The sequence below is a fragment of the Sinohyriopsis cumingii genome, chromosome 7 (genome assembly GCF_028554795.1).
Source record: "Sinohyriopsis cumingii isolate HCF-2022 chromosome 7, ASM2855479v2, whole genome shotgun sequence".
Lineage (NCBI taxonomy): Eukaryota > Metazoa > Mollusca > Bivalvia > Unionida > Unionidae > Sinohyriopsis > Sinohyriopsis cumingii.
The window spans coordinates 108372637-108660994 of record NC_142967.1 but is presented as its reverse complement, the minus strand read 5'-3'; the positions used below and the strand labels follow the sequence as shown (position 1 = coordinate 108660994).

At 38.1% G+C, this 288358-nt stretch overlaps 3 protein-coding genes across 4 annotated transcripts in view; 1 reads left to right on the top strand and 2 right to left on the bottom strand.

Annotated features, from left to right (window-relative positions):
• The first annotated feature begins 81311 nt into the window (after positions 1 to 81311).
• On the top strand, positions 81312 to 214827 carry LOC149795912 (transmembrane 9 superfamily member 2-like). Of its 2 annotated transcripts, XM_089965825.1 has the most exons (18): positions 81314 to 81551; positions 92570 to 92637; positions 99665 to 99758; positions 102741 to 102859; positions 105010 to 105139; positions 113894 to 114039; positions 120023 to 120143; positions 127320 to 127399; positions 139839 to 139947; positions 148949 to 149066; positions 153131 to 153192; positions 156500 to 156557; positions 165218 to 165275; positions 167088 to 167247; positions 180791 to 180942; positions 183988 to 184099; positions 195250 to 195421; positions 207554 to 214827. In XM_089965825.1, exons 1-18 carry the CDS (start codon positions 81441 to 81443, stop codon positions 207808 to 207810), a joined length of 2127 nt encoding a protein of 708 aa, XP_089821951.1. In that variant the 5' UTR covers positions 81314 to 81440; the 3' UTR covers positions 207811 to 214827. The 2 variants fall into 2 exon arrangements, with proteins under 2 accessions (XP_089821953.1, XP_089821951.1); XM_089965827.1 differs by lacking the exons at positions 195250 to 195421; positions 207554 to 214827 and adding an exon at positions 185440 to 186494 and having other exon boundaries at positions 81312 to 81551.
• Positions 214828 to 215809: 982 nt separating this feature from the next.
• On the bottom strand, positions 215810 to 220679 carry LOC149795911 (G protein-coupled receptor 157-like). Its single transcript, XM_089965828.1, has 3 exons — positions 219636 to 220679; positions 219229 to 219434; positions 215810 to 218632 (listed from the first exon to the last, which is right to left on the bottom strand). Exons 1-3 carry the CDS (start codon positions 220027 to 220029, stop codon positions 218273 to 218275), a joined length of 960 nt encoding a protein of 319 aa, XP_089821954.1. The 5' UTR covers positions 220030 to 220679; the 3' UTR covers positions 215810 to 218272.
• A 42098-nt stretch (positions 220680 to 262777) lies between these two features.
• The window catches only part of LOC149795910 (uncharacterized), a 102544-nt gene continuing 76963 nt past the window's right edge, over positions 262778 to 288358 (bottom strand). The window contains exons 7-12 of the mRNA XM_089964149.1: positions 273533 to 273844; positions 272246 to 272578; positions 264953 to 265111; positions 264266 to 264296; positions 263401 to 263513; positions 262778 to 262954 (exon numbers count right to left, since the gene is read on the bottom strand). Coding sequence (XP_089820275.1) covers positions 262917 to 262954; positions 263401 to 263513; positions 264266 to 264296; positions 264953 to 265111; positions 272246 to 272578; positions 273533 to 273844 — 986 coding nt within the window. The 3' untranslated portion in view covers positions 262778 to 262916. The remainder of the gene's footprint in view (positions 262955 to 263400; positions 263514 to 264265; positions 264297 to 264952; positions 265112 to 272245; positions 272579 to 273532; positions 273845 to 288358) is intronic.

Sequence of the window (288358 nt, the reverse complement as noted above, 5' to 3'; positions counted from 1 at the left end):
GGACGTAACAGCAGATTTACGACTGACAGGGAATACGAGATCGGAAACATCTATGCTGGGACACAAGTGGTAGCTGACCAGATTTTAAACAACGTGTGTGACGGATAGAGAGACAAACACGAACTTTCTCTTATTTGATTGTTTGTTACTTGTTTTGTTTTAACCTTTTCTTATAAACGAACATTTAATGTAAATTCGTTGCATATGAAGTGATTTTAGAAAGGAGTGAACGTTAATTTTAAACATTAGTTTACTAGAGTCAATAACTAAACAACTCGTAAATATGTTTCTTTTATGTTCAAATGTTTATGTATTTAATGGATAGTGCTTAGACCAAAGCACAGGCCAGAGAGCCCATGTATATATGTACTTGAATAAATGTTTTGAACCCATACAACAGACTTTTCTTTCTCGAGTCTCTATTCTATCTGTGAGTCTTTCTTTAATATATTTCTGTCCTCTTTTCTGTGTGTTTGAATGTGTATTTGTTTGTTTCTGCAGGTCTATGTTTGTCCCTATCAACCCTTTGTCCCTACAAATACATTTCACCCTATAAAAGGTTTTGACCCTATAAACCTATGACGTTACCAATGTTTAATTCCCACTGATCCCCAGGTGACATTCCCATGTTCAATTTCCATGTTCAATTCCCCTTGTCGCTAGAGTGGCCCAGGGTTTTTCTCCATGTTAAATTTCCTTTGTCGCTAGAGTGGCCCAAGGGGTTCTGTAAAGCTAATTCCCATTGTCGCTAGGGTGGCCCCTATTACTACTATTCATTGTCTTTTCGTAGTGTATTCATTGCCTTTTCACAGTGCATTCATTGTCTTTAGTGTATTCATTGTCTTTTCACAGTGTATTCACTAGTCAATTGAAAGTGTATTCATACGTCGTTTCAAAGTGTATCTATTAGTCTTTTCATAGGTTTTCATCACTCTTTTCACAGTGTATCGATTAGTCTTTTCAGAGCGTATACATTCATGTTTTAAAAGTGTATTCATTAGTTTTCTTTTTCGAGTGTGTTCACTAGTCTTTTCAATGTGAACTCATTAGTCTATTTGAAGGATATTCATTATTCATTTCAAAGTGTACGCACTAATCTGTTCAAATTGGCTTCACTGGTCATTTCAAAATGTATTCATTAGACTTTTCACATAGCATTCATTAGTCTTTTCAAATTGTATTCATTCGACTTATCAAAGTTTGTTGATTAGTCCTTTTACATTCTACATAGCCTTTCCAAAGTTCATTCATGGTCTTTTCACTGTGTAATCACTAGTCATTTGAAATTATATACAATATTCCTTTCAAAGAATATTCATTAAACCTTAAAAAGTGTATTCAATAGTCTTTTCAAGGTGTATCCATTAGTTATTTTAAAGTTTATTCATTACTATTTTCATTGTATTGATTAGTCCTTTAAAAGTACATTATTTGGTCTTTTCAACGTGAACTCGTTAGTCGTTTCAAACGTTATTCGTTACTCTTTTTACAGTGTATTCACTAGTCTTTTCAAAGTGCATCCATTAATTTATTTTAAAGTTTATTCACTTTTGTTTTCAAATTGTATTTGTTAGATTTTTCAGTGTATTCACTAGTCTTTTCTTCACATGATTGAATGTGGAGTTTTGGCATATCTGACCATTGTCATTGGTGAGTTCCTATGTTGTTTACTAAAATTTAAGATCAATATCTGTAACTTGTTCCAAAAATTAATATTGCATCATAGGTCACGTGACAGTCGGTATATAAAGAGGCTTTAGTAAACAATTATTTAATCCTGTTTGAAGTTAGATCCATGAAATGATTTACGGGTGTGTTCAGACATAATTTGAGATTATTCAGTTATTTTAACTATTCATTGGAATTAGAAAGTGCTCATCAACATTTTAGACTAAAACATTGCTTTGTGATTATTATAAATTCATTAAAAGATATTCTAGATTATATCATTGTGATACATCAAAACAATGAATACATTAGCACATTCGAAAATATTGGTACATCAGTACATTCAGTATTGGAATTCATTTGGAGCATTCTAAGTTCTTGGACTTGTGATACAACCTTTTAAAATTATTTGGGATTTAATTTACAATACTGTAAGTCTGTCTTACCGTAAATGTTCACTTTGTAGCATAGAGAAAAAATTATTTCCTAATTTCTTACTGGTACTTTGTTTATGACCACAGAGTCGTAACACTAATATACACTGTTACTTTGTTTATGACCACAGAGTCATAACACTAATATACACTGTTTCTTGAAGTAAATTCAATACAAAAAACATAATCACACTGCAGCTGAATTATACAAAATGCATGGCATTTATGGAATATACTCTTGGCTCATGATGTGATTTTGTTCATTGTTATTTAGGAGCTCTGGTTGGCTCATTGGTCTAAGGTAATAACCTTTACAGATCACCGACATTTCATCTCTGTCCTCGTGGGTTTATTAGGTTTCCTTTTAATGACTTTAGCTGGTTCCATTGTACCAGGTCTTTTAGAATAGGAATGTTACTTTCCAGATGGATCGCCTGAGGAAGAATTATTATGTTTGGTTTTGTACATGTTCATCTTTAAGTAAAGTGCAATTCCCAAAGACACACCACGGCAACTGACCCAGGATGGTCCGATTCGAAACCCGAACCCTTCTGGTTCTGAGTCCAGCATGCTAACCACAGAGCTACTGCGAATCCTTCATCGGAATATAATGGAGAACTCAGCAGTATGCTTTTTACACTATGCTCAATAGAACCATGTCCATACGCGTGATGATGCCGTCATGGAATTATACGCATAATTTTGGTATGAAATAAAAGCTCTCTACAACCTGAAGATAAAAAGTAAACAACTTCGAGTATGTTTGGCAAAGAATAAATTATCTCGGCTATGTATGCAATGGCGTCAACAGTTTTGAGTAAAATGTACTATGTTATATAAAACATGTTGATATCATTGTCAATGTCATACTTCTGCATTTTAGGTAGTGGCACAAATAATTGTATTACCTAATGTTTGTTTCATTTCTAAGGAATCATTTATTTCTTTTTCACTGTTTTTCTAGAGTTTTCCTTTGGAACACAGAGAACAATAAATGCATGTGAGGGAAACTTTTCTGACTATTGTTGGTGCAGTAATTAAAGCATGGCACACAATTCACGAAATCATCGGGCCTGATTACAACCTCACCAATGAAACCAAAATGTTTATATTTTTATAAACAAACGAGAATTATTGTGGTTGTGTTTTTGTGAGCGGTAGTTAAATTAGGAAAGGAACCGATTATTTGATTTTCACTGGGGGATAATGTGCAGGGAAAATGGCTGTTTTTTATTTCTATACATCTTTAACTCAAGATATATTTTAAAACTGTTATTATCGATAAATTTAGTTCTTGTTCCACCAATAAAAGCAAGAGTGAATTTTTAAGCTATTTGGGAGCCGGAATTTTATTGCAAAGAAAGCCCAACCGTCTACCCGATACCCCAAAATTGTCGATACCCATTAAATATATTTTCCTGTCAGTGTAGGCAGCAAACCAAACTGTTTTTCTTCTTTGCTATGTTCAGCCAGTCCCCTACTCCTCCATAAATATTAGTGATGATTTTGGGTAGTATGTGTTATTACAAGCCGATACTTTTGAGTGAAAACTACAAATGCAGGCTGCGGATTGTTCAGAATATTTTCGAATAAGCAACTAGAATATACCATTTTCAATAGATGATTGCCATCATAAGCAACATGCTTGATTTGATTTGTTGTTCATGTTCGTCTCATATTTCAGCATATTTAGATTTGCTGAGCTTGCTTGTTAATGTGTCCAGCAATTGTGGCGTATTGCTTTAATGCAATTTTTTCTTGTCATATTTTAAAATGTCTTTATCTTGATGAATAAGTATCATAATTCATCATTCATGCTCTCAGTATTATTAATGGATCTAGTCTGTAATGTTCTTTTTTCCATGTTGTCTACTCAATGAGCACTGCGTACATTTTTATGATATTAAATGTTTTGGATTTCAATATGTATTGTTCAAAACTATTTATTTTTCTACATTTTGCACTGATATACAAGATCAACTGTTAAGTTGTTTTCCTTTCATTGGGGTAGATAGTGTTTGAATCTATATATTTTTAGTAATGTGAATGTATCGTAGTGGATTATTGTTTATAAAGAATGATTAGATGCACGATTCAGGCTCATAGTAAAGTTTGTCTCATCTCTGACTATATCTCATGAAAGTGTCCATTTTGTTCCTTTGTGCATTGCCATTTCTGTAAATATTGAAACATTGCAAATATTTTTCTCTTGATTCTTAATTATACATTCGTACCGCTTGCTAAGTCCGAGTCTCACTGCAATAAATTTAATTCATAAATTGGTAAATCAATACTTTTTAAATAAGCTTAATGCTTATGTACCAAGAGACAACATCTGTGACTTTTAAAAACAATAGAGCTGTTTATATAAATATAAAACTAGCCCCAATGTCGTATGTTTTGTAGCTTTTTATAAACCATTTTCTTTAAAACAATTTATACATTTTAGAGAATTTTAACAACTGTATCTTTTATATTTATTTTGTAGGACTCTTTAAAAGGATTTATCTTCCCAAACTTTACTGCATTGTTTTATCTTTACAGTTCTAGAAATTAACTTTTATTCGATATTATGCTGACCTGCCATTAGATCTTCGACGTACATCCATCCATCCATCCATCCATCCATTCATATTACTAAGAATGTTCAGTTGCGGCTGGAGTCAAGCAAGTGTCTTTCTTGTTTCAGACACAATAATAATAAAACTAATAATAATAATAATAATAATAATAATAATAATATTATTATTATTATTATTATTATTATTATTAAAATATAAGATAAAGAAAACACTGCACTTTGAGGTGAAATGACTTCTAAAGTCTTATATTGTAACAATACATTAATCAATACAACATGGAGACTTAAAAGGAACTCCAGACGGGCAAAATGAAAGTGGTAATATAGTGACTTCATTTGGTCTAATTGGCAATTATTTAAAGTAATTCTCAATAGGACATTATATAAAATATGACGTGGTTTTAATAAATTTTACAATACCAAATCTGGAAATGGAGTAATCTTCAAAATTCGTGGTACGCAAACATAGACAACGGTGTAGTGTACACATAACATTTAGGTACGGCAGTAGTATCAATGCTGTTTTAGTTTTGCCTTTTAAGAAATTATATTTATAATGTTACAGATGCAAGTAGTATATGGGGTCACCCTAGCGTCAAGTGGACTTACCATGCAAAAACAGTCGATTCACTCTGGCGTCAAGGGGAATTTAACATGGGAAATTTTAACATGGATGGAACTGTAGAGTGTCAAGGGGAATTGAACATGGAAATTGAACAGGACCGGTACTTTAACGTCAATGGGACTTTAACGTTAAAATATGGGGTTTGCACTTTGTCGTAAATGGAAATTGAACATGGGAATGTCACCTGGATGTCAATGGGAATTGAACTTTGGGTGACGTCATGAGGTTTATAAGGTCAAAACATTTTATAGGGATTTTAATGTATTTGTAAGGACAAAGGGTAGATAGGGACAAACATACAAATACACATTTAAACACACAGAAAAGACGACAGAAATGTTCTAAAACAAACCTCACAGAGAGAATAATGGCTCAAAAAAGAAAAGTCTATTGTATGGGTTCAAAACATTTATTCAAGTATATACATGGGCTCTCTGGCCTGTGCTTTGGTCTAAGCACTATCCATTTAATACATAAACATTTCTACATCAAACAAACCTATTTACTAGTTATTTAGTTCTTGGCTCTAGTAAACCTGTTTACATTTAATGTTCATTTATAAGAAAAAGCTAACACAAAACAAGTAACATGCAATCAAATAGGACAAAGTTCATGTTTTTCTCTCTCTATTCGTCTCACACGTTGTTAAAAATCTGGTCAGCTAGCACTTGTGTCCCAGCGTAGATATTTCCCATCACTTAATCCGTTTAATTCATAAATCGGCTGTTATATCCATCGTGCTAGGTACACTTATCAGTAAGCAGATCAAGTGCAGTCATCGTCTTTTTCCCATGGAGGTACAATGTATACCATATGAATGGTTACTTTTTCTTCGTTGATGTCAAATTTTCCTCTCATCGACTGCACGTCTTCAATAGCCCTAAAAAGTTTGGACGAAGTTATTTCTGCAGGTGTGCTAAATCCGAGACATACAGGTGAGTTCAAACTGTCGCGATACATAGATAGGCTCAAACGACCTCGATCTTTGACTTGGCAATGACATTTGAGTTCCTCTAACAGTGAGTCAAGTAGGTCCGTAATGAAACCTGCTACATCCTCGGCTGAAATGTCAGACGCGAAGTCTCTAAATTTCACCGTGTAGGTGTAAGTTGTCGTTCTAAATTTTCTTGAGGTCGCTGTCTGAGTCATTTGGATGCTAAAATACTCCTGTAGGTCTACTGAATCCTTTCCCTTCTTGGACGCACTTTGCTGTGACGGTATGGTAGTGAAAGAGGTCAGTGATGTTTGTTCCTTCTCTTTTTTCATCTGCGTAGAGTGATTCATCTTTCTCGTTGCTTGTCCTCGCAATGAAGTGTCATTCTTGGAAGTCGTCCCTTTTTATACTGGGTGATATCAGTATGTCCATAAGGTAAAGTTTTGTGGTCTGGAAGTTTCACTAGCTGCACGTAGTTTGTCATGGCGTTAGTATATAAATAACTAAGATGTGTTACTGCATTGGTGATGTGATAGTGAGGCAAAGAATCACACCTGAGTTTCTCCTTGGACTTGAGTCTTACCCTCTATACTTGCTGTTTGAAGGGATTCATTTTTTCTCAATTGATCTTAGTAGTGACAATGAACTGTTGGTCTTGGACGTTGTCCTTTTTTATATGCTGACCAATATTGATGTGACCGTACGGCAATGTAAAGTGGTTGGGAAGTCGCACTCGCTTCTGGTACACGATTTGATCGACTTTTTCCAAGGGTCGACTGACGATGTGGTGAGTGGGTAAACGTACAATCTTGTTCGGCTGGTAGGTGGTCACTTTAAAGTTTCCATCCTCTCCAGACTGCAATGCTCCTTTCAATTCACCAAAGTTGACCACACGACTGGTACGATAATTCAGAGTCAATCCTTTCACTTTACACTCTGTGTGCACTTCTCCTTGTGGGTCCCGGTATTCGTAGCCGTAATTTTTAGGACCGCCACTCGCGAAACTTAGAATCTTGTCGTCAGGATGTTCGTCTGTCCAGGCTCCTAAACGGTCTCCTTCGATGTTAGGGTGTTGCTGACCCGGTCGATCGATGTAGATGCAACTGTCCGTGTCAAAGTACAGGACACGATCCCCTAACAGTTCTAAAGCTTCGTACAATTTTAAGCGAGCATGGGCTGTCACGTAAGCCGCAATGATGACATTTCCAAAAGGGTCGTCTTGTACAAAGTCCAGATCTTCTTCGTAATTGACCAAGATTAAATTCTCTCGAACGACGTCCACGTGTTTCATGTATTTGGTTTTGTCGTGAATCATCTGGAAGTAGCGGGAAGGTTCTGTCAAATATTCCGTCTTGGGTAAACACGGTCGTTGTGCCATTTTACCCCACAAGCAATTTAACATCACTTTGGCAAACGATCGCCTGCCTTCGTTTTTCTCGATGTGGTCTAAAGTGATGCCTTCTTGTTCCCGGTATTTCTCTTTGAATTGTATTTGGTCTTCGGGAGTGTGACACCAGGAAGGATAGCCGCTGGCTTCTTGCTTCAGTTTCAAAAAGGCACCCACGTAATCTGCGAAAATGCCTTTCTGAGTATCGTCACCTTTGTGGTATTGTTGTGTCTTGGGAAAGTGGCAAATTTCGTACACTTCTAACAGTTGGTATCCCATGTCCAGAGCTTTGAACAATTCTACGCTGACCCAGGTTCCCGTCAAGGCCCGTTCTTCCTGGGTGTGCTGACAAGGCTGATCTTGGTTGCACGTTTCGGCACAAGTACGGCACAAGGGAAACATCAGTTTGCCTTGACAATGGTGAGGTAAGACGGGATGGTATAGATTCGTGGGAGGCAAAACTTTGCACTTGATCAAGCCTTCGTATTGTCGAATGTTGACCAGGTCGATGTGTTCCGTCAGCAATCGCGGGTGCCCTGTAGGAAAGCGACAATATTTGCACACGTAGGGATACAGCGAACACACATCCAAGTATTTGATTTCTTCTCTTTTCTCTTCGTCGGCTTGGTACAGCAAACAGGTGGCATTGGTCCTTCCTCCGTACAAACTATCCCTCGGGTTCAACGGGTCGATGAACTGGTAACTTTCCACGACACGTTTAAACTCGGGATCGATTTTCAAACGGTGATCGTATTCGTGTTCCCACATTTCCACCACTTGGTATCCTTGCTGTTCTAACTTCAAGCGTCGCTCACAAGTGTCCTGGTACAGGTCTTCCATGGTCCGTTGTAAAAACTGATTTATAGTGTCACGGTCAGGGTAGCAGACGGGACATCCGTGAAATAAGCAACCGTTAAACTCATACACGATCTTGGGGTTTTTTAAGTCCCAGCCATCGACCGAATACGTTCCGATGGTCCTTTCGCCTCCTCCGTTGCGGGCATGCTGAATCCATTTGCCTTCCTTGTCGCACAAGTAATGTAACCAGCGTAGGGCTTTGACCGAGTATTGACGCTTGACATAGTTGGTCGTTTGAGGACTGATGACAGCCACGGTCTTTTGAGGCATGAATCGTTGGCGGTACACTAAGGAACACGCTTTGGCAATGGTGCAAGCTTCTTTCAAAGGATCGACCCCTCCGTGTTCCATGAACAGTTCTCGAAATTTTCCACAGCAACGTCGTAAAATGTCCACGTCGGAACGACAATACTTTAACATTTCTTCCTGAAAGTCGAAGGGGTCAGAGGCATGAGCCTGGTACCAAGCGTAGAAATCTTCTCGTTGTTCGGTACGCATGTTGTCGGGGTCGTAATAGTGAGCCTCAGGCAAATGGGGTAGAACGGCATGTTGATTGGCTTCCGTATTGAAAAAGTGTGGAAAGTACCCTTCAGCCATTTCTGTCATTCCAAACGTTTTAGGCATTCGACTCAAAGGCATGGCCAAGTAACTTATTGAATCTTTAAACTGCACTTGTCCCACTTGCATGAAAATGATTTTGGCTCCGTTCAAAGTCACTTTAGGACGTTCGGTGCCATGTTCCGTATAGTACCTCAAAAGAAACTGTCCATCGTATCCGGAGAAATTGTGAGCCATCACTGTGGCATGGCGATGACAATCTCGGTAACGTTCGATGTCCTCTTTGCTCCATGTCTTGTCGATGGGGTCTAAGACCCATTTGGCAAAATCGTCTAGCGTCTTTGGTCCTCGAAAGATTTTTTCACGCCCTCCAGGAATTTTGCTGCAGTGAGGGCAATAACTGAAGATAGGTTCTTGAATACACTTCTCGCACGCTCGATGAGCCACGCAGAAATTAGGAATGTGAATGCCAGTCTCTTGCATGCATTCGAAATCGAAAAAGATGAAATTGCCTTTCTTCTTGTGACCGTCCTCTTTCTCTGGTGGGGGTTGGTATTTTTGCACGTAACATTGGTGTTCCAAGTCCACGATGTGGTGACAAATGTGACATTTTTTCTTTCCTGAACATACGTGTGCCTTGACACTATTGGTACGTATGCCTTGTCCACACGCGGGGCACAATCTCAGCAGTTGACAAGCGCATTTCTTCTGTGAACCTTGCGTCTTCAAATGTTGTTGGTAACAGGTAGGGCTGACAAATGTGCGCAGACAAGTTGAACAAGGCACTGGTTCTTCGCTCAGACAGGGTTGAGAGGCCAAACATGCTGAGCATTTCCATCCACAATGTTTGTGTTGATCTCGATTATTATAACCATATTCACATTTCTCACAATAATAAACATATCCCAGGAATCCAGTGATACTGGTAATGGTATCGAAATGTTCATCGTGATGATAAAGGTGAATGTATTTTCCGTCCTTAAAATGTTGGCCTCGAAACAACAGAGGCCCGCGCATTTCTTGAGGGTGCACTTTCAAGGTGTAGCGTGGAGCTAGGGCATCTTGCAATTTTTGCATCTCAGGAATGCCACAGAGTGTGTCTTTGGACAGTCCGGCTTGTTGTAACAGGAGTTCTGCTTCATTTCGTTGTTTGGCTCGGTCGGATTGTTGAATAGTTTTCCAGGTTCTTTTCCATTCTACCGTGTCGTTCTTGTTGGCATAGGTTCGTCCCACCACGATGGCACGGGCTAAACACATCTGGTCATGAGGGTTGTTAATTCGGACGAGACTTGTTTTGGTGTTGCGAAGGTCGTCCACCAATAAGACCTTTTTGCGTCCTGTCCCTCGAGGATGAGAGACGTGAGCCATTTTCAGTGTGGCTTTACCATCGGTGATGTCAAACTTGTCATTGGATTGTTGCACCTGTTGTATCTTGTCCATGACTTTGGAAGGGGTCAGTTCTGCGGGTCTGCTAAACTCAATCCAAACAGGGGATTTCAAGCTGTCGTGTTATATGGATAGTGTCAAGCGATCGTCTTCTTTGGGTTGACATTGTCGCTTGAGTGTGGTGAGCAAAGAATCCCACATCTCGGTGATGAACCCTTCTGCTTTCTCCAACGGTACGTCGGACTTGAAATCTTTAAACTTCACCGTGTAGGTGTAAGCCGTGGTTCTAAATTTTCTAGAGGAGCGCTTTTCCGTCTCTCGAATGTGATAGTACTTTTCAGGGTTGACTGGTGAACTTTGGTTTGGAGTAGACTCTCTCTGTCTGGTCGCAGACGTGGAAGGTGTTGGTTCAGGTTCGCTCATGTCTTCTGTTTGAGCGAACACTTCTTTTCGTGTGTGAGGCGATACGTCACTTCGCTGCCTCTTACGTTCTTCTTCTCTCTCACTGAAATCGTGCGATCGTTTTATCTCGATTGCTGATTCAGAAATGAGTTAACCAAGTTCATTCTTTCCATATATACCCTCTCTACCTCTCGTTGTGACAATGACTTGGTATATTTCACAAGGCAAGTGAAAGCCAAGCATATAGGAACCCAACGACAGCGTTGCGTCTTAAACACCTCATGCATCTTGACGACCCTTCGATTCAAACCCTACCACGAAAGAAAATAGTTGCAAGAAAAATAAAACAGACAGTTGGTGTCTTCAAGAGAGCTAGAGACGGCACTGTGTCGCTGGGACACGTACGTACGTACTCCAGAAAACTACGCTACTCGACAACGTGAGTGTGCTTGTCAAAATGTTTGAATAAGATTAAAAATGTTTGTCAGTTTCAAAACGCGAACCAGTACTGTGTCCGTTTAATATTTGATGTGGCAAGAAGAAATGGTACAATACGCAACAAAGGGTTTGTACGTTAACACTCCAATCTGTCTGTACTGCAATGGTAACAGCGCTCTTGCGTTGTCATTATTTTGCCACACTACCTTTTAAATAAAAAAATGCATCACTCATCACAAACGATTTCATTGGCTATACCTATATTCTCTCAGTTTACACTGAGGATAGGACGAACATTGTTACATTTTTTCCTGAACCCATGTTTTGACTTTAGAATTCAGAGTTAACCATAGAAGACATGAGCGAACCTGAACCAACACCTTCCACGTCTGCGACCAGACATAGACAGTCTACTCCAAACCAAAGTTCACCAGTCAACCCTGAAAAGTACTATCACATTCGAGAGACGAAAAAGCGCTCCTCTAGAAAATTTAGAACCACGGCTTACACCTACACGGTGAAGTTTAAAGATTTCAAGTCCGACGTACCATTGGAGAAAGCAGAAGGGTTCATCACCGAGATGTGGGATTCTTTGCTCACCACACTCAAGCGACAATGTCAACCCAAAGAAGACGATCGCTTGACACTATCCATACAACACGACAGCTTGAAATCCCCTGTTTGGATCGAGTTTAGCAGACCCGCAGAACTGACCCCTTCCAAAGTCATGGACAAGATACAACAGGTGCAACAATCCAATGACAAGTTTGACATCACCGATGGTAAAGCCACACTGAAAATGGCTCACGTCTCTCTTCCTCAAGGGACAGGACGCAAAAAGGTCTTATTGGTGGACGACCTTCGCAACACCAAAACAAGTCTCGTCCGAATTAACAACCCTCAAGACCAGATGTGTTTAGCCCGTGCCATCGTGGTGGGACGAACCTATGCCAACAAGAACGACACGGTAGAATGGAAAAGAACCTGGAAAACTATTCAACAATCCGACCGAGCCAAACAACGAAATGAAACAGAACTCCTGTTACAACAAGCCGGACTGTCCAAAGACACACCCTGTGGCATTCCTGAGATGCAAAAATTGCAAGATGCCCTAGCTCCACGCTACACCTTGAAAGTGCACCCTCAAGAAATGCGCGGGCCTCTGTTGTTTCGAGGCCAACATTTTAAGGACGGAAAATGCATTCACCTTTATCATCACGATGAACATTTCGATACCATTACCAGTATCACTGGATTCCTGGGATATGTTTATTATTGTGAGAAATGTGACTATGGTTATAATAATCGAGATCAACACAAACATTGTGGATGGAAATGCTCAGGATGTTTGGCCTCTCAACCCTGTCTGAGCGAAGAACCAGTGCCTTGTTCAACTTGTCTGCGCACGTTTGTCAGCCCTACCTATTACCAACAACATTTGAAGACGCAAGGTTCACAGAAGAAATGCGCTTGTCAACTGCTGAGATTGTGCCCCGCGTGTGGACAAGGCATACGTACCAATAGTGTCAAGGCACACGTATGTTCAGGAAAGAAAAAATGTCACATTTGTCACCACATCGTGGACTTGGAACACCAATGTTACGTGCAAAAATACCAACCCCCACCAGAGAAAGAGGACGGTCACAAGAAGAAAGGCAATTTCATCTTTTTCGATTTCGAATGCATGCAAGAGACCGGCATTCACATTCCTAATTTCTGCGTGGCTCATCGAGCGTGCGAGAAGTGTATTCAAGAACTTATCCTCAGTTATTGCCCTCACTGCAGCAAGATTCCTGGAGGGCGTGAAAAAATCTTTCGAGGACCAAAGACGCTAGACGATTTTGCCAAATGGGTCTTAGACCCCATCGACAAGACATGGAGCAAAGAGGACATCGAACGTTACCGAGATTGTCATCGCCATGCCACAGTGATGGCTCACAATTTCTCCGGATACGATGGACAGTTTCTTTTGAGGTACTATACGGAACATGGCACCGAACGTCCTAAAGTGACTTTCAACGGAGCCAAAATCATTTTCATGCAAGTGGGACAAGTACAGTTTAAAGATTCGATGATCTATTTGGCCATGCCTTTGAGTCGAATGCCTAAAACGTTTGGAATTACAGAAATGGCTAAAGGGTACTTTCCACACTTTTTCAATACGGAAGCCAATCAACACGCCGTTCTACCCCATTTACCTGAGGCTCACTATTACGACCCCGACAACATGCGTACCGAACAACGAGAAGCTTTCTACGCTTGGTACCAGGCTCACGCCTCGGACCCTTTCGACTTTCAGGAAGAAATGCTAAAGTATTGTCGTTCCGACGTGGACATTTTACGGCGTTGCTGTGGAAAATTTCGAGAACTGTTCATGGAACACGGAGGGGTCGATCCTTTGAAAGAAGCTTGCACCATTGCCAAAGCGTGTTCCTTAGTGTACCGCCAACGATTCATGCCTCAAAAGACCGTGGCTGTCATCAGTCCTCAAACGACCAACTATGTCAAGCGTCAATACTCGGTCAAAGCCCTACGCTGGTTACATTACTTGTGCGACAAGGAAGGCAAAGGATTCAGCATGCCCGCAACGGAGGAGGCGAAAGGACCATCGGAACGTATTCGGTCGATGGCTGGGACTTAAAAAACCCCAAGATCGTGTATGAGTTTAACGGTTGCTTATTTCACGGATGTCCCGTCTGCTACCCTGACCGTGACACTAAAAATCAGTTTTTACAACGGACCATGGAAGACCTGTACCAGGACACTTGTGAGCGACGCTTGAAGTTAGAACAGCAAGGATACCAAGTGGTGGAAATGTGGGAACACGAATACGATCACCGTTTGAAAATCGATCCCGAGTTTAAACGTGTCGTGGAAAGTTACCAGTTCATCGACCCGTTGAACCCGAGGGATAGTTTGTACGGAGGAAGGACCAATGCCACCTGTTTGCTGTACCAAGCCGACGAAGAGAAAGGAGAAGAAATCAAATACTTGGATGTGTGTTCGCTGTATCCCTACGTGTGCAAATATTGTCGCTTTCCTACAGGGCACCCGCGATTGCTGACGGAACACATCGACCTGGTCAACATTCGACAATACGAAGGCTTGATCAAGTGCAAAGTTTTGCCTCCCACGAATCTATACCATCCCGTCTTACCTCACCATTGTCAAGGCAAACTGATGTTTCCCTTGTGCCGTACTTGTGCCGAAACGTGCAACCAAGATCAGCCTTGTCAGCACACCCAGGAAGAACGGGCCTTGACGGGAACCTGGGTCAGCGTAGAATTGTTCAAAGCTCTGGACATGGGATACCAACTGTTAGAAGTGTACGAAATTTGCCACTTTCCCAAGACACAACAATACCACAAGGGTGACCCTACTCAGAAAGGCATTTTCGCAGACTACGTGGATGCCTTTTTGAAACTGAAGCAAGAAGCCAGCGGCTATCCTTCCTGGTGTCACACTCCCGAAGACCAAATACATTTCAAAGAGAAATACCGGGAACAAGAAGGCATCACTTTAGACCACATCGAGAAAAACGAAGGCAGGCGATCGTTTGCCAAAGTGATGTTAAATTGCTTGTGGGGAAAATGGCACAACGACCGTGTTTACCCAAGACGGAATATTTGACAGAACCTTCCCGCTACTTCCAGATGATTCACGACAAAACCAAATACATGAAACACGTGGACGTCGTTCGAGAGAATTTAATCTTGGTCAATTACGAAGAAGATCTGGACTTTGTACAAGACGACCCTTTTGGAAATGTCATCATTGCGGCTTACGTGACAGCTCATGCTCGCTTAAAATTGTACGAAGCTTTAGAACTGTTAGGGGATCGCGTCCTGTACTTTGACACGGACAGTTGCATCTACATCGATCGACCGGGTCAGCAACACCCTAACATCGAAGGAGACCGTTTAGGAGCCTGGACAGACGAACATCCTGACGACAAGATTCTAAGTTTCGCGAGTGGCGGTCCTAAAAATTACGGCTACGAATACCGGGACCCACAAGGAGAAGTGCACACAGAGTGTAAAGTGAAAGGATTGACTCTGAATTATCGTACCAGTCGTGTGGTCAACTTTGGCGTATTGAAAGAAGCATTGCAGTCTGGAGAGGATGCAAACTTTAAAGTGACCACCTACCAGCCGAACAAGATTGTACGTTTACCCACTCACCACATCGTCAGTCGACCCTTGGAAAAAGTCGATCAAATCGTGTACCAGAAGCGAGTGCGACTTCCCTATTGGTCAGCATATAAAAAAGGACAACGTCCAAGACCAACAGTTCATTGTCACTACTAAGATCAACTGAGAAAAAATAAATCCCTTCAAACAGCAAGTATAGAGCGTAAGACTCAAGTCCAACGAGAAACTCAGGTGTGATTCTTTGCCTCACTATCACATCACCAATGCAGTAACACATCTTAGTTATTTATGTACTAACGCCATGACAAACTACGTGCAGCTAGTGAAACTTCCAGACCACAAAACTTTACCTTATGGACATACTGATATCACCCAGTATAAAAAGGGACGACTTTCAAGAACGACACTTCATTGCGAGGACAAGCAACGAGAAAGATGAATCACTCTACGCAGATGAAAAAAGAGAAGGAACAAACATCACTGACCTCTTTCACTACCATACCGTCACAGCAAAGTGCGTCCAAGAAGGGAAAGGATTCAGTAGACCTACAGGAGTATTTTAGCATCCAAATGACTCAGACAGCGACCTCAAGAAAATTTAGAACGACAACTTACACCTACACGGTGAAATTTAGAGACTTCGCGTCTGACATTTCAGCCGAGGAAGTAGCAGGTTTCATTACGGACCTACTTGACTCACTGTTAGAGGAACTCAAATGTCATTGCCAAGTCAAAGATCGAGGTCGTTTGAGCCTATCTATGTATCGCGACAGTTTGAACTCACCTGTATGTCTCGGATTTAGCACACCTGCAGAAATAACTTCGTCCAAACTTTTTAGGGCTATTGAAGACGTGCAGTCGATGAGAGGAAAATTTGACATCAACGAAGAAAAAGTAACCATTCATATGGTATACATTGTACCTCCATGGGAAAAAGACGATGACTGCACTTGATCTGCTTACTGATAAGTGTACCTAGCACGATGGATATAACGGCTGATTTATGAATTAAACGGATTAAGTGATGGGAAATATCTACGCTGGGACACAAGTGCTAACTGACCAGATTTTTAACAACGTGTGAGACGATTAGAGAGAGAGAAACATGAACTTTGTCCTATTTGATTGCATGTTACTTGTTTTGTGTTAGCTTTTTCTTATAAATGAACATTAAATGTAAACAGGTTTACTAGAGCCAAGAACTAAATAACTAGTAAATAGGTTTGTTTGATGTAGAAATGTTTATGTATTAAATGGATAGTGCTTAGACCAAAGCACAGGCCAGAGAGCCCATGTATATACTTGAATAAATGTTTTGAACCCATACAATAGACTTTTCTTTTTTGAGCCATTATTCTCTCTGTGAGGTTTGTTTTAGAACATTTCTGTCGTCTTTTCTGTGTGTTTAAATGTGTATTTGTATGTTTGTCCCTATCTACCCTTTGTCCTTACAAATACATTAAAATCCCTATAAAATGTTTTGACCCTATAAACCTCATGACGTCACCCAAAGTTCAATTCCCATTGACATCCAGGTGACATTCCCATGTTCAATTTCCATTTACGACAAAGTGCAAACCCCATATTTTAACGTTAAAGTCCCATTGACGTTAAAGTACCGGTCCTGTTCAATTTCCATGTTCAATTCCCCTTGACACTCTACAGTTCCATCCATGTTAAAATTTCCCATGTTAAATTCCCCTTGACGCCAGAGTGAATCGACTGTTTTTGCATGGTAAGTCCACTTGACGCTAGGGTAACCCCATATACTACTGATGCAACACTTGTTCAAACTAGTTCACAGATCTAAGCATAGGAATTAGACGGGATCAAATTGTGGCACTCAGATATCTTTCACAATGTTGTGAATGGCACTAGAGACTTTCTGAAAGATCATTTGAAAACCAGCCAAACCTCGTGTATAACTTTCATTGCTTCATTTTAAATTCAGCGTATCATTCGATCAGGAGCATTTAGTGCACATGTAAGCCATTTGTTCAAAGAATTTGTCTATTCTAAATGGTGCATTTGTTTAATTAGTGGTGTCATTTCCATGTACAATATATGTTGTAAATAAGTTATTTTCTTTATTGGTCTTCATCTCTTCACTGCTCGATACCCACTTGATCTATTGTAGTCACTCATACAAAGAACACACACACACAGATGTGCACTTATGACAGGTAAGGTAGGTTTTGTGTACATTGCATTTGTTTAGATAAATTTGTAATGCATATGTTAGATGATCAATGTTGACGATTCTCTTCGTTTTTTATATTCGAATACCTGCTAAAAATTGAACATCTATTAGATGGATAAGTTTTCTACCTGACTGCTTATCCAAGCAGTTCTTAAACTCTGAAAATCAAACAATGCATTTTATTTGTTGCTATTGAAATAGGTCTTTCTTATTCCATAAATTCTCTTATGTTCCATCTTCTAGGACTCTGTTATCATTTAAATTATTAAAGCTAACCTTTGCTATATTTGGTATCATTTTATACGTCAGCGCGTGCTGACTGTTGATATTTACAATTAGAGTCTCACTTAAAGGAAAGCTATTGGTAACTTAAAGTGTACAAAAATTATATGGAATCTGCGTTTTCTTACCTAACGATATTTAGAATGAAGCAGACGGTGTGTACAATGCAATGTTTGAACCCATTATTAATATCAGGGACCACCTTTTACATTGTATGACTAATAAACATGTACCGGATATATAGGCACAACCAAAATGATACATGCAAATTATAACTTGGCTAATAGGGCGGAAAAAGTAATGTGCACGTATCTGTCACTTTAATAATGGTAACATACCTTTTAAAGATGAAGATTGCACAAGTATGAAGCACAAACCGTTTGCCCCCAAGCACAGGCAGGAGACTTAATAGGTTTTGTCTTGGTTCGGCGACCCACATTGTTACCAGTATGACAAATGCAAAATGGTCGGTAGATACAATGAAGAACACGTCATTGCACCCGTATTTAAATAAAAGCGTCACTCTTATTTCATAAATTAGAAGTAACAGTAACTTGCCACAATTCATAAAAAAGTGAAATACACGTTGTGAATTGGAATCGAGACGCCGCCGACTTTGTTCTACGTTCGGTGTACTTTACCCACTAGGGGGAGATAACAAAGATACATGTGGGATAGTTGGATTCTTGCGAAGTGTATTTCTTAAAAGTATTCTATATTTCTTTATCTGTATATAAGATGGCCCTAAACCCAAACTATCAGGCCCAGCCACACACGATAGAAATGACAGAGAAACACGCATAAAATATCATAACTTAGAATCATACCAACGGACCAATTAAAACATTTAAAAGATGGTGATCCACAACCCAAGACTATAAGGACCCTCCGACAAAGCAGAACAAATATAATCTAAAGAGCTGTGGAACCGCTGAACCCGCCAGAATAGATAGACAAAATCTGAACAGTAAAACGTTTAGCATATAACGTAGTTACAATCCAAACCGTCAGGCCCGGCCACATAAAGTGGCAGAAATGGGTTCCAAATAAAATCTAGAGAACGAAACGTAGACGTTTCCTAAAAATTAACTTGTCTGATAATGACATTTTGTTTAACACAAATATTACTTTAGAAAAAAAATATGTCCTTCTCTTGGCTGTAGCAGCTGAAATAATTAGCACAGCGATACCCATGTTAACAATTTTATGCAAGAGGACGCCATTACATTTATGCCAAAGGATCCAAAAACCCAGGACAAACAGGAGCCGCCGGTGACGATGACGCCTCTCATCTGCCCCCTTTCTCTCCTGTGCAGTTTCCAGATATTACAATCACGAAAGGTACTTTGCACTTACGAAAGTGGCGTGCGTTTGGCTCTCATTCTCACCCGACGATAAATTATGGTGCCAGCGGTACTGGCATTAACGATTTGTGCAAGGCATCAAGGCCACAGACGAATATAATTTATACTCACTCAGTCAATCTGTGACCTAATCACCACCATCACCATATCCACCACCACCACTATCGCCACCCTTCAGCCAGCCAGCTCGCCAGCCAACCATGCCTGATTCAACATACCGCAGTAGTATAGTGGGGCGATATAGGGCAAATGAAAATAAAGAAGGAAAAACACCATGGGCCTGTATAGGGACAAAATTTATAGGTACAATGGAAAATCCAGTCAAAAAGGTCATGGTCCTGTATAGGGACAATGGGACTTATCATTAAAAGAGGGACAAGAAGGACGGAATAGGGAATGTGACGTCACGGAACAGACGATTAGCGCCAATGTTGCAAGGAGCTGACCCCATTCGAACCAAATAGCAGGGAGAAAGAAACAAAACATAGAACGCTTGGCGGGAACGGAACTGACTGAACAGAGACAGAGATAACACAGACAATATACATTATACAAACAACTATACTACACACTAAAAAATAATTATGAGGCAAGAAAGCACATTTTTTCGAAGTATTTAAATGTCCCTGAAAAGGGCCTTTGGGTTCTTCTATTTTCTCAAGTTCTTCAGTCATTTTCTCACTTTCTAAATGATTCCTTTCTTCTCTTCATCTCCGTCTCTGGCATCCGGTCAGTATGTCCCATGGATCTAAATTTCTCCTGTATCATGATACAGCTGTTATTCAATCTTTCAGATGCCTCTTTGTTCTTTCTGTTGTCTTGTTCTTTTCTCTCCTTTGTCCATGTGTCTTTAATTTTTTTCACCTCTGTTTCCAACACCTTTCTTATCATTTCTTCTGCTTTATTTAGCTGGTCTAAGCCCCACCTCACAAAAGACCACTCAGTCCAATACAACGTGTCTTCTAGAAAGCGCCTGATTTTGATTACATTATCAAGTGCTTCCTTCAAGCTACCTATTCTCACATACGGAGGTTGAATGAATCTTCATAATTTCTTCACTTCTTCCTCTATCATACCTTCTACAAGATCTTTTGCTAATTTCAAACTGGTCACGAAGTCTACGCTACCTCGATACTTCAATCATGTTTAAAGCCTTTCCACCACATATGTTACATCCATCATCCATTAACAACAGTTCTTTAATTCGTTGAACAACCCTATTTTGTTTTATTTTGTGTATAATGACGCGAACGACGAACGCTTTGACTTTATATTTGTTAAGCACGGACGTGAAGGAAAACATACCCAACTCTCACTTCATATATTATCTACTATCCACGCAGGGGAAGGAGAACAAACAAACCTTATTATTCTATCCACAAAACCAAATATACTATCCACACACGGGAAGAAAAAATACAAACCCAAAATATACTATCAAAGCCTCAAATTAATATCCACATACGGAAAGGTGAATATAACAAAACCAAAATATACTATTCTCACACGATAAGTAGCACAAAAATATCAAACCATAATATACTACCCACAAAACCATATATGCCATTCACACACGGGAATGAAAAAAAAAAAACCTAATATTTCATCGACACAGAAGGGAAAAAAAAAAAACACACACACTCTACTATTCACAGAAACAAACGCGAACGCTTACAAACCCAAAAATTATATTATCCACACAAGCTTACGTAAGCTCATACAAACACACACTCTACTATCCACACAAACGTATGTGAGCTCACACAAACACACACGCATACAGACAAACACACACACAATATCATTAGTAATGGAGTGAATGTTTATAATCACACTACTTCACACTCACACAAATTGACGACTTGAATAGTCTCTTTTCTAGAAATTTGATTAGCTATAAGAAGGTTTTTTTTATTTAAAAAAACTCAAAATGCACTTGACTAATGCCGACATCTCCCAGGTCCGGCATGACAAACACATCTACTCCAATCTTGTTCCCAGTTCAGGCTAGTGCATTGCTAGTGTCTGCGGTACTGGTACATGTTGTACTACTGCTGCTAGTGATTGTTGTGGCTCTTGTGACTGTGGCTGTCGTGCTGGTGCTTGTGCTGCCTGTGAAGTTATCCTCACCTCAGGTTTGACTTCACACAGAGGTCTTAACATGAGGTCAGGTAGAATTCTTTCTTCCTTCTTTTCCTTCTTTTTCCTCTCCTCCTCTTTTTCTATTATCGGTTTTATGCATGCACAGCATGCTTATTAGTTGCTCATAAGGCTTTTATGTGTTCTAGGAACACTTATTAATTTGGCCATCAGATCGTGAGACTAACTAGTCCCTTACGTTCTGAATGTAAGGCCGTCATGAGTGGGATTGGAGCCAGCACACACTCATTGCTTCAGTCGCTATGCTCGGCAAGTCTATATGAGTGGGATTAGACCCAGCATACACTCATATAATTATACTGCGATCTATGCTTGGACTGCACGCATGGGGTTAAGATGTCTGGCCTTGGCAATGGAGGAGTGGGCAATCGGGTGGGAGGCGAATCCATGGCACAGGTCGGTGCTCCTAGACTCCAGTGTATTTGGTTTAAAGTGTCGTCCTGCACAATTTTGAAAAATAACTATGTGCTATTTATTTGTGAGTTAGTTAGAGATAGGTACCTAGGACGACAGCTATAGGTTATTGATATTGCCACCTTGTGTGGCGGGCCCTGATGGTCTTGGTTTTTTATACCACCTAGTGTTGGTATGACATGTTGGAGTCTTAATGATCAAACAAGTGATTTTTATTTTGCAGCCTTCAGCTGCTGGACCTGATGGTCTTTGGAGTTTAGATCACCTGATACATGTTAATTTAGGGTTTCATTTTCTAAAACTGATCTAATGAGTGATTTTTATTCTGCAGCCTTGTGCTGCTGGACCTGATGGTCTTTGGAGTTTAGACCACCTTATACATGAGAATTTAGGGTCTTATTTTCTAAAACTGTTTTAATTAAGCCACTTTGTGTGGCGGGTCCTGATGGTCTGGGTTTGGGACCACCTTATATTTTTTAATTTGTGGTCTTATAAATAAATCCTCGTATGTGTATGGCTGTCACCTATGTTGAAGAAGGTGGTGTTCATATAAGTGTAAATATCGTCAGTATGAATGCAGGGTGTTGTTAAGAAGGTTGTTGTTATTTATTTAAAGAGCGATGTTATTAATATGAGAGGAGGAGAGTAGTGGTACATGAAAGGGTTTATTTTTTGGTTTGGTTTAATTTTAGTATTTTTTTTTTTCTCATTTAAGGTTAAATATTTTTTACTTTCATTTGATTGCTGGGTAGTGGTTATTTAGTATTTCAGGCTAAGTCTATTTTAGTTCAGATATATGCCCTTGCCGAGTACTCGGATCGCTGAAGACGATTCAAGGAGATCTGATCTAGGTCATCCCTAACTTTTCTAGCCTGTTTTCCTGTCTATAATTAACTGATGGGTTTATGATTGCATTATGATTTGTATTGTTTTATTTTTAAAAATTTGTTATGTAGGCCTGACTCATTTATGAAGCTTTTTATTTTTTCGAATGTTATATTTAGATTAGGGTTGGAATGCATTAAGCTTTCTGGGTAAGTGGCTGGGTATCCAGTCTTATTTTTTTTTAATTTTTAGCATAGCCCTTTCCTTATTAAGTTTGAGGCAGTTGTTGAAAATGTGTGCTAAATCTTCTTGGACCCGAGAATGGTAACCATTAGGGTTGTGTGGTTGAGATCCTATATACTGTCCGAAGATGCTGGATTGGTCTTGCCAGTGTATATCCTATTTATGATTGTTTGGTCATTGCCATTGATGTTAGGTGTTTTCTATTTATACTGACTTCTTTAATGATGGCGTTTAGTTTCCTGCCTTTGGTGTTTGTGTTCCATAATTCCTGTCATATGTCATCAATCAAATGTTTTGATATGCTATAAAGTTTACATATGCTGTAGTCCACGTGTATATTCATGGGTTCATTTAGTTTTTGTTTTGCTGTTTTGTCGGCTAAATCATTTCTGGTATGTTCGTGTAGGATGGTATCCACATGAACTGTATTTGTAAGCTACTATTGTTTAGTGTTTTTAAAAATAAATTGGTTTACCTAAGGAAATTTTCTCTTGATTTCGTGTTATTGTTCATTATTGAAGTTATGACGCTTAGCGAGTCGTTTATTATATAGAGCAGTGGTTATGTAATCGTTGTCCAACTTGGATGTTAAGCTCAGGAATTACGCATGCGACTGCTGTTCTAGGTGGTTCTGCTGTTAAGAAGCCATCATTATAGATCTTAATAAAGTTGAGGTATTTGGTATTAATCTCGGCTGCACTAATTGTTTTAGCTGATGTTCTTGTGCCTTTTTATTTCAATATTTCATGATAAGGGTGTTGATTGATGGGCTGATATTGTTCCATGGATATGTGTCGTAGATATTGGTTATTTCTGCTTGGAAGATTTCAATGGGAAGTTATTCCGATAATTGATGTACTAGTTTTCGTGCATGTATTTTTTGTGTGTTTGTTTCGTATGGAATGGCCTAATGCATTTGTTTATAGCTATATGGGCGGGATTTGTACAAGGGTGCGTTGTTGGTCTGGCTGCATATATAAGGGTAAGTTCTTGCCTTCAAAGGTGAAGCGGCAGTTCTCCAGCTAGTATTTGTAGTTCCGCCAATGATGTGGATGGTAGTGCGCCAGTACAAATAGTTAATGCCTTTCTCTGTATGCTGTCTAATTTGTTTAGGTGATTTTTGGGGCTGAGTTATAAATTTGGCACCCATAATCTAGTCTAAATCTAATTAATGCTCTATATAGTGCGAGTAAGGTAGTTCCTTTAAGGTTTCTAAGTAAGTTAAGGCCCTGGCTACATTTTTTGATTAATTCACTTATGCGGTGCTCTCAGTTCAAGTGTTTATCATAATATATACGCAGAAATCGTGATACTTTTACCCAAAAAATTTCTTTGGTTTGTATGGTAAGTTTGGGGTACTGATATTGGAATTTTCGTTTGGTGGAGAACAGTACTGCAATAATTTTTTCATGGGATAATTTTAACCCCCATCTATCAGCCCATTTCCCTATATTGTTTAAACTTTATTGAATTTCCCTAATTACTTTGTGATTGGAGGTGTTTCATGCTCTCTATAGTCCACTATCATCCGCAAATTGTGAGAGTTGAATTAGAGTAGATGTCAAATTTTGGTCTTGATCATTTATCATGATATTGAATAGAGTGGGACTAAGTATGCTCCCTTGTGGTGTACCAACTTCAAGGGATGTAATTCAGAGCAAATGTCACCAACTCTAATTATTATTTTGCAGTCTGTGAGAAACTTTTCGATGAAGTTGAAAATTCGTCCTGTGATGGCGTAGTGGTTTAGTTTGGCTAATAAGCCTTTGGTCCAGACGAGGTCGAATGCTTTTTCAAGATCAATAAATATTGCAAAAAAGTTCCTGTCAGCTTTACGTTTAGAGTTAAATGCTAATTTTACAGCAGTTTCCAATCGTATGAGCTGATCCGTAGTGGATCCTTTGTTCCTAAACCCGCATTGGTTATCGGAAATCAAATTATTACTCTCAAGATGATGTTTAAGTCGAATAGTAATGATGGTTTCCGTGATCTTGCAGATGTTATTTGTTAGAGAGATGGGTCTGTAAGAGCTGATGTCATTGCGGTCTTTGCCTTGTTTGCGTATAGGTATTACTAAAGCATGTTTCCATTTTTCAGGTAGTTTGCCTGAGGTTCATATTTTATTTAGTAAGTTAATTATTGAATGTTTAATGTTATTTGGTATGTTTTGATGCATAATGTAAACTATTTGATCTTCCCCTGGATATGTTTATTTCTTCAATCTGAATGTTTGGTCCCATTCATAAGCTGTTATGTCCCTATCTGAGTTTGATTCTTTGCGGCCAAGGTCTCTAAATAAATTTTTTATGATTTGTTCTACTTTATCCCTACGTATTTTAAATGCTGGGGTGTGGTTTGCATTACTACTCATGTCTCAGAAATATTGAGCTAGTAAAGTCACCTGCAACTTTGAGGGTGTTGCTAGTTGCATTTCCTCTAATTTTTCTAATTTTATCCCAGACTTGCTAGGTACTGGTGGTTATATTGATGTTAGATAAGTAATTTGCCTAGTTGTTTCTTTAGTCTGCTTGATTAGACGTTTTAGGTTTTTTCCCTGTGTTTATAGGTAGTGAAATTGACAGAGTTTCCTGTGCGCCTAAATTTATTGAGGGCTTTTTTAATCTTTGAGAACCTGTTTGCATTGTTCGTTCTACCATGGGACAGCTTGTTTGTTAGGTATACCACTGATTTTGGAAATGCTGGTGGAGGCTGCTTGTAGTATGCTATCAATTGGGTTTTCGTAATAGATGTTAACATTATCGTTTTCTAGGTTTTTGGTGTTTACTTTATTTAGGTAGTCTTGACCAATCTGCTTTTTCATATTTCCATCTAGGGGTTCTTTTAAGCGAGTTTAATTGGACTGTCATCTGCAGGGTAACGATTACCGGAAAGTGGTCACTGCCTAGATGGTCAGTTAGATCCACCCTCCAGTCCGTCACCTGTGCTATTGAAGGTGAGTATATGGTGAGGTCGATGGCAGACAGAGTTCCATTCTCAGGATTGAGGCGAATTTTTGTGCCGCCATTGAGGATGGTTATGTTGGACTCAGCAGCCCATTCTTCGACCAACCTGCCTCTTTTATCCGTCGTACTAACCCCAACCCACAGCCCGTTGTGAGCATTGAAGTCCCCGCAGATGACAATCTGATCCACCCGTCTGTGTTCATTATTTGCCTATATGTAAAGTTGGATTCATTAGCATTTCCACCTGGAACATATATATCAAATATTTGTATGTGACCCCTTCCTGTATGGACTATGAGGGACTGTATTTCTACCGCTACATTACTACATGGGGATGGTGTTATGGTCACTGTGGTTATATTAAAGATGGCCAAACCCACTCCTTGTCCCTTAGTTCCATTTTTGAAATAGCCTGTGGCATAATCTGGGATTCTGGGAAGTTATTTAGTTTGGTTTGTTATTTTGGTTTCTTGTATGCAAATTATGTCAGGTTTGATAATTAGATTTTGTAGCTTAATTTTTAGTTCACTGATGTTGCCTGTTAAAATTCTTGCATTCCATTGCCATGCTGTTATATTGCGATTTGTTGTATTATTCATAAGTATGGTGGTCTTTTAATGAATAATTAGATTGGGGGCGGTGGTGTAATGTCATTTTAATTAAGATTTGTTGGAGTTTGCTATTTGTCTGTTCTAATTTTTGTACGTTAGAGAGGAGGCTGCTAACTAAGTCAGTTTTTATTTCCTTGAGTACTTTTTCTAGTGTCGATTCACTCAAAGATTTGATATTAGCGTTGGTGGTAAGTACTTCTTTTGTGGGGGATGTTTGTATGTTTCTGATTAGTTTGGGGTCTGGGTTGGTTTGACTATTCGATCTTTGTTGCGTTTTGGTCTGGATTAATTCTTTTAATGGAATTAGTCCTTTGTGTGTGTGTGTGTGTCTCTGTGTCTGTGTGTGTGCCTGTGTCTGTGCTTTTACTTTTAGTTTTATTGTACTTTTCAATTGGGGGTTGGTACCATTTGGGGGATTTGTTTTGTTGAGTTGCCTTCCCTGCCTGGTGGTGTCTTTCTACTTTAATTTTAATGTTATTTATAGCTTCTTGCTCTAGGAATTTGGCCATTTGAATGAGCGTGCTGCATTGCACTATGATGTATCTCGTGTTTGGCCTGAGAATGGTGAATTGTCCTTGATGTACCCTAAGGAGGGCCCCTGTTAAGCTGTTGATGCTAAGGTTCAATAATATGGTTGAATTGCTGCTGATATATAATGTGTGGTCTATGGGGTGTTACTGGAATTTATGTTGGTTTTTTTTTTTTTGTCTTTTTGTGGGTGGGGTAGTAGGTTTGTTAATTTTGGGGGGATGTGTTATGTACTATTGCCTCTTGTCTTATGGAGTTTAGGTTGGTCGGATTTGTGGTGTTCACGGGCCTTTTCCCTTTCTGATTCCCTTCACAATTGTTTGTTGAGTTTGCTTTAATTGCTAGGGTAGTTGAATTATTTTGGTTAGATTTTTTTATCCTTATTTTTGCTGTTGAGTAGTTGTTCCTCAGTTAAAGGTTTGGATAATCCAGTGTTCTGGCTATTGTGGTATTTGATTTTGTTGGATTTGTTTTGCATGGGGGAATTATGAGTTGTCGTCCCCTTGGGCGCTGTTGGAGTTGTATTGGTTCCCACCGCTATGTTACGGGGTTTTTGCTTGGTTGTGGCATAATCCCTATTTGTGTTCTCTATCCCTGAATTTTGGTGGGGTTTAATAATTGTCGCTATTGGTCTTTTAACCGGCGATTATGCTAGTGCCATATAATTGGTGGTGGGTGGTCGGTCCTTAGTTATTTGATTATGGGATTGCGATTCTGAGTATTACAGAGGTATGGTTGCATCTTGTTCCTCCATTTCTATTGGATTATTTAAGTTTCTAAATTCAACTGGTAAGTCTGTGCTTAATTTGATTGCCTGTTATGGTATTAGGTCGTTCCTTACAGAGGTGGAAGTGTAGTTTATCTTTACTTCACAAAGTTCCATATGGCTAAATTTACACAAATATCCAATTATCATATGTTAGTTGGGGAATTTAAGGGTGGATTAATTGCATTCTGCCAATCTCTTAATGAGTTTATTTGCAAGCCAACCCTGTCTACTTCTAGCATGAAGGGCTAGTTTGTTGGTGGGATGATGGGTCATTCCTAATTTTAAGGGTTGATGAAGGAGTTTAATATGAGTATTGGTGCGTTACATTGGGGTATAAGTAACAAGAGTTGCCGGGTTTTTTTTCCTTATGTCAGAAAATATCACAGAGGTTAGCTTGTGCTTGTAACTTGTAAGGATTGTGTCCAAGCGTATTACTAGTATGTATCCTAGTGCCTGTTTTCGGGTATGGTGTCAGCAGCTAGAAGTTGCTGTTATGAGTTATACAGTGGATAGTTGGTTAAGGATACAATTCGCCGTATTTATTTTCTATACTTGAAAATGACACGGTGGTATATTGGTACTAATAATGCGTGTTGATTCAATCCAGACGGTTTTATTATGATTCCTAGAGTCTGTTTAAGAACATATGCTGTATATCAAATTGGAGCAGCAAGTTATTCAAGCGAAAAGATCTGAATAAAATAGTTAATAGTTTGGTAATACAGCACAGAGTATGACTGTCCGCAGGTTTAGTAAATATTCCTACCTTTTGTTACTAAAACAATTATATTAATAGCCAAGGCAATGCATGAACAAGATGGCTGCTGGGCCGGCTGGATTCGTTTGTATCGGCTGATTGAGCTGTAGGGTTAACTGCTCGGCGGGCTGGAGCCTCCTTTGTCTTCCTTCAGCAGGCCAGTACTCTGGTGGGAAAAGTACACAGCAATAAGTCAAACATATGATCTTTTCATCCAAGGAATAGAGAGTACCCAGATGTAATCAATCTGTGAATGACTGCAAGCTCAAATGATGTTATTACAGTGGGTTGTAGGCGGACCCAGAGCGCGTCCGCTCTCCTCGACGTTCGGTCTTCGAATCAATGAATCGAATATATGGTAGCCAGACTAACTAACTAATTGAATTATTTCCGATTTGGGAATATTGGATTGATTCAAGGGGGAAGGTGTGGTGCCACTTCCCTCAACCCATTAGTGCACTTATAAAGTGCTATCAGATTGGTCCGTTTTCGAGATATTTATGTCTCACAAGACTAAAGGTGGATGGGACTAGTCCACACGCATTCACCCAGTTAGGACAATTCTGGAGGTGGCAAAGGAGGATCAGGCACAGCATAGGGTCACACCCTACATCCGGTATATATTTGTGTCCCCATTTTTCGAATTGTATAGACGTCGTTTGCCGTATTTATAGTTTGGAAAATCATTTGAGCTGTTTGTAGGAAGAGTATAGATATAGATAGCAAGATGAATCTCCTAATCTATTTTAGGGGTGAAGTTATTTAAGTGAGTGATATTTGGTTTTTCTATGCTAATAATAATTGTTTCCGCCTTGTGCGCGGGGCCTGATGACTGGGATTTTAGTCACCTTATACTTCACTATTTTTGGGTCATACTTTCTTAATTATAGATTTTGGTGCCACCTTGTGTGGCTGGCCGTGATTGCTTGGGCTTTATGCCACCTTATAGGTCTAAATTTGGCTTGTTATTTTAATTTTCTAACTAATTTGTGATCCATTTGTTGCCGCGTTGTGCAGCGGGTCCTGAGTCGAAGTCTTTCTCAAGGTCTAAGAAAATAGCTATTAGGTGTCTATCGCTTTTTTTATAGCATGAAAATCTAGTTTGATACGAGACTCGAGCCTTATTAGTTCATCAAGAGTGGATCTTTTGTTGCTGAAGCCACTTTGGTTTTGTGAGATAAGATTGTTGGTTTCAAGGTGATGTTTGAATCTGTTGTTAATCATCGTCTCCATCAACTTGCATATGGTATCCGTAAGGAAGATCGGTCTGTAGGAGGTTATTTCAGTGGGATCCTTGCCAGCCTTGGGTATCGGGATGACTATAGCCTGTTTCTATTTGTGGGGAATTTGTCCTGTCTGCCATAATTGATTTATCAAATCTAGTATGATTTGTTCCATATTTGGTGGTATTTTCTTATATATTTCGTATCCGAGGTTATCTTCCCCCCGGGTAGGTGAGTTTTTTATACATCTACTTGATAATTTCCATTTGTCCAAGCTAAATGGTTCATTTAATCCAGTAGTCCTTGGATCTAAGTCAGTGAATTGGTGTGGATATTTACACTCTATTGTATTCTTATGTGCATGGAATTTGTCTGTATGATTATCGTTTTTACTCATTCCAGAGATGTGTATTGCTAGTTTCTCTGCTTTATCTTTTTGAGTTTTTGCACCTTTAATGTTTGGAATATTGTTACTATTTGCTCCTCGCATTGCTTTTGTGTCCCCATTTTTCGAATTGTATAGACCTCGTTTTGCCGTGTTTATAGTTTGGAAAATCATTTGTGCTGTTTGTAGGAAGAGTATAGATATAGATAGCAAGATGAATCTCTTAATCCAAACTTGTTTTGAATTACTTTGATTGATTTCAGTGGTGGAGCAATATTTTTGCCAAAATGTTTCCTTTGCTCTTTTGATGACGTTCTTTACTTGTTTAGCTATTATTTTATAGTTTGTATAATTAGTTGAAAGACCTGTATGGCGAAATGTGTTGAGGGCTTTGTTTTTTCCTTGATTTTGTCTTTGCAGTCGTCGTTCCACCATGGAATTGGCTGTTTATTAATAGCAGCATTTTTGGTTAAAGTTGTGGGTATACTTTGAGTGGCAGCTGAGTTGATCTTTTCAAGGATATTTTGTTATATATGTCAATGTCGTTGTCCCGTAGGCTGGCTATAGTCACTCCGGTGAGCAAAGAGTTGAATGAATGCCAATTGGCTTTGTCTAGTCTCCATTTGGAGACTTTGGATGAAGTAGTAACAGGAGTAGTAAACTTTATTGTGATAATAATGGGGAAATGGTCTCTTCCCAACGTGGTATCTCTACCTACTTCCCAGTTAGATATAGATGCTAATTTGGGTGTGCAAATTATTAGGTCAATTGCAGAAATGATCCAGCCTCTGGTGAAATTCTGGTTTTAGTACCATCATTAAGTATGACCAGATTTGTATTGGTGATCCATTCTTCGATTAGGTTTCCTCTTTTGTTTAAGTGCTTTCCTCCTCATCTTTTGTTATGAGCGTTAAAATCGCAGCATATCATATATTCCTTTGTTGAGCTGTTGAATTGGGCGTAATTGAGAGGGGCCACGATATATGGTTTGCCATGGTCGTAAATATGAAAGGTTTCAAATATGAACTGCTCACTAAGGATGAGTATTGATTGATTGGTTATTGGGGTCGTTTGTGGTTACAGGATGTTGCTGAAATGATGTATTTGGGAGTCAATCGCTGACAAAGATGTCTAAACCACCCCCTTTTTGTTCGTTATGCCTCATCGTGAAATGACTGGCTGAGTAGCCCGGGATGTTTTGTATATTTTTAGTTTTTGGATGAATAAGTGTTTCTTGAATAAATATCAGATAGGTTTAATTTTAGATTGTTGTAGTTTGATCATTAATTCTGGTTTGTTGATATTGAATACCCGGCTATTCAATTGCCAGATTACTATATTTGTTTTCCTAGTTGTATCCATTTATGTTGTTAGAATTAAATAAGGTAGTATCCTATGAGGTCAAATCAGTGATCGGTTTGGGGGTATTTTTTCCAATAAATCAGATAGTAACATGAAGAATGAAATACAAGGCATATGGTGATTTTGAAAGATATTAGTGATCCCTGCAATGAGGTCCTTTAAGTAGTGGATAATTATATCATGTGAATTCCTCATGCGGTGCGTACTTGTGTTACCTGCATTGCTTTTTTTCCCTGTTACTTGCATTGCTGGGTAATTTTTAATTGTGTTATCATTTTGTACTTGGTTTTGAGCCTCCTGAATGGAGTTCGAAATATCTGATTTGGTTGGTTTGGTATTGGTAATATTAACTATTATTGTGTTTTTTTTAAATTCCACATGTTTTTTTTGTGTTGGAGGGCACAAGGGTGATGTTTGTTGTCAGCTGATTTATCGGGTGTAAGTGAGCTTGGGTATGGATAAGTTTGGGGTTTTGTTTCGAATTTGGCTCCATTATAGCAGGTGTTTGTGGTTTAGGTTCCTTTTCCTTTTCCTGTTTGGGGAAATTCAATAAGAGTGCAGATTTTGCATTTGCTTATGGCAAATGTTTTTCTTTCATCAATTTTATGATGGTTTCTTTTCTTCTGGTTTGAGGACAGTCTTTGGAAATAGGGTGATGTGGTCCGTTGCAGTTAGCACATTTTTGTTTCGTGTATTTGCATTTGCTGCTGTGGTTTCCGCTTCAGGTGTCACATCTTTTTTGTTTTTTCAGCTGCTGGCTTGTTGTCCCCATAATTTGCAATATCTACAGAATCGAGGTTTGCTATTGTATTCTAATAGCGGGTAAGAGTGTCCATCAAAGTAGACTAGTAGTTGTGGGGGTTGAAAAGAAGTCGAGAAGGATTATGTTGGTCAGGTGTCCTTGGCTTGGCTTGAACATGGAGGCTCTTGATATGTCGGCTCCCTGGTTTATTAGTTCCTAGTAGCGGGTAAGAGTGGCCATCATATTAGACTAGTAGTGGTGGGGTTGAAAAGAAATCGAGTAGGATTATGTTGGTCAGGTGTCCTTGGCTTGACTTAAACCTGGAGGCTCTTGGTATGTCGGCTTCCTGGTTTATTAGTTCAAATACTGTCATTATTGCTTGGGTGGTTAAAGTTTTGATGTAATTTAATGACCTTTTAGTAAGTTGTGTTTGACTTACGACCAATCATTACTTTCGGTGGAGTATCTGTTTTTGAGGTGGCATTAGGTTTTTCCTCCTTTTTCTCAATCCTTGTGCAATCCTGCGGTATGATGTTTTTGGGGAGCGCTTTGTGTCTACTTACACTCACTTTAGTTGGTCCTATTTGTTGAAGTTCCATATATTTGGCCACTTGTCTTGTGGTGCTGCATCTGACTATGATGTATTTGGTTTTGGGTCTGATGATTCCAAAGGCTCCAGCATGAGTTTTGGTTAGGACGGATGCTATATTAGTTGTACTTACGTTCATTTCTTTGGAGCTGTTACTGGTAATGAATAAGTTAATTTCAATGCTATGATATTGACTTTTTACCATTTTTCCCCCTTGCTATTTGTTTTTTTTTTTTCGTTTTTGGTTTGTTGCGTCCTCTCTTCATTGCATTACCTCCTGTTGGATGTGTGGTTACCGTTACTTTCTTTACGGCTTTGGTAATGGTCCTGATGGTTTTTTTGCTGTTGTTGACGAACTGATTTTTTTGATTGTCTTTTTGGCCTTTTGTATTCCATTTATTGGTGTTTTATCATTTTTGAAATTTAGTATTTCCTCTGGTGATCTTGCCTTTTTCTTTTCTAGGGATATCATCTGGCAATATTCGTCTTCTGATGGATCTAGACGTAGATGTTTGGATCTGCTAGGTCTGATGTGTTATTTTCCTTGGAAGGACCTGGGGTTGGGCTGGAATGTGGGATTTCTCTTGCCTTTTGGTGATTCTAGTTCCTGGATGCTGCTGTCTGGGTCAGTTTGTCCTGCTTGGTGTTCTTTCTCTTTTTGCTGGTGGTGGTGAGTTTGGAAACACTTGCCATTCGGTTATCCTGTTAAGATTTATGGATGGTGGATGGCTTTGGGTTGGTAATGGTGAAAGTGGTTACAAACACTTGCGTGGATAATTTGGAGTTGGGTTGGTGGGTGAGGGTAGCTGCGATTATATTAGTTGTGAGTTAGTTGTGGAATAGATGGTAAGTGTGGAAGGTTCAAATACGTCGAATGGGCTTCTGGGCTTCGGTTTGTTGTAGGAACATCCAACAAGTCCGACAGGTCCGGCAACCCGGACAGGTCTGGAAGCTCCGCGACCTCTTCTGATTTGTTTGGCAATCCTGTTAGTGTAGCCATGTGATTATACTCAAATTCGTTTTTAATGGATTTTCTTATTTGGGGTCTAGCTTAACAATTCCAGACCGGTCTGGGCAGGTAGAGCCGTCGGCGACGTTGTGTTTTTCAGTGATGCCCGATATGTCAATACTGGGCTATATGCAATGGGCGGAGGCATTTGGGACGTTTCATTCATTCCGTTCAGTTCCAAATGCTTACAATCCTCAGATACGGCTCACATGTTGAGCACTTGAAGGACGTCGCCCGGTATGTGCGAGACAACATCCAACCGGCGCTCTATGGCTAAACATGCAGTGGGGCTAGAAGTAAAATGCCCCAAAACTAGATTGAATGTTGAAAGGGCTATTCAGTCTAACATTTGGAATGGACCTGTTACTGGTGCCATTGTTTTCTGTGTTTTCCCCAATCATGCCAGAAATATCTGGGTTAGCTGGGTTGCTTTCAGTTAAGTTATTAACTTTGCTAATTTTCTTAAGCATATTGTCAGATTTCCTAGTTGCGTACCTGCTGGTGTTCATCCGAATTTTCGACCTGGTAACTCTCGACATTGTGAGGTAGCATGCGTATAATATTGAGTTATACGTGGGGTCAGTATTATCAATTTATACACTACTAACTCTACTTAATTGAAAATTGCCAGTATTGTGATGACGTAATTGTTAGATGAATAAGAATGATAAAATAGATAGAATAGTGATTTTCAAACTGCACAAATAAATATATACCAGAAGGTTTAATACCAATAATTAATTTACTTTTTCAATCCCTGACAATTTTGACGAAAAAAGATGGCGTTTGGATCTGCCGCTTCTTGAGAGTGGCGAAATCCACGTCTGCGCTGTTCAGTCTCCACGTACTGAATGGTAGCCAGACTGACGAGCGTTTCCTTTATAATTGTCAAGCATGGACGTGAAGGGAAACATCCTGTCACCAAAAAACTTACTTGTCCTTATCATTATCCAAAAGAAACACGAAACGCGCGGACTTAAAAGAATAACTCACTCAATATTTTACTTACAACCATTAATTACAAATTTGTTAAGCTACTGAAAAAGAAGTGCTTATAACAAATATAAAAAACTTAGTGCTTATTGGCACACTTTTATTTTTTCTAACCTACTAACATACCATTGGACATTTAATTAGTATCTCTTTTCTAGAGTATTGGTAGCCCAGAAATGGGTCGTTTTTTGTGGACGAGAAGGTATGGCAATATTTTATTGTCTAAGATTGTGTCCCCGTATGGCAGCAGGCGTTCCCAGAGGATAGGGTCTGCGTCTTCGGAAAGAGAAGGAGACTTTTTTGGTGTCGACACGGCAGTTGACAAAACCTTTGTCTGGTTCCTGCTGCTGTTCCTGCCCCCCCCCCCCCTCTCTCTCTCTCTCTCTCTCTCTGCTGTTTCTGAATTATGTACTTCTCCGTCCATTCTTCTTTCTTCTTCTTGATTTCTTCTCTAAAGAGCTCTTCTATGAGGTCTTCAGTTACTTTCAACATTCTGACATTCTCTATGTCTTCAGGCTTCGGTATCTGGCTTGGCCTGACACGATGTAAATTCACGTAAGCTTCGTCCAGCTTGAGCACATCTTGATAGGTCGATGAGTCAACAATAGATGGACAGACTGGAGACTACCCCACTTTATATGGTTCATGCCCAGACGCGATAGAAAACATCCCTGCACTATTCAGAGTCGGAACGCTAGAAGGTTCGATTTGAGGGATTGAGAGAGGTCAAAGAGCATGGTTCATGATACAAATGGTTAACAAACGACAGGCGCATATTTTCAAAACACAACATTTTATTCAAATAACTAACATCCAACAATTAACAATTAACAATCTTTTAAATAAACAATCAAACAAACTAACAAACATTTTGTTCTACTAACAATCTATTTTGGACAAGGTTGACAACGTTGTGAACTGAAGCTAGGCTTGCATTGTTGGAAGTCATTGGGCCGTTTATGTACACTACGTTTCCTAGCTTAAGACAAAAGATAACCATAATGGTCACAAAAACATCGATCTACTTTGTCATCATTTTTAGATGAGTGCCGATCAAAAAAGGTCACTAAATGTTCTAAAGAATATCCAAGACTGCCTTTGATGAAGAAAATACACATAATGTTGTCTACACACCATGGAATCTGTGCCTTCTAATTTCACATTATTGAATCGTGTTGTCTGGGCATTTGTTCCCATAAAGTCGATGATATCGTTTTCCAAAGGGAACAATCCATACGAATCAAAATACTCCACACACCATTCTTTAGGAAAGTAGACGGCTACCCAGTGGGTTTCTGGGAGATGATTGTCGTTCGTGTTGATGACATAAGCTTGATGGTCTTGAGGTTTGCGATGCGGCAGTTCATCTTTTCCACACAGGACAGGATTCCATGAAGCAGTGTACGAACTGTGGTTCAAACGGTAATAAAGTTCCCAGGTATCCATTTTTGTGTAATTTTATTTTTTGGTTGTCGTTGTTCTTCACAGGTAATGATAAGTGATCAATTAAACCCTGACTTTCTGTTTGAAAATATATGACAAGTAATCGTTTCTTCGCTTCGTCTCCGCACTCTGAGTCAAGAGAGATTAGATGTGATGGATCTCTAGAGTCATTAGTGGAGGAGAGGAATGATCACGCAAGTCTTTATACCACTGATGCAACACGGCTTCTTCCGAAATGAGACTCCAAGCTTCGTCCAGATACACGTCGAATTTTTCTTCTTGGCTTAACATCAGACATTTATCGTGTTACATTTGACTGGCATGATCGTTTCGACATCCATAGCAATCTTTCTTGATCAATTCCGTAATTTCTTCTGACAGCTGTTTGGCAAAACAGGAAACTAAATGTTGTCCTTGTTCTGGCCGTCTAGACTTCATCACTATGTCCTTTTCGTCTTTGTCTTGGGTTTCTTCTTCCACGGTATCCTCCCTAACCATTTCCGAAAATTCTCCACCATTAAAAGAGGGATTACAGTCTTCCATTTCTTATAATAGTATAGAATGACTTCTCTCAAGCTGTCGATTTATATGGCATTGTCCAATTTGGCATACAAGATGACGTTCACTGTCTCCTGCAGAGCTTCTTTAAACTGAAGTACCACACTAATCTAACCGGATTGTATAGGGTGGAAATGTCCCTCGTTGCTCTCCTGGTCTGGGATGAAATCAAAAGCCCACAATGCGTAGCCTCCTGTATAATCCTCGTACGTTATGCCGTGACTGGTGATGGTTCTTAGCTGTCCTGTGGCTTCGTACAGGGATAAGTACGATCTCAAGTAATTCTTCTCTTTAAAGTTGTTCAAAGGGACTGGTACATAAGTTTTTTGCCATCGCGAATGACTTCGATTTTGGATACACCAAAGTGTTGAAAGTTGAAAGGATTTTTTATCGAAGGCTCTGTTGAAGGCTGAATTATCGACGAGCCCAGGGATTAAACGTTTGGATAACTATCCTTGGAACAGATGATCTTCGATCATGGATCGATGATTTTTGGGAATGGTGATAGATTTTAATTCCATGCATCGTATTGGATACATCGCGGTCGTTCTTTTCAACGTATGATTGATGTCTTTTCCCACTTTTGGTAACACTTCCACGCGTTGCACGTACAATCTGGCTTCTTGGATAATGTTTTTGGGATTGTTAGCAGCAGCATCATGATCAGCCATCAAATGGAAAGTGGCACTGCTGAGATTCAGTCTCAGACGGACATCCACGCCGTTCAGCAAATACTTCCCTTGCAGCCACATGCCCACATGCAAACGATCCATCAGTTCTAAACTCTGTCCATCTATGATTTTGATTCGTCGTTCTTTAAATCCATCATTGTCTTTCGTTAATTTGTCAAACGCGATCGCTTCGTCAGGTTCCCATAGCACGCAGGCATTGAGATGAATGTTCTTGGCGTCTATTCGGTACGTGAAGAGATTTTCCAGGTACGGTTAAGTATCCATGCTGATACTGCCTAGTTTGTTATTCAAGTAACAGTCCACTCCGCTGAATAAGGAATGCATGAAATTGTTGACGAGAGCTACGTTCTCTGTGTCTTCTAGAACATTTTCAGTCAGATCCTGAACTTAGACTTTCAGGTACAAGTAACTACTGTTACGATCAATGTAATCTTCGGGCTGTCCTTTGATTTCACACTCAATGGGCACTAAAGTCGTCAAAGAGGAAACGGGATGAAATTACACCCATTGGGATTCTTGCATTGTCATCATGGTGGGTGGCGTAGCAAACAGATCCCGTTCCGACTTGGAACAGACAAAAGACTCTCGATGCCTCATTTTTTTTTTGTCTCTCTGATTTAATAATCAAAAACGTCTAAGTCTCAGACAGTTCTTCTATTTTTAGTCTTTCTAGCTTTATGAGTGCGAAGTCCTCTGAAGGGGTGTTTTGTTCGTCGTCTCTTTCTGCTTTGTCCTTGATGTGGCATCAGATTAGCAGGAATGCCTGACTTAGCAGTGTCCATGACTTTTATAGGCGTTTCTCGTCGACACAAAATGTCTTTGCCTGTTTGCAGCAAGTCACTTCTTGCGGGGCACGTCCGATGCTTCGTTGGTAATATTGGTGGCACGCTTGAACCAGGTGCGGTAAGATGTCGATGTACTTGAGAGTGTGGTGATGCGAAAAATATTTCCACGTGCGTTCTTTCATGAACCATTTGAAGAAGAACGTGACGATGTTTAACTAAGCATCGTTTTAGGTGTTTAAGCAAAGGTTTCGTACCTTTCAAGAGGTTCAAACAACATTCAGACACGGTTTGAATGAGGTTTGTCGCATGCGTGGAGAAGCTTTGGACAGGACGGACAACATGTCCCCATGTTTGACTAAACGAGTAGGCAGTCCTTTCCTTTCTTTCCTTTGGGTTAAGAAGAGGGACGACGTTTGGGGGCTGACATATTTGGGTCTTCAGTAGTACCCAAACACTAACGCGTCGTCACTGATTGTCTTTACGTCGTATCAACTTGATGGATGACAGGCATTACGTGTGATGGAGGGGTTCGCAAGGGACTAAATCGGGACAGTTCTTGCTTGGACAAATCCAGTAAACTCTGCAACATACCCGATCTCTCTTGGACTTTGAATTTGGGAGCAGGTCCTTTAAAAGCAGCTGACACTGCAGCTAAAGAGGAGATGGATGTCACCACTGGATGGGAAGTTCTTGGAGACGTGGGTTTCCCTCGTTTCATCACCTAAGGAAGACCGGGATGGCCAAGTAACTCATCGAATCTTTAAACCGCAATAGGCCCACTTGCATGGAAATGATTTTGGTCTGTTCAAAGTCACATTCGGACGTTCGATACTTTGTTCTGTATAGTATCTAAAACGAAACTTTTCATCGTATCCCGAGAAATTGTGAGCCATCACCGTGCATGTCCTTTTGGCTCCACGTCTCGTCGATGTGGTCTAAAATCCATTGGGGGAAATCGGCTAGCGTGTTCGGTCCCCGAAAGATTTTTTCACGTCCTCCAGGATGATAGACGTGACTATATTTGTAGCATCTTTAATCTTTGCCTCGTAACAACAAAGGCTCACGCACTTCTTGAAGGTGCACTTTCAAGGTGTAGCTTGGAGTCAAGACATCTTGCAACTTTTGCATTTCGGGAATGCCACAGGGTGAGTCTTTGGATAACTCCGCTTGCTTTAACAGCTTCTCTTCGTTGATCGGCTCGGTTCGATTTTTGAATGTTCGCCCAAGCTCTTTTCCATTCTACCGTGTCGGCATACGTTCGTCCCACCACGATGGCCCTGGCTAAACACATCTTGTCTTGAGGGTTGTTAATTCGGACGAGACTCTTTTTGGTCCTGCGAATGTCGTCCGCCAATAACACCTTTTTGCGTCCTGTCCCTTGGGGAAGAGAAAGGTGGGTCATGAACAATGTCGCTTTTCCATCTTTTATGTGAAACATGTCTTTGGATTGTTGCAAGTATTGAATCTTATGATGACTTTGGAAGGTGTCAGTTCTTCTGGGCTGCTAAACTCGACCCAAACTTGGAACTTCACTCGGTGGTGATGAATGGAAAGACTCAAGCGATCGTCTTATTTGGCTTGACATTGCCGTTTCAGTGTGGTTAACAAAGAATCCCACACCCCTGTGATGACGCACGCTCGGTTTTCCCAACGGTACGTTGTCCTTGAAATCATTAAACTTCACCGTGTACGTGTAAGCCGTTGATCTAATTTTTCTAGAGGAGCGCTTTTCCCTCTCGAGTGTGGCAGTAGTTTTGAAGGGTTAAAGGTGGTTGGGTGCAGACTTTCTGGGTCTGGATTCTGTTTCACTCATGTCGTCTTCGAAATCACTAGCATGAATTTGAACCAAGACCTCAGCTATTGTGCTAGGTGATAAATTACGTTTCTGCCTCTTACTTTCTTCTCTTGTCTCCACCACATGATGTGAACTTTTCATCTTCACTGCAAAATGTCAAATGACTACATTTTAAACGCCATGGGTCCCTTATATCCATGTCAGACCAGTGTATATAAAGGGTTAGTGTCTTCCCCTTCCAGTATTCATTTCACTCTCAAACCAACCAGAACGATAGAAGAGCTCACACAGATGGAACTTCTGATCAGAGCTTTGTGAGGTGTCATACGAAAGTAGTGAATGGGGTGAGATTAGCGACAATGGGAATTAGCATTAAAAACACCCCCTTGGGTAAGATTAGCGACAATGGAAATTTAACATTAACCACTCTGGGACACTCTAGGGACAATGGAAATTTAACATGGGCAAAAATAGACATCCATTCTGGGGACAAGGGAATTTAACATTGGAGAAAGGAAATATCCATTCTAGGGACAAAGGCAGTCGAACAATGGAAAAAAATATCGATTCTAGGGACAAAGGCAATTGAACAATGGGAGAAAAAAACAATAATATATATTCTAGGGACAAAGGCAATTGAACATGGGATTTTTATTTTTGTCTTTTTTTTTTTTTTTTTTAAATTTATAATTAAATAAAGAATAAAAATAAAAATAAAAAAATAAAAAAGGGGTAGGCAATGGAAAGTCAATCTCTTTTCGAGAAATTTGGGTGGCCCTGAAAAGGGCCTTTGGTTTTATGTTAATATTAACATAGACCACATCTGTCACATCTTCTTCTTCTTAAACTCCTTCTAACTGCAGGTCCATACACAAGTACCCTCTTGAGGCATCCTTGTCTTTCTATGTAAACTCTTCTCATCCATAGACTAGTATCTGTCCTATCGACAACAGTCCACTTGGAACGGACATATATGGGTATGTCCGTCCTGAACATCATTGTTGACACAAGGGTGGAAGATTGAACGTCGGTCCACATCTTGAAGCTCCGAGAACAGGTGAGTGATTGCGCTGAACTGCGATTATTTATAGGGAGAGGAAGGATTGAAACGGATTGAGTTCATTGACCAATCCAAACACGCGTGACAAAATTCAGTCAGCCCGCATCCAATCCGAAGAGAGCAGTCTGTGACGTCACGTGGTCTATATAGATTCGCTAGCGCTTGTGTGCAGTCAATCTATGCGACAGTGATTCAACATGACGGAAACTCAGAAAACGATTCACTGGGGTGCACCAGCAGTGGAGACCACCCAAGGGAACCCGGACTTACTTTCAGAAGAGGTACATTGGGATTTTGTGGATTTTCTTACCTCGCAAGAATTTGTTCCGGAACCTTCGTCTCATTCTTCATTACCGCAAGTGGAGAATTTTAGACAGAGAGAGAAAGAAGAATTGGAGAAATTTATGCAACGACAAAAGGAAGCGGAACAAGCTTTTCTCCTACAGCAACAGCAACAGCAACAAGAAGAGGTAAGAAAAAAATAACAAGAAGAAGAAGTAGCAGCAAAGAAACAAGAGGGTGAAAATCAAACGGCCACGGTACTGTTGGACATTTTAGCGGAGTTAAGAAGTCTGAAACAAATGTATCAGACTTCTTTATCACGACCGAAGAGAATACGACCTTCCCGAGCTAAACACGCCAACCCTGTGACTAAGCCTACCGTACCACCCTTAGTGATTTCAACCCAATCATCATCATCAGAAGTAGGCCTCGGTCGTGGCAAAGGCTTAAGGCAGTTAAAGTTGATTGCTTAAACTCACCCCTACAGCAAAGAAAAGACCCTTTTCAGGGTCACCCACTTCTCTCGAAAAGAGATAGCCTTTCAATATGCCAATAACTCAAAAATCAACAAAAAAAACATTTTACCCTTATAGTACGTGTCTGTGTATGAGTGCGTTAGTGTAGCTTCTTATTTTAAAATCAAAACTCAAAGACACTTACCTTATATAATTAATGTATTCTTTTCTCCATAGTTACAATCCAATTCACAATTCACAACAAAACACTTTATAAATTACATTCACTTCTTCTGTTTCTTTTTTTTTACTCTCTCTATTGTTTCAATTTCTTCATCGTCACAGTCTTTTCCTCCTCTTCCTCCTCATTTTCTTCCCTTCTTCTTTTCTTCTCCTGTTTCTTTTTCTTCACCTGGCTGCTTTCTTCCTCTTAAGAATCTCTCTCTTCTTCTGAAGAATCCCTCTTTTCTTCTGACTCCTCTTGTTTCTTTTTTGGACAATCTGGAGACCAATGTCCTTTTTCTTGACAATAATAACAGGTATCTTGACTTTTGTCTTTTTTATCCCCTGTTTTTTTTGGTTTTTTTTGACGGTTTGGACACTCTGAAGACCAATGCCCTTTCTTCTGACAGATATAGCAAGTATCTTGACTTTTATCTCGAAAGGAAGGAGAGTAGTCCGCCGGCTGGTCTGAAGAGAATTTTCTAATGACCCATCGCAAAGCTCTGATGAAACGTTCGATTTGGCTACTCTCTTCCATCGTTGTGCTCGGTTTGAGAGTGAAAAGAATAGTGAAAGGATAAGACACACACCCTTTTATATACGCTGGTTTACCATGACTATAAATTAGTCTATGGTGTTTAAACTTGAGTCATTTGACGTTTTCCACTCAGGATGAAACGATCCTATTCATTCGAGAAGAAAGAAGAAGAAGAAAGTAAGAGGCAGAAACGTGTACTATCGCCTCATACCAGAGCTGAAGTCTTGGCACAAATTCATGCCAGTGATTTTGAAGAGGACATGAGTGAACCAGAATCTGAACCCTCTAAACAAAGTTCACCACCCTTAGTCAACCCTGAAAAGTACTATTCCATTCGAGAGACGGAAAAGCGCTCCTCTAGAAAATTTAGAACCACGGCTTACAAATACACAGTGAAGTTTGAAGATTTCAAGGCTGAAGTGCCGTTAGAGAAAGCAGAAGTGTTCATCACTGGGGTGTGGGATTCTTTGCTCACTGCACTCAAGCGACAATGTCAACCCAAAGAAGACGATCGCTTGACACTATCCATAGATCACGACAGCTTGAAATCCCCTGTTTGATCGAGTTTAGCAGACCCGCAGAACTAACCCCTTCCAAAGTCATGGACAAGATTCAACACGTACAACAATCTAATCACCAGTTTGACATCACCGATGGAAAAGCCACACTGAAAATGGCCCACGTCTCTCCTCCTCAAGGGACCGGACAATGCAATAAGGTGTTATTGGTGAACGACCTTAGCAGCACCAAAAAGAGTCTCGTCCAAATTCACAACTCTCATGACCAGATGTGTTTAGCCCGAGCCATCGTGGTGGAACGAACTTATGCCAACAAGAACGACACGGTAGAATGGAAAAGAGCCTGGAAAACTATTCAACGATCCGACCGAGCCAAACAACGAAATGAAGCAGAACTCCTGTTACAACAAGCCGGACTGTCCAAAGACACACCCTGTGGCATTCCTGAGATGCAAAAATTGCAAGATGCCCTAGCTCCACGATACACCTTGAAAGTGCACCCTCAAGAAATGCGTGGACCTCTGTTGTTTCGAGACCAAAACTTTAAGGACGGAAAATACATTCATGTCTATTATCACCATGACCATTTCGATACCATTACCACTATCACCGGATTCCTGGGATACAGTTATTACTGTGAGAAGTGTGACTATGGCTATAACAATCGAGAGCAACACAAACATTGCGAATGGAAATGCTCACGATGTTTGGCCTCTCCACCCTGTCTGAGCGAAGGACAAGAAAGAGTACATTATCCTGCTTTTCTGCGCACGTTTGTCAGCCCTGCCTGTTACCAAAAACATCTGAAGACGCAAGGTTCACAGCAGAAATGTGCTTGTCAACTCCTGAGATTGTACCCTACGTGTGGACAAGGCCTACGTACCAACAGTGCCAAGACACACGTATGTTCAGGGAAAAAAAAATGTCACATTTGTCACCACATCGTGGACTTGGAACATCAATGCTACGTGCAAAAATACCAACCCCCACCAGAGAAAGAGGATGGACATAAGAAGAAAGGCAATTTCATCTTTTTCGATTTCGAATGCATGCAAGAGACTGGCATTCACGTTCCTAATTTCTGCGTGGCTCATCGAGCGTGCGAGAAGTGCATTCAAGAACTTATCTTCAGTCATTGCCCTCACTGCAGCAAGATTCCTGGAGGACGTGAAAAAATCTTTCGAGGACCGAACACGTTAACCGATTTTGCCCAATGGGTCTTCGACCCCATCGACAAGACGTGGAGCCAAGAGGACATCGAACGTTACGGAGATTGTCATCGTCATGCCACAGTGATGGCTCACAATTTCTCCGGATACGATGGACAGTTTCTTTTGAGGTATTATATGGAACAAGGCATCGAACGTCCTAAAGTCACTTTGAACGGAGCCAAAATCATTTTCATGCAAATGGGACAAGTGCAGTTTAAAGATTCGATGAGCTATTTGGCCATGCCTTTACGTCGAATGCCTAAAACGTTTGGAATTACAGAAATGGCTAAAGGGTACTTTCCACACTTTTTCAATACGGAAGCCAATCAACACGCCGTTCTACCCCATTTGCCTGAGGCTCACTATTACGACCCCGACAACATGCGTACCGAACAATGAGAAGCTTTCTACGCTTGGTACCAGGCTCACGCCTCCGACCCTTTTGACTTTCAGGAAGAAATGTTAAAGTATTGTCGTTCCGACGTGGACATTTTACGGCGTTGCTGTGGAAAATTTCGAGAACTGTTCATGGAACACGGAGGGGTCGATCCTTTGAAAGAAGCTTGCACCATTGCCAAAGCGATTCCATAGTGTATCGACAACGATTCATGCCTGAAAACACCGTGGCTGTCATCAGTCCTCAAACAAACCACTATGTCAAACGTCAATACTCTGTCAAAGCCCTACGTTAGTTACATTACTTGTGCGACAAGGAAGACAAATGGATGCAGCATGCCCGCAACGAAGGGGTGAAAAGACCATCGGAACGTATTCGGTCGATGGCTGGGACTTAGAAAACCCCAAGATCGTGTACGAGTTTAACGGTTGCTTATTTCAAGGATGTCCCATCTGTTACCCTGACCGTGGCACTAAACATCAGTTTTTACAACGAACCATGGAAGACTTGTACCAGGACAGTTGTCAGCGACGCTTGAAGTTAGCACAGCAAGGATACCAAGTGGTGGAAATGTGGGAACACGAGTACAATCACCGTATGAAAACCGATCCCGAGTTTAAACGTGTCGTGGAAAGTTACAAGCTGATGGACCACCTGAACCCGAGGGATAGTTTGTACGGAGGAAGGACCAATGCCACCTGTTTGCTGCACCAAAACGACGAAGAGAAAGGACAAGAAATCAAATACTTGGACGTGTGTTCGCTGTATCCTTACGTGTGCAAATATTGTCACTTTCCCGCAGGGCACCCGCAATTGCTCATGGAACACATTGACCTGAAAAACATTCGACAATTCGAAGGCTTGATCAAGTGCAGAGTTTTGCCTCCCACGAACCTGTACCATCCCGTCTTACCTCACCATTGCCAAGGCAAACTGATGTTTCCTTTGTGCCGTACTTGTGCGGAAACGTGCAACCAAGACCAACCTTGTCAGCACACCCAGGAAGAACGTGCCTTGACGGGAACCTGGGTCAGCGTAGAATTGTTCAAAGCTCTGGACATGGGATACCAACTGTTAGAAGTGTACGAAATTTGCCACTTTCCCAAGACACAACAATACCACAAGGGTGACCCCACGCAGAAAGGCATTTTCGCCGACTACGTGGATGCCTTTTTGAAACTGAAGCAAGATTCCAGCGGTTATCCGTCCTGGTGTCACACTTCCGAAGACCAAATAAAATTCAAAGAGAAATACTACGAACAAGAAGGCATCTCTTTAAACCACATCGAGAAAAACGAAGGCAGGCGATCATTTGCCAAAGTGATGTTAAATTGCTTGTGGGGTAAAATGGCACAACGACCGTGTTTACCCAAGACGGAATATTTGACAGAACCTTCCCGCTACTTCCAGATGATTCACGACAAAACCAAATACATGAAACACGTGGACGTCGTTCGTGAGGATTTGATCTTGGTCAATTACGAAGAAGATCTGGACTTTGTACAAGACAATCCCTTTGGAAATGTCATCATTGCGGCTTATGTGACAGCCCATGCTCGCTTAAAATTGTACGAAGCTTTAGAACTGTTAGGGGAACGCGTCCTGTACTTTGACACGGACAGTTGCATTTACGTCCATCACCCGAGTCAACAGCACCCTGACATCGAAGGAGACCGTTTAGGAGCCTGGACAGACGAGCATCCCGACGACAAGATTCTAAGTTTCGTCAGTGGCGGTCCCAAAAATTAAGGCTACGAATACCGGGACCCACACGGAGAAGTGCACATGACGTATAAAGTGAAAGGATTGACTCTGAATTATCGTACCAGTCGAGTGGTGAACTTTGGGGTATTGAAAGAAACCTTGCAATCGGGAGAGGATGGACACTTTCAAGTGACCACTCACCAACCGAACAAGATTGTACGTTTACCCACTCACCACATCGTCAGTCGACCCTTGGAAAACGTCTATCAAATCGTGTACCAGAAGCGAGTGAGACTTCCCAACCACTTTACGTTGCCGTACGGTCACATCGATATTGGTCTATATATAAAAAGGAACCCTAGGCAAGATCGATAATTCATTGGGACTACCAAGACCGAGCGAACAAGATGAATACTTTCAGAGAAACACAAAACAAGTTTAGACAGACACAATTCAAGTGTGGGGCTTCTGAAGTGGAATGCGACTGTGAGCTTTGCGACTTTTCAACCTGTGTTAGTGACAGTACCAGAAGAACCCGTCACCCAGGACAGGAGTGTCGTGGACAGGCCTGAAAGACCCTTTCGGGAAGACACTTGTGTGACCTTACCCCCTATAGAACTGGTCAGAACTTTACCCAAAACATGTTGTACAGACACTTGTGTTTATTCCACGTTGACGGTTATCATGTGCCTTTTATCGTTGTACTTAAGTTTTTGGCTTTTATGTATTTTTATCTTTCGTATTCATGTTTAAAACATTCAATAAACGTGTTCTGAAAAAAGTATATAATCTCTCGTCTTGTTTGTTTTCGTGTCACAAGTGACATTCCTGACACTATGGCTACCTCTGCTGTCTCTGCTCCCTCTTCCTCCACTGTCAAAGTCATCGACGAACACTTAGATCGTGCCAGTTGGGAGGCTTTGTATCTTCGTCATCCCTTTAACATGCTCATTGCCGGACCTAGCGGTTCAGGCAAAACCGAATTCGTCAAACGTTTGATCGAACATAAACATCATTTGATCGATCGACCACTCAGCGGATCGTGTGGTGTTACAAAGAGTGGCAATCGGCGTACAGCCTCTTGCGAGAACGTCAAGGCGATTCCATCGTGTTTGTGGAAGGCATTCCTAAAGAAGACGACGGCATCGTCTCTGACTCCCGTCAAACCCATTTGGTCATTTTTGACGATGTGTTAGGAGAAGACGAAAAAGAAATTAAACTGTGGTTCACGTGCAAAGGGCATCACTGCAATGCCAGTGTCGTTTACATCACCCAAAGTAAAGCCCAAGGGACACCTTGGCTGACTCAGGCGTACGACGATGCCACTCAAACTCCACACGTCTATTTACTCGTCGATTTGAAACCTACGACCCCCAAGGATTTCCGATTTCGTACCCACTTGTTTCACCACTGGTGCCAAGACGGAGGGCCTGTCCTGTACACGTCTCCGTCCTCGACTTCATTTCACTTCACAAAAAAAATATATAAAATCCTCAGACCCTTTTCGTCTGTCTCACACACATCTTGAACATGACGTCCCTTCAGTCGCATCTTCCCGTCAAATTGATTCGTGCCTTGTATGGCATCAGTCGAGAAAAAAATCCACGAACACGAGCTCGTGTCTTAGAAGCTAGTCTCAAAGAAGTCTTACGATGGTTCACGGTGACGGCACGTCAATTACTCCAAGGGATCATTCAGATTCCTCATTAAACCAAATGCTTTTTTGATCGAAACAAAGCCGCTTTGACCCAACTGGCCGATCCCCGCATCGACACTCAAACCAAAAAACAAATCATTTTGAAACCTGGAGGGAGCGGTACTCTAGGAGGGGTCATCATTCGCTCTCTCTTAAGATGGGATCCTAATGCCCCCAAACTTCTCCCCAAGAAAAAAGCCAAACGAAGCTCCAAGAAGAAGAAAAAGGCCAGGTCCCCAAAGAGAACTTCTCCAGTGGCGGGACCGTCCTCTTACCAGACACCACCCCGGAAAAAGAAAAAAGCCCCCAGAAAAAGAAAAGTCCACAGAAAAAAACTAGTCGCAAGAGAGGCACTTCTGCCAGGACGCAACTTTACACTCGCAAACCGCGACCTGCCACGGCGATTACCGTGTCTCCGGCAGCCTCAAGTTCATCCACTTCTCCGTTGATGACACCAAGAACTGAAGAGTACTTGGAGACGTTGATCACACCAAGAACTTCTCCGTTGATGACCCCAAGAAGAACTTCCCCAGTGGTAGGACCCTCAAATTTAGTGACAGTGGCTACTGCTCATAAAGTACCTTCTCCCAAAATCAAAGTCCAAGAAAGATCGGGCATGTTACAACGTTTACTGGATTTGTCCAAGCAAGAACTGGCTCGATTCAGTCCGTTACGTACCCCTGCACGACGTGTCATGCCTTTCCTGAAGTTGATACGACGTAAAGACAATTAGTGGCGACGCGTTCCAATATAAAAAAGGTGTGTGACCAAGTAGGGTATCAGTGTTGTTTGGTGCTCCTGAAGAATCAAAGATGTCACCCTCCAGAAAACGTCCCTCTTCTAAACAACCCCAAGGAAAGAAAAGGAAAGGACTGCCTCCTCGTTTAGTTAAACATGGGGACATGTTATCTGTCCTGTCCAAAGCTTCTCCCCCTCTACGAAAAAAAACTCATTCAATCAGCCTCCAAAGAGGTCATCGATACCGTGTGCGAATGTTGTTTGAACGTCTTGAAAGGCACGATCCCTTTGTCCAAACACCAGAAACAATGCTTAGGCAAACATCGTCACGTTCTTCGCCAAATGGTTCAAAAGAAAATTCCCATTCGTCAAAAGAAGAAGATGTTTGTCCAACGTGGAGGCATTTTGCCCCTCTTGTTAGGTCCCTTACTGAAAGGAGTCTTGGGAATCATGTTGGGAGGACTGGTGGGAGCAAGATAAAAAAAACCTCGGAACTCTCTAGATCTCAGAATCGACCCGTGACAACCCCATGGAAGGACGAACACTGGCTTTAGTGCTTACAAACGATGGATGGAATGCCATCGCTGGCAAGAACAACGCACCCCGCATTTACCTCCTAATCCCAATTTGAGCGAGATGTCCCAGTTACAACACGAATTGCAGTCCTTGATGGATCGCCAAGATTTGTCCGAAACAGAAAAATCGCAAAAGTACGGTCAACTCTTGCAACGACTACAACTCTTTCACCAGAAAGCTTTAGACGAAACAGCTCTACCCATTCTGAAAGATTTTAAGACCTTGATGAAAAGTCCAGCACCATCATCACTATCACCACCACCACCACCACCACTACTACCATCCCCAGGGGTCACCAGAGATGCTACCCCACGAAGACCTGAGGAAGAAGAGATGCGAGAAGTGTTTCAAACACCGTCAGCAGCTCCATTTCGAGTAAGATTGCAGCATCCTTGTTGACCCCGTCCCCCACACCCGAACGAGAAGAAATGAAAGCTTGGGTTAAAAAGATGATGTCCACTCCTCCTTCGACAGAAGGGAAAAAGAAAGAAGGGAAACCAGAAGTGAAAAAAGAAAAGAAGACCAAAGCCATTCCATTGCCACCTCCACCACCACTACCTTAGACTTCTACTCCCGTAGCCCATCGGACACGTAAATCCGTTCCTAAACCACCCTTCCGACCCACCCAAAGTAGCATCACCGATGAGTGGGTGACTTGTTAACACACAAACACAAAATGGAAAAAGTCTTAGCCAGCATTTACTACGATCCCTCCCATCCTGCAGGTTACGCAGGAGTTCAAAAATTGTATCGTGCTGCCAAAACTCGATTGAAAAGTCTCCGTTTACCTCAAGTGCAACGATGGTTACAAGAACAAGCTACCTACACTTTACACAAACCCATTCGACGCAAGTTTGCCAGAAGTCGCACCCAAGTGGAAGGCATCGATCATCAATGGCAAGCCGATTTAGCCGATGTCTCTCATTTAGCCAGCTACAATCGTGGCTACAAATATTTGTTTTGTGTCATCGACGTCTTTTCCAAATTTGCCTGGGTCGTGCCCTTGACTTCCAAATCGAGCAGCGAGTTAGTGCGAGCCCTGCAACGGGTGTTGAAACAAACGGTCGTCACCCTCTTCGATGGCAAACGGACAAAGGCACCGAATTTCTGAACCAAGCTTTCCAAAAAGAATTAAAGAAACGTGACATTCATTTTTTTACCACCGAGAATCCCGAAGCCAAAGCCAGCATCGTGGAACGTTTTCAACGCACTTTGAAAGAACGCATGTGGAAATATTTTACGCATCACCACACTCTGAAGTACATCGACATCTTACCGCACCTGGTGCAAGCGTACAACCAATCTTACCATCGAAGCATCGGACGTGCCGCGCAAGAAGTGACTCCTGACAACGAAGTGCTGGTGTTTGAGCGCCAGTTTGGTAGTCCCCGACGAGGGCTTTCCCCAAGAAAAGTGGAGAGTTGGCCGTAGGAGATTGGGTGCGCATTGGCAAAACCAAACGCACTTTCGACAAAGGTTACTTACCAAACTGGACGACCGAATTGTTTCGCGTCACTGGACGAGTACATGGCCGTCATCCTGCCGTCTATAAATTGGAAGACATGAACGGAGAAGTGCTCAAAGGAACGTTTTATTTGCCCGAGTTACAACGTGTCACCAAAAAAGAAGACGACGTGTACGACATCGAAAGCATTCTCGAACGCAAAACCCGTAAGGTAGGCAAACGACGTGTCAAAGAAGTCAAAGTACGCTGGTAAGGATATCCACCCAGTTTTGATTCTTGGATCGACGCTTCGCAAGTCATCGACTATAAAAAGAAGTGACCATCATGCCCTTTCACACAGAGGCAGCTACGTCGACCACTCCTTCAGCTAGTTCTTCTGTCGGTGCAAGATTTACAAAAACAACCCTTGTGGGTGTGGTGTGGAGAACGTGTGCCTAAAACGCAAATCGTTTTTTTCTGCCAAATCTTCGTGGTGTATTATGTCATCGGAGCAGCCATCGCCAATTTTGCGTTTGCAACAAGGAGACAAACAATTGTGGACCATTTTATTGAGCAGTTGCATCGGTTACCTGCTTCCCAATATCTCCCTGAAATTCTCCTCGAACGGGAACCACGGAAACCTTGTGTCCAGTGGCAGTGTCAGTCACCACTCCAACAGCAACAACCAGAACCCCATTTTAGGCGGAGACACGCCTCTGACGTCCAGTAACCCCTCGGGCAGCCACAGAACTCTGGAATTATGAGTCACCAAAACCAATTTTACTTAACCTTACCCAGTGACACTTCCATGGAGGTGTTTCCCAAGAAAACGATGTGCTGTTACACGGCCAAATTACCTCAGGCCATCCAGTTAGATCACGAAGCCTATTGGGAAGTGGCCTTAGTGGAAATTATTCACCTTACAAAAATCGAAAACATCATTGAAACTGAAAACTTTCTTGAGGTCGAAATCATGAACCAACAATTACAAGACACCATGAATGACATCGGGTTTTCAGGGATGACAAGACCAGCCAACAATCCATACTTCAAAATCTACACCTTGAAATTTCCGACAGGGTTTTATTTTAGTGGCCAACATTTGGTGGATACCATTGCTTCCAGGTTCGAGTTAGCCTTTGGCAAAGCCCTGAACAAAATCAAAAAAGTGTCACCCTGGAGTACCATAAAGTGGCTCGTCGCTTACTGATCAAATTTCAGGATACTCAAACGTTGTCCCTCAGGTTCAATGGTAGTTTGTTTGAAATTTTGGGTGGACATGCAGGAATGGTCGCAAACAATTGGAGCCCCAAGATCAACAGTAATATGGATTTTTACAGAGTTTTTGGAAACCCGGTAAAACTGAACCAAGGACTGAATTTGATCTTTGTGTATTCCGATGCGTGTCATTCCTTTCAAAGTGAATAGTGCCACGACTAGTGACGAGGAAGGTGGAAACACTTCTCACGTCCACCGGGAATTTGTACATCCTCACTATTTGCCTGTCAGTAAGTCTTATTTGGACACGGTCAACATTGCTATAAAAGGAGATTTGGGACAAAATATTCCATTCACCAAAGGAAAAGGCACGGTGAAACTCCATTTTCGAAAACGGTTCTCTCACGACTCGTAAGTCATGTATCCAGTGTACCGAGGGGTTGCTCGACAGCAAGGACACGGTTTAGGAGATATGTTAAAATCGGCCTTTCGTTCGGTGGCCCCGGTGTTGAAACCGATGGTGACACGCGGATTGCACGCCTTGAAAGATGCGGCACTGACGCAAGGCAAATAATTTCTCCAAAATGTCATCATCGACAAACAAAACCCTAAAGAAGCCTTCATGAGGGCAGGCAAAAATGTCTTGCTGCAAACGGGCAAAGACCTTTTGGGCCAAGGAGACTCATCTATAAATGCCCTGCACGCTACCGAGTCAGGCATTCAGCAAGGACAAGGCAGAAGGAGACGACGAAGAAAACACCCTTTCACCAGACTTCACACGTCTAAAGCGCGAAAGGCAAAGAAAAGAAAACCGTTCGAGACTTAGACGTTTTCGTTATTGAGACACAGAGAAAAAATGATGCACCGAGAGTCTTGCGCTTGTTCCAAGTCGGAACTGGATCTCTTTGCCATGCCACCCACTATGATGACCATGCAAGAATCCCAATGGGTAGAATTTCACCCCGTCTCCTCATTGACCGATTCCGCTCCCATCGAGTTTGAAATCAAAGGACAGCGCGAAGATTACATCGATCTGAATAGCAGTTACTTGTACCTGAAAGTCAAAGTTCTAGATAAGACAGGAGGTGATATAGACACTGAAACAATAGATCCCATCAACAATTTCATGCATTCCTTGTTCAGTGGAGTGGACTTGTACTTGAATAATAAACTAGTCAGTAGCAGCATGGATACTTACCCTTATCGTGCCTACCTGGAAAATCTCTTGACGTACGGAAAAGACGCCAAGAACACTCATCTCAATGCCTGTGTGGTATGGGAAGCTGACGATGCAGGCCAGTTTGAAACATTGGAAACTGATACAACTGATGAAAAGAAAGAATACAATGAGGGATTTGTAGAACGAAGAAACAAAATCAAAGACGGACAGAGTTTAGAACTGATGGATCGTTTGCATTTGGACATGTGGTTGCAAGAAAAGTATTTGCTGAAAGGGCTGGATGTCCGCCTGAGACTGAATCGTAGCAGTAGCGCTTTCCATTTAATGGTTGGTGCTAACGATTACAAAACCAAAATCCTAGAAGCCAGACTCTACGTACGCCGTGTGGAAGTGTTACCTAAAGTGGGAAATGACAACAGTCAGACGTTGAGCAGAACGACCGCCAAGTATCCGATCCGACGCGTGGAAGTGAAAACCTTCACCATTCCCAAGGGACAGCGATCCATGATCGAAGATCATCTGTTCCAAGGACAGTTACCCAAACGTTTGATCGTTGGTATCGTCGAGAATACAGCCTTCAACGGAGCTGCCAATAAAAATCCTTTCTACTTTCAACACTTTGGCGTATCCAAGATCGAAGTCAGTCGCGATGGCAAAACCTTGTGTACCCGACCTTTCGAACCCGACTTTGACAAGAAGAATTACTTGAGGTCGTACTTGTCCTTGTACGAAGCTACCGGACAGTTAGTAACCAACACCAGTCATGGCATATCGTACGAAGATTATGCAGGAGGCTATGCTTTGTGGGCTTTCGATTTCACTCCAGACCAAGGCAGCGACGAGGGACATTTCCACCCTATGAAATCCGGCCAGATTCGTGTGGAAATTCAGTTTGCAAAACGAGAACCTGATGAAACGGTGAACGTCATCCTGTATGCAGAATTCGATAATACGATAGAAATCAACAGTTTGAGAGAAGTTATTCTATATTATTAGAAGCCATGGAAGACTGTTATCCCTCTTTACAAAGTGGAGAAACTTTGGAGATGGAATGTAAGGAGATCGTGGAAGAAGAATCCCAAGACAAAGACGAAGAAGTTGTCATGATGAAGTCTAGATGGCCAGAACAAGAAGCCCATTTAGTCTCCTGTTTTGCCAAACTCTTGGTCGAAAAAATGACGGAATTGATCAAGAAAAATTGTTATGGATGTCAAAACGATCATCCCAGTCAAATTCAACACGATAAATGCCTGATGCTGAGTCAAGAAGAAAAATTGTTTGTCATTTGAAAAAAAATGTTTGATGTTATATTGTTGGATTATTGTCAAAAATGTTAGATTTGTTTGTTAGGATGAATAAAAAATGTGTTTTGAAAAAAATGCCTTTGTGGTTTGTTTGGCTATAAGAATGTTGATTTATGCTCTTTGACTTTTTACTATCCCTCTCATGACACTCATTGAACGTTGCGGCTCGAAAAAAAAGTGGAGGGATGTTTTCCTTCATGTCCGCGCTTTGACTTTAAGAACCGGGACAGTTTCCAGTCTAACCATCCATTGTCGACTCATCCTCCTACGAAGATGTGCTCCAAACTAGCTAAGCTAAATGAAGCCTACGTGAATTTGCATAGGGTCAGACACAGTCTCATACCGAAGCCAGAAGAGATAGAGAATGTGAGAATGCTAAAAGTCACTGAAGACCTGATAGAAGAGCTCTTCAGAGAAGAAGTGAACAGGGAGAAAGAAGAATAGACAGAGAAGTACAGACTTCAGAGACAGCAACAGCAACAACAACAACAGCAGCAGCAGCAACAGCAGCAGCAGGAACCTGAACCTGAGAGAGGCTTTGTCGATTGTCGTATCGACACCAAAGAGTTCTTCTTCTCTTTCCGAAGAAGCAGACCTATCGTGAGAAAGTCTATCCTCAGAGGACGTCGCATTCTTCGAAACTAAAAGATTGCCATAGCAAACAAAATAAACAAAAAAAAAACAGCCCTTTTCAGGGCTACCCCAATACTCTAGAAAAGAAATAACAATCGATTTGCCGATGTGTGTAGGTAGAGTAGTCTGAATATAAACACTAACTCTTTTTTATAGTAAGAGGGTATGTGTTTGCGTATAGGATTGTGTGTTTGTAAGTGCTCACGTACGTTGGAGTGGATAGTAGATTAAGATCATGTTTTTGGCTGTTTGAGGTGTGGGGAGTGTAGATTTGGGGGTTTGATTGGATTGCTTTGCGTATGTGGATAGTATATTGAAGCGATTAATGAAATTTTTTTAGAATAGTAATGGGTAGTATAAAAAAGTGAGTGTTTCTTTTAGGTCCGCGCGTTGTTTTTGGTTATGATCTAGGTAAGATCAATTTTATGTTTATAGGGGATGTTTTCCTTCACGTCCGCGCTTTTACTATAAATTGAAACTCGCTGGGCAGTCTAGCTACCCTTGTTGATTGATGAAGAGAATGAATACCAGAATTGTAAAGCTTCTAGAACTCCAGATGCACCTGGAATATGCCAGGCGCCTGTTGAACGAACTGGCCGCGGAGGCCATTGTCTAAGAGGGAAGGATGAGAGAGGAGGAGGAAAGAAGAAAAAAAAGAAGAGGAGGAAAAGGAGAGAAGAAATTTCAGAATCCCAGAGACAGAAAATTGGGATTCTGAAGCCACATAGCCCGCCTCTGCTCTTCCCCAAAAAAGAGTGAAAAGAGACTGGGGAAGAAGATGTGTGTGTGGCGCCAGGCCAGGAAGGTGCCAGCATTAGATAGGTGCATCTGGAGTTAAAAACCAACAGCCCTTTTCAGGGCTACCCCCAATACTCTAGAAAAGAAATAACAATCGATTTGCCATTGTGTGTAGGTAGAGTAGTGTGAATATAAACACTGACTCTTTTTTCATAGTGTGAGTGTATGTGTTTGTGTGTTTGTGTTTGTGTTTGTAACCGCTCACGTAAGTTTGTGTGAATAGTAGATTATGGGTTTGTTTATTGTTTCTTAGCGTATGTGGAGAGTATAGTTTGGGTTTTGTAACCGCTCACGTACGATTGTGTGGATAGTAGATTATGGATTTGTTTATTGTTTCTTAGCGTATGTGGAGAGTATAGTTTGGGTTTTGTAACCGCTCACGTACGAATGTGTGGATAGTAGATTATGGATTTGTTTATTGTTTCTTAGCGTATGTGGAGAGTATAGTTTGGGTTTTGTAACCGCTCACGTACGATTGTGTGGATAGTAGATTATGGATTTATTTATTGTTTCTTAGCGTATGTGGAGAGTATAGTTTGGGTTTTGTAACCGCTCACGTACGATTGCGTGGATAGTAGATTATGGATTTGTTTATTGTTTCTTAGCGTATGTGGAGAGTATAGTTTGGGTTTTGTAACCGATCACGTACGATTGTGTGGATAGTAGATTTGGGGTTAGTTTATTTCTGATTCACTTATGTAAATAGTATATCATATGAAATGAGAAAAGTAGGGGAATGTTTTCCTTCACGTCCGCGCTTTCACTATAAGAACCCACAGTATTCGTCGTTCAACCCATTCTAAGGAATAAACAAAGAAGATGAAGGTGACAAAATTATTTAACGATTTGAGACATAGCTATTTTTGGATCATGGATGGAACTTATGTAGTAGAAAGATTGAATAAGGAAGGAAGATTTGAAGGTAGCCTGAACAATGTGAAGAATCTGGGAGTAGCAAAAGATCAAATAGGGGGAATGATTGAGGAAGAAGTAGAAAGAATCAGAGGATTCATTGACCCACCTTACGTGAGAATAGGTACTTTAAAGGAAGCCTTGGATCATATAACAGAAGTCAGGAGCTTCCTAGAAAATAGCTTTCATTGGACTGACTGGTGGTACGTAAAGTGGGGTTGTAACCAGTTGATAAAAGCAGAAGAACTAATTAGAGAGGTAATGAAAGTAGAAGTGATGAAGATAAAAGAAAAATGGAGCAAAGAGAGAAAGGAAGAAGAGAATAAGAAGAAGAGATTAGAGTTTGAAAGATTGAATAACAACTGGATGAAGATACAGGTCAAGTTTCGAGCTATGGGTCACGCGGACTGGATACCGGAAACAGAAAAGAAGAAGAAGAAAGGAATGATGGAAAAAATAAGAGGATGGCTACAGAAGTGGAGGAAATAAAAGAAGATGATGACGAAACCAAAGGCCCTTTTCAGGGCCACCCACATTTCTCGAAAAGAGATTGACTTTCCATTGCCTACCCCTTTTTTATCTTTTATTTTTATTTTTATTCTTTATTTTTTTTATTTTTAAAAAAAAAAAAAAAAAAAAAAAATCCCATGTTCAATTGCCTTTGTCCCTAGAATGGATATTATTTTTTTTTTCTCCCATTGTTCAATTGCCTTTGTCCCTAGAATCGATATTTTTTTCCATTGTTCGACTGCCTTTGTCCCTAGAATGGATATTTCCTGTCTCCAATGTTAAATTCCCTTGTCCCCAGAGTGGATGTCTTTTTTTGCCCATGTTAAATTTCCATTGTCCCTAGAGTGTCCCAGGATGGTTAATGTTAAATTTCCATTGTCGCTAATCTTACCCAGGGGGTGTTTTTAATGCTAATTCCCATTGTCGCTAGTTTCACCCCATTCACTACTTACGAAAATTTTCTTTAGACATGCCGACGAACTACTCCTCATCCTTCTGAGATAAAAGTCAAGATACTTGCTATATCCGTAAGAAGAAAGGCCATTGGGCTATTGGGCTACAGAGTGTCCAGGGCGTCAAAAACGCAAGACAGGTGTCAGAAGAGCCTAACGTCAAGATACATGTTATCATTGTCTAAAAGAGGAGCAAGAGGAAGAGAGGGGGTCAGAACAGGAAGAACACAGACACGTCGAGAAAGAGAAAAAAGAGACGAAAAGAAGACGGGGAGAAAGTGAGGAAGAAGAGGAGGCAAATCCTGTGAAAGTGAAGAAATTAATAAAACATAGAGAGTGAACAAAGACACAGAAGAAGTCTCTGAATTTTTTTAAGTGTTGTGTTGTGAATTGGATTGTAAAATTTGCACCAGAATAGACCAGACAAAAAAAATGTAAGTGTCTCTTAGTTCTGATTTTTTTAGAAAAAGCGCCTACAGTCACGTATTCACATACAACCATCATTTGGGTAGAAAAGGGATTTGTAGTTTTAATAGATTTTGGCAAATTGAATAGTATCACTTTTCGAGTGAAGTGGGTGGCTCTGAAAAAGACTGTGGGATGTTTGTTTTTTTAATTAAAAAAACAGGAACGGGACATAATTAGCTTTAACTGCTTTAAGCACTTGCCACGACCAAGGCCTACTTGTAGACTTGCTCCTGTCGACGATTTGGTTGAAATCACAAGTTTTGGCATCTCATGCGTAGCATGTGTGTGGACGGGGTTTGACTGTTTGGCCCGGGAAGGTCTTCTTCTCTTGGGTGGCATTAAAGAAGTCTTTTACATTTCTTTGAGATTCCTTAACTCTGCCAAAATGTCTAAATGTCTAAGAGTACCGTCACCGTTGGACTTTCACTGTCCTCCTTCTCTCCTAGACTTGTTTCTTCGCTTCTTCTTCTTCCTGCCGTTTCCTTCTTTTCTGCTTCTTCTTCTTCTTGCTGTTGCCGTTGAAGGAGAAAAGCTTGTTCTGCTTCTTTCTGCTGCTGTAATAATTTCTCCAATTTTTCTTTCTGTCTCTGTTTAAAATCTTCGACGTGTGGCAAGGAAGCAGAAGGTGCAGAAGGTGCTGGTACCGAAACGAATTCTTGCGAAGAAGTGGGAAAATCAACTAAGTCTCAATTAAAATTAAAATCGGTCTCTTCCGGAAGTAGGAGTCTGTTAACTTTGGGAGTCGCTGCTATGCCATCGCTTCTCGTCTGCACTGCCGGTGCACCCCAATTCTTCGTCTTCTTAGTCTCTTTCATGTTTGAAAACTCTGTTGCATTGATTCACTGCGCACAGACGCAAGCACATCTATATAGGGACTCTGACGTCACAGTCAGCTCTCTTCGGATTGGAAGACAGACTCCACGCTGTGACTGAATTTCGTAACGCGTGTTAGGATAGGTTAAAAAAAAAAAAATCCCCAGTCCGTTTCGATCCGCTCTACCACTATAAATAACCACAGTACACTGCATTACCTTCACCTGTTCTCGTCACAGGATGTGGGCAAACGTTGAATCATCTACCCTCGTATCGTCAATGCTGTTCCGCACGGACTTACCCATGTGTATCAGATCATCATGGAGAGTTATCCGGATCACCGATACGAAGGTTTGGAAAAGAAGAATTAATGTGGAGAGAGAAGGCTGTCTGAAGCGAGTCCTCATCTACGGTCCAGAAGTAACAAGCAGTTCGAGGAAGAGAAGAAGACCTAAGTAGTGAAGTGGGGCACCCTACGGACAATGGAAATTCCACTCAAAACACCCCTGGGTCACTCTACGGACAATGGAAATTTAACATGGCGAAAAATCGTGGGTCAATCTACGGACAAGGGGAATTTAACATGGGAATAAATCGTGGGTCACTCTACGGACAAGGGGAATTTAACATGGGATTTTTTTTCTTTAAATTTTAAAAAAAATTTTTTTAAAAAAGGGGTAGGCAATGGAAAGGCTATCTCTTTTCGAGAAATATGGGGGCCCTGAAAAGGGCCTTTGGGTTTTTTCTTCTTCTTCTTTTAACTTCTTAACTTCTTCCACCATCCTCTTATTTTGTCCATCATTCCTTTCTTCTTTTTCTTTTCTGTTTCCGGCAACCAGTCCGGGTGACCCATGGCTCGGAACTTCTCTTGGATTTTCATCCAGTTTGCATTTAGTTTCTCTAGTTCTTCCTTTTTCTTTCTATTTTCTTCTTCTTTTCTTTCCTTTGACCACTTTTCTTTGATCTTCTTGACCTCTTCGGTCAGCACATTCCTCATTACTTCTTCCGCTTTCTTAAGCTTGTCTAAGCCCCACTTCACAAAAGACCAATCTGTCCATTCCAGAATGTCTTCTAAAAAACACCTTACACTTGTCACATAAACTATCGCTTCTTTCAACTTACCCACTTTCACATACGGTGGGTTAATTAAACCTCTGATTCTCTTCTCCTCATCCTCTATCATTTCTTTTACTATATCGATGGCTAAGTGGAGGCTGGTTACTTGTCTTGAGACGAAGTCTTTTGTCACTGCATGCCTCCATTCCTGTTCAAGCCTTTCTGCTACATTCAATCCATCCACCATCCAATACCAACTTCCCATAAGGTTGTTGTACAAAGCTGAAGCTGCTGGCATCTTCTTGTTTGCTTATTCCGTAGAATGGGCTCCAATGGCAAACACTGTTAGTTTTATACTTAAAGCGCGAACGTGAAGGAAAACATCCCCCTAAAAACATAAAATTAATATTACCTAGATCATGACCAAACAAAGCGCGTACGTGAAGGAAAACATCCCCCTACTTTCTCATTTCATATAATAAAACCCTAACTTTACTCTTCACATACGCTAAGAAACCCATAATCTACTATTCACACAAACATACCTAAGCTCTTACAAACACAAACTCATACCCTCACACTATCTTAAAAAAGAGTTAGTGTTTATTTTCACACTACTCTACCTACTCACATTGGCAAATTAATAGTTATTTCTTTTCTGGACTATTGGGTAGCCCTGAAAAGGGCTGTTTTTTTAAACTCTAGATGCACCTATCTAATGGTTGCACCTTCCTGGCCTTGCGCCGCACACGCATCTTCTTCCCCAGTCTTCTTTCACCTTTCTTCTGGGGAGCGCAGAGGGAGGATGATTCGCTTCAGCAGCCCAATCCTCTGTTTCAGGAATATTAAACGACATCATCTCTTCTCTTTTCTTTTCCTCCTCTTCCCTCTGTCTTCTCTCCTCTTCTTCCTTCTTTATTCTTGCTTCTTCTACGATAGCCTCCGCTGATAGTTCGTTTACTATCCGCCTGGCATATTCCAGGTGCATCTGGAGTTCTAACAGTTTCACTATTCTGCTAGTCATTCTTCTGGCTGTGTTGATCAATCAACAAGGGTAGTTGGACTGCCGAACGAGTTTCAATTTATACTGAAAGCGCGAACGTGAAGGAAAACATCCCCCTAAAAACATAAAATTCATCTTACCTAGATCATGACCAAAAAACAACAACAACGCGCGGACCTAAAAGAAACACTCGCTCACTTTTTTATGCTACTCATCACTTCAATAGACTATCCACATACTCAAAGCAATCCAATCTAACCCCAAATATACACCTCAAGCAGCCCAAAAAAAACAAACTACATCATTTTAATCTACTATCCACACCAACCTACTTTATCACTTACAAACACTAACACATACCCTCAAAATTTTTAAGAAAGAGTTAGTGTTTATTTTCACACTACTCTACCTACACACATTGACAAATCGATCGTTACTTCTTTTCTAGAGTATTGGGGTAGCCCTGAAAAGGGCTGTTTTTTTGTTGTTTTTGTTTGCTATGGCATTATTTTTAGTTTCTAAGAATGCGATGTCCTCTGAGGATAGACTTTCTGGCGATAGGTCTGCTTCTTCGGAAAGAGAAGAAGAATTCTTTGGTGTCGATACGACAATCGACAAAGCCTCTGTCAGCTTCAGGTTGCTGCTGCTGTTGTTGCTGTTGCTGCTGTTGCTGCTGTCTCTGAAGTCTGTACTTCTCCGTCCATTCTTCTTTTTCCCTGTTCATTTCTTCTCTGAAGAGCTCTTCTATCAGGTCTTCAGTGATTTTTAACATTCTCACGTTCTCTATTTCTTCTGGTTTCGGTATCAGACTGTGTCTGACCCTATGCAAATTCACGTAGGCTTCGTTGAGCTTAGCTAGTTTGGAGCACATCTTCGTAGGAGGATGAGTCGACAATGGATGGTTAGACTGGGAACAACCCGGTTCTTAAAGTGAAAGCGCGGACGTGAAGGAAAACATCCCCCACACGGTTTTCGAGTCGCAACGTTCAGTGATTGTCATGAGAGGGATAGTAAGAAATGAAAGAGCATCAATTCAACATTCTTATAGCTAAACAAAAGACAAAAGCATTTTTTCAAAACACAACATTTTTTATTCAAAAATCACTTAACACTAAACAACAACTCTAACATTTTTAACAATAATCCAACACTATAACATCAAATAATTTTTTCAAATCACAAACTTTTTTCTCAATTGACAATCTACTTTAAACAGGGCTGACAACGTTGTGAATGAAATTGTGATTTCCACTGTTGGAAATCATTAGGCCATTGATGGACACTACGTTTCCTAGCTTGAGACAAAAGATAAGCATAATGGTCACAAAACCATCGATCTACTTTCACATCATTTCTAGCAGAAGAACGAGGATCGAAATGAGTCACTAAATGTTCTAAGGAATAGCCCAGGCTGCGATGATGCAGAAAATACACACAGTACTGTCCACACACCAAGGAATCTGTGCCTTGTAATTTCACGTTATTGAATCGGGTGGTTTGAGCATTTCTTCTCATAAAGTCGATGATATCGTCTTCCAAAGGGGGCAATCCGTACGAATCGAAATATTCCACACATCCTTCTTGAGGAAAGTAGACGGCTACCCAGTGGGTTCCTGGGAGATGACTTTCGTCCGTGTTGATCACGTAAGCTTGATGGTCTTTAGGTTTGCGATGAGGGAGTTCATCTTTAGCACAGACGACAGGATTCCAAGAAGCCGTATACGAACTATGGTTCAAAAGGTAATAAAGTTCCCAGGTATCCATTGATTTGTGTTTTTTTTCTTCTTCACAGGTAATAATAAGTCGTCAATTCGATTCTGACTTTTTGCTTGAAAATGTCTGACGAATAAACGGTTATTCGTTCTGTTTCCTCACTCTGATTCAGGAGAGCTTCGATACGATGGATCTCTTGAGTGGTTAATGGTGGACAAGAATGTTCACGCAAGTCTTTATACCACTGGTGCAACACGTCTTTGTTTGAGATGAGACTCCAAGCTTCGTCCAGATACTCGTCCAATTTTTCTTCTTGACTCAACATCAGGCATTTATCGTGTTGAATTTGACTGGGATGATCGTTTTGACATCCATAACAATTTTTCTTGATCAATTCCGTCATTTTGTCGACCAAGTGTTTGGCAAAACAGGAGACTAAATGGGCTTCTTGTTCTGGCCATCTCGACTTCATCATGACAATTTCTTCGTCTTTGTCTTGGGATTCTCCTTCCACGGTCTCCTCACATTTCATGTCCAAAGTTTCTTCACTAGGTAAAGAGGGATAACAGTCTTCCATGACTTCTAGTAATCTAGAATGACTTCTCTCAAACTGTTGATTTCTATGGTATTGTCAAATTCTGCATACAGGATCACGTTCAACGTTGGATCAGCAGGGTCTCGATTTGCAAACTGAATTTCCACACGAATCTGGCCAGATTTTATAGGGTGGAAATGTCCCTCGTCGCTGCCTTGGTCTGGAGTGAAATCAAAGGCCCACAAAGCATAGCCTCCTGCATAATCTTCGTACGTAATACCGTGACTGGTATTGGTTCCTAACTGTCCGGTGGCTTCGTACAGGGACAAGTACGATCTCAAGTAATTGTTCTGGGCAAAGTTAGGCTCAAAGGGTCGTGTACACAAGGTCTTGCCGTCACGACTGACTTCGATTTTGGACACGCTAGAGTGTCGAAACTCAAAAGGATTTTCGTTATGAAGTCCATTGAAAGCTGAATTCCTGACGATACCAACGATCAAACGCTTGGGTAACTGTCCTTGGAACAGATGATCTTCGATCATGGATCGCTGTCCAACAGGAATGGTGAACGTTTTCACTTCCACACGTCTTATGGGATACTTGGCGGTCGTTCTGCTCAATGTCTGACTGATGTCGTTTCCCACTTTAGGTAACACTTCCACACGGCGTACGTAAAGTCTGGCTTCTTGGATAACAGTTTGTATTCGTTGGCATGGGCTATCAAATGGAAAGCGGCAGTGCTACGATTCAGTCTCAGGCGAATATCAACTCCGTTCAGTAAATACTTTTCTTGTAACCACATGTCCAAATGCAAACGATCCATCAGTTCTAAACTACGTCCTTGCAAAATTTTAGTTCTACGAGTGTTAAACCCCACATTGTGAGGATTGTCATCTTCTGTCAGGGCTGTGTCGCTAAACGTGCCTGCACCTGCCGTGTCAGGTTTCCATACCACGCAAGCATCCAGATGAGTATTCTTGGCTTCTTTTCCGTACGTCAAGAGATTTTCCAAGTAGGCACGATATGGGTAAGTATCCATGCTGCTGCTGACCAGTTTGTTATTCAAGTACAAGTCCACTTCGCTGAACAAGGAATGCATGAAATTGTTGACGGGCGCTACCCTATCATTGGCTCCAGGATTGGTGTTGTCAGTTTTGATCACTTTGACTTTCAAATACAGGTAACTGCTATTCAGATCGATGTAATCTTCGGGTTGTCCTTTGATTTCGAACTCGATGGGAGCGGAATCCGTCAAAGAGGAGACGGGATGAAATTCCACCCACTGGGATTCTTGCATCGTCATCATGGTGGGGGGCATGGCAAACATATCCAGTTCCGTCTTGGAACAAGCACATGACTCTCGGTGCATCATTTTTTCTGTGTCTCAATAATCGAAAACGTCTAAGTCTCGAACGGTTCTTCTTTTCTTGGCTTTTCTAGCTTGAAGTCTGGTGAAAGGGTGTTTTCTTCGTCGTCTCTTTCTGCCTTGTCCTTGCTGAATGCCTGACTCGGTAGCGTGCAGGGCATTTATAGGTGTGTCTCGTCGGCCTAAAATGTCTTTACCCGTTTGCAGCAGGACATTTTTGCCTGCCCTCATGAAGGCTTCTTTAGGGTTTTGTTTGTCGATGATGACATTTTGGAGAAATTCTTTGCCTTGCGTCAGTGCCGCATCTTTCAAGGCGTGCAATCCGCGTGTCACCATCGGTTTCAACACCGGGGCCACCGAACGAAAGGCCGATTTTAACATGTCTCCTAAACCGTGTCCTCGCTGTCGTGCAACCCCTTGGTACACTGGATACATGACTTACTTACGAATCGTGAGAGAACCGTTTTCGAAAATGGAGTTTCACCGTGACTTTTCCTTTGGTGAATGGAATATTTTGTCCCAAATCTCCTTTTATAGTAATGTTGACCGTGTCCAAATACGACTTGCTGACTGGCAAATAGTGAGGATGGACAAATTCGCGGTGAACGTGGTAAGTGTTTCCACCTTCCTCGTCAGCGTTCGCGGCAGAATCCACTTTGAAAGGAATGACACGCAGTAACGGTACGGAGGTGTGTCCCACCACGTTGTACTCCACCGCATCGGAGTACACGAACATCAAATTCAGTCCTTGGTTCAGTTCTACTGGGGTACGAAACAACTTGCTAAAAGACTCGTTGTCGTAAACGATGGGTAATTCGTTGTTCTTGAGTATGCTCATTCTCAGGTTCATGTCTCCGCCCAACATGTCAAACAATTCAGGACAAAATAAAATGGACATGATTTTACTCCGCTCAAATCTCATCGAGAAGCGACGAGCTACTTTGTGGTACTCCATGGTGACACTTATTTTGGCATGCTCCAAAGCTTTCCCAAACACGCCATTAAACTTGGCAGATATGACGTTGACCAAATGTTGACCACTGAAATAATAACCTGGGGGAATGAAAAAGTGGTAGGTCCATTTTTGAGTTTTCTCATTATAGATTTTATTGTCATACGTGACTTTCTTATTCAACTCCTGTTGCAATGACTCGTCATGAACTTCCACATGAAAAAAATTTTGATTGGGAAGGACATTGAGGACTTGGGTCGGGTGAATGATTTCCACTAAAGCCACTTCCCAATGGGCTTCGTGATCTAAGGGGATGGCCTGAGGTAATTTGGCCGTGTAACAGCACAACGTGTTGTGGGGAAACACCTCCATGGAACTGTCACTGGGTAAGGTTAAGTAAAATTGGTTTTGGTGACTCATAATTCCAGAGTTCTGTGGCTGTCCGAGGGAATATTAGTGGATGTCAGAGGCGTGTCTCCGCCCAAAATGGGGTTCTGGTTGTGGTTGTTGAAGTGGTGACTGGCACTGGCACTGGACACAACGTTCCCGTTCGAGGAGAATTTCAGGGAGGGATTAGGAAGCAGGTAACCGATGCAACTGCTCAATAAAATGGTCCACAATTGTTTGTCTCCTTGTTGCAAACTCAAATTGGCGATGGCTGCCCCGATGACACAATACACCACGAAGATTTGGCAGAAAAAGACGATTTGCGTTTTAGGCACACGTTCTCCACACCACACCCACAAGGGTTGTTTTTGTAAATCTTGCACAGAAGAACTAGGGGAAGAAGGACTGGTCGACGTAGCTGCGTCTGCTGCTGTGTGAAAGGGCATGATGGTCACTTCTTCTTTTTATAGTCGATGACTTGCGAAGCGTCGATCCAAGAATCGAAACTGGGTGGATATCCTTTCCAACGTACTTTGACTTCTTTGACACGTCGTTTGCCCACTTTACGGGTTCTGCGTTCGAGAATGCTTTCGATGTCGTACACGTCGTCTTCTTTTTTGGTGACACGTTGTAACTCGGGCAAATAAAACGTTCCTTTGAGTACTTCTCCGTTCATGTCTTCCAATTTATAGACGGCAGGATGACGGCCATGTACTCGTCCAGTGACGCGAAACAGTTCGGTCGTCCAGTTAGGTAAGTAACCTTTGTCGAAAGTGCGTTTGGTTTTGCCAATGCGCACCCAATCTCCCACGGTCAACTCTCCACTTTTCTTGGGGACAGCCCTCGTCGGGGACGTACCGAACAGGCGCTCAAACACCAGCACTTCGTTGTCGGGAGTCACGTCTTGCGGGGCACGTCCGATGCTTCGATGGTAAGATTGGTTGTACGCTTGCACCAGGTGCGGTAAGATGTCGATGTACTTCAGAGTGTGGTGATGCGTAAAATATTTCCACATGCGTTCTTTCAAAGTGCGTTGAAAACGTTCCACGATGCTGGCTTTGGTTTCGGGATTCTCGGTGGTAAAAAAATGAATGTCACGTTTCTTTAATTCTTTTTGGAAAGCTTGGTTCAGAAATTCGGTGCCTTTGTCCGTTTGCCATCGAAGAGGGCGACGACCGCTTTGTTTCAACACCCGTTGCAGGGCTCGCACTAACTCGCTGCTGGATTTGGAAGTCAAGGGCACGACCCAGGCAAATTTGGAAAAGACGTCGATGACACAAAACAAATATTTGTAACCACGATTGTAGCTGGCCAAATGAGAGACATCGGCTAAATCGGCTTGCCATTGATGATCGATGCCTTCCACTCGGGTGCGACTTCTGGCAAACTTGCGTCGAATGGGTTTGTGTAAAGTGTAGGTAGCTTGTTCTTGTAACCATCGTTGCACTTGAGGTAAACGGAGACTTTTCAGTCGAGTTTTGGCAGCACGATACAATTTTTGAACTCCTGCGTAACCTGCAGGATGGGAGGGATCGTAGTAAATGCTGGCTAAGACTTTTTCCATTTTTTGTGTTGGTTGATGTGTTAATAAGGCACCCACTCTTGGAAGAGGCTACTCTTTTTCTCTTGGGGTATTTTCTCTTGGGGTATTTTCTTGGATTGCAAGGCTTTGCGTGTGCGACCGGCAATAGGTGTCGAAGAGGAGAAGGATGTCTGAGCGGGGGATATCGGTTCTTGTTTCACTTCTGTCTTCACTTCTGTCTTCACTTTCTTTTTCTCTTGTGAGGAAGAAGGGGTGGCCATCATCTTTTTAATCCATCCAATTCTGGAGGTAGGTGGTGTTGTTAACTTGCGTACTTTTTCTGGTGGAGTTTGAAACCCTTCCTCTTCTTCTCCTATTTCTGTCTTGGTCACGGGTACTGGTGGTACTGGTACTGGTACTGGTGATGGTGCTGGACTTTTCATCAAGGTCTTAAAATCTTTCAAAGTGGGTAGAGCTGTTTCGTCTAAAGCTTTCTGGTGAAAGAGTTGCAGTCGTTGCAAGAGTTGACTGTACTTTTGCGATTTTTCTGTTTCGGACAAATCTTGGCGATCCATCAAGGACTGCAGTTCGTGTTGTAACTGGGACATCTCGCTCAAATTGGGATTGGGAGGTAAATGCGGGGTGCGCTGTTCTTGCCACCGATGGTATTCCATCCATCGTTTGTAAGGCACTAAAGCTAGTTTTCGTCCTTCCATGGGGTTGTCAGGGGTCGATTCTGAGATCTTGGGACTTCCGAAGGCCTTTTTATCTTGCTCCCATCAGTCCTCCCAACATGGTTCCCAAGACTCCTTTTAGTATGGGGCCTAACAAGAGAGGTAAAATGCCTCCACGTTGGACCAACATCTTCTTTTTTTGACGAATGGGAATTTTCTTTTGAACCATTTTCCGAAGAACGTGACGATGTTTGCCTAAGCATTGTTTCTGGTGTTTGGACAAAGGGATCGTGCCTTTCAAAACGTTCAAACAACATTCGCACACGGTATCGATGACCTCTTTGGAGGCCGTTTGAATGAGTTTTTTTCGTAGGGGTGGAGAAGCTTTGGACAGGACAGATAACAGGTCCCCATGTTTGGCTAAACGTGGTGGCAGTCCTTTCCTTTTTTTTCCTTGGGGTTTTCTGGAGGGTGACATTTTTGCTTGTGGGTTCCGGGACATTCACCGAACAGACACTAACGTCGATGACTTAACGCACACCCTTTTATCTTTTTTTTCTGGGACTATCGCTTTGTCATAAAGGTGACAATGTTTTTCCGAAAATCGCCAAGGAATCCTCCCCTTTGTTGACGCCTCTTTTTCTTGGAACGACTGTGTCTTTTTTTAGGGTAACGTCGATGCTTGGCTAAGCGCTTTGTCGGATGACGCGTCTGCCTTTGTCTCTTTCTTTTGTGGCTTCTTGGAGGTGACATCTTTTACAAGTTCACTGATACCCCCGACTTGGTCACAGGTCTTTTTATACTGGAACTCGTCGCCACTGATTGTCTTTACGTTTTATCAGTTTGAGGACAGGCATGACACGTCGTGCAGGGGTACGTAACGGACTAAATCGAGCCAGTTCTTGCTTGGACAAATCCAGTAAACTTTGTAACATGCCCGATCTTTCATGGACTTTGATTTTGGGAGAAGGTACTTTGTGAGCAGCAGCCACTGCCGCTAAATTGGAAGGTCCTGCCACTGGGGAAGTTCTTTTGGGGGTCATCAACGGAGAAGTTCTTGGTGTGATCAACGTCTCCAAGTACTCTTCAGTTCCTGGTGACATCAACGGAGAAGTGGACAAACGTGAGGCTGCCGGAGACGCTGTGGCAGGTCGTGGCTTGCGAGTGTAAGGTTGCGTCCTGGCCGAAGTGCCTCTCTTGCGACTAGTTTTCTTCTTCTTCTTCTGTGGACTTTTCTTTTTCTGGGGACTTTTTCTCTGTTTCTTTTTCTGGGGGCTTCTTTTCTTTTTCCGGGGTGATGGTGGTGGTGTCTGGTAAGAGGAGGGTCCTGCCACTGGAGAAGTTATTCTTCTTGGGGACCTGGTCTTTTTCTTTTTCTTCTTGGGGCTTCGTTGGACTTTTGTCTTGGGGATAACTTTGGGGGCATTAGGATCCCATCTTAAGAGTGAGCGAATGATGACCCCTCCTAGAGTACCGCTCCCTCCAGGTTTCAAAATGATTTGTTTTTTGGTTTGAGTGTCGATGCGGGGATCGGCCAGTTGGACCAAAGCGACTTTGTTTCGATCGAAAAAGCGTTGGGTTTGATGAGGAATCTGAATGATTCCTTGGAGTAATTGACGTGCCGTCACCGTGAACCATCGTAAGACTTCTTTGAGACTAGCTTCTAAGACACGAGCTCGTGTTTGTGGATCTTTTTCTCGACTGATGCCATACAAGGCACGAATCAATTTGACGGGAAGATGTGACTGAAGGGACGTCATGTTCACACTGTGTGAGACAGACGAAAAAGGGTCTGAGGTTTTTATAGATTTTTTTATGGGGAGTGAAATGAAGTCGAGGACGGAGACGTGTACAGGACAGGCCCTCCGTCTTGGCACCAGTGGTGAAACAAGTGGGTACGAAATCGCAAATCCTCGGGAGTCGTAGGTTTCAAATCGACGAGTAAATAGGCGTGTGGCGTTTGAGTGGCATCGTCGTACGCCTGAGTCAGCCAAGGCGTTCCTAACTGTTTGGCTAAGACTTGCACTTGCGATTTATCTCGAGGGCTTTTAAACAAGACCACGTAATGCGCATTGAGACTGATGGTGCGATGGGCTTTACTTTGTTGAAACAAATTTTGGGTGATGTAAATGACACTGGCATTACGGTGATGCCCTTTGCGCGTAAACCACAATTTAATTTCTTCTTCGTCTTCTCCTAACATGTCGTCGAAAATGACCAAATGGGTTAGACGGGAGTCAGAGACGATGCCATCGTCTTCTTTAGGAATGCCTTCCACAAACACGATGGAATCGCCTTGACTTTCTCGCAAGAGGTTGTACGCCGATTGCCACTCTTTGTAACACCACACGATCCGTTGAGGGGGCCGATCGATCAAATGATGTTTATGTTCGATCAAACGTTTGACGAATTCGGTTTTGCCTGAACCGCTAGGTCCAGCAATGAGCATGTTAAAGGGATGGCGAAGATACAAAGCCTCCCAACTGGCACGATCTAAGTGTTCGTCGATGACTTTGACAGTAGAGGAAGAGGGAGCAGAGACAGCAGAGGTAGCCATGGTATGAGAAATGTCACTTGTGACACGAAAAAACAAACAAGACAAGAGTTTATATACTTTTTCAGAACACGTTTATTGAATGTTTCAAATATGAACACGAAAGACAAAAATACATACAACCCAAATAGTGATGTACAGGAATATAAAACACAGCAAAGCGATCAAAGTGGAATATAAACAAGTGTCTGTACAACATGTTTTGGTTAACCAAGATGTCCTAGGAACAGTGTGTAATGTTCTTACAGTCTCTACATGAGGTATTGTCACACAAGTGTCCTCCCGGAATGACCTTTCAGGCATGTCCATGACAGTCCTGTCCTGAAGCGAGTGGTTGTTCTCGGTGACGGGTTCTTCTGGCACCGTCACTAACACGGGTTGAAAAGTAACTTTTTTCCTTGAACAACTCTTGTGCATACTGGGCCACTTCTTGGGTCCAAGCCTCAAAACCCCCCTTTTTCCAATCACGAACATCTGTCCAATGAGGGTGTAAGTCACAAGCTACACACACATCGTCATACACGTCTTGGGTTGCTAAAAGTTGACGAATCTTTTTTTCCTGTTGAGGTCGAGAAGTATCCAGATGAAAACGCAAGGCTTTGAACAAAAGGAGTTTTTCGTGGCCATTTAAGGCCATGGAGGTGGTAAGTACTGATCGTAAAGAGTCCACAAAGAATCGGCTGGTAAACGAAATCCCAGAAAACAAGTCACTAAGACACACACCACTTGTCGTCCAAAATTGAATGGATATAGTTGTTGTAATGATTGATGGTAATGATCCACGGTTTGAATATGGTCATTGAGTTCCTTCCACGGAATCTGTTGGATGACATGTGACATAAACCGTGGCATGGCAGCCTGTTTTTATATTCTCTTTTTTTCGGATGCAATAGACGTACTTTCTAGCCAGAGATCTTCGTTCTCCAGTAGGGAATCTAAATCTTGCATACTGTAACCGAAACGTCAGAGTTCGTTTAGGTGTTTCCTCTTCCTCTAAGTAGATTCCACGTAAAATATGTTTGTAATCCTTTAACTTGTCTTCCTCAATGCGTTGCACTAGGTGAATCTCGAAGTAACCATAATTATGAACATGTCGATCATTAGCGACCTCAAAGTGTTGAACAATGTCTGACCATTGAAAGAATTTCTGACGAATCAGTTCTCTTATACCATTCAGGTACCAGTGGTTAAAGATCTGGTGACGTAACGGATGCAATTGTTCTTTACGTTTCACTTGTATTTTCACCAGCTCTCGGTAAATCCTTTCTCTCAACTCCTCAGGCAAAGCACGAATGTTCTCTAGCAAAGTATCCATGAATAGGTCATACTAAATCCTCTTTGGTCTGACACAAGAAATGTATTCTTTGCACAAACATGGTTTCACTTCAGTGTCGAATTTAAATCGTTGAGTCACTAATCTACACATTACAATTCGTTCAGAAGTTTCCTCTTTCACTAAGTTGACATTGTGTTTAAGATGTTGGTAATTCGTTAACTCTTCCTCTGGAATTCGATGCAGTACGTTTACAATGTAGTAGATAGAATCGTCAATACCAAACCATTCCTTTTTATAACCAGGAGGTCGTTGATCAATGTCTGTCCAATGGAACACTTTCAATTGAATCAGTCCTTGTATAGCCTTCAGGTACCAGTGGTTCAAACACCGGTGACGTATCGGATGCAATTGTTCTTTACGTTTCACTTGTATTTTGACCAGTTCTCGATAAATGCGTTCTCTCAACTCCACAGGCAAAGCACGAATGTTCTCTTGTAAAGTATCCATGAACAGATGATTATGGTAAAAAAAGTTACTTCAATGTCTCGGTCCCACTAAGGGTAAGTAATGACAATTCGGTGACCATCGAGCATGTTCTACGTAGGCCGAATCTTGCGGTTCCCAGTGGTGAAGTGACACACCGCAACTGAAACACTTGACTTTATCTCCTTCGCCCAAGTAGAAAAATCCGGCTCTGGCTAATTCTTCGGGGGTCGGTCCTCCCAGATACTTTGGCCATTTTCCTTTGAACGATTGAAGACGATTTTCAAAGTCGCAGTATTCCGACGAACGCACAGGAAACGAATATTCGTCTTTCACAGGTTCGTTTCGATGAGGGTTGAGTGACATAGGTAGGAGTTTGCTCAGGGCTGGATGACATCCGTAAGGGGGTAGACGTGAAGGTGGACATTCCCCTTTAAAACGAAACCCAGTAAAATGTCCAAGAGGACGAGCAGCATCACTTTCGCATCCCACAGGTCTGACACGCACAGCATCACTTTCCATGATAGGGGTAGGGGTACTAAAGTTCCCATGATGCTTTACGGCATCGCTCAGGTCACAAGGTACAGCATCGGTCCCATCGCAAGGCTCACAATCGCACTCGTCTGCAAACTCCGTTACGCAATTACAATGGTAACCACATGGACAATCGCAGTTTCCTTCCGGACATTTTCCGTCGCAATGCATGGGTCTTATCCATCCAATATTAGTCACACTAGAGGAAGATACAACTTTTTTACAATCCCCAAACTGAAACGATGTCTTTTTCAAAGTATTCATCTTGTTCGCTCGGTCTTGGTAGTCACAATGAACTATCGATCTTGACCATAGCCCCTTTTTTATACTAGTCGCAATGCAGTCTCCAGCTTGTACATCTTTCCTTTTTTACGTTTTTTATGTCCTGTTCTGGAAGGTACCGTCTCTAAGGTACCGTCAACATTGTACCGTAGTGTGATGGGTGGAAAGGCCATAGAAAGGTAAGGGCAGTGCGGAGACCATCGAGTATGTTCCAGAATAGCTGAATCTTTATAGATACATAGATCCATTCGTAACTTCAGTCCGCAAGCGAAACACTGTACCTCGTATCCCAATCCTGACTCAGGTCCCAAGTAGACAAATCCTGTTCTAGCTAAAACATGCGAAGAAGGTAATCCTTCCCTATCCGTAGACCATTTCTGAAACGTGTCCAATCGACGGGCACAATCACAATAGTCAGGTAAGAAGACTGGAAAATGGTAGGGTTTGAACTTGGAGTTCTCATCGGGTTTCTCACTCGATTCTTGCTGTGGCGAAGTCATCTTTCTGGTGGGGTAACTATCCTCTTACAACCAATGTTTTATACCAACGTGTCCATACGGTAAGGTGAAATGATTGGGAAGTCGAACTCGCTTCTGGTACACGATTTGATAGACTTTTTCCAAGGGCCGACTGACGATGTGGTGAGTGGGTAAACGTACAATCTTGTTCGGTTGAAAGGTGGTCACTTTAAAGTTTCCATCCTCTCCCGATTGCAAGGCTTCTTTCAATACCCCAAAGTTGACCACTCGACTGGTACGATAATTCAGAGTCAGTCCTTTCACTTTGCACGTCGTGTGCACTTCTCCTTGTTTGTCCCGGTATTGGTAGCCGTAATTTTTGGGACCGCCACTGACGAAACTTAGAATCTTGTCGTCGGGATGCTCGTCTGTCCAGGCTCCTAAACGGTCTCCTTCGATGTTAGGGTGATGTTGAATCGGGTGATGGATGTAAATGCAACTGTCCGTGTCAAAGTACAGGACGCGTTCTTCTAACAGTTCTAAAGCTTCGTACAATTTTAAGCGAGCATGGGCTGTCACGTAAGCCGCAATGATGACATTTCCAAAAGGGTCGTCTTGTACAAAGTCCAGATCTTCTTCGTAATTGACCAAGATCAAATTCTCTCGAACGACGTCCACGTGTTTCATGTATTTGGTTTTGTCGTGAATCATCTGGAAGTAGCGGGAAGGTTCTGTCAAATATTCCGTCTTGGGTAAACACGGTCGTTGTGCCATTTTACCCCACAAGCAATTTAACATCACTTTGGCAAACGATCGCCTGCCTTCGTTTTTCTCGATGTGGTCTAAAGAGATGCCTTCTTGTTCGTAGTATTTCTCTTTGAATTGTATTTGGTCTTCGGGAGTGTGACACCAGGAAGGATAGCCGCTGGCTTCTTGCTTCAGTTTCAAAAAGGCATCCACGTAGTCTGCGAAAATGCCTTTCTGACTGGGATCACCCTTGTGGTATTGTTGTGTCTTGGGAAAGTGGCAAATTTCGTACACTTCTAACAGTTGGTATCCCATGTCCAGAGCTTTGAACAATTCTACGCTGACCCAGGTTCCCGTCAAGGCCCGTTCTTCCTGGGTGTGCTGACAAGGTTGGTCTTGGTTGCACGTTTCGGCACAAGTACGGCACAATGGAAACATCAGTTTGCCTTGACAATGGTGAGGTAAGACGGGATGGTATAGGTTCGTGGGAGGCAAAACTTTACACTTGATCAAGCCTTCGTATTGTCGAATGTTTTTCAGGTCGATGTGTTCCGTCAGCAATTGCGGGTGCCCTACAGGAAAGCGACAATATTTGCACACGTAGGGATACAGCGAACACACGTCCAAGTATTTGATTTCTTCTCCTTTCTCTTCGTCGGCTTGGTACAGCAAACAGGTGGCATTGGTCCTTCCTCCGTACAAACTATCCCTCGGGTTCAGCGGGTCCATGAACTGGTAACTTTCCACGAGACGTTTAAACTCGGGATCGGTTTTCATACGGTGATCGTACTCGTGTTCCCACATTTCCACCACTTGGTATCCTTCCTGTTCTAACTTTAGGCGTCGCTGACAAGTGTCCTGGTACAAGTCTTCCATGGTTCGTTGCAAAAACTGATTTTTAGTACCACGGTCAGGGTAACAGACGGGACATCCGTGAAATAAGCAACCGTTAAACTCGTACACGATCTTGGGGTTTTCTAAGTCCCAGCCATCGACCGAATATGTTCCAATGGTCTTTTCACCCCCTCCGTTGCGGGCATGCTGAATCCACTTGTCTTCCTTGTCGCACAAGTAATGTAACCAACGTAGGGCTTTGACCGAGTATTGACGTTTGACAAAGTGGGTCGTTTGAGGACTGATGACAGCCACGGTGTTTTCAGGCATGAATCGTTGTCGATACACTAAGGAACACGCTTTGGCAATGGTGCAAGCTTCTTTCAAAGGATCGACCCCTCCGTGTTCCATGAACAGTTCTCGAAATTTTCCACAGCAACGCCGTAAAATGTCCACGTCGGAACGACAATACTTTAGCATTTCTTCCTGAAAGTCGAAAGGGTCCGAAGCGTGAGCCTGGTACCAAGCGTAGAAAGCTTCTCGTTGTTCGGTACGCATGTTGTCGGGGTCGTAATAGTGAGCCTCAGGCAAATGGGGTAGAACGGCGTGTTGATTGGCTTCCGTATTGAAAAAGTGTGGAAAGTACCCTTTAGCCATTTCTGTCATTCCAAACGTTTTAGGCATTCGACTCAAAGGCATGGCCAAATAGCTCATCGAATCTTTAAACTGTACTTGTCCCACTTGCATGAAAATGATTTTGGCTCCGTTCAAAGTCACTTTAGGACGCTCGGTGCCTTGTTCCGTATAGTACCTCAAAAGAAACTGTCCATCGTATCCGGAGAAATTGTGAGCCATCACCGTGGCATGACGATGACAATCTCCGTAACGTTCGATGTCCTCTTGGCTCCACGTCTTGTCGATGGGGTCTAAGACCCATTGTGCAAAATCGGCTAACGTGTTCGGTCCCCGAAAGATTTTTTCACGTCCTCCAGGAGTCTTGCTGCAGTGAGGGCAATGACTGAAGATAGGTTCTTGAATGCACTTCTCGCACGCTCGATGAGCCACGCAAAAATTAGGAATGTGAATGCCGGTCTCTTGCATGCATTCGAAATCGAAAAAGATGAAATTGCCTTTCTTCTTGTGACCGTCCTCTTTCTCTGGTGAGGGTTGGTATTTTTGCACGTAGCATTGGTGTTCCAAGTCCACGATGTGGTGACAAATGTGACATTTTTTCTTTCCTCGACATACGTGTGCCTTGGCATTATTGGTAAGTATGCCTTGTCCACACGTAGGGCACAATCTCAGCAGTTGACAAGCGCATTTCTTCTGTGAACCTTGCGTCTTCAGATGTTGTTGGTAACAGGTAGGGCTGACAAACGTGCGCAGACAAGTGGAACAAGGCACTGGTTCTTCGCTCAGACAGGGTGGAGAGGCCAAACATCCTGAGCATTTCCATCCACAATGTTTGTGTTGCTCTCGATTATTATAACCATAGTCACATTTCTCACAATAATAAACATATCCCAGGAATCCAGTGATACTGGTAATGGTATCGAAATGTTCATCGTGATGATAAAGGTGAATGTATTTTCCGTCCTTAAAGTCTTGGCCTCGAAACAATAGAGGCCCGCGCACTTCTTGAGGGTGCACTTTCAAGGTGTATCGTGGAGCTAGGGCATCTTGCAATTTTTGCATCTCAGGAATGCCACAGGGTGTGTCTTTGGACAGTCCGACTTGTTGTAACAGGAGTTCTGCTTCATTTCGTTGTTTGGCTCGGTCGGAACGTTGAATAGTGTCCCAGGTTCTTTTCCATTCTACCGTGTCGTTCTTGTTGGCATAGGTTCGTCCCACCACGATGGCACGGGCTAAACACATCTGGTCATGAGGGTTCTTAATTCGGACGAGACTTGTTTTGGTGTTGCGAAGGTCGTCCACCAATAACATCTTTTTGCGTCCAGTCCCTTGAGGAGGAGAGACGTGGGTCATGTCCAGTGTGGCTTTACCATCGGTGATGTCAAACTGATCATTAGATTGTTGTACGTGTTGAATCTTGTCCATGACTTTGGAAGCGGTCAATTCTGCAGGGGTGCTAAACTCGATCCAAACAGGGGATTTCAAACCGTCGTGTTGTATGGAAAGTCTCAAGCGGTCGTCTTCTTTGGGTTGACATTGTCGCTTGAGTGCAGTGAGCAGAGAATCCCACACTCCGGTGATGAACCCTTCTGCTTTCTCTAACGGTACTTCGGACTTGAAATCTTTAAACTTCACCGTGTATTTGTAAGCCGTGGTTCTAAATTTTCTAGAGGAGCGCTTTTCCGTCTCTCGAATGGAATAGTATTTTTCAGGGTTGACTAAGGGTGGTGAACTTGGTTTAGAGGTTTCAAATTCTGGTTCACTCATGTCCTCTTCAAAATCACTGGCATGAATTTGTGCCAAGATCTCAGCCCTGGTACGAGGCGATAGATCACGTTTCTGCCTCTTACTTTCTTCTTTCTTCTCGAATGAATGGGATCGTTTCATCTTGAAAGCAAAAAGTCAAATGACTCAAGTTCAAACACCATAAACTACTTTATAGTCATAGCAGACCAGCGTATATAAAAGGGTGTGTGTCTTGTCCTTTCACTATTCATTTCACTCTCGAGCCGAGCACAACGATGGAAGAGACTGACCAGATGGAACGTTTCGTCAGAGCTTTGCGAGGGGTCATTAGAAAATTCTCTTCAGACCAGCCTACGGACTACTCTCCTTCCTTTAGAGATAAAAGTCAAGATACTTGCTATATCTGTCAGAAGAAAGGGCATTGGTCTTCAGAGTGTCCAGACCGTCAAAAAAGAAAAAAAGGGGTTAGAAGAGACAAAAGTCAAGATACCTGTTATCATTGTCAAGAAAAAGGACATTGGTCTCCAGATTGCCCAAAAAAGAAACAAGAGGAGTCAGAAGAAAAGAGGAATTCTTCAGAAGAAGAGAGGGATTCTTCAGAGGAAGAGAGGAATTCTTCTGAGGAAGAGAGGGATTCTTCTGAGGAAGAAAGAAGACAGGTGAAGAAAAAGAAACAGGAGAAAAAAAGAAGAAGGGAAGAAAGCGAGGAGGAAGAAGAGGAAAAGAGTGTGACGGTGAAGAAATTCAAAAAACAGAGAGACTAAACAAGGAGAAAAGAAGAAATTAATGAACTTTTCATTAAAGTGTTGTGTTATAAATTGTGAATTGGATTGTAAAAAATGGAGAAAAGAATAAATGAATGATATAAGGTAAGTGTCTTTGAGTTGTGATTTTAAAATAAGAAGCTACACTCACGCACTCATACACAGACACGTATTAAAAGGGTAACATGGGTGAGTTTTTTTTTTGAGTTATTGGCAAATTGAAATTGTATTTCTTTTCGAGAAATGTGAGTGGCCCTGAAAAGGGCCTTTTTTCTTCATGGTGTAGGGGTGAGTTTAAGCAATCAATTTTAACTGCCTTAAGCCTTTGCCACGGCCAAGGCCTACTTCTGGACTGCGTAATGTTGATGATGATGATTGGGTTGAAATCACTAAGGGTGGTACGGTAGGCTTAGTCACAGGGTTGACATGTTTGGCTCGGGAAGGTCGTATTCTCTTCGGTCGTGATAAAGAAGTCTGATACATTTGTTTCAGACTTCTTAACTCCGCTAAAATGTCTAACAGTATCGTGACCGTTTGATTTTCACCCTCTTGTTTCTTTGCTGCTACTTCTTCTTGCTGTTGTTGCTGTTGTTTTTTTCTTACCTCTTCTTCTTGTTGCTGTTGCTGTAGGAGAAAAGTCTGTTCCGCTTCCTTTTGTCGTTGTATAAATTTCTCCAATTCTTCTTTCTGTCTCTGTCTAAAATTCTCCACTTGCGGTAATGAAGAAAGTAACGAAGGTTCCGGAACAAATTCTTGCGAGGAGAGAAAATCCACAAAATCCCAATTCACCTCTTCTGAAAGTAAGTCCGGGTTCCCTTGGGCAGTCTCCCCTGCTGGTGCACCCCACTGGATCGTTTTCTGAGTTTCCGTCATGTTGAATCACTGTCGCATAGATTGACTGCACACAAGCGCTAGCGAATCTATATTGACTACGTGACGTCACAGACTGCTCTCTTCGGATTGGATGCGAGCTGACTGAATTCTGTAACGCGTGTTCGGATTGGTAAATGAACTCAATCCGTTTCAATCCTTCCTCCGCCTATAAATAAGCGCCGTTCAATGCATTGATTCACCTGTTCTCGTCGCTTCAAGATGTGGACTACAGTTGAGTCATCCACCCTTGTGTCTTCCATGATGTTTCGGACAGACTTGCTCATGTATGTCCGATCGAAGTGGACCGTTGTCCACAGGACAAACACCAGCCTGTGGATACGTAGGATCTACGTCGAAAGACAAGGATGCCTGAAAAGAGTGCTGATGTACGGACCAACAGTAAGACGCAGCCTAAGGACAAGAAGAAGACCAATGCGGTGCCATTTATGTTAATGAATACATTAACATAAAACCCAAAGGCCCTTTTCAGGGCCCCCATATTTCTCGAAAAGAGATAGCCTTTCCATTGCCTACCCCTTTTTTAAAAAAATTTTTTTTAAAATTTAAAGAAAAAAAATCCCATGTTAAATTCCCCTTGTCCGTAGAGTGACCCACGATTTATTCCCATGTTAAATTCCCCTTGTCCGTAGATTGACCCACGATTTTTCGCCATGTTAAATTTCCATTGTCCGTAGAGTGACCCAGGGGTGTTTTGAGTGGAATTTCCATTGTCCGTAGGGTGCCCCACTTCACTACTGACCTATGCGATGCCCTATATGTTAACGTAATGATGTTAACAAAACATCAAAGGCCATTTTCATGGCCACTCATATGCCTCGAAAATATTTGCTTTTTTGCCTAAAAATGTTTTTAGTCGGTTGTATAGTTATTTATGTATGTATGTTGTATGTTGTATGTGTTATATATGTCTAAGTCCCGACAAACGTTTTGGGTTTCTTCCCGCTCTTTGGTTCGGATTGAGGTCAGCCACTTGCAACATTGTTACCAATCTCCAGTACCGTGACGTCATCTCACTGAATCCGTTCCCTTTATTGTTCCTATATTAATAGTAAGTCCCATTGTCCCTATACAGCCCCACGAACATTTTGACTGGGATTTTCATAGTCCCTAAACAGCCCCCATTAACTACTTATATATACATTGTATACTAAATCGCTCAAACTACCACCGATGATAGGCGCCTAATTTTTTATGTTGGAAAACAGATCTGTTATTCTTTTTACTGTTTATTTCTTTAATTAAAAAATCTGTTACCTTACATAATCTATTGAATATGCATAAGTCTAGCTTGGGTGTGGGGTAGCTGATATACATTCTTTGCTGATATGGAGTGTGTATAAGCATAGAAAATATACATTTGTAACTATCTTGCATAATTGCAGGAATTATTGTGGTAATAATACATTACTCGGAATCTAAATAATGGAATTAAAGGTATGTGGATTATGTTTTACATGGACACTCGGGATTACCCATTGGTAATAATTACCCGCACGCTGGTCGGATCACATGGGTTCGTTACAAAGAAAATCAAGGGATGGGGGTTCTAACCTGTAATAATATAATACGTGTTATATTATTACAGGTTAGAACCCCAATCCCTTGATTTTCTTTGTGGTATTATACAAAGTTGACCTTCGACCCATTGACGTAATCCTTATAACCGGATATGTGTATATAATTGTTGTCGACTCCGAAGCAGTCGGAATGAGATCCATTTACCCCACATGTAATTACGTTGTTGGGTAGATTTTAACAGTGTGCTCAAAATTCAGTATTTTAACATGTTTCAATTCCTGACATTATGTGGATGTTTATTATTAAGCCAGGCGTTTTACTTGCCTGCGTTTGCACCGGTTACATACTGCAAAAAAGGGAAATCTGACAGTTGCAAGGTAGGAGAAAGTCGCCGAAGTCGGTATAAATATTGAATCTAATTCTGATCCCGCCGTAAAGTAGAGTTTCAGATCTTTTGCAAAGCTTTCCTAGTACAACAGGACTGGCGGGAAATATCATGTTTATAGGATGGTGTGGTCAAAGTTCAAAGACTTGCGTTAATTTACGTTTTGTTTGTTTACTACCCCACCCCGTAGTCTTACAATGTAAGACGCATGACATGTTATTTATGTTTTAGTGTTACGTCTTACTACCCAAATAACGGCCTTGTATAGCGTGTTCTGATGTAAATTTTCATCGGAAAGAGTTGCCAGAGTTCCAGGAATATCTCACAATTGTCAGTCCATTTGGACACTTCCACAGGTATCGATGTCAGTTTTCATCGGAAAGAGTTGTCAAAGTTCCAGGAATATCTCACAATTGTCAGTCCATTTGGACATTCTTCCATGGGTATCGATGTCGGTTTTCTTTGGAAAGAGTTGTCAAAGTTCAAGGAATATCTCACAATTGTCAGTCCATTTGGACACTCTTCCATGGGTATCGATGTCGGTTTTCATCGGAAAGAGTTGTCAAAGTTCCAGGAATATCTCACAATTGTCAGTCCATTTGGACACTCTTCCACAGGTATCGATGTCGGTTTTCATTGGAAAGAGTTGTCAAAGTTCCAGGAATATCTCACAATTTTCAGTCCATTTGGACACTCTTCCACAGGTATCGATGTCGGTTTTCATCGGAAAGAGTTGTCAAAGTTCCAGGAATATCTCACAATTGTCAGTCCATTTGGACACTCTTCCACAGGTATCGATGTCGGTTTTCATCGGAAAGAGTTGTCAAAGTTCCAGGAATATCTCACAATTGTCAGTCCATTTGGACACTCTTCCATGGGTATGACTTAAAGTGCGAACAGTTACAAGAACTATTAAGAATTACCAAAACGTTAGGAAAATACAAAAAATTAATGTAAGCTAAGACTTGAAAAGTTGCCTTGAATTGAGTATTTAAGCTTATTTCTTCCCAAATTTTGGTCACTCAAATTTACAACAGTCATTTTCTTGACACTTTTGTTTTATTAAAAGAAGTAAGTACAGTAGAACCTATCTTGTAAGACCACCTCTTTTGCCAGAAAAATATGGTCTCTCAAGACAGGTGGTCTCTCATAACAGGTCACAGTGCTATATAATGAATAAATTTGTGCATTGAAAATATGGTCTCTCAAGACAGGTGATCTCACATAGCAGTGGTCTTTCAAGACGTTTTACTGTAGTAGTAAAGGTTTTGTTATCTTCATTTGCATCAGTGTAAATACATATTTTGAAACAGCTATACAAACTTGATTTTGGCATCGAAATAGTTAAAGTTAAAACGGTGGGAAAAGTGCTTCTAAAATCTTTATTTTTGTTTTTTCAAATCAACATACATATTTTAAATTTAAATATGAGTATTTATGTAAAATATTCTCTTGTTTTTAAATTTTTTCTTGTTTTGGTTTTAAGTTTTCTTTTTCCTTCGGATGTTGTTATTAATGGTAGTGATGTTTTTAATTTTACTGTTTTTCACGAGTGTCCATTTTCCATGCGAATGAATGCAGTTTCCTTTCATAATGACTTCAAAGTCAATATCCTTTTAAGCTTTATAATTCTTCTTACATTTCTTAAAATTGAAGTAGTGATTGAAACTGTAGTAAGAGCATATATATTAAAGTTTAGAATTGTGATAATATAAAAAAAACACAAACGCTGATAATTCTGTGCTACTAGTTTCGCATTTACTGATTGCTTCATAATTCTTTATTGTTTTACAGCCTTTAACGAAATCGCTTTCTTCATACGTTAAAGATATTACTGATTTCATTAAAAGTTGAAGTCTATTCCACAGCTATCTGACAAATCAATCCTGGTATCATTAGATGTAACATCACTATATACCAGGGGCTCCGATTGGCCAAGTGGTCTAAAGTGCTCACCGTTCCAGATCACTGCCATCTCACCTCTGTCTACATGGGTTCGAGTCCAAGGCTCGGCTAGCGTGGGTATGTGGGAAAGCCTGCCAGTAGCTTCTCGTGGGTTGGTGGTTCTTCCCAGGGTTTTCCAGGGTTCTTCCTCCACCAGTTATACTGGCTGCCATGTATAGCCTGTCTTCTGCTGAAAAATGATGTTAAACCCTAGAACAACAACAACAACTATATACCAACATTCTGCATACAGATAGCATTAAAGCATGTAAATATTTTCTTGATAACTATCCTAATAATATCACACTATCTAGTGAAGATATTTGTAAAATAATAAAACTTATTTTGGAAAATAATTATTTTCAATTTAATAATACGAATTATACCCAAATAATAGGTATGGCAATGGGTAGTCCTATGGCACCTTCATACGCTTCCCTTTTCATGGATAAATTAGAAAAAGATTTTCTTCTTAACGAAACGTTTAATCCATTTGTTTGGTTTAGATTTTTAGATGACATCTTGATGATTTGGAACCGTTAATCAGATAAACTGAACAGAATTCATTGATCGCCTAAATAATTTTCACCTGACGAATAAATTTATTTACACCGCATCTAGTACACACGTTTCAATTTTAGATGTAAATGTAATAATAAATATTGATAACAATATCTCTACAAATATTCAAGGAAACTAATATAAAGCAAACATATTTCCAAAACAGAAATTATTCTTCACATATAATTGATTCTGCGCTGAACAAAGCCCATAATCTTACTCAACATGGCGCTTTAATCACAGCAAAATGTACAATAGATAAAAATGTAATTCCTTTCACGATACAATATAATCCTTCATTACCTAATATATTCCTTATAATTAATAAATATTGGAGTCTTCTAAATTTATCAAGAAAAAACCGTGTAAAAACACTTTACAAAATTAGACCAGTTCATGCTTGTAAAGACCCAAGTATTTGCAAGATGTTTTTAATTAAAACAGAAAGGAAATAAAAAAATATTTTTCATCATTTAAATATAACAGACATCGGTGCTCTCAATGTGCAAATATAAGAGAAAGTACTTCTTTTAGAAGCGCCAATACAAAAGAAGTATTTTCTCTACTTTATAACACTAATTGCGTATCAACTGATGTGATTTATTTGATAACCTGTAAAAAAATTGTAACATGCAATATGTTGGACAAACACATTTATAAAACGTTAATGTTTCAATAAATTTTAGTACCAATAATCACACTACTCGATTTTTCTTTTATAGCAAAAGATATTGAAGACAATAACACACACATAAAAGAAAATTATTGGATTCAATAGATACTTTGTATGATAATGGCCTTAATACCAAGGCACTATATAAAATTGTATAAAATGTTAATTAAAACATTGATATGTTGTACATCCTTTATAAAAATGTAATTGTATGTATGACAGTTTGTCTCTATTTTATTATTTTACTTTATTTTAAATGAACTTGTCGAAACTTTTCAGAACGTTTCGCATTTTAGTCATACTGCTTTTCCACAAATTGATATGTAATTAATGTACTTATTGTGCTATTTTTATCCTGGTGGAAACAATATCTGACACTAGCAAATGGATGCATTTTCATGTTCCGTTGACATACATTTGAATTTGTTGAAGTGCGATGGTAGTCGAGGTATGTTCAAAAAGGTTCATGTGGGGGATATGTTTCTTGGATGAAAAGAAACGTTACTTACAGTTCCAATTGGCATAATATATTTTTATTCATTTCGTTATAGAATAATATTTCAACTTAATCTAATTTTGGCATTCCCGGCTTTCATCACTTTCCAGCCAACTGAAATGTAGGCCTCCAAAACATGAAGACACGTCATTTCTTTTTTGAGAATTTGAATTTATTAGAGAAAAGACAGAGTAAGTAAAGTCTGACTAAAACATTATGACTTTACTTTGTAGAAAAGCATCGTTATTGGTTGCCATTTGTGAGATAGTCCTGAAAATTTGACTTTCATTACGATATTAGTCAACATCAAAACACACTACACAGTGTCTTTAGTTAGGCAGTAAGACCCAGATGCCCAAAACATAAATCTCAGCATCATGGTCTTAACGTAGGACTCCCGCTGCTTCTGTTATTATTATAGTTTGCTCCACATCGTGAATGATATCTGTGTCTTTAGTTCAGTGAACATTTTTATAAATGTTTTTAAATGTATGTAAAATTACATAATTAGTTTCACGCATTAATTATTTCAAAACCATTTGTATCAACAAGGAGTGTAACACTTAGGCTGCCGCTAATTACATACTGGAACAGGGTGATCTGTTACATAATATTCTTCGATGCCACCATAATCTGTGGAAGATTCTATTCGTTTATTAAGTAGTGATTACCTTTCCTATTCAGCCAAAATGTTGTGCCTCCTATTGATTTCTTTGCAGTGTAAAAAATTTACTCTTCCAGAACTTGGAACAAACATGGTGGATTGCATATGCATAGATAATTTCCAGAATGTGTTGAATGAATACTGTTGCACTGCATGTTAATATGAATTATGTTGAAATAATTTGTGCATGAAACAAATTAGTTAATTTCAGCTACATTTCAAGATGATGACATAAAACTTCAATTTCAAACAGATATCATTTTTTTGTTGCCATGCTACAAACTACAGTACTCGTACTTCATGGAAGGAGTACTATAATGGATCTATACGTATCAGTGGAGCAGTTGGGTGTGATTCAGACTCCATGATTTTTCAGCATATTGTCAAAACGTCAGAAGTTGTTCCATATATATACTGAAAAAAATATTCCTCTCATTTATTATCAGAATTACAGAATTTCAACATAGAAATACACGCAAAATGGTGTTTACCTTACTCCAAAATTTTCTTTTGGGTCATCTGCCATATTAATTCATCTAATAGCTACTTATTTTTCTGTTTCATTTTTTGGTGTGTCATAAAAAGACATTGACACCTTATATGGAAATGTAAACAGATCAAAGTAAATATGGCATGCATTGATTAACCTACTGTAGAGTATCCAAATATGGCATGCATTGATTAACCTACTGTAGAGTATCCAAATATGGCGTGCATTGATTAACCTACTGTAGAGTATCCAAATATGGCATGCATTGATTGACCTACTGTAGAGTATCCAAATATGGTATTGCCAGCCTTATTTGGAAAACGAATTACAAGAATCTTCTGTTATTTGTCATAGCAAACAAAGTACAGTTGGCATAAGCATATCAATGTATTTTACTTTATATGGGCCTAATAACTTAATCAAAATTCAAACTTGCTGAAAATCGAAACTGTACTTCGGTGGTAGATTTTAACTAGTCATTTCTACCAGAGGTAATGGAGTATAGCATTGTACAAGTTTTAACAACATTGTCTTGCAAATAAGGAATTGACTGCTTCAGTAGCTTGCATGGTTAGAGTGTCCTCCTCTGATGTGGGAGGTTGTGGGTTTGAGCCGATTCATACCAAAGACTTATACAAATGGTACTAGCAGCTGCCTTACTTGGCGCTCAGCATTAAGAGGTTAGTGTTAGGACCTGTCACTGGTTCCAGGATAATGCGACTGGGTGGGACATGATGCTGCTTATCTGTGGCATGATGCCCCAGTGCTAGACATCACTATAAACTGCCACAGGACTGACACTGTAGCGATATGACTGAATTTTTTTAAAGCTACGTTAAAAATCCAAATCACTAACACACAAAAAATATGGAATTAATGGTGATCATTTGCTAAAATTAGTATATTTTGCAGAACAAGGATGCAGCAGCCGCATGAATAGCTTTAGATAAATAGGCAACCAGGTGAATAGTCTTGTCAAGTTAAGGTTCACTGCACTTGTACAAAAATAGCCTTGTCCTTGAGGAATATCACATACTATGTGACCCCGCTATAACGTGCCCCGTGATAATGCGAATTTGGATGTAATGCAGTTGTGGCTTGGCTCGCGAAATTGTATATATTCATTCACATGTGAAAAAGTAGTTTTTGTTTAAAGTGCATGAAATAGTGTAAAATAAATATATTACCATTTTGGGGCAGAGATTGTGTTTCATACACGATCTCTGAATTTTGAATATATGATTGTTGCATGGTTCCTGAAATTTTAAATACATGTACGTGTATTTTTTTGTACCCAGAAAAATATTTTATTTTAAAGTATGAAAATAGTTTGTAAAACATTTATTATCATTTTGGGGAAGAGTTCGCATATGAATTTGAATGTAATTTGATTGTGGTGTGGTTTCTGAAATTTAACAATTTCACTAGGTTCTTGAAATGTTATGTAAAAAAAAACATCAGAAATGTTACTTATTACTGATCCATGAGTAAAGCCAGTAAGTCATCTTTGTGATTGTCTTCAATTAATTCTGTATACAATCATTGCTCAAACAACAGCAGACATGTGTTTCTTCTTTAATTGCATACACAACCAAGCAGCAGACAATGTGGTGGTTGATAAATATTCTTACAATAAACATCAAAAAACGAAAACCGCCAACATGTTTGCAGGGCTTTGCGGTGTTATTAGACACAATCAGTTGACCAGTAAATAATGCTTGCTTTATTAGCTGGTCAACTGATAGGGTATGAAATTGTGCATGCATTCAGCTTAAATTGTTTTATAAAAGTGACTCGTGACTATTGCAGGCCTTCTGCACTTATTTCTTGGGTTTTACATGTGTATGGTGTTTGCTTATGAACTTGTTATTAATTTCCTATTTTTATAAAATTATTTTACCATTATGGAAAAACAAGTTCAGAAACGCCAAGTCGTTCTCTGCACTTTGTGCAATGATTAGTAGTTTTCATGTTTCTTTCGATATTCACAAAATCTGAAGTAAAAGTTATATGCATGCTGAAAGCATGTGTCGATTGTTAATTATTCTTGCTGTAGTCATTCAAATGAATAGGTATACAAGCGTTAATTATTTGAAATTTACAATGGATAAATGTACACGGAAATATATATAAGAAAATTTTAGCAGTATGAAATTTGTACAGACACCGTTGATAGACCCTGGAACATGATGAACCGTACGTGTGTTTTGTTTTGTTTTAAGCTAATTTTGCTGTAAATTTTTCCCATTGAATTCAGACAGATAATGATCTGTGACAAAATTATTGAATACTTGAACTATGTATGCAATTTTTGAAGTGGAATTACATGTATTATGGATTAACTGAAAGCCCTGATGGTACGATATCAGACGTCTAGTTGACGGTGTTAATACTGTGTGCATGCTATGTATTAGACATTGAATTCAGACACAATGATCTAAGACAAAATTATTGAATATTTAAAATCTGTGCAATTTTCAATGGAATTACATGCATTTAAACATTTAGATTGACTTTGATGATTAGCATATAACTATATTGATTTATAAATTCAGGTGAGAATCTTTTATCAACCACCTTACTGTTTGGTGCTTTGTATGCATGCATTTTAATGAGCAAGCATGTTTTGGCAGTTGTTTGAGCAGTGATTGTACACAAAAACATTGAAGACAAACTCAGAGAAGCCTTAGTGACTTTCTTGTTCATGGATCTGTGATAATAAGATTTAACATTTATGAGCTGACATCTTTCACAAATAAACTAAGATCAGAATGCAGTGGTTGTCTACTGGCACATTTGGGTGACTCAACAAAAGAGTGCACAACAAAAGAGCGCAGACATAAAGGCGCCGACAATTAAGCACAATAAAGTGTAGTTTCTTTTCAAAGTTTTGTGTAGAAGTTAATTATTGGGCATAGAATCAACAATGTCATTTTGCAAATAAAGTTTGTACTACACTTTTCACTATATATAGTGAAAAGTGTAGTACAAACTTTATTTGCAAACAGTTTATTAATAAAGAAACATGGATAAGATCACATCACAGAAAGGAAAGATTATGGTATTGGTCGACGGTTACTGATATCACAAAGACAAAGAAAAACGCTGATGGAGGTACGTCATGGAGATGCTGCAGGAAAGATGGTTGCCGTGGAAGGATGAAAGTGTTAAACGACAACATTCTGTCATCGTTGGAACACAATCATGCTTAGGATCCAGCTAGAAATAAAGCAGCGAAGGTTGTGTCTGCTATACATAGACGAGCAGTGGAAATGGTGGAAAAACCAAGGCAGATTATACAACAAACTAGAGTAGGAATTTTGATGGAAGTTGCACCTCATTTACCATCATATACCGCATCACAACGTACAATAGAAAGACAAAGGAAATGCAAACAGCTGCCATACCCTAATCCACAGAACGTTGCAGAAATAACGATTTCCGAAACTCTTCAAACATCAACACGAGGATCTTATTTTATCTTGTGGGATTCAGGAATGAATGATGAAGACAGAATCCTGATGTTCGGAACAATGGAAAAGATAAATCGTCTCCAATCAAATGAACATTGGTTTGTGGATGGAACTTTCTAAGTCGCACCATGTTTTAATGTTATATTATTAGTATAACCTGTGCTATTTTGTCGGGTAATTTGGCACTCTTTTGGCGCCCTTTTGTCGGAGCTCTGTTGTTGGCGCTCTTTTATCTTGTGCTCTTTTGTCGGGGTGCAGCACATTTGAAATGGATCTTCACAAATGGAGATGTTTAACAGTTTTGTTGATATAAACACATCTTGATGAATTATTAAATCAAACGCTAAACATCCAAGAAATTGGTGAAATCATTGTCAAATTGTGGTAGCCATGGCATGATCATGTTATATTCAGATTCATACACAATCTTTTCCCCAAAATGAGAGGCCCCGAGTGGCTGAGTGGTCCAAAGTACTCTCCATTATGGATCACTGCCATCTCACCTCTGTCTGTGTGGGTTCGAGTCTCGGATTTGGCTAATGTGGGTATGTGAGAAAGCTTGCCAGTAGCGTCTCGTGGGTTGGTGGTTCTTTCCATGTATGGCCTATCATGTGCTGAAAAATGGTGTTAAACCCTACAAGAACAACAACTTCCCCAAAATGGTCATGAACATTGTACACAATTTATTTGTACTGTGAAAAAAATGTTTCTTTTTGTGCACATAAAAAGATATAAAATGTTTGGGCGCCAAGCTATAATCATTTTAAATCTGAATTCTAGCTATAATTAGGCATACTATAGTGCTTTTTCACTGCAACTAAATTGCCAAAGAGACGAGTACAAATATGAAAATATGGCACCACACAAGCCAGGCAGATGCATCTGTTTGTAGGAACGGGTATTTTCTTAATATGACCACATACTTACAATAAATAGTACTACGATACATAGGATTGCAAATTTATGGTTTTAATATTTGTCGGCATGCTCATAATAAGGTAATATTTTGTTTGGATATATTTGCTTTGCTACTTTTTTCATATGTTCACAAAAAATGAGTCGTGTAAGAGCTCAACCTTAACCTTACAGTAATTCCCAAATTCTGTAACATATCATTGTCCTATACATTTGTTTTGTATTTCTAGACTAAATTTTTTATCACCTAATATTTAGACTTGTCTTTGAATTTAGTATATTTGTTCTTGATTTATGTACCCAATGAATTATGAAAACAGTTGAATGAATAGGCACTTTCAAGACTGATTTACACTCGAATGAATACTAGGCACTTTCAAAACACTGATGTAGACAGTTGAATGAATAGGCACTTTCAAGACACTGATGTACACAGTTGAATGAATAGGCACTTTCAAGACACTGATGTACACAGTTGAATGAATAGGCACTTTCAAGACACTGATATACACAGTTGAATGAATAGGTACTTTCAAGACACTGATGTACACAGTTGAATGAATAGGCACTTTCAAGACACTGATGTACACACTTGAATGAATAGGCACTTTCAAGACACTGATGTACACACTTGAATGAATAGGCACTTTCAAGACACTGATGTACACACTTGAATGAATAGGCACTTTCAAGACTGATATACACAGTTGAATGAATAGGCATTTTCAAGACACTGATGTACACAGTTGAATGAATAGGCATGAATAGGCACTTTCAAGACTGATGTACACAGTTGAATGAATACACACTTTCAAGACATTGATGTACACAGTTGAATGAATAGGCACTTTCAAGACACTGATGTCTGCTATTGACAGGTACACTTACAGTTTCAAGCTGATTTTATGATTAAAATAATGCAAGCATGGAAGTTAATATCTTAAAAAGAGATAGATAGCTAGATGCGTTGTAACAGTTCTAGGTTTTAAAATATGGAACAGTGCGAAGTAAAACCACAAATTTAAAAGATAAGCAGTGTAGTGAATTAAATCAAAATTTATAATTCTAAATGTCCAAAAGTCTAGAATTTTCGTAATGAATTCCATTTATCTTGAATATCATGATAAAACACAGTGATGCAGTCTAGATTGTCTTTGGATGAGTTCACAAAAATCGAAATTCAAATTTATTAATCTAAAAGTCAGAGAGAACTTCAGCAATTTCAGGTAATGTTGTAAATAATATTTCCTCTTGAATTATATTTGATGTGAACAACACAACTGCAGACTCTAATCAAAGATTCCAACAAGCTGATCTAGAAGAGGAATGAGTTATTTGCTTATCAAATCCCTAATTATTAGGAATGGAGAGGTTGGGAAATTTCACTGGGTACCTGGCAAGGTTGGCTTTTTGACTGGGTTAGGTTTCTCCACTCTTACTTTGTCCAGTTTCAAGGGATCTTTCCAGGTTCTTCCTCCACCAAATATACTGACTGCCATGTATGGCCAATAATGTGCTGAAAATGGCATGAAATTCCCACTCACAGTGTCCCTACAGAGAGCAAACATTTCAGTTACTTGGTTCAGTAGTATATGGACCTCTTTATTGGTATGTGTTCATTAAACTTTATTTTGGAGCTGGTGGTGGAAGGAGGTTTGTTGATTTTTTTTTTCAGGTCGGTTTCTGTCATGTTATATATTACTTTTATTTGATAAAGTTTTGCAGAATTATATGCTGTATCTAAAACTGTATTATTATTGATTTCTTTAGAAAGTTTTAACTTTTTTGTTGCAGTCTGTAATTCCAGTATATGTAAACCGGCTGAACTCCATTAAAACGGTGATTCCATACGAATATAACCGGTAAGTCATTTTTGTTTCATAGGTGAGACAATGGGATCGCTTTTCAAATGTTGTTGTCACTATCAATATTGTGTTTGCGTTTTGGTTTAGTTTCTCTGACACTTTTGTATTCAATGCTTCAAGTACCTTTCAAACTTTAGTAACCCTGGCTACAGTGACTTACTTGAAAATGTTTGTGCCATTTCAAATTGTATGTGACTATGCCCTAACTATTTGGTCACCTTACACATTGAGGTGTGAAACCGATTCAGTTGATTGGAGAACTAATGAAATGAGTAATCAAATATTCAAGTTAGAATACTTTTTTGTGCGTTACAGTCATACATGCCAGCTGTTAGGCTTTTGGCATAATCATTCTTTTTTTCACATAATTAGGTCTTATGCTCGTCTGTGCATGGATGATGCCTTTCTGGTTCATTAAATATAAATAAAAATGAAGCAATAACAAATTTTTGGTCATTTTTGTTATATTTAGCTCCATACGTCAGATAAATTTGAGAATATTCAAAAGAAGCCTCCTGTGTCAGAAAAGAATAAGTGTATATTTGTCCATTGTAGACTTGCATGTATTTTTTATTTTCTCTTTAAAGGAGTTATGTTTGACACATTTCAAAGAAAAACAGATTGGTTTCTTCAAATTTAAATTGTGTCTCACAGAGTCATTACTTTTTTATAATTAGGCCAGTCTGTACTTTTAAAAAATCTCGGCAGATGTTAAGCAAAACTTTTGTTAATATGACTCAAGGATGTTATATGACTGAAAAAAGTTAAGGAGGGATCTTTTTTAAACTTCATAACAACTGCTCTGGTGACCTGAGTGGTTAGAGCATCCAACCTGGATGCGGGAGGTCACAGGTTTGAACCCAGGACAAGTCATACTAAAAACTTATAAAAATAGTACAAAGCAGCTGCCTCACTTTGCACTCAGCATTAAGAGGTTAATATTAGGACTGGTTGGTATGGTGTCAGGATAATGTGACTGGGTGGACATATGCTACATGTCTGTGGCATGATGCCCCACTGCTAGACATCATTACAAACTGCCACACTGCAGACTTCGTAATAATATGACAGAATAATTGTTGAAGCTACATTAAAAATCCAAATCACACACACACACACACACACACACACACGCGCACAGTAAACTCATAACATGGATCAGAAAAAGGACAGAAACAAAAGCACGTTACAGATTTAATAAGGATATGAGAGGGATGTAATACATCTTTCAAACTGAGCACATTATAGTAACAAAAATAAATGTTTTTCGTAGTTTCCTGTTCTTTTGGTATTTATTATATAGATTTCAATTTGTATGCTCTGATTACACTTTTATTTCTCAGGGGGTTGGCATGTATGAGCAACACATACAACCAAACTAGGCAGTCAACTTCACTGACCAACCAGCATTGTATAACAGTTAAACAAGGCAAATTGTAAACTAAGCAACATTGAATTCATTTACAGGGAACAGCTTCATACCTGCAAAATCACCTGAAATCCAGTCACCCACTCAAGAGCTGATCCTAAAGTAAACAATCACTTGTTCACAGCATGGCTGTTTGTATCTATGTCATAGAAAACCATAATTGTGGAATGCCTGCAACTGGATGGTTTTTCTGTCAGGCTTGAAAACAAAAGTTTAATTCTGGGCAAGCACAATTTTTTCAGAAACAAAAATCAGATATAATTTCCAACGAACTGAGGTTTATTATAGATCTCTCCCCTGCCCCCAACAAATTTCCAGCAGACTAGTGTCAGTCCTGGAGATTGGGCAGTTCTTGTTCATCGGGATGCTTACCTGATCACATAATGCTAGAATAACTTTTTTTTGTTTTTTTGCTGCTTCAGATTTCAACCCTCATGAAAAGATGGGCAAAAAACACCATTCTGTTTATGTATCATTACATAGACAAAGGGAAGCAACTCTTATAGGTCATTCCCATTCTACCCACTATGTGCCTACCCATATATCTGGTTTAGACTAGTTTTTCACTTGTACTCCACATGCTAGGATAACCTCCAGATAATCGAATTAATTATATCAAATTATATTTGCTAAATTTAATCATGCAGTTTTATTTTACAGTGGTACAGTAAGTAAAGATGTTATTTTATATGGTACATACAGCATTTTTGTAAAAGCTGGTGAAATTATTGATAATTTGTGAAATTATCATACCGTTCATTCTTGTCACATATGACTTCGAAAAGCAAGATATATTTACAGTGGTGGAATTTTCAGGCACTGTCATAGAGGACGTTCAGGAAATGTTCTTCTCAGTTACCAATTGCTCATCATCACAAAGTGTGTACAGTTTGGACTGAGAATACATGCTGATGTCCTTAGAAAAATGCTCAATGGCTGCAAAATAAGGAGCAATATCTATTTCTTCTTAGCATGAGTTATTGAGCCTGTGTCCCACTTCAGATCTCTGACGAGTCTCAAGGGGGATGCCGAGATGCTCCCTCCACCCACCATGAAGATTCAGAAGACAATCTCCATATCTTAATACAGGTGGATTAAGAGATAGTTGCAACCAAGAATTTGAATTGCACATGCTGGCTCAGATAAGTAAGGCTTTATTGTAGAGACTGTTGATGATAGAACATAAAATTTTAGAACCCCATTAGGAATAAGCCTTTAGCTCAGCCTGCGAGGTGTGATAATTCATATATCACTCTGCCTGTGGCGACTGAGGGTGCAGAGTCATACTTATCTCCACCTTCAAGGCATGAATATACAATAACCTGTACTGTGTCTGTACATGACAATGTTCATGCTGGACATAATGTTTAAATATTTGATTCATATGACCAGCTGTACCCAGACCTGCCAACCCTTACAATTTGGCCACAAGTCTTACAGAATTGACCCTTAAAATATGGACTTATGGAATGAAAACACAAATTACTGAAATATAATTGCAGTAAAATCAAATTACTGGCTTGGCTTGATTTGATTCGCAGTTGGGTTTCATATTAGATTCAGTTAAGTTAGTCCATGCATACCAACCATTATACTTTCAGTGTGATACTTTTTTTCACCGAATTACGCCTTACACTCACCTGTACATGGATCACACTTTTCCAGTATATTAAAAAAATAAAAATAAAGAAAAAAGAGTTGGTTGTCATTCATATTATCTCCTTAATTCCGCTCAAAAGATTTGAGAATATTCTAAAAAAAGGAAATCTATTACACAAGAATGGCATAAGGGCTAATTCGGCCATCATAGATCTACATGTACTTTCTGATTTTCTATTTATAGCAACTGTGTACAGCCCATTCCAAGACAACTGATGGGTTTCTTTAATTTGAAACTTTACGTCACAGTTTCGTTATAATGGTAATCAAGTTAGATAGCTGACCAGTCTGTACTTTTAAAGAAAATGACATGTAGACATGTTAAAGTGAGTGTTTTAGTATAAATAATTTTTCAGTATGATTTGTGTTTATGTTCTGATTCTAATCCACTTTGATTTTTCCCATTTTTGCCAGGTACTTTGACCTGCAGATCCAGGTTAACTCATTCGGCCCCAGAGGTTTTTGTCATTTTTGTTTGAAATGTGCGTAGGAACATATGGAGACCGCAATTTATTCCAAATGCCCACCTTATCCTAGTTTTTGCAAAGGTTCACCTGTCTGTGTTCAGTTAAGACCGGTATGCCTTAGATCTGAGGCCAAAAGGTCTAAAATCCGAACACAAAATCGCATTCCGATCTCGAGCGAATTTTGGGTGAAAAAAAACCGGGTCCAAAAAATGAGCTTTTTCTCTCTGTATTTTGTAGTGCAACTAGAACTTTCAGATTATTTGATACCATTTTAGAGCTATATCTGTCTGCTTTTTTTTAATACCACCCACGTTGGTCTATCTTAAATGGCCTCGATGCTGCAGGGCTTTGAAGTAGGGTACAGCCTCATCACGCCTACAGACAGGATCGGGGCCGAATCGGTTAATCAAGTTTATGGAAATTTCTTTGAAATTGTCAAAGAATGGCTCTTTTTGTAACTTATGTGCAATACTGATTCACAAATGATGAAATAAATAAGTAATATTCGACATAAAAGTGATGTCACGAAAATTCACCCATTAACTCATTCGGCCCCAGAGGTTTTTGTCATTTTTGTCTGAAATGTGCGTAGGAACGAGATTTGGGGTGCTATTTCTGAATACATCGTAATACAGCGGTTTTCAACAGATTATCCATGAGAATAATGCCTAGTTGTATTAGAAACATCAATTTCCATTGGTTATTTTGCTTGCGCATGAGCAGAAGGGTAAAAGTTGGATTTTTTTTTTTTTTTTTTTTGCTTAATAGACCCATCATTTTCGTATGGAGACCGCAATTTATTCCAAATGCCCACCTTATCCTAGTTTTTGCAAAGGTTCACCTGTCTGTGTTCAGTTAAGACCGGTATGCCTTAGATCTGAGGCCAAAAGGTCTAAAATCCGGACACAAAATCGCATTCCGATCTCGAGCGAATTTTGGGTGAAAAAAAAACCAGGTCCAAAAAATGAGCTTTTTCTCTCTGTATTTTGTAGTGCAACTAGAACTTCCAGATTATTTGATACCATTTTAGAGCTATATCTGTCTGCTTTTTTTTAATACCACCCACGTTGGTCTATCTTAAATGGCCTCGATGCTGCAGGGCTTTGAAGTAGGGTACAGCCTTATCACGCCTACAGACGGGATCGGGGCCGAATCGGTTAATAGTGAAAAATAATGTAACCTTTTCATGCAGTTTCAGGGCCTTCTATTAGATTTAAGGTTGGAGGGTGCATTGACAAAGTGGACAGGGATTTAGGGGATCTCACCCGATGGAGATAGAGTTTTTTTAAAAAGTAGCCTGGTTTAAAGTAAAAGTAGCAAGGTAAATCACCTGGCTGGTAAGGAAAGCCCAGCAGTATACTGTGATTATGGCTTGTGATATATTTGCTATTAGTTCATAGCCTCAGTGAAGTAGTGGTACTAGTAAAATATAGATTACACTTTTAAGCTCAGATTATGCTTTCTTGCCACTTTTATTAGCAAACATTATGGCTGTACCTGTCTTTGGGTTGGCATGTATTATTTATACAAAAAGTCTGCATGATTAAGCTGTTGCATATTACAGTTTCTAAAAGTGGCATCCAAAAACGATGCATTTCTAAGATGAAAGGGACATTAAGCCTCTTAAAAGTTGTAATAGTCGGTACAGAAGAATAAAAAAGAATATTTAGATTCACAGGGAAAAGAAGCAGGAAGAGCAACAATTACTATTATATTTGTTGGACAAATGGACGAGTTGATTATGTTCTTATGGCAGGCGAAATGAGTGCAATGAACATATGAAATTAAGAAACAATTTAAGGACTGCATCAAGTTTGAAAGCTAAACTAGAAGCCATTAAGCTCTATAAGGTTTGGAACTGCAGTTTGTGAAACTGGACTGGAGGTAATTAAGGTCAGAGTGTACTTTACAAACTTTTTAGTTGAACATAATGTTTACTATTCACTGCATCAGTCTTAAATCACACTTATGGCTTTTAAATGCACATTTTCCATCTTTACAACAACAGTACATGATATTGTGTTATACCTTACTGAAAATTGGCCCAACTTATGGAAAACAACTTGACTGCCTTACTGAGGTCTTCTTAGGGTTGCAGGAAGGAACCACAATTTGACTTTTATTGGTGGATGGGCAACCAGCCAGCCATCCGTACCACCCAACCATCATGGCATTTATCATCTGCACTATATACCATTCTGACTGTCACCCAACTGATCAAGCCTTGGACTGGTGAAATTTCCGTCTGTCTGTCCACATATTAAGACAACTAAGGTATCTTACACTGAACATGCCACACACCTAAAGCAATTAGCTGGACCAAACGTTAATATACTGCTTCAGAGCATACTGTCTTTATTCGTAGAACCGTCTGGCTGAGTTGTACCAGCATTATAATAACACCACTTTTAATGGCATATCCTATGGAAACAATTATGCATATCAATGATATGGCATCATCATTGTCATGTGGAACACTTTACCCATGGAACCAAGGTGTACAAGATGTGGAATGTGGACAATCCATTGCTAGATGAAGGGGAGAAATGGAAATGCATGAATCATCCAATCTGATAATAGAACTGACAGAATTCAGCTTTAAGGCAGCTATAGAATAAATTTATCACATCCTGTCTGTATCTGAATTTCCACGTCCACCTATTGTCAGCCCTACCTACATGGTAAAAGCTTCTGTTGTAGACTATGATGATAATATGCCATCATAAATGACATTGTCTCAGTCAGCAAAAGTTGCAGAAATCACTGGATCTCTTCTCTCAGAAAACCCGTTTACTTTAAAATCAAGGGAAAGTCATGGGCCAGATATTTTTATAATAGCTGGATGTGTCCACACAAATAAGAGAAGCAGATTTTGAGAAAATGATTTAAATAATCAGAATAAATGATAGTTTCTTTTTTTATTGTGTCTATTATTTTCTGTCACATGGTCAACATTTCACAGTCTGGATCACTTTAGACATGGATTTGTTTTGCACATGATAGTTTTTTTGCAGTGGCAAATGGAGACAAAATCTTTGTACATGTGAGCCATATATAATGTATATAATTGGTGTTTAGGTCATTTCAGACAGTGGCATGGCATCCATGTTCTGTGAACACATTTGGTTTTTTCAGAATCATGAATGATAGTATTGAAGATATCAAGATGCATATTAGAAACATTTAAATCTAGGCATTTCATCTCAGGCTTAGAAATTGCCCATATTTGCTCTGCTTGTGGAAAATTGCTGTTAAGAAAAACATCAATGGCATTGAGACCTGGAGAACTAGAAAGTTTTTCTTTACACATCATAGTCATGGTTCAAAGAGATTAGTGTTTGTGAACTGTGGGAATGAATGTTAGTTGCATGCCAGTGTTATTCTAATCACACCAGGCATCGGTTGTTCACAGAACTTGCAATTTTGCTGTATTTTGACATTTCTGATTTTCATAACTTGTCTTTTTCAGCTTTGATTTTTGTACAGCAGATGAGTCACACTCGCCAGTGGAAAACCTGGGACAGATGGTGTCTGGGGATAGAATTCGTCCATCTCCATACATGGTGAGTTTAATTTAGAAACATTCTTTGGTTTGCTAGATAATCTGAGGAGAAATGACTTTGAGAGTGATTTAGGGGATGTCATTAATGTATATTTTAGATTCTGATATATTCTGATGATGGTGGTGTTACTGTCATAATTATACATGCAGGCAGAACATCAGTGGAACCAATACAATGGATGTTTGTGACAATTAAATCAACATTTACTTTTCACACCCTGAAACATGTGATCTCCTTTATAACCCATTTTTGGAATTTTTTGGGTTGCAAACAATAGCTGTAATTAAAATTGTCTGTGGAGAGTTATAAATATGAAATTAAGGTTTTCCTTCAATGATTTTAACAGGGTGGGAGCAAATTTTGATGTTGCATCCATGACCAGTCACATTTAACTCACTGAGGTATTAGAATAAGCTTTTAATTTGATGTTCTCTTGACACATTTTGTGACAAGTGAAATATCAGCAGAACATATTTCTAATGGAAGAATAATGAAAATATCAATAGAGCTTTTATTTTTTAGAAAAAGAAAAACAAGGTTCCTGCCTGGATTGTATTAACTGCATTCCAATCATCTTGGTTTGAACACAAATCTAAAATCTATCAGTTTGTTTTGTTGAAATTCAAGTAGGACTTAAAAATCAGCCAATTAAAAGTTAGAATTTTAGACTTTAATTTAAGAACAGTGTCAGTGAAATAATAGATCATTGACAGAGTTTCCCTTTGACCTTACTTTTGGTGTTTTGACCCATGAATCAGCTTGACTCTTGTAAATTTTGCCTTAAGTTTCAGACACTATTTGATAACCATAGATGTTGTTGCTGTTTGAATGAGCATGCCTATGCACCTGTGTAACCTACTAATCAGCTACTGCAACCTACTAATCAGTTACTGCAACCTACTAATCAGCTACTGCAACCTACTAATCAGCTACTGCAACCTACTAATCAGCTACTGTAACCTACTAATCAGTTACTGCAACCTACTAATCAGCTACTGCAACCTACTAATCAGTTACTGCAACCTACTAATCAGTTACTGCAACCTACTAATCAGTTACTGTAACCTACTAATCAGTTACTGTAACCTACTAATCAGCTACTGCAACCTACTAATCAGCTACTGCAACCTACTAATCAGTTACTGCAACCTACTAATCAGTTACTGTAACCTACTAATCAGTTACTAATCATTTGTTCTCTTGAGAGGTTGTCAAGTCATATGGGATTGTCCAATAACTGACATCCATGTGGACTTGCATCTTTTGTTTTTGAGGAAGATAAGTGACTTGTTTGCATGACACAGATTGAGATAATTGAAATTTTACACCTCTTTATATAGGGAATCAGCCATAATTACTTGAAATTTAAAAATGGCAGACAGAAATCAAAGAGAATTGATTGGGGTAAGTATCACATGTTTGTTCTGATGATGCTATACTGTCTACAAGAATTTTTTCCGAAATAATGATTTAATGCTATATTAACTGGTCATACTACCCGTATATAAGTGAATTACTTCCTACCTGATCATTCTTTAAAGTTGCCATTTTTCATACATTTCACCATTCTTCCAGTTTAACTCATGTTTGAAGGAAATGATTTGTTTTTAAAAAATTATTTGACATTAGCTGTTCATGAAAATAATGAAAATGTCTGGTTTCAATAACATTCAGATAGTCAGTTTAGAGCTAAGAGGTGCCACCTCTTAATTCAGACGCTGAAGTCGCTTGTAATTTCTTTTTTTTTATGTGACATATCGGCAAATTCCGCTAGTGACTACTATAATAACTACAACATTCATACATGGCAGACAAATTAGTTTGAGAGGGAAGGAAAAGAGTAGGCCCACTTTTATTTCAAGTGGATCACAGAAGAAAAAGTATACAGAAAAAATGTGCGTTAGATAAAAATAAGTCTTAATGAATATTGGTCATCAACTGGGGCGCTGAAATACTTGAAGGGCAACCTTGGCTGAAGACAGACCCAGTTGTTGCAGATTTCCTAATTAATTGGAAATCATTCTACATGAACTTGTAAGAAAAAAATATACATCAGGTATGCCATCCTTTTTTATCGATTTTATATACAATATATTTATTTATATTTAGAACAAAACATTTTAGAATAATATCACATAAGGATCACCCACCATCCACGACATGTGGTGTTGGCTTCTTCTGTTTACAACAGTAATATCATCAAATATTGTGTTCCAGCTAATGACTGAAGTCGGTGTTCCAGCATTTGACTGAAATCAGTTGACTCACAGATGTCACCAGTGAATATCAGATTCATTTTTACGCGTGCGAGTTTCTCAGTTTGAAAGAGAAATTACATGGCTCATAATGTGATGAAAGAGTGATATTATCTAATTTTAAAGGCACCTGATGTTGTTTAGTACCAATATCACTCAAGATTCAGTATTAAAGAAGTGATTTGGCATATATGACTTTTTGCACGTAATGTTGGTGTTGAGTTTTTAATGTTACTGTTATACTATGTACATTGTTCTTGATTGCATGACATTGTGTTATATCAAGTGAGATTTAGTGTTAGTGTCAAACCCACTTATCTCTACCTTGGTTATCTTGAGAACCCAAGTATGTTGAACATTTTGGTCTGGTCCTGAAAAAATCCTTTGTTATGCTAATTTTTCCCCGCTTATCTTGACCCCTGTTAAATGGATTGATAAAATGAAATCTAAATGTAAGCAGGCTCATATCAGGTGTGGAGATCATAAAACTCAGAACCAAAGGTTGAGATGGAGTTTGCTTCCCACAGGAAATGATCTTTCAAAACTAGTACTTTGGGACAAAATTTCAATGCTCAACCTTAGTTTCAATTTTGGTCCACCCACAATTATTTCATTGCCATTCCTGTCCTTCAAGGAAAATTTAGATGGAACAGCCCTTCACAGATAAGTACTTCGAAAGAGTAACAATTTTTCACTCTTGATGTATTCTTAATTATTTTTCTTTCAGTTTGAATTCCTAGAGGATATCAAGTGTAAGAAAGTATGCGAAAAGGAATATAAGCCAGGGGATGCTGAGAAGCTGAACTTCCTGAAAAGGGCAATATCTCTGAACTATCAGCATCATTGGTAAGAAGAATTAAATAAATTCAATATATTGCAGGGCAGTTAGGAAGCTTAAAAGTTTCTAAAATGCAAATAGTCAGTGGACCCATATTTGTTAGGTCCTCCATAAGAGAGGCAGTTACTAGTGAAATGGTGTTTTCAGCAGGGATGACAGGAGTATTCTTTCCAACCCACTTTACATATGAAGCATTCAGGGCTGGAATATGACTTTGTACTACATGTACTTGCATTTTCCACAGATGGAAAACTGAACTTGACGTTTTGGGCATAGTGACTTCCCAGATATCTTATTCATGAAGATATGTGATAGTTCATTGAAAATTGTCATAGTAAATGCCAAAACTATTAAGAAATAGACTGCTAGGTATGACAGCAATTTTTAAAGGTACAAACCATGACTTTTTTATATATTTATCTTAGGAGCTGTGTATAAGAATGGTTTTAAACTCGCTGTTTGCACTCCAAACATACTTTTGTATGGTTTGGACCTATTTTTAGTATCAAGCTTGCTTTGGTTGCTTGTGGTCATTTTGTAAGAGTTTATGTTGTGTAATGTAGTTAATGTCCTTTGTTGAGTAAAGTGATGACAGCGATGATTATTTTTAGCATTGTATACTTTGAATCAAGTCATTATATAATGACACTAAAGCATACCTTGCTACACATTCCTTGCCAACTAATTGTCAGCTAATGGAAGGACCATTTAATGGGATGCAGGAGCCATCAGATTGATCAAAAAAATTATTCTTGATCCAATTTATTTGAAAACAGCATATTATCTTGAGGTAAAAGAAAAATATTCTGGCTGGAATAAAAATCACAGGTTCCACCTCCCCCTTTAAATAGTTGATCTAAAAAATAACTGACCTTAAAAGTGGACACTGCTAAATTAGATGACAAGGAGATTGTAGAAACTGAACTGTAGTCTGACTCTACATAGACTTACTTGAAACATACAGACATTAATTAATTTAAAAGAAGAAACTATGACAAATTAATAGCCAGTACAGACACTTTATGAAATCTCAGGAACTAGACAGATGTTCACCTCTATCATAGACCTACTGTTTTTATGCAGACTCAATGAAGCATGTGAACTCATGCAAATACAATTCATTGATGTGTGAAAATCTAAACAAAATCTAAGTTCTGTGGAGTGTAGTCTTGGTCACCATGGATTTTTGTGTTCAGGTGTAAAGGGTGGAATTTTAACCATGGGGCAAAATCCCCATCTCTAGCTAATTCCTAACAGCATCACTGCCACATCATAGGTGCAGTGTGTGATTTGACCTATATGGTTCATTGGACAAGCAATTTAAGAATTTTCTTTACATGGGAATGAATCATGTTTTGACACTTTGTGTATTATCCATCTTTCTAGGTCTCCAGTTTGCCATGTTTGTTACTATAATGTAACATTTCTGCATGCCATTTCAGTGAGCTGCACATGTTACAAGCAAGATATATTATTAATGATACTGTCATGGTTAATTAAAATGTTACTTATTTTATTAAGGAGGAAACTTTGAACCTGAAGAAACCTACTTGGAACTCAGTATTACCGTATAATTTTATATCCTTTGACTGACTGTCTTGTGCAAATGCATTGTGTGACATGAATTTTCTCATATTTGATGTCGACAAACACTTGTTGGGGGCAGTTTAATGTATATACATTGTTCAGTGTATATCAAAAAATAAATTTTAAAATTTTTTGAAAAATCCAAATCACAGTATATCAAGGCATTCGATTAGTTGCTTTTGTGCAGTTTACCAATCACAGTCTTTATTTGCTGTTATGTAACATGAAATAACATTTTGTCTATTATGATGTACATGTATATAAATTCAAGTGGTATCCTATGATGTATTTATGCTTAATTCAGCAGTTCACAGTTTTGTTAAAGAATTTATTTGCTTTCATTTTCTGTAGAGAAATGTGCATGTTATTACTATTGTTATTTTTAAAAAACAAATTGGAGTATCAAATAAATAATATATATAATTTGTACTGTTGGATATTCTTGTCTTATTAAGTATATTGGGTTCCAGTCGCACACTATTGTATTTCAGGCACAAGCACTTAATCGTCAGTAGAAATACTGTATAAATATAACTATAAAATGCATGTAATGCCAATTTCTTTCATAAAGGATACTGGACAATATGCCCCTGACCTGGTGCTATGAGGTACAGTCAGGTGGGAAGTATTGTATGATTGGATTTCCCGTTGGTTGTTATATCACAAAGGAAGGACATAAGAAAGACAGCTGTACTATGAATGTGAGTAGTCTTCACTTTCGCTGTTGTAATATTTCATTATTTTAGTTTTTGCTGTAACATAATCCTCATTGTTATCTGGACGACCCACCCCACCCCAAATTTCCTTGACTGTTCATCTTTTCAACATGTCAGCAAAACATACATATATATGTACAAAAAACTATTTTTGCATGAGTTTGCTATTACTTTTGATACATTAGCCCTAAAATATATAATTGCATTTGTTTATTTGTTTTTAAAAGATATTTACTTGTAAATCTTCAATTGTTATTCATCTGATACTACAACCAGTGCTGTGGATAATACTGCACTAACAATGCTAATGCCACTGCTGTCTCTATTGTTGAGAATAATACTGACAGTGCCTGAAAAAGTGTTACATAAATCTTACATTTGCAGAAAGGGCCCTGAGTGGCAGAGTGGTCTAAAACACTCACTGTTACAGATCACTGCCATCTCACCTCTGTCTATGTCGGTTCGAGTCTCGGATTTGGCTAATGTGGTTATGTGAGAAAGCTTGCCAGTAGCTTCTCGTGGGTCGGTTGTTCTTTCCGGGGTTTTTCTGGGTTCTTCCTCCACCATTAATACTGGCCACCATGTATAGCCTATATTGTGCTGAAAAATGGCGTTAAACCCTTCAACAACAACAACAACCAGTATGATTAAACCATGCAGCTGTGAGAAACCAAAGAATTCCTGCAGCTGAAAGCCTCTGATTGCTTGATGATTACATGCTTTGATTTACAGTATAGAATCATGTTGATTATCTTATGAAGAAAACTAGTTTTAAAATCGAGACTAAATAACTAAAAGTTGCAACAGTAACATTACTATTTTTCTGTCTGTTACAAATTAATAAAAGAAACTGATATTTTTTACCTTTCAAGAATGATTATTTTAACAGCAGTACTACATCACCTATTAATTGCATTGCTTGCCTTTTACAAGGTGCCACATCTCTGTCCATGCTAAATGTATATATAATTGGAGGTCTAGAATTGAAAAGAATATGTTCTGTCTGATTCTTTTTTCATAGCCAACATACAGAATATCTTCCTAATTTTCGATGGATTTCAGCCAAGTTCTCATGACAAATTCTCCATTGCTGTTTTTCTGTATCCTTTTGGCCAATGTTAGTTTTTATGTTGAGTGTTTTTCTCCCATCCTTGAATTATTTGAATGTTTTTGTGTCCCTTTTGCTAATTATGAAATGTTTCTTTTGCATCTTTCTAAACAGACAAATGCTTTTGTTAATTGGTGACCACTTAGTAACTGGTGTTCAGGTAAGTATTACTGAATGTTCTTTTAGTTTCTGGTCATCTTGCTTCTTGTAAATTGTTCTTGTTAGAGTTTAATATGCCGCAGGGTGTGGGTGAGTACAGGAATACCCCATAGGGTACATGTGCCACTTGCCTGTTGTACACTGGTTTTACACACACAGACAGATAACCTACATATTGTCTCTATACAGATCAGGTAAGAGACTTGGTTAATAGTACACTTAAAGATGGAGGAAGAAAGGTCCCAATTCCTTCTTGTCATTGCATGATGACCTACTTTGTGCCCAGATGGTGTCTGGATCCTTTCCCAGTTTAGGAAATTCAACTCCTCTGGGTGGGAGAGACTCAGGGAGAAATCATGAGATTGCCACATTACCGAGGATCGCTATTGCTTGGTCCAGTATCGTTGTCAGTTAAGGACAGATCCTTGGCCCCTCCCAAGGGAGAAAGACTATCAAAGAGCAAGTCCTGGCAGTTATGAGTTGTGATAGGTATAGTTCTGGTGATCAGTATAGGCAAGTTGCATTTCACTGATGATGAGAGAAAGCAGCAATATCACTGATATTACCTCAGGCATATTCATCTGTTAGTCTATGTTGCCAGATTGGTCTTGAGTCACCAGGTGTCCCACATCAGTAACTCACTGAGGTTTCATCGCAGTACTATACCATAAAGGCAACCAGACACTAAGCTTTGACTGTCAGTCTGTTGAGAGGGATTTGGTCATTAGCTGTTGCACCCTACCACCACCCATCTCTGTGTAACTGTCCACTCCCTGTGCGAATAAGAAATGGGGCTTAGCCTTACTTGACAATGAATCTTCTTTTTTCTCCCCCATGACATATATGTCCCTGTCTTGGTTTCAAGGTGTGGCATACATGACATGCCAGAACCTTTGTAGTCATCTGAGGCCTTGTCCAACAAAAAGGAGGACAGCTAGTAGAATTAGGCCTATTAACCTCTGTAAGGACTTTCAAAATGATGCAAACACTAATTTGCTGTCTTGCTCCAGTGTTTCCTCTAGAGGTGCAAGATTGAGAGTCAAACATCTTCATGGTGTCAGAACTGGAGGTCAGATTGTGTGAAAAACAAACCTTAATGTCATAATTGAGGGTCAGATAAAAATGTGCAGCTCTTTGATGCACAAATTAGGGTTAAGGGAAATGCTGTTCCTCTCAAGAGTGTGATGCCAAGGATGGCAGCATTGGGAGCATTTTCAGTTTGACAAATGCCATTTGCATTCAGGTGGACTTGATTGAGTTTTCAAAAGAGGCTGTTGAGGCAGGTCTTCTCCTTCCATTCAGTTCTTTTAACTTCTCACTTATTGGGTTAGGTGTTGGAAAAGAAGTCAGGACATTTGATAGGGCAATAAATAATGTTGAATCCCCTCCCCCCCCCCCCCCCCCCGGTTTGTGCCCCAAACCCCAAACCTTGTGGGACTAAAAACAGAAAGATTCTTTCCAGTCTGGAGAGGCTTTCAGGATTAAACAATCACTTAAATCTTTTTGACTTCTGCACTCAATGATCCCTGATTTTGTGCAAAAAAAAATTCCCAGGGTCAAAAGTCCACCAGACAGCAAAATGTGTCATTTTTACCCCCCCGCCATTGTTAACTCCAGTCACTGGTTTCAGCTTAGAGTGTCACAGAACCCCAACTGTTCCTTTGTTTCCATGTATTTAAAAAATTCATATGAATACTGATAGAAAGAAAACCTAAATTAACCTCCCTTGGTCAGCCTTTGTATAAGAAAAGATCTGTAAAAGAATCCAGAGTTGGCTTTTGGGAGTTAACTTACTTCATAATAAAGGGCCCTGAGTGGCCAAGTGGTTTAAAGCACTCACCATTCCGGATCACTACTATCTCACCTCTGTCTGCATGGGTTTGAGTCCAAGCCTTGGCTAGCATGGGAAAGCCTGCCAGTAGCTTCTTGTGGGTCAGTGGTTCTAATAAATATCAACTAAAATATTTTTTATCAATGGAAATTTGTGTTCTATTTTTAAGTTCCTTTAAAGTGTAATCATCATAAATGCAATGTGTCCTCTTGTAATTAAATGTAAAATGTATCAATCTAACATAACAGCTATGTCCGCAAGCATAAGAGAACCTAATTAAGTGCCGACCATGTTTTGATATCAGACTAGCAGAAGCATTTGTTGTATTGTTGCACTAAATAAAAAGCAGGCCTCTTTTTCTAATATCACGTTAATTACATCCTTTGAATCAAATAAAGGAGGTGGAATACAAGAAAGGTAAAAAGGCATACAAATCCTATATGCTTAAGAACCAGGAACCTCAGTCGTATGTCAGGTAATTCATTTCATTTGATCAATCAAACACTGCTACAAATGTTGTTTTGTACATAATCTAATTAAACTACCTTGAATTAACTTGCTCAGTCATAACTGATTAAAGATTGCAAGACAACCAAGCGAAATGAGTACTTCGTAAAATAAAGAGCATTGTTATGGATACAGACCATTGGGGAAGAAGAATTTCAGATGATTCCTGAATTTGCATGTAGAGATATCCTCAAGATTATAAGAAGTTTCACTATTACTTACAGCAAAATCACGGCACCAATATTTTACTAATTGAAAATGCAGAAATTGAGTTTTGACATAGATGATTGATTGTCTTAAGAAATAAAATGTTGCGTTTTATGAAAAGAATCTTGTTTGGTAACAACAGTTGTTGTAGACTCCTTCTTTAAGAAAATACTATTATATACCACTCTGAAACCAGACTAATCAACAAAACTTAAAGCCGTTACTTAATACGCAAATATTTTTGCATACCATGTTGGTTGCTGAAACCAGTTGGAATCTTGTTATCGATCTTACAGATGTTGGACATTTTGAAAACAAATGTAATTTATACAAAATAACAAACAACTTCATCAGAAAAGTACTTTATTGACAATTCTTGATGCGATTATATCATGAGGATTCAGTCCTTAAACAGCCCAGTTTCCACCCACCCTGAACCCATGGTTATAGCGGATTTGTTGGAGGTCCCTCGGTAACTCGTGACCTCACTTATAGTGCGGTCTATGTTTTTGGACCCCCAAAGTATGCGTGTCAACGAGGGAGAGGTGTATAGCATTATGTAGCAGATAAGGATTTTGGTATAATAGTCGGTGAAACGCTGATTTACGAAAGTGAAACTTGGATAGCTTATGCTAAAAAAGATCATATATTGGAGCAGAAATATCCAAAGGATGATACAGAGAGTAGTGAAAAATTATACATTACAACCGTAATAAAGTTTCCCATCTTGTTCAAGCTGGCTAAGGTAGCTGTGTATAGGTCCCCTCAGACAGCAGACTGAAAAGTGGATTTCAGCACAGAACAATATTCATATACATATAAGGCACTGATTAGACACAGATAAGGCACAGATTAGACACAGATAAGGCACAGATTAGGCACAGATAAGGCACATATTAGACACAGATAAGGCACATATTAGACACAAATTAGATACAGGTAAGGGACATATAAGGCATAGATTAGACACAGGTAAGGCACATATTAGACACAGATATTAGACGCAGATAAGACTCAGAAACAATCAGCAAATTAATATTTATAAAATGAGATGTGACATCTTTAAAAGATTGTGATTTCTATAGAGCTCTAACAGTGAAGCAGGAAGAAAGATAATTGACAAAGGATTTCATGCAAACTGCAACAGAAATAAGGAAATGAGTGAGTCTGTACATTCCAATAACATAGTATTGAGAGAAAAAAATAAGATTTGTTGCATAAAATGTAGTATTAATACAGTTTGAGAGGCATTGTCATTATGTTAATATTATATAAACTTTGATCTGACTTTATGTCTATTACATTAACTTCAGTAGACTTAGGAAAAGTTTAGAAATATTTTTTTTTTCTTCTTCTAGTATTAGAAAGTAAGCAAATAGCTCCTGAAAGTAATAATGATGTAGATAAATTGGTGCCTATCTCCATCTTCCTTTCTCTCTCTGTCAGCCTAGTTTAAACATGCTTGCAGGGATCATAAACAGTAAACCATGCTCATTTTATCTGCAGTTACTCGGTGAGATAGCATGTTGTGCAGAGTTATTCTCTGTGAGCCACTGTAGCAACTCTGTTAGGACAGGTGTGGGAGGGTGTCTCCACCCCTCACTTCAGTACCTGGGCTTTCAAAACATTGCTTGATCTATACTGTATGACTGTAAGGGCAGTTGCATTTGTTTTCTTGCAATAGTTTTTTTTTGAGCCATCAGCCACCCTCCAGATTTGTAAATAGATTTTGTCTGGAGCCATCAGCCACCCTCCACATTTGTAAATACAGTGTGACCCCACTATAACGCGCTCCATTGTAACGCGAATTCGAATATAACGTGGTTGTGGCATGGCTCCCGAAATTTCATATACTTGTATTTTTCTTGTGCACAAAAAAAAAATCTTAAAAAGTACGAAAAAAACGTAAAAAGTTGCTTATCATTTTGGGGAAGAGATCGTGTATGAATAATACAAGACGACTGTGGCTTGGCTCCTGAAATTTTGTATGTATTTTTCTAGCACACAAACAGTATTTTTTTTCCTTCTTAAAAGTAAGAAGAATAAAAAACGCATAAAAAGTTTATTTTGGCATCAACTAGGTCTTTGCCAATGTCACAAACTTGGATTGTTTTTCCTTATTGGCTGCAAAACATACCATGTAGCTTTCTTATTTGTTGGCGACATTGTTGGCTGTTTAAACTTTTATATACAACCATTGGTTTGGAGTGCAGAAATTCAGAGACCCCATGAAGGAAAGCCACAAACTTGATATAAAATGCACTGAAATTTATCAATTGTTACACAAATTCTTTGTCCATTCTGACAAACCATCCAAACAGTGCATTGTTATATCATAATCCTTTTATCTTGACATCTAGCATGAGTTCTGTATGTTGTGAAATATCCGATTTTTTGTTGTTGACATTTCTGGTAATGGAGATCAACTGGACGAGGCATTGTTTCGTAATCTATCTTTTATCGGATTTTCGGTTGCTCGCTAGTAATTAATATATTTACAAAGACTGACATTTATATGTGGATGGTAAGTAAAATTCCTCCTCATTTCACTCAGAATTAAATTCTTCCGAACGCTCATGTTTTCTGTAATAATCCCTGTCATCAGAGCACCTGTGTCTCTATCGTCCATTGACCCGTTGTTCGTTTTCAGACGCATGCATGGAAGTCAGCATCACACTGCTACCACAAATGTAAAAAAAAAAATCTTACTTTTGGTTTATTCAGTAGGCATGGAGGGACAGTAACTAGAATAGTCTAAGTGATGGCCAATTCTTTTTTAAAAATGTACCCAGATAAAATAGTTTGCTGAAATTTCAAAGGAAACAGATTACCATTGAAGCACAGACTGTTATGAAAATGTGCTCAGCAAATGAAAAAAATACCAGTCTCAATCATGCAATACAATCATTTGATGTTGCCGCCACAATAAGAAATGGGCATTCGTTTGGTTCTCGAAAGCTGTCCTTTTGCGGTGACTTCAATAGCGCATGCAGCCTTCATCAAAGAAAGCCGACTAGTCTTTCAATAACAGCAAAGAACTTTTCTTCAAAGGAAGTCAGTACCAGACTTAAATAAAAGTGATGGAATTTGATGGATTTTTGCATTTTCCATTGTGACTGGAACACATTACCTGTGCTGTGAAAGTTTTCTTTTTATAGGGAAAAAGTTTATGCCAACGGCAGCTTAAAACGCAAACTAACTTTTACCAACTTGGAACATACCTTAAAGTAAATGTGCTTCATCATTTGTTACATGATTGTGCTGTGTTTTTCCTCTGAAATCAGACCAATATGACCTGTTACAAAATTAATGAATATTTTAAAGCTGTGTGTGCAAATTTTCGATGGAATCACTTGTATTGTGGATTCAATGTATATCATCAGGTTCACAGGTGAGTACACGGTCTTGATACTATTCATGCTATACATTAGACATTTATATATAAACAGGATTCACGTATATGTACCAATTCATGGTTCTCTAGATAAAGTGAACCATTATATTATTATGTCTTCTCTGTTTTCACAACAGGTGTATTTCTCATTTAATATGCATCAGTTCAAGATGGTAACTGTACCGACAAAGCACGTATTTTACCGCCCGCGTTTATTACCCACACACACCCCAGAATTTTTTTTGGGGGGGAGGGGGTTTATTTTCTTCAGCTAACTGACTTGGTTGCATATAACACGGTTCGGTATATAACGCGGTCAGGTTTTATGGCTCCCAACTACTGTGTAATAGTGGGGTTACACTGTAGTTTTTATTAGGAGCCATCAGCCACCCTCCAGATTTGTAAATAGTTTTTGTTTGGAGCCATCAGCCACCCTCCAGATTTGTAAATAGTTTTTGTTTGGAGCCATCAGCCACCCTACAGATTTGTAAATAGTTTTTGTTTGGAGCCATCAGCCACCCTCCAGATTTGTAAATAGTTTTTGTTTGGAGCCATCAGCCACCCTCCAGATTTGTAAATAGTTTTTGTTTGGAGCCATCAGCCACCTTCCAGATTTGTAAATTTAGAAATGCAGTAGTAGCAGGTAGTACATACACTGTTAATATGTAGATTTTTCGGTGGGTGGATGGGTGATGAAACTAATTTTAATTATGTAATATTTACCTCCTGCTGTTGCAAAGATTCCAGCATCACGCCATGCACTCAAGGTATTCTGTATAATGAATCAGGCTGCGATCATGTTCTTTTGAGTTATAGGTCTGCAACTGCTAATTGGAAAAGGTAATCTTTAGGTTGGATTGGGAACATGACATCAGTAAAGGGTAAGCAGTGCAATAGTAGCAGGAAAGTAGTACATAATTATAACTAGTTTTATTGTTGTTTGCCTCACCCGAATGAGTAAGTGCCATTGGCTGTAGTAGCACAATAATTATATGCTTTTTTCTTCTATCTTTTACTTAATATACAGTTAAACCTGTTATGAGAAATGCCCTTTCTGCCAACAAGAAATGGTATCTCAAGACAGGTGGTCTCTCATAACAGGTTTGTACAAAAAGACCAGTTTCCAAGATTTAGTTTCAGAACAAATTTAAAAAAAATAACCACAATCACTGTACATATATTCTATTCTTTATTAATAGTACTTGCTAAGATATTGTATGCATTCATCTGAAAACAAAATTATATGTGTATGTTCTTGGAAAACAGATAAGTGTGACACCAACATTAACAGACTGTGTCATCTGAACTTTTCTGTCCTCTCTGCAGTTTCTTTGCATGTGTGTGAGTGTCAGGCTGATAGATGAAATACTCAGGTGACCATTGTTTTTGAGATGACTGTTGAGAAAATAACCAGACCATTGCAAGCGGGTATCCCTGAATAGACTTGCACCAGTAGTTCTAATAGGTTAATGCTAGTCTCTTGCCTATAAGTGGCATGATGAATTTGGAGTTAAATTAATATTTTGTCTTTAGGTCGACTTCAACCAGCCGGACACTTACTACTTATTTAATCATGTGGATGTCATAGTCGGCTATCGCAGTGGATCACTAATGGACTGGTGTGAGCCATATGACAATGATTGCGGCAAAATTATCTCCATCAAGGTCAGCCCTAGAAGGTATGTATAAGCATTTGTCACAACAAAACATTTCTCAGTAGACACATCCATACAATGGACACTTAGTCAAGAACAACATTTAGGACCTTGTTTCTGAGAGCTTTTCAGCAAAATATACTTGTGACCCATGGAAAGGACTTTCATTGAGTAGCTGCCCATAAATGCAGTTTAGTATATAATTGTAATTTTAGCCAAACTCTTTTAGTAATCAGAGCAGCTTGTTATATACTTTTAAAAAACTGCCTTCCCTGGATACCATGTATGTTTAATTGGAACAGCCCATAATTTCATTGAAGATGATCAGAAATTCTATAAAGAACATGTGTACACAATGTGCAAAATTGTGTGGTCATTCAAGTCAGAAATTCTATGAAGAACATGTGTACACAATGTGCAAAATTGTGTGGTCATTCAAGTCAGAAATTCTGTGAAGAACATGTGTACACAATGTGCAAAATTGTGTGGTCATTCAAGTTACTCTGATACACTGCATTTGTTATATATAGATTATTCTTAAAATCCATTCATCCTTTCTCCTATCTATTATCCCTTGAATTTTCTTCAGTTCATTATAACATAAACAGTTATGAACATCATATTCTTTTTCTTATCTTTAACCCCACAGCTGTCAAATCTAATAATTTCAAACCTTTTAAAAAAAAATCAGGCATTGAATGCAGATTGCTACATTTAGGCTCTTACAAAATGCAACTAGAAAAGAGTGAAGACAACAAGCTTTGTAAAATTTAACAAATAATTTTTCTAGAAAGACTAGGTAAAATTGAGAGAAAAAACTTACAGTTTTACGAATCAAATCCAAACATAATCCAAGAATAATCCAAGAATTAAAAATAGAAGTCCTAGTAATAAAAAAGTCCTAATGAAGCTGAGTTTGAATCCTGATGAAATCTAGAATGGAAGGCGTTGACGTATGCTGTCATCAATGTTGTACTGATGTGTCAACAATTCTTTTTTGAATCACAGAAATAATATTCCAGTGTTTCAATTCTTTGTAAATTTCTATAACTGTCCTTGTCCAAGAATTAATTTAGAGCACTAGTATTTCCAGTGAAAAATAATCTCTTGGAATCCAAATACTTTGAAATGAAACAAAATAATTAGCCCCTAAAAAAAATTGGTCACAGCATAAAACACTTGGGGTTCTCTGGTGTTAAGGCACAGAATGACCATTCTTTCTCAAAACATCAATATTAAAACTGGCTACAGTGCAAAACAGATGCATGGACGCAGGTCAATCCTCAGGAAAAACCTAATTGATACATGTTTTTGTCATGTACTCCAAGTATGGCCGCGATTCCACTTTATGAATCTCGCACTAAGAAAGAATATAAAAAAATATTTAAAAAATGTTATTTACTTCAACTCTTACTGATTCTGAATGCCAGGAACTAAGTCAGCATTAAATACAAAGTTTCTGTTATCAGTGTTTGTGAAGAACAGTCAGGTCAAACTGAACTGAATTAATTTTATGGAAAATGAATTTCTGGAAAATGTCAAATCCAGTAAATAAAGTTACATTACAATAGCATGTAATGGAATAAAAAAAATTAAAACTAACAAACAAACAATTAAATTAAATCAAATATAAATTAAATCAAATATTCATAACATTCATGTGACAGGTGTCAAACTGTCTTAAGCCTCAGCCATTATGGCTCCCAATTCAATAGATCATGCTTCCATCAACAAAGCCGACTAAGGTATAAACTATTATAGGACAAGTCATAAAAGTGATGTAGGCATTCAGTACCAACTGTTTCAGTAGCAGATGTATTTGTTTAGAATTTGTTTATACATATTTTTTAAAGGCAAATTTATTTGGTGCCTTGTACCTCCTCGGAAGGTAATTATTTACTCCCAGCAGGAAATACATATTATAAAATCATTGTTAGTGTTGACTTTTTTGGATGGGGTCAGTCTAAAGGCATGATCCATTACAAACTGGATTGAATGTTGTAACAATGAAAGCTTTTATTGAAAAAAAAGTGTATTACTCTGTTAAGATAGAACCAACATCCTCTTTTCTTGACCGAGTTTATTACCTAGCCACTATTGTAAAAGTTGACAGCAATCAGTAATTTTCATCTGGAAGTTTTGGATAACATTTAATCAAGAAAAAAAATTCATCCAAGTTTTGCTGATTGGTTGTTAATAGTACAACAGTCAATTATCCAAGTTTGTCTGGGTAAATTGTTACTGATTACGTTCCTGATAATTAATAAAATCAGACGACAAGCTTTAACCATTGTGAATAGGAGAATGAAAGATGAATGGCATGAAACTTTTCATCCAAAGAAGGAAGCAAGCACATGGTTTGTGTGCCAGCGATGCAATGAAAAACATTGAATATGTTTTGCATGTTATGTTCAAAAAGATTTTCCTCAAGTGTTTTAATTTTTTTTAATGTCCGACATTATGCAGTATTCTACCAAGTTAATCATTAATGCCACATGCCCCGTTTACACGTCATGAGGTTGCACCCCACTGCCAAGCTCTGTAAAAACAGCATAATTTACGTTATACCAAAGCAACCCTTCCCAACATCTCAAATTTTCAAAAGGCCCTACCATCAGAACAGATTCTCACTTAGCAGACCTGATCAGGTATTTCAAATTTTAGAAACTGGTGTTTTGCTCTTAATAATAATAATAATAATAATAACCTCATTTAAAGAGGGTAAGACAATTAGCTAAGAACTAATCTACCTTGAGGCCCTCATACAAAGGAATTTATTTATTTTAGCTGCATCTCTGAAGCCACTGGATATATTGGGTTTGGAAGAAGGAAGTTGAGTGGGCATTTCTAATCTCAACTGGAATACTATTCGAGAACAAGAGTTAAAGAGTATTGGAAACTTTTTTTAAATAACTCCTTATTTGATTTGGGAATTTTATGCTGTTTGGTAGACATGGATCGCAAGTGGGGATTATTACCAGGTAGACTATGCTGGAATAGTGATTGTAAATATTCAGGAGCACTATTATGGGATATCCTGTACATTAATTTGGCTTTTCTCAAACAGATTCAGTCTTTAATAGGTAATATTTTTAGCTTACCAGCTAAATTTTCCTTCCTTTCTTTCTGGATTGATATTAGCCGTAATGCTCTGTTTTGAAGATCTGCCACCTTTGCTATGCTTTTATTATTTGAATTATCCCATACTGTATTACAGTAGTCTAAATAGGGTTGTATGTAACTTGAATGCCTAGTAAGTGGAATCACTGTTGTGTTTTGTGGTCTCTAAATAACCCCCTGCTTATGAATCTTTGGGTGAGGCTTTCTTTTGCCTTCTTGCTTGCCTTACAGTCTGCAAGACAAAGCAGCAAACTTCATGCCCCGTCCATAGAGTATGGGTGTATCAGGTTCACTGGGAATTACGATTAAGTTTCTGTCCTTTGCCAACCTGGTTTTCAAGCACACACCACCACCGCCCAGCTTCTTAATTTGCTCCACTCCCAGTATTTTTAGCAAAAATCCCAACTTCCTTCACTTGCTCCACTCCCAGTTGAGATCCCCAGTCTCAGCTGTATCAGGGGATGACCAAGATGGACTCCTATGTTAGGGATGTAAATTTTTACATTTGCAGGCTGTAATGAGGGAAGGGAGGGTAGGAAGCATCTTTTCCTCCCCATTAACGGTTTAGCTGATATTTCCAGACTGATTGCATTAACTATCAAGAGAGCTTTCTAGCCCCCTAGTTATAGCAGTGCTCAAAAGAAAAGAAAAGAATTTTTAAGCACAGGTCCAGGGCTCGTGGCTTTAAAAATGAAATCACAAGCCCTGACTGAAATTCCACAAGCCTGGACTCCAATTTCCATAAGCCCAGAATATCCCCATTTTTAATATTATTTGTCACACAACGTTGCAGTTGATACAGTTCAAATATAAATTCAGTAGGAGGCTTGAAGGTAATGCAGGTGTCATTAGTGGTTCATCACTACACCCACTAAAGGCTGGATGGTCCTGGTGTTCAAACTTCTCTGCTGGATTCTCTGAGCAAATCTTCTAGGTGGAAAGTCATACTGATATGGGGTTTTCACTAGAAGACGTCTTTAAGATGGGCATAATTGAAAACCATTCCACTCAGACATCCAGTATGGCAGCCACAATGGCCATCCCAAAAATCCTATTGCGGAATCTCCAGAGTGGATGGTTATATCAGGATGGGATTTTTACTAAAGGACTTTTTAATGATGTCTACTTGGTCCTGAATGATAATGGTGCTCATCTTACATCTAGTATGGCCACCATGGCAGCCATCCTGTAAATCTTATTATTGCTACTCCCCCTGAATGCAAAGTTAATGACATTGTATGATGTCTAGTTGGTACCATACGAAAATGGTGATTATCTTACATCCAATATGGCCACCATGCAGCCATCTTGAAAACTTGTTATTGCTACTTCCAAATGGAGAATCATATTGACATGGGGCTTTCACCAGAAGACTAATTATAATCACAAGTTTGTCCTAAATAAAAATAGAGCCTAATTTGACCTCAGATGTGGCTGCCATAATGATCATATTAAAAATCTTGTATCAGATTCTTTTGAATGGATGGTGATATCAACAGGGTTTTCACCAAGTCTTTTAATGGAGTCTAGTTTGTCTGAAATTAAAATGGTACCAATCTTACATTCAATATGGCTGCTTTGGTGGCTGATTGAAAAGCTAATAGTTCATAAATGTGTGAAATGGTTTCAACACTCAGCAGTTAAAAAGAAGAAAGGGACAGTAGAGTGTCTGTTCCATCGAGGGAGCCTTGTACACCTTTATATTTTATTTTATGTACATTTTACATCCGGGGGCCCCGAGTGGCTGAGTGGTCTAAAGCGCTCTCCGTTACGGATCACTGCCATCTCACCTCTGTCTGCGTAGGTTCGAGTCTCGGATTCAGCCAATGTGGGTATGTGAGAAAGCTTGCCAGTAGCTTCTCGAGGGTCGGTGGTTCTTTCCGGGGTATTCTCGGGTTCTTCCTCCACCATTAATACTGGCCGCCATGTATAGCCTATCGTGTGCTGAAAAATGGCATTAATCCCTACAACAACAACAACATTTTACATCCTGATCTATTGTGGTTTATCTTTCACTGTTTACATTTATTTGTGCAATTCTTCATTTTTACATTTTTGGAACTTTTAATTGGTACCATACAGCCATCAATGTGCTATGGTGCGATTCAACTCCAGGATATAGACGTTATAAATACTGAATTGTCATCATGTATAGAGATCAACCGTAATTGATGATTGAGACCTTTTAGACTTTAGTCATTAATTTTATGGAAACTCTATGTCCATTCAAACAGATTAAACAAAATTATATCTGCCATTTGAATTTGCTCAGCATTATGGAAATTAAAGTCATGACATCATTTGCATGTAGAGACAGTTACTAGAGATAATCTGTACACATTTTCACGTATTACCATTGGCAGTGTATATACATGAATAGACTGACATAGTTTTGCTAAACTAAAATAAAGCATATACCGCTACTGCAACCAGAACTGAACTATTATCACGCAACTGTTCTTTATTATGAAACTAGGACATATTGCAACCTAGTTTACCTGGCCCAATTCAAAGCTGCATTGAACTTACCAGGCGCATCAGTGCTCAGTTTTAGTAAGAGAGATGTTAATTATCTGGACAAGATTTCAGGGAAAATAATCATTTTCATTAGCGCTTAAATTATCTGAACACAAAGAAAATGAATTTTATCTTAATGTCTGGATACTTTAATTAATTATGGTTTATAAAAAAAATTCAGTTTAAAACAGTGCAGGTACAAGTCATGTGGAAGATATATCTCATTTAAGATTTTATAACTGAACTATAATAGTGTTGATGCCACCATTACAATTAGTCAAGTAATAACGTTGTAGTGTAAATCATATGGGTGACAACGCATTCCATAACAGCAGGTTTATTATGTACATATTTACAATTGAACTTTCAGTATTGACAATAAAGGCCTGTCAGCAGATAAAGCATGTGTTGAAACCAAACCTTTGGGGATACCAGGTGTGGATCTGAAGGATAACATCAAGTTTAGTTACACCTATTCTGTTTATTGGGAGGTAAGTACAGGGTTTGTTCTGAAAATTCCTATGTAGTTCCTAGAATTTATCGTAAAAAAACTAATGTGTTCATTTATATGTTATATCAGAAAAGGGATGTCCTTGTGAATTTTCCATTGCGTAACTTCAGCCATTATCCACTTTTGTTAGTTAAATGTGTTGTAGGGACAAGTAGAGCTTTGATATGGCCCCTCATCAAGTGCGTGCCTTCATCTTATGTCCTGAGATATTTTAGACAGATGTCTGATAGGTGAGTGATCTCCATCCCACATGGGCCTCTTGTTTTTGTCCCCTGCTTTTGTGGGGAAAAAGAGGAATACATAGTATCTAGGTGTCACTCTGGACAGTACTCTGCCGTTGCACCAACATGTCATGAACATATGCAAGGCTGCTTATCTTGAGCTGAGACGCATCAGCTCCATTCACAGATATTTTTCAGTTGATACCACTAAAACACTTTAGTGTTCATTAGTACTTTCAAGACTGGACTATTGCAAATCAATTCTGTCTGGTTCATCTCAATATCAGTTCCAGAAACTTCAAAAGTTCCAAAACACAGCTGCTCAGATCATACTTAGAGTACCATGATCAGAGCACACCTCCCCGCTGCTCTGTACCCTATACTGGCTATCCATTTGATTCAGAGTCAAACACAAGGTTTTTTCTCTGTGCTACATTTCACCGACGGACTCTACTCCAACATACCTATCCAACCTCACCCATGTGTACACACCAGTAAGATACTTACGTTCCTCTTCTGACAATCATATGCTCATTATTCACACTTTGAAAACGAAGCCATATGGACAATGTTCTTTTGCATACCAGGGCCCAGTAATGTGAAATGAAATGCCCACTGAACTTAGACACAAAGCGACAGTGATCCCATTCAAGAGTGCTCTTAAAACTCACTTATTTTGACTGCAAGAACAAACTTAAAGACCTAATAATGTTCACTACCTTAAATATTTACAGCATGTTTTTATGTTTTCTAATTTCATGGTGTTTGTTTTCTGTAATAATATCATTATACACCTCTCCCTCGATAACTCGCACACAACGGGGTCCACAAACATAGACCGCACTATAAGCGAGGCACGAGTTACTGAGGGGCCTCCAAAACTTTAAAAAAATCACTTTGACATCGAGAAAACCATGGGTGGGGGGTGGCGTTAGGGAACTGGGCTGTTTAGTGGCTGAATCCTCATATTACAATCACGTCGATAATAATTTTTAATAATGTGCTTTTTCTGATGAAGTTGTTCGTTATTCTGTTTAAATAACATTTTCTTTTCTCAAACTATCCAACATATGAAAGATCATTCCAACTTGTTTGAACAACCATCACGTGTACGCGAAAAATCTGTGTATTATGTCACTGCTTTTTGTTTCTTGATGAGTCTGGTTCCCGTAGTGGTATATATTAGTATCTTGCCAAATCAGTAGTCCACAATTTGGGAACTAGACTAACTGTTGATACACCACCAAACAAAATTCCTTTTTTTTCAAAAACACGCAACATTTATTTCATGACACGTCTACGTCGAAACTCAATTTTTTATTTTCATTTAGTACAGTGTTAATGTCGTGATTTTATTGGAAGTAATAATGAAATTTCTTATCATCCCTGAGGATATCTCTAAATGTTAGTTCAAGAAATCTCTGAAACTTGCTTGCCCACATTGGTCAGTATCTGTGAAATCAAGCTCTTTATTTTATGAAGTATTCTTTTCACTTTGCTGTCTTGTTGTCTTTGATCACAGTTATGAAAGAGTCGGTTAATTTAAGGTAGTTTCTGTTACATACACAATAATGTTTATTACAGTGTTCGATTGATCAAATGAAGAGAGTTCACCCGACATAGGACCGAGGCCGCTAGATTTTAAGTTAGTCCGATTTTTGTGCCTTTTAACTTTTCTTTTATTCCACCTCATTTTTTTTTATTCAAAAGACATAATTAATGTAATAATATAAGGGAGGCCAGCTTTTAATTCAGTGCAACAATATAACAAATACTACTGCAAGTCAGTTATCAAAACACAGTCGGCACTTAATTAGGTTCTCAGAGAAACACTCGCGGAGATAGCTTTTATGGTAGATTAACGTGTAAATTTTGAGTATGGGAAATGGCAGCTACAGTCGGTCACGCGGCCTCACTGACATGATGGTGAACGAGTTCTCTCTTGATTTTAAAGCACATAAAATATTCTTATGTGAAAAATAATTACACAGCTATAACAATCGGACTTTACTCTTAAATTTATCCATATATAATAGCTATCTACCTAAAACCTAAAATGGTTAAAACTGCTGTTAAACATAACACCACTACATTGCTTAACAAATCACAGGCAAGCCTATGGGTATGCGGTCGGCTAGGTAACAAATGTTCTATTTATAGCATGCTGCACTTTGCCACTATGCTCTATGAGGTAAAGGGTTAAAGTTCTGCCTCCACTCGGCGTAAGTGACATTTTCATTGATCAAAATTTCCTTGCATATTGTTAACTGCAGTGTGCTAGGAATGTCTTTCAGAAAGAAAATATAAAAAAGTTTTTGAGTTATTTTTAAATTTGATATTTCATAGTGTTGATTAAAATTTCCAGGTCCTATCTACCGTTTTCAACGATAAAACAAGCGATACATCAAAGTTTCCTTTACCAATTTTGATTGTGATTTTGTTCAAATTCAACAAATAGGGATAATTTTGGGGGGTATTTTCGGGTTTAAAAAATGGGATCCCTTGACACCATGTTATAAGTGGGTTCGCGAGTTATCGAGGGAGTGGTATATGTTTTTTTTATGTTTTAGGTGTTGTCTAATATTGTAAAGCGCTTAGAGATTCTAAAGATTAGGCACTATACAAAGTCATTATTATTATTATTATTATTATTAGTAATGGACTTGCATACCTAATACATTATTATGGAAAAGTAAATTGGGCATAGTAGTCAGTAAAGTACTAATTCAAGAAAGGGAAACTTTGACATAGCTTATGTTACAGTAAAATCTTATTTTGAAGCAGACATATCCAAAAGACAAAACCTGTGAGCTGTACATAACAACCATAAGGAACAGATTTCAAACTTGTTCCAGCTGGCTCAGCTAGCTACGTGCCCCTTCAGACAGCAAACTGTGAAAGGGGGTTCTCACACAGAAGTATATTCATACTCAAGTAAGGAACAGATTAGGCTTAGAAACTATCAACAGATGAATTCTTATACAACTAGAGGAGACATCTTTTAAAGATTTTGATTTCAATATGGGTCTAACAGAGTGGACCAGAGAGAGAGACTGATTGAAGTGATAGTTAAATATTGAACTAGGGCCATTTCTTCCTCCCCCTCCTTTTTGTTTTACTTGCCCATTATTTTTATGGCAAGGGAGAGCTCACCCTTTAGATAAAATCCTGGCAGCATCTCTTATTATGTAACAGTTACACGGATGTTATAGTGATTTATTTGCCAACCCAGCTGTCGACCGTCCTGTCCAGCTGCCCTGTCAACAAACTTACCACCATAATATATTTGCAGTCCTGGCTGTCGACAGACTCGTGTTCTGACACATTAGACATAGTGAAAATTCAGCTTTCAAAAATTGTTCATCCATACCATAATGTCTTATGCTGACCTAGCTGACTGGTCAACCAACCTTCCAGCCCTACAAATGACCCAGCTGCACCTGTAATACTGTTTCAGCACAAATGCAGCAGTCTTATGAGCCAAACAGGACAACATCCTCATCCATGATGTCAGGATACCGGGACAATAACCTACAAAAAGCAGATAATAAGTTCGGTTTTTTCTCCACGATATACACTACCTTCTTTCCTTCATTCGATGTTTAGGTGGATATTAAATATGGACAAGTCATCCCTTGTTCCCTCCCAACATTTATTCATCTAGGCATGGAGTTCCTCACCTATATAAACCTAATCTGTCTTATTCCAAAATGCATAGACTGTATTGTACCAACATTGAAGAGGCCTTCCTTCAGAATTGAACATGGCAGCTCTTCAGTCTCTTCAGTGCAGCATCAGATCTCATAAATCTCAGCTACTTCTACATGTGCCCTTTGTCACTGGTCCTTCTCTTTCAGTGGCAACCAGTTTCTTGCCCATCAGCAGATAAAGATCTCAAGGAAATCAGACAATTCCAGATTCATTGGCATAACAGAGAATGGTTAGCATCAGGAATTCACTTGGAAGATCTGAAACTCAGGTCACAATGTGCTCAGATGCGGGTTTGTCAGGTTTAGGGTGGGGGCCACTTTCTACTGGACCGGATGATGGTCAGTACACAAGGACACATCCAGAGAGAACCCCTTCATATCAACCTCTTGGAAATGAAGGCAATCCTTTGGTGCTCCCAATATCAGTAAACATTCAGGTGTGACATCCAGGCCAGCTCAATGTCCTGGTCAGTTCTTTATCTAGGGGGGAGAACTACTACTCATAGAGTAATCCCTCAAACCATCTATCTTCCATCAAGTTTGCAATCTCTGGGGTTAACCGATGGTAGACCTGTTTGTGACAAGGTGGAACAAGATGCTGCCCACCTTCATCTCTCCATTCCAGGACTCAAACACAAGGGCTGTCAATACCCTATCTATGGGAGGGAATTTGGGCCTATGACATCCCCTAACAGTTCTGATCACAGAGTTAACTCAGAAATGTAGGAGCACAGATTGCAGTATAATTTAGGTTGCCTCTGTTTGATTGGTCACAATAACTTGATCTCACAGACTTGCTGACCTCGCTTGCAGAATCAGACCCAGTTTCCAAAGTGGAACTTACTGTGAATCTTAATATGGCCATCCTATTAAATTTGAACCTTTCTCTACTCTCCCACTGAAGCAACTTTTACACAAGAATGCTTCCTGAAAATGTTGGCTTTAGTATCAAGAGAAAGTGAGCTCCATGCAATGTCTGCAGATCAAAATTACCTTCAGTTTCTTTCAGACATTTCAGTCATTTTAATGATATGACCACGTTTGATCATTAAGAATATGCCTCCATCTCCTGTAAACTAGAATTTTTTTTACGGCCCTTCTTATAACTTGATCCTGTGAGAGGCTAGATTACAGGACCCAGCTCTCTGAATCTATCTAAAGTGAGAGGCTAGATTACAGGGCCCAGCTCTCTGAATCTATCTAAAGTGAGAGGCCAGATTACAGGACCCAGCTCTCTGCATCTATCTAAAGTGAGAGGCTAGATTACAGGACCCAGCTCTATGAATCTATCTAAAGTGAGAGGCTAGATTACAGGGCCCAGCTCTCTGAATCTATCTAAAGTGAGAGGCTAGATTACAGAACCCAGCTCTCTGAATCTATCTAAAGTGAGAGGCTAGATTACAGGGCCCAGCTCTCTGAATCTATCTAAAGTGAGAGGCTAGATTACAGGGCCCAGCTCTATGAATCTATCTAAAGTGAGAGGCTAGATTACAGGACCCAGCTCTCTGAATCTATCTAAAGTGAGAGGCTAGATTACAGGACCCAGCTCTCTGAATCTATCTAAAGTGAGAGGCTAGATTACAGGGCCCAGCTCTCTGAATCTATCTAAAGTGAGAGGCTAGATTACAGGGCCCAGCTCTCTGAATCTATCTAAAGTGAGAGGCTAGATTACAGGGCCCAGCTCTCTGAATCTATCTAAAGTGAGAGGCTAGATTACAGGACCCAGCTCTCTGAATCTATCTAAAGTGAGAGGCTAGATTACAGGACCCAGCTCTCTGAATCTATCTAAAGTGAGAGGCTAGATTACAGGGCCCAGCTCTCTGAATCTATCTAAAGTGAGAGGCTAGATTACAGGACCCAGCTCTCTGAATCTATCTAAAGTGAGAGGCTAGATTACAGGGCCCAGCTCTCTGAATCTATCTAAAGTGAGAGGCTAGATTACAGGACCCAGCTCTCTGAATCTATCTAAAGTGAGAGGCTAGATTACAGGGCCCAGCTCTCTGAATCTATCTAAAGTGAGAGGCTAGATTACAGGGCCCAGCTCTCTGAATCTATCTAAAGTGAGAGGCTAGATTACAGGGCCCAGCTCTCTGAATCTATCTAAAGTGAGAGGCTAGATTACAGGGCCCAGCTCTCTGAATCTATCTAAAGTGGACAAAGCCTGCCTGTTCTGGACGCTAGAGGCTTTTCATCCAACAGAAATCAGGGAAACAGGACATAACCCCGTCAGCATTATTGTCCTTGATAAAGGGAATCATCCATTCTGATTTTTTACAGGAACAGTTAAGTCTGATGAAGATTTGGAATCCTGAAATATGTGCCATTTCTGTGAGCCTGTCCTTTTAATGCATTGTCTCAGTTAAAGATGTAATGGGGTTGATTGGTTGCCTTGCCGAGACCACTTTTTCTTATTTCTATTTTTCATCATCTGGCCTCATAAAATGTCAAGTTGAATCTTGTTGGTCCCTTGGTTGCTGCCAAGATAGTCACCAGGTCATTCCACTCTTGACACAACTGTATCCTTAGGTAGGATATATCAACATTTGCTGGTTTGCAGAGAAAACTTTTCTTTATGTGTTCATTGCAGAAGCCTACAGTGTTGTTCATTGCATATGTATACACACTTATATTTGGCAGTGTCTTCTATCAGTAGGTCACAGCATTAAAAGTTGAGAGTTCTTGGACCCAACATGGTGCTTTTAACTAGATGATGGATGCTGAGCATTTTCTCTCTTACTTATTCTCCTAACTTTAATGTGATTGGCTAAAGTATTTGATGGAGGACAGGAATTTTATTGCAAAGTATGTTTCTCATAAAAACAAACTTAAGCAATCACATTACTATGAGTCCCTCGGAACCCTCCCCGCAATGCAAGCATCCTATCTCAAGCATTGCTCAAGCAGAAATGGTCAAAATCTGTTATACAGAGTGCCATTTAGTGAGTGTAAATGGAGGAAATCTGGAAGAGCTACTTCCCTTTGTCTATACAAAGTTTAGACTACGAAACTTCTGTTCAATGGGAGGGCTGGATTCCATAGGCAACAGATGTAATTCCTCATGTTAATGTGATTGGTAGGTATTTTACAAAAAACATTAAGAACTATAAAAGTTCCTTTTATTTCATATCATGTTGACCAAAAATTGATCATCATGTTTTTAATGTCAGAATGAATTTCATGACTTAATTATGCCCATAAAATAATATTTGTTACCTATTTATGCAGGAGCGTAAAGACATCTTATGGTCTTCCCGTTGGGATTACATCCTGGAATCCATGGCCCACGTCAATATTCAGTGGTTTAGGTGAGTCAGTTACCTTTGTCAAACCAACATTAGTGAAAGCTCAACATACCAGTCACCATGGTCATGGCTTAGGTAGGTGGCACTAAATTTGCCTTTGATCTGCATACATTTACCATGTTTTACAGCTGTGAGTGAAAATATAGTTACTTTATTCTCATTTTACACATTGGACAGTCAGGGGAGTAATTTCCCATGTACTAGCTCTGTGATAACACATTAACAATTCTACAAATTGGTTCCAAAACCACCTTGGTTGACAAATAGGTGGCTCCCCCCCCCCCCGAGATAATTACTTTTCAGAATGATAATTAACTGACTTGATCATTTGTAAAGGTGCCTAGGATGAAATAGGTATTTAGCTTCAGTATGTGAACAACCAAAATCTGTATGTTGGCATTTTAAAAGCAAATTTACTAAGGATCTTCAAAACATGCTTTGTTGGTCTCATCGGATTAGATATTACAATGTATTTCGTTTTTAATTCTGATAGTTATTTAGGAAATTATTAAAAATTAATGTTTGTATAATGACTTTTACTGTGTACACTGTAAAGATGTTGCACATGTGTGTCTTTTACTGTGTACACTGTAAAGATGTTGCACACATGTGTCTTTTACTGTGTATGCTGTAAAGATGTTGCACACATGTATATTTTACTTTGTACACTGTGAAGATGTTGCTCACATGTATGTTAGATAACTAAATTGGTCATGTACTAAAAAATGAAAGTACATGTACATTTTGTATAAATTTATATTTTTACTTTCAAATGCCACCAGTGATAAATGCATGCACAAGTTACTAAGATGCTTAAAATGTTATCAAATATGGAAAAAGGGTTGTATTGTTTATTCACAGAGCAAATGTCATAGATTATTTAAAATTTGCCTCTGCAACAGCTTCAAAAAACCTCACATGCATTCCCGACTGTACATAGGAAACCTCGGACAAATGTTCCTAGGAAAAATCTCAGAGTATCGGTTGCTGACTTTCTGAAGTAATAGTCCAAGGATACAGTTATTTTAAACCAGTGTCCAAGGTTTTTATTGTCAAACTTCCAAGGTTGACCTCGGACTTCCAAGGATTTTTGTAACCAATGCTCTGAGGTTTCCTAGGAATCCTTGGACATGTCTATGGATTTTAAACATTCTGAGAATTCCTTGAACATATTATCCAAGGATTCCTAGGACATATCGTCTGAGGTGTCCTTGGACATATCGTCCAAGGATTTCTCGGATACCTCCCTGGTATAAAACCAACAATGAAGCAGATATTACAGAATATGAGAATACATTTTATTTTTGATTTGTTCAACACATACAGATACAATTTTTGAAAGGTCCAGATATCAAGAATATGCTTTAGTGCCAAATTGTCCATTTAATTTTGAAAATCCATCCATTTATATCCTGGTTTCTTGAAGGTTTTAGCTCTTCATAGATTTTCTTGTTTATCATCACCTCTTTGATATTCTGCCATTTCTTTTGGATCAGTTCTTTAAATAAAAAAATATTAGTTGAAAGTATAAAATGTGATGAATTATTAAAACAAATGGTATGCATATAACATAACTATTATTGGCAGCCTCCAATTTACAAATTATGTTTGGAATCCTTTAGCTCGGAAAACAAGGTATTAAACCTGAAAACGCTATGCTTCGATAACTGACTGTTCTTTTAATTTGGGACCATCATTCTAAACTTTTTATAACAAATACAGTCAAGATTATATTCTGTTCCTGGCTCAATGCCTGACAAGTTCATAATAATGTATCATTATTTCACTGTATACTCCAATGCTGTATTATTGCGGGCTCTATATTATCATGGCAAATGGGATTTTTGGATTAATTTTGGATATGTGCCATTTATCGGTTGTTTACAGAGTTAAAGTTGTTGCTAGTAAGGACACAAATGTATTTTATGCAATTTTATCTAAAATGTCAACATTTTTTTATAAGTTTACAATGAAAAAGAATAAACACTACTTTTTTGTAAAGAGCATGCAATTGCGTTGATTACGAAATATATTCAGTTTATCGTTTGATGATTATAAGTTATATACTGATAGTGACACACACGTCCTTACACCTTTATGCTTGAAATTTAATTCCATGGTAGCCAGTATAGACCAAAATTGACAAAAAATGTTGCTTATGATCATATTTATCCTACACATATAGGAAAGCAATAATAGTTAAACTATTTTTAAAATCAGTAATATTTCAATATTAATAATAATATTAAACATAGATTCATAGAGAGAAAGAGAGAGAGAGGAGGGAGGGAGAGATTTCTCTGCCCACATTGCACTTAAAGTGCAGACTAAGTTATATGTATTTTTTCATTTTTAATTTCTATTGTTATCATGGATGTCAACTTAACGGACATAAGTGTATAATTGTGTCATTGTATCCTTTATTTTGGTGTGTGGACATTCCACCTTATCACTAAGTTGAATTTTATGTTTATTATAATCTATATATGCTACCATACATAAAAATGGTAGATACCGTGATAATATAGAGTTGTTCCCCCATGGTACGGTAATCTGGGTCAGCCACCATATGAGGTTTAATTTACATTTACATGATTGGATTGACCAAGATTTTTGTATTAGAATAGATAGAGGGAATGCCAGAGAAACTTTACAATTTGTCTCAATACAGCAATAACAGATTGGTTTTAATATGCACCAATAACAACATTAAGTACCGCAATAATACAGCGTTCCAGGCTACTGTAGTCAGCCCTTAAAGATATGACACAATACTTGTTGCTTAGAAAGTTTTTAACAAGTTTAAAATTGCTGCATGTTTATTTGACCTTGAACTTTTGTGGCATTACTGTCTTAGCCTGTTTTGGTGTTGCCATCTTGGTGGTCTATTTTGTTGCTATTGTCTTAGCTGTTTTTGGTGGTTTTGGTGATTGGATTTGCATCTTGTTTCAACCTTAACCCTGGTAGTGATGTGTTGTTTTGGGATGACCTTGAAACCAGGGCTGATTTGTTTCTAACTGCCCTCTCTGTGTATGCTGAATTGTTTCAGAACAATACTGACTTTTTGGGCCAAATCCACATAACAACTACAAAACTAGTATTTATAATCAGATTGCTGTGAAATTGTACAAAGTGATGCATATATGCATGCAGATTGCAAACACCAAAACTGTTGGTGAAATTGATGTGTGTTCATGGTTACCATAGCAACCGAATAGAGAAAATGGGTGGAAAAGTAATTTTTGACCCCCCAAAAATAGAATATAGTGTATACTTTTCCATCAAATATACCGTAGTTATTCTGAATGTATACATGGACAGTTAATTTGTTTCTACATATTACATATCCTCACTTCAGTTCATTACTATTAGGCCTATGCTAGATAATGAAAACTTTACTTCACTTTCAAACATGTATCTACATTTCAGTATGGAACAATATTTAGATGGTGCAGTATTTATGTAGTTATTATTCACAAATTTTCTTCACATAAAACATAATTCTGTTCACTTATATAATTCATTGACAAAGAACAAATACTAATCATACTGAAAATGATAAATAATTATAAATTTACATTGGTTGCCATAGCAACCAAAAGGTAATGTTAGTGTTTGAAAGATTTAAAAGACTGTTTTAAAAAATATTGTTGGCAAAATCTTTTATCCAACTAAATACAGCATTCATTGTTCAAAGAACTCAGTGTTATCAAGTTGTTTTAATTATGAAGGTAAAATAATAATTATCATAATGTAGAACGATTATATTGGTCATGTTTTAGGGCAGAGTGAATACTGTTTATTAAGTCAAACTGATGGAGAACTAGTTATCTCATTTGAAAATTGTTGAAACGCAGGTGTCTTACAGATTTTTATGTAAACATCTCTATAAGCAATTACTGTTGGTTGCAGGAATAAATTTTATGAATACAACTATCTATACATGTGACAAATGTAATAACTGACACAAAATCCATCTGCAGGTGTGTTAATAGACTGCAGTGGACCCTATTATTTCACCACATCATGTAAATGAAACATATACATTTTTCTTTCAAAATAGAAAAATACTGTTAAAAAGTTAGGATTTCACACATGGAATTAATGACTTCTAGGGATATTTCTAGACTCAGACTACATAAACATTTCTTTTGGCCAGCAACATTACTAAATCTTATGTATATAATAACTTTCCTTTACAGTCTATTAATATGCTGACTGAATTTGATTTCTTTGATAGCTTTTTTAGTTAATGCATTCTTTACTATATGACAGCAAATATAGTTTTTGAATAACTTTGTTTACAACTCAAGTTGTTTTAAATCTCATTTTTAATACATCTTATAATGTTCAGCTAGTTATTTTTTTTTGTTTTGTGGGGGGCATCCCCCTTCTGATCTTTTCAGACCATTAGAGTTTGGTCCACCTTCTTAACTGTAGTTGTGCCCATAGGCTTAGTGTATTTGCTCAAAATGAATGATGTTCATTACAGTTTTTAATTTTTGTTTGTTTTTTCACTTCTCAGTTTTGATGATACAATGTATCACCCAATACAAGGAAAGGCTCTGCACATGACAGACTCATTGATAAACTTAGCCACTATATAGTTTAAGTTCAATTTAGTGTAACTTTAAAGTTGTTACTGAATGGGGTGGCCATGTCAGAGCACTTTCATATCATCACGTGGTATATCCCTGCAGAAATTTAATTTTCAAAATATGGAAAACTCTGCATATTGCTATTTATACCTCCACAGAAAGCCCTAACAAACTTTATTCTAATTTGGACTATCCCATACATATATACATTAATCAGCGCAAAACTGGGTATGGGACAGCTGCGAGACTGTAACTACTTAACAGCCACCCTATTGTTTACATCAACATCCACTGTTGACAACAGACTTTCCTGGGCAAATAAGTCTGCTTGAATATTTGTTTCACTGGCGTTGTTACACTGATGCAGAGCCATGATCTTTGAGACAATTACATATGTTATCTCCCTGTTATTAGCACACGATTAATGATTGGCCTAGATTGGACATCCGTAGACGTCACTGTTCTGTGCCATAAAAATATGGTATCCGCACATAGAGCTCGGTGACATTTGACCATAAATATATGGTTCCTGCATACACAGCCAGGTGACATTATCCATAAATATATAGCTTCCGCACTACCAGGGTTAAAAAAAAAATTAAAAATGTGCAAACTTTTCAAATAATATGTAATACATTCAGTGCCATTTACTAGTGATGGGAATTCATTACTAGGGAAAAAATACATATATCCACGTTTATTGCTGGAAAAAAATGTGGTTTGGCATGTTGGCCTTTAAAAACAGAAATAATGATCATTTTACTTACGTAACCTGACATCCTTTATAAAGTTAAGAGGTCAGTGATGCTTGCATTTTTGCAAATTCGTATGCAACAGGTCAAATAGAGCATGAGGTTTGTATCATGGATGCCATATTTCCTTTTCAGTTACACAAACAAATAAATCCAATTTAAGTACTATTTAATATCATCAACATATGACATGCATGAGTATTAATCATTTCAATATGGTGCACAGATTTACACCCTAAATGAATGGCATATACTACCAAGGTCTATAAAGTTGTTAAACAGTGGCCATCATGTGATGTCATGAATCATTACCTCATATCTCAAAGTAGAATGCAGCAGCAATTTAGGACAAAGACAGGATAATATGGCAGGCCAGTACAATTATTTAAATTATAAAGAAAAATGGATAAAGTAATTAAGCTTTTCATCATTATACTGAAGCAGTAATGAATCTGATTGATTGCTTTGTAGATTTTCTTGCTGCCTAACAACCTATATGCATGGATGTTCTGTTCTATTCTTAAATGTCTTTAACTCTATTGATAAACCCCTTCTTCTGATTTAATGCACTACAATAATTGTGTACACAGTTATTCTAAGATCCATTTTCGAGTCAGTAAATATTTTTCAGATTTTATTGTTGTTTCAACAATTTTAAACATGACTTCATTTTTATGTTTAATAATAATATAATTAAAACCATAACAACAATAATAAGAGATTATTATAACTATCATGATTATTATTATTATGATTACTATCATATATCTATAAGGATTAAACATTGCATAGAAGGAGGAACATTCAGTCCAATTTCCATTCCATTGTTTCACGACAATTATTTTTAAAACATATCCCTCTGCTACAACACACACAAGCTATCAATGAGATAAAGATGAAAACAACAATAAGATTTACTGAATGCCTACATGTTTGTCCTAAAACCATATGGCTGACGGCGCAATGCCTAAGGGGTAAATGACCTAATACAGTATTTGTAGTTCGCCAAACAACCCCATTCTCATCGAAAACAGACACAATCAACTGAAAAACTGATGCAGTGTACAGCCGGTCTATAAAACGAGAGCCAACAAATGTTCTTATCTTTTTCAAATTTAATGTAATAAAATAATAAATGAACTTATTTTCAGTCCTTCTAATAATTCCTTCTGTAATCCCAAAACTCTGCAACCTTGCAGACACCAAATCTCCAACTTTACAATCATTGAGTGCATTTCTCGGCTGAACAGTATTTAGGAGGTTACAAACACTTCCAGTAATAGGATTATCATATACTTAACGCAAACAAGTTGTGGCGATTGATGAATCCATTCCTTTAAAACTCAAGTTTTCACAGACCAGTTTGCTTTCAACGGACCAGTTCCGAATTTGTTATTATGGCACATACAAAATTGATTGATGAATCAGCTGCTGTCATTGGATAATTCCATTCTCTGCAACAAATGGAAGAATGAAAAAGAAATATTTTCCCAGAACATTCCACAACTTAAGTATTTTTTAAATTTAAAAGCAGTAAGTAGATAAGCATCTGTTATGAGCATTATGTAGGGTCCTTCAGTTATCTAAATTTTGTTTTATAAGATAACATTATCTCCCAGATTCTGATCATCTGCAGACCGGAAGTGCTATATTAGGCCAGGCAAATAAAAGTTCCTGGTTGGCCAACCATCGCCATTTAAGCAGCCGACCCTAGCACTTTTTCCTCAAATTAAAATTAATAAAATGAAAATATTAAAAATAAAAATTCTTGACAAAACTTGAAGTGCTTAGTACATTATATATATATATATATATATATATATATATATATATATATATATATATATATATATATATATATACCCTTGTTTTAAAACCAATGCAATAGGAAATACATATGGGGTGGGGTGGGATGGTCTCCATCATCAACATATATACAAAGGAGGCTTAAACAAAGCACTGACATTATCAGTATTTTTAAGACAAGCAAGGTCAAGAAGCAGAATTCATTTATAAATGCATTTGAAGAGAAGAAATAAATTGGAGAAGCTATTGAAGTTCAGAGATAACCTCCTCCACAGATAAACTTGCCATGTATTTACAGTTGGCAAATATTTGTGTCTAAAGGAAATATAAAGGAAAGAGTTTGTCTTCAGGTGGAAGAAATAAGGTGTATAAATTAAAATCTTTATCAGCTACAAGTACACTAACACAAGCTTGTGTTTTTCACTTGATCATTTACCACTCACAATTTAGCTACAATTTAACTATTGACATACATTTTTACTTGATCACTGAAAGGATAGATGTGGCTTTGCAGAGCTTAAATGAACATTACATATTTGGCTCTTTTACTTGAAAAATGTATTTTATGGAACCTTGTTTGTCTACATTTCATGAAAACTTGAATTGCATATGAACTAATTGCAGATAAAAAAGATTTAAACCGTTTTAAACTCAAAGTGAAAACATTGTTCAAATTTATGTCATCAGTAACTTTGGAGGTCATTTTTCATGTTATTTTTGGACTGCATTGTGCACAATTTATTGAGGGAGAGGTGTATTGGCATTGGTGTTGGAATCACACTATTAAAAACATGTATACCTGTACTGTATCTCAACCATGTTTGAATCCTATGCAAGTGTCCGTTTTATAGCATCTACCCTCAGGTGAGAAGTTAACTTTGTACATGTACATTATCAGAGGTCTTGTTACATTTTTTTTATCAGATCTTCAAACAAGCCTTGGAGGAGGATAATAAAAAGTCATTGAAATGGATAATAGAAAGTATTATTGCCTGTATCTCTTTTCTGTTTCAGTTGGGTCTTGGCTGCACATATTTTGTTCTAAAGGTCTGATGTGTCTTGATAAACCATAACGTATGTGTAGTTGAAAGCATATACTTTGGTTGATGGATGTAAGCACTATAGGGCAAACCTTTGTGCAATCTTTCAGCTCTATGGTTTTGATAAATTCAGGAGATAAACTTTCACACATCCATTGTCTTTGCCACAGACTACACTGTCCATCGTGTTTGCATAAATTAAAATTGTTTCACATTAGTCAATGCCTCACAAAAAGTATGGGGATTTGTTTGGTGGGCAACTGATGCTGCTATATAGTTTGTTTTAAATGTCTGGTTTTCTTATAAAGCCTTATTACGTGATATTTTGATAAAAATTGTTTTATATATACATTCATATACCACTTTATGTGACAGAGAGAAAGAACTGAAAGCATGTTAAATTGAAATATTAATCTACTCTAAAGATTTGTTTCCCTTGACTTAAAATGCAGCATTTGGTTTTTGAATTTACTTGAATGTCAAAATGTTAGTAAACATAACATTTTTCGCTCCAATGGTAAGCAGCCTATTTGTGCAAGAATATTTTCCATTAGAAATAGATCAAATTAATCAGCACAAGCTGCATTGACAGTATCATCAACATTTGACATTAGAATAGTATACTTTAAAACACTTTCATACTAATGAAATCCCCAGACTGCAAGGTTATAATAAATACTTTCTTATGCTTTAATATTATTTCAAGTTCATATTCTTATTTTCGATTTATCACTGCCTGCAGATTAGCCAGTTCGACATAGGAAATTGAACTAAACATAAGAATACTTTTAGAGCCTCCATGTCTGCAAATGTCTGTTCATTTTCATATTTTTCCTTGGCACAGCTGAAATGACATAAAACAACTGCAAATGATATATGTATCATAAGGGGTATTACATATGAAATCAATTACATGTGAATTTATTGCATTCTAACAAAAATGATATGTATTGGGTGTTTCTGAAACATGAATGAAGACAGGCATTACTTACTTGTTGCTGTTCACCAATTGTCTTCATCTAATTGTGTGAAAAGATGTGTTTTTTTCATCTGAAGTTAAAGTTTAATTTAAAATGTGATTTTATATTTCTACCCAAAAAAGTTATTAAGTATGGAATCAGCAAAGAGAAGGGATCTTATGATGTGGCCTTACATGTTGTCCATCATTCATCCAGCCACAATTGCTTATTTTAACTGTGGATGACGTATTTCTGATTCCATTTTCATTTTTATCAAACTTGTTATAAAAGGTAGTATGATCAAGATCTGTGATGAATTTGATGATGAAAAATATCCACACATATTGATGATCTTGCAGCCAATTGGCTGAGCTCTTTAGTTATAAGTAGAACATTATTTCAGTTCTGATTTTAATCAGACTTAAAATATAAGGTTATGTCAAGAGCTCAGATGAGTATGATAATGCGCAGGTCCACACATATTAATGAGGTGGTCTCACATCTGATCAGCTGAACTTGTTACCATTCTGAGGCTATTTTTCTGATGATTTTTTTGTGGTGGTTATATTAGTCTTGGAATATTGGCCTTATCTTAGTCTTGGAATAGTGTCTTTATATTAGTCTTGGAATATTGGCTTTCTACTAGTCTTGGAATATTGGCTTTATACTAGTCTTGGAATATTGGCTTTATATTAGTCTTGGAATATTGTCTTTGTATTAGTCTTGGAATATTGGCTTTATAATAGTCTTGCAATATTGGCTTTATACTAGTCTTGGAATAGTGTCTTTATATTAGTCTTGGAATAGTGTCTTTATATTAGTCTTGGAATATTGGCTTTATATTAGTCTTGGAATATTGGCTTTATATTAGTCTTGGAATATTGGCTTTATATTAGTCTTGGAATATTGGCTTTATATTAGTCTTGGAATATTGGCTTTATATTAGTCTTGGATTATTGGCTTTATATTAATCTTGGAATATTGGTTTTATAATAGTCTTGGAATATTGGCTTTATACTAGTCTTGGAATAGTGTCTTTATATTAGTCTTGGAATATTGTCTTTATATTAGTCTTGGAATATTGGCTTTATATTAGTCTTGGAATATTGGCTTTATATTAATCTTGGAATATTGGTTTTATAATAGTCTTGGAATATTGGCTTTATACTAGTCTTGGAATAGTGTCTTTATATTAGTCTTGGAATATTGTCTTTATATTAGTCTTGGAATATTGGCTTTATATTAGTCTTGGATTATTGGCTTTATATTAATCTTGGAATATTGGTTTTATAATAGTCTTGGAATATTGGCTTTATACTAGTCTTGGAATAGTGTCTTTATATTAGTCTTGGAATATTGTCTTTATATTAGCCTTGGAATATTGGCTTTATATTAGTCTTGGAATATTGGCTTTATATTAGTCTTGGAATATTGGCTTTGTATTAGTCTTGGAATATTGGCTTTATACTAGTCTTGGAATAGTGTCTTTATATTAGTCTTGGAATATTGGCTTTATATTAGTCTTGGAATATTAGCTTTATATTAGTCTTGGATTATTGGCTTTATATTAATCTTGGAATATTGGTTTTATAATAGTCTTGGAATATTGGCTTTATACTAGTCTTGGAATAGTGTCTTTATATTAGTCTTGGAATATTGTCTTTATATTAGTCTTGGAATATTGGCTTTATATTAGTCTTGGAATATTGGCTTTATATTAGTCTTGTAATATTGGCTTTATATTAGTCTTGGAATAGTGTCTTTATATTAGTCTTGGAATATTGTCTTTATATTAGTCTTGGATTATTGGCTTTATATTAATCTTGGAATATTGGTTTTATAATAGTCTTGGAATATTGGCTTTATACTAGTCTTGGAATAGTGTCTTTATATTAGTCTTGGAATATTGTCTTTATATTAGTCTTGGAATATTGGCTTTATATTAGTCTTGGAATATTGGCTTTATATTAGTCTTGGAATATTGGCTTTATATTAGTCTTGGATTATTGGCTTTATATTAATCTTGGAATATTGGTTTTATAATAGTCTTGGAATATTGGCTTTATACTAGTCTTGGAATAGTGTCTTTATATTAGTCTTGGAATATTGTCTTTATATTAGTCTTGGAATATTGCCTTTGTATTAGTCTTGGAATAGTGTCTTTATATTAGTCTTGGAATATTGGATTTATATTAGTCTTGTAATATTGGCTTTATATTAGTCTTGGAATATTGGCTTTATGTTAGTCTTGGAATATTGGCTTTTATCTTCCTGATCTTAGTTAATTTTGATAATGAGCAAGAACCATACATATTAATGAGATGATCTTGCACCTGATTGGCTGAATACTTTAGCAATTCTGTGATAGATTTTGATAATGAGCAAGATCTATACATATTAATGAGATGATCTTGCACCTGATTGGTTGAATACTTTAGCAACTCTTTGATAGATTTTGATAATGAGCAAGATTCATACATATTACTGAGATGATCTTGCACCTGATTGGCTGAATACTTTAGCAACACTGTGATAGATTTTGATACAAGCTGTTAAATCATCTGATATCAGCATGATCTTTTACAGGTTTAATCATGGGCAAGATATATACAGAATTATAAAGTAACCTTGCATCTCATATAAACTTGTTACCACTTGGGAGACTAAATATTGGACTGGATTTTGCTCGAACTTGGACAGTTCTTTTATATCATCTTTGTCTGTGGCAGGATCAGTAACAAGTGAGATCTACACGTATTAAAATGTCTTGCATCAGATTGGCCAAACTTGTTACTTCTCTAGATACCATATTTCTCATCCAATTTTGATAACACTGACAAACGAGTTTATATCATAAAATCTTGTATGAATTTGACCATGGTCTAGATTTATCAGTGCGGTTGCTTTTCATACAATTTTAAGAAATGATTATATTCTTGTTTTCATTGATGTAGGGAGATTATCTGCAACGTTTTACTGATAATAGATGCTGAAAGGCTCTTCGCTTTCAATATATGAAAGTAAGACCCCCACGCGGACCCCACCACAACCCAATTATTCACTTTTCTTTCCAAGTTATTTTTAGTTGATGGTGAGGTAAAACCACCTCCATCATGGAAAATTACTAGTAGTATCTTTGTAGATTGGGTAGTTTGATTGGCCCAGATATTTAGCAGGGTAAAGCATTAATCATTCTGGAAAAAGAGATAATTCCCAATGATAAAATTTCAGTTGTTGCTATTCAAGTCTGATGTGGTATCATTGACTAACTAAATTTCCGATTTCAGCATCATCAACTCCTTTGTGATTGTTTTGTTCCTGTCTGGAATAGTGGCCATGATCATGTTCAGGACTCTGCACAAGGACATTGCTAGATACAACCAGATGAGCAGCTCTGTGAGTAAACGTCATTATAACTTTGTATGCCACTTGCAGCTGTGTCAGTTTCTTTGGTCTTCATCTTTCATCTGCCCATCATGAGCAGGATTGCACACAAACCACTCAGAGTAGACAAGTGAAATCTGGCTACAATATTTGTACACCTCTCCCTCGATAACTCGCACACATCGGGGTCCCAAAACATTGACCGCACTATAAGTGAGGTGCAAGTTATCGAGGGACCTTTAAAAAATGCAAAAAATCATAAAGCGATTGACATAAAGGTAAAGGATGGTGGGTGGGTTGGCAGGTTTTCGTATTGAATTCTCATTTTATAATTGTGCTGAGATTAACTGAATAAATATCTCCTCATAACGGTGTACTTTATTATTTCCTCATAGAGGAACATTAATTTCAGGATAAATTACAGTATATTGAGGAGATCGTCAAAAATATTATTTAGCATGGTTTCCATTCGCTTAACACATGTACCACTTCACACATTGTGTACTACATCACTAATTTGTGTGTTGAATTGGATACATTCTAGTTTTATTGTTGGATCCAAATTAGATGGGTTCTTTTAATACAAAAAATTGACACTCTTTTTGAGAAACATTTTTGATCGAATGATAGATAAATTTTATTGTGGTAGAAGTAAAATGAAAAAAAATCACAAGGGTTAATCATTACCAGCATGAATTTAATAGTTCCACATATTTTAAACAATGAAAATTTGAACAAAAAAATACTTCCCATTTGTGATATGCTTGACAAATATAACTTAGATTTTGAAAAGATGAGGTAATTTTTTGTGTGTTACTCCTTGATTTCTCTGCCGTCGAGCAAAATCCCGCAGATTTCTCAATGGTATGATCTTAACATAGTCATCATTTTGGGTGTCCAGCCACCATATAAAAATGTGAAACCATTTTTGATTGGTCAAATAAAATGAATTTGGATAACGGTAGTGACCACAAGAACTTATGCTCCGTTTTGCATGCCTTTGAATTTTTTCTTTGTACCTCCCTTTCTTGATTTGGTACAAAAGACATATTTAAAGTGATAAAACAACACAGGTCTCTTATAATTGATTTTTTAATGCAACAAAAAACAAAGCCGGCATGTAATTAGGTTCTTACAGAAGTACTCATGGGTTTCGATATGACGGTCAATTGACTCTTTTCTTGTTTTCATAGAACAGAATTTGTTGCAATTATAATGTTTACACTGAAACAGAATTAAAGGATTAGAGCATGACTTTCGCATACAAGACATTTAATTGGTGTTTATTTCATTCTATGTTGTCACCTATTAGCATTTATCAGAAGTTTTCATTGATCACTATTTCACCAGACTGTTATTTACAGTGTATTGACAACTATTTATCATTAAAAAACTTACATAATATATGATATCTATTTAGAACTTGCAAATTTCACAATATGGATTCTATCTTTATGGGCATTAATCACCATTTTCGATGATAAAACGAGCGATGTATCAAGGTTTAATTTGCCAATTCTTATCATAATTTTTTCACGTTCAGCTGTTTTAAAGATATTTAAAATATATTTTCTTTGGAAAAAATTGAGAGCCATGCCGGACGCTACATTATTAGCGGGATTGCGAGTTATCCAGGTGCGAGTTATCGAGGGAGTGGTGTATATACATGTGGATGACCTTATCAGATATTCAGTCCATTACATAAGTTTTAAACAGTTTGCGCATGTTTAAACTTTTAGACTTTTAATTTGTTTTTGACAAAAAGCTTATTAGCATGTAATTTACCCAAAACCATCTTAGGTTGATAAATAAGAGTTGATGGCTCCTTTGTATGCATATGTTGATCACACCGGGGTGGGTGGGGTCCATGGTGGCTGCATGGTTTAAGGGACATGCCTTTATTGACCACTTCCATCTCACCTCCATCCATCTAGGTTTGTGTCTCAAATTTGTCTAATGTGAGTATGTGACAAAGTTAGCCAATAACATCCCATGGTGGTTCTTACTTAGAAATTTTCCAGGTGAAGAACCAGTTATATTGGTCACCATGTATAGCCTGTAATGTGCTGAAATGCCAATTTCATTAAATAGAGGATATTTGCTTGAAACGAGTGAATAATGGATATATTTCATCAAGTGGGTGAAAAACTCAGTATTTTCACGAGTGGCATAGCCACGAGTGAAAATGGTAGAGTTTTTCACCCACGAGATGAAATGTATCCGTTATTCACTCGTTTCAAGCAAATATTCTTTTTACTTTATGCTCACATACGTTGGCTACCTAAAGTTTGTGACACAGTGAATGAGAAGATTTCTTACGGTAATGTCAGCTGTTTACCGTACATGTTCTGCTGTGTTATGTGTACATGCGTACAAAATTAGTTCCACATCAGATTGATAAAAATTAACTGATATTTCCAGAATAACAAACTACAAGTTTCAAGGATAACAGACAGGGATTATTAATCTGCTAATTATTAATTATTAATTTGCTAAGGTGCAAAACCAAAGGGAGGTAAGTATGTTCTGACCCCAAAAAGTAGTTCCTATAGTGAAAAAATATTGTTATTTTTTCACTGCAGTGAAATATCAATAATATTTTAATTAGAAAATCAAGTAATTCACTGCTTAGCCTAAAATAAATCTTATTACACCTCTGCTTGAACAGAAAGTCATATTGACATGGGGTTATCACTAGAATACCTCTTACCATGTCTAGTTGGACAGAAAGTCATATTGACATGGGATTATCACTAGGACAGAAAGTCATATTGACATGGGGTTATCCCTAGAATACCTCTTGGACAGAAAGTCATATTGACATGGGGTTATCACTAGGACAGAAAGTCATATTGACATGGGGTTATCACTAGAATACCTCTTGGACAGAAAGTCATATTGACATGGGGTTATCACTAGGACAGAAAGGCATATTGACATGGGGTTATCACTAGGACAGAAAGTCATATTGACATGGGGTTATCACTAGGACAGAAAGTCATATTGACATGGGGTTATCACTAGAATACCTCTTGGACAGAAAGTCATATTGACATGGGGTTATCACTAGAATACCTCTTGGACAGAAAGTCATATTGACATGGAGTTATCACTAGGACAGAAAGTCATATTGACATGGGGTTATCACTATGACAGAAAGTCATATTGACATGGGGTTATCACTAGAATACCTCTTACCATGTCTAGTTGGTCTTGGGTGAAAATGTTGTTCATCTGATGTCCAATACGGCTACCACCACCACAGTTATCTTGTAAATTTTTTTAGTGCTTCTCCTGAATAAAAGGTCACATTTTGAAAATATTGTCATCTGTACACCTCGACTGGATGGAGGTTTTCAGTAATAGACTTTTTTATGATGCCTAGGTGGTCCTAATTGAAAATGGTGCTAGTCATACATTCACTATGGCTACCATTATGACTCTCTTAAAATTATTGTTGTCACTACTCCACCTGAATGGATGATCATTATGAAATTTGGTTTTCAGCAAAAGACCTCACATGATGTCTTCTTTGTCCTAAATTATTAAAATGTTGCCAGTCACAGCAGCTAATTGGAATGTTGTTTTATTGCTTGGTTTGAACACCTGGTAGTTTAAAGGAAGAAATTGTTTTATTTTGAATTCCTGAAAATTCTTTATGCCTTTATCGACCACTGACATCTCATCTCTGTCTGTGGTTGTTTGAATCTCAGACTTGGACATTGTGGGTATGAGAGAAAGCTTGCGGGTAGTTTCCCATGGGTGGGTGGTTCTTACTGTTGTTATCCCAGGTTCTTCCTCCACAAGTTATTCTGGCTGTCATGCATTTCCTATCATGCACTGAAAAATGGCATTAAACTCAAAACACAGCAGCAATCTTTTCATCCAGAAGAGCATCAGTGCCTTCTATGGACTAATGTTTTACTGAGAGTGAGTATTTGCGCTTCCAGCTGCCTGTCACACTTTTTCTTCTGGAACAGTAACTTTAAATTTTACATTAAGAAATGAAACTTTTGTCTACTTATAGATTATAACTGAAAGTGTATCACATGCCATATCAGGAATTGCACCTTCAGGTCACAGCTCAGAAATTTACATTTTCTATCCCAGTATCAGGACTGGCATTAAACATTAAGAACTGTTTGAAATTAAGCGATGAAACTTGGCACACTTATGCATCATATCTAGAAGGGGTGTCCCATTGGGGTCCTGTACTCAGGTTCATGGTCATGGCTAAATATTTTACACTTCCATCACACTTTCATATCTAATCTGTAAATTGAAAGCTATTTTGAGTTTAAGGGATGAAACTTGGTATAATTGTGTTCAGTCAAAGTCACTGTTTGTTTGTTTTGCATTTTCATCACACTTTCCTCTCCATTCTTTAACTTTAAAACTGTTTGAGAGATGAAACTTGGTATACTCTTGTGCATCATCACTGGAAGGTGTGTCACATACCATGTTTTGTCACCCATCTTCAGGGTCAGGGTCATAGTATTCTATTTTTGTCATCACACTTTCCTCTCCTTTCTTTAACTTTAAAAATCGTTTAAGATTAATGGGAGAAAGCTGGTGTACATGTACATAAGCAGAAGGTGTCTTGCATCACATTGGGGTTCTAGTCTTTATAAAATTATTAAGGTTTGGCAAACTAAAATAAAAAATTACCCTAAAGTACTTGGAGTGTTGTGTTGTCATTTTCAAAGTGTTTGTTGGAGTTAAATGTATTGCAAGTGTGCTTATCTATATAAAGCATCAAAATTTTGTTTAAAAGTTATAACTATTAAGGAGTACAAGAAACAAATCATATTATTTACATGGTATTCTGATAAAAGCAACTCTTGTTTTATATGAACTGGTTGTAGGGGTAATAGTACATCCCCCTGCTCCAGATTCTAGCAAGTTGTCATAGAAAAGACATTGAATCTTACATAAATTTGCAAAGGAATGATATTTTTGTAGTATAGGTCAAAAGTGTGAGCATACACACGTAAAAATAGCCTTGCTTTAAACCTCTCCCTGTATTAGTGTGACCATTAAGTTGCCTAAAACCTGTCCCTGTATAAACTGTGACCATACATATGAAAAATATCCTTGCCTAAAACATTGCCCAGTGTAAACTGTGACCATACATGTGCGAAAATATCCTTGCCTAAAATGTTGTCCAGCGTAAACTGTGACCATTCATATGAGAAAATATCCTTGTCTGAAACATTATCCAGTGTAAACTGTGACCATACATGTGAGGAAATATCCTTGCCTAAAACATTGTCCAGTGTAAATTGTGACCTTATATGTGAGAAGGTAGCCTTGACTAAAACATTGTCCAGTGTAAACTGTGACCATACATGTGAGAAAATATCCTTCCCTAAAACATTGTCCAGTGTAAACTGTGACCATACATGTGAGAAAATATCCTTGCCTAAAACATTGTCCACTGTAAACTGTGGCCTTATATGTGAGAACATATCCTTGACTAAAACATTGTCCAGTGTAAACTGTGACCTTACATGTGAGAACATAGCCTTGACTAAAACCAGGTCAGACACATATAAAGTGTGATGATACATATGAGAAAAATAGCTTTCCCTAAAATATGACCCATTATAAAGTGTGACCATACACCTGAGAAGATAGTGTTGCCTAAATTCTGGCTAAGTATAAAATGACCTCACTATTAAAGAGATTTTTTTACAGCTCCCACAGAAAATAGCAGGGTTCAACAAGTCTAAAAACTCTATAGTGGCCCAATTCATGATATATAGTCGACTACTTGGCTGCTTGCGTTAAATGTATGGTACCCAGACCCAGAATTCTAGTGCTCCCAGCATTTTGGGCATTGGATTTTTTTTAGGATAGCTACTCTTCATTTCCACAGAAGAGTTTTACCTTGATCATGTATCAGAAAGTTTGATGATAGAAGTCCTGTTGTATTGCATATTAATGTATGGTGCATTAGCTATGAGGGGATGTACCTACTTGCTGCAGACCATAAAATGAATAATTTTACCAGTAAAACAAAACCAGAAGACAGATGGAATGTGGAATGAATGTAAACAGTATATATAATAATACAAGTCAAATGCAGAAGGAATACAAACAAAATAAAATGAAGAAATGCAACAACATGAGAAACAAAGTTTGCAGAAAATGGATTACACAAATGCAGATTGCTGAACTGGGAATGGTAAATGAAAATTAATTGAAGTGCAGATGCATTTCTTGAATGCATTTGAAACATTACATATTTTGCTGCCTCAAAACTTTCACAATCAGATATTCCTTTTGCATCATGTTCCTGGATCAGATAACTTCTCACAGCTGACTACATTATTTCTAACAATGTTTACTAAATTGGATTATTGTCCTACCTTACTTGAGTGACACCTCAAGTAGCCATTTAAAGGATGATAGCTTCTCACAGCTAACTACATCATCTCTAAAGAAACATTAGAATGGATCACTATAGGAATATTGACAAATACGAATATTGCAGGAAATCTACACCAGTCCTAGAGTGCTTCGATACTACACCTTTCCCTTGATAACTTGCAACAGTGGAATTCAAAAACATAGATTGCACTATAAGAGAGGTCGTGAGTTATCAAGGGACTTACATAACAATATGAATGATACCATCCTTACTGGACATCGAGAACAACACCAGGGGTGTGTGTGTAAGAACAGGTCTGTTTAATGGCTGAATACTCGTTGCAAAATCATGTTGGGAATAATTGTCACTAAATCGCTTTTACAAAGTTATTCATTTTTATGTACAAATGACCTTTATTTTCAAGATTTTCAACCGCTGAGAGATTAACGGTATTCCAAATTGTTTCAACAACCTTCACGTGTATGTGAAACATTGTGTATTCCATAACTACTTTATGTTGTTGTTGAGTAGTCTGTTTCCCTGATCTATCTCATCCCTGCTTTGCACTCAACTCTTGTGGAATGCAATGCAAGGACCATACCAAGCAGATAACCAGACCAGTTACTCATTCAAATTCACAATCCGACAAGATTCTTTCAAAAAATAAATATGGAACATTTAGTTCATGAAACAGACATCATCATTGAATGCCAGTTTTTTTTGTTCTATAATAAAATATTGATGCCATGATTTGGATCAGGGTCAGCCAGTATGATGGGATCAGTGACAATACTTGTGATAAATCGGGGTCAGCCATTGTAATGGGATCATTGACCATTCTTGTGATGGATTGAGGTCAGGCAGTATAATGGGATTCATGACCTTTGAAGTGATATATCATGGTCAGCTGTTATAATGGGATCCATGATCATACTTGTGATAGATCAGGGTCAGCCATTGTAATGGGATCATTGACCATACTTGTGATAGATCAGGGTTTGCCACTGTGATGGGATACATGACCATGCTTGTGATAGCTCAATGTCAGCCATTATAATGGGATCTTTGACTGTACTTGTGATAGCTCAGTGTCAGCCATTATAATGGGATCTTTGACTACTGTACTTGTGACATATCAGAGTCAACCAGTAGATTGTGATTTCTGACCTTAGTTAATATAAACCAAAGTCAGCATGATATAGAGCAGGTTCAACCAGTGCAGAGGGATCCATGACTGATCTATCAGGGTCTGCCAGTATTATTGAAACCAGTATCATTGGCTCCATGACAATACATGTGATAGATCAATATCAACACAAGGCTCGGCTTGCATGGGTACGTGGGAAAACCTGCCAGTAGCTTATCGTGGGTCGGTGGTTCTTCCCTGGGTTTTCCAGGGTTCCTCCTCCACCAGTTATACTGGCCGCCATGTATAGCCTATCTTGTGCTGAAAAATGGTGTTAAACCCTAGAACAAAAACATCAATATCAACAAGATATAGATCAGGGTTAGGTAGTATGATATGATTCATGACCATACATATGATAGATCAGGGTCAGCCAGTATAATGGGAACCATGACTGTACTTTTGATATGTCACCTTATTTGTGATAGATCAGGGTCTGCCAGTATAATGGGATCCATGACTGTACTTTTGATATGTCACCTTATTTGTGATAGATCAGGGTCAGCCAGTATAATGGGATCCATGACTGTACTTTTGATATGTCACCTTATTTGTGATAGATCAGGGTCAGCCAGTATAATGGGATCCATGACTGTACTTTTGAGATGTCACCTTATTTGTGATAGATCAGGGTCAGCCAGAATAATGGGATCCATGACTGTACTTTTGATATGTCACCTTATGTGTGATAGATCAGGGTCAGCCAGTATAATGGAGCCATGACTGTACTTTTGATATGTCACCTTATTTGTGATAGATCAGGGTCAGCCAGAATAATGGGATCCATGACTGTACTTTTGATATGTCACCTTATTTGTGATAGATCAGGGCCAGCCAGAATAATGGGATCCATGACTGTACTTTTGATATGTCACCTTATGTGTGATAGATCAGGGTCAGCCAGTATAATGGAGCCATGACTGTACTTTTGATATGTCACCTTATTTGTGATAGATCAGGGTCTGCCAGTATAATGGGAACCATGACTGTACTTTTGATATGTCACCTTATTTGTGATAGATCAGGGTCAGCCAGAATAATGGGAACCATGACTGTACTTTTGATATGTCACCTTATTTGTGATAGATCAGAGTCAACAAGGTATAGGTCAGGGTCAATCATTTTAATGGGATCCATGACTGTACCTGTGATAGATCAGGGCCAGCCAGTTTAATGGGATCCATGGCTGTACTTGTGATAGATCAGGGCCAGCCAGTATAATGGGATCCATGGCTGTACTTGTGATAGATCAGGGCCAGCCAGTATAATGGGATCCATGGCTGTACTTGTGATAGATCAGGGCCAGCCAGCCAGTATAATGGGATCCATGGCTATACTTGTGATACATCAGGGCCAACTATAATAATGGGTTCCATCAGAACCACTTATGTTAACTAAATAATATGATGCACTTTAGCAGAATTGTTCTGAACTGTATGGTTTTACTTCCTCAGGAGTTTGGCTGGATGCTGGTCCATGAAGATATGTTCAGGCCTCCCAGGAAAGGCATGCTACTGGCTGTGCTAAATGGATCTGGAATTCAGGTCTTTTTGATGACACTGATCACTCTAGGTAAGACAGTCAGAAAAGTACTCTCACTCTGCTGAGCATAATAAAGCCAAATGCCTTCTTATTTTCACAGGCAAGGTGTTGGTATCACTTTTCCAATGGTGTTTATGTTGTGGGTGCATGTATTAGTGGTTAGTTTTTATGCATCCACTATATGCGGGTTATACTAAGCTGTCAATCCATCTTATTGTCTTGGTTCCCACACAATAACTCGTGTCTTCAGATTTAACAAATCTGTCCCTATTGCTTTGTGCATTTGTTTTAATCATGTGATTAAACTAAAGCTATAGTTCATATATTCTTTTAAAGCTTTATTTTGCCTGCCGTATAAGTGATTGTTAAGGAAGTAAAAACTGTTTTGGGGTTATATGGTGTGTCTTTAGCTTGTTTGTCATGAAAAGCACTGAAAAGCATAATTGTGCAGTAAAGGACATGGTATCGAAATGTGTGCTTGCCCAGTAAATTGATAGCATCAGAAGGCATTAATATGCAGTAATGGGTGTAAAGTAGGTCATATTGGTGCCACTACATTTCCAAAAGCCACTGGAAGGACATTCACAAAACTTTGTTGTTCTGTAACTCTTGGGTAACCATCACTTCAGGATGGGTGTTGCCCTCAGCTTGAACCTGGCTTGAGGGTTGGGGAGGTGGGCAAACATAAGATATACAGGCATTTTAATTGCAATGGCATTTCATATTTTTTCTGAATTCATATGCAACAAAATGCTAGAAGATGTGTTATATATATATATATGTGTGTGTGTGTGTGTGTGTGTGTGTGTGTAGGATGAGTTTGGTGGGGAGAGGGTGGTTGGAATGTGCATTAATTCAACGAAATGCAACTTTGAATGTCCATCTCGGAAAAATATTACAAAATATGGTCTGGCATTTCTGCTACTACCATACTGGCAAGGATGGAAAAAATCAGTACATGACCAAATTTTACCAGTACAAATAATAATCAACCAATCTCATCAATGCATCCTTTATGACTTGCATAGAGCAGAAAAAATTATGTTGTAAACAATACTGTAAAGAAAATTGAATGAATGCATTTCTGACCTTTACAGGAGCTGCCTTCATAATGGACACCGTCACATGTCAACACCATGACAATATAGTTCATTGCACACAGCATCACAAATTTTATCTTATCTGTAACTTAGTAAATTATAGTGTTTCCAAGCTTGGTGTGAGTGTAAGCCCTCAACTGTCTGCATGGCTAGATCATGTGACTTACAGTCATATATAAATAGAAACCAGCAAAATTCCAAACTAAGCTGATTCCCTCCCCCAACAAACACAGTTATTAATTTGTTTTGAACAAGAGTAAATAAAAGATACAAACGATATTTAAAAAGTCCTTGTGCCCATTATTTTTTAAAATGAAGTTGTCGATGGCTGTGCAATGATTTCAGATTCTTCAACGCAAATGGAACAAAGCAGAAAGTGACTGCTTGGATTAATGTCAGTGAAATAAAAAGAGAATTGCTATAATTTGAGTTGTTATATCTTGAATCAAATATTAAAGCCTTGCAATCCATCAAAGTGATATGCCAACTTTTCTTTTGGCGCTGTGTTGTTGTTGATGGTCAATGATCAAATTCGGGAAGGATATGGGACTACAACTGTATGAATAGAATAAGTCGGCTTCTTGCAGAATTTGATGTTAAGACAGTTAACTTTAATTACATTGAACACATTTTACAGTTTCTCATTATATGAATACCATCTTTTTTTTCTGGTACAGAGGCAAATTTTGTAGATACAAACAGGCGTACTGGTGTAAAGGAACCTCTGATGAGCAACAAAAGGGATCGATTTTAACACATGATTTTGGTCTGTTTCATTTTGCTACTAGTTACATAGCTGCCAACCCTCAAAATTTTGGCATGAATTAAATGACTTTTTCAGCAATTCATGGATTCATGCCACATGCAGAAAAAATTTGAATTCCCCGATTCTCAATTATTTTAAATCTTTAATAAAATAACCGATTTCCAGTTGAATGCTACTCATGATATTGGCAGTTGCTGAAATGATCTGGTACTGCTGGTCACAATATTAATAGAACTGAACTCGATGATCACATCATGAATTAATATCAAAATGCACTAATTGCGAACCTGGAGGGATGGCAGCTATGTAGTTAAAATCAACACAAACAAAAAACTTTTTTTTTAAAGTACAGTCCTACATGTACATGTACTTAAATTGGCCTAGAATTTGTTCTGTTGAGGCTACCAAAGGAGATGAAGCTAATCACAGAGAAATAAACAGCTTTAAACCACTGACATTGCTACAGTAACTTAAATGCTGTAAACATTGTGACTTGTTATTTTATCCCATTTAAAAGACCTCCAATTTGTTTCTGCAACTGGGCATGACTGATTTATTATTTTTATTGTGCATTAGAAATGTCATTTGTTTCGTGAAACAAAACGCCATATGTTTGGTACTTCAGGTGCATAATAATTGTTCTGAAGTAGATTTGTCAACTAAACCCTGATATCTCAGGACCCAGTTATATCGTCAGTTTTTTGACACCCCCGATATAATTGAGATAACCATGTTTGAGTGTAATTTGAATATTAATGATGGTTACAAAAATGGGGGAAAATGTCATTTTGTTTAGCATGTTACATGGAGCATCATGATGAGACATTAAGGCCACAGTATTTACTGTAATGTCTAATCATATACATAGTATACAGAAACTTAGGATTGTTTACTTTGTTGTATTTTTTTGACATTTATCATTAGACTTTCTCTGGCAGTTTTGATGAAATATCCTTGGATCTTCCTGATATTGTGTGCTACTGCTACACCTGTTTGTACCAGTGAAAAAATTGATAATGTGACTGGACATACTACCTATGTTATGTGCATCTGCTAGCACCAGATGTACAATGTGTATATTTTATTTTCATGGTTACTGAATTTTGTCAACAGTTACAGACAGTAAATTTAAGTACAGAGATGTTTCCAGGCTGCAGGATTGCAGGTTTATCGCAACAAGGATAGCTAGCCACACTGCTTCTCAAAAGAAGTTGGGAAAGGGTCTCACAAATTATTTGTGGTTCCTGCACTTTGTTGTACCCTATGCATGCTGTATTTTTTATAGTTTTGAAAAACAAAGATTTAAAAAAAAAGGTCAAATTTAGTCTTGGTCATCAATTTTGCAGTTAACCCGAATCAAGCTATACTAAGGAAGATTTAGTGTTTGAATTTTAGCATCTGTAGGATTGAGATCTGCTGCAATAGTTGCAGAAACTATCCAGGCATTCCAATTAAATTGTTCTTAGAGTGGTAAAAAAACTGATCAGCCATAAAAGAAATTTATAGAGCATAACCAGCAGTGAGTTATTTTAACGCTGAAATGGAAGATTATAAGTTCTTTATCATAACACCATTTGATACTATTGGGAAAGAGGAAAGTTCTTTTGTTCCTATGTGATCTGAAGATGTTGCACAAACAGATGACAGGGATAGAGTTAGCATCTTGTCCACAGGGCATGTGGAAGGGGAACTGGCAGCTGAGACAGAAAAAAAGGAACCAAAATTCTAAGACATGGTTGTGTACCTACAACTGGTTAAGGAAAGAACCAAATTTAGGGATGTTATGGGTTTTCAGTTGAGAATATAAGAAAGATTATCTATTTAATATTTACCTGCTCGGCAAACTAAGTTAGGTATGCAGATGATGTATATGTTTGTTGTCAGAGAAGTCATACAAAGTCATTAAATGCTGTTTTAAATTAGATATACATATGCCTTATAGTAATGTTGTCATCCATTAGACACCATGTCACATTGCCTCTCTTTACATTTGTAAATGTTGCAGCCTTCAAAGACACGAACATTTCACAAAGTATGTCATGGATTGTACTGCAGCTCAGCCAGCCAGGAAGTCTGTCACATTTGATGTTCAAAAACCAAATACCCTGTAACATTTGTATCTGTCTTAGAATAAAAATTATATTCTTTTTGTGCTAGCCCTAACATAAATACTACAAGGTCTGCATAGTTATTTCTTCACTGTTGTGTAATTTTTCCTTCTATTTCAGCAATTGCCTGCTTGGGATTTTTATCTCCAGCAAACAGGGGTGCTCTCATGACATGTATCTTGGTAAGTAAACTTTAAAGACATGCTTGTTTTGGGGCCAGCTTGGTGAAGTCTGCAGACACCTATCGTTATTACATTGTCCATCCATCCATCATTCCATCCCTCTTTTCTGCAACAATTTAGTTAGCACAAGATAACTTTACTGGGAATTTTACAATTTGATCAAATTCGGTTTGCAGCCCAAACAATGTTCAGTTTTCATTTATATATGTCCTCATTTGGAGGAGTTAAGGCCCCTGATGTCCCATTTTCCTAATTTCTACTCCCACTGCATTACATAATTAAGGATTGTTTTATTCCTACCTAAAGTGGCATCCAGCTATATTCCAATGAGTCTTTGAATCATTTAAATTTCCAGCATTTCACAACTTCATTTACAGCTTTCCTAGCACCCAACTGCCATGGTCTCTATGGCAAACATTACCAAGGTTAGTTGGATTCAACCAGACTTTACAGGCACCTTTATACTGATGAAAAGTTGAACAAATTTGAATTGCACCATTCCACAAATTGATTTTCAAGAGTTATATCTCCTTATTAGCTGGACTTGTGACTTTGATTGTTTTCTTATAAAGCTAGAGCTGAATGGTGAAATGTCAACAAAACTTGCCAAATACAATGTGAGCCAAACCGAGCATTACAAGACACTGCTCAACACAGCATATGCCATAACAAAGCATTACAAGACACTGCTCAATACAGCATATGCCATAACAAAGCATTACAAGACACTGTTCAACACAGCATATACCATAGAGAAAAAAAATTCATACTATGAATTTCTGTTTGAGGTTCAACTTAAAAATGAGTTTAAGTTGGAACTGATTACATCAACAGAACTGCATGCATTGATGTCAACAGTATATATGGTGTCCTACAGAAAAATATCAAGGATATAATATCCAGTCCTAAATTCATATGTATTGCTATGACTGATTTAGCAGTTTTAGACCAAGAATGTTAGATTTATTGACCCTGACCATAATAATCTAAAATAAGACAAATTAAAATATCCAGTATATTTTACATGTCACACCACTAATGCATGCATTTGAACTGTGCAGCTTATTAAAAGTAAAACATTTTAACCTTCCTTTCTTCCATTATTCTTTGTAACTATGAAAATACATACGAGTGGGTCTTTATATGGACAAATAAACTTTTTAATTTTCTTGTCTGTCAGGGTTCCCATACTACCAGGAAATCAGGAAAAATGATAATTTTTTTCCCGACCATGAAAAGCCCTTGAATTTCGCAAATATTGATGAAAGTCCACAAAAACCCTGGAATTTTCTGCCACCACTTGATGCCTGAAACACGTAATTGAGTCGTAACTAAACTGATCGAGAGTTAAATTTATCGAGTTCTAACCAGGATATTTGCAGGGTGTAGTTTGGATCATTTAGATGCTTGCAATAAACATATATGCTGAGTCAATCCAAACGCTCATTGATTAGGTTCATTTTATTTTCAACGTCAACTCGATATCCTTATCTTTCCTTACATAGAAGGTATGAAAACCAGTCTAGCATCACAAGAGCCCAACATGGTGGAGGCAAAGCATCGCCGCTTACCAGATGGCCTTGCAAACTTTAAACGTTGTTAGAGCGAGTGATACTTGCATGAAATCGATATGAAAATTACTTATTTTCTCAGAAATTGTGAGTATTAAGATCATTATGTCTTTAATCTGCGGAAAGACAAGAGAAAACTACGGTGTTGGTGAAATGTGACCTGGCACTAGCGATTTGCATTGCTAGTCGCATGAATGCACAAATCTAACAACCCACATTTTCAAATGTTGTAGAGAAAATATTAAATGAAAGTTGCATGATGGTTGTAATAAAAATACAAAAATGAAAGAACACATTTTTCCATATTTATTTGTTCTGGAGTTCTGTGGAATCACATGACTACCATGTTGACATGTGCTCTCTGCTTGATAAATCAGACTGGCCAGATTGCTGATTTTTACAAACGGTACCTGACTTTCATTTAATATAATTGAATTTCTGTATAACAAAATTATGAAGGAGTTTGTTGTTGATATCATGTCACTATTGGACTTCCTTTGTCGTCATTTGAGATTTGTGAAGTTATGTGACTAGTACTTCAGATGGCGAGTACTGGGTCAGGTTTCATCTATGCCATAGTTTTGTCTAGTTTGTCAGTGGAATATAAGCATAATGATTATAATACGTGCCATTTCTGAGAAACTAAATCATTTTCCTATTGATTTTGTGCAGGTTTAAGTCGATGTAACATAAGTTTAAATTTTCAAAGCCCGCTGGTAAGTGATTACCATATGTCGCTACCGCACAGTGGTGGCAAATTCCAAATTTTTTATATGCAGTTTCAATGACCCCACACCCCAACCTAAATGTCCATATATGAAAAATGGGGTGGGAATATTCAGAGGAAACTCGGATTAGAAAACGGACTGCTATTCGTTTTAAACCAAATTTGTAGTCCAAATTGTTGAATCTCGGAGCTGAAATGAGAAATTGTCATCCCTTGTATTATATATTAAAAGATATGATACAAGCCCTTGTATCAATACAGGTTTGGGGACTGGTTTAACGAATTACAAGAAGACAAGTTGATTTTACAGAAAATTCAGTCTTTGTTTATACAACAGTATATAAGTTTGAAGGTCTTTTGTCAAAATTTAAATAAACCCTTTTGAAAATGTTTTTAAATGACGGAATTTTAACCAGTTAGTCTTAAGGCGATTAGGTTGTTTGACAAATCTTGTTTTGGGATTTTATTGGTACAGATAAATTCAGGCTTAAACTCTTTTCGTTACAAGACAAGATTCTAATTATTTGCATTTATTCTTTTTTTTATTATACTGTAATAGGAAATGTTACTTTCTATGATATGCACACACACACACAAACACACACACACAGATATATATATATATATATTGCTCTAGAATTCTTTAGAATTAAAGGTTTGAAAGGAAACAAAACATAATTTACGTTTATTATGTTGTTCCCTCTTAGCAACATTATGCAGGGCAGCAAAATAAAGTTAGAATTTGTATTCTGTTTTTTCCATGCGCCATCTATAAATAGTGGCTAAATTTTGTGTGTTTTTTCCATGCGCCATCTATAAATAGTGGTTAAATTTTGTGTTTTTTTTCCATGCGCTATCTATAAATAGTGGTTATATTTTGTATGGTTTTTTTTCATGCACCTTCTATAAATAGTGGTTACATTTTGTATGTTTTTTTTTTCCATGCGCTATCTATAAATAATGGCTTAGAAATGTTTTTAAAAATGTGAAATATTTATTTTGGGTACAGGTCATGTATGTATGCCAAGGAGCCTCAGCAGGATACATCTCTGCAAGACTATACAAAAGTAAGTACTTCCAACATGTGCAAAGGTAATTTAATAAGACATATTTTCTGTGATTCCCTTACCATGATTAAGCCCTCTCACTGTACTGATATTCATAGTCCTCATTTTAATATTGTTTCACCTAAACTCGCAAGGTCATAGGTTAAACAGATGAGTCAGTCACGTGCATCTTAATCGGATCAGTCAGTTCACCTGTTACCAATTTTGTTTCTACACATAGACTTGTCTTCCATTTGCAGTTACCAAACACTGTGAATGGTTTCCACTGGGGAGAATGGAAGGACCCTATTAATTTTGGGTTAAAAACTCAAAGGTCATGGTCATTGCAACTGAAAGAAGACATGTTGCTTGCACACAAAAACTCCATGTTTTCTATCATCTACAGTAACTGTTTGTGAACCTCCAGGCAGGGATTTTCCTTCTGAAATCTCAAATGGAAATTTTATATTTTTTTCCCACACTTTGCTGCCAGGGCGTTATATTTATGACAAAGACATAAACCCATGAATGCTCTAAATGCTGTATAGACAGGTAAGGCCAGTATTTGTCAAGAGACATTGAATCAGTGGGAGCTGAGAAAGTCATTCTGATGGTGGAAGCTTTCCCATTGACTTGCAGTCCAATTATGGTAATCAAGAATTCCACTCTTTTTTCCCCTGTTGCTCCAAAAATCAGTTAAAACAAGTAGAAAATTGCTTGTAGAGTACAGTATTACATGTTTTTTTTATACTTAAGATCTATAAGGAAATACCATAAAACTAGTTCCAAACTATTAGAATCTAGTTACTCTGCTGGAATAGTCTGTGCATTTGGTCCTAGTTTTAAAGTTCCCACCATCTGTATAAACTAGGGACATTTAGAGCTGAATTTACCTCAGCTAGATTGATGAGTAAAAACTGCTTTGAACTCACATGACAAGAATGAATAACATAAAAGAACTGAAAACTGACTAAAGGAAGGAATGCAAGATAATTTTGCATAAACTTCTGATGGTTTCTAGTTGGTCTTGATTCCTACATTCATCATGTTTTTTGCCACACTGGCCATCTTGAAAATCTTGTCACTATTTCTCTTGAACGAATGGTCATATCCACATGGGGTTTTCACTAAAAGCCATCTCAATATGTCTTAAATGAAAATGGTGCCAATCAAACTTATGTCCACCACAACAGCTGATTTTGAAAATCTTGTTATCACGGCTTCTTCTAGGTATCTATCACATCAACATTGTGCTTTCCCCAAAGGACTTCTAGGTATCTATCACATCAACATTGTGTTTCTTACGATGTCTGGTTGGTACTAAATCGAAATGGTGCCAGTCTAGATTCAAGTCAAATATGGCCACCATAGCATCCATTTGTCTCCAAAATGGAAATTGTATCTACATGGGGTTTCCACCAAAAGACTTCTCATGCCTTGTTGATTCTAAATGAAAAAATAAGTGCCAACTTGACATCAAACATGTCTACCACAGCAGCTAATTTGAAAATCTTTTTGTTGTTGAAGAATATCAAAGAGGGTTTCAACCCTTGGCAGTTAAAAGGAAGAAACGTTCTTATCATGAATTCCTAAAAATTCTTTCCAGCCAGAAGAACATCAGTCCCTTTAAGGAACTCTTGTTTTTGAATGTTTCTACATTATGGCAAGAAAACTTAACCTACTATATTTTAGTTTGCATTCTGTAAGTGCAGGAGACATTATGCTGCACCCTGCTGTCACAAATTTGCAGTTACCTTGTTATTAATGAATTTTCACTTTTTGTGTTAAATTCGATGTTTTGGATAGTATTGCCTCAACAGTCGTGGAAGTTGATTTGGCCACACAGGCTGAGAAGTAGTACATATTAAAGTTAGGACACTTTAACCTGTTTTTTGTCTCGGTGACCATGTTTACTTTTTGTTTTGGTCAGTTTCTTGGACACATTTCCTTGTGCAATTATAGAACTTTGTATTTTGATCCATCCTGATGGGTACTACAGTCAAACCCGGTTATCTCGATTACGTCGGGGGGTGTAAAAAAATCGTCGACATAACCGGGTCCCGAGATATCCGGGTTCATAAAAACCGGTAATTTTAAAAATGTCCTTGAGCATTACTCCTGTCTCTTGCTGGTGTTTACTGGAATCCCCTCCCACTGCATGTTACAATAAAATAAACAAAACGCTTAATTGATAATAAAATGAAATGAACTAACCTGGTGTTGTTATCATTTATTCCTTTTTTATCATCATAAGTAATTTATTAAAGAAAAAATATATCTATGAACTCCTTATATCACATGTAGCGTATGCATCCATTACTGTAGTGTGCATCACTTATGTCAGATAACACACGACGCATTTTTATAATTGATGTGAATATTGAAAAACAAATCATGTTTGGTTGTACTCAGAGGTTTGAATATGTTATCAGATTGAAAAATGGATCAAAGAAAATCACAAACGAGAGAGTGAGAGAGAAACATCCACCGATTGCTTTCAGGCACCCGCCATTCACGCATAACGCGGTGTTAGGTGCAAAATAACCAAGATTGTATTATATCCAGGTTAATATATGTGACTACGCCGTAACGGACCAAAATTGTGCCTGAAAATCGATCGCTTTTGCTGACTATTTCTTGTACAATTTCTGTGAGATTGACGTTAAAAAGTTGCATTTCGTCGAATTAAGCGGGTCCACATGTTACTTCGGACTGAAACTTATGCCCGACATAACCGGGTTATCGACTTAACAGAGGTCGAGATAAGCGGGTAAAAAATAGCATAACAAAGAAGAATTTTTTCGGGACCGGACCAAAACGCTCGACATAAGCGGGTTGTCGAGATAACCTGAGGTCGAGATAAGTGGGTTTGACTGTATATTGCATACCATAAGATAGACACTGTGACCTAAATTGTGATGCTTCAGCAACTTAAATGCTTGATATTTATGTTATCATATATCACCATCACTGTGTATTGTTGGTAGGTTTAGTATCAGGACAATGTTGCCAACAAATTTTGATCAAATCAATGTTACACATTTTTGTACACCCATCAGTGGCCCACATAAATCTGCTTCCAGTTCAGTACAGTTCTGAGTACTAATACACAGTTCTGAGTACTAATACACAGTCCTGAGTACTAATACACAGTTACATGTTTAATGTAATTGGCTGTTTTAGGTCAGTTTCTTTATCACTTTACAGGGCTTGAAAATAGTATTGATCTGGGACAGGTCCAGGACCTGTCACCCTCTGATAGAGCCATGTCGGACATGCATATTAACATGTCTGAGTTGCTGAGCTGTTGAGCAACATCAAATTCAGTACAAAAGCATTGTATATATATATGAGCTTTAATAAATGAAAAAAGTTATTTTTTTAATTAAAAAAATGCAGTATCCTTTCTTTACTGATCTGAATAAAGTGTCAAGTAGTAATAACCCTTTCATCACTAAATACCTTTGTTGTCATGGAGTCTTCAACACTAAGTAACTTTATAGTTGTAAAGCTTGTGGATTTTGAAATAATATAACTTGGACAATTTTAAAGATATCTGGCTGGATTAGGTGTCAAAGTAAAGGTTAAAAATCAAAGTTTATGACTTAATTCCCTAAAATTTGCTTATCTTTTACAACTTCCCAAATACAGGTGCAAACAGGTAAAATACAAATATTTATCTATTTACTAAAATTGGATAGTACTTATGAATAATTCCAGTAGTAACACAAGTAATTTACAAGCAGAAGCTTGTCAGATTTTAAAAATATATAATGAATAAAACCCAAATTTTCACAAAACTGTTTTTATTTTATCTTCAAGTAATAAAACTGATAACACATGCAGATAGACAACGTTTACAAAAAATCCATCTGAATTATAGATATGAATGTGTTGTAGAGCTTTCCTGGAGCCATCTAACACTCGGGTGGGTGCAGATCTCTCAAACACTTCATCTGAATTATTGATTTGAATGTGTTCTAGAGCTTTCCTGGAACCATCTAACACTCGGGTGGGTCCAGCTGTCTCGAAAACTCCATCTAAGTTATAGATTTGAATGTGTATTAGAGCTTTCCTGGAGCAATCTAACACTTGGGTGGGTCCAGCTCTCTCAAAAACTTCATCTAAGTTATAGATTTGAATGTGTACTATAGCTTTCCTGGAGCCATCTAACACTCGGGTGGGTCCAGCTCTCTCGAAAACTTCATCTGAATTATAGATTTGAATGTGTTCTAGAGCTTTCCTAAATGCATCTAACACTTGGGTGGGTGCAGATCTCTCAAAAACTTCATCTGAATTATAAATTTGAATGTGTTCTAGAACTTTCCTGGAGCCATCTAACACTCGGGTGGGTCAAGCTGTCTCAAAAACTCCATCTAAGTTATAGATTTGAATGTGTATTAGAGCTTTCCTGGAGCCATCTAACACTTGGGTGGGTCCAGCTCTCTCGAAAACTTCATCTAAGTTATAGATTTGAATGTGTTCTAGAGCTTTCCTAAATGCATCTAACACTTGGGTGGGTGCAGATCTCTCAAACACTTCATCTGAGTTACAGATTTGAATGTGTTCTAGAGCTTTCCTGGAGCCATCTAACACTCGGGTGGGTCCAGCTCTCTCGAAAACTTCATCTGAATTATAGATTTGAATGTGTTCTAGAGCTTTCCTAAATGCATCTAACACTTTGGTGGGTGCAGATCTCTCAAAAACTTCATCTGAATTATAGATTTGAATGTGTTCTAGAGCTTTCCTGGAGCAATCTAACACTCTGGTTAGTCCAGATCTCTCAGAAAACTAGAATGAATCCCTTTAGTTATGAGACTTCATCCAAACAAAAACACTTGGAGTGTACACTTCCTCCAGTTATGAGACTTCATCCAAACAAAACACATGGAGTATACACTTCCTCCAGTTATGAGACTTCATCCAAACAAAAACACATGGAGTGTACACTGCCTCCAGTTATCAGACTTCATCCAAACAAAAACACATGGAGTGTACACTTCCTCCAGTTATCAGACTTCATCCAAACAAAAACACACGGAGTTTACACTTCCTCCAGTTATCAGACTTCATCCAAACAAAAACACATGGAGTTTTCACTTCCTCCAGTTCAGAGTTCTCTTCATAATCATCGCTGTTACCCACAATCACATTCCATTGCCTCGCAAGATATTTTTACTCATTTTTATTCAACTGTACTAGGCCACAACTGTACTAGCTGTACTAGGCCACAACTGTACTAGGCCACAACTGCTAAAATCCTTTGATAGTTCATAATTGGACACTTCTCTCTCATCTCATCATGCTTCGAACTCTGCTATTTTGGATTTTAAAAATTCACCAGCCAGAAAATATTTTGAAGCTTTTTTTTTCAATATTTCTATTTGTATGAAGCTAAACTCGTGAGATAATCCAAATATAATATCTGCATTACAAGAAAGAAGCTATTAGAGGTATCCTGAATGTATATAGCCGGGTACTATGACTTTCAAGAAGAACAATGAACAATGCTCCAGACCAGTAAAGCGATCCATAGTGTTGACAGACTTACTTCCCCTAGACCAAAAAACTGGTCCATAGATGTGAAAGGGGTAAATGGTCTTTGTTTTCACTGTCACAGGAGTCAAGATTAATATAACTGAAGTAAAATCAGTGTGTCCCACAGGGGTGTAAAATTGAGGGTACATAAAACCCCTTGGTGTCAAAACTGGGGGTCAAATAAAAAATGTGGGGATCAAAAATGTACTGACAAATTTTCATATGACTATTACTTTTTCAGCTTGAAATAGAATATTGAAACTTGCACAACATACTCTCTCTCTCTCTTTCTCTCTCTTTGTTTAAACGTACAAATACACCAACATGCACATTTAACAAACAAATGCATTATCCATTCAAAGAATAATTTTATTAGTTCATATTTCTTTTAAAGTCGTACTTTTAACAGTCTCCTCTAGCAATGTGTACTATCATAGGTTTCATTGTACTTCATCCTTGAACACATTTATCCAGATATCAAGGAGGATAATGCTTCATCCTCTTTCTAATAAGTTACACTTAAACTTTAAGATCTTTCTTTTATTGCAGCAAAAGTTAAAAACCAACAAAATCTGCAATGACCCGCTGACTTTGTAATCCAAATAATGCATTTGTCTCTGCAAGTTTACTGATTTCTTTGTTATGAAATAATGTCTTAGGTTATAATGTGTTCTCCAGATATCTTATGGCGAACGAGGGCAGATTTTTAAAAATTCTAAAATCCTGTCGCAAAAGGATTATTCACTTTTGCAGCCTTTGCAATCGCGCAATCAGAAATCACACTGGTAATCATAATGAATGTGCCATATTCCATTCAAGCGAATTAATTTCTCTGTTTTTCATTAAAATTATATCCACAGTGACTCTTTTGTGTTCTGCTTCTTTCACTTTCTTCTCTAATGCTTTTTAGTGCATGACGTTTTAATCTGGAGATCACTTTCTAGTGCAACAAGCCTTGAGGTTAAACATCTAGATGACAGCTTGCTGAGCTCGATGGAGAAGGTCGCGATATAGGGGAAGCTACTCCATCATAACATTGCCTAAGCTAGTCTGGTTCATTGTTTTATATGTTCCCTGTGTTGCACTTTACTATACGAATAGGGGAGCGCAAGGCAGGGAGCAAAGCAGGGAACCAGTCAATGCCTATACTCGAAGTATATACGAAGCCATCCATCGTTCAATGCATTGGCTATTTAATAAATCATGATCATATTATGAAAATCCTTTGCATCAAAAATACGCTCGGCAACAAAATGTGTGCATCATTTATCTCCAGCATGCGTCCCTGACACACAACTGTGCGTAAAGGGAAACACTGTAAAATCAACCTTTGTATTACCATGGCATAGGGCATTTGACCTGTCAGCTAAATAGGGAACTTTAAAACGGTTAAACTTATTTTTCCTGTATCCCAATCATATTTGACTCAGAGCCAATTTATTTTCCCGTTTTCTTTAAATGTGCAAACATGGCATTTGTCATACGTTGCTTTCCTGTTTGGCTGGGCAACCTTCTGCATGTTTCGGTTCCTGCAGGTTTTGCAGTTTGCGGATGGATGAGAAACCAAACTTAAAATAAGCTCATGACTCAGATTGTTGATCTGTTATGTTTATTGGTGCACAACCAAGTACTGCAGGTCAGTTCGCATTTTAGTACTGTAGTCAGTAGCTAATTCAATATGCGTAAACTCATTTTTTAGCCAGCCTTTACATCAGATATATTGAGTATCATTGATAAAGGCTTCAAATGAATGACTTTGGAATTGCTGCTTTGCAAGTAATGAGGTGAAACCCCTTGTGTATGAGATTAGACTTTAGCTGTTGGGACTTTGATACTGACGTGGAAGGGTACTCAGATTTTTAGGTAAAATAGCACTGGCTCACACACTTTTCTATACATGTTGTTTGAGTGTGTCTATCATGTACACAGCAAAAGTGTTACTAGGCTTTGAGTAACATTGCTTGTATGTAATTTTGCATATATATTAATTTTATTGACATTTTACACTTTGCTTAAGAAACAATTCTGAGGCTGCAGAGGAATAATTTTAATTTCCAGTTTTGGAAAAGTGGGAGGTCCAACAGACTTCTAACAAATTTATCTCTTGGGTCCAACAGGGAAAACTTGTACATCCCAGACCTCAGACCACTGCAATTTGCAGGCCCTGCTTTGGCTTGTACAGTCATGAGAAATGATATTTGTTGCATTGTAAGGAGTACTACACTATAATATTTAACTAGGTAACTGACCTACTTTTGACACTTAAGTGATTCCATAAAACTTTGAGGAGTGAGCTTCCTGGACCCAGTTGCTTGTACAGTCATCAAACTGGGTCTGAGCAAACATCCCAAGAAGTACTGCAACACCATATCTAACATCTCAAAAATCCATTTAGACAAACTAACAGCATTCGGTTTGTTTGTCCTTTTTTTCTTTTCTTTGTTTCTTTCTGTAAACTACTTATAATCAAATGAACACATTTATTGAATTTTTTGGAATTGTAGATATGCCCTGGATATTTTAAATAAAACTTAATGCAGTTTTAGTTAAGAGTACCATGTTTCCTTATACAAACAAGCTTGAGTGCTACTTGGGACAACAAAATTGTATATGTGCAGCATGTGACATCAAAATGGTATTCTGTGCAGTATGTGACACCAAAAATTGTATTCTATGCAGTATGTGACACCAAAAATTGTATTCTGTGCAGTATGTGACATTGAAAGTTGTATTCTGTGCAGTATGTGACACCAAAAATTGTATTCTGTGCAGTATGTGACATTAAAATTGTATTTTGTGCAGTATGTGACACCAAAAATTGTATTCTATGCAGTATGTGACATCAAAAATTGTATTCTATGCAGTATGTGACACCAAATATTGTATTCTGTGCAGTATGTGACATTGAAAGTTGTATTCTGTGCAGTATGTGACACCGAAAATTGTATTCTATGCAGTATGCAACATCAACATTGTACTCTGTGCAGTATGTGACATCAGAATTGTATTCTCTGCAGTATGTGACCTCAGAATTTTATTTTTTGCAGTATGTGACATCATGATTGTATTTTGTGCAGTTTGTGATATCAGAATTGTATTCTGTGCAGTATGTGATAGTTAAATGTTTTGTATTTCATTTGCAGCCTTTGGTGGAGAAAAGTGGAAATCCAATGTCATCTTGACCGCGCTCCTCTGCCCAGGGTATGTATATTAAAGACTTCTCAATACCTTGTCTTCCAATCTGATTAAAAATGAGATCTCCCTGTAGAGCTAATGTTTACCAGGATAAGGTCATGTTCTGTTAACCTTTTGATTAACCAATCAGATTGAAGCATTTGTATTTCTAAAAGCAATAAACATCATTCTGAGTATACTGTTGCAATAATTATACCAGCATGAAATGCAATGTTTATTCTGAGAGCTAATGAAATTCAGTGGCAAGTTCACCAGAAAATGAACTGTTATCTGTACCTTTTAGATGTCTCTCATATCTCTGGTCTGATTGGTGCTTTACGGAACAACAATGCAAGTAGGTTATTTAGTGCTGGAGTAAAGGTGCCTTGCCCAAGGACACACCATAGTAACTGACCCAGGCTGGTCCTGTGGTAGGATTTGAATCCATACTCTTGTGGTAAAGTCCTGCTTGCTAACCACTGTGCCACCTCTGGTCTAGTCCTGCTTGCTAACCACTGTGCCACCTCTGGTCAAGTCCTGATTGCTAACCACTGTACCACCTTCATTCAAGTCCTGCTTGCTAACCACTGCCACCACTGGTCAAGTTCTGCTTGCTAACCATTGTGCCACCTCTGGTCAAGTCCTACTTGCTAACCAGTGTGCCACCTCTGGTCAAGTCCTACTTGCTAACCACTGTGCCATCTCTCATGTCAGAGATCTAAATCTTAATCTGATTGTTTTCCTCAAATGAATTATCACATTCAGTAAATCTGGACACAAATCACATTCAGTAAATCTGGACACATATCACATCCAGTAAATCTGGACATGTATTATATCACATTAAGTAAATCTGGACACATATTAGAGTGAATTTTATTTTTTCCCACAGAACACAGTGTTGCCCTGGTTGAACACCAAATCTCCACCCCCATTCACAACTAATATTAATCCATCTTGAAGTATGGTTGTCCCACTTCTTCATGGGGCACATTAGTCCTCATTTTGACACCAGACCAATGGCCAACTTCTTTTCACAGTGTGAATTCCCTAACACTAACAAATTTGTGTTTAAAAAAGCACTCTTCTTGGACAACTACACATCTAACATGGCATGGCATCCTTGTGCAAAAACCATCACATTTACTTCTATTGAGTGACCATCATGTTAACTCCAGTGTGGTTCCTGAATGATGAAAACACATCGTTATCAATCCACCCTCTAAGACAAGGTTTTCTATGTGAACACATGTAAGAAAGTGGTGTTTGATGATATCCTGCGAGAGAAAATCTTGGACTTTTAAAAGAATGCAGTTTATTTATAAACATAGTTTGACCTAATATTTTACAGATCATATCTTTTCATACACTTTTTAAAGAATTTTTATATATTTACATGTAACCTTTTAGGATTATTTGTTCACATAAAGTTATTTGAGCTGGTTCACCTTCCAAATCTTTAGCCAGTTTTCATATTTACGTTTGAGAATTTGAGTCAGCACTGTGTAACCATAGTTGTGCTGAGGTGTCATTAGATCTAAACATACATACCTACATTTGATTTTGGGCAAAATCAAAATACTGGTACCCATGAAAAAGAAAGTCACATTAATTTGAATTACTGAAATACAGTAATTTGACCTTTCTTTATATATATATATATATATATATATATATATATATATATATATATACAGAGAGAGAGAGAGAGAGAGAGATTGTAATGTACTCACCAGTTAACAGTATTTCCCATTGCAATCCTTGGCTTATAAATATTTTTACTCCTGAAACATTTTATTTGTCATCCTATTCTCATATTCTTCCTCATTCTTTACACAGGATTGTTTTTGCAATATTTTTCATCCTGAATCTGGTACTGGGGACAGAGGGAAGCAGTGCAGCCATCCCATTCAGAACAATGATTGTCCTGCTAACTCTCTGGTTTGGAATCTCTGTACCACTTACATTCATTGGAGCCTACTTTGGAGTTAAGAAAAAGGTAAGTGATTCTCTCTCTGTTGAAAAAAAAAACTAAAGCTGCAAATTCCTCATTGCCATTAAAGGTAAAGCCGTCCTTACATTTTTTTATACACCATTTGGCTTCTTTCTCTGTATCAGACTTTGTTATTATTTCACCTTATTTTTAACAGAAAATTTCACAAAAGTATGAGCAGGAGTTCAAGGCCTCCTTTTTGTGAACATACTCTTTTCCATAAAGATGCATTATACCAAAGTTCTTCATTTATGAAACTCTTTTAACCATTTAACCATCACTGATCTGCACATTCAAACATTTTATGATAGTAAATGCGACTATTAAACACCTCTGTCTGCATGCGTTCGTGTCTAGGATTTTGCCAATGTGGATATGTGGAAAAGCTTGCCATTAGCTTTGCGTGGGTCGGTGGTTCTTCCCAGGGGTTTTCCTGGGTTCTTCCACCACCATTAATACGGGCCGCCATGCATAGCCTATCGTGTGCTGAAATATGGCGCTAAACCCCACAACATCAACAGCAACTATTAAATGTCAAGCCAATATTGTAACCATTGTCCCGTAAAACAGTGGGAATAATGAAAACTCATGGAACATATGAGATAGTTTTAATAGAAATGAAGATACCACCAAGGACTTGCCTTGCATCAGCCATTTCATGGCATCTGTTGTTGGTATTAAAGAAGATGGTGTGGTCAGCTGAAAGCAAGGAATATCTAAATTAGAAACAGCCAGTTGCATGCAGTATAAAGCTGTTAGAATAACTGTAATTAGGATGACAGACTATGGGCAAGTGGCAAAAGTTATTTATCTCTCAGGGCAAACAGGTCCTTAAAACCAAACAGGGAAACAACTCCTCCTCTTTGTATGCACTTGGAAAATGTGCAAGGAAGAATAGTTTGTATGATTTTTATTATACCCCTCAGCTTATGAAGTTTTGAGGGATATACTGCAGTCAGTTTGTCTGTCAGTCATTGACTTCCGATCTCCTGAGGTCTTTGATATATGTGTCATCATGAAACTTCATATGCTTTTGTATCATGATTGTGTTGTTGTGATATTATCATGTGAAACAAAATGGAGCATGAATGACTAGCATTTTAATGATTATTCCCATTTTTTGGGGGCTTTCATAATGTTTATGCAGCTTTGAAACAAACTCAAATTTGAAGAGTTACATTGGAAATTACTTGAATTTGTAAAAAGCTTGAAAATTTTGTCAAAGATTCCTTAAATTTATCTGGGGTTATTGGATAGAAAACAATAAAAATTAATAATTCCAATTTTTATAATTGAAACGGATTGTCTGCAATGCGATTGGCTGTAAAACGGTCATGTCCTACTGGTCTAGAATTTTTTACACATTGATAAATTCTGGGACTACTTTCGGTTTTTGTACTATTTACAATATAAATAAATATTGCAGACACGTCATTGTGAAATGACTGTTTCATATTTTAAATGTTTTAATCAGCTAATAAATGTAAATTATACCCTTTTTATACTTTTTCAAATATTTTATGATTGAAATGCATAGTTTACAATTTGGCATATGTCTGCTAGATATAGCCGTGCAAAATGTCCGATTATGGTGAATTTGCGATTCTCTGCGGAGTTTTTTGAACAATTAGATGACAAGGAGTTAAAAGAAATAATAGCAGTGATTGAACTAGATGAAGATGGATTTCACAATAATGTGATGGATGTTACAATGCTGAAAATGAAAAATAAAAACAGAGATTGATAAATTCCTTTACACAGCACCCCATGACCTCAGTCACCCTAGCCATCCACAACAGCAACAGTAATAGTGTGGGGACTGGGCCAGTAAAGTTTGAGGCCACTGAGGGATGTAAACCAAGACTCAAGAAATTATCTGAGGAGGAGTTAAAAGCTATTGAAATAAATCAATACTTGGAGGCTACTAAACAAAACACAAAATGGGGCATTGGCATTTCGAATGGTAATTTTTTAATATTTTTTTATTTTAGTTTTGATTGCTTGCTTAAAAGATGTGTGTGGTCATTGGTGGCATGGTGAACATGACCACGTACACAAAAATATAAACAAATATTTATGAGACCATGATTCAAAGACGATAAAGTTTTTAAATGGTAAAACTACCATCTCCACCAGTGTGACTTAACACCATTGAAAACTGTATATAATAATCCATAAAGGTGATTGTTTTGCTAATTTAAATTATTTTGAATTTGTCATAAATTCCTTCCGGTACCACAGCACTCAACTATGCAACCAGATAAAACATATGGCTGGTTTTGCGAGCAACTCTATATTTAACAACTGCACATTTAATTTGACATAGATAACTGAAAGGGTCTTGTTAAGTATTAACGCTGATAAAAAAGATATAAAATGTTATTCCTGAATAGAACATACTGAAATAAAAAAAGTATGAAAAGAAATGTGCTGACAACACAGGTAACCATTGCCTAAGATGTCAAGTATGAAGTTGCCGAATAACTGTGACAGTAGTTACATTTTGTTTGATATTAGATCACTGAACAGGTTTTCACAAGTATTAACGCTGTTGAGAATGATATAAAATGTTATTCGTGTATACAATTTATGTATATGTTACCTTTATGTTAGTAATCATCATCTTGTTCATATTTCCATGTTGTTCATTGATAAAATCCAATATGATTTAAGGTTTGGTAGGAAATTTTTATCTTGCACGCTTGTTCATTCCGTATCAGCAGAAAAGACTGTTTGAATTCAAATGAGATACAAGCTGGGATAGAACAATCTTTTATAAGATTTTTTATATGAATGGGAGATTAGAAACTGGGCAGTAGTTCTTTAAATCGTTATGGTATAGTGTTGGTTTCTTCAGCAGAGGCTTTACAATAGCAAATTTATAAATAGCTCCCACCCCTAGCCCCATCCCTGTCAGATAGGACCAGTCCCAATTTGACACTCTTCATGAGCTAATGATATACTACCAGGAAAATCCCCAGATTCCTTGCCTGCTCAGACAGTCTTGAACACGTATGCTTCAGCTCTGCATGTACAGGCTATTTTTTTTCATGCCTAACTATTGTCTGGAAAGCCTGGTGTTGATAGAAATTTCAAGCATCAGTCATGGAAAGGCTGACAGGGGAAAGTTTCTCATTTTCAGGGACTGGTGCAAGGTAAACGGCATTGTCCTGTTGAGTGCATGAATGTGGTTTTCGAGGACAAATTGTTAGCTTCTGTTACAATCAAAGGCTACTGCCTCATGATCTCTGCCATGTTCAAGCATCATGGTAGAGTGGATATTGGTTGCAGTAAGGATCTCTGAGACCTGAAGAGTCAAAATTATCTCGCCCTGTTTCTTGAAAGGAATATATTTTGGGTTCAAATATGACTCAATAAATAGAAGTTTCTGTCATTCAAAATGTGTTTTCTGATAGCTCTAGCTTTCTCATGCAGGGTAAACAAGTGGCATCCCATTCAGATGGTTCTATGGTCCTAGCAGTGAAACTCAGCTTTGTATCTAATAATAGATTACTATCAGCAAGTAATCAGTTCACTCTCCTTAATTGATATGGTGAAAGAGGTGTCCACGCATGACCCAGTCGTTGCTTTCAAGCATTAATTACTAGAAGCATACTGAGATGGGACCCAACATCTTTTTCTTCTAGTGAAGGCCATGAAAGATATGACCTTTCAAGCCCTAACATTGTGACTTAAGTGGGCAATATACTTAGCATACTCTGAGATCACAAAAGATCACATACACCACAGGAAGATCTCAGCTCGCATGATTAGAGCTTCTCATTCAAATGCAATATTTTGATTCGAGACATAGAAGCTGCTGGCTGGTTGCGCATTCAAATATCTCAAATTTTTATGATCTAGCTTCACAGGTAGAAAAATTGATTATAGAGATTGTAGGCCAGATGATCACTGTATGTCAGTAAAACCTTCTCACAGTTGCAAGTTTGGCAGTTTCACTTCGTTCACCTGGAATTTTTTGCTTGGTAGGAAACATTTCTCTTTTTTCCTTATCCAAGAGTTATCTTGTCACATGTTATGTGACCATGGCTGCTGTGTTCTCATGTTAGGAGATTGATTTATGCATCATCTATAGAATCGGTCATTTTTTACAAGTCTATGCTCTTGAAATGAGTAACAGAAAAGAGTGAAGGTAACAAACTTTGTAAAATTAAACAATTTATTTCACTAAAATACTAAGTGAAAAATAAGAAAAGGAATTTACAGTATTGCGAATTAAGTCCAAAAAGAATCCTCGAATTAAAAAACACAAGCCCTATCAATCAAAAGTTTTAAGTTAATCAAAGTTCAAATCCTAATGGAATCCAAGATGGAAGGTGATGACATCTGTAATAGCCAGTGTTGTACTGATGTTTCAGCAGTCTGTTATTCCAGTTTTTGAATTCTATATAATTTCCAAGGAATATCTTTGTCCAAGAATTATTTGAGCACTTATGTATTTCCAGGGAAACAAATCACATTAAATTTAAATAAATTGAAGAAAATAAAAAAATCTTAGCCCAGACTGGTCACAACATAAAACAACTTGAAGTCTCAAGTGCTAAGGCACAACTGATAAAATTCTTATCATAACATCAGCTATAAAACTAACTACAATGCAAAACAGGTTCCCATATGAGGGTCAGGAGTTCAATTTTCTGGAAAGAAATGGAAGCATTTTGCATGATAAACATCATGTCCACCAGCCTTGACCTTGACTGAACTGAACAATTCTTACTCTGACAAAGAATAAAATATTTTAAACAAAAGTTGTTTTCCAAAACTGTCACTGATTGTGAATCAAGGTCAACAGCAAGATACAATGTTCCATTTATTTATTCTTTCAGTCATAAGTATTTTTAACAAATCAGCCAGAACTGATCTCTATTCTGGACAATATCAAATCCAGTAAAACAAAATTACATTTCATTAGCATGTAATGGAATAAAAAATAAAAAAAATCTAGCAGACAAACAATTAAATTAAATATACATAACACATTTTTCCATCCAATGATTCTTTGGTAAAGGTAGGGGGCATTTCCTCTTTCTTTTACCAGTTCACCTCATGATAATGGAATCAGGGAATGTATTCAATGGACAGAGGACATTTTTGTAGTAACTTATGTTTGTCCAAGAATATATGTTGTTGTTGTTGTAGGGTTTAACACCATTTTTCAGCACACGATAGGCTATACATGGCGGCCAGTTTTAATGGTGGATGATGAACCCGGGAAATCCCTGGAAAGAAACCACTCTCCCTCGAAAAGCTACTGGCAAGCTTTCTCACATACCCACATTGGCCGAATCTGATTCTCAAACCTACACAGACAAAGGTGAGGTAGCAGTGATCCATAACTGAGAGCGCTTTAGACCACTCGGCCACTCAGGGACATCCAAGAGTATATACCCTATCACATTACTGTTAAACCCCTTACCTATCCCCACAAAACGAATATCTTTTTTTGATTCAGCTTAAACTGGTAAGCATCTGGTTGATGGGGACCCAGTTAGTGTTGGCATGGTAATGGGTAAGAAATGAGTAAGAGTCTTTTTTGTCTTAATAAGTATTTTGATATTGACTTGAAAGATGGAATTTTTGTCTTTTCTGTGGTTGCTGGATTCCTATGGTAGCAGAGTTTATGTCCTTTCTGCTCAATAACTTCAGTTTTCCATCATCTATAGTTACCAAACTTTTGCATGACTTGCAATTGGGGTAAGGAAGAACCATGTTGATTTTAGAATCAAAAGATCAAAAGTCAAAGTCACTGCAATTAAAGAATGACAATAGTTTCCACACAGTCACACTGACATTAATTCCACATAAAATACCTCAACCAAACTTGTGCATTTCTTGCACTCGAGGTGAAAAGAATAAAGGTCTGAAAGAAGAAGAATGGTTTTTGCACAGTAAACTTAGTTCTTCATGACAGACTTGGACAAAACTATGTGGATGGTTTGCACTCAATGTAAGGAAGAAGTCTGTTGATTGTGGGTTGAAAGATCATTAGGTCAAGATGACTGCCTGAAAGAAAATACATTTTTTGTGCAATGAAAAGTAGCTTATGTATGTAGCAAATTAGTTAACACAGGACATGTATATAGTGTGCAATGAAAAGTAGCTTATGTATGTAGCAAATTAGTTAACACAGGACATGTATATAGTGTGCAATGAAAAGTATCTTATGTACGTAGCAAATTAGTTCACACAGGACATGTGTATAGTGTGCAATGAAAAGTAGCTTATATACATAGCAAATTAGTTAACACAGGACGTGTGTATACTTTGCAATGAAAAGTAGCTTATGTACGTAGCAAATTAGTTAACACAGGACATGTGTTTAGTGTGCAATGAAAAGTAGCTTATGTATGTAGCAAATTAGTTAACACAGGACATGTATATAGTGTGCAATGAAAAGTAGCTTATGTATGTAGCAAATTAGTTAACACAGGACATGTATATAGTGTGCAATGAAAAGTAGCTTATGTGTGTAGCAAATTAGTTAACACAGGACATGTATATAGTGTGCAATGAAAAGTAGCTTATGTACGTAGCAAATTAGTTAACACAGGACGTGTGTATACTTTGCAATGAAAAGTAGCTTATATACATAGCAAATTATTTAACACAGGACATGTATATAGTGTGCAATGAAAAGCAGCTTATGTACTTAGCAAATTAGTTAACACAGGACATGTTTATAGTGTGCAATGAAAAGTAGCTTATATACATAGCAAATTAGTTAACACAGGACGTGTGTATAGTTTGCAGTGAAAAGTAGCTTATGTACATAGCAAATTAGTTAACACAGGATGTGTATAGTTTGCAATGAAAAGTAGCTTATATATATATATAGCAAATTAGTTAACACAGGACATGTGTATACTTTGCAATGAAAAGTAGCTTATATACATAGCAAATTATTTAACACAGGACATGTATATAGTGTGCAATGAAAAGCAGCTTACGTAGCAAATTAGTTAACACAGGACATGTGTATAGTTTGCAATGAAAAGTAGCTTATATACATAGCAAATTAGTTAACACAGGACGTGTATATAGTTCGCAATGAAAAGTAGCTTATATACATAGCAAATTAGTTAACACAGGACGTGTGTATAATGTGACGTTCATGGTAATCTTTGTCAAGATTGGGGCATGATTGTTCTACAAACACCAGTCTACTTGTCAGTTAAAAATGAACTTTTTTCTGTGCACAGGGGCATGATTGTTTTAAAAACACCAGTCTACTTGTCAGTTACAAATTAACTTTTTTCTGTGCACAGGGGCATGATTGTTCTACAAACACCAGTCTACTTGTCAGTTGAAAATGAACTTTTTTCTGTGCACAGGGGCATGATTGTTCTACAAACACCAGTCTACTTGTCAGTTAAAAATGAACTTTTTTCTGTGCACTGGGGCATGATTGTTTTAAAAACACCAGTCTACTTGTCAGTTAAAAATGAACTTTTTTCTGTGCACTGGGGCATGATTGTTTTAAAAACACCAGTCTACTTGTCAGTTAAAAATGAACTTTTTTCTGTGCACGGGGGCATGATTGTTCTACAAACACCAGTCTACTTGTCAGTTAAAAATGAACTTTTTTCTGTGCACTGGGGCATGATTGTTCTACAAACATCAGTCTACTTGTCAGTTAAAAACGAACTTTTTTCTGTGCACAGGGGCATGATTGTTCTACAAACACCAGTCTACTTGTCAGATAAAAATGAACTTTTTTCTGTGCACTGGGGCATGATTGTTAAAAAGCACCAGTCTACTTGTCAGCTAAAAATGAACTTTTTTCTGTGCACAGGGGCATGATTGTTCTACAAGCACCAGTCTACTTGTCAGTTACAAATGAACTTTTTTCTGTGCACTGGGGCATGATTGTTTTAAAAACACCAGTCTACTTGTCAGTTACAAATGAACTTTATTCTGTGCACTGGGGCATGATTGTTCTACAAGCACCAGTCTACTTGTCAGTTACAAATGAACTTTATTCTGTGCACTGGGGCATGATTGTTCTACAAACACCAGTCTACTTGTCAGTTACAAATGAACGTTTTTCTGTGCACAGGGGCATGATTGTTCTACAAGCACCAGTCTACTTGTCAGTTAAAAATGAACTTTTTTCTGTGCACTGGGGCATGATTGTTTTAAAAACACCAGTGTACTTGTCAGTTAAAAATGAACTTTATTCTGTGCACTGGGGCATGATTGTTCTACAAACACCAGTCTACTTGTCAGTTACAAATGAACTTTTTTCTGTGCACGGGGGCATGATTGTTCTACAAACACCAGTCTACTTGTCAGTTAAAAATGAACTTTTTTCTATGCACTGGGGCATGATTGTTCTACAAACATCAGTCTACTTGTCAGTTAAAAACGAACTTTTTTCTGTGCACAGGGGCATGATTGTTCTACAAACACCAGTCTACTTGTCAGATAAAAATGAACTTTTTTCTGTGCACTGGGGCATGATTGTTAAAAAGCACCAGTCTACTTGTCAGCTAAAAATGAACTTTTTTCTGTGCACAGGGGCATGATTGTTCTACAAGCACCAGTCTACTTGTCAGTTACAAATGAACTTTTTTCTGTGCACTGGGGCATGATTGTTTTAAAAACACCAGTCTACTTGTCAGTTACAAATGAACTTTATTCTGTGCACTGGGGCATGATTGTTCTACAAGCACCAGTCTACTTGTCAGTTAAAAATGAACTTTATTCTGTGCACTGGGGCATGATTGTTCTACAAACACCAGTCTACTTGTCAGTTACAAATGAACTTTTTTCTGTGCACAGGGGCATGATTGTTCTACAAGCACCAGTCTACTTGTCAGTTAAAAATGAACTTTTTTCTGTGCACTGGGGCATGATTGTTTTAAAAACACCAGTGTACTTGTCAGTTAAAAATGAACTTTTTTCTGTGCACTGGGGCATGATTGTTCTACAAACACCAGTCTACTTGTCAGTTAAAAATGAACTTTTTCTATGCGCGGGGGCATGTTTGCTTTACAAACACCATTCTACCTGTCAGTTAAAAATAATCTTTTTTCTTTGCACTTGGGCATGATTGTTTTACAAACACCAGTCTTCTTGTGAGTTAAAAATGAACGTTCATGCATCCATTACACTCTTCTCCAGGTTAATATCTTTTTGACCATTGGAGATATCTTCATGAAACTTGGCATGTATTTTGTATCATGCCAAGAGTTTATAAGATTCTGCTTTGTCAAATTAGCATTTTTGGAGTTATCTGATCATAATTGGAAATTGTATTTTAAGTCAGATCTCATTAACAATTTCAGTTATCTTCATAAATTTTCACATACTTTTGTATCGTGATTATTTAATGTGTTTTGTACAGAATGGATTTCATCCTCTTAGCATTATAAGAGGTATCCCCATTTTAATCTTTTTAATAAATAAAAACAAACAAAAAAAATAAAAACATTGTATCTGTCTTTATACCATTAGGCTCTTGACAGTTCAGAACCATACAAAATTTTCTTAATGAAACTTGATATGGATCTGTATCATGTGATGATTTTATGTCACAATGGAAATTGTCAGATAATTACTGAAGAACTTTTCCCCTGCATATTAATTCAGCTGCTTTTATTAAGTATCCCCGTAAAAGGAATAGGATGGTCCAGATATGAATAGACTCACCGTGTAATGTGATAGATCATGTGGTACTAGTGTATATAAAAGCCGAAGGTGAGCTGATTTGGGATTCTGATGCGTATTATCCTTTGAGAAAGAAGACTTGAGAGAAGTGAGAAATCAATACAAATGAGAGGTAATTATTGTAATAAATAGGCCTGAGGTGAAATGACAGAAAAAGGCTTTCCATAAATCTCACAGTATTAAACACCTCCAGTGGCCTAGTGGTTAGTGCGTCAGCCTCGGAAGCTGAAGGTCGTAAGTTCGTTCCCCGGCCGAGTCATACCAAAGACTTGCAAAAATGGTACTAGCAGCTGCCTCGCTAGGCGCTCAGCAATAAGAGGCTAGTGTTAGGACTGGTCAGCCTGGTGTCATTATAATGTGACTGGCCAGGACATCATGCTACATGTCTGCGGCATGATGCCTCAGTGCTAGACATCACTATAAACTGCCACACTGCAGACGTCATAGCGATATGACTGAAAAATTATTAAAGCTACAATAAAATTCCTAATCAAACACACACTCACACACACTTTACAGTAATAAAAACTATGAAGGGAATAGTTGTTTTTGTCTAATTTGCATAGGCATGCACCATAGCTTGAGAAGATTTATAGGGTGTCTATATGAATCTCTGAGTAAAACTGGAGTATAAGCAGCAAGGGGTTGGTTAACTACCAAACACTTAAAAATAATGTAAATTTCTGCATGTCCCCTTATATTTCATATTTTACAGCAGGGTAGGATGGGGGTATATGTCACAAGCACTCACTGACAGATCTGGTTTTGAATGATTCTGCAAATGTGTTTTTGTTGTTGTAAGGTTTAATGCCATTTTTTCAGCACACAATAGGCTATACATGGCAGCCAGTATTCATGGTGGAGGAAGAAACCGGGAAATTACTGGAAAGAACCACTGACCCTCGAGAAGCTTCTGGCAAGCTTTCTCACATACCTACATTGGCTGAATCGAGGACTTGAACCCACGCAGACAGATGTGAGATGGCAGTGATCCGTAACGGAGAGCACTTTAGATTACTTGGCCACTCAGGGCCCCTTCTGCAAATGTGAGATTTATGTAACACTTTTTCAGACACTGTCAGTATTATTCTCAACAATAGAGACAGCAGTGGCATTAGCAGTGTTAGTGCAGTATTATCCACAGCAATTGTGACAGCAGCAGCATTAGCAGTGTTAGTACAGCATTATCCATAGCAATAGTGACAGCAGCAGCATTATCAGTGTTAGTGCAGTATTATTCTCAACAATAGAGACAGCAGTGGCATTATCAGTGTTAGTGCAGTATTATCCATAGCAATAGTGACAGCAGCAGCATTATCAGTGTTAGTGCAGTATTATTCTCAACAATAGAGACAGCAGTGGCATTATCAGTGTTAGTGCAGTATTATCCATAGCAATAGTGACAGCAGCAGCATTATCAGTGTTAGTGCAGTATTATTCTCAACAATAGAGACAGCAGTGGCATTATCAGTGTTAGTGCAGTATTATTCTCAACAATAGAGACAGCAGTGGCATTATCAGTGTTAGTGTAGTATTATTCTCAACAAGAGAGACAGCAGTGGCATTATCAGTGTTAATGCAGTATTACCCATAGCAATAGTGACAGCAGTGGTATTAGCAGTGTTAGAACAGCATTATCCATAGTAATAGTGACAGCAGCAGGATTAGCAGTGTTGGTACAGTATTATTCTCAGCAGTAGAGACAGCAACATCATTAGCAGTGTTAGTACAGTATTCATAGTAATAGTGACAACAACAGCATTAGCAGTGTTGGTACAGTATTATTAATAGCAATAGTGACAACAGTGACATTAGCAGTGTTAGTACAGTAGTATCCATAGTAATAGTGACAGCAGCAGCATTGGCAGTGTTGGTACAGTATTATACGTAGTAATAGTGACAGCAGTAGCAGTATTGACATTATTAAAGTTTTGTGTTAGTATTCTGTTTCTTCGAAATTCAAGTATACAGGAAGGGTAAATACATGTATACCTAAAGAGCAAAGCATAGTGTTCCAAGACTGATAGTGAGACTGGAGTATGGAGTGAGTACAAGTTAACTTTGATTTTGTTGCTGTTATTGTTGTTGTTGTAGGGTTTAATGCCATTTTTCAGCACAAGATAGGCCATACATGGTGGCCAGTATAACTGGTAGAGGAAGAACCCTGGAAACTCCAGGGAAGAACCACCAACCCACAAGAAGCTACTGGCAGGCTTTCCCACGTACCCACGCTAGCCGAGCCTTGGACTTGAACACACGCAGACAGAGGTGAGATGGCAGTGATCCAGAATGGTGAGCGCTTTAGACCATTCGAAATTAATTTTGTAACATTTACACATCATTTCACATAATATAACTTGCCAAAATAATGCCTTGCTCATGACACAAAAGTTTAAGCTGCATGATTAGAGCAGTCACTTTTGATACACACCAATGATCACTTGAGGCAAGAAGAAACCACTATTGTTTAGGAAACACCTGGCCACTGGCTATGGAAGGCAGGTAACCATTAACATGGAACATTTGTATAGGATATTTGAGTGGGGGGGTAGAATGGCCATTGTAACCAGGTTACTGCTATGTACAGGTGACAGTTAGGACATTTTTTACTGTATTTCATATTCAGTTCTAAGCAATTGTATATGCTGATTAGTGACTTATAATGTATATATAGTTTATATTGTGTACCTGATTTGTGTCATGTTTGTAAGTTGTAAATGGAGTTTTTGCATATCTGTGTATGTCCATCGATTTTTTGCCTACATGATTTTTGTTATGATGTTTACACAAATTTGCATTCATTGTATTGCCTTGTTTACATTTAAATTGGATTTTCCACTGCATCTATTTATTGCATCATAAGTCAAGAAATCAGAATAATTTGAGAGGAATTATTTATTCAAATTATTTGTTGGAATTACTGAAGTGCTCATTGACTTTCCAATTAACACATTACCTTGGATTTTTGTGAATTCGTTCAAAGAAATTTTGGATTACATCCTTGGTTTATCAGGACATTAAAGACTACTTATATATCGGGACATTAAAGACTACTTATATATCAGGACATTAAAGACTACTTATATATCAGGACATTAAAGACTACTTATATATCAGGACATTAATGACTACTTATATATCAGGACATCCAAGACTATTGGAATTCATTCAGAACATGCTATATTCTTGGACACTGTGATAGCACATTTACAATTATTTGGTATTTAATTCACAATACTGCAAGTGTCTTTTAACTTTTTTTATTTTAAGGAAATAAATTATTTGTTGAATTTTACTTAAATCAGTGGTTTCATTTAACGACCTAGAGTCAATACAGACTGAATGATGTCACATCATGTGCAGCATAACTTTAGCAATTCTAAGACAGTTACAGAAATAACAAACATATAAGGATGTATAGTCTTTGAAGATTCAGGGAGAGACCTGTCAGATTTGCCCTATCTAATATCATTGCTTTTTTCAGTCTTTGGAGCATCAAGGAGAGATCAGTCAGATTAGCTCTTTCTAAAATCATTGTATTTTTCACAGTCTTTGGAGCATCAAAGAGAGACCAGTCTGATTAGCTCTTTCCAAATCATTTTATTTTTTTCTTTGTCTTTGGAGCATCAAGGAGAGACCAGTCAGATTAGCTGTATCTAAAATCATTGCTTTTTTCACAGTCTTTGGAGCATGAAGAAAAGCAGCCAGTGAGATTAGCTCTTTCTAAAATCATTGCCTTTTTCACAGTCTTTGGAGCATCAAGGAGCAACCAGTCAGATTAAACTTTACATAAGAAAGCAAATGGAGCATTCAGTAGGAACCAGATTAGATTTTACTAAAATCATTTTATATTTTACAGCCTATTGAACATCCAGTGAAGACCAGTCAGATTCCAAGACAGACTCCAAACCAGCCCCTCTACACAAGACCTTTGCCTGAAATCATCATTGGTGGAGTTCTGCCATTTTGCTGCATCTACATTCAGCTCTTCTTTATTCTCAACAGCATCTGGTAAACAGCCATTAGTATTCTAGTTGTTGCATAGGAATTATGGTTGTGTTTTATACTTAAAGTTTTTATCATCAATTTAATCTGTTTTATGATTTATACAATTTCAGAATCCTTTTAGGTATTGAAAGTGTCTTATACAAAAGACTTTGATCTTTTGACACTGAATAAATGAGAAATGACTTTAGCAAATGTTATCAGGATCCTTACTCATTTTTCATTGGGTATTTAAATTCTTCATTTCTTGTAACCTCAGTATCGAAGAAAGTTTGGTACCCAATAAAAACTATTGGAATCTTAGCATTCTAGCAACCTCAGTATCCAAGAAAACTGGTACCTATAAAACTAGTGTTGCAGAGGTTTAGGAGCACTGTACTTTCTGCACATTTTCGAATTGCAAAAATAAAAAATTTTGATGCAAAAACATACCAATTATTTCATTAATTTTGTGAAAACTAGAAGAAATTTTTTCATACCTTGTAATTGTATCTACTGATGTTTTCAGACACAATTTTCTACAATTATAAGATCAGAAAAACATACTGCAACAGATTTCAGAAAGCGAAGGAACGGCTTGCATATCATTGGAAATTGCCTGAATTCAAATTGGGGGAAGAATGCTTCACTGTTCATTGGTTCATGGTCATGGATGCAATGGAAAATATTGATTTAAAATTAATAGTGTACCCAACTTTATGCACAGTTACAACAGAAGAAGAATATGTCAAAAAATTGGCTTGACATCAGTAATGTGGGCAGTACTAAAATCTGCACCTGGACACACTGTACAGAACCAGTCTCCTGATCCTGGTTTGTACTTTCTGGCACTGAAACCTGTATTACACTAATAACAAACTAAATTACATTTCAGAGATTTATAAATCCACAACAACATATAAAACACATGAAATAAGGATCTGTTTTTTGCTTAAAAAATATCGTTATTATCTGCCAATTCCTATACATGTGACCTGTGTGTAACTGGGTGCAGGGTTTAGTATTAAAAGGTATCTGCCAACTTATGCCATTTTGACTTTTGTGAATTTCAAGATAAAGCAATTTCATATGAAATTTTTTAAAAATTAATTTTTAGTAAAGGTTGAAAATTTATGAAATTATATGTCTGAACAAAAAAAAAATTGGGATTTCAATTGGCTAAAATGAATGGTATTAAAGCTAATTAAATTACTTATTTTTCAATGAAAATGAAAGGCAGTGAAGCAAACCTTTCAGGTTACATGATATCGAGTTACATGACCATACTTGGGATGAAACTGTTGCAGACCTGTTTACCTCTACAGATTCTCCTTATTCCCAATGAATGAATCCCCAAAAATACTCACTATGGATGAATCCCCAAAAATACTCACTACGGATGAAGCCACAAAAGTAATGGATGAAGCCCAAAAAATACTCACTATGGATGAAGCCACAAAAGTAATAGATGAAGCCCCAAAAATACTCACTATGAATGAAGCCCAAAAATACTCACTATGGATGAAGCCAAAAAAATACTCACTACGGATGAAGCCAAAAAAATACTATGGATGAAGCCCAAAAAATACTCACTATGGATGAAGCCAAAAAAATACTCACTATGGATGAAGCCAAAAAAATACTCGCTATGGATGAAGCCAAAAAACATTCTCACTACTGATAGTTTAGGCAAGACTATTTAAACAGCTGAATAATAAAATTATGTCTTAATGTTTTGTTCCACTTCCAGAATTTCTTTTCTTTAAAAATTCTTTTGTCAGTGTAATTGAAATGCTTATTTAATGATTCCTATGTAAACTGGTAAACTGTCTGCAGGAGTCGAAGGGAGCAATTAGCAGTTGTTTTCTTTAAAAATGGCAGACCAGGGTCACGTGAAAAGAAAATTGGACGAAGTCAAAAAGTCAAGTGCTAACCAGAAGTTTCTAAGATTTATACAGATATTTGGCCATTTGTAAAACAGTCTAACAAGGAGTTCATTATGTTCACCATGGCGTGTGTGAATTGGATTTTTCTATTGCACATTAAACGATGCAAAAAGACGTTAAATGCAAATCTTTCTAAGGAATGGGTCAAAATAAAAGACACACAAGTTTCTGTCCTCATTCTTTAAAGCACAGTGTTTGCAGCAAAGAAATGCACATCATCCCTGCTAAAGTGATGATAAATCCATCTTTGGCACAGTTCAACTTGCTTTTGACAACAGCTGATTCATTAAATGGGATTTAAAGAAAATGTTTCTGGACAGCACTTTCGCAGCAGGGAAGGTGAACTATTTGTAAATATAGTTAGAAAAGGTAGTGTAATACTGGTTTTGGGAAAATGTGTTTCTTTTCTTGGTAAATGAAATAGATAATATATATTTTTATCATTGTCAGTAAAGACATTAAATGTATTTCTGGATGATGTTTTTTTTATTGTTGACCTGTTAGCTGTCTAGCTATAATACTGACAGCTGTTGGAAACTACAGAAAGACTGCTTTTGGACCACCGATGGAACAGGGAGAGAGTAAACAGGTCTGCTATTGTGTAAGTCAGTGGTTAGCTGAGGTTTTTAGCAAAACATTTCAAGATCGAGACTTTATTAGTTTCCTCTTTAAATAAAGGTTAATATTTTCTCTGTTGTTGTGATTTAGATTTCTTGTTCTAGAAGTGAGTAACATAGTTTTAAACAAATCATATTCTTTGTACTAGTGTCCAACAGTCACAAGTCATACAGATGTTGCCTTGCCAAAATAATGCTGGTGTGTATAAAAAGTGTCTGTACAGAAAATAGAGTAGTTCACAGTACTTTAATATTCAGAATTGTTTTAACTCTCCTGAATTCTAGTCATCTCTGAACCTGTGGTTATTATGCTATGGTCATACAATATTTACATGCTTTTGTTCAAGATTTACAAATCAAATTTTACACTTGCTCATTTTAATGTTGAAATGAGAGTTTTATGACCATAAGATGTTTTCACAGATCACAAAAAATTGATTGTCTTCTTTTCATGATGTAAGGTCAGAATGTCCAGGCCATGAAGTTTTAAATGGTTGTTTTTATTGCAGGTACCACCAGACATACTATATGTTTGGTTTCCTGTCGCTGGTCTTTCTGATTCTCATCATCACCTGTTCAGAAGTCACCATAATCTTGTGCTACTCCCATCTCCGTGCCAAGGTGAGTTCTTAACAGTCTTACAAAACTGTGGCAGCGCCATTGGTAATTGGATACAATATTCATGAATCATTGCTAGTGTAATGATGTGGTGTGTTAGCTAAAGAATGTATCTACATGGTATCAGTGTTCCTGTCTATCCATTCATCTGCCCATTCATCCACCCATCTATCCATCCTACTTTCCATTGCACTCTTGAGCCTTAAAGCCCTTTAAGATCGAGAAAGAAACTTGGTATACTTGTACATCATCACTAGGTGTCACATATCACATTTGATGTCCTTTTCAGGGTCAGGGTCACAGCTCCATCACTAGGTGTCACATATCACATTTGATGCCCTTTTCAGGGACCAGGGTCACAGCTCAGTATTTTGTATACTTGTACACCATCACCATCACCACAGTGGGGAGGGGGCAGGGTCTTATTTTCAAGGCCAAGGTTCTGTATTTTACATCTTCCACCACACTTTCCCATCTTCTCCATAACTTTAAAGCAGTGTGAGATTAAGGGATGAAACTTCAACTGCACTTCTAACACGCTGTTGGCTATATGATGCCAAGGAAATGGAAGCAAAGTAACTTTCCCAAGGACACACTAAGGTAGCTGACCTGCCCTGGCCTGACGCTGGTGGGTATGAATCCATCAAACCACTTGACCTTTGAATTATGAGTCTGATGTTCTACCAAATGAGTTAAAATGTTTTATAGGGTTGTTTGAGGTCAAAGATTACATCTACATGAGCAGTTGTGAAAATCACTCTAAACTTGAACATTTTGCATCAAAGTTTTGGATCAAGCAAAAAAACAAGGATTGGATGCAAATTTCAATGAATCATGCCACCTTTATTTCCAAGAAATGTAGAAATGATCATTTTCCTTCCATACAGGGTTGTTGTGGACAGCCATTTTAGTTGGTTGTAAAGCAATGGTATCTGAGGAATGCATAATTTGGTTTAAACAGTGCTTGCATTTCTTTATTGAAACAATTAGATCTCATCACATTTGTGATGTCTTTATTCAATAAGGATATGCAGCCATTGTTCAGCATTCCTTGCCTACCTTTGCTCTTCAAACAACTGAAATGGCAATCAATAAGCCTTGAAAAACACAACCACACAATTTTACCTGGATTTATTTTGATATTGGAAAAATCATTAGAGTAGGTGTAGTATAAATAAAGCAATCACACTGTGTGCTGTAAGCCATGTGAGCAATACCTTGATCACTTGACCTCCAGTCCCTGTTGATGCCGATGAAACAAAGAGACACAGCAGTGATTGTTGTGGCAGTAAGATGTGGACTCCACCACCATACATATTGAGGTTGACTTCTTTACATTGTAGGGCTGCAGTCATGTGCCAGCAGATCTTGTAGGACTGCAATCATGTGTCAGCAGATCTTGTAGGACTGCAATCATGTGCCAGCAGATCCTGTAGGACTGCAATCATGTGTCAGCAGATCTTGTAGGACTGCAATCATGTGCCAGCAGATCTTGTAGCACTGCAATCATGTGCCAGCAGATTTTGTAGCACTGCAATCATATGCCAGCAGATCTTGTAGCACTGCAATCATGTGCCAGCAGATCATGTGCCAGCAGATCTTGTAGCACTGCAATCATGTGCCAGCAGATCATGTGCCAGCAGATCTTGTAGGACTGCAATCATGTGCCAGCAGATCTTGTAGGACTGCAATCATGTGCTAGCAGATCTTGTAGGACTGCAATCATGTGGCAGCAGATCTTGATCCATCAATGTTTGTTCTATTGATAACAATCATGAACAACAGAGTATGATGATTCTTCATGTTAGTTGTACATTCTTGTGACAAGTTCAAACATTCAGTACTGTCTAGTTGCTTCAACTGTGACCAGATTGGCCCCTCCTTTTAGAGCTTTATGTGGGGACAGTGCCCAAATTGACTAAATCCAACCCTGATTAAAGAATGCAGCTTGGTATGGTTATATGTCATCATTAGTAGTTGGGTTGTGTGCCACATTTGTCATTTTTATCTTTATGTCATTGTGTTCTACTGTTCTCCCTCTCTATAATGTTAGAGCCGTTTCAGTTGAAGAGATGAAAGTTGTTACAATTATGTATCATCACTAAAAGGTGTGATATTTACCACCTTTGTGGGTCCTATCTTAAGGTCAGAGTCACCTTTGTGGGTCCTATCTTAAGGTCAGAGTCACCTTTCATGGGTCCTATCTTAAGGTCGGAGTCACCTTTTGTGGGTCCTATCTTAAGGTCAGAGTCACCATTGTGGGTCCTATCTTAAGGTCAGAGTCACCTTTGTGGGTCATATCTTAAGGTCAGAGCCACCTTTGTTGGTCATATCTGTTAAGTTCCTCTTAAATTTTCATTTTATAACTTAGAGAATTAAATTATTTAAGTTTTGAAAACTTGTTGGTTTTGCTTCTTTTAATGCCGGTTTAAGACCACATAGTCAAAACACCTGAGATGTCTGCGGCACGTTCTGCACATTAGTGGCAGGACAAAGTACCCAACACAGAGGTTCTAGAACAGGCCAAAATGAACAGCATGTTCTCCATTCTAAGCGAGAAGTACCTTTGCTGGCTTGGCCATGTCAAGAGAATGGACCCAGGCAGCATTCCCAAGGACCTGTTATATGGGGAGTTAGCAGAAGGTTCATGACTGACTGGGTGACCATGTCTGTGCTACAAAGATGTTTGCAAGAAGGACATGAAGGCAGCTAACATCAACATCAATGACTGGGAGAGCTGTGCAAATGACTGTTCCACTTGGCGCCTAGCTAACAGACAGGGCGTTCAAAAAACCGAGGAAGACAGAAAAATAAAGCAAGCTGAAAAGAGAGCTAGAAAGAAGGAGAAACAAAAGCTTATTCTGGAGCTACACCATCGTCTCCCATAGACAGACGGATGCCAAGAAGACGAATGAATTCCAGTTCTCAAAAGTGTTAATTTACCAATATTCTTGAATGTGTTGAATTACCAACAGTCTTGATTTATCACAATGGCATTGTCCAAAACTCCTTTGAATGAATTCAAATAATTCCAGAATAATATTATAGTCCAAAGTTTGTGAGCACTTTATAACTCCAATGAATAATCCAAACAAGTGTTTCCTCTCAAATTATATCTAAACACAACATTAAATACATCCACAGACTGATTTCGAAACATGAACATTTGAAAATAGAATTGAATTAATTGTCTACTTCTTCCTTGTCCTTTTATACACCTTACAGCTCTATATTCCAACACTGTCTATATTACAATACCTCCCATGTGATATATTTCACAGTACATATCCATGTCGCAACAGAACCCACTTGAATTAGTCATCCAGTGGGAAATTACCCCAAACTTGTAAACCAGTTCATTATTAAGATTGATTTTAAAACTTCACAATACCTATTTATAGCTCATTGCAGTTCATTCATGCACCAAATGTAAAGACACAATATAGATAAATATCAAACTGGACAATTGGATTAATGTGCTTGACATGTCATGGATGGCTTTGAGACTACCGTATTTCATGTAATTTTTAAACATGGAAAATAATGATTAATTTCAGAGTAAGAAAAATTATATATATATAAAAAATAATTATCATTTTGTGGTACTGACTGTGTATGAAAATTAAAGGGATCTTAACCAAACAAGGTCTACGGAACACACAATACTTGACAACCTAACTATGTAACACACAATACTTGACAACCTAACTATGCAACACACAACACTTGACAACCTAATGGTTCTAACATTCAAAATAAGCTTACAAATTTTGCCTCATTCTGCTCTCAGCTCAAGAATCCAATTACAATAAGAATAAAAGTACTCAAAAAGACTTGTTGAGAGAGAGAGAGAGAAATGGCTGAAACGATAATGTGACAGTGTGCAAGCTCATCTGTATTTAAAGTGTAGAGCACACACTTTGTAGCTGCTGCTGTGTGTTGTGTTGGCAAAATGATTAAGATGGTCTAAACATGTATTAGTTACAGGTATTAGTTATTGGTAAATTTGTATGCATCAATATGAGCCCACATTGCCCAGAAATTAAGTGCAACTTGGAATCCTACAGCAACAGTGACCTCGTTATCAAATTGCAATAAACAGTAAAAGAACTTTAAAAAATGGCTTTTAGTTAATGTGTTTGTATGTGTATGAGAGAGAGAGAGAGTTGTGAAACAGTGTTGTATTAATGTACAAGACTATTTATTCAAGGTGGTTTTTATTTGTAGCTTTTTGGAAAGAGAGAGAAAGAAGAGGTTACAGGTCAATTGTAATTTGTATTTTCAGTTACCTGACCATTGTGATCTTCATCACATACTAGGACAATACTATATTCCATTATCAATTAACACCTCTAAATGAATAAATCATTCTTGTTTTAATTATGGTATACATTGTCACGACAACCACATTGCTATGCAGTGTTATTTACATGCTATATGCTTAGAGCTTTGGTCAGGTTATTCCAGTTGAAACCAGATAGAGGGCTAGATTCAAAAGAAGAGGTCAAATCAGCAAGGCTACCAGTATGGAAATGAGGCTGTATTTAGGGAAATAAAAATCTGGCAATGTGCTGTCATGGCCATTGTCCATACAGATGTTGTAAGGACAAGTGATCATTTGCATAACTTGTTATTCATACTAGCCAATAAAGATAACATTGGTGGGGTGTATATCACAGAATAGATTCGCAATCAGATCTTAATTATATCCAAGTAGAAACAACACAAGCACTTAAGAGACAGTATATATACGAATAAAATTTACAGAGTCAGTGACTTTAAAATTTATGATATAAAATGACAAGGTTTTTATATTTTATGTTTGTCTGACTATAATGAAACAATAAGACTAGTTGACCAAGGGTTTGTGGTCTTCACTTTAGCATGTACTGAGGTATAATTTTTGTTTGAGAAGAAGACATGAAAGGGCTTCTGAGTTCATTTTAAAATGCATGTGGTGTTTTGTTAGAGATGGACTTAACTAAAGAGAACTAATTGAATATTATATTTATTGATATGTTCTGTAAAGGTCTTTGCACAGTTGTTAAAAAACACCAGTAGATAGTGTTACTCATAAGAGAGTTTATGCATCAATCGTATTTTATCATCAGTAAAGAAAACAAAAAAGGGTATATCAATGAAAGAGAGTTGATTAACAGAAGAATTGACATTTCAGTGAGAGATTGTTGAAGACCTTTCTGTACAATAAATGGTGATTATTTCCTTATTTCTTGATCTCCCATTTCATTATTCACTATGATATGTGACGTTAAAAATAGGTTGGGTTAGTTTTATTTGAAGCAACAAATTGTTGTTTTTTATTTGGTACTATATGAAACATTTTCAGGAGAAATGTATTTATAGTTTAATGTATCTATGTCATACATCTGTGTTTTTTCAAAGACATTTGAAATGTAAGCTTCTTGAGTCAAATATAAAATAAATTTAAATGGTTTAAAAAGAAATATAAGAATGAAATGTTTAATGACCTGTCTGTACATCATAGTTTGACATATATCTTATATCGGTATTTGTTCCACGCCATTTGAAATGCGAGTTTCTCTTCTTGATTCAAATAAAGGAAACATCAGAATATGTGGTTAAAATGTAATGAAATAAATGGATTATAAATGGTGATTTTTTTTTTTTTTTTTTTTAATCTCCTGTTTCATTATTTGATGCCACAGTTACAAATTTATTGGAAGTTATCACACAGTCAGATAGGTTTGAATTGGGGCAACAAATAGTTGTTTTTCATTTTGTATTAAATCAAACATATGCTCAGAAATAAAAATACATTGGTAGATTGATGTATCTTTACCATACATCCATATTTCTTAAAAACTGTTTAAAACATGAACTTCTCTTGATCCAAGTGAAAAAGTAATAAAGGAAAAGATGAGTGACCTTTCTATACAATTATAAATGGTGAGGTGTTTTTTTCGTGATCACTTGTTTCATTAGAATACTGAATGCATGGATGGGAAAGAAAAAGGAACAGTACATTTTCAGGTGTTAAGAGGAAGAGGTATTCCACCTGTAATTCCACTACCTATTTTGTTTAAGCTGAGGGAGAATTTCCACCTCCATCTCAAGCTAATCCCTGGCAGTATCATTCAAATACCTTTACCTATTTGTGTTAGCTTTAATGGTCACAGGCCCAAAGAGCTTATGATAGTCCATTAGCACAAGCTTGTCATCGCAACTCTTCCTAACTACCCAGAGGATTGCCATGAAACTTCACACGCACATGCACACACACAAACAATGGTACTACTCAGTCATACAATCTGCCAGGACAGCATCTCCTCCCCCAGAATGGATGAACATATGAATATGGGATTTTCATGTTAATATAAAGATTTTTATTTTGTCTAGTTGGTCCTAAATGAAAATAGTGCTGTCCAGACATCTAACATAGCTGCCACAGCAGCCATCTTGAAAATCTTGTTATTGCTACTCTTCCTGAATAGATGGGTGTATCAACATGGGGCTTCCCTGAAAGACATTGTATGATGTCTGGTTGGTCCGTAATTAAAATATTTCTGCTTGGACTTCCTAATTTAATGCCACAGTGACCATCTTGAAAATCTTATTATTCCTAATTGAATGCCACAGTGACCATCTTGAAAATCTTATTATTCCTAATTGAATGCCACAGTGACCATCTTGAATATATTATTATTCCTAATTGAATGCCACAGTGACCATCTTGAAAATCTTATTATTCCTAATTGAATGCCACAGTGACCATCTTGAATATCTTATTATTCCTAATTGAATGCCACAGTGACCTTCTTGAAAATCTTATTATTCCTAATTGATTGCCACAGTGACCATCTTGAAAATCTTATTATTCCTAATTGAATGCCACAGTGACCATCTTGAATATCTTATTATTCCTAATTGAATGCCACAGTGACCATCTTGAAAATCTTATTATTCCTAATTGAATTCCACAGTGACCATCTTGAAAATCTTATTATTCCTAATTGAATTCCACAGTGACCATCTTGAAAATCTTATTATTCCTAATTGAATGCCACAGTGACCATCTTGAATATCTTATTATTCCTAACCGAATGCCACAGTGACCATCTTGAAAATCTTATTATTCCTAATTGAATGCCACAGTGACCATCTTGAATATCTTATTATTCCTAACCGAATGCCACAGTGACCATCTTGAAAATCTTATTATTGCTACTTCTCTTGAATGGATGCTCATTTTTATTAACATTGGGGTTTCTCTAAAAGACTGTTTATGATGTCTACTTGGTCTTAAATGAAAATGGTGCCAGTCTGACATCTAATAAGGCCACCACAGCAGCCATCTTAAAAGTTTTGTTGTTGCTACTCCTACTATATGGTAAGTCATATCAAAATGGGGTTTTCAACAGAAGTATAATTATGACATCTAGTTGGTCCTGAATGAAAATGGTGTCAATCTGACCACAAACATAGCTTCCAATGTGAACCTTTTGAAAACCTTGTCTCTAATTTTCCTAAATTAATGTCATATCAAAATGGTGTGTAACCAACATTTTTCTGATGGTACCTAGTTTGTCCTTAATAAAAATGGTACATATATTACACCCAGTACAGACACCATAGTGGTTAATTTGAAAATCTTACCATTTATGATTATCAGAGATTATTTAAACAATTAGAAGTTAAAAAGAAAAAATGGCTTCATCTTGAATTACTAGAATCTCCTTTTGGAAAGTAGAGCATGAGTCTTTTCAAGGGACTTGTTTCTTCATCCCAGATAGTATGCACATTATTACAAGATGACTATTTATCCTTCGCAATTAAAATGATTTGTATGCATAGTTATATTTGTTTTGTTACAGTGATACGTGTTATTAATGACACATATTATGTTTTTCACTGCATCAGGAATCTATTAGTACAGGTTGGAACTTGGATGTCATGAGAGTTTTAAAGTCATTTGTTCCATTTTGTTAGGGCTGTCATTGAACCTTGAGAAAAGCAGTTTTATCCAGGAAGATCCTGGAATACACCTGGTAATTTTGGTTGAAGATGTTTGGGATTTCCATTTTTCTCTCATGCTTACACAGTGAATCATACATATACCAGTGAATTTTTGTATTTAGTTGCATTCCAATGAAGATGTTGATAGTCAGCACTTCGGCTTGGATTTTAACATCAAAGGTCTTAACTCGGGGTTTTTTACCTACAAATTATGGCATTTGAGCATAACACAAATATGAATGGATTTTTATCAAACCCAATATATGAATTTATTATATGCTCATTTTTTTCCCCGTTAACTTTACATTGTCAGAATTGTTCAATATTACCTGATACTAAACTTGCTTGACAATATACATATAGCATTCACGTGCATAAGGGAACTACTTTCTATTGTAAGCAAACAATGGATGCAGACGCCAGCGCTTTTGATTTTGTACACAAATCATGTACACTCGTGTAAGAGGCTCTTTACGTTGTGGTTGTTTAAATTTGTTTCTGAATGAACTAAAACAGATGTTTCATGGAGCCACATACCAGCAGGTTTGGCACATTCCGCATTGATACAATGTTTCGGATTTAGGCTACCTACATTATATAACAGACGCAAGATAAGGTCCTTACAAATAACATAAAAGTGACAAGTCTTATACTCTCTTCTTTAGCTGGTAATAAGAATGGCAAACAAAAATATACTTAAGTTTTACATCCTAAATTTCCTCAAAATGTATTTTCTTAATTCTGCAAATCCGAATTACATGAGCCATGTCATAGGTTTTCAATCTGGATTACACATTTCGAAATTGTACTGTAATTTTGATGATAAGTGCAACTGCATCCTCCTTACTGCACTCAAAATGAAATAAGCATTAAATTCCATAGCATCTTTTTGATAATTGCAATTGAAAGACTTCATATTTTTCCCACATTATGATTTCAAACATTCAATGACAGAAACAGAAACACATTTGCAGATGTCAACACACTTCTCCCTAGCTTATTACCGTAAATCTCATGTATTTCATGTGGAATTGTCACATACAAATCCAGTCAATAATCACAAAATTTCCTAAAATCGAGGAAAATAACAAAATCTATTCATTCCAGATCAAAAGGAAAAGTTGTTGCAATGCACATTCATTCACAATATATATCCAAATTTCAATTTTAACTTGACACACCATTTTCTTTCGAAAGTTATGTCGAGCGCAGGACTAAGTTCAGATTTATCTGGGCGGAGTTATGTGCGCAGTAATAATGTTGATTTGTGTAATGATGAATATGCACTTGTGTATTTAGTTTGGAATGTGGCATACATTCATTTACATTGTTTCTTGTAGTGTATTGTTTTTATATAATTAAACCTTAGGTAGAATAAAAAAAATGAGCATATAATTAAAAGGTTACTGCCTTTGTATGGGTAAATATAAACTCGTTTTGTCGGAAGGATATACTGCACTCCCAAGGTCGTACAGTATTCCATCCCAAAACTCGTTCATATTTTCCCATACAAATGCAGTAACCTATAAATATCTAAAGAATACCCTGAATAATGCCACTTAATTGTAATTTAATAAAGTATTAATAATAGCTTTCACCAAACTTTGCACGTGGCTATATCTTAACACTGTCTCAAATATGTTTAGTGATTTTCTGTCCTTAATATCAGGCTTAAGGTCAAAGGTCATGACAGGCTTATTTTGTATTGCACTTGTATAAGGTTATATCAGATATGTAAGAACAAATTTTTGTAGCCATACCAATATGTGGTATGTTGAAGTTCCTCAAGAAATGTACTTATCATGGATTCCTTGAAAAGCCTTTTGGCCCAGAGAGCATCACTCCCATCGAGGACCTTTTGTTGGCATATGCTGCTGAAGTTTAGATGTATATGAAATCCATGTATGTTTATGAAAATAGATTTTAAGGGTAGGAATATTTTTTGTTAATTTATCGCAAATGAGATGTACAGATATTAATGCACAAAATTGGTCTGCAGAGGTTAACAGTTTGGACAGGATTAAAAGTTTTATGAGGTATGAAAACATCATTCATATTCTAGGCAATGAACAGTTGATTGTCATGTGCTTCGACTACATAATATATTCTAGGCAATGGACAGTTGATTGCCATTTGCTTTGACTACATGATACATTCTGGGCAATAGACAGTTGGTTGTCATTTTCCTTGACTATATGATATATTCTAGGCAATGGACAGTTGATTGCCATTTGCCTTGACTACATAATATATTCTAGGCAATGAACAGTTGATTGTCAGGTGCCTCGACTACATAATATATTCTAGGCAATGGACAGTTGATTGCCATTTGCTTTGACTACATGATACATTCTGGGCAATGGACAGTTGATTGTCATTTTCCTTGACTACATGATATATTCTAGGCAATGGACAGTTGATTGTCATGTGCCTTGACTACATAATATATTCTAGGCAATGAACAGTTGATTGCCATGTGCTTTGACTGCATAATATATTCAAAGCAATTAGCAGTTGATTGCTATGTGCCTTGACTACACACTATATTCTAGGCAATTAGCAGTTGATTGCCATGTGCCTTGACTACATAATATATTCTAGGCAATGGACAGTTGATTGCCATGTGCTTTGACAACATAATATATTCTAAGCAATTAGAAGTTGATTGCTATGTGCCTTGACTACATTCTAGGCAATGGACAGTTGATGTGCCTTGACTACATAATATATTCTAGGCAATGGACAGTTGATTACTTTGTGCCTTGACTACATAATATATTCTAGACAAAGGACAGTTGACTGCCATGTGCCTTGACTATATACTAGGCAATGGACAGTTGATTTCTTTGTGCCTTGACTGGCAATTATATTCACAGTAGAAGGGCAGAGGAGAATAAAGGATGTAATTACAGTCTTCAGCTTCTATTTAATATGTGATAAATCAATAATTAATTAACTTGTCTGCATAATATTTTGCCAAAACCCATCTTTTATAAATAGCTTGTAACTGAAATAGTGTGAATGATGTTGAACTAAATTTTGACTAGAATTGATCACAAAAATTGTAATTGATTTATTAAAAGTGATTAATGCTCAACCAAATTGGTAAATAGAAACAGCACAAGCGCTGGATGCTCATTTTTGTTTTACTATTACAGGACTACAACTGGTGGTGGAGATCTTTCCTGACCAGTGGATCTACTGCAGTGTATTTGTACATTTACTGCATCCATTACTACGTATCCAAACTGGAACTTGAGGGAGGAGCCAGCACTTTCCTGTACTTTGGATACATGTTGATTGTAGCCTTCTTGTTTTTCTTAGTCACAGGTAGGCCTTGAGCAGATTTATTTTGTGATAAGCACCAAATTACAGAGAGAATAGACTTGGATTTGCTACTTCATTTAGACCAGGAATTTGTTCTTAGCTGTGTTTGTTTATTTTTAACGATTTCTGGTTTTGGTTTAGAACAATATTACAAACCATAATTTGCAGTAAGACAGTCCAGCCCATAACAGTTAGGATTTAGGGTTGCAACAAATGAAACTATATGGACTGACATATATTTCCCATAAGCAGGTAAAATTTTTCTCCTATTGATCCTTTGCACTGAAAATTTCAAAACGTCAGCATTATCATTATATCCACTTGTGCCTAGTATGTCACACAGGACAGAAATCAACATATGGCATCTTCTGTCCTGTCACACAGAGCAGAAATCAACATATGGCGTCTTCTGTCCTGTCACACAGAGCGGAAATCAACACATGGCATCTTCTGTCCTGTCACACAGAGCAGAAATCAACATATAGCGTCTTCTGTCCTGTCACACAGAGCGGAAATCAACACATAGCATTTTATGTCCTGTCACACTGAGCAGAAATCATCACATGGCATCTTCTGTCCTGTCACATGGAGCAGAAATCAACACATGGCATCTTCTGTCCTGTACATGGAGCAGAAATCAACATATGACATCTTCTGTCCTGTCACATGAAGCAGAAATCAACACATGGCATCTTCCGTCCTGTCACATAGAGCAGAAATCAACATATGGCATCTTCTGTCCTGTTACAGAGAGCAGAAATCAACACAGCATCTTATGTCCTGTCACATAGAGCAGAAATCAACATATGGCATCTTTTGTCCTGTTACAGAGAGCAGAAATCAACACAGCATCTTCTGTCCTGTCACATAGAGCAGAAATCAGCACATGGCATCTTCTGTCCTGGACCATGGCTGTGATCTCTAGTGTATCAAATCTAACAGTTTTTCCCTTTCTTTTCAGGAAACTTTTTTTTTGTCCTATGCTTCTCCTAACAGGTGGGTTCAATTTAAGTGCTGTTTTCAGCAATCTTTCTGGTGCCATTCACAACATATGGTCCAGTTACAGCTGTCTCCTCTTTCTGATGTCTATCAAAAAAAATTCCTGTTGGCATTCTTTTCTTATTTTGTGCTCTTTTCTAGATGTTCCTGTTATCTTTTAGCCATATCAGATGCTCCTCTTATCTTTCTGAGGCATTTGCTCTCAAAATAGTTAACGGTTATTTTCTATTATTTGCATGCATCTCCAGCTTTCCAATCCATACGTCAGTACTGAGATAATATTTGAGTTAGCTTCATGTTCCATGACAGACTCCAAATGTGTTGAAGGAAGCCATTACTCTGGCAATCCTGGTTCATTTCTCTGTCATAAGACCCCCATCTCTTGTGATCTTGCACCCTAGGTAGGTGAACTTGTTGATCTCTTCTTCTGAATTGTCCATCATGTTGCTGATTGAGTCAGACTTATATGTTTCAAGTACCTATATCTTTGTTGCACCCATCTTTAACCAGATTTGCTCAGCCCAGTATTTCAGTTTGCCTGTTTTAGTTTGCAACTCGTCATTATTATGCAGTACTTAATTGTGCTAAATTGTCTGCAATACAAGGTCCTTATGTAACCTTGTTGTCCACGATAGTCCAGCTGGTATTACTGATGTTTAGTGGGGGGACAACTTGCTGGTTTTTATCTTATTGCTTTAGTCTTAGCTCATTAACAGCTATCCGAGAATTTTAAGTTCTTTTTCTGCACATGTTGCTTCAATTTTAATTGCTTTTAAATATTAGACAGTTTGTATTCCTACAGGTAAACATAATGAATATTTTTTAGTATGTATGTTTGTATATACATGTGCTTGCTTTATATCAACAACATTGCTGAACATATACAACTCTGAATTGGAAGTAGTAAATAATAGCTTGATATATCACTTATTTCATTATTTGGAGCATTGCTTGGTATGCAGAAATTTTGGAGTCTTGGTGATGAAATATGCCCAATTTTAAGAATAATATCTATAATTTGCAAGATATATTTTCTCAATGAATAACAACATGCAGTTAAATATCGATCAGATGAAAATTTTGGGAAAAGCTTACAGGTTGCAACACTAAGAAATCCAATAAAAATGAAAGGAGTCTCATCAACTGAGGTTAATATTTTAATTTTATTGTCTAATTCAGTTTCAATGAAATCCTAAACATGACATGCCCACAACTTTTCAAATATGGAAAGAGTCATCTGTCTTGTTGATACAGCATATGCATGCAGAATATAATTAATGCTTAATCATCGGCTGAGTTGAAATCTATTGATGACTGTTGAGAACTTTATTGACCTTTGACATTGACATAACATCATAGTAACATCTGCAGTATCTATGTGTAGGGTCAGACTAATTTCTTGTGAAAATCACACACCAAAACTGTATTTGTAGTGATGCATTTGAAAAAAAGCTCTAAACAATGCATAAACTTTTCTATCCATTTCTTTTCTGTTTCCTTTGATATGGATATAATGTTTGCAACTGCCAGGATTCAGCTTCTTTTTGAGCACCAAAATTTTAGGTTTTTGCTCAATACATATACATGTAATGTCAATACAGAATTGTATAGTGACATCTAAAATTGCTATCTTGGAGAATTAACCAGTGCAAACATTTTTTTGTTCTATTTATGGGAAAATTTTATGAGAAATTATCAAGAGGGGCTACCCTGGGAATTTGTCATCACTTTTCCTCCCACATTAGTTGGAGACTTTTATTATTGAAGCTTTGTAGGGTAAATATGTGATTTGTGTGGATGCATATTAAGGTTTTTATTATGTCCTTTTGTCCATTTTGGTGAGAACTGAAAAATACTCAAATTGGGTATTGAACTTTGTAGGCTTGATATGTGGTTTCTTAGCTGAACTGCTAATAGATGAGAAGCATTATTGGATGGTTCTTCATTCATCATCCATCCATCTGTCATATGTTGGTCACTAAACTACTTGGATGGCGACCACTCCAGTGACTTAGTGCTTAGTGCATCCACCTCAGATGTGGGAAGTCATTGGTTTGAACCCTGACTAAGTCGTACCAAAGACTTATTAAAACGGTACTAACAGCTTCCTCGCTTGGCGTTCAGCATTAAGAGTTTAGTGTTAGTACTGGCCAGCCTGGTGTCAGGATAACGTGACAAGGTGAGACATCATGCTACATGTCTGCAGCATAATGACCAAGTGCTAAACATCAATATAAACTGCCACACTGCAGATATTGTAGCAATATGACTGTTAAAGCTACATTAAAAATCCAATTCACTCACACACAGTACTTGGATGATTGCCATGAAACTTTTCACACATGTTCAACCCATGTTCTAGTTGGTCCCAAATAAAACTGGTGCTGCTCAGACCATATGGCCACCACATCTTGAAAATTATGCTATTGCGACTCCATCTGAATGAATGCTCGTATCAACATGGGTTTTTTACTGAAAGACTTCCTCTATTACCAATTTGCTTTGGATAAAAATGGTATCAGTCTTACATCTAATATGGCCACCATTACAGCCATCTGGAAAATATTGATTAATGTTACTTCCTCACTGGAAAGTCATATTGACATGGGCTTTCACTCAAAAATAGTTTATGATGCCTAGTCTGTTCTGAATGAAAATGGGATTTATTTAATGTCCAATATGGCTCCCACAGTGGCCATTTTTAAAGCTTGTTATTGCTACTCCACCTGAATGGATGGTAATATCATGATATAGTTTTCACTAAAAGACTTCTTATGATGTCTAGTTTGTGCTAAAAGAAAATGGTTCCAATTTTACATCCATTATGACTGCAATGGCTGCCATCCTGAAAATCATGTTATTGCTTCTCCTCCTGAACAGAAAGTCATATTTTCATTTGGTTTTCAACCAACGACTTACTCTGATGTGGTACAGATTTGATTTCTTATATTGCTGCTGCAGTGGCCACCTTGAAGATCTTGCTACTACTCATGAATGAATATTAAGATTAACAAGGGGTTTTCACTGAAAGACTTCTCATATATGTCATACTGACATGGAGTTTTTACCAGAGGACTTGTCATGTCTGGTTGTTCATAAATGAAAATGGTGCCAGACTGACCTTCAGTATGGTCACCGCAATGATCATCTGGAAAACCATATTGTGGCTATTTTTTCTTTAAATACATTACCCAATCATAATACCTTAGGAGAACTACAACCTTGCAGATCTGGCCCTCTCAGATAGAACCTTTAGCTAAAAAGAGCTAAAGGTTATCTGCCCATCTAGGTAGCAGTCAGGCAGAGTGATCTCCCCTGGACGTAGGGATTAGTGGCAAAATGCATGAATATATCAGTTACTACTTCTGTCTGAGCAGAGAAGCATGCTTTCAACATAAAAGACATTGCAAAATCCAGAATCAATATGTTGTTGTTGTTTGGGTTTAATGCCATTTTTCAGCACACTATAGGCTATCTATGGCAGTCAGTATTAATGGTGGAGGAAGAACCACCAACCCACGAGAAGCTATTGGCAAGCTTTCTCACATACTCACGTTGGCTGAATCCTAGACTCGAACCCAAACAGATTGAGGTTTACATGGATTGCATAATCCATCCATACTTTCAACTGGTCTTTCTTTCTAGGGCGACAAAGTTCTGCCTTTATAATTTTAATCACACTTTGTGGTCTTTACAATTTAGTTGTACTTAGGTACTTGTATGGGTAGCCTATGTGACTTCACAAATATGTTCAGGCGGTACTTTTAATTATGTTAATGAGCAAGTCTCTGAGACCTAAGAAAACTCTTAGTATATGTATAATTCCACAACTGGCTACATACAAGTGAGTTCCTCTGCTAATACATTTAGTGTCTGGATGCCAAGCTTCATTGCATTTATGTGTCTGTGTCATCCATGAACCTCTCACTGGTAGTATGGTGAATTAAATTCATCAGCTATTTTCCAAGTAACACTATAAGGCATGGATCTGCGCCATCTATGTTCAAGAGACTGGTGCAGAGCCTAGACAGTTTCATATGTTCTGGTCTATTTGTCTTACAGATTAGACCATGGGCAAACCACAGAAATTGATGGACTAAGGACTATGACACTGTAAGCCTGCATGCTGACATGTTTTCAGTTGGGTAATTTTTGGCATTATAAGGGAGATAAATCAAGCACAGGCTCTCCAGTTACAAAGCACAGGAAATATACATGATTAGAAAGAGCCCTGGCACCAGTGTCACCACCACAGGACTCCTCATTGCTGGTGATACATTTAGGCCTTGTCTCTTCAGGGTGCCACTCAAGAGTTCTTGATGATAAACAGTGAGCAAACATATCCTTTTGCTCTACACAGACTGGTCACATGGATCTAACATCCTATAATCAATCCCAACATTATGACACAGACAGTGTCCTCCTTACTAACATGGTCTATTTCTGTTTTGACCAGCCTATGCCTACTACAAAAGATATTCAGGGACAAGACCTCAGCACAGTAACTTCCCAGAAATTAATATGTTGTCCAGTCTGCCAAACCCAGTGTATACAGGCAATTGTGGAGACCAGTCATACCCACATATGGCCTCGTTGCACTCTCCATTTCAGTCATACCACATATGGTCTCATTGCACTCTCCATTTATGATACTGAGCCTAGTACCTGCCACTTCTCAATTCTCTCAGCTCTTGGTACAATAGAAGGGACTCTTTAATCATTGACCGATTGGAAATCACCATCTCCAGGGTACTACAAGAGTTTTGTCAGCAGCAGACATGGACACTCTTTGCCAGCTCCTTCAATCAAGCACAGCCTTTTCTCATGCAAGCAATGATGGTGATGTTTTCTCTCAGGTTCCTTCTTCACTCCTTGATTTTACTATGTTGCAAATATTCTCAGCCTTCCGAGCTTTCATTAAGTTCTTCTGCCTTTTGCCTCTGGATTTTTGGCCACCTCCTCCTACTTTAACAGTCACCTTGATCAGAGTTCCAGCATCTGTTTATCTTATCACAAAAAAGGAGAATCCAATTCAAACTACTTATGCATTCTGGCAGATTCAAAGACATTTTGAACTGTTTGACATCACACAAAATGCCTTCCAGGAGGTTTTCATTGGCAGTTCTACTATTCCTTTCATTTGGAAATCCCAACAGCTGACTGACATCACAGCTTTAGGGATGACAAAACCATACTGTTTTTGTATATATCGAACATCTTTCAGTGACGCTTACCAATTGGTTACATTGTAGAAAGCCATGGGCTCTATGTTGAGCTTAGTATCGGTGGCTGGCTGTCTAACATCACCTCTTGCTCTGAGTTCCATGGTACATGCTCAGTGCCATCACAGCAGTTGCAGATTTGCAGATTTACAGTTGGCAGATTTACAGTTGGCATTACAAGATGCACTGCTTTCCTTAAGGATCATCATTAGGCCAAGCTACAACCACAACTGTTATCCCCATATCTACTTTTCAATGGCCAGATTGGCAAAGTACACAAAAAAGCCACTTAGGAGACCAATTTTCCCACCCCATCAACTGCAACATCAATACAGGAATGTTTCGGGAAACCAACAAAGGAACAAAGGGACACAACTCAAGCACAAACTTCTTACCAGTTGTCCTGTCATAGTTTCTCATGTTGAAAACCACAGTTCTTGCAAACCAAAGTGGAAAAAAGACAGAGAAGTGGCAATGGCTTAAACAAAATTTTCTGTTCATCTTTCAATAAAATGACATCATCTCCACACCACTCTTCCCACATATTTCTGTAGGAGGAAGGCTTCAGTTCTTTGCTGCCAAATGGGACAATATTCGCCATGACAATCTTTGGACCCAACAAGTGGTTTCCGAGGGACTCGCTTTCAAAACAACTGTACATAGTCCCATCAGCTTCCAACATTTCAACATTCAAAGTCACCACCTTGCAGCAATAAAAAGATGACCTTCTTCAGAAAAGGGCAGCAGAAATCATTTGAAATAATTTATTTACTGGGATTTTATTCAAGACTTTTCTTGACCCCAAAGGCAAATGGCACTCACATTGACTTAAGTGCTCTAAATCATTTCATTAATTTTCCTTGATTCTCAGTGGAAACACAACGGCGCATTTTGAATGCCTCATAACAGGGAAACTTTGCAATCAGCATGGACTTAACAGATGTATATCTTTATGTCCCTATTCACAAGGCTTCCAGGAAGTTCCTGTGATTTGCCTACAATGACATCACTTATAAATTCCAAGTGCTCCCATTTGGACTCAACATCAGTTGCTAGAACACAATGTAATAACCCTTGTTACACTTCTTACAGTCTGGGTTTATTCATCAACAAGGACAAATCCGACCTATTACCAGCTCAACAATTTGTTTATCTATGTATGAAATTTAACACACATGTAAACAGAGTACATCTCCCTCTGGAACGGGCATTGAAAATCAGGACCATGGTGGACACCCCCAGCATAGGTTCAGGATGGGTCATGTGACCCCCTTCCCCCCCTCCCGAAATCATACCGCAAAAAAATTTCCTTTGTTTACACTTGGAACTACACAACTAACTCTCCCAGCCATGACTGACTGACACCCCCACCTCACCACATGGGAATTCATTCGCTTTCTAGGCTTGCTCAGCATGACAGTGGAGCTCATCCTAGGTCGTCTTGATATGCACCCATTACAACTGATTCCATATCCTGATGAGATGCCAAAAGTTTGCCCACTGGCCCTGCCTTTTCCCATTTGCACAAATATGAGGTACAGAGCTGGGGGGCACATCTGCTACTGTATTTATGGGAAGCCAGTAGAGTGTGGTCACCCCAGGTCTGGCATCTATATATCAATATCCTCAAGATGAAGGTCATTTTGGAAGCCTTTCTTTGGTGGCAGGAATTTTTCAACTGATAAAAGAGTCCTCCTTCTATCCGACAACTCTATGGTGGTGACTTATTTCAAACAGCAAGACGGAACCAAGTCCCCAGTTCTTTGCATACTGGTGTGGAACTTTCTAAAGTGGTATTGTCAACAACAAATCCACGTCCAAGTTTGTCATATTCCTGGATGTCTAATCATGATAGTATTATTTTGTCCCCAGACAATCAGCTTATACAGATGGAATGGTCTCCCTTGGTTTTCGCTCAGGTATGCATTGAGTGACCTGTTTGCAACAAGGTGGAATACTAAACTCCCAACCTTTGTCATACCAGTCCCAGATTTCAAAGCTTGGGCAGTCCATGCACCATCCATAGATTGGAACAGCCTGGACACATAACACCTACCCTCCAACACCTCTGATTCCAAAGGTGATACAAAAGCAAGAGAAATAAGAGTGTTGCCTCCTCCACACTGCATTATTTGATGGGGGGGGGGAGTTGCAGATCAATGACAACATCAAACTCACAACAGATATTCTGTTGAAAATAGAGAATTTTCCTCATCTGCTCAAACAAACAACCATGACTGCAGTTGTTTCACACCTAATCCTGACCTACTGAACTGGCTTGTCTGGATCATATTAAACAACCCCTCAGAAATAAACAGTACTCTCAACCAGGCATTGAGACCGCTCTGGTGGCCTAGTGGTTAGAGTGTCCACCTCGGATGCTGGAGGTCGTGGGTTCGATCCCCGGCCGAGTCTTACCAAAGACTTACAAAAATGGTACTAACAGCTGCCTCGCTTGGCGCTCAGCATTAAGAGGTTAGTGTTAGGACTGGTCGGCCTGGTGTCAGGATAATGTGACTGGGTGGGACATCATGCTACATGTCTGCGGCATGATGCCCCAGTGCTATACATCACTATAAACTGCCACATTGCAGACATCGTAGCGATATGACTGAAAAATTGTTAAAGCTACGTTAAAAATCCAAATCACAACAACAACAACACAACCAGGCATTGAGAGATTTGCTCAGGCAAGAAGGTGCTCCACTCTGAAAGAGTACAAAGGCAAATGAAAAGTTTTACACAGTGTTGAACACAACAACACATAATACCACTACAGCCATCTATACCTGAAAAAGCTAACTTCCTCCGTGGCTCTTGGACAAGAAAAAATATATACTTATATTTATCTCTCAAACAGGGACAGGATGATATACCCACACATACCTGTATGTCTGGGATTAAGTGGGTTATTTGCTTTGCATGGCTTTGCATGTCAAAAATTAACTCCAACTCAGATGAATTTGTTACACAAGGTTAAAGCATTTGCCAGAAGCATTGTGTTTGACTCTCTAACTGATAATCCATGCCATGGGATGGAGATCTGAGTCCACATTCTCCAGTTTTTACCTCAGTGATCTTTCATCCCAAAGGACTCAACTTTATCTGGTGGGACCCATAGCTATGGTGCAACAGGTCACCTGTTCAGGTCATTTGAGAGTTTTATAAGATGTGGCTTCATGACTCATGAAGGGGTTGCAGGAGGAAACATATTTCCTTTTGGAAACTGCTCCCTGACAGATGGAGTTTTCTCCAGTCGAGTCACCTGGAAACTCTCTCACGTACCTTAAGGGACTGGAGATGTTATCTCCAGGGTAAGGGCATGTACCTCCCTCCATCTCTTACCTACCTTGCTAAGGTAGTAGGATTGGGTAACATATTTAAAGAAACTAATTTTTTCTAGTAAAATATGTTTCTTCACAAATACTTACCCAACCATAATGCACATGAACCCTCCCATCCTCCCTGCAGTTTCAATCATATAGAGAGCATGCCTTATGCTCCAATAGTAAGTGAGATATTCATGGGTTTATTGCCGTGCCCAATATCAAAGGGAGATCACTCTGCCTGACTGCCACCTAGGTGAGCAGATCACTTCAGGCTCTTTTTAGCTACAATTATCTCAGAGGGCTGGATTTGCAAGGTGGTAGTAGTAGTTATCATAAGGTATTATGATTGGATAAGTATTTAGAAAGAAACATATTTTACTAAAAAAATTAGTTTCTCCATGATGGCTGGTCACATTAACACTGCGCTTTCACCAGAAGACATCTTATGATTTGTTATTTGTTCTACTTGGAAATGGAGCAAATCAGCTGGCATCCTGTTCAGTTGCCATGGTAGTCATATCAGCACAGGGTTGACACAAAAAGAAATTAATGAGCAAGGATATTATCATTGTCCTTATGTTTGTCCATATATCATCCATCTGTCCATCTTGTATCTGTACATCAAAGTTTGTCATCGCTTCTTCTCCCAGACCATGCACAGGAACACCATAGCCATGATACAGTAAGCAGTAACACCATAGCCATGATACAGTAAGCAGGAACACCATAGCCATGATACAGTAAGCAGTAACTCCACAGCTGTGATGCAGTAAACACTTACACCATAGCCATGATACAGTAAGCAGTAACACCATAGCCATGATACAGTAAGCAGTAACACCACAGCTATGATGCAGTAAACACTTACACCATAGCTATGATACAGTAAATAGTATCACCACAGCTATGATGCAGTAAACACTTACACCATAGCTATGATACAGTAAATAGTATCACCATAGCTATGATGCAGTAAACGCTAACACCATAGCTATGATACAGTAAATAGTAACACCATGGCTATGATACAGTAAACAGTAACACCATAGCTATGATGCAGTAAACACTAACACCAACGCTGTGATGCAGTAACCACTAACACCATAGCTGTGATGCAGTAAATAGTAACACCATAGCTGTGATGCAGTAAATAGTAACACCATAGCTTTGACTGATGCAGTATACAGTAGCAGAGTTGAGTGAGCTGAGTGTTGAAAATGTGTATACACCACAGTGTACTAAATGTGTATACACCATAGTGTTATAAATGTGTATACACCACAGTGTAATAAATGTGTATACACCACAGTGTACTAAATGTGTATACACCAGTGTACTAAATATGTATACACCACAGTGTGCTAAATGTGTATACACCATAATGTACTAAATGTGTATACGCCATAGTGCTGATTCAGTTATTTTCATGGGTATCAACTTTCGTGATTCTACACAAATTGTATTTTGATTTATACTTAAATTTGTACATTATTGAAGGAGGTCCTATAATTGTTCATTTAGTCATTAAATTGCAAGTGTGCAGCAGCTGAAAATTCTGATGAGTAATACAGTTTTGACCTCACTACTTATTTTTTTTAAATGTAGGTACTATTGACCTTACTACTTAATTTTTATATGTAGGTACTATTGACCTCACTTCTTATTTTTTATATGTAGGTACTATTGACCTCACTGCTTAATTTTTATATGTAGGTACTATTGACCTCACTACTTATTTTTTATATGTAGGTACTATTGACCTCACTTCTTATTTTTTATATGTAGGTACTATTGACCTCACTGCTTAATTTTTTATATGTAGGTACTATTGACCTCACTTCTTATTTTTTATATGTAGGTACTATTGATCTCACTGCTTATTTTTTTATATGTAGGTACTATTTACCTCACTTCTTATTTTTTATATGTAGGTACTATTGATCTCACTGCTTAATTTTTATATGTAGGCACTATTGACCTCACTTCTTATTTTTTATATGTAGGTACTATTGACCTCATTACTTATTTTTTATATGTAGGTACTATTGACCTCACTACTTATTTTTATATGTAGGTACTATTGACCTCACTGCTTAATTTTTATATGTAGGTACTATTGACCTCACTTCTTATTTTTTATATGTAGGTACTATTGACCTCACTGCTTAATTTTTTATATGTAGGTACTATTGACCTCACTTCTTATTTTTTATATGTAGGTACTATTGACCTCACTGCTTAATTTTTTATATGTAGGTACTATTGATCTCACTGCTTATTTTTTTATATGCAGGTACTATTTACCTCACTTCTTATTTTTTATATGTAGGTACTATTGATCTCACTGCTTAATTTTTATATGTAGGTACTATTGACCTCACTTCTTATTTTTTATATGTAGGTACTATTGACCTCACTGCTTAATTTTTTATATGTAGGTACTATTGATCTCACTGCTTATTTTTTTATATGTAGGTACTATTGACCTCACTTCTTAATTTTTTATATGTAGGTACTATTGACCTCACTACTTATCTTTTATATGTAGGTACTATTGACCTCATTACTTATTTTTTTATATGTAGGTACTATTGGATTCTTCTCCTGCTACTTGTTTGTAATCACAATATACAAAGTAGAAAAACAGAGGATGGACAAGGGGCTTCAGGATGACAGGATGGACAAGGGGCTTCAGGATGACAGGATGGACAAGGGACTTCAGGATGACTGCATGCTCTACACTGATGAGAAAGAGTTTATGCTGAAGGTACATAGTGCCATTGAGGTTGATGAAGGCACGATGCACAGTCCTGTCAAGGTGCATTCTTCATGCAGGAAATAGATTTATTATAGTACATTTTGTAATTTCCTTGTACAGGTCATCTGGAATTCATGCATATAATAGCTCACAGTCTGAAGAAAAATCTTACTGAATTTCAGACCATCTTATGATATTTTACGAAGACTTTGATTTCATTTATATTTCCCAGTGATATTTGATCTTGTATCCATAAATATGTTGAAACATACACTGTATATTTCCCAGTGATACATGGTCTTACATTCATAAATATGTTGAGACATGCTATCTCTCTCTCTCTCTCTTGCTCTCTATGTGTGTGTGTATATATATATATATATATATATATATATATCACAATCTTCCAGGATCATATTCGTTAACATTTAAGCTTTGTGTAAATGTTTTTTGTTCAAATATTGGTGAGAGATACATTATAACACCAGGAAGCAGGTGAAATACAAAATATACAGAACATTTTTTTTTATATTTCTATTGAGATGGACACAAATTCAAATCAGAACTAAAGGTTGCTGCCTTGCATTTGTTTGCATATCAAATGCAGTTTGAGAAAACATGCATATAGAATATAATGTATGATGTTTAACTGTGTCTCCCTCGGAGATTGGATGTATGATGTTTAACTGTGTCTCCCTGGGAGATTGGATGTATGATGTTTAACTGTGTCTCCCTGGGAGATTGGATGTTTAACTGTGTCTCCCTGGGAGATTGGATGTATGATGTTTAACTGTGTCTCCCTGGGAGATTGGATGTATGATGTTTAACTGCGTCTCCCTGGGAGATTGGATGTATGATGTTTAACTGTGTCTCCCTGGGAGATTGGATGTATGATGTTTAACTGTGTCTCCCTGGGAGATTGGATGTATGATGTTTAACTGTGTCTCCCTGGGAGATTGGATGTATGATGTTTAACTGTGTCTCCCTGGGAGATTGGATGTTTGATGTTTAACTGTGTCTCCCTGGGAGATTGGATGTTTGATGTTTAACTGTGTCACCCTGGGAGATTGGATGTATGATGTTTAACTCTCTCTCCCTGGGAGATTGGGTGTATGATGTTTAACTGTATACAGATAAACAGGTTATTTTCATATAGAGATGGGTTTTTTTATTTCCCCACATTGATAGCAGAAGAAGGCATGCTCTTTTGCAGCTGTACAGATATCCTGAAGCCATTGTTTGTAGCAAAATAGCACAAAAACCTCTAAACTTTCAGTCATCAAAACTGACACTCTGTATCGCAGTTATAACTAGATGACTTGATTAGATTTCTAAGGAGTTTACAGCACCTTTTATGATGTAACACTTTACTTGTTGCTTTTTGGACTTGGACATATCTTGACTAAAGCCTTGCTTGTGTGTCCAAGCAAATGTCAGTTGAGGTCAAGGAATGAAATTTGATATACATATTTATATGCAAATTATCAAAATAATTTTAAACTCATCACTGCAACTTTTCGATTTATGTTTTTCAGTTTTCAAGTATTTAATGCAGGAGGTCGTGGGTTCGATCCCTGGCTAAGTCATATCAGAGACTTGTTAACAAAAATGGTACTAACCACTGCCTTGATTGAAGCTCAGCATTAAGGGGTTTGTGTTAGGACTGGTCAGCCAGATGTCAGGATAATGTGACTGGGTGGGACTTGATACCACATATCTGTGGCATGATACCCCAGTGCTAGAGATCACTATAAACTGTGACACTGCTGACAGCATAGCAATATGACTAAAAATTTTAGAGTTACTTTAAAAATCTAAATCACACACACACATTTTTTTTTTCTTCAGGCTTTACAGATCTGATTTAATTTTCATACCATCATGGCCATTTTTGCTTTTGAAATTTGTTAATTTTATTATTTATTTTTAAGTATTTTGAGCCTAGGCTTTCTGCAACAAAAATATTGATTATTAGAATTTAGATCTATGAGGCAAGCATTTATTTGTAATTTGCAGAAATGGTTAAGTTGCATAATTCATTTGAATGCATCTAACATTACTGCAGGACACAAGTTTAGTTTCTCTACCTGTCAGGTATTCTTAAGAATGCTCTACACTAGAGTGGCTCAGGAATAGCTGCTAAATGTTCTCCATAAAAATATTTGTTTATTTCATTATTTGTGTTCAAGGAAATAGCTATACTATTGAGCTTTTAATCCCATATATTGATCTCTTTTCAACTTACTGATCATCCATTACCTGCTAGTGATTTCTGCTCTACTGGTCATTGTGGTGAAAATATTAAGTATGATATTAAAGTTTTAGATCACATTTAAAGTAAGATGCAAGCTGTTGTACTTTGCCCAGCAGGTGTCTGTATCCACACATAAAAGTCAACTGCCCTAGCCAATGACTATATATATTGTATAATTATGTGATATGTTACCTTCAGCCAAATGATTGTAGGTTTTATATAAGCAAATGTGAAGTTACACCTATAATTGCTATTCAAGGTAATTATTATTGCATAAATAAACTGTTTGTACTGCTGGCTGTCACTCCAATGTTGCTAAAAGCAAGAACCATTCAAAAATAAAATCTGACAATGATAATAACTTGTCAAGCAGACTTTAGAAGAATGATTTTTAAAGTTAATAATACAAAAACACTAATCTTTGGTTTTTATCAACTCATATTACCACTATTTTGATATCATAGAAAAGAATGTTCCTTTAACTTTATTCTGTCTTTTATGTCCTGTCATAGTAGGTAGGTAGATAGGTTTGGTAGGTGTATTGTAGGTATGTGTATAGTCTTACAGTATGTCAACACAAAACTGGCTATATATTTCCTATTAATAGTTTTTAAAAAAATGAATGTTTAAAATAATCAGAAGTTGAAATGTAAAAAGAAAAGATTGTACACAAATCTTAAAACGGGTCAAGATCACTTTAGTGTGAATTTTATTTTGTCATGATAATTTTTATAATGGCTACTGGAGACATGAAAGAATAGTTGAATTATGTGACTGCCAATCACAATCTGCTTTTGGATCCATGTTTTAAAAGTCTCTTAAAAAGTTGTAAAACTACCTTAAGACAATGTTATTTGCTCTTATAGGACTTAAACCATTTTGTAAGATCCACAGTCAGTGTGCTGGACCCTAGCATGTACAATTTAGCTGCCTTGCCCACCAGTCCATCTCTCTCTCCAAGTGGATTCATAATATTGGGCACTGCATCATCACATCAAAAGTAGGCCACTGTGACTTCTTGCATCAGTTACTTCGAGCTATGCATTTAGGTTTTTCCAATCTTTGATACTTGCATGGTTATGTATTTTGATGTTGTTACTCTGAAATTTCCTGTATACACAAAATTATTATTGAACAATTAAAGTTTTTCCTTTTCTTTTCACAATTTGGTTCCAGCATAGTACATTACTGTAGTATGCTTGTGATCACATGACTGTGAACTGGATAAAGTAGGGCATGACAGTGTAGTTGCTAATTTCACTGTTGATCATTTTTGGCAGGGTTTGCTGCCTTCATTGTCTGAAACTTGTCATTGTGAATTTTAATTTAATAAAATCTATGCTGGAGTTTGCACCAAGATAAGGAAATCCCGGTCAAGAGGTTACATTACTTGTCTCCCCATGAGGCTTGCTTCATGGGGAGACATATAATCTAACCCCATAATTCATAAGGTAGTTTATATTTTAAGACAATGAATACAATTCTTGTTCATTACATAATATTTATTTGGGGTAATTAGTTATTCATTCGGTCAGTATGTAGGCTTTTGTCTACCTCTCAGTGTTGTTGGCTCATATTCACTTCCATCATTCTGACGAAAAGAAAAATCTTGAGAGAATGTTGTTTAGGTCGGATAAGTGCACTTCATGCATAGGACATGTCTCATTGTTTTTTCCAGATATTCTTCTTGTAGTTTTATATGTCCTAACGTTTTGTTTGGCATTCACATTTTCATGCTCTAAAACCAAATTTGTGACAAATTGTTCGTCTTGCTTTTTTCTGTAAATCTGCTCTCTTTGACTGTTTCAGGTTATTTTTTATTTACACTCATGATTTTGTTATTTTCTCAAACAAAAGTTGCTTGGGTTTCAGAGACACATGTATTTCATTTATTTCCCCGTCATTGAGAAGAAAGGAAAGATTTTCTGCCTCATGCTTTGGTGAATTTTCAGAAATTGCTACTTCATGTTTAGCAGAATTTTGGAAACTTTCTTCATCCAGAAAATGTACTGCATACATGGAATGTATACCCAGTGGGTGGTAAACATTTACAATTTTTGCTGTCCTACCATTAGGAGTCAAGATGTTCCCATGCTTGCAGTTCTTTTTCTTTTTGTCTTCCTTTCATCATTGTTTTTTCTTAAATCTTCTTTTTGTAAATTATTTATTTGTCTCCCAAAAACCATTTTGATAAGTTTTACAAAGTGTAGGAATTTGTTTGATGGGAAAACAATTCCATCAAGCCAAGAAAAAGACAACAATAGTTGCATCCCTTGATTAAGTAGTCCCTAGTGGATGGACAAGGACTAAGGAAAAGTAAGGGTAGCAAAACAGGTAGATTTTTCTGTCACAAGGGTGAGAATATACTGAGTGACCAGAAGTAATTCCGGAATGATTAAAATTGTTAATTGGTTATTGTTAAGTTACTAAAGGGCTCAGTCAGCATAGAACTCTAAACATTACTTTGATTCCTTCCACAATTTCTCTGGAGGGTGTGTTCTGCTTAAATGATTAAAGTTGTCGAAACGGATTGGAGTCTATACTATCTATGATCAGAAATAATTTGGACAGGATTGTCTCCCAATATGAAAACACAAAACTCCAAGCAACCAAATATCACATGAAATTAAATGATAGATGGAAATTGGAATTAAGTGGTTGGAATCAAGTTTCCGCGCTTCCAAATAAAAATGATATTAAAATCTTCTACTGTAACAAGAATGACATCACGCATCATGCAGAAACCCCGTCTCATGAAGGTATACTAACTGCAACGACAAATATGAAATCACTTAAATCCTTGTGCACGGAATCTGCATCAAATGTGCATAAAGTACATATGCCAATACACTATTTGCCAGCTTGATAACTGTTTCTGTGTGAAGATCATTTTTTTTAGACCTAGTCAAAATAATGTTCCTTGACTAAAATATTTAAACAAAGTTCTTATGCAAATGGACAAAATCTGCTCACATAATTACTATTTTATTGTTCATAAGAAATGATAATCTTAATCATATAATAATAATAATATCAGATGTGTAAAACTAATTATCTTGAGCAACCAGCAACTACAATTATCAGTCAAAATAAGCATTTGACACTACTGTGGATGATTACATATAAACACCACTGACCTTGATTTAATCGTTTGTAAATATGAATATAAAATACATGCCATTAACTGCCATTGTAATCTGGCATGTCTGGGACGAATGAGGTATTTGTCTTCATCATTAATACTAGCAAATGATATTCCTTTTTCTGTTTTTATTGTCTTATTTACAAGTGGTGATAATGATCACAACATTAAGGTGTTTGCAAATTGGACTTAAAGTTACAAAGGATGTGATGGTACAGTCTCCATGGAGAATCTTTCTGACATTAAAACATTAGACCCAGACAATATCAATCGTGATCAGTTCTGGCAGTCAGTCAGCATTCTGAATCGACTCATGAGTAGGAAACAATTTAAAATTCTTTGTGGACTCATTGGACATGAACTAACATTGCCACATTCTAAAGTAAACAATGAAAAGAATGTTTTCAATTTTGAGGAAGATTCAGGCTGACACCTGAGGAAACTTGAATGCAGTAACTGTACATCATCTCCTAAGGATTGAGATCAAGAATGTTGAGGACTGCCACCAATATAATACAAACAATGATCTCCTAAGAAATGATGTAAATGCTTGATAAAAAGAATATGAATGGCAATAAGTTGCTGTATTAGGACTGACTTCCTGAGATGATGCATATATTTTAATATTTCAACTGTTTTAATCTTTATCCATTTCAATGCTAAAAGTCCAGTCCATGAATATTCTCCTGTTTTGAGGATCAAACTACTCACCAGAGTTTGGAAATTGCCTGTCCTGTCCTGTCCTGTCTTGACCTGACCTGTCCTGTCCTGTCTTGTCCTGTCCTGTCCTGTCCTGTCTTGACCTGCCATGTCCTGTCCTGTCTTGTCCTGACATGTCTCATTTTCACATGTACATGTATATGATGCAGTCATTCCAAAAGTAGGTCACTTGTGTTTCAGATTGCATTGTCTTTGGTCAAAGTTGTTTGCTTGAGACTCGATAGCTACATGTATCTATCTATTAATCATTAAACCCAGTTAGAGAGCACTGTATTTATATAACCTCATTTACCTGCTTCTAGCATTTGCTAAACTTCAGATTTAAATACTCTCAACATGTTTTTAATGTTTTCTAATTTCATGGTGTTTGTTTTTGTAATTATATCATTATATGTTTTTTATCTTATAGGTGGTGTCTAATGTTGTAAAGAACTTAGAGCTTCTAAAGATTAGGAGCTATACAAAGTCTTCATTATTATTATTATTATTACTACTATTTTGTTATAAAATTAAGATATGAAATGCCAAGTTAATACAGTAGTCTTGGTTGACTGTTACCTGTAATCATTGGTGTACTTGCTTCTTTGTAATCTTTTTGTCCTTTTATTTTGTTGCTGTTCGATTATCTTCCTTAATATACTGTCTCATTTTAACTATTTATTTAGATTTTTAAAACATGTTCAGATAATATAAAAAGATGCTATCAACACAAGGAATTTTTCATGTCACTGCTCAAAATTGGGATCTATTTTTAAATTTTCTACCTAAATACAGAAGATATAAGTAGATAAAAGTAATGTTCAGTGTATTGATGCACACAGATGTTTTCTTAATGCATGAAAAACAAATTGGTTATTAATGTTTGTGCAATGATTTATATCAGTTCTTATATATTCTAAGACTTGCAAGAAATGCTTATATAATATTTTATGCAATTGATGCATTTTGTTTTTCTTTTTTCATTCATTAAATACAGTGTGAAATTTATTGTCTTTTTTCCTCCTTTAAATCCACTCACTTTCTTCCCTGATATTTACTTTCTCTTTTAAGGCCCTCCTTGATAAGGTAGGCAATGGACCAACAATAATCATATTATCTATTTGTCTTGATCTGCATTGACACCTTGTCAAGTTACAGCCTATCATTGTCCAATATATGTTGTTAATTTATGCACAGATAAAAAATCTCATCAGAAGAACACTTTGTAGTTGCAGTACACTTTAGATCATGGCAGCTCAAAATGTTAGTACGTGATTGTTCGCTAAAATTGCAAGGTCACTGGGCATGAAATTGCAAAATTATGATTGATATTAATGATAGGTAGGGGGCTCAGCTTCATGTCGAATGGCTCTATATCACTCGTGAGCGACTCAGCCAATGCCGTCCCTATTACAATTTTAAGGGCCACGGGATTTTTTCCAAAACCAGATGATACTTTCCACATACGCACTGATTATAGAGAGGTGAACAATGTGACTAAAACAGATTCATTTCCATGACCAAGAATTGTAAACTTAATGAAAACACTGAGTCACTCTTGCACTAGTTTGCTCAATTAAATTCATTTAAAACATGTTTCAAACTATCATATAATGAATGGTGGACACTTGATGCCATTGCAAATACAGTACAGACATCTACTAAGGAGGACATAGTTGAGGTTTTTGTTTGACCCAGAATCACAATGTAATTGTAAAATTCTTCCCTTGATGGAAGATAAATGGATATAGCTAACACTGATGCAGTTTGCTGCATCCAAATAAAGTAGTTTTACTTATTGCCGAATTACAGTGAAATTGAACTTATTGAAAACAGCACCACTGAATACATGTCTGAAACAGTCATTGGGATCTCGGAACTGGATCTGGTTCACATTCTGAGTTGTCGCACTTGAGTTGATTCCGTCACAATAAGGGTTAAGATAAGATGTATTTAAGGTCGGCATGATTTGAAACATTAACTCAACGTAAGGTCTTGTGAACATTTTACTGGCATTGCATAAAATAATAGAGTCATTAAAACAATCATGATTTTCAAGAAAAGCAAACACTGCCATAATACATAAATACAATCTGACAAGACACACAGCGAATAACTTGAAACCAGAGCAGGCAAAGCATTGTAAAAGGCAGTGATTAAAAGGAAATTTAGTATCTTGATGAACTTAAATTTATAACTTCAACCTCCAAAAATTCACAATTATTTGTAAAATCTAAATTTAAGTGTAGAAGCATCAAATTAGGACTAACGCATTCTGTGATGCAGCTTAAGCCTTGCTTAAAATGATAGCTCCGTTGGCCTAGTGGTTAGAGCATCCGCCTCAGATGCGGGAGGTCGTGGGTTTAATCCCCGGCTGAGTCATACCAAAGACTTATAAAAGTGGTACTTACATCTGCCTCCCTTGACGCTCAGCATAAAAAGGTTAGTGTTAGGACTCGTCTGCCTGGTGTCAGGATAATATGACTGGGTGGGACATCATGCTACATGTCTGCGGTATGATGCCCCAGTGCTAGACATCACTATAAACTGTCACACTGCAGACATCGTAGCGATATGACTGAATTTTTTTTAAAGCTACATTAAAAATCCAAATCACCCACACACTCTTGCTTAAAGAGAAAGGAGGTAACTGTATTGCACTTGACAGTACATGTACTGGTCAGGCAGAATATGCACTGGTGTTGCAACGCTATGGTCTTAAATTGTGTAACACAATGATAGTGTAACAAACAAGCTTAGTAAAATCAACAAATAATTTATTTATCCAAGTTATAAAAGGAATATTTAAGAAGAAATAACGTTTTTGTGATTTAAATCCAAAAAGATCCTAAATGTTGTATCATATGTCCAAAATTATATATGATGTTCGCAATGAATTCCAAGTCTTGAATGTCGTGTTGTATCACAATGTTATTATCCAGAATGTCTTTAAATGAGTCCTTGATAATCCCAAAGTACTGCTGTGGTCCAAAATATCAATGAGAACCTTGTAATTCTAATGAATAATTTAAACAAATGACTCCTCTTAAATTATGTCTTAACACAACTGAAACCAATGATCATGTATTTCCAAAGAATGCTAAGAAACAAGAATGACATTATGTTTATAAAAAACTATATGTACTGTTTCACTTGACCAAAGACACAATAAACTTTTCCAAGGACATCCCAAGTCTTGAACTCAAATCGAAGGAAACGTCTTTAAAAAAAGACAAACGTTAGGTAGGCCAAAGCATCAATGGTCAGTCAGAATAGTCAAAATAAGTGTTGGTCAGTCACACTGGGCGTTGATTAGTTAGAATAAACGTGTAAGTCACAAATGTCTGTTAGTCAAAACTGATTTTCTTCAGGCAATTTAGGTATTTGTCCATGGGAATATGTATAGGCAGTCATAAAGGCATAGGTCAATTAGAATAGGTATTTATCAATCAAAAAAAGTATTAGTCAGTGTGAGTTTGAAGGCTATTCTGACGATATGTTACCTTTATATAGAGGGATATACCAAGGCAAAATATGTTAAAATCTCTAGAAGGGCTACAAAGGTCTCATAATGTTACACTCCCGCAAGGGCTGTACCTGCTAGATTTGGCGTAATGATTAAAGTCCCGTAGAGGTCTACAGTGACATATGTAATGTTAAATTCATGTACACCCCAAAGTAACCGATACACGTTAAATTGCCCTATATCCACACTATACATAGCTCTTATTATAATGTAATTCACACACTTCCATATAATGGACAAAACCTAATGTTAAATTCCCATACATCTAAATATGTTCCTCAATGTAAAATTCACAGTCATCATAATACCTAGACCCCTTTTTTAATATTGATTTCCAAAATTCTCTATGGTGTCCCAGATCCAATGTTAAATTTAAATGCATGTCGATAGTATCCAATAATGTTAAATTCCCATACGCCATCATAAAACCTTGCCCTTTTCATCATGTATTTCCCATAGGGACCTATAGTGGCCCCTAATGGAAACATATGTAACTTTTATGTCTCCTATGAAAATCAAGAGATGTAATTTGCTCGGTGTTATTTTTATACGTCCTTTGCCTTGGATGACTAATTAATGTTCAGAGATTTACTCTTAAGGATTCTAAAATGTATCCCATAATTCCATACAATGGTCACTCCCGAGATTTTCCTTAATTAATTTTGTTCAATTCTTCCAGCGAGAATTATAGTTAGAATGCCTCGAGGAAACAAAATATTTGCACCTAATGGAAACGATACATTTACCGTTCTGTAGTGATAATTGATTATTGTATACAAGATCACGATCTATTGTAACCAAGTTTACTTGCTGTCGCGTATCCAAGGGTATGAATATATTATTTTGTATCTTTATGCTATTACATTTGACGATATGCATTTCTTTATGTATTTGACACTATATATTTACAGCCGCCGTGAAATTCTTACATTGCACTGTAAGACTCACGCTTAGCATTATTTGTCGATGCCTCTGATGTAGGAATAAGTCTTTCATGCTCGACGGCTTCATGTCTAGAAGAAATACACCTATTTCTTATATGTTTCATAACCTCATTATCCAAAAGGCAGAAAAGAACGCAACTGCCAAAAGCCTGTGCATTATCTCCGATGCTATGAAGAATTATCAGGAATGCCACATTATCATCATTTTGGGCACATACTAATATAAATCGGACGGTGCCCCAAACTCGAAGCAGCCACAAAAGCAACCACAGGTACAAATAATGAGTGTCCTCGTCCCTGAAATCTGCATTCAGCTCCCTCAGTCGACGTCGAGAAAGGTACTGTAGATAAAAAATGCTTTATTATAATAAACAAAACGGTGATATCAAGTATGTATGGATGGATGCATGCATGCATGCATGTACTTATGTATGTAGCTATTGACGGATGGATTGATCGATGCATTGATAAACGAAAACATGTGTCGGACCTCTTCAGAATCGTTAATAATCATATAGAAGCGATAAAATAGATTTTGTCGATGTATCCCATCAAGTCGTGAAGATTTATAATCTTTATTATAAACGTTCAGTAAATAGCAGCTTACTGGACTGGTCTCTCACATATAATATGTTAATTAAATTGTTATATGTATTATCATGCATGTTTTCTTCATCCATTTCACTTTTTATATGCGTATACTGTTTGGTAGGCTATCAGAGAGAGAGAGAGAGAGAGAGAGAGAATACAGTATACTTCCAGACAAATTTTAGCAATTAGTTTTGTGTTTGCCTTGTACAAGACGTTTGGACATTTTCTTTTTAGCTTTAATTTTTTTTCTGTGGAAAGCTTTTTGTTGCTCAATTCCTCAAGACCTAATGTGTCATGTTAACCTTCTCGACACAAACCAATCAATAACACATAGATTTCAACTTACCAACTTTAATTTCAACAAGACAAGGATACTGAAGGACAATATATAGCACAGCATTTCCCAACCCTTTCCTGTAACTAGCATCCATGTAATCCTGTCTGGATATGGTAAATCGTCCTTAATCCAACACCATGATCCTGTCACTTCTGTATTACTATTAGAGTTACGGCCTAGAACTCCCCGTAAACCTGCCACTAACGTAAGTATTCCTGGAAGGAAAATGTATACACATAGCGAGAAATATGCAATATTCCTATAACAATTATAAAATGTCAGAGGCTATCAATCAAAATGAACATATTCTTCATTATACGGATGAACTAATAAGGAAAGTATAATAAAGGAGTCAATGTATCAGTCAATTAATCAATCAATCTGTCAATATTAAATCATTAAATTATGCATCTTACCTGGAACTCCCCAGCATATTAAATGGTACAAGACCTTTAATATGGCAGACATGGTCATGTCGCTCCTGAATTGAATGGATACCATCATGTGAGCTGTTATCACCAGTGTCCAGAAAAATGACGCCATGGAGGCGAATGTTGTAACGACGCTTTGAGCTGTGCAAACATCGTTATCTGCACCCTTGTTAGATAAAAAGTTAATTGTTCCAGCTAGATTTCCTGATGCATTCATCAAGTCTGCGATCGTAAGCCATAGCAGTAGTGTCCGCAGAAAATTTCGTACAGAACTGATACGCCAGTACGTCCAAAATATGACGAAGGCCCCACAAATTGATAAAAGAGAACTGGCGATGGTGCAACCTGCAGATGCATATTGTATGAGGCTAATATTCATAATTGAACTATTACTTATTTTATAATTAATTTAAAAGAGAATATCGTTACTTTATGCGGAATCAGCCTAATGAGTCCCAGAGGGGTCGTCGTATCGTTGCTTTTTTGCGGTAGGCGTCAAAATGAATCCCACAGGAATTCGCATCGTTACTTTTTGCGGTATGAGCCTAATGAATCGCACAGGGGTCGTATCGTTGCTTTTTACGGTAAGCGTCCAATGAATCCCACAGAAGTTCGTATCGTTACTTTTTGCGGAATCAGCCAATGAATCCCACATGGGTCGTATCGTTGCTTTATGCGGAATCAGCTTAATGAGTCCCACAGTGTCGTATCGTTGCTTTTTGCGGTAAGCGTCTAATGAACTCCAAGGGAGATTGTACTGTTGCTTACAACGTATCTACACATCATAAGGGAGGACATTTCTTTCTCTTCTCGAGCGACCTATTTAAGAATCAACGGTGATATTTCAAGCTGCACTCGCGTAGCGCAATACATTTTTGGTACAAAGCTTTATCTCAGGCATTCGATTTTGTATGCCTACCCAAAATTTGACTTACTATCGTGCCTTTAACGGAAGCCAGATCATTTTTCCACGCTAATGTTGTCAAGTTCATGACCGCACACGTTTAATATGAAAGTGAAACGAACTGAATGAAATATTGACCTCTCATTGGTCAGCCGAAAATGATGCACTGTGCCTACTGATGAATATTAGATACCGTAAAACTTATCGTTTGACGCAATCTTGACAGGACAATCACGAATGTTTAAATAGTACAAAACCGTTTGACCGACTCATGCGATTACCATTGGAAAACACAGACAAGGAAGATTTAAACGTCTTCACATTAATATATTATGACAAGCTGTTAATAATCAGTGGAACAATTCCATCTTTTTGTTTAGATTTGATCCTAACAAGGTCAATATTTACGGGTGGTTTGGTATGTCATAGTAAATATCTACGAAATGTGCGAAATATTTCTTCATCTGAATAAAAGAAATCAGGGCTAACGACAAATAGCGAGACATTACTGTTTATTTACATGTTCTCTTATATATAAAGCTTTTTCTCCTATACAGTAGGAAAGAAAAAGGAAGATTTGCTTAAGCAAAGGATAAAAAAGGGGGGGGGGGGGGCGGGGCCATGAGCAATGACAAGCATGTTGCATGTAATATGTGCATTACAATCATTGATAATACTAGAATTTATCATTTTGACAGCAGATGGGACATCTACTTTGCAACATCCACTGTTTCGCGAACTGCAATAACATATAGGAGTTTCTACATATTTCTACCAATGTTTTGACACCCCACCCCTACCCCTTTGAAACTAGTTTTCAAATTTATGCGCTATGATTAGCCAGACTTGTGACTAATAAAAATACACAAAGGACGAATATTCCTTACTTAATAGGAATACCATGCAGTGACGTATTTCTCCTGTATCGGTATGACGCACAAGATGGTGTATACGATAATATGAAGCAATCACACACACACACACACACACACACACACACACACACAACTTTCCAGTGTAATCTTTACTCAAATGCATCTGTTGGTACCATATCTACAGTTGTCGATGAATCATTTTTCTTTTGATATTCAGATCAATTGTATTTTAGGAATCATTTATATTTCAAGGGAATTCTTTAATGCTAAGTGGCAAAATGATCCTTTTTTTTTGGATCTCTACCCAATCCCACACAAATTTTGAACTAACATAACAGAGAGACAGTTTAATCTAAATACTGTGTGGTAGTAAGGCGTTAACAATGTCGACATCTCCAATAATTATTAAAATGGAACTTATGTTGTCACGATTACCTGGGGCTAATATTTCACATATATTTCTTCTATTCGAAGATATCTCTTTCCTTTCTAGCATCAGTCTACCTCGTGATAAAGACTTTCCTGATTTTAAATTTCATCAGACGATTTCCAATATTTAGTAGCAATGAGAGATGGGGGGGGGGGGCGGCGAATATTTCAGACTGCTGTTACTAAGTACTTTATTGTTTATACAATAAACATAAATATTTCTAACATTTTTTTTACAAATATGTGTAAAATACAATCCAACTTAGACTATTCCCCCCCTCTCTCTCTCTCTCACATGCTTTATGTGCACACAGGTTTTAAGGTCATTATTCATTTGTGCAACAAGGGGCCCCGGGTGGCCGAGTGGTCTAAAGCTCTAGCCTTTACCAATCACTGACATCTCATCTCTCTTTGCGTGGGTTTGAATCTCGGCCTTGGCCAATGTTGGTATGTGATAACACTTGCCAGTTGGTACCTGTAGGTCTTTGGTTCTTACCGGGGTTTTCCCGGGCTCTTCTACCAATTATACTGGCCGCAATGTATCATGCGCTAAAAAATGTGTTGCCCCACCCCCAACAATTGTGTATCTGTGCATTGTATATTAAATGTTTTATTTTGTCTACAAGTATTTTTGCATACGTCAAATCAAAACATTCTGTTCTATTCTGTTTTTTTTTTTCTGACAAAAGCGTTTTATTTATAAGCGTCACGTGTGTGTTTATGTGCCATGCGCTGAAATTTTAGCCACTGAAAGGACGCTCACACCTGTACTGACGAGAGAGAGAGAGAGAGAGAGAGATTCGACTTCGATTAATCACACTGGTAACATACAACAAAAATCCCGTAGAGTATAGTACAGACTGTTTACAACGACCATTGGACTACTGTTATGAAAAATAACGTTTACATCTCTGAAATAAAAGCTCGCGATCTGAATTTATCCGCTTATAGTATGCGAATGGCTTGCCTTGTGTCAGGTTTTTACCGGATTCTTCCCTCTACAAGTCATAGAGGTCGCCATGTATTTTTAGCCTATCCTGCGCTGAGAAATGGCGTTAAGCCAAAAAGAGAACAATTGTGCAGGGTTTGGCTATAAAATATCTTACCCAGCCCAAGCAATGCAGTAAGTTGTACACGTATAATGTAAACGATATTGTCGCTGGAACCTGCACAACAGATGTGAATGTACGCAATGTCAAGTGTTTATAATCGGGCACCAAAGGGGCCGAGCAGAGCTACTTGTTTTTTATTTTTATTTTATATTGTTGTTGTCCATATTAGTCTTTGTTAGAAAGTAATAGTGTGTTGTTCATTTAATTCAAACCATATGTATATGATTGGTCGATGTGTTACTTGCTTTTCATGCTGAAGGTGATTTATTATTTAGAGACCTTTTGAATCAAAGTCTGAATAGATCTAAATTTTGATGACCTACCCCAACTCGCACCTCCGGCAAAAATCGGGTGTTCTTTTTGAAGATGTCCTTTTATATAAAACAATAAAAAATAAAAGTAAAACAAGAAACAAACGAGGAACTTGGAGGTTTTGAACACAGCTTATTTTATATGAGGTGCTAATTAGATCTTCCTTGTGATCTCGATCTTATGTAATAATAATAATAATAATACACGATTAGCGGTAGTTCAATTGTTTTTGTGTTTAACACTATTTGTCATCCCAAGATAGACCATACATGCGGCCAGAACAACCGGTGGGGGGAAGAGCCGGGGAAAACCCCGGTAACAACCACCGACCTACTGGAAGCTACTGGCAGCTTTCTCACATACATACATTGGCCAAGCCCGAGAATGTAACACACGCATCTTCGCTAACCAAGATTCCGATATGTTAACCCCATCTACACTTTGGCAGATGGAGCAGATATTTTAGAGCTTTATCCTAGCGACATCTTTTGGATTTCATGATTTGCCTCCCTTTGTATGTAATGGCAGCTAACCAATAGCGTGTAACAGCGGTACATTGTACATCAGCCAAAACTGGTGGAGGCAATAGACTTCAAAAATTATTCTTTCTAAGTTTAACATCGAAAGTACGACTACATACCAGAGAGAAGCCATTACAGGTATATTTGAGTGAAAGGTATTTGTTCAAATACGGACCGGCAGTAAAATATTGCTAATTTATCAGTCCATTCAAGTTGTGTGATCCTCTTGTCTCGATTAAGTAGGAACAGTGTTCAAATTTGAACAACTTAATTTCGATTGGATGCGGTGGCTTGCCGACGCATCTAATGAAATTAACATACCCGAAAGTAGTAAATAGGGACGATTCAGGGACAATGGGACTTATCATTAAAAACACCCCTGGGACGATATAGGGACTATGTAAATTTAACATGGAGAAAATTTTGGGACTGTATAGGGACAATGGGAATTAACATGGAGGAATAGTTCGTGGGACTGTCTAGAGGCAAGGGGATTTAACATGGGGGAATAAATCGTGCGACTGTCTAGGGACAAGGGGAAATTTAACATGGAAATAAATCGTGGGCCTGTCAGGGGACAAGGGGAAATTAACATGGGATTTTTTGTTTTTAAAAATAAAATAAAAAATTGGGTAGGCAATTGAAAGTCTATCTCTTTTCGAGAGACGAGTGGCCTTGAAAAGGGCCTTTGGGTTTCTTCTTCTTCTTTTTCTTCTAACTCCTCCACTTTTTCCACCAAGTTCTCACTTTTTCCATTATTCCTTTCTTCTTCCTCTTTTCAGTTTCTGTTATCCAGTCAGGATGACCCATTTCTCTGAATTTCTTTTGGATCTTCATCCAGTTGTTATTCAATCTTTCAAACTCTAATTTCTTCTTCTTATTCTCTTCTTCCTTTCTCTCTTTGCTCCATTTTTCTTTTATCTTCATCACTTCTACCTTCATTACCTCTCTAATTAGTTCTTCTGCTTTTATCAACTGGTTACAACCCCACTTTACGTACCACCAGTCAGTCCAATGAAAGCTATTTTCTAGGAAGCTCCTGACTTCTATGACATGATCCAAGGCTTCCTTTAAAGTACCTACTCTCACGTAAGGTGGGTCAATGAATCCTCTGATTCTTTCTACTTCTTCCTCAATCATTCCCCCTATTAGATCTTTTGCTACTCCAAGACTCTTCACATTGTTCAGGCTACCTTCAAATCTTCCTTCCTTATTCAATCTTTCTACTACATAAGTCCCATCCATGATCCAAAAATAGCTATGTCTCAAATCGTTAAATAATTTTGTCACCTCCATCTTTGTTTATTCCTTAGAATGGTGCGAACGACGAACTTTGTGGGTTCTTATAGTTAAAGTGCGGACGTGAAGGAAAACATCCCCCTAAAACAAAATTTATATACCTAGATCATCACTTAAAACGCGCGGACGTGAAGGAAAACATCCCCTACTTTTCTCATCTCATATTATCTACTATCCACATACGTGAAGGAGCAATAAACAAACCCCAAATCTACTATCCACACACGCAGATCATTAAAATTGAACTCAAGTCTACTATCCAAACAAACCAACTTAAGCTCTTACAAAGGAAATGTATGTATAGACGGTTTGTACTTGATCATAAGGGCGCAATCTGTATTAAGTAGTATATAATTGTAATACCAAATTAAATGGATTCAGTCTCAATATATTTTAGTAGAAAATTACTTCCAATATGATTTATCAATTTACTTCTGATACAATTTAGAGAAAATTTCAATCTTGTTACTTGTACTAAAAAATTCTGTCCTAATATAACAATGCCAATAAATGGCACGCGATATTAAGCCAGTTAAACCGATCTTGTAAAAAATTCAGGAAAGTTCAACATTTTATAAAACAATAAGCTATTATGTGGAAGAGAAACAAAAATGAATAGGTTGTAATGTGTTTAGAACGTCTTGTTTATGGGACAAAAACTACTCAAGAATTTTGAAATAGACTATAAGCCAAGGAATGTCCGTAGTGAAGTGGGACGATATAGCCTCAATGGGAATTAGCATTAAAAACACCCCTGGGACCATATAGCCTCAATGGGAAATTTAACATTACGGAAACCCCTGGGACTATATAGCCTCAAGGGAAATTAACATGAGAATAGATTTTGGGACTGTATTGAAAATGGGAATAGATAGTGGGACTGTTTAGCCTCAAGGGGAATTGAACATGGGAATAGATAGTGGGACTGTATAGCCTCAAGGGAAATTTAACAAGGGATTATTTTTTATAAAAAATTAAAAAAATAAAAAAATAAAAAAATGGGGTAGGCAATTGAAAGTCTATCTCTTTTCGAGAGATTGGAGTGGCCCTGAAAAGGGCCTTTGGTTTTCTTCTTCTTCTTCTAACTCCTTAACTTCTTTATCCATCCCTTTATTTTTTCCAAAATTCCCTTCTTCTTTCTCTTTTCACTTTCCGGTATCCAGTCCGGGTGACCCATGGCTCGGAACTTCTGTTGGATTTTCATCCAGTTAGCGTTCAGTTTCTCTAGTTCTTCCTTTTTCTTTCTATTTTCTTCTTCTTTCCTATCTTTTACCCACCTGTCCTTGATTTTCTGCACTTCTTCATCTATCACCTTTCTTATCTTTTCTTCCCCTTTTCTCAATTGTTCAACGCTCCTTTTGACAAAGGGCCACTCTGACCTTTGTTCTATATCTTCCAAAAACCTTCTTACTTCTTTTACCATGGCCTCTATTATTGTCCCCACTCTGACATAAGGGGGACTTATCAGCCCTCTCAATCTCTTCACTTCTTCTTCAATTAATCTCTCTATCATCTCCCTGGCTAATTTTAGTTCGTTCACGCAGTGCAGACTTGTTCTTAACCTCCAATCTCTTTCAATCCTTTCAACTCCATATTCCCCATCCACCATCCAAAAATAAACGTGCCTTAAATTGTTAAACAGTTGGGACACTTCCATCTTCGTCTTGTTTATTCCGTGGAATGGTGCGAATAACGAACACTGAGGTTTCTTATAGTTAAAGCGCGTACGTGAAGGAAAACATCCCCCCGATAAACAAAATTTCTACGTTTCTCATTTCATATTATCTACTATCCACATAAGTGAAGCAGCAATAAACAAACCCCAAATCTACTATCCACACACGCAAATCATTAAAATTAAACACTAATCTACTATCCACACAAACCAACTTAAGCTCTTACATAACCCAATAATCTACTATCCACACAAACGTACTTGAACGCTTACAAACATACACAAACACACACACACACACACACACACACACACACACACACTGAAAAAAAGAGTCAGTGTTTATATTCACACTACTCTACATACACACATTGGCAAATCGATTACTATTCTTTTCTAGAGTATTGGGTAGCCCTGAAAAGGGCTTGGTGTTTTTGAACTCCATGGCACCTGGTTAATGATGGCACCTTCCAGGCCTGGCACCACACACACATCTTCTTCCCCAGTCTCCTTTCACTCTTTTTGGGGGAAAGCAGAGGCGGGATAAGTGGCTTTAGAATCCCAATCTTCTGTCTCTGGCATTCTGAAATTTCCTTCTTGTGGCTGTGGTACAGCCATTCCTCTCTCCTTTTCCTCCTCTTCTTTTTTTCTTCTCTCCTGCTCTTCTTTGTTTCTTCTCTCCTGCTCTTTCATCCTTCCGTCTTCTACGATGGCCTCCGCGGCTAGTTCATTTAATATGAGCCTGGCATATTCCAGGTGCACATGAAGTTCCAACAGTTTCGCTAACCTTCTGCTCATTCTCTAGTGTTGATCAATCAACAAGGGTATCTAGACTGTCGAGCGATTTTCAATTTATACTAAAAGCGCGGACGTGAAAGAAAACATCCTCCTAAAACAAAATTTAGTTAGTTAGTTGGATTATAGTGGTTTTCGTTCTTTTGAACATGTACCACTTGTTTATTCACGCAGTACGTGATTTTTAATTACTCCTGGGGAAAGGAAAAGGAGCCTCATCCCCCAGGCTTTTATGTACTCAACGAGTACTTTATAATTTAGCCACTCAGGTGTAGGACTAACTAGTCCTTAACAACCTGACTGAAAGGCTAATAAACATGAGTGGGAATAGTCACACCACACACTCATGTTTCTTAGTTGGATTGAAATGCCCCAGGTGTCAAACCAAGCAGTATGTGACTCCCGCTACGATTGGTCGGCAGCGATGACATCACATTAGGACACCTGGTCTTGTGGCATTGACGAAGTGGCCCGCTTTTTTGATATCATCAATTGCCTTTCCCAGTCCCATATTCCGGTAGACAGAGCCTTCCTTTTTTCCACTCTGTTTAGGTGGCGCAGGTTCATCAGCTTCATCGCCGCTGGATGATGATACTTCCAGGGCCACTGCCAGCGTGGAAGATTCAAATTCTTCAGTGTCGTCTGCCAACATTGCCTGGATTTGGCTGAGTATGTTAGTAGAAATAGCTGTGGAAGCTTGATTTAAAAGTTCAGCCAGATGTTGTTTAAGAGACAAGGAGACGGTTAGGAGTATTTTTTTCTTTTTTTTTCTTCATGAATTCCTTATTTATTTTGATTTCTTATCTTATTGGTTTGGAATGAAAACTTGTTTTATGGTTGTTTGTATGTTATTATGGAGTCCTGTTTTAATTAATTCCTATTTTCCTATTTTAATTTTTTGATGCCTTAATTGGTTTTTATTATTCGGGCTATGAACGGCTGTGTCAGTTTGTGAACCTACGAGACCTAGCAGGCCGTCATAATTCCCAAAAAGTGATTTTGTAATATTCGTCCTTAACTGGTTTTTATTATTCGGGCTATGAACGGCTGTGTCAGTCTGTGAACCCACGAGACCAAGCCGACCGTCATAATTCCCAAACAGTGATTTGTAATATTTTTAACTGGTTTTTTATTTACTTTCTCAGATTTTTTTTTTATTAGATAGGATTCGTGTATAAAACTTATGATATTTTTGAATGTTAGATTAATATTGGGGTTTGTGTTCATCAAGAATTCTGGGTATGTTGCAGGGGATCCAATATTATGCTGTTTAACTTTAAACTTAGCCCTTTCTTTTTCAAGTGTATGGCAGTTGTTAAAAATATGCTCTATGTCTTCTGGGACCCTGCAGTGGTAGCAGTTAGGGTTATGTGGTTGTGGTCCTATGTACTGTCCGAAGCTGTTAGCCAGCTTGGTCTTGCCCGTGAGTATTCTGTTTATGAATTTTTGTTCACTGCCTTTTGTTTTGGGTGGTTTCCTATTTCTACATACTTCTTTAATGATGGTCTTTAGTTTCCTGCCTTGAGTGCTTGTGTTCCATAATTCCTGCCATTTATTATCAATGAGGGTTTTAGATATGCTATTGAGTTCGCATATGCTATAATCTAGGTTGATGTGAGTGGTTTCGTTTAGCTTTTGTTTAGCTGTTATATCTGCCATATCGTTACCTGGTATGTTAATATGGGATGGTATCCACATAAATTCTACTTGTAAGTTATTATTGTTCAGTATTTTTAACAATAAATTGGTTTGCCTAAGATATTTTTCTCTTGATTTGGTGTTGTTATTAAGTATTGAGTTTATGACGCTTAGCGAGTCACTTATTATTACCGCTTGGGGTATTTTGTTCTCTTTGATCCATCTGAGTGCTTCAAGTATGGCCCAGAATTCAGCTGTGTATATGGAGCAGAGGTTAGGTAGTCTTCGTCCTACTTTAATGTTAAGTTCGGGGATTACGTAAGCTGCTGCTGTTCTGGGTGGTTCTGTAATTTTGGATCCATCAGTGTAAATCTTAATGTAGTTGCAATATTTTGAGTTGATTTCTTCTGATCAGATTGTGTTTAGTTTGAGTTCCTGTTCGTTTTTATTGCCATATTTCGTAATGAGGGTGTTAAATGAGGGGTTGATATTTATCCATGGTTCTTTGTCATAGTGATTTGCAATTTCTGCTTGGAGGTTGTCTATAGGAAGTTGTTCAAATAATTGATGGATTAATTTCCCTGCTGGTATGTTTTGTGATAATTTAGTTCTAAAAGGTATGTTGCATTTATTTATAGCTGGCCGGGTGGGGTGTGTGTCGGGGTGTGTTGCTAGCCTGGCTGCATATCTGAGGGTGAGTTCTTGTCTTCTAAGGTCGAGCGGCAGTTCTCCAGTTAAGATCTGACGTTCCACTAGTGATGTGGATGGTAGTGCTCCAGTGCAAATAATTAGGGCCTTTCTTTGTATGCTATCTAGTTTCTTGAGGTTATTTTGGGGTGCCGAGTTGAAAATTTGGCATCCGTAATCTAGTTTAGATCTAATTAACGATTTATATAATGCTAGTAAGGTTTCTTGATTGGATCCCCAGGTGGTTCCTTTAAGGGTTGTAAGGAGGTTAAGGTCTTTATTGCACCTTTTGACTAGTTCGTTTATGTGGTGTCCCCAGTTTAGCTTGGAGTCATAATGCATTCCTAAAAATCGTGCTACTTTTACGAATTTAATTTCTTGATTTTGGATGATAAACAAAATTTATATTACCTTGATCATGACCAAACAACGCGCGGACTGAAAAGAAACACTCACTGACTTTCTTATACTACCCATCACTATTCTAAAAAATTTTCATTAAACCAATAATATACTATCCACATATGCAAAACAGTCAAATAAAACCCAAAATATACTATCCACGCACCTCAAACAGCAAAAAAACATGAATAATATACTATCCACATACGCAAAACAGTCAAATCAAACCCAAAATCTACTATCCACGCACCTCAAACAGCAAAAAAACATGATCATAATCTACTATCCACACAAACGTACTTGATCAGTTACAATCACTCACACATATAGACATATACAATCACACCAGAAAAGAGTGAGTGGTTATATTCACACTACTCCTCATACACACATCGGCAAATCGATTGTTATTTCTTTTCTAGAGATTTGGGGTAGCCCTGAAAAGGGCTGTTTTTTGCTTGCGTGAAGTTGAAGCTAGGGCTATCTTTTAGTTTCTAAGAATGCGACGTCCTCTGACGATAGACTTTCTGACGATAGGTCTGCTTCTTCGGAAAGAGAAGAAGAACTCTTTGGTATCGATACGACAATCGACAAAGCCTCTGTCAGGTTCAGGTTGCTGTTGCTGCAGCTGTTGTTGTTGTTGTTGCTGCTGCTGCTGTCTCTGAAGTCTGTACTTCTCTGTCCATTCTTCTTTCTCCCTGTTAATTTCTTCTCTGAAGAGCTCTTCTATCAGGTCTTCAGTGACTTTTAACATTCTCACATTCTCTATCTCTTCAGCCTTCGGTATCAGACTGTGTCTGACCCTATGCAAATTCACGTAGGCTTCGTTTAGCTTAGCTAGTTTGGAGCACATCTTCGTAGGAGGATGAGTCGACAATGGATGGTTAAACTGGAAACTACCCCGGTTCTTAAAGTCAAAGCGCGGACGTGAAGGAAAACATCCCTACACGGTTTTCGAGCCGGAACGTTCAATGAGTGTCATGAGAGGGATAGTAAGAAGTCAAAGAGCATGAATCAAGATTCCTGTAGCCAAACAAAAGACAAAGGCATTTTTTTCAAAACACATTTTTATTCAAAATTACTTAACACTAACAAACAACTCTAACATTTTTAACAATAATCTAACAATATAACATCAAACATTTTTTTCAAATACCAAACATTTTTTTTTCTTCATCTCACACATTATTTTGGACAGGGCTGACAACGTTGTGAATGAAATTGTGATTTCCACTGTTAGAAGTCATTAGGCCATTGATGGACACTACGTTTCCTAGCTTGAGACAAAAGACCAGTATAATGGTCACAAAACCATCGATCTACTTTCACATCGTTTCTAGAAGAAGAACGAGGATCAAACTGATTCACTAAATGTTCAAAGGAAAAGCCCTGACTGCGATGATGCAGAAAATACACACAATATTGTCCACACATCAAGGAATCTGTGTCTTGTAATTTCACATTATTGAATCGGGTGGTCTGAGCATTTCTTCTCATAAAGTTAATGATATCGTCTTCCAAAGGAGGCAATCCATACGAATCGAAATATTCCACACATTATTCTTGAGGAAAGTAGACGGCTACCCAGTGGGTTCCTGGGAGATGACTGTCGTCCGTGTTGATCACATAAGCTTGATGGTCTTGAGGTTTGCGATGAGGGAGTTCATCTTAAGCATAGACGACAGGATTCCAAGAAGCAGTGTACGAACTGTGGTTCAAAAGGTAATAAAGTTCCCAGGTATCCATGTTTTGTGTGATTTTTTCTTCTTCTTCTTCACAGGTAATGATAAGTGATCAATTCGATCTTGACATTTTGCATGAAAATATCTGACAAATAACCGTTTCTTCGCTTCGTCTCCCCACTCTGATTCAGGAGAGCTTCGATACGATGGATCTCTTGAGTGGTTAATGGTGGACAAGAATGTTCACGCAAGTCTTTATACCACTGGTGCAACACGACTTCGTCCGAGATGAGACCCCAAGCCTCGGCCAGATACTCGTCCAATTTTTCTTCTTGACTCAGCATCAGACATTTGTCGTGTTGAATTTGACTGGGATGATCGTTTTGACATCCATAGCAATTTTTCTTGATCAATTCCGTAATTTTTTCGACCAAGTGTTTGGCAAAGCAGAAGACTAAATGGGCTTCTTGTTCTGGCCATCTCGACTTCATCATGACAACTTCTTCGTCTTTGTCTTGGGATTCCTCTTCCACGATCTCCTCACATTGCATCTTCAAAGTTTCTTCACTAGGTAAAGAGGGATAACAGTCTTCCATGGCTTCTAATAATCCAGAATGACTTCTCTTAAACTATTGATTTATATGGTATTGTCAAATTCGGCATACAGGAGGACGTTCACTGTGTTATCTGCAGGTATTGCATTCGCAAATTGAAGTTCCACACGAATCTGACCGGATTTTATAGGGTGGAAATGTTACTCGTCGCTGCCTTGGTCAGGACTGAAATCAAAAGCCCACAAAGCGTAGTCTTCTACATAATCCTCGTAGGATATACCGTGACTGGTGTTGGTCCCTAACTGTCCGGTGGCTTCGTACAGGGACAAGTACGATCTCAAGTAATTCCTGTCACCAAACTTAGGCTCAAACGGTCGGGTACACATTGTCTTGCCATCGCGACTGACTTCGATCTTGGTTACGTCGTAATGTTTAAACTCAAAAGGATTTTCGTTGTGGACTCCGTTGAAGGCTGTATTCTTGACGATACCAACGATCAAACGTTTGGGTAACTGCCCTTGGAAGAGATGATCTTCGATCATGGATTTCTCTCCAGCAGGAATGGTGAACGTTTTCACTTCCACTCGTCGTATGGGATACTTGGCGGTCGTTCTGCTCAACGTCTGACTGATGTCATTTCCCACTTTAGGTAACACTTCCACGCGTCTTACGTAGAGCCTGGCTTCTTGGATGACAGTTTTGTATTCATTGGCATGGGCCATCAAATGGAAAGCGGCACTGTTACGATTCAGTCTCAGGCGGACGTCCACCCCGTTTAGCAAATACTTTTCCTGCAGCCACATGTCCAAATGCAAACGATCCATCAGTTTTAAACTTCGCCCTTTCAGAATTTTATTTCTACGTGTGTTAAACCCCACATTGTGAGGATTGTCAGCTTCTGTCAGGACTGTATCGCTAAACGTGGCTGCACCGGCCGTGTCAGGTTTCCATACCACGTAAGCATCCAGATGAGTATTCTTGGCTTCTTTTCCGTACGTCAAGAGATTTTCCAGGTAGGCACGATAAGGGTAAGTATCCATGCTGCTGCTGACCAGTTTGTTATTCAAGTACAAGTCCACTTCGCTGAACAAAGAATGCATGAAATTGTTGACGGGAGCTACTCTATCATTGGCTCCAGGATTGGAGTTGTCCGCCGCTTTGATCACTATGACTTTGAAGTACAAGTAACTGGTATTCAGATCGATGTAATCTTCGGGTTGTCCTTTGATTTCAAACTCGATCGGAGCGGAGTCCGTCAAAGAAGAGATGGGATGAAATTCCACCCACTGGGATTCTTGCCTCGTCATCATGGTGGGTGGCATGGCAAACAGATATAGTTCCGACTTGGAACAAGCGCAAGACTCTCGGTGCATCAATTTTTTCTCTTTCTCAATAATCAAAAACGTCTAAGTCTCGAACAGTTCTTCTTTCCTTAGTCTTTCTAGTTTTGGACGTGTGAAGTCTGGTGAAAGGGTGTTTTCTTCGTCGTCTCTTTCTGCCTTGTCCTTGCTAAATGCATGACTCGGTAGCGTGTAGGGCATTTATAGGTGTTTCTCGTTGGCTCAAAAGGTCTTTACCCGTTTGTAGCAAGACATTTTTGCCTGCCCTCAAGAAAGCTTCTTTGGGGTTTTGTTTGTCGATGATGACATTTTGGAGAAATTCTTTGCCGTGTGTCAATGCCGCATCTTTCAAGGCGTGCAATCCGCGTGTCACCATCGGCTTCAACACTGGGGCCACCGAACGAAAGGCTGATTTTAACATCTCTCCTAAACCGTGTCCTCGCTGTCGAGCAACGCCTCAGTACACTGGATACATGACTTACGAGTCGTGAGAGAACCGTTTTCGAAAATGGAGTTTCACCGTGACTTTCCCTTTGGTGAATGGAATATTTTGTCCCAGATCTCCTTTTATAGCAATGTTGACCGTGTCCAAATACGACTTGCTGACAGGCAAATAGTGAGGATGTACAAATTCGCGGTGGACGTAATAAGTGTTTCCACCTTCCTCGCCAGGGGCCGTGGCAGAATCCACTTCGAAAGGAATGACACGCAGTAATGGCACAGAGGTGTGTCCCACCACGTTGTACTCCACCACATCGGAGTACAGAAAGATCAAATTCAGTCCTTGGTTGATTTCTACCGGGGTACGAAAATACCTGGCAAAAGAATCGTTGTCGGAAATGACTACTGATTCTTTTTTTTTTGTTGTTCTACTTTCTTCTTCATCTCCATGTCCCCGCCCAACATGGCAAACAATTCAGGACAAAATAAAAAAGACATGGTTTTACTCCCCTCAGGAAATTTCATGAGCAAGCGACGAGCTACTTTACTTTATGGTACTCCAGGGTGACATTTTTTTTTAAATGCTCCAAAGCTTTCCCAAACACGACATTCAACCTGGAGGCTATGGTGCTCACCAAATGTTGACCACTAAAATAATAGCCTGGGGGAATGGACAAGTAATAGTCGGTCCACGTTTGATTTTTTGTGTTAGGGGCTTTCTTGTCATATTTGCTGTGGGTATCCAAGTACTGTTGCAATTGCTCGTCATGAACTTCCACCGTAAAAATATATTTTACTGGGAAGGACATTGAGGACTTGGGTCGGGTGAATGATTTCTACTAAAGCCACTTCCCAATGGGCTTCGTGATCTAATTGGATGGTCTGAGATAATTTGGCCGTGTAACAGCACAACGTGTTATGGGGAAACACCTCCATAGAACTGTCACTAGGTAAGGTTAATTAAAAATGATTTTGGTCACTCATAATTCCAGAGTTCTGTGGCTGTCCGAGGGGCAACTAGACGTCAGAGGAGTGCCTCCGCCCAAATTGGGGTTGTTGTTGTTGTTGGAGTGGTGACTGGCAGTGGCACTTAACACAAGTTTCCTGTTGTTCCCGTTCGAGGAGAATTTCAGGGAGGGATTAGGATGCAGGTAACCGATGCAGCTGCTTAATAAAATGGTCCACAATTGTTTGTCTCCTTGTTGCAAACTCAAATTGGCAATGGCTGCCCCGATGACAAAATACACCACGAAGATTTGGCAGAAAAAGACGGTTTGCGTTTTAGGCACACGTTCTCCACACCACGCCCACAAGGGTTGTTTCTGTAAATCTTGCAGAGAAGAACTGGGTGAAGGAGTGGTCGACGTAGCTGCGTCTGTGTGAAAGGGCATGATGGTCACTTCTTTTTATAGTCAATGATTTGCGAAGGGTCGATCCAAGAATTAAAACTGGGTGGATATCCTTTCCAACGTACTTTGACTTCTTTGACAGGTCGTTTGCCCACTTTACAGGTTCTGCGTTCGAGAATGCTTTCGATGTCGTACACGTCGTCTTCTTTTTTGGTGACACGTTGTATCTCGGGCAAATAAAACGTTCCTTTGAGCACTTCTTCGTTCATGTCTTCCAATTTATAGACGGCAGGATCACGGCCATGCACTCGTCCAGTGACACGAAACAATTCGGTCGTCCAGTTAGGTAAGTAACCTTTGTCGAAAGTGCGTTTGGTTTTGCCAATGCGTACCCAATCTCCCACGGTCAACACTCCACTTTTCTTGGGGACAGCTCTCGTCGGAGACGTACCAAACAGGCGCTCAAACACCAGCACTTCGTTGTCGGGAGTCACCTCTTGTGGGGCACGTCCAATGCTTCGATGGTAATATTGGTTGTACGCTTGCACCAGGTGCGGTAAGATGTCGATGTACTTCAGAGTGTGGTGATGCGTAAAATATTTCCACATGCGTTCTTTCAAAGTGCGTTGAAAACGTTCGTCGATGTTGGCTTTGGTTTCAGGATTCTCGGTGGTAGAAAAATGAATGTCACGTTTCTTTAATTCTTTTTGGAAAGCTTGGTTCAGAAATTCGGTACCTTTGTCCGTTTGCCATCAAAGAAGGTGACGACCACTTTGTTTCAACACTTGTTGCAGGGCTCGCACTAACTCGCTGCTCGATTTGGAAGTCAAGGGCACGACCCAGGCAAATTTGGAAAAGACATCGATGACACAAAACAAATATTTGTAGCCACGATTGTAGCTGGCTAAATGAGAGACATCGGCTAAATTAGCTTGCCATTGATGATCGATGCTTTCCACTCGGGTGCGACTTCTGGAAAACTTGCGTCGAATGGGTTTGTGTAAAGTGTAAGTAGCTTGTTCTTGTAATCATCGTTGCACTTGAGGTAAAAGGAGACTTTTCAGTCGAGTTTTGGCAGCACGATACAATTTTTGAACGCCTGCGTAACCTGCAGGATGGGAGGGATCGTAGTAAATGCTGGCTAACACCTTCTCCATTTTTTGTGTGTTAATAAGTCACCCACTCTTCGGTGATGCTACTTTGGGTGGGACGAAAGGGTGGTTTGGAAACGGATTTACGTGTCCGATGGGCTACGGGAGTAGAAGTCGAAGGTAGTGGTGGAGGTGGCATTGGAATGGCTTTGGTCTTCTTTTCTTTTTTCACTTCTGGTTTCCCTTTATTCTTTTTTATTTCTGTCGAAGGAGGAGTGGACATCATCTTTTTAACCCAAGCTTTCATTTCTTCTCTTTGGGGTGTGGGGGACAGGGTGAACAAGGATGACTTAAAGGGGGAGCTGCTGACGGTGTTTGAAACACTTCTCGTATCTCTTCTTCCACAGGACTTCGTGGGGTAGCGTCTCTGGTGACACCTGGGGATGGTAGTAGTGGTGGTAGTGATGGTGTGGGGGATTGACTTTTCATCAAGGTCTTAAAATCTTTCAGAGTGGGAAGAGCTGTTTTTGGTGAAAGAGTTGCAGTCGTTGCAAGAGTTGACCGTACTTTTGCGATTGTTCTGTTTCGGACAAATCTTGGCGATCCATCAAGGACTGCAATTCGTGTTGTAACTGGGACATCTCAGTCAAATTCGGATTGGGAGTTAAATGCGGGGTGCGTTGTTCTTGCCAACGATGGTATTCCATCCATCGTTTGTAAGGCACTAAAGCTAGTTTTCGTCCTTCCATGGGATGTCAGGGGTCGATTCTGAGATCTTGGGACTCCAGAGGGCCTTTTTATCTTGCTCCCACCAGTCCTCCCAACACGGTTGCCAAGACTCCTTTCAGTAAGGGGCCTAACAAGAGGGGTAAAATTCTTCCACGTTGGACCAACATCTTCTTTTTTTGTCCGATGGGGATTTTCTTTTGAACCATTTGGCGAAGAACGTGACGATGTTTGCCTAAGCATTGTTTCGGGTATTTGGAGAAAGGGATCGTGCCTTTCAAGACGTTCAAACAACATTCACACATGGCATCGATGACCTCTTTGGATTCCGTTTGAATGAGTTTTTTTTTCGCAGGGGTGAAGAAGCTTTGGACAGGACAGATAACATGTCCCCATGTTTGACTAAACGTGGACGCAGTCCTTTCCTTTTTTTCCTTGAGCTTTAGAAGAGGAATGTTTTCTGGAGGGTGACATCTTTGCTTGTGGATTCCGAGACATTTAACAAACAGACACTAACGTCGATGACTTAATACATGCCCTTTTATCGTTTTTGGGGGGTGACTATCGCTTTGTCATAAAGGTGACAAAGTTTTTTTCCAAAATCGCCAAGGAATCCTCCCCTTTGTTGACGCCTCTTTTTCTTGGAACGACTGTGTCTTTTCTTAGGGTAACGTCGATGCTTGGCGAAGCGTTTTGTCGGATGACGAGTCTGCCCTTGTCTCTTTCTTTTCTGACTTCTTGGAGGTGACATCTTTTGGGAGTTCACTGATAACCCTACTTGGTCGCAGGTCTTTTTTATACTGGAACGCGTCGCCACTGATTGTCTTTACGGCGTATTAACTTGAAGCCAGGCATGACACGTCGTGTAGGGGTACGCAACGGACTAAATCGAGCCAGTTCTTGCTTGGACAAATCCAGTAAACTTTGTAACATGCCCGATCTCTCTTGGACTTTGATTTTGGGAGCAGGTACTTTGTGAGCCGTGGCCACTGCCGCTAAATGGGAGGGTCCTGCCACTATGGAAGTTCTTAGGGTCATCAACGGAGAATTCTTGGTGTGATCAACGTCTCCAAGTACTTTTCAGTTCTTGGTGTCATCAACGGAGAAGTGACTGAACCTGAAGCTACCGGAGATGCGGTCACCGCCGTGGCAGGTCGTGGTTTGCGAGTGTAAGGTTGCGTCCTGGCCGAAGTGCCTCTTTTGCAATTAGTTTTCTTCTGTGGGCTTTTCTTTTTCTGCGGACTTTTTCTCTGTTTCTTTTTCTGGGGGCTTTTCTTTTTCCGGGGTGGTGACTGGTAAGAGGAGGGTCCCGCCACTGGAGAAGTTCTTGGAGACACGGGTCTCCTTGGGGTCCTGGTCTTGACACCGTGGCTCTTTTTCGTCTTCTTGGAGCTTCGTTTGGCTTTTTTCTTGGGGAGAACTTTGGGAACATTAGGATTCCATCTTAAGAGAGAGCGAATGATGACCCATACTAGAGTACCGCTCCCTCCAGGTTTCAAAATGATTTGTTTTTTGGTTTGAGTGTCGATGCGGGGATCGGCCAGTTGGGTCAAAGGGACTTTGTTTCGATCGAAAAAGCGTTTGGTTTGATGAGGAATCTGAATGATCCCTTAGAGTAATTGACGTGCTGTCACCGTGAACCATCGTAAGATTTCTTTGAGACTAGCTTCTAAGACACGAGCTCGTATTTGTGGATTTTTTTCTCGACTGATGCCATACAAGGCATGAATCAATTTGACGGGAAGATGTGATTGAAGGGACGTCATGTTCACACTGTGTGAGACAGACGAAAAGTTTCTGAGGTTTTTATAGATTTTTTTTGAGTGAAGTTAAGTCGAAGACGGAGACGTGTACAGGACAGGCCCTCAGTCTTGGCATCAGTGGTGTAACACTTGGGTACGAAATCGCAAATCATTGGGAGTCGAAGGTTTCAAATCGACGAGTAAATAGACGTGTGGAGTGTGAGTGGCATCGTCGTACGCCTGAGTCAGCCAAGGCGTTCCTAACTGTTTGGCTAAGACTTGCACTTGCGATTTATCTCGAGGGCTTTTATACAAGACCACGTAATGCGCATTGAGACTGATGGTGCGATGGGTTTTACTTTGTTGAAACAAATTTTGAGTGATGTAAACGACACTGGCATTACGGTGATGCCCTTTGCGCGTGAATCACAGTTTAATTTCTTTTTCGTCTTCTCCTAACATGTCGTCGAAAATGACCAAATGGGTTTGACGGGAGTCAGAGACGATGCCATCGTCTTCTTTAGGAATGCCTTCCACAAACACGATGGAATCGCCTTGACTTTCTCGCAAGAGGCTGTTCGCTGATTGCCACTCTTTGTAACACCACACAATGCGTTGGGGTGGACGGTCGATCAAATGATGTTATGTTCGATCAAACGTTTGACGAATTCGGTTTTGCCTGAACCGCTAGGTCCAGCAATGAGCATGTTAAAGGGATGGCGAAGATACAAAGCCTCCCAACTGGCACGATCTAAGTGTTCGTCGATGACTTTGACAGTAGAGGAAAAGGGAGCAGAGACAGCAGAAGTAGCCATAGTGTTAGGAATGTCACTTGTGGCACGAAAACAAACAAGCCAAGAGTTTATATACTTTTTCCAGGACACGTTTATTGAATGTTTTAAACATGAATACGAAAGACAAAAATACATAAAAGCCAAAGGCTTAAGTACAAAGATAAAAAGCACATCGAAACTATCAACGTGGAATAGAAACAAGTGTCTGTACAACATGTTTTGGGTAAGATTCTGACCAGTTCTATAGGGGGTAAGGTCACACAAGTGTCCTCCCTAAAGGGTCTTTCAAGCATGTTCACGACAGTCCTGTCCTGGGTGACGGGTTCTTCTTCTTCTGACACTGTCACTAACACAGGTTGAAAAGTAACTTTTTTCCTTGAACAACTCTCGTGCATACTGGGCCACTTCTTGGGTCCAAGCCTCAAAATCCCATTGTTTCCAGGCACGGACATCTGTCCAATGGGGGTGTAAGTCACAAGCTACACACATCGTCATACACGTCTTGGGTAGCTAAACGTTGACGAATCTTTTTTTTCCCGTAGAGGTCGAGAAGTATCCAGATGAAAACGCAAGGTTTTGAGCAAAAGGAGTCTTTCGTGACCATTTAAGGCCATTTGGTGGTAAGTACTGATCGTAAAGAGTCCACAAGGAATCGGCTGGTAAACGAAATCCCAGAAAACAAGTCACTAAGATGCACACCACTTGTCGACCCAAATTAAATGGATACAGTTCTTGTAATAATTGATGGTAATGATCCACGGTTTGAATATGGTCATTGAGTTCCTTCCACGGAATCTGTTCAATCACATGTGACATAAGCCGTGGCATTGATTTCTGATTTTATAGTCTCTTTATTTCGGAAGCAATAAAGGTACTTTAAACTAGACATCTTCATTCTCCAGTTGGAAATTTAAAATGCTCCAAACTGTAATCTAAACTTCAGAGTTTGTTTAGATGTTTCCTCTTACGCTAAAGAGATTCCACGTAAAATATGTTGGTAATCCTTTAACTTGTCTTCCTCAATGCGTTGCTCTAGGTGAATCTCGAAGTAACCAAAATGATGGACATTTCGTTCATTCACTAACTCAAAGTGTTGAACAAAGTCTGACCACTGAAACAATTTGTGACGAATCAGTTCTTTTATACTATTTAGGTACCAGTCGTTAAAGATCTGGTGACGTAACGGATGAACCTGTTCTTTACGTTTGACTTGTATTTTGACCAGCTCTCGGTAAATGCGTTCTCTCAATTCCACAGGCAAAGCACGAATGTTCTCTTCTAAAGTATCCATAAACAGGTCATACTAAAAAACTGTTTTATCTCGCAGACAATAAGTGTACTGTCTGGTTAGAGATGGTTTTATTGCAGTTGCAAATCTAAATGATTTAGTCAGTAACTTGCACTTTACAGTTCGTTCAGAAGTTTTCTCTTCCACTAAGGTGACATTTTGTAAAAGATGTTGGTATTCCTTTAACTCTTCTTCCTCTGAAATTTGTTGTAGTACGTCGACCTGGTACCAAATAGAATCATCAAGAATGAACCATGTGTTTGAACCAAAAGGTAGTTGATGAAGGTCTGTCCAATGAAACACTTTCAAACGAATCAATCCTTTTATAGCATTCAGGTACCAGTGATTTAAAAATCGGTGACGTAACGGATGCAATTGTTCTTTACCTTTCACTTGTATTTTGACCAGCTCTCGGTAAATGCGTTCTCTCAACTCCACAGGCAAAGCACGAATGTTCTCTTGTAAAGTATCCATAAACAGGTTAGTCAGTACAATTCACAGTCTTCTCCTAGAGCAAAAGTAATTCACATAGTGAGTAATTTCTGACCACTGCCATTCGGGGTAACGTCCAAGAATCTCATTGAACTCTTTTGATGTAAACGGTCTAGAGTGATATAATAGGATGAATGCCCACTTGACCCAGAGAAATCTAACACATTGATTAATTTTTTTCACTTTCCTCTTGTGAATTTCTCGACACAAAAGTTCTACAGTTACCCATTGAGATTTCTCTCTGGCAAGTCCCTGCCAAACTTCCTTGTAAATCTTCTCTTGCAGTTCTTTAGGTCATGATTCAATATAGTTTTTGAAATGAAGTTTAATACTGGTCTCGGTGATGTCCAACATTTGATTCCTAACCAATCTGGTTTCTTCTTCTTCAACGACATGGTAAGTTACTTCAATGTCTCGGTCCCACTAAGGTAAGTAATGACAATTCGGTGACCATCGAGCATGTTCTACGTAGGCCGAATCTTGTGGTTCCCAGTGGTGAAGTGACACACCGCAACTGAAGCACTTGACTTTATCCCCTTCACCCAAGTAGAACAATCCGGCTCTGGCTAATTCTTCGGGGGTCGGTCCTCCTAGATACTTAGGCCATTTTCCTTTGAACGATTGAAGACGATTTTCAAAGTCGCAGTATTCCGACAAACGCACAGGAAACGAATATTAGTCTTTCACAGGTTCGTTTCGATGAGGGTTAGGTGACATGGACAGGAGTTTGCTCAGGGCTGGATGACATCCATAGGGGGTAAACGTGAAGGTTGACATCCACCTTTAAAATGAAACCCAGTAAGGTGTCCAAGAGGACGAGTGGCATCGCTTTCGCATCCCTCAGGTTTGGCACGCACAGCATCACTTTCCATGATAGGGGTAGTGAAAACAAAGTTCCCATGATGCTTTACGGCATCGCTCAGGTCACAGCGTACAGCATCGTTCCCATCGCAAGGCTCACAATCGCATTCTACTTCAGAGTCCCCACACTTGAAGTGTGCCTGTCTGAACTTGTTTTGTGTTTCTCTGAAAGTATTCATCTTGTTCGCTTGGTTTTGGTAGTCCCAATGAACTTTCGATCTTACCTAGGGTTCCTTTTTATACTAGTTGCAATGCAGTCTCAAGCTTGTACATCGTTCCTTTTTTATGTCTTGTTTTGGAAGGTACCGTCTCTAAGGTGCAGTCATCATTGTACCGTAATGTAATGGGTGGAAAGACCATATAAAGGTAAAGGCAGTGCGGAGACCATCGAGTATGTTCCAGAATAGCTCAATCGTTATAGATACATAGATCCAATCGTAATATCAGACCACAACTGAAACACTGTACTTCGTATCCCAATCCAGTCTCAGGTCCCAAGTAGACAAAACCTGTACTAGCTAAAACATTCGAAGTAGGTAATCCTTTCCTATCCGTAGGCCATTTTTGAAACGTTTCCAATCGACGGGCACAATCACAATAGTCAGGCAAGAAGACCGGAAAAGGGTCGGGTTTGAACTTGGAGTTCTCATCGGGTTTCTCACTGGAGTCTTGCTGTGGCGAAGTCATTCTTCTGGTGAGTGGCTATCCTCTTACAACCAATGTTTTATACCAACGTGTCCATACGGCAAAGTAAAGTGGTTGGGAAGTCGCACTCGCTTCTGGTACACGATTTGATAAACTTTTTCCAAGGGTCGACTGACGATGTGGTGAGTGGGTAAACGTACAATCTTGTTGGGTTGATAGGTGGGCACTTTAAAGTGTTCATCTTTTCCAGAGTGTAAGGCGTCTTTCAATACGCCAAAGTTGACCACTCGACTGATACGATAATTCAGAGTCAATCCTTTCACTTTACACTTCGTGTGCACTTCTCCTTGTTTGTCCCGGTATTCGTAGCCGTAAGTTTTAGGACCACCACTGGCGAAAATTAGAATCTTGTCGTCGGGGTGCTCGTCTGTCCAGGCTCCTAAACGGTCTCCTTCGATGTCAGGGTGCTGTTGACTCGGGTGATCGATGTAAATGCAACTGTCCATGTCAAAGTACAGGACACGTTCCCCTAACAGTTTTAAAGCTACGTACAGTTTTAAGCGAGCATGAGCTGTCACGTAAGCCGCAATGATGACATTTCCAAAGGGGTCGTCTTGTACAAAGTCCAGATCTTCTTCGTAATTGACCAAGATCAAATTCTTGCGAACGACGTCCACGTGTTTCATGAATTTGGTTTTGTCGTGAATCATCTGGAAGTAGCGGGAAGGTTCGGTCAAATATTCCGTCTTGGGTAAACACGGTCGTTGTGCCATTTTTCTCCACAAACAATTTAACACCACTTTGGCAAACGATCGCCTGCCTTCGTTTTTCTCGATGTGATCTAAAGTGATGCCTTCTTGTGCCCAGTATTTCTCTTTGAATGTCTTTTGGTCTTCGGGAGTGTGACACCAGGAAGGATAGCCGCTGGCTTCTTTTTTCAGTTTCAAAAAGGCATCTACGTAGTCTGCGAAAATGCCTTTCTGCGTGGGGTCACCCTTGAGGTATTGTTGTGTCTTGGGAAAGTGACAAATTTCGTACACTTCTAACAGTTGGTGTCCCATGTCCAGAGCTTTGAACAACTCTACGCTGACCCAGGTTCCCGTCAAGGCCCGTTCTTCCTGGGTGTGCTGACAAGGCTGATCTTGGTTGCACGTTTCGGCACAAGTACGGCACAAAGGAAACATCAGTTTGCCTTGGCAATGGTGAGGTAAGACGGGATGGTACAAGTCCATGGGAGGCAAAACTTTACACTTGATCAGACCTTCGTATTGTCGAATGTTTTTCAGGTCGATGTGTTCCGTCAACAATTGTGGATGCTCTGCAGGAAAGCGACAATATTTGCACACGTAGGGATACAGTGAACACACGTCCAAGTATTTGATTTCTTCTCCTTTCTCTTCGTCGGCTTGGTACAGCAAACAGGTGGCATTGGTCCTTTCTCCGTACAAACTATCCCTCGGGTTCAGCGGGTCCATGAACTGGTAACTTTCCACGAGGCGTTTAAACTCGGGATCGGTTTTCAAACGGTGATCGTACTCGTGTTCCCACATTTCCACTACTTGGTATCCTTCCTGTTCTAACTTTAGGCGTCGCTGACAAGTGACCTGGTACAAGTCTTCCATGGTTCGTTGTAAAAACTGATTTTTAGTGCCGCGGTCAGGGTAGCAGACGGGGCATCCGTGAAATAAGCAACCGTTAAACTCGTACACGATCTTGGGGTTTTCTAAGTCCCAACCATCGACCGAATGCGTTCCGATGGTCTTTTCGCCCCCTCCGTTGCGGGCATGCTGAATCCCTTTGTCTTCCTTGTCGCACAAGTAATGTAACCAGCGTAGGGCTTTGACCGAGTATTGACGTTTGAGATAATTGGTCGTTTGAGGACTTAAAACAGCCACGGTGTTTTCAGGCATGAATCGTTGCCGGTGGACTAAGGAACACGCTTTGGCAATGGTGCAAGCTTCTTTCAAAGGATCTACCCCTCCGTGTTCCATGAACAGTTCTCGAAATTTTCCACAGCATCGACGTAAAATGTCCACATCGGAACGACAATACTTTAGCATTTCTTCCTGAAAGTCGAAAGGGTCGGAGGCGTGAGCCTGGTACCAAGCGTAGAAAGCTTCTCGTTCTTCGGTACGCATGTTGTCGGGGTCGTAGTCTTTAGCCTCAGGCAAATGGGGTAGAACGGCATGTTGATTGGCTTCCGTATTGAAAAAGTGTGGAAAAAACCCTTTTGCCATTTCTGTCATTCCAAACGTTTTAGGCATTCGACTTAAAGGCATGGCCAAGTAACTCATCGAATCTTTAAACTGCACTTGTCGCACTTGCATGAAAATGATTTTGGCTCCGTTCAAAGTGACTTTAGGACGTTCGGTGCCATGTTCCGTATAGTACCTCAAAAGAAACTGTCCATCGTATCCGGAGAAATTGTGAGTCATCACCGTGTCATGGCGATGACAATCTCGGTAACGTTCGATGTCCTCTTGGCTCCATGTCTTGTCGATGGGGTCTAAGATCCATCGGGCGAAATCGGCTACCGTGTTCAGTCCCCGAAAGATTTGTTCACGCCCTCCAGGAATCTTACTGCAGTGAGGGCAATGACTGAAAATAGGTTCTTGAATGCATTTTTCGCACGCTCGATGAGCCACGCAGAAATTAGGAATGTGAATGCCGGTCTTTTGCATGCATTCAAAATCGAAAAAGATGAAATTGTCTTTTTTATTCTTGTGACCGTCCTCTTTCTCTGGTTGGGGTTGGTATTTTTGCACGTAGCATTGGTGTTCCAAGTCCACGATGTGATGACAAATGTGACATTTTTTCTTTCCTCGACATACGTGTGCCTTGGCATTATTGGTAAGTATGCCTTGTCCACACATAGGGCACAATCTTAGCAGTTGACAAGCACATTTCTTCTGTGAACCTTGCGTCTTCAAATGTTGTTGGTAACAGGCTGGGCTGACAAACGTGCGCAGCAAAGTTGAACAATGCACTGGTTCTTGTCCTTCGCTCAGACAGGGTGGAGAGGCCAAACATCCTTAGCATTTCGATCCACAATGCTTGTGTTGCTCTCGATTGTTATAGCCATAATCACATTTCTCACAGTAATAACCGTATCCCAGAGTGCGGTAATACTGGTAATGGTATCGAAATGGTCATCGTGATGATAAAGGTGAATGTATTTTCCATCCTTAAAGTCTTTCCCTGGAAACAACAGAGGCCCGCGCACTTCTTGAGGGTGCACTTTCAAGGTGTAGCGTGGTGCTAGGATATCTTGCAAGTTTTGCAGCTCAGGAATGCCACAGGGTGTATCTGTGGACAGACCAGCTTGTTGCAACAGGAGTTCTGCTTCGTTTCGTTGTTTGGCTCGGTCCGAAAGTCGAATAGTTTTCCAGGCTCTTTTCCATTCTGCCGTGTCGTTCTTGTTGACATAAGTTCGTCCCACCACGATAGCCCTGGCTAAACACATCTGGTCTTGAGGGTTGTGAATTTGGACGAGGCTACGCTTAATGCTGCGAAGTTCGTTCACCAATAACACCTTATTGCGTTGTCCGGTCCTTTGAGGAGGTGAAACGTGGGTCATGTCCAGTGTGGCTTTTCCATCGGTGATGTCAAACTGGTCATTGGATTGTTGTACGTGTTGAATCTTGTCCATGACTTTGGAAGTGGTCAATTCTGCAGGGCTGCTAAACTCGATCCAAATAGGGGATTTCAAACCGTCGTGTTGTATGGAAAGTCTCAAGCGATCGTCTTCTTTGGGTTGACACTGTTGCTTGAGTGTGGTAAGCAAAGAATCCCACACCCCGGTGATGAACCCTTCTGCTTTCTCCAACGGTACTTCGGACTTGAAATCTTTAAACTTCACCGTGTATTTGTAAGCCGTGGTTCTAAATTTTCTAGAGGAGCGCTTTTCCGTCTCTCGAATGGAATAGTATTTTTCAGGGTTAATAAGGGTGGTGAATTTTGTATAGAGGGTTTGGATTCTGGTTCACTCATGTCCTCTTCAAAATCACTGGCATGAATTTGTGCCAAGACTTCAGCCCTGGTACGAGGCGATAGATCACGTTTCTGCCTCTTACTTTCTTATATCTTCTCATATGAATTGGATCGTTTCATCTTGATAGCAAAAAGTCAAATGACTAAAGTTTAAACACCATAGGTTACTTTATAGTCATGGCAGACCAGCGTATATAAAGGGTGTGTGTCTTTTCCTTTCACTATTCATTTCACTCTCAAACCGAGTAGAACGATGGAAGAGACTACCCAGATCGAACGTTTCATCAAAGCTTTGCGATGGGTCATTAAAAAAATTTCTTCAGACCAGCCTTCGGACAACTCTCCTTCCTTTCGAGATAAAAGTGAAGATACTTGCTGTATCTGTCAGAAGTAATGGCATTGGTCTTCAGAGTGTCCAGACCGTCAAAAAAGGAAAAAAGGGGTTAAAAAAGACAAAAGTCAAGATATCTGTTATCATTGTCAAGAAAAAGGACATTGGTCTCCAGATTGCCCAAAAAAGAAACCAGAGGAGTCAGAAGAAGAAGAAAGGGATTCTTCAGAGAAACAAGAGGAAGAAGAAGAAGAGGAGAAATAAAGTAGACAGGTAAAGAAAAAGAAACAGGAGAAGAAAAGAAGAAGGGAAGAAAGTGAGGAGGAAGAAGAGGAAAAGACTGTGACTGTGAAGAAATTTAGAAAATAGAGAGAGTAAATAATGAGAATTGAATTGTAAATGTTTATAAAAGAATAAATTAATTGTAAAAGGTAAGTGTCTTTGGGTTTTTGATTTTAAAATAAGAACCTATACTCACACACTCATACACAGACACGTACTATAGGGGTAAAATGTTTGTTTTGTTTTTTTGAGTTATTGGCAACTGAAAATCTATCTCTTTTCGAGAGACGTGGGTGGCCCTGAAAAAGGCCCTTTTTGGTGTAGGGGTGAGATAAAGCAATCAACTTTAACTGCCTTAAGCCTTTGCCACGGCCGAGGCCTACTTCTGATGATGATTTGGTTGAAATCACTAAGGGTGGTAAGGTAGGCTTAGTCACAGGGCTGGATAAAGAAGTCTGATACATTTGTTTCAGACTTCTTAACTCCGCTAAAATGTCCAACAGTACCGTGACGGTTTGACTTTCACCCTCTTGTTTCTTTGCTACTTCTTCTTCTTCTTGTTTTTTTCTTACCTCTTCTTCTTGCTGCTGTTGCTGTAGGAGAAAAGATTGTTCTGCTTCCTTTTGCTGCTGTATAAATTTCTCCAATTCTTCTTTCTGTCTCTGTCTAAAATTCTCCACGTGTGGTAATAAAGGAGAAGGTTCTGGAACAAATTCTTGCGAGGTAAGAAAATCCACATAATCCCAATTCACCTCTTCTGAAAGTAAGTCCGGGTTCCCTTGTGTAGTCTCCACGGCTGGTGCACCCCAATTGATCGTTTTCTGAGTTTCCGTCATGTTGAAAAACTGTCGCATCGATTGACTGCACACAGGCGCTAGCGAATCTATATAGACTACGTGACGTCACAGACTGCTCTCTTTGGATTGGACGTGGGCTGACTGAATTTTGTATCGCGTGTTTTGATTGGTCAACGAACTCAATCCGTTTCAATCCTTTCTCTCCCTATAAATAAGTGCAATTCACTGAATTCATTCACCTGTTACTCAGCGCCTCAAGATGTGGACTGACGTACAATCTTCCACGCTTGTGTCTTCAATGATATTCCGGACGGACATACCCATGTATGTCCGATCCAACTGGGCAGTTGTCCATCGGACAGACACGAGTCTATGGATACGTAGGATTTACGTGGAGAGGCAAGGATGCCTCAAAAGAGTCCTGATCTACGGTCCATCAGTGAGACGCAGCCTAAGGACAAGAAGAAGACCAATGCGGTGCCCTTTATGTTAATATACCCTTAATATTAACATAAACCGAAAGGCCCTTTTCAGGGCCACTCCAATATCTCGAAAAGAGATAGACTTTCAATCGCCTACCCCATTTTTTAATTTTTTATATATATAAAAAATCCCATGTTAAATTTCCCTTGAGGCTATACAGTCCCACTATCTATTCCCATGTTCAATTCCCCTTGAGGCTAAATAGTCCCACTATCTATTTCTATGTTCAATTCCCCTTGAGGCTAAACAGTTCCACTATCCATTCCCATGTTCAATTCCCCTTGAGGCTAAACAGTCCCACTATCTATTCCCATGTTCAATTCCCCTTGAGGCTATACAGTCCCAAAATCTATTCCTATGTTAATTTCCCTTGAGGCTATATAGTCCCAGGGGTTTCCGTAATGTTAAATTTCCCACTGAGGCTCTATGGTCCCAGGGGTGTTTTTAATGCTAATTCCCATTGAGGCTATATCGTCCCACTTCACTACATTATCTTGAGAATCCTGTTCTAGCGGCAAGTTGACACGTTGGGTAGCAGACGATTTTGTACGCGTGGGACAACTTCTTGCAATATTGGAAACTTGGATTAAAATGCAGAATTATTATAAGATATACATTGTAATCTTTTATATATTGTATATTTTTGCATGATTCTAAAATATACATAGCAAATAAGATTTTCTGGGTTACAGGTTCAACAAGGTAATGGAGTGGGTCTTCATGTTGACATTTAGAAATCACATTTTCATATGCATTTCAAGTCGAAATGTAGGATATTTTTGTTCAGTTTATGAACATCACATTTCTTATTTAAAGTACGACAGTTCTTTCTTGATACAAAATGTTTTATTGACCCAAAATAACACGTTATCCAATGTTTGCAGAAATGACGTGTCATTGCGCAGAATTACCCGACGCGCAGAATTGGTGGTATCACATGGTATTTTTGTTTTAGTGCTACCAAAACATAAATAACATGTGATACGTCTGACATTGTCTGACTATGGGGTCCAACCTATAACAATATAACACAAGCCCTCTCTTCATTAACATATACTACTACTGATTTTCTGTGTGTGTGTGTGTGTGTGATTTGGATTTTTAACGTAGCTTTAACAATTTTTCAGTCATATCGCTACGATGTCTGCAATGTGACATTTTTTAGTGATGTCTAGCACTGGGGCATCATGCCGCAGACAGGTAGTATGATGTCCCGCCCATTCACATTATCCTAACACCAGGCTGACGAGTCCTAACACTAACCTCTTAATGCGGAGCGCCAAGCGAGGCAGCTGTTAGTACCATTTTCGTAAGTCTTTGGTATGACTCGGCCGGGGATCGAACCCACGACCTACCGCATCCGAGGCGGACCCTCTAACTACTAGGCCACCGGATTTTCTTTGCAAGGTTCCCCTGTATTTTACATTGGGTAAAAAGAAGGTTAACGTGATACTCGATAACTGTGAAAAGATGACACATAGGAAATTCTGAAAAACACGAGACTCTTGATATAGCTGCATTTATTCAGTTATTTATACCTTTAATCCATGGACATGATGAACATTTCTTGAGATACATCATCGATTGTTATAATCTGTCGAAATTATATAGGTGTTGATCATTATTATGTATTGTGCTTAGGATACAGCTATACTAGTGTAATGTTTACTTGATGTATGTGGTTGTACACACATAAAATGTAAAATAATCATATATTTGGTAATGGTATTGGACCACTAATTAGTGTACAGCCAGATAACCAGGCTGTTGATTAAACCAGATAGCAGGTCTGTTCGTGGGAAATGACAATGGAATACTCAGCGTTTTGACATGTATCCTTTGTCTAGTGAATTAAATTAATATGTTTCCATTAACAATTTCGCAAACTTCAAACTATGTTCTGTAGCTGATTTGAAAATATTTGTCTTTATTTTGATACTTTGTATTTAATATCCTGACGACTTACTGGCATATGAAGTCTAATGATCGGAAGCATATGTGGCTTACATGCTATGCCAGTGAACAAAATATTCTTATTTGTTAATATTTTAGTGTTACATTCATCAGGACAATAATTGTCTCTTTTAATCAAACATGTAATGAAGCACAACTTTTACAATGCATTTATTTATCCTGTTACAAGTTTAATTTCTACGGTTATATCTTCCATGCTGTTATAATAATTCGGTATTTATACTGTTTATTATGGACACTTTGTATTGCAATTTGTTTACATCATACAAGTAGAAGTAGACCGTATATATATATATATATATATATATATATATATATATATATATATATATTAGACGTATAATGTAGAAATAGTAGTTACATAAGTGAATATATGTACATATAGGAATAGCACACAGGAACAATGTGAATCTGATAGTTACGTTTCTTCATATTCTTAGTGGAACAATATAATATACCTTCCTAGATTCTTTTCCAAAAGTGGGATTTTGCGATTCTTCTCTCAGTTCTTTATACAGTTCACATATTAAAATACAATTATATTTGTTTGAACTAAATTAAAAGACACGTTTTTCAGAACGACTGTCTCTAATCGTTTGATAACGATGATATTCAATCCTTAGATCATGGGCAAAAATCCGAATCTTATATATAAGTCTAAAAATCCCAAACGGAATGGCTTATTTAAATAATTTTTAACATCAAACACGATACAAAAATATCTCAACATACACTATTTTAATGACAAATAAAATTACATATTGCAAATGTTGCATCGATATGCAGCTATGATCATGTAAAAGACGATTGACATTGTGTACAGTTTATGGCTTTGCAAAAAGCATAATGCGTACGAAGTTCAAAAACACTTTCGAATTAGAGTCCACTACATAATTTTAAAATTTCGAATATCATACAAATATTAGTAAAATGCCTTCAAAAAGTAATCATTCTAACTATTAATTTTATCTAATGCTTCCGTATCCTCAATGGTTTGTTAATTAACAATGAAACCTTCCAAGTCCTAAAGAGACTCTTTACTTTGTGGACTATTTCATATACACTAAGGGTTTCTTTACAAACGTTAATGTGGATAATCTCAATACAACCAGAGTCATGTTTTAAACCAAAGGCTGATCAACCGGTATTCATAACACTCTAGTATCAAAGACACGAATTTGGTTTCAGTGTTAAAATAGTAATCGTTACACTGTTTACGTATATTAAACTTATTTCCTTGCAACGCATGGCTGTTATGGGCTACATTAAAACTATGTTGTACATCAGAAGCATGTTATTGCTCCTAGTACTCTAGTAAATATACTGTGCCAAATAACTGTAAATGCTAGAAAATGTAAAACTAAATAATTGCGCTAAATCTTCAGAATTGGCTGTATTAAACTTAACATTGCAGTTCAAAGAGACACTCAAGTATCAGGGCCCATCAGTTTCGGTCAGCAACGAAATATCACATGCTACTCGACCAGCAACACCGTTTATTCAGCTATACGGATGCTATGGCTCAGCTTCACAACTGCTCTGGTCCACTTCCATGGTCAGCTGTGCAGCTCGCTCCACGTCAATTCCGATCACTGATTGCTCGGATAGCTCCGGTCACTCGGTTAAGCTGAACATACATCTAACACCATGTAATATGCATTACACGTGCATATACGATAAAAACAATGAGGTTACATACGGCACATTATACAGATTACATTATCAGCACAATAATTACAAAACAACAAACAGGTTCAGAAGTGAAGTTACCCATGCCCGACAAGAATTCTATGGCACTAAATGTTTCTTAAAAATGCAGCATTATATTGCTAAAATAAATCCCTTGCTTAGCCACAAACAAGAATATAAAATATTTGCGTTATACTATGGAAACAAAATCTACATAGCAAACATACAAAAATAAACATGGTAGTACAATAGTTATAACATATACACAAAAAATTAATAATTCACATACCTCTACAGCTGAAGAAGTGAATTTGTTAACACCTCTTAGTCCCATCCCAACATGTATGGTTGGTTAGGACACAGAAGTGGCACCCTGGTTCTTTTCCAAATAGTGTTGTATGCTATGGGTTTCCCTGTCCACCCACCAATGTGTTATAATGTTTGTGTCATAAAAATAATAAAATAGTACAAATACTTTAGCAGGGTTACTCTTTGTTTTGTTCGTCAAATGTTATTGGTTTGATTATTCCTTTGAGGTTCGGAGAAAATGTACTATCTTCAGTTTGCCTGGGCTGGCAGTGGGCCTGATTTCCATTTTCTCACATGAACTTAGGAGAGAACTAGCTCCCTCTAAAGTTATATAAAATTTGAGGTAGTTTTCTTCCCCTTATTTTGCTTATTTGTTTTCTATATTATACATACATATATATATATATATATATATATATATATATATATATATATATATATATATATATATATATATATATATATATATATATATATATGCATGCATGGGCACTGGAAGCACTCGGTTTTTCCCACTGAAAGCACTTCGCACGTGCTGCATAGAATGATCCGAACTTACTATTTCGAAGTATTGTACAATAACCATAAATCACCCTCGGGTATCGTTGTACATAAAAAACGAAACCGGTGTGCATGTGTTTAATAAATAAAAAGATTTGTACAATTTCGTGACAATACTTCCCCTCCACCATAAAAATTGGTAACACTTGTAGAAAAATCACGGAATGTGAACATAAACAATTGTTAAAGCATTCAGTTTTGAATAATGAACGTAAATGATCTGCTAATTACACCCTACTTCAAAAAAGCAGCACCCTCATTTTCTGACCCTCGAATCGCCTCTATTCTGAGACTATATGGTTGCAAAGACAACTCCCAACGCATGAATCTTGCGTTGGCGATCTTTGGCTTGTTCAAGTTCAAGAGCGGCTGGTGGTCCGTTTGTAAGGTAAACTCCCTCCCAAAAAGGTACGTATGGAATTTTCCTATTACCCATATTAAGGATAGACACTCCTTCTCAATCAGGGAGTAGTTTTGCTCCCTAGAGAGAAATTGTCTACTTGCATAAGCAATGGGCAATTTCATCCCCTCTTGCTCAAGTAACAAAACAGCCTTAAGACCCGTATCGGACGCATCCGTCCTCAGTACAAACGTTTTGTTCAATTTTGGCAACTTTAAGATTGGTGCACTTACCAGCTTCTATTTCAAAGCATTAAACGATTTTTCCTGGCACACAACACATCGGTTGCCCTTTCCTAGTCAAATCTGTTAAATGGGCTGGCAATAACCGCAAAATTGGGGACACGATTCCTGTAAAACCCAATCAAACCTAGGAAAAATCTTGTTTCTTAGTTTCTGGTCTAGGTGCATCTCTGATTGCTCTTCTTTTATCTGGGTGAGGTTTCAACTGGCCTAGTCCACTTAAAAGATGTTCCAAACATTCTAGATTAAAATACCCTATACTGCATTTGGTGGGCCTAGCTATAACATTTGCAGTTTGAAGTCTATCAAAAAGATCCCTTAATACCTTAACATTCTCCCATGTATATGTATAAACAAATATATCATCTACAAAACTGTCGACGTTTTCCATACCGTTTAACAGTTTGCGCATGAGACTAACGCACGACGCACCGGCGTTGACTAAATCGAAATGCATGACTTTAAATTGATAAAGACCGTCGGAAGTCGCGAATTCTGTTAACTCGCTGACATTATCAGCGATTGGTATCTGCCAATATCCCTTGGTAAGGTATAATTTGGAAATGTATTTATGACCTACCAACTTCGAAAATAAACTTTGTATGTCTGGCATTGATTCTGCATCGAACAAGGTGAGATTGTTCTGTTGCCCGAAGTCACTGTAAAAACCCTTTGTCCCCTCTTTCTTTCTGACTAATACACTGAGGGACGAGTACGGGGAACTGGAAGGTTCGATCACATCCTGGTCTAACATTTTCCACACTTCTACGTTGATTGTTTCCCGCGCATTAAATGGTATTGGATACCCTTTAGTCCTAATCGGTTCTGAGATATTCAACTTGATTTCGTGTTGAATCAATCCAGTACGACCTGGTTTGTCCGTAAACATGTCTGGGTATTGGGACAAAACCTCCAATATCTGTGTACGCTGACCCTCGGATAAATCCGGGCATACATTGATCTGGTCTATACATTCTTTCTCTACGTCATTGGGGATATTATATCCAAGGGGTATTTCGGTACTGGAGACTAATTCCGATTCGTCACACGACCTATCCTCTATCACCGCTATACATGCTACGTTCAGGATCCCTTTATCAATTGTTTGACTAGGTCGTTCTACGTAGAGTTCCAGCATATTGGCGTGAAATCTCTTTGACTTACCTTCCACGTCGATGATGTAGTCCATTTCGCTTTTCACCTGCTTGCCTTCGTATGGCCCTTTCCATTGGACTAGCAGCTTGTATTTATTCGTTGGGAAAAGCACCAACACTTGATCGCCTACATCAAAATTCTTATTCTGCGTTCCTCGGTTGTAGTACTTCGCGTACTTACGACTAGATTTCGAGAGTTCGTCTTGCGTCATTAGACATGAACTCTCTAACTTTTCGCGCAAATCTACCACGCATTGGTAAGTGGTCTTAGCTTTTCTTTCGCGACCTCGTCTGACCACAGTTTGCGTAGAATACGTATAGAACCACGAACTGTCCTACCGTACAATAGTTCAAATGGAGAGAAACCTTAGCTGTCGTGAGGATCCTCACGATACGCGAACATAATTTCTTTCAGGTACCTATCCCAATCCTTAGGTCTTTCCACACACCTCCGTCGCAACATTGCTTCAACGTCCCTTTGAATTTCTCTAACAACCAATTTCACATAAGGTGGTAGGGTGTTGTACGCAGCTGTTTAAGCGACAACAACCTACTAATTTCTCCCATCCCATGAGATCAGAGGTGGATTTCGCTCCACAATCAGTAAGACCCTCTTCGGGCACTCCGACCCTGCTGAACATGTATACGAACTCTACGGCTACACGTTCGGTTTCGATCAGTGGCAAAGCTATGGCTTTAGGGTACCTAGTGGCGTAATCTACTAGCGTCAAGTTGTATCGGATTTTCCGATCTGAATGTGGCAATATAGGTTCTACAATGTCAACGGACACTCTTTTAAACAGAGTATCTATGAAGGGAATCTGAACTAACGGTACTCTAGTTACTCTGTTCTTAGTGACCGTCTTCTGGAAAACATCGCACGAGTAACGAAACCGTGCTACATTGCTATTGACATCAGGCCAAATGAATTCTCTTGATACCCTATATGTTGTTTTCTTCATAACTAAATGACCCGCCATACTCAAGTCGTGCGTAACCTTGAGTATATGCGATCTGAATTTCTGGGAACCACTAGCTGAAAGAACGTCCTATCAAGTATAGATTATTCACTGTACATTAAACCTTTTCGAGTTAGAAATTTAGAGGAACTCCCGCTCTTAGTCTTCCTCACGGTACCCGATAATGCTTCCGCCGCGGTTGCACGTAAAGACGCGTCACGTTCTTGCTCATTCAGAAATTCTTCGCGTGAGATATCAGTAATGGCTTCCGGTACATTTAATTTACATAACGGTTTGGGGGCCCTGAGTGGCCGAGTGGTCTAAAGCGCTCTCCGTTACGGATCACTGCCATCTCACCTCTGTCTACTTGGGTTCTAGTCTATGATTCGGCCAATGTGGGTATGTGAGAAAGCTTGCCAGTAGCTTCTCATGGGTCGGTGGTTCTTCCTGGGGTTTTCCCGGGTTCTTCCTCCACCATTAATACTGGCCGCCATGCATAGCCTATCATGCGCTGAAAATGGCGTTTATACCCCACGACAACAACAACAACAGCACGATTCGTTATCCTCCTTTACCTGAGCCCTAGTTTGCACTGCTAGGATGATAGGGAGTCTGAAGTCGAACAAGGATGGGAGTCGAAATCCCTGTACATTGCCAATCGTAAGTTCATAGATCGGGTTGGATATGCACAACGCTTGCACGGTTCTGGTCAAGAAAGGTGTTTCAATATCTATCCTGGCGACAGAAACGTGGTCGATTGTTTGGTCCAGTAGCATGCATGGTGGATTTAAACCCAAGCAATTGGTCATCGAGGATGAGGCTCCATTTCACGGATACACTAGTGCACCCTGTATCTCGTAAAATGGTCCCCTCTTGTCAGTTTGCAGTGCCATTTGCCGTCGGTACCCTTGCCTCGGAGAACATACATGTGCTGATCGATTAGATCGCATCGCGAACGGTCCTCGCACGCATCGCTGACTTGTACTGTGCTTCCCACTTAGCCTGCTGAAAAACATCGAATTTTCCATCTACCGACCATCTGCCTTCAGTGGCCACCGAGACTCTCTGGACTGGTCCCTTCCGCTTAAGACAATTGGGGGAGATATGACCCCCCTCCTTGCAGATGAAACATTTCTTGTCCTTATGCCTTTCTTTGTTATCGCTACTAGGATTTTCAGTTCTCTGGGTTTTTGGTCCTGACCTGATTCCCAACTTTGCTCTCTTGCTAGATGACGTTCTGTGAACCTCCCCGATCTTCAGCGAATAAATCCGCCTGTATGGCCATGTCATATAGATGTTCGTGAAGATCTTTTCCCTCAAAAACAAATATAACTTCTTGCCACACTTTGTAAGGAGTTGGTCCCGAAGCAAGAAATTGATAAGACGTTCAAATATCTTAAGGACTTTACCACATTCCACCCATCGTCGCAAATAATTGCATGTCCTACTGAGGAATTGGGTGAATGTTTCGCCTCTCTTGGGTTGACTGTACTTAAACTTCTTGCGCAACACTTTCTCGGTTAGCTCGTATTACTTCAGAAGTGCGTCTTTCAACGCGAGGTAATTCAACGAATTGACCGCGGGTAAACTCGAATATACGTCTAATGCTTTACCCTTCAACAACGTGTTAAGATGAAGCTACCAATCGTCTTTTATCCATTTTTATACAGTGGTGTACCTGCTTAGATAACTATCCATGTTATCTTTGTCGTCTTCAAATGGGGACAATTTTGGACCTCTCGGTTTCATATCATGTTCCCCCTCCCTTTTAATTTGCAACAGCTCATAATTTCTTGGATACTCCCTCTACATATTGCTATCTTCAATCTCTAAAGCTTCTAACCTCACCTGTTTTTCCCTTTCTAACTTCCTATCCTCAACTTCTTGAAGCAGTTCTATCTTCTCCCTTTTTGCTTGTGTTTCTAACTCTATCTTTCCCTTCTATAATTATATCTATAACCTCTCTGATTCCCTCTCCCATTCTAACCTTTCCTTTTCGGCCTGTTTTTAAAAATAAATTATATCAACTCCTTCTTTGCTTCCCTTTCTATCTCTAATTTCTCCTTTTCGATTTCCCTCTCCTTTAACCTTTGATCCCTTTCCCTAGCCTGTTCTTCACGTACAAAATTGCTAAGGGACACCCCTCTTAGCCTAACTGTTTCCCCAGTTCTACAAGCACTTTCATTGATGATGTTTCAAAAGTCTGATATGACCAACTTAAAGTGCATTATTATGCAAAAATGCGTAATTACTATAATTTCGACCAATCGTATTTTCTTTCTCGAAAGGCAACAAAAGCATGAAATGTATACAAATAAATACAGCAATGTTATATGTCTACTTAACCTCATTGTCTTGTCAAGAGCGTCTGAACCATACAAAAGATCAAACAAGAAAATAAAACAATAATTTCAGTGCTCCGTTAAATCCGAAATGATCTCACTTCTGACAACATTTGTAACAAGATAATCGGGTGAGATTTCGGATTTACAGTATAATACTGTCGACGGTGATACAAATACAATGTTTAAAAACGAACGATTTGAATGAGCAAATAATTATGATTAATATGTGGTGTATATGATCCAAATGTTAGATCAATTAACATAAAACACACACGGGCTTAATAATGAAAATACAAATTAAAGACCTGACACAGTGCACGTACAAGGGGTGAATGATTCACAATGATTTCACAACGAATTGATTGATTTGTTTTACTGAAACAGTACAACAAATGTAGTATTTTACTCATATAGTAAAATGCCTTCTTTCAAATAATGAAATTATGTAAATAAAAGGGACAGATATACACATTATCTTTACAGTCCCAAAAACATACTGGGTTTTACAAAACCCCAAAAATCATCCCACGGCTAAACTTTTACATGTATGGAGTTACACACATCGTCACCAGCACACTCGGCTACCAGTCACTCTGGCCAATCAAACCGTCAGTAATCCAGGTTGGTCAATCAAACAATCAGCGCCTACCAATCTTGGTCAGCAACGCCCGATCATCTTCTCCTTGACCAGCAACACTGTTTACTCAGCTCTGCGGCTGCTATGGCTTAGCTTCACAGCTGATATGGTCTACTTCCATGGTTAGCAATGCAGCTGGCACCACATCGACTCTGATCACTCGAATAACTCAGATCGCTCCGGTCATTCGGGTCAGCTGAAAATACATCTGACACCGTATACTATGCATGGCACGGGCATATATGATAAAATGTAATGACGTTATATACGGTAAGTTATACAGATTAAATTATTGGTGCAATAATTAAAAAATAGCAAGCAGGTTTGGAAGTTAACCTAACCGTGCCCAACAAGTATCATACGGTACTAAATTTTTCTTAAAAATGCAGCTTTATGTTACTAATATAAATCCCTTGTTAAGTCAGAAACAAGAACAGAAAATATTTGCATTATACTACAGAAACCGAAGCTACATAGCAAACATAAAAAGACATGGTAGTACATTAGTTATAGCTTATACACAAGAAATTAATAGTTCACATACCTCTACATCTGAAGATGTTCAAGTTCTTAAAGTAGACCGCTCACTGACAAGACTTTCCGTAATGTGAAGATTTAATCTTACGGTGAGGCATTAATACATAGATGAAGTCGTCATACATTGTTTGTGCGATGGAAGCACTCAGTTTTTTCCATTGAAAGCACTTTGCAGGTGCGGCATAAGATGATCCGAACTCACTATTTCGAAATATTGTACAATATCCACAAATCACCCTCGGGTATCGTTGTACACATAACACGAAACCCGAGTACATGTATTTAATAAATAAAATGATCTATACAATTCCGTGACACCTTATGCTTTGCATATTTTTGATATATCGTAGCTACATCAGTTTCCAGTGCAGTTAAGATTGATTTCCAGCAACTGTGTATTCACGGAATGAATAAACTATGCATAACCCTCTCAAGTGTGTCCACCACAAATTGTAATTAATTAAACTTTTGCGAGTAATCACAATATCTATTGCAAACGGTGAATTTGCTTTTCTAGTTTGTTTTTTTAACTTCTTTTTTATTTCATGTCGATTAAATAAATGTTAGACGCACTTATAATTTAACCAGAAAGATGGTTTTAATATAGAAAGTACAGCACTGCAAACAGACCATGGTTAACTAGTTTAACACTGAACGTCTGTCTTTCACATGCCGCCTAGAAGATTGAAACGAGTTGGAAATATAGACTTAGAGAAATGAAGGATCTTCAAGAAGTAGTTTCAATATTCAAACATATTTACAGTTCATATAAGTCATTATGATGGTTTAATTCACATTGCCACTAATAATAAAGTTCGCTCTATCCTCTAGGCTCCATTTTTAATTTCCCCTTTCCACCGCTTCGTGTGAGTACATTTTGCCATCTTACAAAATTCCAGAGACATCGTTGCTTGACACAAGAGAAAATAAGCCATGTTCGTTTGTTAGCATATTTTTTTCAGAGAGAGAGATGGGGTTGGGAATCCTGCCATAAAGGCATTTATTCATTGCCTATCCAGTGAGAGAAAAAAGATTGGAGAGTTGGGGTTAAAGCGGCCTTCTTAAATTTTAATATTAAATAATCTATTGATAGTACCTTTTAAAAATGTTTTATAAAACAGAAATAAGAAATAAGACCAAACTAAATATTAAACATATCACAGTATATGTAGCACTCCTAACTAATGTACCGTATAAATCTTGGCATTCTATTGCAACTGAGTATCACTGGTATTATGAACACTGTACTAAAATCCCATGAAACGTCTACATCAAGACGTTACGAAGTCCAAGGGTCTTATCGGTTACGTGGGGCACGATCATACTTTCTTTTCTCTCTCACGCCACATACTTCATGTATTCTATCCTTTATTCATCCGAGAGAGAGAGAGAGAGAGAGAGAGAGGGAGGGAGGGTGGGAGTGAGGGAGGGAGAGAAATAGAGAGGGAGGGAAGCAGGGAGGGAGGGAGAAGCGGGAGAGTATTAATGAATTTTTGCACTACATTTAATTGATTTAGAAGATGGGGATGATTTCTGTTTTTCACCGTTATTTTATTACATCGCTAATGACTAATCAGTGGAACTTTATCACTGATTTTGAGAATATAGAAGCGACAGACTACTGTTGAAACATAACGTAATTTTGGAACCCTATTTCTGTATGAGAATTAATGCTTCATGGGTGGATTACAATTTAATATAACAATAGGATTGCCACATCAGATTGATTACATTATGCCAACATTGAAATAGCCATGTTATATATATATATATATATATATATATATATATATATATATATATATATATATATATATATATATATATAACCCCACATATACATTTTTAGATCGGTTGGCCTAATTGGTATAGTGTCTGCCTCGGATATAGGAGGTCGATGGTTTCGAAGCCAGGCACACTCATACCAAAAACGTATAAAAATAGTTCTGGCAACCGTCTCGCTTTGCGCTCAGCATTCATGGGTTAACGTTAGGATTGATTGACCTGATGTCAGGATAATGTGACTAGGTGGGACATAATGTGACATGTCTGCAACATGATGCCTTAGTGCTATACATCACTGTAAACTGCCACACTGCAAACGTAGTAGCAATATGACTAAAATTGCTAAAGTAATGTTAAGAAATCAAACACATACTCATATTATATATATATATATATATATATATATATATATATATATATATATATATATATATATATATATATATATATAGTACCGATTGAGTAACATCATTATTTGGTGATGTGTGCATAGTCATGGGAAAATACGGACTTGTGTATACGGGCAAGGCGATGGGTGCCGTTTACCCGCGGACGAAGGTTCGAATCTCTGTAGAGTACGAATTTAAAATTCTCTAACCTGTATGATATTATTATTTGTATTAAAATAATAATTCTGCCTATTATTATAAAGCATTCTGTTTTAGAATCCAAGGATAGCACTTTCCGTTCTGTCTGGTGTACAGTTATATTCTCCTTCTCTCTCTTTACCTATCTCTCTCTCTCTCTCTCTCTCTCTCTCTCTCTCTCTCTCTCTCTCTCTCCCGCAGTGAAGATTGAGATTAGCCACATAAAGTAAGGAACTACATTTTGTGGTAGACACAATGGGTTGGTATGTGCTGAGTTCATTAGTTCGGCCCATGTACAAATGTAGTCAATCTTAAATACGTTGGAAATGCTAGTATGTGTAACAGTATGCGGTATTTAACAAAATATGCTCGTTTTATTAAGGTTTTATTAAAAGGACTCAATAAGCCTCATAGAGATATATGCCGTTTTATCTCTTTTTCTTGGGTTTTGTTAAGCTTTGTACTTATTCCTTTCGCTCTTTTCGCCTTAAAATTATTTTTGAAACGCAATCTAACATCTCTTCAGGATTTGAGCACATCACTCTCCTAGTTACCTCGAACAAGCTTCTCTACTGGCATCGGAAAGATCTGAAAATAAAATTAATACACAATAATTAAGGTAATTTATTTTAAATATGACGAAATATATTTAACCATAATTTATTATGAAGTCAAGTTCACACTTTACTTTTGCGGTGAATTTTGCCCTTTTTATACCTAAATACACAAGTTTGTATCCAAATTTGTGTCATTACCGATTACATAATCTGAACTCAAATCAAAATGAATGTAGTTTCAGAGAAGTCATTACTCTAGGATAATATACTTACCGGAAAGAGAAGAGCTGTTTTGTTTATCTGCTATTGCTTTAACTTTAGTATTAATCTAGTTTGGTGAGCATAACGATATTACAGTGCCAGCTGCTTAATTAAAATAAAGGTATTGATTATTTCTGTCTGGTTTTTCTCCTTTACTTTGAACTCGATCAAACATGAAAATAAGAACATTAAAGAAAATTCTTCACGATAAAAGACCTTGCAGTTCTTGATATTCATTGTCCCTCTCTATAACATTCCTTATGCCATCATAATCGTTTGACATGGCGTTATGTTCGCCTGTTGGGACAACTCCTCTACCTCCTTCAGATCTTAAATGCAAAACAGATATTATAGCTGAATCGACAGTAAACGAAGAAAGAAAAATTGAAAAAAGCAACACGACAATAAAATATTTTTGACTCTCTGGACAGGACAAGTCTGGATATTAGAATTTATTTTAAATGATATACTCATAGCCATTTGCTTAATTTAAAACCACATCAATCAATACAGAAAATCTAAAATATCGATCGATATTTAATCTTCAGTGACGCATCTTGTTAGACATTACACCAATAAATGTATATGAATGTGCGCCTTTTAGTTAATTTAATAAGGATGATCACAATCAGTATAAGCTATGTAGTTAGACATGCCTTTAGACATTGTCTTACAATCGTAAGATTGATAACGTTGATCTCTGTCAAACTGTAAGCGTGTTATATCATTATTCCATATTACCTGTCATTCATTTGAAAAGTCTGAATATATATATATATATATATATATATATATATATATATATATATATAGAGAGAGAGAGAGAGAGAGAGAGAGAGAGAGAGAAATTATGGTATTTATGCATTAAATAAGTCAATATATCATTTTAGTCAGTATCCACTTATATAACAGTTTCTCGCCAATGGCGATTCCATGTGAATTGATGTTTCTCTAATTATTATCCACTATATCCCGTTTATTATACTCTGAGCTTGTTTTATACCGAGCTGTTCTAACTCTTATAAGAAATATATGTGAACGAGTGTGTGAGTATTTGTGTGTACTTATAATGTAGTGTTACCCCGGAACATCGCTTTCCGTCGATGTATTACCTGTAATAAAAAAAAGAAAACAACAAAGCAATAAAAACAACAGAATCCTTAACATTAACGGTCCTGCACAAACATCTTGTATTTTGGAGGTGGGTATAATAATTAATTACAAATCTAACACATTATAAACATCTTGTATTTTGGAGGTGGATATACTAATTAATTACAAATCTAACACATTATAAACACAGTACAAAATAAAGCAGAATAACATGCTCAAGTACTAAATTCCTTTGTACCCCAACAATTAAAAGTGATCGTTGAAAAATGAGCACGAAAAGTGTCCTAATCTGTATTCGTGAAATGGTCGTATTAATATAAAAAATACTTACATACTGTACTTTGGTTCTGCATGCAATATTTATATATTCGATACTACTCTTAACCCATTTTACTTTCACAAAATTCACTCATGAATCTTTTTTTTAAAAAAAAAACATTGCTGTAATCCTATTTAGTGCACTGTATATACTAGATGCCCTGTTAGGGAAATTTCAACAACACTGGTTTCATATTGTACATGATTGTAAACCTGAACAAGTTTAATAAAACCAGATCCTAATACTGTGTGTTTTCAAGCCTCTAAATACATTAGTATTGCGTCCTGATTAACAAAGCCTGAACGTGTCAGCATTACTGTTTTATAAAGAACATACCAGACGGTGGATTTTGAGGGATTGATCGTTTCCTCAAGATGACGATGACTAAAGCGATAACAACGACTACTGAAGCAGCTATTACTGTTCCCATCGTAACAACCATTGTCACCACAAATTGGTTACCCGGATTCTTCTCGTCTCCAGTGCCTATGATTTCTGAAACAAAATAACTTCAATTTAGGTTATAAGACAACATTTTGAAGGAAAGTATTACGCGTTTAATTTGTTGTCCTTTTCGTAATTAATTATGAATATTTTGTTGCTTGTAGAACAAAAATAAAAGGATGAAACTAATTTTTTTTTTTAGAATAGCACTGCTGGTATTCAACAAAATAATACAGTGAGATCTTTATTAAAAATGAACAAGAAAGTGATAAATATCATTCGCGGAATCCAAATGCAATATCTTCGGGCAAACAAATATAAGACATACAGCCTCTGAGAGAGTACACTTACATCAGAGCTAAGGTAAACAGTGTACAAATTTATTTTACTATGGTCACGTTAACCAGGTATCGTAACAAAATTGTGAAGGGTCTGCACGCAGATAAAATTTGTCAATTAAAAGTGATGCGAGCATTGTATAATCTGTTATATGACTAATACGTATTTAGTGTCACGATTCATTATTAAAAGGATGAAAACATGGAACACCTTACATGTATAATATGATTGCATGGTTGTGATGATACTAAACATATGTTCAACATTATGTATTTAGAAGTTATGTTGTTTTCATTGTCAGATTGAAATTTGCTTTATAGTATATCTATCTATCTGATTTTTACAAAGACGGTAATATAATGGGTGTGTGGTATTTATGGCGATTTGTCTCCAGAACTATGTTGTATGTTGTAGTTACTACAAATCAAACAAGAACATCACGGGTACGGAGTATTTAAAGATCTCACCAACTAATGAGAAAATAATAAAAAGGCAAGAACATAAATATCGCAGTCTCATTATCCCAAACGGATTATAAACGTGATATATTGGTACCATTCCTTTTCAGTATTGCTTCTGGCATTATTTTAAAACATTTAATTTATACTAGCACGGAACAAAGACTTTTTCAGTTGCAGCAAACACAATGGAAGAGGATTAATTAATTTTAAATGACCTTATAACCAACAAATATTGCAGGGGTGTGTTTCAAAGGAGATTTCAGTTAGACCTCAGTTTTAGGGGAAACGGAATTCAGCTCTCAATAAATATGTTGTAGAATTGTGCAACCACCAAAGGAGAGCTTAGTCAAGCAATTGTATTTCATATATTTCATTGCAGCTCGTTAATACACACGCCACAACATTTGAAGATATTTCAGATTTAAAATTAAATGTCTTTTTTTCCCAGAAATGAAATGCCTTCTTCGATAAAGTATTTCCTTTTTGGAGTGGGATATAATATTAAAACTTATAAAATATATTTTTGGTGGTGCTGTAAGTAAGTAGCCTTCGATTTTATGTTGTATCTAAGTCAACTTTACCTAGAAGATTGTTCTTTACTTATTTACCATTGCATTGTAAGTGTAGTAATTCGGAACTATGGTCAAACTAGTAAAGCTTAGGTGAAGAGTCTTGAAATATGTAACTGTCTGTGATATAATTTTTATCTTTGACTCAGTAGCATATTTTAGGAAATCTTGCAGATACTAGAATCCATCATGGATTTGTTTATGAAATGAAGTGAATGTGGTAATGTGCATACAACATTCATTAAAGTTTATAATGTGCTACCGTATTTTAATTTTGTGCATTTCATTCTTTTAGACGTTTCTGTTTTTCTTCTGCAACTTGGGCTTATCAAGTGCGTAGACTGCGTTAGTAAAAGTGACGATATATATCCATATATGTTAGTGCCATGCACTTACGTGTTTCTTCTTTTGCCTAATTACCTATACAGTATGAATTACTTGCTTTGATCCTTGCTATCAGTCACATTATATAATCACAAGTCACAAATACTTTGCTTATGTTAAAATGTATTTCTTGAGCAGATAGCCTGATAAATGGGAAGGAAGTGCTCTGACTGTACTGACAGCTGCAAGAGATTTTAAATGACCTCTAGTAATAAATGAAATACCCTGTACAAAGAGCTGTTCCCTTGCGAAATTTGTGTAATTTTCTAAAGAACACACAATAAAATGCATTGTAAACATCGCAAAGATACAACCAGAAGGGCTACGTTGTATGAGAATCAATATAGACTACTGTGAAATAAAAAAAAGATTCAATTGATTTGAGACACGTGACAAATAAATTCGTCCTTTTTACCTGGCAGGATAGCATCATAATTGTCCCTGGAGTAATGATTTTGGCCTATATCATTCTTAGAAAACATCCTGTAAATATAATCTCCACGTGGAGGTTTCGTGGCACTGACAAAATGTATTACATTAGGAAAGATTTCAGATACACTTGTGAAAAAAATGAGGTTTTGTACCTTGTGTAATACAAAAAAAAAAAATAAATAAACGTTCATGGATTATGAACTTCTGCCAGTGCTATTCACGGAATACACCCGGTATATATAATATCCGGATGGAGGTTGTGCGACATTTACAAAATGTATTCCATTAGGTAGTCGATACTCCGTCTGGTATTCTTGCAGATCTGTAATACTGGTATTCTGCCAGTCATAACTGGTCGCTGATCTGTACTCGAGGATGAAAGTTTGTTTTCGACCTCCATTAAAACCGGGATCAAAGTGAAACTCAATTACATCTTCTATAAATATGTTGTAGTAAAATGTGTCAAACATCTTTGAAGGACATAATCAAGATACATGAGTGCAAATATAATGCATAACAAATTTCGTCCAAATATAAGTATGTCTTTTGTAGACTGACCTTTGTCATGAAATATAATTATATTAGTTTTCGATTCCTATTCAAGTATTAAATGAACAAGTCAACCTTACCTATGCCATTATGAAATGCTCATAATGCTTACCTATGCCATTATGAAATACATACATCACGGTTTATGACATCAAAACGCACATACAATTGTATTGGTTGGTGTACCTTCGATTAGTCGGCTCATGGTCAAGTAGCTAAATGTGTGAAGCAAAGTAACCTGTCGTTTACTTGACATAAAGTTACAGCTGCACTAATAGTTGAAAATGTCATGGATTTTTCTCATGAAGCAGAACCATACAAGTATGTGTCGATTAGCAAGTATTATACTGATATCACATCATTTTTCTGCAACCGGAACGTTGCTAATCCTATTTTTAGAGAGGTCATCAACTAATGATGACTTTCGAAAGTCTCATTTAAGTTTTCAATGACATCATCATTTGTTTTCACGGAACTTTGATTTCAAAACTTAAATTTATATTTCTTCATTAATTAAATTAGTCAATCAAAGGCAGAAGACGCAAAAACTTCATTTTAGGTCCGATCTTGCCCAGATTATAGTGCGCTAAGGTACGTTTAAGGTGACAAGTGACATATCATCAAAAACGTCGCCATAAAATAACCATTTCATTCTCACTTACGGTAAGAATTAATTTTAATCTTTTCGTGCTTTGCTTTCAAAACGTAATCAGAGACATAAACACACACACACACACACACACACACATATATATATATATATATATATATATATATATATATATATATATATATATATATATATATATATATATATATATATATATATATATATATATATATATATATATATATATATATATATATATATATATATATATATATATATATATATATATATTGCTGGTTAGGGAATTGTTACAGAGATTCGAACAGAATTAGCTAGTTAACGGTAACCACAGCCTTTGTTGTTCACACCAACCACATTACTCTTCTCAACTAAACACAACCCTCAATTTAGAATAGAACAAAGTTGATGATATAGGCATCCGTGTATAGCAGACACACGTGTATATCGATCTAAAAGTTAATTCAAATTTAAGTAGACGGTCGCTACGGATCCTGACGACAGAAGTTAGAGTGTACAGAGGTTAATTTTAAAAAGTTACAAATTAAAAACCAAACTATGCTGAGAGTACCGCCCTGAATCCCGAAGGAAGATCCATGGTAATCTGAATAGAATATTTTACAATGGAGAAAAAATATTATTAAATAGGTCAGAGATGTTTTAACTAGTACTTTACCAAGATCTCATCCTTCGGTCCGTTGGTTACGGCACCCATAACGTTCCCTAAAAGCACTAACCCATATAGCCACCGAATAAGCATACATCCGGAATAACTGATGGAACAAAATCGCATATATATATATATATATATATATATATATATATATATATATATATATATATATATATATATATATATATATTCTTGCTGGGTCTTTAGTTTCTTCATTTGTAGCTACCACAAAAACAATTAGCCCAAGACAGATATGTACGTACCATATAAAATAATTTTAAAATTTCATTCGTCAATGATATAATTATATTCTAATCTTAGTAATACATTTTTTACGTTTTGTAAATCAGTCTATACACAGATGATACTATCATAGTCTTAAAAATATATGATAACGCTAATGCTAACATTCAACATAATCGTAATCAATCACCAAAACTACATCATTTTCATGTAACAAAATCCACTAAATGGATATACAATTCAATCAGCCAGGTACCAGATAATAGGGTTGTTTTGAATAGAGAACATACGCTTACACTCCCAATTTTGATAATTGTCACACATGAATAGATAGGTAGATAGTTTCCAATATATATATATATATATATATAATTTATGAATACATGGCGACAAAGTTTGATTAATACTTTTATTATGTATAATGCGCGTTTAAAAAAGATATAAAAAATAAAATAAATAAATAAAATTGAAAATTAAAACAAATTCAACATAAAAATAGTAATATATTATATCTTTATATATTATTGACAGATGCTCAGTATTTTCATCGGAACTCAATTTGTATAGTAAAAAAGTATAAATATTCAATCATAATATATTCAGAATTAATTTAAAAATATGCTTTCATATGTAAGAATTAGTTAACTTATTTTTATGATATTTATTTGTTGTACTTTCACTAGTTAAGTTTTTCTGTAAATTGGAATGGTATAAAAATATTTTTAGAATGATATAAAACTATTCTTAACTGATTGTAAACAGGGGTCATAATTAAAAAAGTGATTAATGAATGTCGTATAGTGTTTTGGAATTTAGACCTTTTGGATATACCGTATTAAGACGGTGAATCCAATAGGTTTCCTTTAGCATACGTTCCATCTCAGAATCAGCTATATATATTTATATAGTGCGACGTACGGCCTCGTGTGGAATAAACTAAGCATATCATAATCTAAATGTTCCCAAATAAATTTTCTTAAACTGGAAATAAAATATTACGTTGCTGGCATTTATATATCCGATATGTTGTGATACTATATCAATAATTCAATTAAAGCGTTAGGCATGTCTTTTTTGTAGACAAAGCTCCGTAAAGTATTATGAAACAACTTTTAAAACAACAACCAGAGTCCAGTTAGTATTGCATGAAATATGTCCATTTGTGAGCAACATTCATTAGGTCAGAATGAAGAAACATAGCTTATCATATATATATATATATATATATATATATATATATATATATATATATATATAGCAATGTTTGTATTTGATTTTTTATATTTTGCTCTACATGTTATACGTCAGACGCTTCTGTCGGTTTTATACGAACATATCTATGTTGTCACATATACAATTGTAAACGTGTTATCGAGAAAGAGGATAATAGTGATCATTATCATATTAAGTTCTGTCCTGCGTAAGAAATATACCAGGCTGATGGCAAAATTAGTCAATTTGTATTATCCGCAAAACTGTCATTAATTCGTCTGCGGCTTTATCAATTTAATCTAACTTGATTTCTTTGCTTCATATAGGTTTGGAACTGTAACCTTGATAGCGGCTATTATCTCGGCTAATCATGAAAATAGTTTTGCATCATGTACTTTTACAGACGTTATAAAACAAATAATATAATATACTATTTCATGATTTTATAATTGTGATGATATTTCTTCAGAATGTTAAAATATATCTCCTTGTTTGAAAAAAATGGTAACAACCAAGATTTCAGTAAAAATTTTCAAAATCATACACGCTGCTATAATTAAATTAATCTGCTGTCTTAGACATATCGACTAACCTGCCATGAGCGTTCAAACTATTCACTTGAACACCTCAGCTAATTAGTCTTAGAAACAAAAGAAGTTTTAGTATTTAGTAAATTACAGTAAATAAAAATTTCAAATTTGTTATAGTCGAAAATTACTTTCTAGCTTTTTACTGTTCTTTTAAAGTCAAACTCTTCTGCGTTGAGAGTATCAATACAAAGTAGTGTTAGATCTTATCTAGATATTTTCTACCTCGCTGATGACCAAATGTGAGTTTAGAGAATTTTAGATCCAATCCACTCAACTATTAAACATGCTGAGTTTTTCGGCTCACCCATTAAACTTAGCCGATGCTGAAATGAAGGCAGAAATAATATCATATGAATTACACATTACTTCAGAATTATAATTTCGGAAATGGTACTGAAGTATGATCTGGCGATTTGGACTGCAGGCTTTCAGTTTTAGAAATGTTCAGTTAAGAGATTCGGACGACATAAATTTATGCACTAAGTTGAATCATGTTGTTTTCAAATTTAAGCATCCGTAGTAGTCTAGGACAATCACTAATGCTCATATATTCATTAGGCTTAACTCCCCTTCCAGTGAATATGGGGGGGGGGGGGGGGCAATAAGTTAAATGGAAACATTCATCAGTTAGATATTCGTAAATTGATTTCTTTTATTTTGTTATAATCATTAAATGTTTGTTAAATATAGAATACTTATGTTCCTTGAATTGAAAACAACTTTAAACCGAAACACGTTTAGTTAATCTACAATGGTTTTCATACGATGAGAAGATCAAATGATCACAGATAAGCAGTTATGTGGGCAATCACGCAAACTAACTTTTTGCACACTTTGAACACTTACAGTATAGCATGGTTTAAACTAGTGAAATATTCTATCTTCTATCATATTAACACAAACGTTTTGAGTTAAATCACATCTTTTGTGGAGTACTTCTCAGTTGCTACCTGCTCCCACCCCACCACAATACACAGGAAACATTAAACATGCCTAAGGGTGTTTTTCATTTTAGTTATATACGATAGCAATAAACATAATAGTTTCATTGAAAACCTGTCGTTGTATTAAGCTGTATGGTTATGCTTTTACAGTGATTTCGTACCTGATGGATCCAGCTGGAATGTAAATTCCACTTTACCATGTGAATTTTCTAACACAAGAGTGTAGTCTTTGAAATCAGATGTCCTTAGATTCCGAATCAACAGATTTGCAGTCTGGACCTCCATCTTAACCTTGATACCATAGAACATTAATTCAACAATGTCTTTGCAGATATACGTTGATGTCCTGCTAGTGTTTTTGACGTCCGTACCATTTCTTAGAAATGTAAACTCCTTAATGACCGGGTCGCTATAAAAGTGTATGGCGACAATGACAGGTGAACCAATTTCTCCAGCAAATGTGTCATCTTTTATATTTACCACAGCTGGGATCCCTAGAATAGAAATAAATAAATCGACATACATTATCCGTCATTCTGTTGGTTTCTTTTGCTGTAAATCACTTTCACTTTACAATGACACGATACCCATTCATAAACAGCAAGGAGTAGAAATTCGAATTGGCATAAAATTTTAAACATTTTGTTTTAATACGCATTGCTACCATTTTATATTAATAGTGTGATTTGAAAATGTTACACATGAAGTCGATTCATTACACGTATTTTGTTTTAATACGCATTGCTACCATTTTATATTAATAGTGTGATTTGAAAATGTTACACATGAAGTCGATTCATTACACGTATTTTGTTTTAATACGCATTGCTACCATTTTATATTAATAGTGTGATTTGAAAATGTTACACATGAAGTCGATTCATTACACGTATTTTGTTTTAATACGCATTGCTACCATTTTATATTAATAGTGTGATTTAAAAATGTTAAATATGAAGTCGATTCATTACACGTATTTTGTTTTAATACGCAATGCTACCATTTTATATTAATAGTGTTATTTGAAAATGTTACACATGAAGTCGATTCATTAAACGTATTGTATTTGGCAGCAGAATAAGATTCAAATCTAATTTCAAATTAAAGGACAATAACTATAATCTTTGTATTTTCATCACGTTGTTAACATATAACCATGCATTTCAATAATAAGCATACCAACAAGGTTTGGTCTAATACTCAGTGCGCTAATGTTCCAAGATATTTGAAATCACTGACTTTATACTACTGATACAATAGGGTTATACATTAGACATTCCTTTCAGCTGACAACAGTATACATAATTTGACAGAAACGAATGAGAAAGTACAAATTAAATTTCCTCTATGTAATGCCGGATCAGAGCGGTATGAATTATACATTACATATTAGGCACGTGTAATAGAATGTATGTCATATATGCGAATTTAATGGTAACATATATTACCTTTGACATTAAGAACTGCAGCACCAGTTTGTATAACATTCCCATTGACCCCTTTTACGCCGTTGTCGACGGAACAGACGTAAGATCCCATATCCTGCAGTGACAACCTATTCAGTTTCAATATATTTTTGTTGTAATATATGTTGTCTTCAGGACTACTATGGAGATGGGATCTAATTGTCACTTCTCCAAGCACGTGCTTCCAGGGATGGAATGTATACTTTGAGGGAAATCCACTGGCTTCACAAATGGCATACGGTGTCATGTTTTGATAATTGGAGCCAGTAATTGTAACATTTATCTCAGGAGCATCTGAAAATACCCACGTGTCATATAAATCGTATGTTGAATATAATAAAGAGTATTTAGAAAAACATATGGGCAATCCTGGAACTACAAATTAGATATCTTTCCTACAATTACTTTATCCACTTTTTAAATCATAGGTACATTTTCTCTATTGACACAGATTTTCTATATTTTGCCTGAAATAGTTATGATCTGAAATAAGATATATGTCTATTTGTTTTTTAGTTAATTCATTCGCTATGAAAGGTCACAGAAATATGGATGACAGACACAGAAATTGTGCAACTTACAAACATTCATGCATTGCCTGTGGAAAAGAGAGAAAAAATAACGGTTTATTTGGGGTATGGCTTTTTGCATTATGTCAACTCATTCTTCTTAGATTCACGACATTTTAAACTAATTTAAATACTGCGAGAAGGACTTGCTCTAAATGGAAACATTCTGGCGCGAGCAAATATTAAATATGACAATAAAATACATTTAGACGATGGATGTCAGGAAAAGAAGCCATTGACGAAATCTTGCTCAGTGAACATGAGTCTACCGATTCATGGCAATGACTATTTATTTTCTTTGAATCTCCGACTGTTTGGCTAATGTGCATGTTGAAAATCGTCAGCTATATGTTAACATTCATGCCAGCTTATTCCAAGCTGTGTTCATTTTACATTTGAATCATACCCCGGCACTTACCCGAACAGTTCCTTTAGTTTTTTTTTCTCCAACAATATATGGCATAGCCCAGAGAAATGTTTTAAAACAAAGTTAGATAAAGGAACGGCCATGAAAAATACACGTTTCCTTACAAACATGGCTAAAATAATAACTTCAGAAATGTCGACACCGATTAAATATAAGCATAGATTCATAGATTTGTTTTACTTTGTAAGAAAATAAAATGAATATTATAGATTTAAATACTCTAGGGAAATGCACAGAACGTTATAATCAAATCTAGTTTCCTGAGTCAACTTTAACTGTTTTCCTCAGGTGACAAGGTTTGGGTGCAAATTGTTTTCTTGCTACAACTAGCGGCAATTATTCTATTCCTAATAGACTTCGCTTAAAATAACAATCTGAATTCATATTCAATATCGATAGAGACTACTCAAATGCACACTACACACACTCTTAAAAACATTACTGTGTGGAAACAAGTACTCGTTTTTCAAGCCAATTATGATTTTAAACGACACTTGAGCTTTGAATAAATTTAAGAAAGTATACTTTCATGTTAAATAATATCTTTGCTATTTTCCAGGGGTAAAATTGTGTCATGTAATTAAGGTTTCGCACACACACACACACACACACACACACACACACACACATATATATATATATATATATATATATATATATATATATATATATATATATATATATATATTGTTACAGATATCTATATCACATATACAATTTTTATATGATAGCTCTTCTCTGTTGGATTGATTTAGGCAATGATATATCATAATTCTTTAATGCTATGGCTGGCCTGTGCAATGTACTTTCTTCACTCATAGATGCAGCTGAAATTGCAAAGTTCACGTCAACAACTAGTTGGTTGAAAATAGGTCAAATATGAGATAGATGGAGATCGGGATATCATCACGTGATCCTATGGAACTGCAGAGCTGTATCATTTATTCTAAACAGACAATAATTTGCTTGATTATAAGGATTATTGGGAAGTTACTCAATGATTTTGATATTTATTACTTTCCTGGAATTATAATCAAACATTCGTGACATTCAAATTTCATAAGATTTAGCTTGTAGTAAATGCATTTGGATGTTATAACAGTTATTCATCCGTGGTGTTTGTACATAGTCACATTCGGACCCCATATCTGGAGTGCTTTTTCATAGTACTATATTATATGTGATAATATGTGGTTAGCCTTTACTTTTGGCACACGAAGCATGACCGGTCACTAGCTTACATCGTTACCATGTGTGATACTTTGGAACAGACTACTCTGTTATAAATGTAACCGAAATCACAGGTATTATTTCCTGCTGCTACAAATACAGGAATTCCAAATTCAATACATAATTTAAGCATTTGTTATAATGTTCGTTGTATCTCTTTATTAACTGAGGCAATAGACTGTTACTGAATTCTTGCTCAGTGTCAAATACAGTTGTCGATACAGTTCATATAATTTTTGCATAATCATTTAAAAGTGCTACTTCTACTCAGTATATAGCTGTATCGAGATCAAAACAGAAAATAAAGTGTTGATTAAGTTTATTATCTTGCCTGTTCGTACAAGGTCGAAACAAGCGGATTTAATTCAGCCCAATCTGGAAACAATGCTAGTACTTATCATTATAATAATATCGTTTCAAGGACAAAGTACATCATGCTTATGTCTATTACCTTTTTATAAGTTAGTGCCTAATATAAGTTAGATGATTATAGTGCGAACTATTAGTAGTCTAGAAATGTGTCGTACTCTTTTTAATCAAGCTTTATTTATTTTTAACCTTGCGAAAATTCCAAATACTTTCAATATTTCGAATGTCATGCAGTTTCCTTGGAATACCGGTGATGTTAAGTCCCCATTATTTCAATGTTGAAAATTTTTTGATTTTATAAACTAATTTATGGATGCGTTGTGATATACATATATTTGAGTTACATAATCTTTGGTAGAACCTTTATGTTTGCGAAATGTTTGTTTCTGTTGTATGTTTTAAATAAAAAACATACACAAGTTTTAACCTGTCTAAAATAAATTATATTGCACGATTTTCAAATATATTGCTCCTTCTATTGAAAAGGACTCTTCCGGAATTTTAAAACTTTATTTTAGACTTTGGCTCTTGAATTTAAGATGGTAAGATGTCAACTTGTTATTTGATTCAATTTGTTTTACCATCTTCTGAAATCTATAGACAATATAATCTATATTAGCTTAAAGTATATCTATGAGTAAGGATAAAATTTGCTTTTACAATTTCCATTAGGTCGCCGTTTCTCCAGCGATTTTATAAGTAAACATGTTTAGTAAAAACCTATACTTCAGACTGTATAACTCTATATGTATAATATGTAGTGTTTGAGTTACAGCGTTTGCGTTATCGGTCTCAAAATGTTCTCATAAGATGAACATCTTTTCCAACTTTATTTTACAACGCATTTTTCATATTGCGTAAAATTATTTCGTTCCAGTATCCTGGTAAGTGTGCTAATGGCTGTGCCACAGAGTGTTTGATGCGTCTAGTGGAATAGTGTAGTTGTTGCTTGTATAGTTTGCTTTAACTAGTAATCGCTGACTAGCCTCGAACATCCATTCCCAAAAAGGGGAGCCTAGCACGTAAGCCCACCTCCCCCAGCCAGTACATTGCCTCTCCACCATTAAGACTATTTCAGTGCCTCCTCGTGGCAACACATGGTAACTATGCAGCATTCGACCCCAGGCATACAGTGTCGTCATATCGACTACTGCCCCACCTATGGGTTAAATAGAGGGACCTTCCAAGTAAACCTTCAGGCTGATTAGACGGATTAGATCATAATCGAAACAACGACCTTCATGGCGGACCAGAAAAGTGCTATGGAGTGCTGATGACATCGATGAAGCACATTATAAATCGCGTCCATCAACTGCAGCCAACGTAATAGCCAGTCCTTATCATGCTTCATGCCCTTAGGAATCGGCTCCCGTGGCCAAGGTAGTGGGATCGCCACTGAGTAAGGACTTTCCCACTTTAAGTGCTCTCCGGCACAGGTTTGTTGTGCATCCCATATGTGACTGTGCTAGTAAATTTTAAAATTCCTGCTTTGATTGGGGTGTGGAGAAGCCATAGGTGGAGGTGACCACGGGCAGTCCTAGTCATAAATATGCACGTAAGCTGCCCTTGGACACGTGGTCGTTCTGAGTCCGGCAGCATCCTGAGTGATGAGCAACCCTTTTGAGGACAACACTGCTCGCCCTGTACAGGAGGAGTCTATAACATGTGACCTAAACGTTATCGGCCCTATAAAGTCTAGGCAGTCTACTGTGACTGGCAGAATATCCTTTAATGCGGTCGAAACTCAGAAAATAGTAGAACAGAGAAACCAGGAAGAATGCAAATTGTCATAGGAGAATGTAATGTATGTATAATTATGGGCCAAAAGACGGGCGCAAGACCCCAAAGACGAACAGCCCTTATCGCTAAAGAACCAGCACGATACAATATTGATTTGGCAGCACTCAGTGAGACACGATTTGCAGGGGAGTAATCTCTGACGGAGACAGGTGAGTACACCTTTTTCTAGAAAAGAAACGCAGGCATGAAAAGGTGAAGAGAAGGACAGGATCTATGTCGTGGACTTGACATTGGGGCAAGCTTGCTGAGCAACCTCCTAGACCTACTAACGTGCATCAACGAGAGATTCGTGAAACTCCGCATCCCGATTAGATGCTAACAATTCCTGACAATCATAAGTACCTATTCCGCAACCATAACATGTCCAGATGAAACCAAGCAACAGTTCCATACTGACTTGGACTATATCCAAAGATATGTTCTGGCCAATGACACGTTATTCATGTTGGATAATTTCAACTTTAGAGTTGGCATGGACAAAGCTCAGCAGAGTATTGTGGTCGAGAAATATGGAATTTTGAAAAGGAACAACAACGGTCCGCTTCTCCGCGGCAAATGTGCTGAACACAGCCTTTTGATCACGAAGACTATATTCAGAAAAGCGGACATGTGCAAGACAACGTGGATGCACCCAAGGTCTTAGCATTGTCTTCTCAAGGACCATGCCACAACTAAGCAAAGGGACGTCAGTAATGTCCTCATCACCAGGTCCATGCGTGGAGCAGTGTGCTTCACTGAGCACAGACTTGTCAGAACCAAGTTTAACCTTCACAGTATCCCTCATCACCATAAACGACCCAAAAAGGTAAGGCCTGTACTCAACACAAGCAAGTTAAAGCACCCGGAGCACTAGACAGAGTTCCGAATCAAACTCAACAACCATCTATCTGTTGAAGGACCACTGACTGGATGCCTAACTGAAAAATGGACCAAGTTTAAAAAGATGGTGACAGAAACAACTAACACAGTACTGGGTCATAGAACAAGAGTCCACCATGACTGGTTCGATGGGTATAATGAGGGCATCAAAATCATGATTGAAGAAAAGAACAGGGCATTATCTGAGCGGCCGAAAGACAAAACCTCCATCTCCAGGAGAGACAAGTTCAAGAAACTGCAGTCTAGGACTCAACTGGAACTTCAAAAACGCAGGATCGATGGTTGGGATATAAAGCTAAGAGAATCCAGCAACGTACTGATATGAGGATTTCCACGATGTTCTATTGTGCGGTTAAAGCTGATTATGGACCTCCCAGATCAGGATCAACCTATCCGTTCTCAGAAGATGGCACTGCAACAATTAAAGACATGGAATGGATACAAGCGTGATGGAATGTACACTTCAGTCAGCTCCTCAATCGCTCCTCAATCGCTCATCGACTGTGGACAGTTCAACATCACAACAAATACAACAACATTATAGCAAATACATCAAAGACCAGTCCATGAAAAGCCAGACTTGTACCAATCTGAGAAGTAGGTTTGTAACTGAAAAGATGAACTGTGGCAGAGCACCAGGTAAAGATAGAATTCCTGCATAAGTATTTCAGGCTCATGACACAGATTCATTTGGATCTTTCCATGATATATTCAGTTGCATTTGGGGCAAGGAGGAAACACCTACAGATCTACGAGATGCCACTCTCATCACTCTATACAATAATAAAAGTGTTAGAGCTGATTGCAAGAACTGCAGAGGAATTTATCTGCCCTCCATTGCATTGAATAGTTTTTCCTTTACCGTTCTGAACAGCCTTGTCGCAGCCCTCTCAGAGGAATTACTTCTTGATTCACAGCGCGGATTCTTCACCGTGAGGCAAATACGGGATAATGCATGGAAAAGAATATGGATCTCTATCACCAAGGCTTTTGACTATCTTAATAGAGAAGCCACGTGGCTTGTCTTAGGAAACCTTGGCTGCCCCATAAAGTTAACCACCCTTATATATTTGTTCCATAACGTCATGACAGAAGAGGTCGTGTCCAATTGTGAGCACTCAGAACACTTTAGCGTATCGACTGGAGTGTATTAGGGCTGTGTACTCCCACCTGTACAGTTCAGCATCTTCTTCACTCAAGTAATATTCCATGCAGCGAAGGACTTCGACATTAGAGTCTACATGAAGTATCGCCTTGATTGATCCTTGTTTGATTTTCATTGCTCGTCTTCAACAAAAAAGACACCTGACATACTACTTCTCGAAGCTCTGTTTGCCGACCACGTAGCACTTATGGCGCACTTGGAAAACCACCTACGTGGAGAGCTCTACATACATGGGAAGCACAATGTCTTCAGATGGGTCTGTGGACAATGAAACTACAGCGAGAATCCGACGGGCAATCCAAGCCTAGGAATACATGATGTCACAGTCCACCAAGATCAAGGTTTAAAAAGTTGTCGTCCTCACGACATTGCTCTATGGATGTGAAACCCGGATTGCTTAGTGTGGTAATCCTACGCAGATCGAGCAATTCCACATGCACTCACTACGGGTAATCATGTGCATAAGATGGCAAGACAGAGTGTCCAACTTAAAAGTCTTTAAATGGACCTGTAATCCTAGAATTAAGGCATTACCGCTGAAAGCCCAGCGCAGGGCGCCCCAGGAAATGGTACAAAGACAACCCTAAGTGTAACCTGAAAAGGTACGAGACTCTGCCAAGGTAAGGTTTACATGCAGCACGCTCATCGCTATTTAGGTAGTGGAGGATAACCACTGCCAAAGAATCACAGCGATGACAGAAAAACAGTACACCTCAGCATCCCCGACAATCACGTCCAAAGACTTCCTATGCCCAACCTGCAACATCATGTGTGCTTGAAGCTTTGGACACAAAAGCCATTAGCGTCACCATCGAACAGGATGGACAACCGAAGAAGAATAAATATCCTCATAAACCCTTGTTACGTTATTCTTAGCAGTCGTCTTACATCTTAATACTTTGGAAACAATTATTATTTTTTAATGCTTCATAGAAACTAACCGCGTAAGGCGTTTCCTTTGCAGACAATACATTTATATTCTGTGCATATATATTTCCAGAGAACACCTAATTATCATGGCATGTATTTCTCTTTGACCTAGTTCCATACTATTATCTATTTCAGTTTACTATGTGGTGTGAAATACATTTTGATATCATGATCCCACAAAAATACCAAGAGTATATTTAATTCAGTGAAATGGCACTTTTCAATGTTATATTTTACCATGTCTGCCCAATTCTGGGGATCATAAACACACTATTTTATTATTCGACAATAATCCTACCGTTTCGGCTTACTGTCAAATAATTTACAATCAATATGTATTGATGGTTTGATCTTTTTGTTACTCTAGAATATGTAGTGTCATTTGTTTGTACTGTTGTAGTTTCGTTTATTTCATTATTAATTCTTGCAAAATAATTTTCAGTATTTTGTATGTTAAATTTTCAAAGCAGTCATTATTGTTGTCTAAATTAAACCTAGATCATGTGTGCATATGGTATCTCACGTTAATTACAACACATTGTTATACCATCTGCACGCAATGGATATCTTTCATTTTTATTGTACTATTAAAACTTATATTTAGCAGAGTAGTTTGATGTACTTATCGCCACACGTCGTAACCGAAAGTCAATAGCATAAATTGATTTTGTGAACGTTGATCTTGGCTTTCATTAATGTACTGGATATGTATATTTTACATTTATTTCGTTTTTGTTGATTGCAAGCGTCGTCTATAAACAACATATGACATAGTTAGCTTTTGTCAATGATTGAATCTTATACTTTAAGATAGATACTTTAAGCACGTTGACATGACTCCGTGACCTTGGGATATTCAAGAAGGTTTACCTTCGTTTTGTCTTGTACAAAGTGTGCGTGTTTTAACGTTGCGTTAACAATGGTTCAGTCATATTACTACGATGTCTGAAGCGTGGCAGCTTAAGGTGATGGTTAGCGCGGGTGCATCATTCCGCGGGTATGTAGCAGGATGTCCCACCTGTTCACAGTATTCTGACACCAGGGCGGACCGGTCCTAACAATAACCTGTCAATTATGAGCGCCTAGCGGGAAAGCTGATTGTATCATTTTTATAAATCTTTGGTGTGACTCGGCCAGGGTTTCATAGGGCAACCTTTCGCATCCAAGGCGTACGCTGTAACCACTAGGCCACTGGAGCGGTCTCTTGTTATAAATATGTTTGTTTGCTGGTGTTTGAGTTCCAGGTCTCATGTTGTCTAGAAAATTAGGTGGCTCTGGAAGCAAACGTTCGACTCACATTTTTAAAGTACATTTGTCTTAGATTTTTCTACAACGTTTATTGCATCAAAAGTATTCATTTCCACTTTTTGTTCATTCTCTAAAATCATCATCTTTTGAGTTCAGCTTTAATTTCAGAGGAATCAGTTATTTAAAAGTATTCATTGAAATTGAAAAGTGCTCATTGATATTATTAACAAAATCATTATTTAGGATTATTATAAATTTATTCGAGGACATTCTGGGTTATATCATGGCAATACATCAATACTAATGGTACATCGGCTCATCCAAGAACATTGGCTCATCAGCATTTATTCATTACTGCAATTCATTCGGACCACTCTTTACGTTTGAAATTGTAATAGAACTTGTATGATTATTTGGGATTTAATTCATGATCCTGTAAATAACATAAAATTTTCATGTTCTAATGTAGAGAAATAAATTATTTGCTGAATTATCCTAAACTTGTTGCATGGCTTTCTCTGTTCTCTTGTCTAAGAACATAGATTCGTAACACTGTTCTCTTGTCCAGAATTGAATATAGAAAGTATAATATTAACATTGTGCTGATACGTTATTTATTCAGTCAACTGAGCTCAGTTTTATTTAACGTGGTTTCCTTCGCATTGTATTTCACTGCATCGCCCTTCCTAATACATTTTTCTTCATCGGTTTTATATGAAATATTATAATTAATTCACACAAAACGAAACCAGACAATGTTTAGTTATATTAACAAGCCTCATAGAGGGATGGAAAATCATTTATCACACATCAGTACTCATGCATTAATGAAGCAATATGTTCTTGTAAATAGTGACGGATATATATGATGAATAATGTAACACTTGGTTACCACCAGGAAATGTCGTTCTTTAACAAAAATGATAGAAGTTTAATATATAGACAACAGACAACAGTATCAATCAATATTAAAACTTGGACGTTTTGAAAGAAAAACATTTACAGAATGTAAAGGATATGGTGAATGTAGTCGGTTAGAAACCAGCAAATGCACCAATGTTTGTTATTCCCAGCAATGATGTCAGTTGCAGTTTATTATGCTTAAAGGAATATACCCGTACGACTACAAGAGCGACACAGAAGAAGTTTGCTGACACTCTATCGCCACCGATTGAAGCCTCCTATTCGTCATCGTCCCGCGAAGTCATTTCTACCGACGACTGTTTATTCCGCGTTTTGTTTTCTAAAGCTCAACCACTACCACGATTTGTAATTGTACAGTGATTTACTGCTGCTAGCGGGTGTATTTTAGGCGTTCCGCGATACTGGTATAGAAGTGTACAAGCTTGACACCGTACACTATCGCTAGGAATAGCATCTGATGCCCTGCTGTCGAAAACCAACTAACCTACATTGATCAACATTTGGTTCTTAAACGTCCATGCAAAGATATGGCTATTTTCTCACGAACAACCCGAACGTGGACGGATAAGACCCTGCGTTCCACCTCAATTACATCATGTATCTTGAAACCGGATACATTGGCGATTATGCAACCAGTGTCAATAGAAAAATTACCAGTGATGTTGGTTGGAGGCCTGCGAGTGGAAGTCCCCGTACCAGCGTGCTCACGCAAATGATTTTGGGTGTACGTTCACGGAATGCATCAAGGTGGTTCCGAACCAAAGCCAAGAACTCAACTGTGATATTCATATCCGAAACCTGCAGTATGGTTTCGCCATAGTACATTGATGGATGCTGTCGCTGTTTTATGTTTATAACATCTCACAGCACAAGATAGACTATAAATGGCGGCCAATATAACGGATGGAAGAAGAACCCTTGAAAACCCCGGTAAGAACCACCAACACATAAGAAGATACTTGCAAGCTTTCTATTATACTCAAATATGCCGAGTCGGATTTTCGAACTCACGCGGACAGAAGTGATATGGCAGTGATCAGTAAAGGCAAGCACTTTAGACCACTCGGCCACCCTAGATTTAGACCATTTGGCCTGCCGGGCCTGAGCGTCGATGGTTTTGTACATTCAGATGAATATGAATTAGAGAGTAGACGCGTCAAACGAACTTGGAAAAGACTTTTTTCAAATTCACAATGTTCCCGTTTATATTATATTGGAAAAGGAGCAAAACAAACATTACAGACTTATTGCGCAACCTGCTTTCTAGTCACGCAAGGTATTCGAGGGCGGACGCATTGCCGTGCGAGGCAAATGGTCCATGTTAAATCAGAACAATCTTTGTTTGCGCGTCCTTGTTGGTGGCTGCTCATGAACGACTCCTAATATAACATGATCAACCCGTAGTACTGCGACAAGATGCTGCAAACATACACGGACTCTTTTCTGATGATCAATCGTGATTTTTAAATCTACATCCGCTAACAGGAGCCTACACTCAGGTCTATTCATCACATATCCACAGTACACGGTTGGTGACACATGATCGACGCTGGTTGGCCGGAATATATGAATACGATTCTCAAATGCGAACAAATTTTGCATGAGAACGTGTCGGTACTAGTTACAATATCGCACCAGCCATTTTCAGGATCACTTTGACGATTCAACTCTTCGTTTTGCAACCTGGAACATCAGGACCATATCTCCTGGATTGACCACTGACCTACAGCAGATCGACGATGCACGGAAGACTGCCGTCATTGACAGAGAACTCTCCCGACTGAACATCGACATTGCCTGCCTCCAGGAGACCCGACTGGCTGACAGCGGCACCATCAGGGAAGCCAATTACACATTCTTTTGGCAGGGGAAGCCCTTGGATGAACCTAGGCAGCATGGTGTAGGCTTTGCCGTCAAGAACACGCTAATCGCCTTCATTGAACCTCCATCATCAGGTACTGAGAGAATCCATGCCCTCCGGCTGTCAACATCCTTAGGCCCAGTCAACATCTTCAGTGTGTACGCCCCAACCCTCTACTCCACCTACGAGGAGAAAGACAAGTTTTATGAGGCTCTGGATCAGGCAATATCCAGTATCCCCAACAATGAAAGCCTTTACTTACTAGGAGACTTCAATGCTAGAGTGGGAGCTGACCATGAGGCCTGGTCCACCTGTCTCGGCTTTTACGGAAGGGGCAAGATCAACGAGAATGGTCAGCGACTGCTGGAGATGTGCTGCTCCCACAGCCTATGTGTGACCAACACTTTCTTCAAATGCAAGGAGATCCACCAGGTGTCGTGGAGACACCCACGTTCACGCCACTGGCACCAGCTAGACCTTGTCATCACCAGGCATGCAGAACTGGCCAGTGTCCTCCTTACCCGCAGCTACCACAGTGCCGATTGTGACACGGACCATTCCCTCGTGGCCAGCAAGGTGCGAATATTACCGAAGAAGCTGCACCACGCCAAGAAGAAGGGTCACCCACGTATCAACACCTGCTGTGCAAGCAACCCAGAGAAAACACAGCAGTTCACCAGCAAACTGAAGGAAGCCCTCACCAAAGTGACACCTGATGACACCATTGATTCCAAGTGGTCCCATATCCCTGACTCTGTGTACAATTCAGCCATCACAGCTTACGGGAAGAGGGAGCGAAAAAATGTCGACTGGTATGAGGCAAACTGGGAGGAGATGGAGCCCGTGACTGAGGCAAAGAGGAAAGCCCTCCTGGCATACAAGGCTGCACCTAGCCCCAGAACACTACAAGCCCTCAGGATTGCGAGGAATAACGCCCAGAAGACCGCCCGCCGCTGTGCCAACACCTACTGGCTGAACCTTTGCAACAGTATACAGACAGCTGCTCACACCGGGGATACAAGAGGAATGTATGAGGGTATCAAAAAGGCGGCAGCCCCCCCCCCCCCCCCAGCTACAAGACCGCCCCTCTCAAGTCCAAGACGGGCGAAGTCATCACAGACCAGGGGAAACAACTGCAGCGATGGGTTGAGCACTATCTCGAGCTATATGCAACCCAAAACAATGTCACTGGAACTGCCCTGGACGCCATTCCAGACCTGCCTGTCATGGAGGAGCTAGACACACAGCCCACCCTGGAAGAGCTCGGAAAAGTCATCGATTGCCTTGCCTGTGGGAAGGCTCCTGGAAGAGACGGCATTCCGCCTGAAGTCCTCAAGAGCGGAAAACCAGCACTGCTCCAGACCCTACACACACTCCTCTGCCTTTGCTGGGAACAGGGATACATCCCACAGGACATGCGTGACGCCAACATCGTCACTTTGTACAAAAACAAAGGAGACCGTAGCGACTGCAACAACTATCGGGGCATCTCCCTTTTCAGCATCGTCGGAAAGGCCTTCGCCCTTGTTACCTTGGCGCGCTTGCAGATCCTAGCCTCCTGCGTCTACCCAGAATCCCAGTGTGGATTTCGAGTCGGCAGGTCAACTGTAGCCATGATCTTCTCACTACGTCAGCTGCAGGAGAAGTGTCGCGAGCAGCGGATGCCCCTCTACATTGCCTTCATAGACCTGACGAAGGCGTTTGATATGGTTAGTCGGAGTGAACTCTTCAGACTCCTGCAGAAGATCGGCTGCCCCCCCCCCCCCACGTCTGCTTGCTGTCATTATGTCGTTCCACGAGAACATGCACAGCACAGTGTGTTTCAATGGCGCAACATCTGAAGCATTCCCAGTCATTAGCGGAGTCAAACAAGGCTGTGTCCTTGCACCAACGCTCTTTGCCATCTTCTTCTCCATGCTTCTCCAGTACGCATTCAATGACTGCAGCGAGGGAGTGTGCATCCATACCAGGGCTGACGGCAAGCTGTTCAACATCGCCCGTCTCCGTGCTAAGACTAAAGTCACAGAGGTACTCATCCGTGAATTGCTCTTTGCCGACGATGCAGCCTTGACATCACACACGGAAGATGGACTTCAGCAGCTGGTATGCTGCCTCTCCCATGCATGTAAGGAATTTAGACTGACCATCAGTTTGAAGAAAACGAATGTCATGGCACAGGACACAGACTCCCCTCCCTCTGTCTCCATCGATGGGTACAATTTGGAAGTTGTCGAGAACTTCACATACCTCGGGTCTAACATCTCCAGCTCGCTCTCCATTGATTCTGAGGTGGACGGCAGGATTGCCAAGGCAGCAGCAGTGATGGCCAGACTTAACCAGAGGGTCTGGAACAACCCCAACCTCACAGAGAAGACAAAACTGCGTGTCTACCAAGCGTGCGTGCTCAGCTCACTTCTCTACAGCAGCGAAACATGGACCACATATGCAAGACACGATAGGAAACTCTACAGCTTCCACCTGAGATGTCTGCGGCGCATTCTGCACATCCAGTGGCAGGACAAAGTACCCAACACAGAGGTTCTAGAACGCGCCAACATGAACAGCATGTTCTCCATACTCAGCGAGAGGCGCCTTCGCTGGCTCGGCCATGTCAATAGAATGGACCCAGGTCGCATTCCCAAGGACCTGTTATATGGGGAGTTAGCAGAAGGTGCACGACCAACTGGACGACCACATCTGTGCTACAAAGATGTTTGCAAGAAGGATATGAAGACAGCAAACATCAATGTCAACGACTGGGAGAGCTGTGCAAACAACCGTTCCAGCTGGCGTCTAGCTGTCAGGCAGGGAGTTCAAAACGCAGAGGAAAAGAGAAGAATAAAACAAGCTGAAAAGAGAGCTAAAAAGAAGGATAAGCAAAAGCGTACTTTGGAGCTATGCCATCGTCTCTCGTAGACGGACGGATGCCAAGAAATGCGAACAAATTTTGCATGAGAACGTGTCGGTACTAGTTACAATATCGCACCAGCCATTGTCAGGATCACTTTGACGATTCAAATATATCTAACCTGTAACGACATCAACGGTAGTTACCTTTACGAAGAATGACCCCGACGTAATCATCTTTAGCGGTGCAGTTGCCACCCATTCCTACATATTGTTTTGGTTCTCCCCTAATGAGAGAGCGGGTGATCTGTTTGCGTTTGTCCTGACAGCCTTCGTGCTTCTTCCATGTAACAATCCTCGAATCACTCACGTACATTTTTCCTTTGTGGACCAGGAAGACCACGCATCGCCCTCCGACATGAGACTTTGTCGATTCAGCTGTACATTAGAGATATAACTTATGTTTAACTTATTCAAAGGCAGTCATTTGTGGACGTGTAACAACCATACGTGTTATCAACTAGAGAACATTTTTACCTGACATAATTTTGTCTTTGTG

Excerpts from the sequence above, each read along its gene's own strand:
- LOC149795912 (XM_089965825.1), top strand. The coding sequence starts at position 81,441 with ATGTTTCAATTCCTGACATTATGTGGATGTTTATTATTAAGCCAGGCG. Across the intron at positions 120,144-127,319 it reads CCTATTCTGTTTATTGGGAG|GAGCGTAAAGACATCTTATG; the intron begins GTAAGTACAGGG and ends CTATTTATGCAG. Across the intron at positions 180,943-183,987 it reads TTTATTCTCAACAGCATCTG|GTACCACCAGACATACTATA; the intron begins GTAAACAGCCAT and ends TTTTTATTGCAG.
- LOC149795911 (XM_089965828.1), bottom strand. The coding sequence starts at position 220,029 with ATGAATATTAGCCTCATACAATATGCATCTGCAGGTTGCACCATCGCC. Across the intron at positions 219,435-219,635 it reads AATATGCTGGGGAGTTCCAG|GAATACTTACGTTAGTGGCA; the intron begins GTAAGATGCATA and ends TTTTCCTTCCAG. Across the intron at positions 218,633-219,228 it reads TCTTGTTGAAATTAAAGTTG|TACCTTTCTCGACGTCGACT; the intron begins GTAAGTTGAAAT and ends TTTTATCTACAG.